At 45.0% G+C, this 248049-nt stretch overlaps 5 protein-coding genes, 1 long non-coding RNA gene and 1 pseudogene across 8 annotated transcripts; 5 read left to right on the top strand and 2 right to left on the bottom strand.

Annotated features, from left to right (window-relative positions):
• Positions 1 to 7716: 7716 nt before the first annotated feature.
• LOC142581937 (hydroxyacyl-coenzyme A dehydrogenase, mitochondrial-like) lies at positions 7717 to 45599 on the bottom strand. Its single transcript, XM_075691376.1, has 9 exons — positions 45489 to 45599; positions 36492 to 36748; positions 36238 to 36366; positions 31647 to 31804; positions 30970 to 31096; positions 28050 to 28139; positions 23991 to 24063; positions 17123 to 17239; positions 7717 to 8024 (listed from the first exon to the last, which is right to left on the bottom strand). The coding sequence occupies exons 2-9, from the start codon at positions 36603 to 36605 to the stop codon at positions 7900 to 7902; spliced, it is 933 nt and encodes a 310-aa protein (XP_075547491.1). The 5' UTR covers positions 36606 to 36748; positions 45489 to 45599; the 3' UTR covers positions 7717 to 7899.
• On the top strand, positions 36755 to 38970 carry LOC142581957 (transcription factor Adf-1-like). The gene is made up of 5 exons (XM_075691394.1): positions 36755 to 37108; positions 37820 to 37991; positions 38278 to 38313; positions 38415 to 38486; positions 38888 to 38970. The coding sequence occupies exons 1-4, from the start codon at positions 36964 to 36966 to the stop codon at positions 38431 to 38433; spliced, it is 372 nt and encodes a 123-aa protein (XP_075547509.1). The 5' UTR covers positions 36755 to 36963; the 3' UTR covers positions 38434 to 38486; positions 38888 to 38970.
• LOC142581948 (uncharacterized) lies at positions 38889 to 40398 on the top strand. Its single transcript, XM_075691384.1, has 4 exons — positions 38889 to 39043; positions 39099 to 39158; positions 39234 to 39281; positions 39342 to 40398. Exons 1-4 carry the CDS (start codon positions 38889 to 38891, stop codon positions 39583 to 39585), a joined length of 507 nt encoding a protein of 168 aa, XP_075547499.1. The 3' UTR covers positions 39586 to 40398.
• Positions 45600 to 66196: 20597 nt separating the features above from the next.
• Positions 66197 to 69561, bottom strand: LOC142581919 (uncharacterized). Its single transcript, XR_012828321.1, has 2 exons — positions 69414 to 69561; positions 66197 to 66366 (listed from the first exon to the last, which is right to left on the bottom strand). It is a non-coding gene; the product is annotated as an uncharacterized LOC142581919 (long non-coding RNA).
• A 7307-nt stretch (positions 69562 to 76868) lies between these two features.
• Positions 76869 to 136979, top strand: LOC142581896 (uncharacterized). Of its 3 annotated transcripts, none has more exons than XM_075691350.1 (9): positions 76869 to 77081; positions 77874 to 77943; positions 79187 to 79249; positions 97782 to 98039; positions 98545 to 98577; positions 98668 to 98779; positions 117834 to 118067; positions 118624 to 118724; positions 136633 to 136979. In XM_075691350.1, the coding sequence occupies exons 1-9, from the start codon at positions 77025 to 77027 to the stop codon at positions 136725 to 136727; spliced, it is 1023 nt and encodes a 340-aa protein (XP_075547465.1). In that variant the 5' UTR covers positions 76869 to 77024; the 3' UTR covers positions 136728 to 136979. The 3 variants fall into 3 exon arrangements, with proteins under 3 accessions (XP_075547465.1, XP_075547457.1, XP_075547472.1); XM_075691342.1 differs by having other exon boundaries at positions 76870 to 77081; positions 97779 to 98039; XM_075691357.1 differs by lacking the exon at positions 76869 to 77081 and adding an exon at positions 77552 to 77667 and having other exon boundaries at positions 97779 to 98039.
• Positions 136980 to 174375: 37396 nt separating this feature from the next.
• On the top strand, positions 174376 to 238456 carry LOC142581886 (uncharacterized). The gene is made up of 10 exons (XM_075691333.1): positions 174376 to 174540; positions 174888 to 174966; positions 183667 to 183846; positions 184620 to 184742; positions 190037 to 190189; positions 190870 to 190902; positions 191014 to 191137; positions 221645 to 221890; positions 223219 to 223328; positions 237656 to 238456. The coding sequence occupies exons 1-10, from the start codon at positions 174496 to 174498 to the stop codon at positions 237952 to 237954; spliced, it is 1392 nt and encodes a 463-aa protein (XP_075547448.1). The 5' UTR covers positions 174376 to 174495; the 3' UTR covers positions 237955 to 238456.
• On the top strand, positions 199705 to 204391 carry LOC142581879 (uncharacterized; annotated as a pseudogene).
• Positions 238457 to 248049: the final 9593 nt, after the last annotated feature.

Raw genomic sequence — 248049 nt, 5'->3', positions numbered from 1 at the left:
AGATGGAATGGCAGCGAAAGCTGACGATGGTCAAAGCTCTCAAACGAAAAGCAATTGTGTTTCACCTCCGCTGCGGATCGGCCCGAAGATGTTACCGGGCCCACCTGCGGCGGAGGTGCTCGCCATACGTGTATCCATCCCGAAGGTAGTGCAATGCCGGGCCGACTCGCGGTGGAGGTGAAGCAGGCGTTAAGCACTCCTCATACGTGGACCCATCCCGAAGATTCCAAAGGGCGTGTTATATAGGTTCCCGAGTCCACAGAGGTATGTGCCATTAATCTTGGACCCTTTTTGCACTATCACCAGGATCGGCCCACATGATTTTTTCTGTTAACGGACACCGAAAAAAAAAAAAACTGCGGAAATTAGTCATACACTGCTTTCGCTGCAAAAGGCAGCAAATGTATTAAAGCCTCTAACACTACAGCTAGAATAGAACTGGCAGAACTTTCCAAGTTAATCAACAAGCGCAAGTATATTTGTGGGCGCTTTAGGAATGTGTGTGAGGAGTGGCGGTATGGGTGGCGGAAAGGGGGGGGAGGGGTATGCCGTTTGATGACGGCGAGGGGGGGGCACACCCTCCCTCCCGGGTATGTGCCTGACCTTGAAAATAACATCACAAATGTTTCCGTGGGAGCAGTAGGGAGCGTAGTAGAGGCTGGGCCGGATATATTGAAAATCTTGAAGTCAGAGTGCCTTAGCAACCGCGGTTGAACGCAAATGGCTGAAAGGCTGCTGGTGACACTCGACGCCCCTGTGACCGCAATGAGAAGTTGCGCTACCCTAACGTCTCTTACGCTAACCTAACCTAACCAAACATGACCGGGACGAACAGACAATAATCCTTATGGCGTATACGCCCCGCCACCAATGCCTTTTACGCTAACAGAACCTAAGCTAAAATAACGTGGGCTAGACGCAAAGCCAATAATCATCATGGCATGGCGACATCAGGCAGTGGCGTTCAACCGCGGTTGCTAAGGCGCTGTGCGTTTATTTCACTCAAAAGGGACCACTCAAAAATGCTCCTGAAAAGTCGCGGACAACAGCATACGAAAAGCCTGCCAAGTGCTGTTTTGTTGAAGGTATACAGCGCCGTAAGGGGCAAGGTTTAATTCGGCATGACTGACTCAGCACCAGGGCCTCAGGCGCGAGAAAGTCTGTCCGGCCTACCTTCAGACACAGCGACCACCAAATGGGGTGTCCGTGCCCACTGCATAGAATAAAGAGCCAGCGTCGGAGCGTAAACACACTTGAGCCCACTCTGCAATGCCGGTTAGCCTAGGCACAAACACGTGCAAAAGGAGCAAAGAAAGTTCGCCGCTGTAGCATAGAATAAAGAACAAATTGGCCGTAGTACCTAGGCAGACAGAAATTAAAAGTGCAAAAGCCCCCAGATTTTGTCCCCCACACCCATAGAGTTAGTATACCAACTCTATGGTCGAGTTGGTAGAGCTAACTCTATGCTAGAGTTAGTAACTCTATGCCCACACCCGCTCGTACTCGCGCCTGCGCACATAAGTCGGGCGATCACTCAAATGACCGTCTCGTGGTGCTTGTATATATCATTCGTATGAGGCGATTGGAGGATTGGTGGAAGAAAAGTAGGGAAACGACAAAAAACGGTGACGTACGAAAGCATAGTTCGCAATAGGGGATCAGAAAATTTGGTTGTGGGAGTTCATAGCTTTGTTTTTTTTTCTTCTTGTTTAACCTAGTTAGGACAAGGCAGTATAATAACAAGATCTTGGTGGTGCAACCCTCTGGCCCCTACCAAAAGGGACGCTCATAACATATCCATCCATTCATCCATCCTGCAAGCATGATGAGACATGTATTTAAGGGATCGCCAGCCGTTTATGCGCAGGCACGAATAAGAGTGGTCGTGAGAGATGAAATATGCGGGCTTTTAATTGCTCCTTGAATATACGACTCTGCCTAGGCACTACGGAGGAGGTTTCTGCGCATGTTGTATGTGTTGTCCCCTAGACATGCCGGAATTTGCGGAATGCAGTCGAGTTTAACTCTCCGCCGCTGGTTACCCGCGTGGTGAGGCAGTGGGCACGGACGCCCCAATTGGTGATCACTGTGCCATAGGAGTCTAACAGTGCTATTGGAGGAATTAGCGGGCAGTAAAGGGGATATTATAGGGCTCAGTGAGGTAAGGAGGACAGAAGAAGCATATACAGTGCTAAAAAGCGGGCACGTCCTGTGCTACCGGAACTTAGCGGAGAGCCGAGAACTAGAAGTGGGTTTCCTGATTAATAAGGATATAGCTGGTAACATACAGGAATTCTATAGCATTAACGAGAGGGTGGCAGGTCTTGTTGTGAAACTTAATACGAGGTAAAAATTGAAGGTCGTACAGGTCTACGCCCCTACATCCAGTCATGATGACCAGGAAGTCGAAAGCTTCTATGAAGACATGGAATCGGCGATGGGTAAAGTCAAAACAAAATACACTATACTGATGGGAGACTTCAATGCCAGGGTAGACAAGAAGCAGGCTGGAGACAAGTCAGTGGGGAAATATAGCAGATGTTCTAGGAATAGCAGGGGAGAGTTATTAGTAGAGTTTGCAGAACGGAATAATATGCAGATAATGAATACCTTCTTCCGCAAGCGGGACAGCCGAAAGTGAACGTGGAGGAGCCCGAGTGGCGAGACTTGAAATGAAATACACTCCATACTCTGCGCTAACCCTGGCATCATACAAGATGTAGACGTGCTTGGCAAGGTGCGCTGCATGTAACCATGGGATGGTAAGAACTCGAATTAGCCTAGACTTGAAGGAACGGAAGAAACTGGTACATAAGAACCCGATCAATGAGTTAGCGGTAAGACGTAAAATAAAGGAATTCCGGATAAAGCTACAGAACAGGTATTCGGCTTTAACTCAGGAAGAGGACCTTAATTAGTGTTGAAGCAATGAACGACAATCTTATGGGCATCATTAAGGAGTGTGCAATAGAAGTCGGTGGCAACTTCGTTAGACAGGATACCAGTAAGCTATCGCAGGAGACGAAAGATCTGATTTAAGAAACTGCAATGCATGAAAGCCTCTAACCCTACAGCTAGAATAGAACTGGCAGAACTCTCCAAGTTAACAAGCGTAAGACAGCTGACATAAGGAAGTATAACATGGATAGAATTGAACATGCTTTCTGGAATGGAGGAAGTATAAAGCAGTGAAGAAGAAACTTGGAATAAGCAAGAATCATATATATGCATTAAGACCAAAGCCGGCAATATCATTACTAATATGGATAAGATAGTTCAAGTGGCTGAGGAGTTCTATACAGATTTATACAGTACCAGTGGCACCCATGACGATAATGGAAGAGGGAATAGTCTCGAGAAATTTGACATCCCACAAGTAACGCCAGAAGAAGTAAAGAAAGCCTAGGGAGCTATATGGGAAGGCAGCTGGGGAGGATCAGGTTACAGCAGATTTGTTGAAGGATGGTGGGCAGATTGTTCTAGAAAAACTGGCCACCCTGTATACGCAATGCTTCATGACCTCAAGCGTACTGGAATCTTGGAAGAACGCCAACATAATCTGAATCTATAAAGAAAGGTGGACGCCAAAGTCTTGAAAAATTAAAGGCCGATCAGCTTACTGTCCGTTGCCTACAAAGTATTTACTAAGGTAATCGCAAATAGAATCAGGAACACCTTAGACTTCTGTCAACCAAAGGGGCAGGCAGGATTTCGTAAAGGCTACTCAACAATAGACCATATTTACACTATCAATCAGGTGATATAGAAATGTGCAGAATATAACCAACCCTTACATACAGCTTTCATTGATTATGAGACAGCGTTTGATTCAGTCGAAACCTCTGCAGCCATTACGGAATCATGGTGTAAACGAGCCGTATTTAAAAATACTGAAAGATGTCTGCCGTAGCCCTCCATAAAGAAAGCAAAAAAATCCCAATAAAGAAGGGCGTCAGGCAGGGGGATACGATCTCTCCAATGCTATTCACAGCGTGTTTACAGGAGGTATTCAGAGACCTGGATTGGGAAGAATTGGGGATAAGAGTTAATGGAGAATACCTTAGTAACTTAGGATTCACTAACGATATTGCTTTGCTTAATAACTCAGGGGACCAATTGCAAAGCATGCTGACTGACCTGGACAGGCAAAGCAGAAGGGTGGGTCTGAAACTGCGGAAAACTAATGTTTAACAGTCTCTGAAGAGAACAACAGTTTACGACAGGTAACGAGGCACTGGAAGTGGTAAGGGAATACATCTACTTAGGGCAGGTAGGGACCACAGATCCGGATCATGAGACTGAAATAATCAGAAGAATAAGAATGGGCTGGGGTGCATTCTGTAGGCGTTCTCAGATCATGAACAGCAGGTTGCCATTATCCCTCAAAAGAAAAGTGTATAATAGCTGTGTCTTACCAGTACTCACCTACGGGGCAGAAACCTGGAGGCTTACGAAAAGGGTTCTACTTAAATTGAGGACGACGCAACGAGCTATGGAAAGAATGATGGGTGTAACGTTAAGGGATAAGAAAATAATAGACTGGGTGAGAGAATAAACGCGAGTTAATGACATCTTAGTTGAAATCAAGAAAAAGAAATGGGCATGGGCAGGACAAGTAATGAGGAAGGAAGATAACCGATGGTCATTAAGGGTTATGGACTGGACCCCAAGAGAAGGGAAGCCTAGCAGGGGTGGCAGAAAGTTATGTAGGCGGATGAGATTAAGAAGTTTGCAGGGATAACATGACCACAATTAGCACGACTGGAGAAGGAGATTTTAATGAAGGAGGAGAGGTCGGCCTGGAGAGCGTGTCTCTAGCCTGCTACTCCTCACTGGAGAAAGGGGAAGTAGGAAATACAGGGAAAGGTAGGTGGCGGGTGATTATGTTATGGTACAATGAAATACTATATACATGTTCAATATGCGGATGCACACTGTAGACGCAATACACGCAAGAGTAATCTGGTCACAAAAAGTTATTGCGCAAACACATTTAGCACTGGCTGCACGTCTAACAGGTTCAGCACATGACTGGAGTAGTTGGAGAAGTATGGGAGAGGCCTTTGCCCTGCAGTGGTCGTAGCAAAGCTGCTGCTGATGATGATGTGTCGGATGGGGCCAGGTTCTCGCTAGTGTTGTATAAGTCGTGGGTTGCTTTTGTCGTTGGAACGATAGATTGGATTTTTGCAAGCACTGCTCCAGGAAGGCATATGTAACTGGCAAACGGAGGCCTCGTTTATATGAGAGCACCTGAGGTTAAATAAGCAGGCGGCACACGATCTCCATGCTGCAGGGCACCCAAAGCACGAAAGGCATGTTTGACAACAGGGAAGCTTGGCTTCTCTGGCAGCACTGACACTGCAATATATGTCAACAAACACTTGACACCATCAAATAAGAAACTATTTGCTATGGCACTAGAGCAAAAAAAGCAGAAAGGATGGCTTTACCCGTGGACAGCAAACTGCGTCATTAAAGCTCGGAAAAATGCAGATGACAGGGTCTTTCGAATTGTTTGCGAGGGTGACTTGCACAACTTTCATGACAAGTGAACAATTGCATCATGGATTATTTTGCTCCACAAGACTTACCTCATCAAGTAGGTTCACGTGAACTCCCTTCTGTTATTCATGTTAATGTCCGAAGCTTAAGAAAGCATTTTGGTTATTTTAATCTATTACTATGCAGCACTGATCATCATCATAAACTCATTTGCGTAACCGAAACTTGGCTTTCGGTTGGGGACGAAACATTGTATTATTTTCCACAATACGTGCCAGAATACTGTAACTGCACTGCTAGCCTACATGGTGGTGTGGCTATGTTCATATCACTATCTTTATGTTACAAAAGACGGGCCGATCTAGGTATCAATGTTCCAAAATGTGAATCCATATGGCTCGAAACAGACAACTTCTTTCCTCACATTACTGGGAAAAAAACTATCATTGGTACGGTTTACCATGCTCACTCTTCATCAATTAAAGAATTTCGTGCAGGATTGTCAGCTATGTTAGAAAAAATTACACGAAAGAACAAGAATGCGCTCATTTTAGGTGATCTTAACATTAACTTATTAGACAATAATTATATTGGTTACGTTGACTTCACCAGCTGCTTTGTGCGTTTCGGCTTTGAAGCACTGATTAATGCCCCAACTCGATGTTCGACGCAAAGTTCTAAATCCTTAATAGACAACATACTTTCCAATCTTGATACATGCTCACATACAGGAATTCTACAAGTAGATGTTACTGATCATTACCCAATATTTCTTTATTTTGATTTACCTAACATTTTTTCCAAAAGAACATTACACAGGACGAAATTCAATCTGTCCGATTACGTTGAAAAAATAGAGCGCATTGACTTTTCTAACATTCTATATTTTTCTGATCCGGAACTAGCACTACGCAAATTTTCCTTTACAATTACAAATGCGGTTAAAGCTTGCATGAAAGATGAATTTTCTATCAAGAAATATGATGCACCACGTTGCATGTGGGTACCTACAAGTCTCTTAGATTCACTGCGCAAGAAAGATAATCTGTATCGAAAAACAAAAAGGCAACCGTTTAACATACGACTTAAAGCATGTTACGAGACCATTACTGTGCAGTTAGACAGTGCTCTTAAGCAAGCAAAAAAAAAGAGACTATTTTGAGCACAAAATTGATGAATGCACAAACGTTAACCAAAAATGGAATGTCATTAATAAGTTCCTAAATCGAGACAACAAGACATCTAATGTCAAGGCTATCACTATCAAGAACAGGGTCTTACAAAACCTTGAAGAAATGAGCAATGTGTTGTGCAAGTTTCTTTCCTCTTCAGAAATCAACTTGAGTCCTACTGTGCCACAGCTAGAAATGCAGCAACAATCTTGCTTCCTACGGCCTTGTACAGCTGAAGTGTTAACTATCATTAGCAATTTAAAAAATACAGGCACTGGCCTAGACAACATACACTCAACACATATTAAATCAAATATATCGTAGCTGAAGCTATCTGCCATATAGTCAACCTCATTTTTTACCACAGGAATATTTCCCAACCAATTGAAAATAGCTAAAGTAATTCCTATACTAAAGAAGAATCACTGTCTATTTGATGGACAGTGGTTGTCCTGTGCTTCCTTCTTTCCTTCATTCGTTTGGGTGCCGGTTCAATGACAGGACTGCAAACTGATAAGTGTCACGAGAGAATAGCCATACATTATGTTGCAAGCACTTAGCGCCCAACATGATGCGTAAACAATGCAATGTTTGGGGCCATACAGTACAGGTGGAGAAAGTGGCATCTGGCTCTGCAGTCCAGATTGACCATGTATTAGAGTAAATACAGCACAATTTTCAAGTAACTTTCACTGTTGCATGTAATTGTTGAATAATATTAATAATAATAATAATAATAATAATAATAATAATAATAATAATAATAATAATGTTGCATCTAATTCGTTCACATAGCAGAAGGTCGACTTCTGTTTGATGATTCTGCTGTGTCGGGACCAGGTAACCACACAAGCTGTAACCATCCTGTGGCACCTTCTATGGAACCAGCATCACACCCATCAGGCGCTTTCATATTAATTTAGGTCATGTAGTGCTTACACCATCATTGCTGGCCCCTTTGTACTGCATACTGCTTGTTTAACAGAGCTTAATACAATAAATAGGTGGTCCTGCTTATCAGCAAAGCATCTTAAACATGGGGTGTCAAGATGGAACAATTTTTATTTCATTTTAATTCTATGATCATGAGTGCACATATATAGTAAGTATGTAATGCAGTGGACACACTCGCAAACCTAAACACACAGAACTGGTTATATAAAAATATATATCCATCTCTTTTTATCCATTTTCCCTCGCAATAAAAATATGCTTTTCTTCCATTTTACTTCTTGCTGTGCTTGTAAAATCCCTCCCCACTTTTGACTCCAAGCTTTCCCTCCTGTACCAACTTGTCCAAGAGTGGTGATGGCTTGAAGAGAGGGTTGTCTGGAAATCGCTTGTGCCAGCCTGGAAAAAGATGTTTTAGAAACCACTCAAGACAAGTTAAAGAGCTCACATATAGACAAGCTGTAAAGCATGATGTCAAATAGATTCGGCAGCACGTTGCCATATTTCATACATATAAAGAGATAAAGAAATGACCATCTCTACTGGCAGAAATTTTCTTAAAAGATGAGATTAAAGGGGTCCTGAACTACCCCTTAGGCTTGGTGAAATAACATAGTCTGCAGGTAGCATATGCTGCTGTGAACATCTCAGCTAAGTTCTGCTGTTGTACGCGGTGCGTGGAGCTCACAAGCAGAGCGCGAAGTCACCTTTCTCTCAAACGCTCTCTTTCAATGGAAGCCTGCTCCTCATTCCCTTGTGGACGCTTTATTTCGTAATAAAGCAGATTCCCATACGCAGCTGCTATCGGTAGCTGTGGTCTGCTACATAGCATAGATACCGCGGGGGCCTCGAGGTGCCACCACAGTCCACTGGCTAAGCAAACTGCGGCTCACTGAGGACAACCACACTTGGCTTACGTTTAGCGCATCGTAGACACTAAAATCGGAAGTTGTGGCATCTGTGTTAACATCCAAAATGAAAGTTGAGCAGTGCGCCACGGTGACATTAAGAAGGCGCAGCATTGTGGGCATGCCCCAGTCCGCCGTAGCTTTCACAGTGTAAGGGACTGAAGAAGGAACGGGAGTACAGCGGAGGCCGTGTTTGATTGCCAGTAACTCCGCTTCTGCTGAACGGACCGAAGCACTTTTTGCAGCAAAGTATTTCTGAAATAGCCTACTTTCCCTTCAAATGCCTCTCTCCACTTTACTAAAAAGTGGTTCAGGGCCCGTTTAATAGACATGGCCATGTTTTCAAATCTAAATTTGCAGAAATTGCTGTTCTAAGCAGTGAACAGCACTTAAGTGTCAACCTACTTGTCTGCTCTTTTTGCCTTCACTAAGTGTCTTTCTTTACAAACTTAAGCATTGCAGAGGTACATTGAACTTTTGCTGGTCGACAGCTTCAATGAACACTATGGAAGGCGTCTTCACTATTATGCAACAATTTTTTTTCTTTTGTCGATTTTAAAATAATGACAATAAGTAATGGTGTATGCTATGATCATAAAATATTACTAAAAATTATCTGCTCAATGTGAGTAGTAGTAGCCCTCGTACCTCACCAGTAAGCCCTCGAATACAAGGGCTGGGAGGTATGTGCTTTAAAAGAATGTTATTGCAGCAGCATCCTGTAATGGGAGGATGTGCTATCTATACCTTGGGCTGTTAACACTCAATGTTCCGGCATCATGTAAAAACGCTAAAACTGACTTATTTTCAAATAGTGATTCAATGCCTAAAAACATTACCGGGTGGAGGGGAATATCTTTTCTCTATGCAGGGGCAAAGTACCTTTTTCTTTGAGTATCTACTTCCCGACACTCGAACAAACCATGAAGGACTGTTAGCATCTTGCCACATTTATCTCGGAGAGGAGCATCATCGCCGGTTAATAAGTACGAGTGAGGGCCACACATATGACCTATCCTACGATGGCAAATAATAAGCTCACTGTCATATTTTTGTTATTGGTAGCCAGTTTCCTACGTTTGGCTTAATATTGTGAAGTTTATTAAGTGTTTCAGTGTCCCATGTACGTTGCCAATGGCGCCTCTGTTTCTTGAGTAGGAAGGGCTTTAAATCTACAACAGGGACAACTATGGAAGAATTAGTTGGTTTTACGGTTACTGATGTGGCTATACGGTCGGCAAGCATATTACCCTCGATGCCTCTGTGGCCAGGTACCCAGCATAATAAGACATGTTGATGAGATGCATAAAAAGCACAGAGGATTTCATTAAGTTCAGTAAAGATGGAATTTTTGTTCTTTTTTAGAGAGATTAAGTCTTTGACGATGCTCAATGAATCTGTAAAGATTATTTCCTTTCCTAGTTTTGTTTACTTGATGCGCCATACAGTCGACAAGAGTGTGTAGGCCTCTGCTGTAAATATGCCCGTTTCCAGGTACGAACAGCAGGATTCTGAGAAGGATGGGCTGACTGCAGCATAAGTAACGCTGGCATGCAACTTTGAAGCACCAGTGCAAAACTCCGTGCGCAAGTACTTGGACTAGAGTTCTAGGAAATTCATTCCAATATGTGCCTCTGGTGCGTGTTTTGTAACGTCTATGAATGATGTGTCGCATTTTATAAGATGCCACTGCCATGACGGCAATGGCTTTGCTGGGACCATCAGGCTTTGCTCAAGAATCAGAACTCTCATTTCCTCAGAAAGTTCTCTTGCACGCAGAAAAAACGGTTCTCTAGCTGCAGGTCGATTATGAGAGACAGCATTGCAAATGTCAAGTCGTTTACGGTTGGATAAGAGGGATGTTCTGGGTTTGCATTGCAAGTATGAAGTTTGCAAGTATGAACATTGCAGATGGAGCGACCACTCGTTCGCCTCTACATAGAGACTTGCCACAAGACTTGTCCTATAGGCGCCTGTGGCCAGCCGGATGGCTAGGTGGTGAACAGGATCCAGCATTTATAGAGCGCTTGGAGTAGCAGACTGGTACACTATGGCGCCGTGACCCAATCATGTAAGTATGAGGTGCTTGTAGAGGTTTGTTAGACACTTCCGATCACTACCCCATGTTGTATCTGACAATATTACTGCGACAGAAATTATATGGACACTTCAAGTGCATTTTTGACGTTGCCGTGATGTCCCATACAAAGTTCAAGGGCGATAACATCATTGCCATGCATTGTATGCTGTACGTGTGAGAAGCCGACGATTGCGGCTCAATATGGTGTGCCATAGATGGAGGAAAGTGGAGAGTCAGCACGAGAGGGAGAGGGGAAGGGACGGCTTTGACTGCGCGACAAATGTGTACTTTGCACGTCTTCACACGGTAGCGCGGGGCGTATTTTGAAAGGGATCTGCAGACAGCTTATACCTTTGTGCACGCTTTGTTCTCACTGCTCTTACGTTGAAGCGATAGACCACACGAACCTCACTTCACTCGCACCTGCTGCTGCGCTTGCTCACGTCAGCATGCAGCATTTTGCAGCAAGTGTCCACGCTTACCGAGCGTGATGCATTTATGTTTGCTTGTACGCGCTGACGCCATGCTTGTTAATTCAGTTAGTAAGAGAACGTTTCCAAGATTAAACAGCCAATAATACTACTATCCTTACTTCGTATAGCTGTCTGCTAATTCGCTATCGCAATCGATGCTCTGCCTTTCGGGCAAGACTGCTATTATTTTTTTTTTAGAATGTTCATAGTTTTTCAGCATTTTCTCTTAATATGCTTTATGTGGATATGAATGTCAGTTCTGTGTTCAAAATTATGCCTAAAGATTTGTGTTCTGTGTTCACATTTATGTGGTGTCCATCTAGCACAATGTCGGGTTCTAGGTTCAAGCCTCTTTTTCTTGAGAAAAGGATGCACAAGCTTTTTAGCCAAAAGCCATTTTCATTGGCCCACTGACACCTTGTTCAGAATAAGCTCCACCCGTCTTTCACATATTGTGAGGTTACATGATCTAATCTCTAACTGTAAGACACCTATCTACATATACAAAGTAAAAGATACTTTATGGAATGACTGAACGTAAAGAGTTCATCTTCACAATAAAAAGGCCACGACTAAGTACTCCCCCCTCCAGTACCTCAGTTTCCCGGATAAATGGCCTGGACAAGGTATTGCCAACTCTAACCTGGAATGTACACTTTGATAACTCTATTACATAAAGCACATTGCCACATATACCCATTTCTGAGAGGTCTCTTAAAATTCCAAATCATCAAGTAGTGTCGTATGCCTTTTCCATATCAAGGAAGAGGGACAGGAAAAATTGTGAGTGAAGGCCTCATCAATGTATGCCTCAATCCTTAAGAGATGAGTGGTTGTGCATCGACCTAATCCGCGATTTATCATAACTTATAGAGGCAACTCATTAATGCAGTAGGACGGTAGCTTGTCACTAAGAATGGGTCTTTTCCCTGTTTAAAGACAGGGACTACAATAGCCTCTTTCCATGCCAACGGAAGGTATCCTGCTGTGCAGATGTTATTGTGAAGAGACAGCACTGCTAGTTGTGTGTCAGGGTGAAGGTGTTTTATCATTAGGTACATTATTCTGTCAGCTTTTGCAGCAGACTTCTCGCAACTGTTCAAAGAAGCTCTGAACTTGGCAACATTAAAAGGATACTTGTATGGTTCATTTTTACTGCATTTCCCGTCCAGTGCCTTGCTTGGATGCGGAACAGCTATCCGAACTGGACACATGCTCAAAATGTTTGCCAAGAGCATTGGTCTTCAAGGCTTTTGCCCGGGTAATCCACCAACAGCAAACAATAAGATGGCCGGCCTAGTAATTTTGTTACCCTGTTCCATATTTTTCTTTTTTAAATGTAGAAATTAATGTTCAGGATATATTTTTGCCAGTTCCATCTCTTAGCAGATCACACACACATCTTCCTTGCAACTTAACATGTTTGAAGTCGAAGTTTCCTGCTGTTGGGAAGCTACAAAGGAGACATGACGCCTTGTTTTATTTCTTACATGCTTCATTACATTCCTCAATCCACCAGGCAATGCATTCTTTAGAAGACAAGCCTTCCGTTCATGGGATGCATATTGATGCTGCATCAATAACAAACACTGTTAGGTATGCCACTGCATCATCAATACTGAGTGCACAGGCATCATCCTAAGTCAACTGCATAAGTTCTCGAAACCGTGTCGAGTCCCATGAATGAACTTTCCATCTGGGAACTTGTGGGCAGCATTCATCTGGTTTTGTTAGCATTATGTACACCCGGAAAGTGACCACTTCCGTAAGGGTTCTTTATGACGCTCCACTCGAGGTACAGCATCACTGTACCCGATGCTATGCTTATGTCTATCGATGAGAAAGTTTTATGTGTGATGCTAAAGAATGTTGGCTCTTCCTTTAATAAGAAAGAGCCAACATTCTTTCCATGCCAGCATCGGCATGGAAAGCGGCTATTGTAGTCCCTGTCTTGAGCCATGCACTTGTGGAAAAAAAGGAAATTTTCTATTAGGTGACCCGGCGGCTCCACCCTGGTCGGCGGGTTACCTAATGAAAAATTTCCTTTTTTCCACAAGTGCATGGCTCAAGACTGATTTAATTCTTTCTATTCAGGACCTAAATAAAGTTCGCACGCACTCACTCACTCACTCACTCACTCACTCTATTAGGCGACTCCTCGCATCACAACACGAGTCTCCCCACAGGGTGCTATGGGCATTTAGATCTCCTACTAGTATGTAAGGTTCAGGAAGTTCGTTGATAAGGTACTGAAATTCTGTTCTGTGAAGTTGATAGCTGGGAGGGATGTAAACAGAAGTAATAGTCACCAGCTTATTGAACAGCAGTGCTCGGACGGCAACTACTTCAAGGGACGTTCAGAGTTGTAACTGCTTGCAGGCAAGACTTTTATCTACTATTATAGCCACACTGCCAGATGAGGCGAGAGCATAATCGCGGTTGTTTCTAAAAATGGCATAGTGTCTAAAAAAGTTTGTCTGCGTGAATTTTAAGCATGTTTCCTGAACACACAGAACTTTTGGACTTCGTTTATGAAGAAGTTCTTTAAAGGGGCACTAAAGCAAAACAATAAATCAGTTTAGACTAATGAATAATTGTTTGAGAACCCTGCAGGCAGTCATTTCAATAAAATAGTTTGATTATTAGATGAGAAAATTTAGGTCCAAGTATTAGTATTTGAATTTCGCGCCGAAACCCCAGTGCCGGTACGTCGGCGTGACGTCAGGGATTCCAAAGTATGTTTTCGCATTTGGGCCGCGTCGGCTGATTCCCGAAACTTGCCATGTTTAATATTTTGTTCCTTTAGAACACAATGTAGTCAATCTGTACTGCTATATATAATTAGTAGACCCTAGAAGATGCCATCAAAATCCGAAACGTCACAGCCCCCAGGTGCGGGAACTTAAGTAGGCGTCGCCACCCGTATTTCGTTCTTGCGCTTTTTCTGGCTTACCAAACGTCTTATCGTTGTAAGAGTGGTGTTTTTGGTGTTGAAGAACGGTAATTTACTGATGCAGAAGAAATCATTTTTCACTTTAGTTTCCTTTTAACATCATTCAGATTGCACAGATGTCCCCTTACATTCCATTGCAATATTAGTGTTCATATTGTAAAAGAGACCTGTGCTGTGTGTCTAATGTGGGAAATACAACTTACAGAGCCCTTTTTGAACCCTGTGATGCAGAGTGATGGGCTGGACAGCTGCCGGAAGCCGTTGTGGCATTGCCCCCTGACGTGCCACTTTGGCAAAGCTGTTCTTTGGCAGGTACGATACCCGCCTTCGTGCCTCTTTGAACAATGCATTCTGCTTCACTTTGATTGTAACAATTTCTTTTAAGGTGAAAGCCTTAGGTGTCTATGTTGGCAGTACCCTTGACGGTGACCTTGGTGAAACTACACCGTGACAAAAATGGCCGACGCCGCAAAGAGTAAAAGACAGGTCAAAAAATGCTCAGATTGACATCACAGTTCTCAGGGAGCTTTCTCAGGGAGTAAATTCGTGGCTTTGAAAAGAAAATTTGGTACATTTTGGTTTGGGTGGGAATCAAACTCTGGTCTCTAGGGTACGAGACGAGCCCGCTTTCCTGAAGTCACAGCTGCTCCACGGTTCTGGTTTACTAAAGGTGTGCCTAGTGCATGCCCGATTGCACACGTCGTATTGCAGCCATCTCACTCACTAGTGCGTGCATCATTGGGCAGCGCACGTGACAGTGCATAGGAGGTGGCGCCATGTCATGAGTGTATAAAATAAGCACATTGATGACGTTTCGAGATCTACTTTCGCATTATACAGAAATGCGGGGACATGCACTCTGTGCATTGATGTCACAGTCAGAATGTTGTCGGTGGTTGTCGGCAGTGAGCAATGAAAGAGTGTGCACGCTCTTGTGGCTCGCAAAGACGGTCGCACAAGTATGCCACTGCGTAGTAAGCGTGTGCTGCTGCGTCTTCGTGAGGAGGTCACCTTAGTGCCACACGTGTACGTCCCATTGTGGCTTGTTATGCCTTGCAAGAAGTCTAGCCCTGATTCTATAACTTCATGTATTACCAAATGTGCAGCAGGGTTTCGCATTCTTGCGTTACAGTTAACATGCACTGAACTTTTTTTTTTCTTTTTCCAGGATGGGCCGGACCGCGAGTATGCGGCGTGCGCCCATCACAGTTTACACAATATGGTGCATTCTTGCACCATTCAGACGTGTGTTCAGAAGCACTCCATTTGGCGCAAGTCAGTCAACCTCGACAGCTCTGTGAGCTATGGACAAACCTCTGGGATTTGAAACATCGCAGGGGATTAGGGATATACGGCCCAACTATGATCTTTACATAGCCTGCCTTAATAGTCTCAGGCAGGAGACTTGAGCCGTGGTTTAGAAAGAGATGCTTGGTCAGAATTTCTTTTCCGTCATGCCTCATCTTAATTCTTTTTACATTGATGACATTTTGGTCAGTCCAGCCCTCTAGCAGTTCAGTCTCACTTAGCTCCAAATTATCATCCGAAATTACACCACGACTGGTGTTCATAGTGCAGTGCAGGGTCACAGTAATAGGAAAGTCTCCAATTGACACTAGGTTCTGCAGTTTCTCATGTTTCATATCTCAGAGTTCAAGAAGGAGGTTTTCTTAACTTTGTAGCCGGTTCCAATTGTCTCTGTTAGGCAGTTTGAAACGAGGAAGGGAGATACAGCTCTCACTGCCTTTTTAGCTTTACACTGTGTATGACGTGGTAGCGGGGAAAGTTCTTTCTGGTCACAAAACAACTGAAACACTTCTGTGTGCAGCTGGGTAACACAGGGAAAGAGCACGCCATGAAAACAATATCCTTTCAGCAGGAGCACCAGCCACCCACCATGGAGCCCAACAAAGGGACACTGTAGGACCTGCAAACACAGGTCCTGCAAATGCCAGCTGTACATTTCCACTATAACCAAATACGTATAACCAAGGGTGGTTCTGACACACAAGGTTAACCCTTGCTGCCAGGAACGCTGGAAGTAAATGGAAAAGACAAGAAAGATTAAAAGTGAAGGAGAAAGACGAAGATTGAAGAGGACAGGAAAAGGCGACTGCGGATTTCCTCCAGGGGGGTCAGTCTGGAGGCCTCGTCTATGTAAAGCAGAAGCCAAAGAGGTGTTGCCTCCAAGGGGGGGCCTTAATGGTCCAAACACCCGGCATCCACTCAACCCCCAGGATCCCCCTTTCCCCAGACATGGCTAAGCCACGCACAGCTACATGCAGGAGGGTGCAACCCTCACCTGCTCGGGTATGTGGTGTCGCAACACACCAAACGCCTGCTTATACAGATGCCCCTGCGGGGTCTATACACATCAGAACAGTGGTATATATGTCACATGCGAGCATTACAAGTGCACGTGTCTGATGCACATAATAGCAACAATCTGGGAGATCAATGGAATTGTATTAACACACAAAGCTCACATTCACTAATTAATGCCATTAGGAAACCCAGCAACTAATTACAAAGCAAGAAATAACCTACAGCATTGTATGATCTCAGTGGCATGTCCACGCTGACAATTGCTAAAGATGTGTGTACTGCGAGGTCAACTTTAGTAATCTCTACTTGATACACTGGTACCTTCACCACCTCGTCAAACATAAAATTAGCTTAACTGCAAATTCTCACATTTCACTTGCCTTTGCTGTTGCTCATGTCAACCAGCTAATGAGCTTGATGTTTGAATGAGCCCTCTAGTCTCTAACTTAAAATTAACTATTCACTCTGCAACCTTCTCTGCTGAGATAGCCCTAGAATGACACCTCAAAACTCACCAGTTTGCTTGGAAAGTTCCTTGATTTGCATATTTATTAGGGATTAACTGTTCTGGACAGGTTGCAGGTGACAGAGGTAGGCACTATCATAAAATGTGAAATACAAACTAAGGACTGAGGTCTTAAAAAGATCACTACTCTTTACTTCTTTTTTGAGAGGAAAGGTGATTTTTCTCTTATTTTTTTTTTCAGCGGGAACACAGCATGAACAAGCCGACAGTGGCTTCTGGTTTAGGTTCTTACCATCAATAATGAACTTGGTAACATCAAGACCAACGTAGTCAGTCAATTCGAAAGGACCCATTGGGTGCCCAGCACCCAGCTTCAAGGCAGTGTCTATATCCTGGGTACTGGCATCACCTACGAAATGGTGAAAAAAGATAGTGCAAATATGCAAACATGCAGGCATGAACACAGGCTACACTGGGAATCTGGTCACAGCATTAGCCAAGTTACACATGTGGAGCTTGTTAGGTTCAGCGTAACTAGTCCAAATATAATTACCAGTTAGCATTTTACCTAAACCTTCATAAAAAGTAATAAATGATAATTTTCTGTGTTCTCGCAATGCAGAAAAAAATTCTGTTTAACCTGTACTATAAAAGTGTTGGAGACAAAAATGACAAACATTGTGTGCACAAACGTTTCTTTGTAATGAATAAACTTGATTTGATTTGGAAAAAAAAAAAAAACATACTTGCTCTTAAAGGGTAGTTACTGAGCACTTTGGCAGGCAGTCATATCTTTAAATAGAGCACAGCAACACCTTTTAACAAAGCTCAAAAGGCTTTAAATGCCAAAGGGCACTTTGTCACATATCTCTTCCCAACAGGAACATTTTCCGAAGTAATTAGTGTAAGTAGTTTACAATCAAACATTTCTCTTAGCCACCTTTCAGGCCTGAGCTATCTTTTTACAATTCCTAGCTTGTTGAAGAAGCTATGGCTTTAGCTCGTGTGTGCTACTGCAACTAGTAACAAATCACTACAGAAACAATTTTACAGAAATTGATATGCTTTTCCTTGTATCTGTGCCATGCCTCTTTAACATACAAAAACAAATTAGGAGTTTCATTGTAAAGTAGTTCAGCATTGTTTCTAAAGGACTCTAAATATCGACTTCTGATTTCAGCATCAGAATATGCCTATTTATGACATTTTTGCCTAAATGTGTACTTTTATATTGAACAATTTTGTATACGGTGAAGCCTTGCTCAGTTTAAGCTGCAAATGAGAGCGCTCAGCACATTTTAAACTCTTCCTATACTAATACACACACATCTAACACACTTAACATATTCTGAGATTATATGCATGATGGAAAGATCAGGTCTCAAAATGATAGAAACATGCATAATTTTATCCCATGAAGAAATATTTTTAAATCTGTTCAGAAAATCATGCAAGCATTCCACAAGCTGACACACTGTGGTGAAATATTGTAATGGAAGAGAGTTACGTGCCCACCCATCACCTCAAAAATACATATGCCTCAGTTTGTGTCATGTAGTATATGATTTTAATCAAAATTGATTTCTTTGCAAGCATTTTGGCTTTTGCACATTTACTTTTGTGCGTGAATAATACACAGAGATTTCGTCTAAAGGCGGTGTTGCTTTTATGCCATGTAGTATCATATCACCCACTAATCACAGCACACACATTGTCCACGTGCACTTCAGCTCACAGGTCTCCGACACACTTTTTGTACTTTACTCCTCCCAGTTCCCTCAAATATTAACCACTCTCTCATCGGATTGGTTTTCTCCTAACACCTGTCACAGCAGTACTAGCAAAATATGCCAGCATCCAGCTGATGCCTTCGATACCCCCATGGCCTCTTCTATGGCCTCCTTGTGACGATGTGCATGAGGTTGCCAGTGGCACAACTACGGCTAAAGTTTTGAAGAAGCAAGTTGCGCATTCAAAAAGACAACCACAGGATAAGGTGATGGAGACGGAAAGAGTGCAAACTATCAACTGGTTTTATTTGTGTGAAGGTGCCTTATATACGCAGAATCGCAGCCAATGAAAGGATGAGTAGAATGGGAAAGGGAGAGTAGAAAAACCCAAGTCAACTCGTAATCAACAACAGCTGTGCAGAAAAATCTTTTCCTTTTGGTCGCCACTTTCCTTTATGTGGTAGGCCTCCAAAATATCATGCGCTGTTTTATTCTTACTTTTTCCTAGAATTTTTATGTTCTTAAGCAGAGGCACTGCATGCAAGGCAATGAGACAGTATGGGCGGGGCTTGACCTTTACGTACCAACTTCCTTCTAGTGGGTCTTTGCAGTTTTTAGATATTAATCCGAAGTTAGGCTTACACTATGTCTGCTGGCACTATGCTCCACGAGCAAAGAAAGAGCTACCGCTGTGTGATTCCGCACATTCGAAGATGGTCAAGAGAGCAATAGCAAGCTCGTGCCTGGAATCTGCACTTACCAAGTCATGCCCGCATACAATGCACATAAGCATCAATAATCAAATTGAAAGGCTGCTTTCAGCCGGCTTCCCCTGGGACGTCACATCAGCTGTGGCTGAAAATCTTAGGAAGATAAAAAGAGGAAATCGTGGTAGCATGAATGAGTCGCTGCCAAAAAAGAAGACTACGGTTGTGCCATATATGCACAATGTTGCGCACAAAGTGGCCAAGAGGCATGGTGTCCCTGTAGTTTTTTTTCTGCTCCACAGAAACTCTCAGGCTTGTGCCCGAGAATCGGTAGCCAAGGAGCTCGAGGCAGTGCATGCAGCATAAAACTTGCTGAAACGTATGTAAAATGCGCCACGGACGTGTTGCATGAAATCCCGCTGAAGTGTGGAGGCCGCTACGTGGGTCAAACAGGCCGTTGCGTGAATGAACGTGCAGAGGAACATGCCCATTCAATTCGGAATAAAGAAGGAGCGAACTTGCCCGCTCATTGCCTTGCATGCAGTGGAGGCGAGCTTCTGCTTAAGAACATCAAAATTCTAGGAAAAAGTCAGAATAAAACAGCGCGTGAGCTTTTGGAGGCCTACCACATAAAGGAAAATGGCGATAAATGTGCTAGCGACACTTCTGTCAAATTGTACCGAAAGGAAAAGATTTTTCTGCACAGCTGTTGTTGTTTAGGTGTTGACCTGGGTTTTTACTCTCCCCCTACCATTCGCCTCATCCTTTCATTGGCTGCATATTCTGCATATATAAGGCACCTTCACACAAATAAAACCAGTTTATATGTTTTTGCTCTTTCAGCCTTCATTGCCTTTTCCTGTGGTTGTCTTTTTGAATGTGCAACTTGGTTCTTCAAAGCAATGCGCCAACTAGCCCAGCAAGAAGTTCTTCTAAACTACGGTTAGAGTTGCATTAAGTTTTGTTACACAAGAAGCATGTGCAAATCAATACTGGCAACGAAGCTCTCAGGTTATCTACAGCCAATCTTCTGATCATGCAACTCAGCCTCATCACAGCAACATAACAATTGTTCCTAGGGCAAATGTGTCAGACGAAAGGATTGCCGTAGTTACGTACTGTGTTCTAAGACAAGAACCCCTTAATGAAATTACTATACATCTCTTAAATAATAATATTTGGGGTTTTACGTGCCAAAACCACTTTCTGATTAAGAGGCACGCCGTAGTGGAGGACTCCGGAAATTTTGACCACCTGGGGTTCTTTAACGTGCACCTAAATCTAAGCACACGGGTGTTTTAGCATTTCGCCCCCATCGAAATGCGGCCGCCGTGGCCGGGATTCGATCACGCGACCTCGTGCTCAGCAGCCCAACACCATAGCCACTGAGCAACCACGGCGGGTTACTATACATCTCTTCCACCCAAGGATGAAAAGATTGTATGGACTGCACATACCATTTGATAAATTGGCTAGGTCACTCTCATGGTCTCCAGGTACGGAAATTGGGTTTGTGGTGGAATATTTCATGTGTGTTTGTTTTACGATAAGTTTGGTCTAAGAGCATGCATTGCTGTATGAAGCTGTGTGCATTATCAATCCTGAGAAGACTCCAAGAACTGCTGCAAGCATAAAAGCTACACTGGCCACTTTATGTGATGGACTTGTACATTTACTTGTACTTGGACTTGTACATACAACCCCTTATACATTTCACGCGTACGTTTGCAGTGTTATTTCCATCAAAAATACTTTGAAAAGGCACGTGTTGGTCAATAAACCCACACATGCTACCTGAAAGCCTCATATACATGTATGTGCGTGTGTGTGTTATGTGGTGCGGTGCACAGGCGGTACAGAACAAACCGGCTGCGAAGGCGCTCAGAGAGGTGGATTGAGCTAAAAGGCTTATATATACAGGTCATATCATTAGAAGCTAACAAACACTGACACCAAGGACAACATAGGGGAAATTACTTGTGCTTAATAAATGAAATAAAGAAACAATAAATTAATGGAAATTAAAGTGGATGAAAAAACAATACAGGGTGTTTCAGCGAACACTTTTAAAAATCTTTAAAGGTTGCCTGTGGCAGATATCACAATTCTAGTTCATGAGCTGGTCTACTCGAAGCGGTGGACAATACTTGCAAAAAAAATTGAGATCCAAAATCGACTAATTAATAAAAAATCACTAATCAAGTTTAACTAATTACATTATGTCCCACATTGCAATTTACAAATTCTAGCCGTGGAGTTCACAAGGAATTGTGAACTCCACGTGGAACAAATTTTCAAGATGAACCAATTTCGAGATAAATTCCCGAACTTTGCGGAGAAATGCATTGGCGTTCCAGTTAATTTGTAAACAAAACGTAATTTCATGCACTGATGCAGACAAGTAACAGGAACGGCAATGCATTTCTCCGCAAAGGTCGGGAATTTATATCTCGAAACTGGTGTCGTGCTGGGAATTTGTTCCAAGTGGATCCGCCTTGCGAAGCCCACTGCTAGAATTTATGAATTGCAATATGGGGTCATAAGATAATTAGCTAAAAAGTTAGTTAATTCATGTTAATTAGTCAATTTTGCATTTCAATTTTTTGTGCAAGTAGTGTCCGTCGCTTTCAGTAAACTGGCTCATCAACTAGAATCGAGCTATCTGCCACAGGCAACCTTTAAGAAATTTGGAAGTGTTCGCTGAAACACCCTGTGTGTGTGTGCGTGCGTGTGGGCAAGAGGAGGAGGAGGAGGTCAAATGGTTTGCAGTTTGCCTCTCCACTTGAGAAATAGTTGGTAGGCCACTGAAGGGGGCTTGTTGTCATGATGTGCAACATCTGCGAGATCGGAGCGCCACACGATTTAGTGTGCCAAGAAGATGACGACATGCTGCATGGGTTTGCTGTGAGAGCATGTGCCGAGCATCACAATGAAAACAAAAATTTTCAAATCAAAGTCCACGGGTCAGTTTGAGAAGGGGAAGGCAGCTAAGAGTGCAGAGGTGGGAGCTGGTCAGGTGCTTGGACCCAAGCTCATGAGGCCTCTAGCAAGCGGGCTCTGCTCTAGCGGGCTCTGCTCTTCCCAATGGCCTGTCCTCTCCCGATGACGACATGGCAGGATCCGTGAGAGGAAGGTGGTTGGGGAGCGGAGGAACAGGCTTGACGGTCGCCTGGACCTGGGCTAGCAGAGGCCTCCACCCAGAATGTGGATCCTCATGACAATAACTTGTGGCATCTCTTCCACTGTGAGAAGTGGGCCGTGTTTCAACAAGCAGATAGCTGTAGGAGTCGACCATCCATGACCATCCACGACCATCCTTTGCTTGAATATTTTACACAAGAAACTTACACATGGTGAACTCTTTTCTTACAATGGTTCATTGAAAATGATGATTCTGACCTTGTAATTGGCACATTGAATTAATCATGATGGCATTGAGCCCAAATGATTTAAGCCCGTATAGATTGTTGCATGCTCTTTGTTTCTACTGTTCAAGCATCAGCACAGTTTGTTGCTTTTAATATAAAGTGTCTGGTTGTTTATTTCTGCCCCCAAGGCAACATCTCAGTTGTTAACATAATACACAAACCAATTCATTACACTCCCGAGTTCCTAGGTACTTTAATCAATACATTGCTCTTAACACTTTTTAATATTAACTCTGAAGCGGTTAAGTAACTTATTCATCCCGGATATAAAGGCAGATGCATATGACACTGCATTAAAGTAGTTTAAGCACATTATTGCCATCAGTTTTTGTGGAAATTCCCACCAATTTGGTTTTGATGTTTGTGTCAACACAGACAACGAAAAGCACCCGTTAAGTGCACTCTGAATACTGTGAGTCAACACGAGCATTCAGGATGCAGCATTAATATGCCAACCTACCACATGGCGCTCCATCTTCACCTTTGTGTGTAGGCCAATAAAGAAGGTTTTATCATAAGAAGATGGTTACTTTCTACACTTACATGGAGATACTGCCTTCAGCATTTAACTGGTTTTTCAACTGACTTGAAAAGCAATCATGTTCCTGAGTGGTCTACAAGTCTGAAGAGAATAAGAGTGCAGGGATGCAATAAAATGCAGAACAAAGAAGAAGAAAAAAATTGAACACTTAGATTACAAGCTTTTGCAGAAGAAGCCTGTCACATGTTTCAGACATTAAAAAAAAAAACATTTCTAAGAATATGTGCTTATGAATAGCAGTAAAGTATGCACAGAAAGAATCGCAAATAAAAATAGTTGGGGTAGTATATTACAATTAACAAAAATGGCCCATTCATAGGCTTTCTATAAAAATGCTAATTTCCCATTTTTTCCTTGTGTTGTCACTCTGTGCAATAAACAGAAATATTTATTAATGGTATAAAATGTACAAAGGCAGAAATAACCTTCCGTTCAAAAATTATTTCAAAGTTGGAATGCCATGCAATATCATAAGCTGGGCTTTCCCCCTTGTTTGCACGTCTTTCATATTGAAGCAAAGACCATATGCACTGGAATAACAAGCTTGGTTCCAGTGTATGGTGTGATCTTTTCTGTAATACAAAAATTTTGTTGAAAACAAGGAACTGTTGGGACACTCTGCGACTCCTTATCTGAACACAACCAGTACTCATGCTTGCTAGCAACACATATATGCAGTACTTATACATAAAGCATGGGGAATGGAAACAGTTGTCTTTCAGATGACATGAACTGCAAAATGCAGTTTGCATACCTCGCTCCAGCATCCGTACTGCCTCCATAAGACTTGGAACCAGTAGCCTATTAACAATAAATCCCGGAGTGTCCTGTAAAAGTGAATACAGTAAGACCTCGTTATATTCGGATTTCACAGGATGGAAAAAAAATGTCTGAATTAACCGAATGTAGAATTAGTGAGGGTATCAAGAAAACAATAAAACAAATGCTTACTACATAAACAAGCTTTCATTTGCTGAGTGAATGAGCAAATCCTCTTTCTATGTTGCACAAAAGCAGTATAGAAGCTGCAATTCTCGTCATCTGGTGACTGATTGGCTCTCTCAGCAGGAAAAGTCATGCGACTTCCTTCGCAGCATAGCTGCGGCGCGCGCCCTCATCAGAGACGCACTTTTCACTACGACACGCACATCCCGATTATTTTTTTTGCCAGTCAGCTGGTCGCCAACAGATTGTCCGTCCATCACGATGTAGCCGATGTTCTCCATTTTTGACAGCTTTGCACCAAGTCAAAACAAAACAACTGTTAGGTGCAACCGCTGCGGACGAAACCATGACCACTAGCGACAAGATCATGGATGGCCGGGTCTACGCAGTTTTAAAGACATGCGGTCAATGCGCGCACCGAGTAAAAAAAACTACTGCTTGCTGAAAAAAAAAAAAAATGCAGCCGCTATCGACGTGATCGTAGACGGCGGCCTTGCTGTTCTGAAGGCACACAGCCGGCACGCACACTGATTCAAAATGAAACTACTGTTTGCTGCAACCGCTGTGGATGAAACTGTGGCGGCTAACGACGCGATCATAGATAGCGACTACACAGTTATGAAGGCAAGCAGCTAATGCTGTGTTATGTGCAGCGGTAAACACAATAATAAAGGCTTTAAACACACACACAAGCACGAAGCATTCTGGCATTGCTCTCCTTCACGTGTGATTTCCGCTGATGACTATAGCGATGCAGACCCAGCCGCTTTGCTTCGGTTGGACGCTAAAGCCATTTTTGCTCTTTTGAGTTGCACCTTTGCGGCACTTGCCGAGCTATGAGAGTTGTTCGAATTAATGAGAGCTTGATTGCATTAAATAATACATATGCCTGGCGGGACCAGAGGACGAGTCCGAGTTATCCAATTTTAATAATTAACGGGGGCATAATTAAAGGGCTCCTGAAACGGTTCAGACAAATTTTGTAGATGCGTAGGGTACAGCTAAAGTTTATCATTGGCACCACGACTTGTGCGAAGCGTCGTATCTTAAGAGAGCTATGGACGATTACAAGTTACCTTCCTCCATATTCATGCATTTTCTCCTCAACTCGTTCGCCAAATGATCGGGGCTAAGCTCCGCCTTCACTGGCTCTGCATCATGATGGCACGTCATTGTTGTCTACTTCGGTTTCTCTAGGAGTGAGTGCGCGAAGCCTCTCCAACATCTTCGCCAGCTGCTTGGCAGTCGACCATAAGCAAGAGCTATCGAAGCAGCGTGCGTTGCGACCATTCTGTCGCAGCGCCGAACATGTCTGGTATTCTGGTAACCACAGGCGAGCTGGGCGTTTCGACGGATGGGTGGAGGCATAAACTCAAGCTGATGAAGGAACTTTAGCGTAGGCATACATGAGCAGCCTGATGAGTCTGCACGATCCAGCTACCTGTTGGTGCAGAGTTTAACCAGCCAAACAAAGAGCTAATATTGCTCTAACCAAGTGTAAAACATTTTAAGCATATACAAAAACAATGTGTTAACAATTACGCTCCTGCGAAAAATTTATACCAGCAGCAAAGAAGAATACACTTTGTTACTGCTACTGTGTTTGGATGAGCTCTGTATCACCAGGTGGCTGCACCGTGCAGACGTTTGCGCTTCTGCTCATCCTGTGAAATGGCACAGTCAGACGGCCAGGCCCTGTCCCCTTGCGCTTGCATTTACCCAAACACCAGACTTGCAAAACGCTATTGGGGTAGTAATCCTCCAGTGTAAAGTGACGGCCGCAAACACTCAAATCCTGGCGCCAATCGGATAGCGACAGTATGATGCGCTGCAGCCACTCCGCTTGTCTGCTGCCTTGCACAGGGACACGATGTCGCAGCTTGACATATTGCCAGTTGCTGCGTTTGCAGCCCAGAAAGCAACAAAGGCGAATCATGGTGCTCGCGAAAAGACTGAGACAGACACTGACTGCGGACCTGTCGTCAAAACGGTGCACCTTGTAACACAAGCAGACGACACTTGCTGCGTGCCGGAAGTGCTTAAGCGTAGCGAAAATTGTTCTTGTGCATTCTCTGTTACCTTTATTTTTATAGAAACAAATTAACTAACATTCCAACTATTACATCATTTGTTCACCATAAAGTTTCAAAAATTATTGATGACGTGCCCTGGGCAGCCAGTAGGATAACCCGCCCTACTAGCGTCACTAGGGTAATTTAAGCCGAATGGTTAGGGGTGGCTGAAAATGCAGCCGAGCGGTGTGCTGCGATCTGCAGCGATATAAGTTTTTAAAACCTTATAATAAATTACATGCTTTACAAGGTGCACTTAGATGCATCAATTAATGATCAGAAGGACCCACTCTAACGACTCGGTACTTTTGTACAAAATCGTCAAAATCGTTTCAGGGTCCCTTTAACGAGGTTTTACCGTATACAACAAAAGACAAAGTGACAGTGCATTTTTGATTTGCTAAGCCTCTCTCAAGCTTTTGTAAAGCACTCATGAGCCCTCCTGTAGAATTTTGCCATTCCTGCGTCGCATTGACACCACAAGTGTGAAGGGTGGGGAGATTGATCAATAAATTTTCTCATTAATGTATTAATGATTTAAGAGTGGTGCAAGTGGAATATGGCTTTTTGCAGTGGATTTTGTAGCAGGAAAAGCTGCTATTCGAAGCGGCAAATGGTGCTTTATCGGGGCTTATGTGGGCTTCACATAAACTTCACCACTTCACATAAAGGACTGATTGATTGATGAATATACAATTTAGTACAAATGCTCAAATTATCTCAAATTTTTCTGTGTATGCATAGTGCACATGGATGCACTGAAAAAGACCATATATTTATGTAATGCACCTTTGGAAAGGTGAAAGTGTTATTGCTGCTCTCCATCAGACTGTCCAACATAGAGAGATGTGACATTAACACATTCCTTGCTAAAACCTTTTTCAATCAGAGCATTCTAATAGGTAAGTGACAGGAGGGCTTAAAGGAACTTTTGCACTGAAGTCCATCTGAGCTCATTATTGTTCAAGATGATGCTCAAATACATTAAGAGACTCCCCATAGGCATTCATATTCACATTGATCACAGAAGAATTCAGTAGAAATGAGCATCTATACACACAAACTTATTTACACTCGGGTGTTAAGACAGTTAAATACTGACACTGCAATGACCAAATTCTTTAATGCTAAAAAGTAACCTTTTGCAGCTACCAATAAGGATGAACATGCTGTTTGCAACAGCTAAAAAACTCCTATTTAATAGAATTTAATAGAACGGTTGCTCAGAACTTGCATGTATATCCTACACATACTGAATTTCTCACTATCTGCATTACAAAGAAATTGCTTTGACCTGCATATGCAAGATAGAATAGTTATCTCACTCTGGAGGACACATACTGGGTAATTAGAGCTGCAACAGTGCTAGTTCCTGGATTATATAAAAAAGCCAGAACCAATTAAGTGTTTTCATTACTCAAAGGCTGGCACGATTAACCTGCTCAAATATTTTAGTTGATGGCACAAATAACCACAAAGCCGACACTCTTGGTGAGCTTCTCCAATTGATTAGAGGTTTCCCTTATTTGCTGCACGAATGACATAATACCAGAGAGTATGCCTTTCATCTGCTGACAGCCTACAACCCATTTTGGGATATCCAGGTAGAGTTCACAATCGGCCAAAGACAAGGGCTATAGGTAGCATATGCTGCTATAAGAAGCTTAAAAGGAGACCTGCTAAAGATTATTATTCCCCTGGATACTACACTGTCCGGAATTCTTTGTTTCCCTCGCATCTTTCACGTGTAGCGTAACAAAGCTAAGCCTTATCTGGCTACAGAAGCTTGTTTTCACCTTGCACACAACAGTTGTCTTGCCGAGAGCCTTGCCCCATGCTTGCATTTTCTGGAATGTGTCTTCACTTGTCTCAGAGATTCGCACAACCTGCATAGTTAAACCCATAGTCAAAGAAACAACTTTTACAAGCCCAGCACAGATGGATATAATCAGGCTTGTTCTGTAACCAGCTTCTTGCTATCCCGTCACGAAGACTACGATGCAGTAATACAAGCACTTTGTAATACTGTGCTCCTTAAAATAATGACCTGTGTTAACAGCAGGCAAACAAGCAGGCTATGTCAGAAGCCCTTTCATTTTAAATAAAGAACAAAAGAAAAAGGAAGATAATAAAATCAGTTACCATTAGCACAACCCCACAATGTAGCTGCAACAGCCTATTACTCCTAATGACTAAACAAATAAGGAAAAGGTTAACCGAAATAAATAAAACTATAAGAGAACAGATGAGTAGGAAATTTGGGAGCTTGCCTGCCACAAAAAATGTTCTAATCTTTGTTCTTGCTTTCAACTAGTATTCAACAAATTATTTAGGGTGCTCTGTCAATTGTCAGTATTTTTTCTAAGATTTAAAAGGTTTAGAGCTTCATTCATGAGGGGTGCTCATAAGTTCGTGTTATTCCCATAAAGAGACAGATTAACTCTTTCTTTACCAGGCCCAAAGAAGTTGATCAAGTTGATCCAGTTTCTCGACACATTGTTAAACATTTCTGTTGGAATTATTCTACTAGCAAAGCCATGCACCATATGAAATGATAGCTGAACTTTACCTATTGGTGAGATTTGAGAATTTTTGGCAGATTGGGCAGTCTGGAAAAATTAAACTTCAGCTTGGGGTATCATCGAAACTAGCCTCCAGTGCTCCCGACACTTCCTCAATCAAATGATTCAAAATACGTGCTTTGGTCGACTTGGCAACATCATTTTTAAATTACAGCAGCAGTGAAGACACAGAAGGTTCTGTCAGGTTGTCTAATTTTCTGATCCGATATCTAGGCTGTTTCAATGATGTCTCAAACAACGGTAGATGCTCATTAGTGCATGTTATTTTGATAATTGTGCCCGACTAATATCAAGTGCAACTTTGGGTTGCTTTTAGCCATAAATGTTTCGACAGTGTATGTACAAATTATTAAAAGCGATCCATCCCTGCGTATGGGGTTTTCACTCACACAAAAGCGCCAATTTCAGGCTGACCTTCGACTTAAAACTTGAATAGCAGTCTAATCTCTTACTTTTGGACATCACCTGTGCAAATGCCCTTACTCATTACTGTACAATATTGAGCAACACTGCAAATTACTGTACAGGTACTGTACAATGCACAACTAGACCAGCCTGCTTGCACAGAAAAGCTGTAGTAGGGAAACTTGTGCGAGTTGGTGGAGGTCATATTTGACAAGCAGCAGTGCCAACTAGACAAGGGAGAAGACAAGAGTATCACAACATGAGCACTTGTGTTGTGATCGTTATACTAAAAATAGCAAATTATTACTTTCATTCGTGTTTCTTGAGGTCCTTCTTTGTTGTTCCACATAACAATTCTCGAAAACTCTCTGAGCAATTATTCCTGCTTGACTTACATTCAAAGCACCAGTAATTAGGCTGCAATTTATGTATCACTGTATACACTGCGACTACTAAGTCTTGAAATAAAACATTCAAGCATAAAAGCATAGAAAATGAACAGATTTTTATGGGTAAGGAAAGAGTTAGGTGATGAGAATTGGGTGGAAGCTTAATCTGAGCCCTATCTGATGTAAGCCTGCAACACTATCTATTCAGCATTAACCTACCAATCAGAAAGCACTAAAGCCTTCACTTGCGCATCAATTTATGGTTCACTATCAAGTGATGGTAGGCCCCTCCGTTCATCTTTGTAGCTTGTTTGGCCACACTGTAATCACCCAAGCCATTTCACAATGGTGTCACAGGTTGGGGCATTGAAACCATACAGTGCCACAAACTTGGCATGATTCTCCTTGGCAATGGGTAACTTAAAATGCTGAAAGCGTTTCATTGCTCGTGCTTCAACCTACTTTAGCAATGGACACTGCCATTTTTGTTTTAATACGAGGGGTGTTCGTATCTCGTATCTAGGGGTGTTCTGTGGTACTATATAGAACAATATTTCTATCCTGCTAAAATTAGAGACATATGTGCTCATTTTGATGCCTGTCATGTATGTCTGCTCCAAATTCATGGTACCAATAAAAAGAATTTTATAAATGCTCCTCGTAATGCAAGAAAATGACAAGCTGAAGATGTCATGTCTGTGGTTCTTTAACTACCCATCCTACAGCTTAGAAGGATGAAAGCTGTGAGACTTTCCTATTTCCATTATATGAAATAGTAGTAGTCTGGGAGCTGGCATGTGCATCTTTTGAGGGTAATATGCAGAAAGTAGTGCCAAGATATGTAAAACGGCTCAATTGCTTGACCATTTATGTGTAAAAATAGCCAAGTGATGTACCTCAGCCTTCTACAGAATGATGTTTTTCCCTCTCTCTTGTGTTTTGAAAACATTTCATGGGAACACAGGAAAAAAGAAAAAGAAAAGAAAGCACTGCAATATGCAGCTTCTCCACCTGGATTTTTTTGTCATTTATCAAAGCAACATTTGGAATAAGCTACCATAGCTTATGTGCTTCTAACAAACTGCGATATGTTCCAATGCTCAGATCACTTGAGGTAGTATTGATTTTTTAACTTTTCAGAATAGCAAGTAAAATATTGGCAGAAAAATAAGTGCTGTACACTACAAACCTGCAACTGTGTGCTTGTTTAAGCAACATGGATAACACTACAACTACTACTACACCTAAATATTTTTTATGCTGCTGAGAAATGCTAAAACAGCTGCAAATAAGGAGTGAAAGCGTAACATCCACATGCTGAGCTGAAGCATACAACCAACCTCTAGAAGTTTCATCACTGGCACAGGATTGAAGAAATGAAGGCCACCAAAACGATCTTTTCGTGATGTGCCACTAGCAATCTCTGCTATGGGCAGTGATGAGGTGTTGCTCGTAAATATGGTAGACCTTAAGAGGGCGAGAGGAAACAAACACAAAAATGGTTTGCCACATTTTTAATCAGTATGCAATCTCTATTGCGAGATACCCCCCTCCCCCCCAACAGCATCAGTAACATTTCCAAATGTCTCGAGTGGATTAGAGTATCATAGTCATAATATTTACAAAAAAACTGACTACCAAATGGTGCTATAAATTATTTTTACACAATCTAAATGCTTTTCAATCTTGCTACGCAAATGCAGCTAGAAGACTGGCCCATAGTGTACAAATTGTCTATTATTATTAGGCAAGTGTTGATAAAGGTACCATGTGGGTTATTTCACAATGGAGACCTATGATCAAGCATGGTAAAGCTTCCCTAGTAATTATCTTCAATGGACCTTTTTAAAAACTCAGTTTTCACAAGTGACCGTTCATTCGAGTTAAACCTGAATGCATGGGCTTGCCAATAGGCACAAGAACTTTGTAGTTGCTCATTCAAGTGACAAGTTTGTTTAAGTGGTACTCAATTTAGTGGTACTTCACTATATATGTATTTTGTCGGAGTAGCACTTACGGGCCTGCTGTTTTGTCAAGTGCTGCAAAGAGCTTCTTTTTGACATCAATGTTTTCAATTATGGCCTCCACAACAAGGTCAGTGTTCTTGACAGCTTCTTCTGCAGAGGTGCTCAACACTATATTAGACAGTGTCATCTGCACAAACTCTTCCCTTGCCTGGAATTACAAAAAATAATGTAAAACAACATATTTTACACATTAATAATCTCTTCACAAGAAAGGTGCCATAAGTAACACACACAAATGAAGTAATTTATGCATGTCCATGTAATGTAACAATGACAACAGTTAAAAGCGGGCACCGACCACGAAAGCTTATAAAAGGAAAGATGTTTCGGTTCCCGCATGGGAGCCTTGTTCGTAATGAAGTTGAGGGCAGAAATGGTCCAGTTATGTAGGCTTTAAGATGTGATGTAGGCAAAGTGCGCACACGTGGGCAAAGTTGCCATCATTGCGATTAAGTGTTTGCTTCGTGGTCTGGGTTGTCAGGGATTCAAGGAAAAGCCCAAGAAACCCAGTTCGTTTCTTTTTCCATTATTTTTTCGTTGTCCCAGTGTATTTCATGGCGAATAGTTTCTGAGTGTTCGGCGAGACATTCAAAGATACATTTTTCTTTTTTATGTCGTACATGTGCTGCTTCAGTCTTTGCTGAAAATTACTTGTCTTGCTAAGGTAACTTTGATCACACTCTGCACATGGGATTCGGTAGAAAATGCCTGGGAATTGCTCTTTAGGTAGCTTGCCTTTAATGTTTATGAGGGAGTGTCTTAACATTTTTGTTCACACATGCGCTACTTGTACACTGTAGGGGCTTAGAACCCGTGCCAAGTGCTCGCTGATCCCAGGAACATATGGCACAGGAGCATGACTCTTGGGATGGGCGCTGCTGGTGCGTGCAGGAAGTGCTAGCTGATGTTCCACAGAACACACAAACGAGTCAGGGTAGCCGCTTTCAGAGAGATCCCGATCCACATGCTGTATGTGAGCAGCGATGTCTTCTGGTTTTTTGCAGATCCTGTTAGCGCAATTCACAAGCGAGGTGACTACAGACTTCCTATGGGAGACTGGGCTTGCAGAATTAAAAGCAAATATCGACCTGTGTGGGTACTCTTTTTTTACACGCTGAAGGACAAGCTATTTCCTTCGCGCTTGACGAGGATGTCGAAGAAAGGAAGGCTGGCCGTGCTGCTGCTCCTCTACAGTAAACTTGACTGCCTCATTCATGCCATTCAAGTGTCCTGTGAAAGCTGTCAATGCCTCCTTCTTGACTATGCTGAAGCAATCGTCTACATATCGTAGAAAGGTTTTGGACACAGGGCTGAATAAACTGAGTGCGCATTGTTCAAGCCATTCCATCATAAGGTTTGCTGGCATAATTGATACGGCAACACCCATTGCTGTCCCATGTACCTGCCTTTAAAAGGAGCCCTCGAATGTGAAATATGTGTTTTCGAGGCAAAACCTCAGCAGCTGCCTCAAATCCTGAACGTCAATAGGAGTACGCTCAGGCAAACTTACATCCGTTTCAAGGGCTGAGACACCTGCTTCGACTGCCAAGTCCGTAGGTATGCTGGTGTACAAAGACTTTATCTAGTTCAATTACTCACAGGGAACCCCGATCATGAGAAGGAAATATACAGAAGAATAAAAATCAGTTGGAGTCCATATGGCAGGCATTACCAAATCTTGGCTGGAAGCTTACCATTGTCACTGAAAAGTGTACAATCATTGCATTCTAGTGGTGCTAACATATGAGGCAGAAACTTGGAGGTTAACAAAGAAGCTCGAGAACAAGTTATAGACTGCGCAAAGAGCAATAGTACAAAAACTGTTAGGGGTAACGTTAAGAGAGAGGAAGAGAGCGGTGTGGATCAGAGAGCAAACGGGGATAGCCTATATTCTAGCTGACATTAAGAGGGAAAAGAGCTGGGCAGGCCATGTAATGCATAGGGTAGATAAGTGGTGGACCATTAGAGCTACAGAATGGGTGCCAAGTGAAGGGAAGCACAGTCGAGGACGGCAGAAAACTAGGTGGGGGTGATGAAATTAGGAAATTTTCAGGCGCAAGTTGGAATGACCTAGGGCAAGAAAGGGTAATTGTAAATCATAGGGGAAGGCCTTTCTCCTGCAGTGGACATAAAAATTGGCTGATGATGATTACAAATATTTGATAATGCAAACATACGAATATGTGTTAAATGTACATCAGGTTATCACCAAATCAAACGAGAACTTCCTTATGACATGTGAGGTTGCATATTTAGGATTATACCATTTGTTTTCGAGGTCTTTGATATTTTTTTTAAGGGCATGTAGTGTGCGGCTCTACATGCACTTTACACAAATGTATGTTTGTGTTAGTTAATGTTAACTTATGCAGTTAACTTCCGATTCAGACGCACTACAAAGAGCGACACGCACCTGAATCGGTTGTTGAAAACTGCCGATTCACAAGCAATACCTGGCAACGCACCAAAACAGTTGAGCAGCTTACACATGCACTCTGCCACTGCTGCACTGTACTCTGCCAACACCACCAGCTCATGCACTCTGGCGACCTGTTTTCTTTTCTGGGCATTGGTGCACGCAAGACACTGTGCCTTGCATAAAGTTTCCTACAAAAATTAGGAAACAATATGGTTTCTTGGTCGAAGGCACTTGTGGTACGAAGGTACATGCGGTACATGCTGTGCCGTCTGACTGCGTCCACAATAATTTGCGGCACATGTGCAGCCAAAGGACCACAATTTATAACAATCCATTCAATTTTTTTATTCCTTTCACCCTTCATCATTAGCTCTGACAAAGCTGTGCCACCGTTATCACTGTTATCACAAGTGTAAGTGGTCATCACACTGACAAACGCACAGCAGAAAACAATCTTTCACAGTCCATTAGACGTGCCGTTATATATCCTGTTATAAGCAGAACTACGTGCTCTGTGAAGCTCCTCTGCCAGGTGTGTATACAATAACAGTGATGTCACGCAACTTCTGATAGCAATGGACACCACTGCAACTTAAAGGCAACAAAGTTTCACTTTCACTAAATTGGTAATAAATGAACAGTATACACTATTAGCAGCCTTTTAACAGCATCTAATCAGATGACATGTGCACCTAGTGGTTAGCAGATATGAAGCAAGCCTCAACACAGTGCCTCTGAGATTCTTTATCATGCCGGGGGCAGCCGCAAACAGAGGCTAATCTTAGGAGGTCATGCCAAGCAGCTGCACATTCCGGGTCATGTTTCACTTCCAGTGAGCAGTAATGATTGTGTTCTTTTTTTTTTGTCAGTTTCTGTATCAAAAACAACAACTTTTGCGAGCCTTTCATCATGTGACTAATGAGTGAGTGAATGAAGAAACTTTATTGCAGGTCCGGCGAGGACGCGAACTCATCGCGCACCCGGCTAGTCCCACGTCTGGACCGGCAGGTCTAGCTCACTGGCCTGGTCGCGGGCATGCCGGACAGCCAGGATTTGCTTGTCTAGAGCAGGGCTATGCAGAAGCGAGTCCCACTCCTCCTTGATGAACTTGGGGTATGTCAACCCGCACTCCCAGAGCATGTGTGCCAGAGTGGAGGTATGCCCGCAGGACCAGTAGGCATCGTCGCGATTAACGTCGAGGTAAGCCTCGTGGAGAACGGACAAACAGGGATATGTGCTGGTCTGTAGAAGTCTAAGTGAAATGGCTTGTACCCTATTCAACTTAGGGTGAGGGGGTGGAAAGGCCCTTCTAGACATGTAGAAGAATTTAATAACTTCGTTCTGAGTAGCGGGAGCGTCCCTGTGGCCGTAGGGAGGAAAGGAAGTCGGCGCTCCTTTTAGAAGAAGCACAGTCGGTGAAGTGACGCGCAACCTCGTGAGCACTCATTGAGATTCGGGGGAGCACCCTTGACTGACCCTACGTGAGCGGGAACCTAGTGAATCGAATGATGCATGAGAGCATATGGACTCAAGCCGCTAAGACAAACAGCTTGCTTGGCGACTAATCATGGGACTAATTACATTTAAAATGGGAATATGCAAATATGTACATAGAAGTTTCTTAGAAGTGCAACGATATCCCCCTTGACCTAAATTATAGCTTCAATATTTGAGTCCGAGGGCTTAATGCACTTCCTTATTTAATTGTATTTCACAATACTCCTAAAGGACCTCGAAAGGGTATTACATAAGGGGGTTTGCTTTACATGTGCTTTAGGACATTGGCGCAAGCAGAAAGAAAGCTTCTGAGAGTTTTCTGCTGCGGCGTTTGTCTTTAGCTTTCGGAAAACGGCTGTCACAATTGTATCGTGATCATCATGTCTATTGTAAAAAGTGTAAAATTTTCGTTGTCTGAAAATTCATAACGGTGCTATGGTGCTAATCAACAGTACAGCCTATAAAAATATTAATTTTACCACCAAATTTGTTTTCTCGCATCAAAACAAATGCCTACTATTGTCTCAAAAATCAAGGCCAGAAGTCGCAGACATTTTTATCAAATAGCTCTTTAGAAAATGAAAACCTTCCGTAACTTGCACTGCCTAACTGTCGAGAACCACACCAAAACTTCAGTGCACACCTCTCTAAAAGAACACACACACCTTCTTGTCATCAGCGAACTTCTTCTTCGCAACCCGCTTCACACTTTCCTCGATGCGGACCTTGGACTTGTCGAGGACTTCGTTCGATACGTCGACAAGGACAACCTGGTGGCCCGTTTGGGAGGCGACCTAGGGCAATACAAGACACAAATCATTGCACACTATACTGTTCGCAAAGTGCGCACAAGGTGTAAATTGTGATTCGCGATGACCTTCGTTGGGTTAATGTAAGAACAAGCAGCTATTATACATGCCTGCGCGATCCCGGCTCCCATGGACCCGCCTCCGACGATGACAACATGCTTAATTGCTGTCCGGGCGATGGACGACGAAGAAAAGGCACGAGAAGAAAGGTAGGTCGCAAGCATGACCTATGGCAACTTTCCCAAACCCGTCACAACAGGCCGAACCAGCAAACAGCACTGATAAAAACGGGCGCACGCGCTCATCGACTGATTACTGCGCATAGAACAGGTGAGAACAGGTCAAACGGCTACACATAGAATAAAGACTAAGGCTGCGTTCACACTTGGTCTCAGAGCAGGCGGAAGCGGAAAAAACTTGACAAAATCCGCCCGCCTAGGCGGAGAAACGGGCGGAAAACCAGGCGGCGAAAAAATCGGTCTCGGACCGATTTTTTCGCCCAGGCGAAGCGGAAAGACGTTCCGCTTTACCGGAAGCTGCAATCGCGTGTAAACATCCGGTCGAGAACTTGCGGTCGTAAACATGGCACCGAAAGTGTCGGCTGCTATGCTCATCGACGCCGTCAAAAGCCACCCCGTGCTCTATGACAAGACCCACCATCTGTACAAAGACACGCACCACAAGAATGATATTTGGGCCAAGATAGCCGAAGAGCTGGGAGTAAGCAGTAAGTACTCGCACATTTTCTCTCGCTACGCTGGTGGTGCTTTGTGGGTATAGTTTCGGAAGTAACTTATGCCGAGAATGCTTGATCAGCGCCGCTGTTAGGAGCAAGTGCGCGCCGTGCTTTCGTCTCATTTCCTTTACTTGCCATTGTAATACTTACTGGTTTATTTTGCGCCAAAAGCTGAAGCAACGCATGCAGAAACCGTGTCTACAGCTCCTAGCACCGTGTGGACTGTAACACATAGGGTCGAATGGGTATATCGCTGTTTATGTCGCCGCACCGCAAGCCAAGAATCCTGGCAAGTAAATCCAAAACATCGAATGTAGGCATGCTGAACTTGGGCAGTTGCTATATGCAAAAATTTCGAATGAATAAATGAGGTGCATGTTGCACGCACGCTCAGCCTGTGTCGCGAGCGCAACCGAACAAAGGTGACACTATATGCCGTTTTCTTTTTTTTTTTTTTTTTTTGTTAAGCAAATGGCACTCCAGCCAAATTCAACTTTGTACATGCAAATTCAGCCATTGTGTTTTATAACAGCTGCTCAGGTGACAGCATGTGGTCCTAAAGAATACGGCTATGCATTCGCAAACAGTTCTCTCTTTTGCCACTACCCTTTGCACGGCAAAAAGTCTTGCCTTGATCACAGCATGTGTAGGTGGTTCACATTTGCTGGTGGCCCGTCATTTAAAATTGCAACTGTTGCGCAGGTGCATTATGCCAGAAGAAGTTTAAGAACCTCAAGGACACCTTCACAAAAACAAAAAATCAGATCAAGGATTCGATGAAAAGTGGCGCTGGTGCCCATGACGTGCCCCTCGTGAAGTGGAAGCACTTCGAAGCAATGACGGGCATAATGGAAGCTGTTTATCAGGAGCCAATGTAAGTCCTGTCTGTGTAGTCACAAACTTGCCTTGGAAGTTGTGTTTGCATGGTCAGCTGGGTTGTTGAGAGTAAGATAAGTTACCATGCAGCGTCATTTGATTTTATTTATTTGAAGGGCTGTTAGTGGCTTTATGTTACCTTTCTGGTATACTTGGCAAGCATGACGTTGTTCATAATATTCACCTCTGCTGCATTTTTTACTTGCTGCTTCTGCGAGCAGGAACTGCAAGGGTATCTGGTTTAACTGTTCTTCGGTGCCTTATTTCATATTTTACTTTTCTAGCTTGTGCAGCAACCTCGAATTTGGCTCCTTTGATGGGTAAGTGAATGACTTGACATGCATATTTGTAACATCTCTACAGTCTGTAGCGCATGCTAATTCACATATTCTTGAAACTGCATGACAACGCTCGCTGCTAGGCTGGCCCATAGTTGGTGACAACTTCAGCGTCAACCAGAAGGACACATCGTTAATGTGGCAGTATTTTGTAGGTATGACTTTTTTCTGATCATTAGTGGGCCTGATTGGAAGAAGGGCAATTGCACAGGCCAAATAGCTAGGATCCATATGTCTATCGCGAAGTACTACATTAAACTACCAATTTGAAACAGTGGGTAATCTAGGAATGCATAAGTTAAAGCTACATGTGTTGTGAACATTAAAATGTTTCAAATCCTCACGGTACTTTGCCTAAGCAAAAGATTCAGTGGCTTGTGCATAAATTGCCATCTCCGATTCTTAGAGTGTGCATAATAATTCAATGGTAGGGACGGTAATGAGCAAGTTCTGAGAATGTATTTTATTAGTCACTGTTTAAGCACCACACATTGTTAAATTGCACATTGATATCAGTAAGCACCAGCTGCAATTGGTTTAGTTGTTATTTATGCAGAATGATCGTAGCTGAAGGCCCAGCAGCAGCCAGTCACGATATTGAAGATGTACCAGCAACAGGAGATACAGACGACTTCGAAGAGATGGTGGTGCCAGAAAGTTTAGAAAGTGCACCGCATACAGACACACAACCTGCAAGCAAGACAACGGAATGGTAAATGTCATTATGGTATAAAGTTCCCTAAAAAACAGCAAGTTTTTTTTTTCAGGCAGCCTGACAATGCAGAAAGTGATATTGAGCCAGAAGTGGTGCTTGACACAACTGAAACGTATGTAGGACTAGGTGCCCCTACCCATTTATGTATACATTGCCAAAATTAGCTCACCAACTTCTTCCCTTACAGGGTACCAAGACCAAGAAAAGTGGCAAAGACATCCAAAAATCCCCAGCGGTAATGTAGGAATTGGTTTTGTGATAGTCAACAGTAGTGGAGACATCCTTTCCTTTGCAGCCCCGATGGCAGCGTTCCCTCCAATGCGGCAGTTGCTGCCGCATGCCTTGACCACCTGAAGGCAGTTGGAAAAGAGCGCCGACAAAAAGAGGAGACCCGGGACACTGTCTACCATTTCTGCATGGCAGCTGCTGGATTTTTACGGTCACTGCCACCTGATGACCAATTTGACTGTATGTGTTCCATCCAAGCCACCATTCAAGAAAAAGTAATGGAAGTGAGGGCTCGGAGGAGCGAAAAATAGTCCTGAAAACATAGCTGCGTGGTATAATGTACATACACTGTTTTTTTCTCTGATATTTATCTGTGATATTTAAGTGCCATTGCGTGTTTGTCATCCACTTCTTACACAGTTGACTCCCATGTCGCTACCTATGCCAGCGCTCCCATACTGCCCCTTCCTCTGCAAAGGCGCTGAGTGGTCTGTGACTGTACATACAAACATGGATCTCAAATTCTTTGCCTCAACATATTGTGAAATGAAAATACATATAGAGCTGTGCTCAAATTTTACATTACTGATTATCGTAATTTTCAGAATATTTCCAGCTATGTCAGGTATTTAAGTTCTGGGCATTGTCTTGTTTTGAGATTCCACACTCATACTCAACAATCATTACCTAGCAGCCCTGTGGCCAGTTTTAGTCGCATTCCTTTTTTTTTCTGATAACATGTCGTATCCCAGAGCCTATAGTGCCTCGAACAAGTCCTCTATGGCAGAAAGTTAGTATCCGTCTCTTTCCCCTACTACTATATGTGATACTTAAGCTCTTGTGCAAATAACGATAAGGGCATGGCGTGTTCAACTCATCCTGCACTGCACAGAACTATACAGTACAAAGTTTTTACCTGTGATACGTATTTATTGAAAATACTAGTGATATTTAAGGCCTTGTCCAGGACAGTAAAAATAAGGGTTTGTTGTTCTTTGATCTCGATGCGTGGTGTACAGAACTGCACAGTACAATCTGCCAATTTTAAGATTTGTGTACCAAGTCTGTAGATGTGATGGTTAAGCTCATCTAAAGTTGTGAAGTAAGTGTTTGAAAAGCTCAGAACTGCGCGGTACATTTAGTACCCATTTTTTATCCTTTTGATATAAATTGTACACTCACGATCGTGGAAAAAAGGGCTAGTCATGCTGTGCACAGAGCTGCACAGCCTAGTGTTTGTATCCAGCTTTTCCTTGAAAGCGCCTTTTCTAAGCTGCACTATGTTTTTAATCAGAGTACTGTTTGCAATACGGTCACATGTATACAAGAAAGATTTATTGCAAATAAAGACTTACTTTCTATCTGGTGGTATCGATGATGCTGTCTTGCCAGGGGACCCTGCCATCATCAGAAATGAAGTACAGGCAAAGCTTGTCCCTCACAGCATAGGCTTGCCTAAACAAAAGTAAATGGGCAAGTGGCACAGTTAGACAACAGAAGTGTGTGCAGAAAATGTACTACGCTATGTTTATAATACAGTACATCGTTTTCTGTCAAGCATTAAAATAAAAGGTGATATTTGGGCTTAATCTGCCATTTAAATACTCAGAGATAATCACAAGGTTTAGAATGCTGGGCCAGAACAAAGTAGCTAATATGGCTTGTATACTATATCAGCAATGTATATGTTTCCAGATTGCTTTGTGCAAGACGCTGTACTGCAAAGCCAGAATTTGTTTATAAATTGTTATTGCGAGTCCTTTATTTTAATGTGTCAGAATATGAATGTCTTGGAGAACGCAATACTTTTGGCTAAAAGATAGTCTTCCAGCAAAGTAGGTTCGAACTACAAGTAGATAACAGATAAAAACAGCTGTTGCTAGAAAATAATTGCACCTGCAGCCAGAAATGCTTTTTAAGCGAATGGGCTATTCAGCTCGCACATTATTTTTCAGTATGAGATATGCTTATGCACAAATCCATAAAAAAAGACAACGCTCTGCAACACAGATGCAAGAGATCGTTTGTCAAACTAGAAATACCTGGTTGAGTTAAAGCCTGTAGACTGCAATGCAGACAAAGCATCTCTGCTGCCTTCTTCAGCTCTCCAGCTGCCTTCAGTCACTTGCCCTTGCCAATCCTCGCAGTCAGCAGTTCCTGGTGGACAGTAAACAGCTCGAGACCCAGGCGATTCATAAAGTAAAAAATTGTGTAGCGCTACACAAGCACACACAATTCTGTTCACATTATCGTCCTTTGCTTTAAATGGCCGTCGAAGAATTCGCCATCTTTGTGCCATAATGCCAAAAGCATTCTCCACCACTCTTCGAGCTCGGCTAAGTCTGTAGTTGAAAATTCTTCTCTGATGTCTCACTTCAAATGTCTGACTTGCATCAGATGTGTCGGCAAACAGTGGTTGAAGGGCTGTAACAATGTACAAGATAAACTTGATGTAAAAAAATTACAGAAAAGCAATGTGCCACTACAAGAACACACAGCACAAACGGCATAAAAAGACTATTGTAGCTTACTTTTGCGAGAATAAGGTCTCATCATGAAGGTCTTCAGAGGGAAAGCCTCATCTCCAACAAAAAAATAGGGCATCTTGCCAATGCTGCCAATCTCTGAGTCCTCAGGAATTCCAATTTGATTTGCCAAAATCAACTCCTGGAACTTGCTGCGTGCAAACACGCCACCATCCGACTCACTGCCGAAGTGCCCAATTTCGACATACAGGAACCTAAGGAAGTACACAAAACATTTTATATTAGAAGAAAATGCATGTACAAGTGTTGTCATTCGGTATATTTCAATATGTTCAAATGAATATATGGGTCAAACCTCCCATCAGTTTTATCTTCTAACATTCATCTCTTTTCTTTCAAGGAATAGCTAATGACGACGAGATTAACGTAGCGTAATCTGACTTTTGTGTTGTTTCTAACCGATGCATGAAATGGTTAATGGATATAAACACTAAAGATTTAAGTCCGAAGTCGTGTAGATCAAGAACCACTAATAGCCCACTTCCTTATTATCTTACCATTCACTTGGAATCTGGTAATTCTTAGTACACTAGGAGTAACTTGGTAACTAGGAGTCCACATCATGGCTAACCTAACTTGGTTGCTATATACCAAATACAATATTACCAATGTTAACCACATGCTTGGCTATTTATGCTCTAACTTCCCTACTGCGCTTCCTTTCTTAAATTAATGGCTGAACAACGCAAATCATCCGTACCTGTAACTTGCATCACTTATCGCAAGCAATGACTTGCTGAAACTACTTTTGTAGTTCCTGTTTAAGGTTCCTGATTTGGCAGGGCACTCAATGACCACGTGTTTGCCATCAATGGCTCCAATACAATGAGGCAAGTGCCACTTCTCTTCAAACTCGTTTGCAACCTAATGAAAAAAGCAGAATGAAACACTACTGAGCGAAATCCACATTATAAAACAGTAAAATCTCAGCCATTTGTGCAAAGCCTCAAGCAACACAATCTGAGGTAAATGTCGCTCTATAGTTTTGCTTTTACCTATGCAACACTAACTGTGCAGAACACACAGCCCATACTAAGTGTTGCAATTCACAGTCTGTGATTGAACTTTTACATGTTCAAGAACCCCAGGTTGTCCAGGTTAACCTGGAGTTCATTACATGGTACCTCATAATGAGAACATGGTTTTGGCACATAAAACCCCAGCATACAACATATAGTGCTACACTTATTGTTTCTTACATTCCGACTGCATGTACAGAACCTAAAGTAGGTACTGAGTAACAGTATGTGAAGCTCTTCAAACTTACATTGCTGAGCACATGCAAATCTCCGGGTTGCAATGCGTTAATACTCAATATCTGTGTCTCTATAGGAAATTGTGTCTTCTAGTTTTGCTTACTGCAGAAACGGAGGCTTTCAGTGCTGTTCCTAATGACTTAGTTATACAACTGCAGTAGTCTAATCTGCTTTAATACAGTTTGAATTTGATTAAGTAAGAAGCAAAATTAGGAAAGTACATACCTGTGTGTTTAACAAGATGCAAAATTTCAATCTATGTGTACTTATTTCATTTGGAAAAATCGAACCTTCTGAGCTGATGTATGAAGTGTGAATTCAGCTTCGCGATTTCTCCAAAACAGTAGCGTCTTCTCTACTACACTCACGTTCCCGAGCGCAGGGTAGGAACCTTTGTTGGGAACAGGTGAAACATCTTCGCTGAAGAGGTGCACAATGTGACATATGTACACTGAGAAGGGCAGAAAAGATGAGCACCCGTGTTGTCTGCCAACTCGTTTTGTCTAACTCCTGGGTATGTGTGTTAATTTGCTCGACGCTTCTAGCAAATAAATTTATAACTTGTGCAAAAATTAACATGCATTTTCATTGCGATTTTGACTTCAACCTTCATTTTGTAAATAATCAAGTAGGAAGCACTAGCCATGGCCAGTGTATGGTGACAGATTTTGTCATTTTCATCAGTTTTTTGCAATACAAAAAATGCATGCTATCATTTGGCATTTGAAGCTGTTTGGGCATGCGTGAATACTGGATCTTCAGTTCAAAGTGAATAGTGATTTAGGAGGAATATTTTCGAATCTAACGTATGTTGTGCGAAGTCGCGGCAAACTCCAATGAATTAGTAAACTTTTTTTATTTACCAAGGATAATTTGGGAGTTACGAAGTGAAACTGCTGTTTACTACTTCTGTGGAAGAATGAGATCCACATTTGGGCCAGTAGAACTTGTTAAGGAAATGTCGAAGGTATAAAGAGGTTAATTATAGCAAGACATGATTCATCTGCGTCTATGCACGCAAGAAGCTAATAAAAGGAACGCGAGAGTAAAACAGTGCACAAATTAAAAATAGAGACTTGAAATGACTAGAGGAAGTGTAAACACGAGATAGTGCGGCACAGAGGTTTTATTTTGGTTAGACGTCTCGGCTACAATTATTAGACGTATCCGCCTTTGTGGTGCTACCGTTGACGGCGCACGCCTCGCACGTAAACAAACTCATGCCGATCCGTTACAATAATCCTGCCCATTCTTGATGTGCTTCACGGCACGGCATTATGCTTCGCTGCACGACAAAACTGTACTGCGACAAAGGTTAATGAAAGGCGCCGATCATGACACTTTGTAAAAATGAATACTAATGTTTCTTTAGAAGCGAATATCTATTAACACAATATTCGAATATTCGCAAAGCCCAATTGTTTGTATATTCTACTTACCTTCAGCCACTCAGCTGCCGATGACGGACATTTTACATAAATAGGGCCAACGACCTCCCAGATGGCTTGACAGACCTCGGCAATTATCTTGCAGGCGGTAGACCGTCCAGCCAAGAAATTAAATGACGAGGTCCTTATTGTTTCGCCAGCTGCCAAAAATCTAACGGAAGAAAAACAAACACACGTACGCCTAGCTTTTAGTGAACCCATAACTCTTACTTCATATGCACGAAGACACCGCACAGGTGCACAAATTCGAAACCATCGTGCAATCGAAACACGGACATGACAGTGTGCTTACCTCACAGCCAAAGCTAGGCGGTGGTCTGGCGGAATGGCCTTGCGGAACTTGGTATTCGCTTTTGTTATTCTAGGCCCCACCAGTTCCAAAAGTCGATCAAAACTTCGCGGCGGCATCCTTAAATAGCTAGCAAAAAAAGAAAGCACAGTGTGAGCTTTCAACAAGACGAAACAACGAACTGTCAACAGTACTTACTCGCGGTAGTACTCAACGTCGCGTGACCTGAGGTGCGGCAACAAAGCGTTGGCGTGGCCCAACATCTCTCGCTTCTGCAAAGCTGGACGAACCCACCATCGCCGCTTCCGAGGTGGCCGCTTTTTCCGTTCTTCATTGTCCATTGACAGAAAGCAACTGGCCAGAAGTATCATAGTTACTTCCTCTTCCTCGTCCATTGCGCTCACTAAACTAAAGCTGCAGACGACAGACGCAGTTGCGCGAAACTAGCTTTTAGTAACTGATGGGTGAATGAATGAACGTATGTCTTGAAATAGCGTGATGAACAGTGCCACCACGCGGACAAACGTACGCAAGCTAGATGGATGTGGGCGAAAGCGGAAGTGGTTTCCGCTGCAGTGGCGAAACAAATGTGAACGTTTTGTACATGCGCGGAAAAGATTTTCCGGCCGCTTTGGCTTTTCCGCCCGCTTGCCGTTTCCCAAGTGTGAACGTAGCCTAACTTTGGCTACATGTGGCTAAAGCCCCTCCATACATGTTTCCGCCGACCAGGTTAAGTACACATCACATACGGCCAACCTGCTGTCCTGCTCCACGCTCCTCTCCCACTCACCCCCTTAGCTTCCGGCGGCAAGCGGAACTTACGTTGCTGCAGCTTCCTGTTACGAGTGGAAGTGACGCTTTGTTTTTTTAGCGTTGTTTATTTTCGCATCGCTGGAAAGGCTTTAATGGCCGCCGTTCCTGCGACCCGGTCGCAGGAGTGGAAAGGGGGGGTAAGCGTTATCGTGCCCTGGTCGTTCGAACGCTTAGGGCCCGAAAGCGTTAGGTTCACCCAAATAGTCGCTAAATAATGGTTTGGCTTGGCTCCGTATATTATTTTTAAATAGGTGGCGCTAAAGCGATGAACGCGACGATCGAGCCATGATCGAGCCCTGAATCGGTGCTTCCGTTCTTCCCGTGCGGTCTTCGCCTGTGTCCGTGGCTGTGGAGGAGTGATTGTAGCTATTTGATGTCGTTAAATGTGAGAGCTTGTGGTGAAGTGATTGAGTATGGCCGTAGTAGTTCTGCCCATGTAGTGTTTTGCGGACTTCACCTGTGCCTGTGACTGATCGTGTTGCCCAATAGCTTTGTGGAAAGCGACGTGGTTTGTGTGGATGTCATCGCAGCGTTTGCCAGCTCCTCGGTGGCCCGTGTGCCAGTTATTGATGGCGTTGCCCAGTAGCTTTGTGGAAGTTGATGTACCTTGTGTGGATTTCGTTGCCGCTTATGACTGCCTTAATTATAGGTGGTCATGTGCACGCTGCCTTTTGAAGCGCGTCCGAGCGCGAGAAACTTCGCCGATTTTTTTGTAAACAACGTGGACGTCTCGAAATGTTAGCTAGAAATCAACCAGCAGCAAGCCAAGTCTTTATTTTGTGGTTTTTCGAGCTTATGCTCATGCGAACAGCAGAAGGACAAAAGGTCCGTTACATAATGTCAGTTCCATAAAATCAGCTTTGCCGCAATACAGTCATGTTATGCGGTGAAGCATACGTAATGTATTGCGGTAAAGTATATGAAAAAGTAGGCAGGGACCACTGCGTTACTGGGGCGATTTTCTTGTATTATGGTCATGGCCGTGCGCGAACAAGGAAAAATCACTGTCGAAGCGCATGGCACAAACCTTGCCAATGCTTCAATTGGAAAAAGAAAGAAAACGAATTGGAGTGGGTGATGCCAAAAACAAAGCCTTGACTTTTGTATTATCAAAGCAGTTCCGAGAATGGCCAATCATATTCCAAGCTCCTGCATTATTTATGATTGTTTAAAGTATATGCATATATTGTGCACCAGCCTTAGCACCAATTCTAATGTACTTTAATGATGTAAGTTTCATAACACGTGGCAAATATATAATTTGTGCTGTATGGTGTTGTGCTGTTTATAAGCGACTGCTTTCATCTGGTAATGTGTACATTGGCTGGAACAGTTGATGCATCCTCCTTATAGAACTCATTGAAATGTGAACCACCTGTCAAGCCATCATTGTTCTTGCAGTTGTACACCAGATTTCACAAACATGGGGATAGTTATGATATAGAAAGAGTAGCTGAGGCTTAACATGTCCACATGCATGCACAGGAGTGCGGGAGTCGACCATCTATCTCTCTAACTCAGGTTGAATGTGCATACTTGAGTAACATGAGTAACTTGAGAGTTGGGTGTCAGGTTTCTTTTATTGTTAGCCTAGTTTGTGTTTTTTCTCCCATTTGTAGGTTTTAGTGTGTGTTGCTGTGTATTTATATAATTGCTTCCAGAGTGGCTTTCTTGTTGCTAATAAATTTAGAGAAGGCAGCGTTCTTCATTTTGTGCATCAGACAGCAAGTGAGCATGTTTCAAAGGATGTTGGATTTTGTTGCCATAAGCAACAAAAAGGCATAAGCATATAGACTGCTTGCTGGAGGTACTATTTATAGCATTAAGGATATTATCATGCTGATTACTCTGTGCACAATAATTAGAAAGATCACATCAGGTCTGATATGTCTTCTTGCCACCATGAAATCTTGTCAGATGCATAACACGGGACAGATACCACAGATCTTGGCCAGCCATTCTCATTTGTGGTCTCGACCTCCTACCACTGAGCAGACTGGTCCAAGAGACAAAACATGCAACTTTTATCTGATTAAATGTAGTGCATGTTGCACAAAATTAGATGTCAGGTGTTATTGTTGACACAGATACATATCTGTGAGCCTCATAAACTAATGTCAAAAGAAAGAGAGTAATACCCATGAAATGCACTCTTGGTAGGATGGCAGGACCATTCTCTTGCAGAGTTAAATAACAACCATGCAGCAATATCATGATATCAAGCTGAACAATAATTCACTCCAAGAATAGGTTTCTTCATGCAACATTGCACTGATAGTCTTGAAATACAATACCCATTGCTAACAGAAGGCCTTCCAAATTATGCATGACAGGAGGGCATATTTTAGGAAGCAAGAATGAAAACGGAGCCGGCTAACTATGAAAGTTGTTAATGCAACACTGCAGAAGTTAGAAAAATGAACCAAACGGAATAGTTTAAAAGTAAGTGGTTTAGAGACAAAAGGCCGTTTTATTCCATGCCAGAAAAGCAAGCAGAGGTTGAAATGCTTTCCACATACATACCTTCAAGGTGCATGTACAGGGTCTGTCCTGAAAGTAATGTCAGTAAGGCGATTAAAAATCATTTATTGAATTTTTTGTTACAAAAAGTTTAAAAATCTTCAAAATACTCTCCTTTTGTGTCAATACATCGGCTCCAGCGAGACTTCCAGCTCTCGAATGCGTTGTCCTCCTCCGGAATGGCCTTTAATGCTGTGGTGCTAGCTGCTTTAATCACGTCCGCTGTCCCAAAATGATTGCCTTTCAGGGGTATTTTGAGGCATGGAAACAAAAAAAAGTTGGGCGGGAGCCAAGCCCGGGCTGTACGGGGGCTGGGGGATCGTTGGCCCCAATGCATTAACCAGGTAGTCGGTGACGATGAAGGCACTGTGGGCCAGCTCATTATCGTGGTGCAACTTCCAGTTGTCTGCAATGTCCGGCCGGATATGTTGAACCCTGCGTTTCAGTCTTTCAAGGACATCCACATAAAACTTGGAGTTCACAGTGGTTCTTTAAACTCATGATGAACCAGTCCGTGGATGTCAAAAAAAAACAATGAGCATGATCTTGATCTTTGATTTGCTCATCCTGGCTTTCTTCTGGGGAGGGCATGAGTGTGTGTGCCACTCAGATGATTGCCTTTTGGTGTCCAAGTCATATTCAAATACCCAAGTCTCGTCTTCTGTAATGATGTTGTCCAAAAATTTTCGCTCACGTTTGCACATGTTGAGATTTTCTTGGCATGTTTCAACGCGGCGTGACTTTTCATTGTCAGGGAGCACTTTTGGAACCATTTTTGTGCACGCCTTCCGCATGCCGATATCGTTTGTAACAATTTCATGAACTTGAGTTTTCGAAACGTTTAACGTGTCGGCCATTAAACGAACACTTAATCGTTGGTCTGAGTTCAACAGTTCTCTCGCTCGTGTCACATTGTCAGTCATAGTGGTCGTAGATGGCCATCCAGCGCAGTCCTTGTCGTCGCCCTCTTCCCGGCCTTCCAAAAGGCTTTGTGCCACTGAAACACTTGCCGATCTGACCAGGCATGTTCTTTATAAGCAGTCTTGAGCATAGTAACAGTTTCCGCAGCGGTATTGCCCAAGTTTCACACAAAACTTGATCGCAAATCTTTGTTCTAATGAGCGCTGCATTTTCACTTGCACAAGAATAAAAAACAGCTCTCACAAACGGGCCCGTCCGACACTCTCCGATGTTCGGAGCACACTGACTGACGGACCGCTGCTTAGCTGGATTCCGTCACTACTAGTTTCAACCAGTTAGACTGCTCTGACATACAGTCACATCACAATAAATTTACTGACATTACTTTCAGGACAGACCCTGTATGTGGTGATAGACAAGCTTTTTAGATATAAATGTTGGGAACCTGGATGGAGTTGAGGGACATGTACAGTAAAAACAAGATGTATAAGGTCAAAAATTAATTCTTTTAGTCAGAAATTGGTCAGTGGTGTCTGGCTTCTCTTGTTCCCTGGCCCTGGATGGTGAATACAAAGTCATATATATATATATATATATATATATATATATATATATATATATATATATATATATAGTTTTGTACAATCAAGCATAGAATCATTGCCTTCTACCTGAGCTAACGTATGGGGCAGAAACTTGGAGGTTTCTTGGAGACGAAAAAGGGCATTGTGTTGTCATGTTGGAAAGCACTTTTCCGGAGGAGGGTGTGTCAGCCACTGACATAAATTTTAATGAAATTTATACCAATATAGCTGACATAAAATGTTGAGCTGTCACGAAGTTGAATCAGTTTGGTTCGACAACAATCTCAAATGATGTTAAGGTGGAAAAGGTTTTCTTTTATGCGCCTTCTTCAGTGCAAAACACACAAGCTTAGGGAATCCATATCAGAACCATTGTGTCGGAATATAAATCATGGCTTCATGTTTCAGAATTTCTGCAGACACACCTTGACAGGCTGGGAATCAACGACCAATTCCTTGCTGCCAGCTCTCAGACTGTTGTACACTTCCTGCAGGAGCATAATCTGGGGAAAATGGGCAGGCTTTAGTATAGATGCAGAAGATTTATACAATTCTTTGCCGCAGGTGCATCTCTTGCAGTTTGTTAAGGACTGCATACACAAGCAAACAAGTTAGCTGGAATTTGCTGAAAGGTGTAAAATTCTTGTTGCAAACTTTCTGGAGCTTCTTGATTTCTATTTAAGGTCAATTTTGCTCTGGTGGGAAAGTAAAATATGTGTCCAGAATGCTGGAATCTGCATAGGTTCCGGTGTTGCACCAGTGCTCAGTAATATTTTAAGTTATGTTGACCAGAAAATAATCAAAACCTGAGTGGGCTTGCTCTTAAAATTTTCAGATACGTGGATGATTATTTGTTTTTCATGAGCAAATGATAACTTTCGCAGAGCTGTCATCGAAGTACTGAAGCTATTTAGAGAACAATAGCAAGGTTTCAACTTCACTTTAGAAGTTCCAGAAAAAAAAAAGTGCTGCAACTTCTTATGTCAGGCTTACTTTTATGTGGGATCACGTATGCTGGGGATGTCAGTCGAGAACTTCTAAGCTCCTTCTTGATTATAGGTCTAGCCATTCAAAACTTATTAAGTACAGTATTGCCACTCACGCAATTAGAGATGCCCCAACCAAGAGCTATCCTCACCTTATCCTTGAAAGTGTAAGGAATCTGGTGACAAGGCTTAATGAGGCAGGTTATTCAGTTTCAGTGGTTTTTTTATCTTGAAGCACGTTAATTAAGGAACTTAAGGTGCGGCCAGGGTGGAAGAAGCTTAAGGAGTAAGAGCGGAACAAAGTTGCCATTATCCCCTCTATTAATTGTCACACAGGCAGAAAAAGGTGGCTTCTAAGTTTCAGGAGAGGATTGGGTTTTCATTTAAAGATAAGCTGAAGGGAATATGTGAAGCAATAAACAAGCACATTCTTCACAACGGGTGTCTGAGCAGGGAGGACTGCAAAGTGAAATATAGCATACAGTTTGTCTCTTGCACACGAAATGTTGTTTATTCGATTCCTTTTTCTTGAAGCCTACAAAATATATATCAGTCAGACTGGAAGGTGCTTAAACATTCGACTAAGGAAGCACCATAGTTTTTTTAAGGGTTTTTGCGCATCCACACCTTTCTGTGCATTGTTGCAGCATTGGGCGTCATCCAGTTTTTGAAAGTACTATTCTGCTGTTCACACACTGTGAAAAGCTCTCAAATGAATTAATGGAGGCTTATCACATTAGAAAGAAAAGCACACTGTGTGTTAGCCAGCCATCCATCTCGCTGCAAGATAGCGAGGTTGCCGTGTTAGATCTTAAGTAAAACCACAGAGTTGCATTGTGCCTTAGGAATTGTTTTTTTACATTGATTAATCAGCCGTGACATGTGTGTTGCCGTCAAAACATGTGCATTCGGTGATGTGAAGGTTGTTTTGGTATGCATCTGCATATGCTAGGGGGCCGGGTGTTGGTCACGTGATGTGTGTTATATATTGGTTGTTTTCTTTCAATAAACTTCATTTGATAGTGCTGTATCCTGTCCCATTCTATTACTTTTGTCGGCATCTGTCATGCAGTAGCTGCCATGAAGCTTCAACAACTTGTCCAATTTTCTATCATATTTTCAATCGTATGGAGCATTAGAGTTACGAAATGGGTGCCATGGTATATATATATATATATATATATATAAATATATATATATATATATATGTGTGTGTGTGTGTGTGTGTGTGTGTGTGTGTGTGTGTGTGTGTGTGTGTGTGTGTGTGTGTGTGTGTGTGTGTGTGTGTGTGTAAAGGTAAAATGGTGGTAAGGTGGGGTGGTAAAAGTAAAATGAAGAGATTTTCACATCATGACTAGTCCTTCTAACACATTTACCTACAAAATTAAAGACTCTTCTTATTAAGCACCTTGTACATAGGTATTCATATTACTAATAATCTTTCAATGCAAATGCATATCAACTTTTTGAGTAATGCTAATAACTGAACACATGGCTTTTTGTGCTGCAAGTTTTCTTGGGACTCCTGCTTCCCTTAAACTTATGTTGTATAATATGCTTGCAAGATCAAGACTGGAGTATGCTTCATCAATCCGGGATACACCGACAAAAAAACACAACTCTCATATTTAGTTGAAGCCATACAAAACCAACCTGTACATTTTATTGTAGCTGCTTATTCCCATGCCGCAAGCATATCAACAATTAAAAGTTGCCTTGATTGGCTAGGCAACAAGAAAACTTTCCTGTTTATTTCACAAATTCTCAATTGAAACATGTTTTTATTACCTCCTTGTAGCTCATTGATATATATGTGTGTGCGTGTGTGTGCGCGTGTGTGCGTGTGTGCGTGTGTGTGTTCTGAGGCTGCCTTTTACAGGAATAGTAAAGATTGGTTTGGGAAGTTGGCACCTGTACCTCGAGGTTGTAGTTCATTCTCAATGAGATACAAGGAGGTAATAAAAACATATGTTTCAATTGAGAATTTGTGGAATAAATGGGCAAGTTTTTTTGTTGACAAGCCTGGCCAATTAAGGCAAGTTTTAATTGTTGATATGCTTGCGGTATGGGAATAAGCAGCTACAATAAAATGTACAGGTTGGTTTTGTATGGCTTCAACTAAATATCAAAGTTGTGTTTTTTGTCGGCGTATCCCAGATTAAGGAAGCATACTCCAGTTTTGATCTTGCAAGCATATTATACAACATAAGTTTAAGGGAAGCAGGAGTCCAAGAAAACTTGCAGCAAAAAAAGCCATGTGTTCAGCTATTAGCATTAGTCAAAAAGTTGATATGCATTTACACTGAAAGATCACTAGCAAAAAATCTGATAGGGCAACCTAATAAAAATTATATCAGTTTTTTTCTATTGCATTATGAAACGATGCAACTGATGCACTGATAAAATTACTTTTAGTTCTATTCTGGACGTATATGTGCTATTCTGCTTGTACAAGTCTACTAGTGTATTCTTTTTATTAGTGTAATAGTGTATTCATATTAGTTTGCCAGATCTATAGTCTATCAGTATCTATGTGTGTTGTATAGGTGTAATGTGCTTCAAGGAGAAGCAAGCTTCCTCTTTTGCCCAAAAAATGAGTCAGAAATTTTGCATTTATATTATGAGAAAAGACAATACATATAAATCAAATATGAAGCCCAGGATTCAGAAAGGAAAGATTGTTGGAACAAATATACACCATACAACAGCTTAAAAAGAATAAAAATGTGATCCCATTTAAAAGAGAAAAGATGTTTAGATTGGTTCACAACAAAGTTTAGCCTCTTTAAACAGGAGGTTATTGGCAATCAAGCCACCGAATTGGTTCACACTTACACCACAAAGATTATCAGACTTCACAATCTGGAAAGCTAGTGAATGGAAGTGGTGGGTTCTTCATTATTCATTACCATGCCTTCATGGCTTTTTGCTAGATAAGTATGTCAGACATTCCAGTTTGCTTACGGAGGGTGTCTATATACTTCTACTAGACACCATCACTTCAGATGACCATAATGAGATCATCTGATCTTCTCTCGGAGTTTGTTGTGAGAGCACAGTCTTTGTTTGGATTGGGTGCAATGACATACAATGTACACCAAATCCTGCATCTTCCTAAAAGTGCGGCTAAACTAGGACCTCATTGGTCGCATTCTTCATTTGTATTTGAAGGCGGAAATTAACTTCTTGTGAAATTGGTCAGCGGAGCTAATGATGTTCCTTTACAAATATTGGAATGTTATGTACTTGCTCGAAAGTTACAGGCAGCTATAGCTAGTTTAAATCTTTCACCAGAAGCGTCCGTTTTCCTGGTGTACAGGAGAGGAGAGCTGGTCAGCAGACAGTTTTGTTAGGCACTGCAAAGCTGTGCCTCAACTTGGATGAAAGTGAAAAACAGGCTGTAGTCCACAACCGTGGCTGTGACTCAACAAGTGTCACTGAATATTACCGAATGGTTATCAACCAACGAATATTCCCCTCTTTCCACTACACTTGAACTATAAAACTACAATCAGTGCATTTGCCAGCTTCTCAGCTGCGTTTTTTCTCATTTGTAGAATTCTTACTGGAGCGAATTCTTTTATACTTCTGCAATGCGAGAAACTCTTTCCTGTTGAAGTTCTCCATGCAAAGCACTTTTCAGTCTGCATCAGAAGAGAGGAGCCACTAGTTTATGTTAAACCCAGTGAAGTTGTGCATCTTTGTGTGTTTATGGAAATAGACCACAATATCTTTGTAGCGACGATACCATACCTTTATGACAGAGACTAATTCCCGTGCTCAAGGCATGGTAGCAATGAACAGTATGCCTTCAGCCATGGTACATGAATGTCTGGTAATAACAGGTTATAGCTTTAAAAAACAGCAGTTGGTAACAGTGCAGCTTGCTTTATGGCGTTCTGTAAGAATCAGCTTTTTGATGTTTGAATATATTAAACAAGCCAGAGCCATCAAAATTCTAGAGTGTTTAATTTTTCTTGCAATAGCTTCTTGTTTTCCTAATGAACCAGCTAGCCCAATTTTCTACTCTTCATTAGTGTACTCTTGTTGAGCAAGTACTTGGGGAATCGTATGGTCTGCATGTTGGCACTAGTGATGCAGCTGCTGATGAACAGTTGTAGTATCCAAAACATGACAATATTTTACAGGACTTATGCATGGTTTCGGGTCGGTGTCCTTACATGTAGTGAAAGGCCCTGCTTAACCAAGTGAAAGTCTTGAGTGGGTGATCACAGTGAACAAACAGTGCTTCACTAGCAGATGGTGACGAGGTAAAGCTTCTCACTCTGTATGCAGAGGCATGTAAAGCAGGTGAATGATGCCTGAGTTGAGCAGTTGTGCTACTTGATACAACAGCATCGCTTCCACACTATGCATCAATCTTCCTCACTTTATTTTCTCCTTTGACTCAATGCAGCTGGTGCCGGTTTATCCGTTAACTGTGGCGGCATGAGCAAGACACTCTTTTTTCTGAATTAAAGAAGGAAACTCTGAAATTTTATTTTAACAGTGTATTACGGTTTGAATCAAAGACTCCAAACACTATATATGAAGCCTGTTCTGATAGTCTTCTTTGCTTTCGCATGCTGAAGGCTACACAGGTTAAACTACTTTTACACATTTCGATGCGCGGTGGTTGAACTAGCACCCAGTGAAGAATTGTGTCTTCTGATTTTGCAATATGTGCACTGATGTTTAGCTGTTTTTGTTCATGATTATGTGGTTTTAAAAATGGTAAATCCATGTTCTTACTTGAATAAGCTCTCAGATCTGTACTCACTTTTGCTTAAATAATATTGCTGTATTGTCATGTTCTGATACATTGCTGTAGATCTTGTACCAATAGCGATGCTTGTCCTGTTTCCTTGCTTCCTGTCAGTGTGCCATGCCAGTTTGTTCTTTTTGCACAAGCTCACTTGTGTTCTGTCACATATCACAACACTTTTGGGGTGAATGCAAAAATGCATAGTCTAGAGAAAATAGCTTCATATGAAGTTGTAATATTATAAAAGCATATGCCAATTAGACCTGGTGTTCTATACAGCATCTGTGAGCACAAATGGGCATGGTGAAGTTGGTACTTCAGTCTGTGTTCTTCCTCTTATGTGTTTGTTTAAATGTGGCTAAAGTTGCTTGCTTATTCTTTAGATAGTGAAGTGTAAAATAAACCCTAGTCATGTTTGTAGTCATGTTGCTTGTGTCTTGTCCTTGTTCCTTTGTGGATGGATGCATTAGCGTTGTTATAATTTTCAAATCAAGTATGCACAAACTAGCCCAGAAAGTAGCTTTAATGAAATCACGTTGGTAGTGTCTAACTTATGGCATTCACAAACTCAGCCGGACATGTTAGAGCTACAGTTAGTATCCACAGTCTTGAAAGTGCTTTGTTTTGCTTTTGTAAATAAACTTTATTACAAGAGTAGGAAGATACCTATGAAGAAAGGAGTCAGACAAGTAGACACAATCTCTGCAGTGCTATTCACTGCATGCTTGGAAGAAGTATTCAAGCTATTAAACTGGGAAGGTTTAGGAGTAGGGATCGACGGCGAACACCTCAGCAACATTCGGTTTGCCGATGACATTGTTCTATTCAGGAACACTGCGGACGAGTTACAACAAATGATTGAGGACATTAACAGGGAGAGTGTAAGAGTGGGGCTGAAGATTAATATGCAGAAGACAAAGATAATGATAAATAACCGGGCAAAGGAACAAGCGTTCAAGATCGCTAGTCAGCCTCTAGAGTCTGTGAAGGTGTACGTCTACCCAGGTCAACTAATCACAGGAAAACCTGACCATGAGAAGGAAATTCACAGAAGAATAAAAATGGGCTGGATCGCATACGGCAGACATTGCGAGCTCCTGACTGGGAGCTTACCATTATCATTGAAAAGGAAAGTATACAATCAGTGCATGTTATGGGTGCTGACATATGGCGCTGAGACTTGGAGACTGACAAAGAAGCTTGAGAACAAGTTAAGGGCCGTGCAAAGAGGGATGGAACGAAGAATGCTAAGTATAACTTTAATAGACAGAAAGAGAGCAGTTTGGACAAGAGAGCAAATGGGTATAGATGATATTCTAATAAACATTAAGAGAAAAAAATGGCGCTGGGCAGGTCACGTAATGCGCAGATTAGATAACCGTTGGACCATTAGGGTGACAGAATGGGTACCAAGAGAAGGGAAGTGCAGTAGAGGATGGCAGAAGACTAGGTGGTGCGCCAAAATTAGGAAATCTGCGGGTGCTAGTTGGAATCGGTTGGCGCAGGACAGGGGTAATTAAAGATTGCAGGGAGAGGCTTTCGTCCTGCAGTGGACATAAATATGATGATGATGATGATGACAGTAATACTGTTTTGGATATGCATTAAATGTTGCACATCCGTCTTGCAAAATTTGTAAATGTAATTTTGTATTAAAAGAACTGGAGCACACCTGCTACAAAGATGGACTGATACTTTTCTCATGCAACTTCCCCAATGTAGTTTCACAGGCTAAGTAACGCTGCTGTGCTTTGAAAACGTGTGCTTTAATTTATGTTGAAACTTGTTTAGGATAATATATCTGCATACAAGCTGTAAAAAGTTTTGATAATTGCACAGTTTACACACTTCATTTTTATTTGATACTCCAATATCGCAACTGTGTTTGTTAATTTGTTCACGTGGCAGGCAATGCATTCAGGGTTGTATATTCAGTTCATTTTAAAAACGTCTCTTCAGGCGTGTGGGCACCGGCATGTGTGCTATTTCTAACATGCTTTATCAGTGCCTCAATCAGATTTCTGTATGTCGTATGATGATCTCTATCTGGGTTTAAAAGACTGATACGTACATCATGCTATTTGGTCTTGTAGGCAGCACAGTGAGATCTATCTGCTGCCTGCCAGTCTGGTAAGGAGTTCTATGGGTCAGGTGGGAATATATATCACTCTTAGAAGGACCCGTACAACCTATACATATTCCTAAGAGACTATAGAAATTTCTATCAGTTTTTTTTGCTAGGGTACTGATGTTAGGTTTTTAACTAGTGATGGCACTCCGGAGAGACATTAGTGGAGACATTGCCCCACTGGGCACGTGCAGCAGCTAAGCCCATTGGGGGGGGGGGGGGGGGAGGGGGGTTGATATGGACTGGGCGCCGGCTTGCGAGAGCAAGGATGACGTGGCATTGCGGCGGTGCCCTCTCCCCTCATGCAACACCTGGCGCGCTAGAGCGACGGCAGATGTACCCTTTCACCCGCTCTGCTCCGTAGAGGCATGCTTGCAATGTGGTCACAACCAATGGGATTTGAGGTTCCATTTCGCTGAGACGACAGGCGCTGCCTTTTTTACTCAGTGGGCCATTTGTTTAGTCTGTTTGAACAGAAACGGAGCTGCCAGAGTTTGGTTGTTTCACGACAAAGCACACAGTCATCAACAGAAAGTTTAGTTTTCTACGTTAAGTTCAGTGTGAGATCTAAAATGAGAAAAATCAAGGGCCTAAACACTCAGCATTGTGGCATGCCAGAAGTGACAAAAGACAGATTTGTGAATTGGAGTTGTTAACATACAAATTGTGTTTAGTCATGAAGAAAGCATTCAGTGAATTTTAGTAATTGCATGTGGATCAATATTAAGTTAGCTTATTCAGGAGAAGGAGGCAGTGGCACAAAGTAGCAGAATTTAAAACGCTAATTAAAAGCATCCATTCAATGCAAGAACTAAGTTCAATGGAGGAGATCAAGTTAGTGAACATGACAATATAGTTGTGTTTTTCATGAGAGACAAGGTCTTATGGAAACCATGTTGACATTTGTTGCAGAAGTTTTGTGACACAATTTAGGATTATTATGGAGATTGAAATAAATGATGTTACAGGGAGGCTTGGCAATTGAGGCCAGCAATTGTTCCGCCCAAGTGTCTCTCATGATATTACTGCGGTAGATCACCACGTATGTCGTCTATCGCTGTCCTTGTCCTTTGCGCTGTACATTATTTTTGATCACCACATGCATTCTGTTCTAGAAGCTGAAAAGGTAATGCTAATCTGTGTAATGCATCTGTCGAATGCCGACAACAGTATGACGCTGATGCGGTGACAACGATGGCATGATCGATGATGGGATGACAATTCTAGAGTCATCACGATTGAGGCATAACGACTTTGGGATGATGAGTGCATGCATGGCAATGACTGCGTATTTACTACACAGTGTGAAGGCGGCAGCATCTGACGGCGTGATATTACAACTAATTTGAAATGACAATGCAATGATGACTGTGAATGTGAATGACTGTGACTGTGAATGGTGAACAATGATGCGTCCACTTGGCAACTAAGGAAAACATATGAGGACAGCTAAGCATGTCTTATCTGAGTGATGATTGCGAAAGCATTAATGCCCCATTGAACGCCGCTGAGCAGTCCTTCGAGTTTTACGCTGCAAGTGTTGCACCCTACAGCTACATTGGGCCCGAGCTAGCAAGCAGCAGCAGCCTGCGGTGCCAACACCGCATGCCACCGACGTGCTGCATGACCAGAGACCAGGAAACAGCAGTGGCCATCAAGGCCGGCAGGCACACGCTGCAGTTAAGCCCAGTGGAGGGGGGAGATACGGACCGGGCGGCGGCTTGCGAGAGCAAGGATGACGTGGCGTCGCGGCGACGCCCTCTCCCCTCACGCAACACCTGGTGCACTATAGCGACAGCAGGTGTACCCTTTCACCCGCTCTGTTTCGTCGAGGTGCGCTCGTGACGTGGTCGCAGCCAATGGGATTTGAGGTGCTGTTTCGCTGAGACGACAGACGCCGGCTTTTTTGCTCAATGGGCCATTTGACGCTTTCGCATAAATAATCGCTACAGAATAATGACTATGTGGTTATGTTGAGCTCGCGTTCACGCTTCGTCTACACGGACCACCCTACCTGTGTACTTTTGGTACTGGGGCCAATTCTGTACCATGCAATACACTCAGCCATGGAGCACCCGCAACGATCACGCGATAGGCAAAAAACGCTGTGCTTTAAACATGCACCTATAGAGTGCCCCAATATTGCAACCAGCCGATCCGTGCATAGTGAAGCGTCCGCATGGCCGCGTTTGCCATGTGGCCGTGCTATGCGAGTGTGTGGCTGATATATCAATTGAGTAATCGAAAGACTGGTTCCGAATGCATTTACTAACCAATTTGAGTCCGCGGCACTTTTATGTGCTGCTTTGAATAACTGCGTGTGGTACTGCGGTTCCCGCCGTTGCCCAATGCATGTGGCACGTACTTTAGCAGCAACGCTCGGCGTGTTTCGACTAAAGCAATTTCATTTCAATTCTGCTCGGCTGTAGCTGCTTATAGTTATACAGTACTTTGGTTATAAAGTACAGTAAGTCTAGTTAATAAATTTTATTGGGATGTGAGGTTTTATTTTGTTAAATCGAGAACTTCATCAAATTGAAACCACTTGATTAGATCACGCAACATGCCATAAAATTGATGCAAGAACCAAAAATGTCGTTTTTGCCTACATTCACACTTATTGTAGCAGTTGAGCATGTAATCTGCCTTAACAGAAGAAACGATTAAACATTCTTAAAAGCTATATGTCAGTGATACTAAAATCACTAGAACTCAATTAGACCTACTATACCCACATTTCTTTTAATTATGGCAAATCAGGCAAGATATTAGTTGATTCTAGGTTTTCAGTGCTCATGAATGTGACAGTGAAAGTATTGAATGTCATGTAGTGTAATGCAACGAAAACAAGGACACAAGAAAAAGCAAAACACAGACATAATTAGGCGCTTGTGTCTGTGTTTCATTTCTTCTTGTGTTCTTGTTTTTTGCTGCGCTACACTACATGCTGTTCCATGATGATCAACGAACAAGCCCACATTGCCGCCCCCGTGTAGAGAACAGGAAATTTCGTTATACACTTAAACTTTGATATAACAAAGTAGGTAAAATCGGCAATTCGCTTCGTTATATAAAAATTTCCTTGTATTGAAATTCGATCTGTTATACAAATGAGTACAGTCGCCGATCGATTTTTGTTGCACGGAAAGGGGCCATGCAATTTTCCGAATTATTGGGCAATAAAAAAAAAAGCAAGTTTGAATGAGAAAACATTTTATTTTGACGAATATAGGAGTCAGCGATGAATGATACGGTTTCATGCCACGTTGATATCTTCACATCAGCGGTACGTACGAATTAAGTGACGCCATATGCTTTCGCGCGCACTCCGCCCCCAAAGCGTCGCCCGGTCGCACTGCGACGACGCTATCATGAAAAGCGCCAGCAGCTGGGAGCGAATGCTTCGTCTGCTTCTCGTTCCAACGGGTCATCAAAACTCGAAATTGCGCAACCTTCAATACTAAACGTGCTGGAAAACAGCTTACATGATGCCACGCCGTCTTGGCATGCCCGCTCTTTCCACATGCAGCAGATTACCTCTAGAGCAGGGTGCGCGGCTGCATATGCGCTCAGCCGCGCTTACAGCCACGCGCAGTCATGGCCGAGAGGCGCGCCAACTTACCCCCTTCCCCCACTCCGCCCCCGCGCGCGCGCTTGATCGCGTTACCACGAGCTCGTTTTCCTTCCCCACTTTGCCATTGCTCGCGTGGGAAGGCCGCACTTACGAAGCCATCATCTTTCTTGTCTCACCCTCGCACTCTTTCACTCGCACCTAAAACACAAGTGCGTGGGGCGCGATAGGATCTGATCGCACTTAGACTTAATTTATACGGAACATGATGCGGCTCCAAGCTGTTGTTCTTGTCGCGCTGCACGCAGCTTGAGAGGTGCGTTTGCAGGCAGCCGCTTGTAATTCAATCATTTGACTATCGGCGTCAGCAGAAGTTACCATTGATTGTCTTGGCACTCCTCTGCGGCAGAAGCGAAATTTCGTTATACTGAAATTGCACACAAACACACTTCTTTATATTGAGGCTCTAAATGCATGGTGTTCTATGGAGAAGAGGTTATGAAAAGTTAAATACTTCGTTATATCGAGAATTTCGTTATACTGAGGCTTAACTGTATAGAGATTTGAATTTATATACCTTGTTGTTCAGCTCCTTGGGTCATGGTTTCTATGACTATGACTCATATAACTCTGTATCTGTTGCGTAGAAAATCTCTCTCGCCCCGTTTCCCTACCGTTCTCCTTTTGGAGGAGGCCCCCTCTTGATGCTATCCTCTTTCCACTCTTGGCCCACATCATTTCATAATCGAGGCATGTAAGGCCACAGTTCCTTATGCGATGCAGCTCTGACATCATGTGTACCATACAGAATTGTACATGAGCCTGAGCCCATGCATAACTATTCTTCTGATCAAATGTTAATTTTTAGACTGACGTCCTTTCCTCTTGCATGACAGTTATCTCTGCTGTATTGTTGCTGCTCTCTCATGTATGTATACCAATCAATTATCTTAGTCAATTACTTCTTGAACAATGAGTCCAATCTTTGCCAACTTAAGTGTGTGTTGAATGTTAATTTTTTAAGACCTGTCTTCACAATCTGTCTCCACCTCATCCATTTTAGCATCCTCAATTCAGTCACTTCTCCATCCTGACTGCTAGGTGAATTTATTAAAATTGTTTAGGTTCCATACAGTATTGCTGGTCATGTATTGTCTTATAAGTTTATTAGACAGTGAAAATCTTCAACTTGACTGGAACTTGTGTAACATAAATATCATAATGCATCTTTTCAGTTTTTCCAAACTATGTCAATTCTGCTGATTCTGTGGGCTGTCCAAATTTTCCATGTTGGTGTTTTCAGTTATCATTGAACCAAGGTATCCGTCTTCTTTATGGTTTACCCTCAAGGCTTCCCTTTCATCTACTCTGAGAAATTGGCATGCGGCTACCAGATGTGGGGAGCTTGCCTCACAACACATGCACATGCTCAGCTACTTTTTCCAACCTTTGTGCTAGATGTCAATCAGCATGAGCGAAGCAGCGAGAATGGGGAATTATGAAATTAAGGCAGAGGCTCGAGCATTAAGGGAAGTCACACTTATGGGGTGAGTACATGTGAAGAAAAGTATTCAGAAATGTTGGGAATTTGCAGTTTCCTGTTTATTGGTCTATTAAACTCTCCCTAGCTATTTAAGTTATTTCATCATGTGTTGCAATTTTTAGTTGCAATATGTTCTTCTTAAGTGCTGCCACACTTACTACTAGAAGTTTGAGAACTTATATTTCTTATTCACTTGGTTCATTCATACCTACAAGCAGCAGTCTTTTCACTTTACATCAGCTATTGAATGTAATGCCCAAATATGTTCTCAGTCTACTTCAGTGGGAGTCACTAACACAGTGAATGATCATGAAGCATGTGTGTTCTTAGAAAGTGCCTTCATGTGATGCAGCTGTAAGTTAAGGTAGGGGATGCTTTGGAAAGCATGTTATGTGGCTTACATGAGAATTATTTTATGCCAGAAAGCACACAAATATTTGTGTTTAATTCTGGTGTTCTTCTTCCTTAATTACTTTCTTGATTCAGCGCATATATATGAAGCAAGAGATCTTGGCTTGTTCTTTCTTTACATTAGCAAATTACATTAATCATATAATAGCACACTTTACATAATTGAGCACATTAAAAGTCACTTGGCGAGCAAAGCATGTACTTGTCTTTTTGAATATCCCAGCTTAATGTTTTAGTGTGTGCAGTTTGGACGTGATTCTTGAGAAGCACTACATCTGCTTCAAGTATATGAGGTATAATTGCTTTTGCTTAAAAATAATCCTAATCTTCCTTGATAGCTGTCCTTTTTTTACTAGACAATATAAACATGGTGCTTAATTCCAAGATAAATATGCCTGCTGTAACTGTATGCATCAGTGTTTGACTATTCGTTACCTACTATTCCTATTAGAAAAATGTATTTGCTAACCTCCAATTATTTGCATTGAAGTAGTGAAGAGTTTGACGGCAGCCTGTCTGGTTTGGTCAAAAGAGGCACGGTAAGTAGTTTAAAATTAGATGCTAACCATAAAAATGAAAAATAAGAACTGGTTCAACTGGAGCTTTGTTCACAATCTTTGCGAACAAGGCTTTCAAGTGGGAGCCGAAGCATCTATCTTGTATGCCCGATCTTCATTTGCTTATTATTATTATTATTTGAATTCATCTAGCCCTAAAGGGGTGGCAATTTATTTCGAATACTACTCTTTGCATTTTGTTTCCATTGCTGAGTTTTTTTAAAAGTAACTTCATGCACCACAGAAGTACAACTCAAACATTTTCATTCTTTCAAGGACGTCACAACTAGTGGAAGGTATTCTGCACTAACATAATTATTTTGAGATTTCCAGTAAATACGTAGTCCTCATAAAAAGTATCTAAATAATTTTTGCCTAAGCGGTTATACATTAACCATGTAGGCTTCATCAACTTCTGACATCACTTGGTCTTGGCAAACTTGTGAGCTGACAAGTTTGAGCCTGCAGTCACTTCCCTCCATATTTGTTTCGATGAAGGCTTGCCCTTTGGTGCTACTCTGGATCCACCCCCGTTTCCTGTGATTACCACTAGGGGCTTCAAGGCCCACACCCTCAGGAAGACTTTTCATGCACAAACCTGGTTCTTTCACACTTTTACTAAGACAGACATTGAAAGCAAGGATGACATAGCAGGCATGTTGGTTACAGAAGTACTTTATTAAATAGCTTTGTAAGTATTCATCTTGTGGACATTTCCTTATCCTCTTCTTCTGAATTAGCTGGGGGAGCATGTCTCCTTCTCATGCATACCCCAGCCCAGCCAATCACAACTTCAGCAGCGGATGAAATGGATATTTCCACTAGGTGGACACAGAATACATCCCCTGTGCTCTGTCCTATCTTATCTGTCCTATCTCCATGTATCTTACTCAGTAAACTACTGGTTCAGCATGTTGGTCACCTTAATCAATCTTCCAATAGCTCAGCACTTAAAAGGTATACAATACAAATAAGGCACTGTAAACCCAAGCAGTTAGGCTGGCGATTGCTGCTGTTATGCACCATACAGGCTGAAGCAATGGCTTCACCGTAGCTTTTTAAGTTAACTTTACTGAACTTTGAATTTAGAGAAGGCAGAATATAAAAACAGACTAGCATCTTTCTTATGTGCTTCACGCCTCTGCTTTTTTGTGTTACTAAAATAAGTATGTTGAACCTAAATGAAATAAAAGGAAAAGAATATTGTCACACTAATTTCATTTCACTGTCTTTTGAAAGTTATAGCAAGATTTTTTAATTGCATTACGAGTTGTTACTTGTTTCAATCTTAATGTTCATTTCTCATACTCCAATTGGACTACAACTGTTCCCTCATCCACAGCTATCAAGGCCTTATGGCAACTTTGGAAGCTCTCTGAACTGAGTAAATGCTATGCATTGCATCATTTATTAATACATTTTCATGGCTGCCTTTAACCTCTATAGTTCCTTATTAAAGCCAGCCTCTCTCTTGTGACCACATTTAAAGAGCTTGTGGTAATGTATGCCTAACAAGAAAGATGGGCACTTTGTAATGCTAGTATGCTCTAAGTAAATTGTTTTATGCAAGAATTGCTGACATAATTGTCTGACAAATACTGCATCATGTTTGCTATTTTGCTTTCTGTTTCAATTTCACTGCATCTATACATTTTACCAGTGCATGAGTAGGGTTCAAGGCTGTTCTCTAAAATGCTCATGAGCACTTATCATGATCAGTTCCCCATATAAGTGGTTTTGCTGATGAGAATACAGGAATACAAGCAAAATTGACATTGAACCAACATATATATAACGTCTGCATGACTGCCTATCAAAAGTTATATTTTCTGAGAAAATAAACTGGAACATGCATCGCGTAATGTAAAACTTATTGCATGCACCGCCTTCATTAAGATGATACTAGAATATTCAGCCGTTGTTTGGAGTCCCCATCAAGTGATGCTCAAGAGGAAGTTAGAAAGGATACAGAGTCTGGCGGCACGTTTTATTTGTTCGAAATACCAAAGGAAGGAATCGGTCACGCTTATGTTACAGCGCTGCAACTTCTATCTTCTTGAGTTACGTAGGAAAAAATATAGGCTGAAGGTGCTTTATCAAATAATGCAGGATCAACTTTAGATTGATAAGCTCAAATATCTACATGCTCCAGGCAAAAGATACCCGCAAACTAACCACGACTACGTCATAAAGCTGGACTGTACCAACAGTGATACATATCGATACTCATTTTTCCTGGATGCGATAGAAATGTGGAACCAATTGCCAAACGCTATTGTTAGCCTAAAAGATGTCACCAACTTTGAAGATGCTGCTGAAGCATATTTATGGGAGTTTTCGAATTAGTTTTTAAGTGCCAAGTGATATGTGCAACTTGATATTCATTGTATGTATTTTGACAAATGTCAGAAGTGTGCTGAACAGCATTCAAGTGAACATCTTATTCAGTGTGAATTGATAAGTGTTAAGCAACTTTACGTACATTGACATTGTCCATATTTGATTTATGTAATTGTATTGTCCTCTCTGTTATTACCCTCTATGAGGGTTGACAGTATTAATAAATAAATAAATAGACAACGAGGAATGTGGGTAAGAACACTTTATTTTCAGCACACATGTTTTTTTAATGAACGGCTGTTATACTGCTAAAATATGCACATTTAATAAAAGTACACTGCTCTGCTTCATCACTCCATGCTAAGTGCAAGTATCCTGTACCAGGAAGTCAAACCAAGACGTGGGATGTTCAGTCTGTGAAAATAAAAACGAGTTTGAAACATTAACGTGCAAAAACTAAAGCACACTCAAGAAAATAAACACAGCACAGGAACATATCCAATGAATCAGAATTACCTTTGAGAGCAAACATATAGTTTCTATGCCACAGTGAAAAAACCTTATTCATCCGGCTTTTTTTGTGCGTGAGAAAATATGAAAGTGCATGCGTTCTCCCCATATTGTGTATCTGTCATCTTTTCACACACAACAAAGATGTTGTCTCAATGTGCCCAACTGTCTTTGCATATCCATTTCTCTGCTCTCATACCATGATACCTACAGTTAAAGGCTGTAGCAATGCTTAGCTTGAATGAACCAACACAAGCTACATGCACTGTGCTGTTGAACATGGCATTGTAAGTTAAGATTCATGCACAGCACATTCATGTGCTATAAACATTTGATTGTTATTGTAGGCGAGATAAATAAAAAGAAGGTATGTAAATAAGAATGTTCCCTAATAAGCTGTGCAGAAGTACTCTCCCGTTTGGACAGACGCCGAGCACAGCTGCAGTGAACAAGAAGCCAACTTATACAGCATTTAAAATCTAGGTTCTAAATGTGCTGCAGATTTTTCTGAATTCATGGTCGAAAATCTAGGTGTTAAAGGTGACAAACATTTAAACAGGTCTCTATTTGGACTGGTAATGCTATGTGTCACCTAGTTTGATAAAATATGCCATATCACTGGTCTCCCAAGCTAAGGCTGCTGTCCAGTTGAAAGTGCAAATTACTCAATTATGTCTAGGGCACGTTTGAGCAAAGGGCAGCCAAGATTACTGTGCCATTGAGGTCTATTTCCTGAAATCTGATTTCTTCTCAGAAAGCTACCTCTCTAAAAAAAAAAACCTTCCCAACAACATAAACCTTTCTTGAGAAAAGCCATCACACTGGTCCTTGAACAGTAATTACACAGTGGCTCCTTGTGATGTAATGTTATGTACGTCAGCACCTTACAAAGTACAGGAAAATTTAATAATGGCAGCGTGACAGGTATACAAAAAAGTAAAGGGATAAAACATAACACAGGCTGCCATCAGTGTTCATATCTCTACTTTAATGTGGATGTTTTTAGCAGTGAATACATGTTCTCATTAAACTGAGTCATAATATTACAAAAGCGAAGGGCAAGGGTCTTTACATTCTAAACTGACAAATGTGCTTTATTACGATCCACCGCAATACAGGAGGCGTTTTGCAGTGAACGGTCACGTAAGGTTTTGGCTAACTACGGCGGGCGTGTCCTGCAGCGAGGCCTCTTGTGTATTGCGGTAAAGCGTATTATTGTGACAAGAGCTAACCTGGCATGTATGGCTTTAGCCAACAAAAGTTCTCAAGACATCATGCATCCTGCTGCGAAAATCTGCTTTGTTGAGAGTAGAACATTAGGTTCGTCGCTGACAGAAACCATACATTCGAGATTCACGTAAATCTTTCCCAATATCGGCATGCTTCACCGCAACACACAAAGATGTTGCGGTGATAACGGTGGTCGAACAGGCTGGTGCAAATGTTTCGACAGGGGAGCGTGCCTTCATCAGGGCAACTGCTTTCCTTGGCAGTTTTCATATACGTGAGCCCCCCCCCCCCCCTCCACTTCCAACAGGGGAGATTTAGCTGGACCTTTGCCAAGAAACGTACCGGCAAGCGTTTGGTAGTGGCTGGTAGAGATGCAGGAGTCTAAAAAGCGTTGCGAAATTCGGTTCCGTAAGGTTAGCTTCACCGCAATACAAATATGTTAAGCAGTTAGACATACATGTTTTGCGGTGAATCATAGCAAGGGTACCTGGCCTTTGATGCAAAGCAGCTTCCCAAGAGGAACGCTAATCCAGTGGCTAGTTATGCAGTTCCCCGCATGCGAGTGAGTTCCCTGCGTTCGGCGGTTTCCCAGTGACATACAAAATGACATTGATTGACTGTGTTGTAAAAGGGCGACGGCACTATATGCTGATGCAAAAGCGTCGTTTCGCTTGCGAAAACTGCGCTCGGCTAAAGAGAACACCTTGACTCGCATATGACCAAAGCAGTTGAACAGGAAACTACGAAATTACGTAGCTATTATGGAAGAAATCAACAGTTAAGAAAAAAATGAGCGTGTAAACATTAACTGGCTTACGAGGTCGACAAACCAATGGTTCAAAGCATCACAGCCACGTCCGAAATAGCGCTGAAGGCCGGCCAGTACACTTAGGCGCCTCGGCGCGCGTAATGTAATAGGAGACGGCAGGTCCACAAGTACATTATTAAGGAACACATATGTCGGCAAAAGCGGTCACTCTTCAGTTCTGACATGCTACACCGCGTAACACTAGTATACTGCGGCGAAGCTGACTTCAGGACGCCGATTTCTTCAACTCATCTAGCGAGGCAGGTCCGTTTATCACGCTTGGCAACGTTTGACATTTTCTGCATTAATTTCGTTTGTTCTTTTTAATTTTATTATCACAGTGACCCTGTATCACGCAGTAGCAGAGCTAGTGCCGCGTCTTAGCTGCGTTAGGAAAGGTAAGCGTGTATGCAGCAGGCACGGCGGCATTGGCTCTTGTTTGGAAACTTCAAGAGACGCTCTTCCGCGGAGCGATGCCATTTGTATTATTAAAAGAATGCAGGTGATCATTAAATGAGCCGCAGCAAAGCTGTAAAAAAGCAGTAATAATAACGCTGTTCTAAGATCCTCTCGCTCGAGCGAGATGGTCTTAGAAAAAAAGCGCGATGTAACGCGATCTGACGGAACAGCTCGTCATGCCAGTGTTTTCTTACGTCCTCGTTCTTACGCGCACCCTCCCCTGAATCAGACTACTGAATGGTTCTGTGCACGCACTGACGATCCTGACGGAGGCAATACCACTCACATGAGCAGTTCCATATAACATGCCACGGCCCATTCCACATGCCGGCTGCAATTTGACGCGGCCATGAGGCAAAATATGCGCACAAGGTACCTAATGGTAACGCATCAAACAGCTCACAGCCCCAATCCTTTATTACACGCATATAGCGTGGAAAGATGAATTACTCACGCTCTAAGTGGGCACGGAATACGAACCGCTTCGCAGCGCAGCCGGCTCCGTAAGACAGACGCCATGGAAATGAGCGGATGTGACATCATGGGTTATAGCGGACGTGACGTCATGGGTGAACGTAAACATTTCGGGCACCTTTCGTCTGCTGTGCCCCGGGCACAGCAGACACGGCCGGCTTTAATTGCACGAGCTGCGGTTGAAACTGTGAATGCGATTCCATCCAAGAACCACCGCCTACTGTAACCAGCGATCTGCTCGTGTTCACTGCTTCGCGTCAACCTGCAACGGGTTGTGGCACGAGCGACAACGTACAGTGGAATGTAGTGCCTATTGGCCTCGAGCTCCACCACTGGAAAAGCTGGCGCCACCGTCGGCGTGACGTGCTAGGAGGGATCACGTGGACATTGCGGCCGCGTCGGCTGCTTCGGGCGCGCCGAAACGAGCTGAAAACAAGAGTTTATATTCCCTCGTACGCTGCGGTCCTCATTTAGTGACGAGATTTTCCCGCTTCGAGTGTCTCCTTTACAACGCTTGAAAGCTTTACAATAGGTAGTGGCTGCCTTTGAAGGCGCACAACATGGTGGGCTACTGCTCGGTGCCGCAATGCCGGACGCACGCAACGAAGCACGGTGTCAGCCTTATTCACACGTAGCCGCAGGACAAGAAGCTGTGTGAAGCTTGGCTCGCGAAACATAAAACCGGCAAACAGTCATCGGCTACAACTCGGGTATGCAGCAAGCACAGACGCGAGGAAGATTTCTGCTACGGCGCCCGGTCTGCGATGTTCTGAAAACGCGCACTGAGACGCTCGCCCGTGTCCGCTGCCCGACTAATGTCATGACGGTTTGGTCTATGAACTTGTCGATGCTATAGAAACTGGCAAGTTCAGTGGAGTGGAAAGGCAGCGGTAAGAAGCACATTTAAAAAAAGCATGGCATATGGTCATGTTTGTGTTATGAATTAATGCACTGGATTACAAAAAAGGAGCAGCGGGGAATTGCACGCTGAGAACACCGATAAACATACAGTGCGACGCAACTCGAGAAATAGTATTGAAAGGTCAAAGAATTTAGTAGAAAAAAAAGATTGAATCGTCGCGACGGCACATCACAGTCCCCGTAGGCGTCGAAGTCTCTACAATGAAATTATTTTTGAACAGCTCTGATAGCGCCCACGCAACAATGGTTGCTTGTATACTGTCAAATGCTCATATTCTGCGGCCTAAAGCTCATGGCACGGTGCGAAAACGCGCTCACAGCGAAAGCAAAACATTGTGCGCGGACATGCATGCAGACGCGCAGTCGGTCGCTGCGAACCCGTGCGATCGCTGCATTGAGGCTTCATTCTGCTATGCTCCATTTGGTTATAAGACGACCGCACGCCAAGTTTCATCCTAGACTCCAGCGCTCGTTTCTCCCCTGGTGGAACGATATCATCTCCAACGGGTGTAGCGGTCGCGCGCGCGTTCAGTTCGCGCTGCGCGCGAAACGTCTCGTGTTCGCGACGGCGCCTCTTCGGATGACCGGAAATTATTATTGTGTTGTTAACTGTCACGACAGCAATGTAAACACGAAAGGGTTCATTCCACCAGTGAAATTCTGCCGATTCACAAGAAAATGGTACGAAAAATGCAGACGACAGACATGGATTACTGCGGTGCGCCGAGCGAAGTAAACAACTGGCAAACGAAGCGAGCTCGTTCATTGATCACTCCTGAGTGTATGACGGCTTTTATATGTAACCCACATGAATTTAATAATTACTCGGTACATAATCCTTTTATTCATATAAAAACTAAGTTGTGTGACGAGCGCTTGTCCTGTCTTCTTTCTCGTGTTTCGTTTGTGTGTGCGCTGCCCAAGAATGGAAACCACTTCTGTTGTATGCGCTAGCAGTGGCCGAAGTTCACGCGTCCCGAGAAATTGAATATGTGCACGATGCATTGAACATGACCGGAGTTCGTTCCTGCTTCACCACTGCACCGATCGGTCGAGTTACTGGACGATACGCGGCCGCGTCTTGGTCGCGTCGGCATTGGTGAAACAGGAATGATTACTAATACTTTCAACTTCCGTCTCTTGAGCACTGTTAAAAAATGGCCAAGCTGTCTACATTGCTGCCTATATTCCATATTGTAGGGGACGTACTAGTTAAAGTTGTGTGCGCATGTCGTACTTGTGCTATATGCAGCGATATATTTTGTTTATTTCCGCACAGTGTCGATGGAAATCCGTTGTCGCCATCAGAGGCAACACAGATTTGTAGCAAACATATTGTGAGAAACTGCAAAAATGACTTTACCTCGTATGTGCCGCATCGTATGTGCTGACGATTTTTCCGGCGGCACATACGATGTCGTTTCCAATTACCTGCTCAGCGTCACTTACATGGTTAAGCAGACGCTGCCCTTTCGCTGCATTGCAGCCATAAAAATATACGTCAAGCGTACCGATCCTCTTAAAGGCAAATAGAAGCGTGTACAGTCTGTTTCACACTTAAGGGAAAACTCGGAACGTATTGCATCGCGATGCGGCAAGGAATTGAGTCGTGCGACGGCAGCAGCTCGAGCAGACGCAGACGCTCGAGGGGCGGAGTCGTGATCTGCGTCGTCTGCTACGGCGGCGCGCGCTGGCCGCATTGTCGGGAAGCGTGCTACTGCCAGGGGCAGTGCACCGATTTCATCGGTACTGCGGGAACTGAGCTGATATTCTTTACTAAACGTTGTGCCTCGCCAAACTCTGAGCCTTCATTGGCGATAAAGGAGTTCCACAAACTTCTTTTGACAGCATGCTTCGTTTGTTCTTTCGAAAGGCCGGGGTACTGAGCGCGTGCACGTATATTTCACTGTGTGTGCTACCGTAATAAGCAGCGACAAGACGCACTAAGATGTGCGCGCAACGTGCTCAGTCTTTGTTTGACTCGAAAGGAAAACAATTAAAGCACTCAACAATGATAACTGTGGGGGTCGAACACGATAAAACAAACGGATACGATTAAAGGAAAGGTTTAGGTTAAGACAATGAGCTGGAAGTGATTTTTCTCGACAATCATTCACTGCACCAGACAGACCCTGCTCGCCGGCGGGGAATTGGACACGTCACGCTCGGAACTTCAGTTAGTATATCGTCATGTCCCCAGCGGCAACGATGACAGCGCTCATCCTGGAAGGCAGTGAAGTGTAAAATGACTTGATCAGGGATGTGTTCATTCGCAGCACGTCTCAGTCGCTGACGATGGTGGATCGAACCCTATCCGCGGGCGACTGATAGAGGGGACGGTGCGGCAGCGATACTTTCAACGAGCCCCAGACATTTTAAATGATGTTGGCGCCCGGGGATTGAGGCAGCCACTCCAAGAGAGTGACTGCGCGCTGCTCTTCCAGCAGATCTTGCACAACACGAGCAGTGCGGATCGGCCACCTATCGCGTTAGAATATATAGTTGCCTTCCAGAAACGGGCCGTCAAAATGTATGGAATCAGTACGTCATCTATGACTGCCCTGCAGCGATGAACTTGCCTTCGAGGCGTATCAGTGGGCGTCGCACAACGCTTAGTAAAACATACCGGCTCATTTCACACAGTAACGATGAGATCGGCGCCCTGCAACTGACAGTAGAACGCTTCCCGACAAATGCGGCCAGCGCGCGTCGCCGTAGCAGACGACGCCGTTCAAGATCCCGCCCCGCGAGCACCTGCGCGAGCTGCTGCCGCCGCCTGACTCAAGCGCTCGCCGCATCACGATGCAATGCGCTCCGAGTTTCTCCCTAAATGTGAAACAGACTGTACATCGCCCTTTGAGTGATATGTCCACGCGCACACACGTAGGCACACACCGCGCGGGGCACGAAACGTGCCCAAACACGCGCAGTGTACGAGGCAATCAAGGCGGTGCGAATGAGAGGTGGGAGAGGGGTACCACCCGCTAATAGAATTTAGCTTCGCATGCGGCGCTCTCAACGCCGGCGCAGCAGCGCCGCCCTCGGTGCCGTTCTTGTCCTATGGACAAGAACGGCACGCGCCGAAGCTTTCCGGCGCGTGCCAGTGGTTGGGGCATAAAGCTCATGGCACGGTGCGAAAACGCACGCGCGGAGAAAGCGAAACAGTGCGCGGACAAGCATGCAGACGCGCAGTCGGTCGCTGCGAATCTGCGCGATCGCTGCATTGAGGCTTCATTCTATTACGGTCCATTTAGTTATACAAACATTATAATAACATATTTCAGATAGTTTGCTCTCAGCGTTTACCTACCTTTCACGCAAGAAGCCGGTTCGGGAGACTCCATCGCGGCGACCGCGCGCAGTGGCGTTCGGTAAAGAGATATTCGGTAAATTCGGTATTCGGTAAAGAGATAGCGTCTGTAAACGATTGTGTGCTTTCAGTTTGCCCAAGATTATTATTTAGACAGTAAGAAACTTCTCTCGTTTCGAAAGTACTTACAGAAATGTCCGGGAGAGCTCGCGCGTGGTGTTTTCAGTGAGCGCTGACAGCAAAACCTATGAGGAGCGCGCCACGTGATCCCTCATACTACGCCAGCGAGGCGCTTCCGATAGATGGCGACTCCGTAACTCCTCGCCGCCAATAGCGCTTGGAGACCACTGCCGTTTTTCGTGCATTTGCAAGGAAAACAGCGACCGCGAACTACTACTTCAGCGGAATACACAGCTTGTCCCCTTTGCATTCTTCTTATGGTGACTGCCACAGCTCTGCTAAGCACGCGCGGGCGTCTCTCCATCGTCCAACGGCAGTCAACGCGGATATTCCCGCAGCGCAACTCCAGGAAGCGGAAATGCCGGAAGCGAAAATTTTTACCTTGAAGACGCGCTTGGCAAGTACCGTTCCGTCTATCACAATGATTCATTTTCTACTAGAACAGCACGTGAAAAGCTGTTTTAGCTTTATTATTACGCGAAAACATGTTTTGTTTAACTATGAGAACTTGTTATTGTGTGTACGACTACATATGTTACGTAAAAAGTATCAGCGGGCCGCTAAAGTTGGAGGACAGACGACAAGGTTCGCGCTCGCCACGTGGCGCTCGCTTTGAAACAGTTGGTCGTCTGTTCTTGCTTTTCTTCGCTTGGTCATGCGTCGTGGGTGAGTAAAGATGTAATATGCGTGAATGGAAACATTTTATGAAGATTTTACTTTGAGAACGCGTTATTTGCGCGTTCTCTATGCTGTATACATAATATTGTTCTACTAACTCTATGCATAATATGCAAGTACACCATTCAAGGATACTCCGCGATTTCCGGTTTACGGCGGCGCCGTGTTGGGGAACATATAGGCCTATGCGCGCGCCCATGGAGGAAGGAAACTGAGGAGAGGCCCTACCCGCTCCGCGCGCTAGGAGAAAAGTGTGGAGGAAATGACGTAGTAGGTTCTCCTTTGTTTTGCTGTTTTTTTATTTCTTTGCTGTAGTGGCCCCGTCTTTCGGGCAACAATGGCGGCTTTCTTATTGCTCTGTGCGCTCACACGTGTTGCTCCGTAGGTTTCGTACCGTGGCAAAGGCGCCGTGCGGGCAGGTTTGCGTTGGTCTCTGTGATTTGTTGCGCTGTGTTATCTGGACCGTGCTCTACCGGATGTTGCTGTGGCCAGGTGGGACAGTAGGAACTAAAGTTCGTGAAATTAACGCTCATGCAACGCTGCACGCAATGTACCGCGCCACGGCAATGGCTACGGACGAAGGAACATCCGCGGGAAATGTTTCCCTCTTTCGCGGAATCATGCTAACGTGCTAACGATCGCTTAGTATTGCTGCGGAGCGCGCGGGTCCGGGCAGCACGGTTGCGCGCAGCGCGGCGTGGTTTCGCGAGAAATGTAAACAAGAGAGGAGAGCTGGCCCGATAGGCGGAGCAACGCCATGAGCAGCGCCAACTTCCGGTTTCACTTTAGCTTCACAAAGAGTGACGTCAGGGCCTCTCCTTCCTCCGTGCGCGCGCCTGTTGGTTCCCCAAGATGGCGGAAGGTAGCGTAAGCGGACAACAGCAGCGGGTGTGACGTCACGTGCATACTATGTATACACACACACTCTGTAGAATAAATCATCGAGCTCTTGTTCAAAATCTGTTCGCAGTTGTGCTCAGTTATTGTGAGTTTTTTTTCCTTTTTTTGTTTGTTCTAGCATGAGTGCTTTTGCTTACTTTTCATAAACTATATATTCTGTCCTCATTGGTCATTTGTCAAGTCTGTCAACGTTGTTTGCTCTATGTCATGGACAGTATTCATTTTGTAACTTTACACTATCACTATAGTTGTGTGTTTGCTTTGCTTTACTTTTCACTTGTACGCACTCCTGCCTTGGGTGCCTTGGCCGCTAATGGGCAGCCGGCAGTATTTCATAAATAAAATAAATAAATAAATGCACATGAAAGTCACGGTAAATTTTGAATCGCTACCTATGTTCAAAATTCTGTGACCTAGTGATGCCAAACACGTTCGCTGGTCATCCACCTTCACAGAGTGGAATGCATTGTTCATGGTTTTTATATATGGAAACACATATGCTGCGCCGAAAGAATACCTCACAGATAACGACGATCTATATTTTCATTCTTGAGGACAAATATATTGATTCCTCGCGAGAGATATATGGACGCTGGTTCACGGCGCGATTCAACCACTTGATTATTCCTTGTCTTCACGAACACATCTCAAAGCCAAAAAATGTGATGCAAAAGCGAAGTTCACCAAGACAAGCAGCTCGAGTGCCGGCAGGCACTTCGGCGGAAGCTTGCAGGGATGCACTTCATGCTAGTTTCAAACCAATTATGCTGGGAATATTGAGCTGCTTGCTTTCGAAATATGCGCTACTGACTGTGATCAACAAGCTCACGACCATTATTTTGCCTTCAGTATTCTGAAAGCTTGAATTCACTGGAAGACGACGCCACACAGCAGCGATATGTGCATATAGTTTTACATGTGGCAGCTCGTAGGTGGAATCTTTTGAGTTATGGAAACTGTTGTCCGTTAAGAGTATCGCACCTAACGCGGGCAGTTAAACGACATTCACTTACGAGCAAGCGGATCACGTTAGGTGTGGAAAACGACGCATCGCAGCAATAATAGTGGATGAAGTACCATACGTGGCGCGACTGCAAGACACACTGATATAGCATAAAGAACCAACTTTGCTGATACAGAGACACAGACGTAGTGACGTCCCTAGTACTAAAGTGCGGTAGGTTTGTCAAAAACTCAGAGTGTGTACTATGGTGTGTATCTGAACTACATTTACCAACGGACGAGCGGTACAAGCCAGTTGGTGAAAACGACGCATCGCAGCAAGTGCAGACGACATGCGGCGCGTGACAAAAGACTCGATTGCAGCGCCAGTAGTTTCAGTGACAGCCGCGGCGGCTACGCCGGCCAGTGGGCTCGTATAGGGAGCTGTGAAACTGAAGCACTAAAGTATGTCTAAGAACGTTGGCCCAAGGCAGCGCATTCGCAGTTCCCGTGATGCACTTCTGGTTCTGGCACTTCCATGTGCACTTCCCACACTCGGCGTAGGAATTCAACGAGCCGCATTTCGCTGCCCGCATTTTCGGAGGGAGGTTTGTAGCGTAGTAGACAAGAGCTTACTTGTTTCCATCTGACAGAGCGGATATGGGTCCCGAAAAGGACGTCGATCCGAAACAACCCGAGCCGGCGGCTGCGAGCGAGGTAAGGGCACGTAACGCAGCAAACGTGCTCAGACGCAAGTTTACTCCGCACTACCGTCGCCGTGGCGCATGGTCTCGACCGCGAGGGAAACGTGCTGGCGCCTAGGCGACATTGAACTCGCTGCACCACACCCGTGTCGTATTTTTGAAAGACGAGTGGGCTCGTGTGGCTTTCATGCATTCCCGTTATGTTTGTCTTGATACCTTGATTTTAAATACCAGAAAGCGTTGTAGAAACGTTGCCTTACAGCCGTTTTGCTGACGAGACACGAAAGGGCTTTGCTCTTATCGTCGTCGACAGACCTTGAAAGTTTGGTCCATTATCGCGTAGACGCGATGTGTTGCTTTCTGGACGAAAGGAGCGCGCAAGTTGTGCCACGCCGCCAGCTGAAAAGTGCTGGATGAGGGAAGTGACCAGAGCGCGAGACCCGCGCATCGATGCAATATGAAATTAAGCGGCGCGTTTCGGCGTTTGTCCGCATGCGCCTCGATGCGCAGGAGTGGGTGGGAGCTGAGCACGCGGGCTCGCGAGCATGTGTAGCTTCGCCTCGTGAAATTGGAGCGGCGTCTACGGAATGGGACAAAGCGTGGGGGCAAATAATTTTTTGCTTGGTTCATTTTTCTTTTTTTTTTTTCGTTCAGTTTGCGCTATAGAACTCAACATTAAACGAGACGTGCGAGCGAGTTGACGAAAATGCGCCTCTTGGCGGAATCGGGCTATGCTGAAGCGCTCGCATTGGCCTCGGCAGTGGGAGTGTGTTTCTTCCTCACGCTCGTTTTATTATTGTTTCAGAAATCAAGTCAGGCTGTTGAGGGCCAAGAAAAGAATACTGGCGGAGAGAATGCTGCTGTGTCAACCCCTGGTAATAAGTGCTTAGTTTTTCGAGAACGAATATGACATTACATGTGGAATATGAGATGGATATGTGTGCTGATGGCGAGTAAAGATGCTCGTCTCGGATAGTTTTGTACGTTGTCAGCAACTGCAGTTTTCTATGCTACCATCAGCGATGCTTCCGTAGTGCTCGTGCCATCATAGCCCGCGTGCCTCGGAACACCAAGCTTGAAACGCGCAACACTAAGGTTGCAGAAATGCTTGCTGTTATCTTAAACGCTTTCCACTGCAGGTATTGCTGCGCCTCACGTTTGCGCCTGCGAAAATCGCTCATGCCGAGTAGAAGTTCTTGATTACGGAAGAAAAGCACCAGCGCTTCCCTACTGCGGTATCCATCATAGCATGGGCACAGTACTACCACCTAGCTTGCATATCTGTAATGCAGCACAGTGAGCAAAAAATTGAGGCCATATTCCTGTTGCCATTTTGTTTGATTCATGTAACATTTTGTAAAATAAACTGAAACTGTCTGTGAGCATGCGGCAATCGCTTATTAAAATTTGGTACACATCTTTCTCATGAAGCATAGTCTTACTTGTAACCGAAATGCTGCCCACCAGACAACTGTAGTTAGTGTGTTCATTCAATTGAGAATATGGGGTATTTAGTGCAAGGGCCAAGCCGCACTCATTCCTAATTGGCTTTTAAATAAGTAGTCTCATCTTATTTCGAAATGGCATTGTGCTGACAAAGGAAAAAAGTTCACTAGTGCAGGTTTTTAGATGTAATTGTTTGTAATAATTTACATGCTTTGAGCAGTTTAATTACATGTAAGTTTAGAAGCTTTTACTTTCTTATTCACAGAATTAGACCTGTCACTAAAGAACCAGTATGCAGCCTGCAGTCCCCAATTGTCACTGCTGTTATGGAGGGAGCTCAACACTTGTAATGCTTATGAAACATAGTTGGTCAACTTATTTGCAGTGGTTTAAATTCTTGGAATGAGCAGACAAATTTTATTAAGACACCAAATGTTATTGTTTTCCAAAATAAAACATTTCACTTGGAAAAATCTTGTAAAAGCAAAAAAAGTGCATCACTTGTGAATTTGTTTTATTTTGTCACAGCGAAAGGATAAACAAATCCAACTTTTTTTTTCTTGAGAAAAAGCAAGCTTGTCACAAATTATGGCTTGTAGCATCCCTGACAGTGTTGGTATTCCACTGTGTGAGAGGGCATTTCTTGTGATGCTGGGCCACTACTCATTGCAGCACCTGTGTCGACTGAGGCAACCAAGCAGGAGACGGAACAGTCTACTGAAGCAAAGGATGAAGGTATGCTTGTGTGACAGCTCGGTATACCATTGGCATACCTGCCAACTTTTACAATTTTATCAAAGTGCCAGATTCTTAGGGCTTGCTATGGTTCTCGTGTCGACAGCAAGAATCTTATTGTTGATTTGTGTTTATTTTAGGACAAAGCTGATTTAAAATAAGGCAGAGCTAATCAAAAGAATATGAATACAGTTGCAGACTGATTTTACATAGCCAAATTTTTTTGGACCGCCCTGCCCGGTCATTCCGACCTACTCACAGCACATACACCCACACCATAGAATGACGTGTGTGATGGTAACAAAATTTTGGCTGTCATTGTGAATGATTAATAAATTTCATGAACATTGCTGTTGTCAGGCGCAGGTAACTTTTGTTGTGACTGTACATCAATGTGCCTGTTGAAGGTGTATGTGGAGATCAGTTTGCAAATTCAAATATTCAACATCTGAAGTAATGAAACAATGTTTTTCACCAAATTTGAGCATATTTCGGGGGGTCTTCAGCTGTAGTTAATGATCAACATTTATGGTTTGCAAGCCTGGATTGGTTGCCTTGTCTTGGCTACTAGAAACATTTTTGTGTATTTGTTACCCATATCACATGCAGAACTCCCTTTTTTTTCTCTGCCTAGGTTATAGATTGCCATTTTGGTTGCATCCTATATGTATAGGGTCCTTTGTTTTCCGCTAAAACCCAATAATTCCATCCTTTTGCACCCTGAACAAAATTAATGAAAATTGTGTTAAGCCAGATTTCTCCCCAAATCGTACTCTTTGAAAGGATAATTATAAATGGGGGTGTTACAAATTCAGGGTTCATGCGGGTCCTTGAAACCCTTGAAAACCCTTGAATTTGAAAAGATTGTTTTCAAGGCCTTGAAAAGTCCTGGAATTTTCGCAGATCTTTGAACATCCTTGAATTTCCCAAATTTTTTAAAAATAAACTTCCAGGGATTGTATTTGAGAAAATTTCAACCCTCCTGAATTGCCACTGTGATTTTGTTAAAAATATGGTGCAAGTTTCATACAGTCAAGTAAGTACGTGCCTAGCGGATGCTTGTGAACGTCTGGCCACAATGACACCGGCTTGCCCACCGTTTCCTCTCGCCCATTTCCTGTGCTACTTTCCAGTTGAGTAGTGCAATGGCGGCCACTGTGTGTGCGGTTTGCACGGTCAGTGCCTCCTCTGGTGCAATTGAATCGGGACATTTTGTGTGTGTTTAGCGCTTGCATGTGTGGTTGTATCGTCATGTTTTGTGCGCGTGTAACACTTATACATGCGTGTGCAGTTCCATTGTGCCATTTTGTGTGTGTGTAGCGCTCATCTGTGTATGTGCGGTTGTATCGCGAGATTTAGTGCACATGTAGCGCTTGGGTGTGCGTGTACAGCGGTATCATGACATTTTGTGCATCTGCAGCATAGTGTGCGCAAGTAAATGTGCGTGCCAACAATGCCCGGAAAATGCAAATTTCGGCGGTCGTGGCTGAACGACAACTACCAAGAGGGGCTTGCACCATACATGTCAAATCCGCACAAGGTAAAATGCAAAGTTTGCTGTGTGTTGACATCACTGCCATGGGCGGGAGTCGGCACTAAAAAGCCACCTAAGAAGTGCAAAGCATAGAGAGCACATGCAAGCCACCGGGAGTAGCTGCATGATAAGGGGCTTCTCGACGATCTCTCAATGTCAAGCGAATGAACCACAGCCAGGGCCATCGCAGTTGTCAAACTTGATGGATGCATGCAAGAAGGATGAACTTGTGATTGACGCAGAAATTTTTGTGGACATTGAAGGTTATAACATCGCACTATTCATATCATTCGTCATCACAGGTGAATGAATTGTTTCAGAGGGCGTTTCCAGACACTGAGGTGGCACAATCTTTCACATGCAGAGAGCAGAAGTGCTTGTATATCGTGTGCCATGATTTGAGGCCATTCTTTCTTTCCTCTCTGTGGCGGGAGATACAGAAAAGAGACTACTATGTTGTCTTGTTCGACGAATCTCTGAATGAGAATTGCCAGCAAAAGCAAATGGATGTTCATCTAACGTACTGGGATGCATCAGTCCGTCACCGTACGCTACTTCACATCTGTGTTTATGGGCCATGCCAGGGCTGAAGATCGGCAAGAAAAACTACTTGGTGCCTTAGAACCACTTCCGTTACATTAAATAGTGCAAGTGTTAATGGACTGACCTAGTGTGAATCCCAAGGCATTCAAAGGCCTGCAGGAGCACCTACAGAAGAACAATCGGCTGAGGTGCTTAGACTTGGGCAGCTGTAGCTTGCACACTGTGCATAATGCCTACAAGGCAGGTCTTGCAGCAAGCAAATGGAGTTTGGACATTTTGCTCTCAAGTATGAGCATGCTGTTTCTTGATGCACCTGCCCAGAAAGAAGACTTTGTAGCTGTCACCGGCAAAATCTGTTTCTTCTCAAGTTCTGTGCACATCGGTGGATTGAGAACGTCTCGGTGATAGAGCGGGTTCTGCTTCTCTGGCCTGATGTCAAAGAGTATGTGGAAGTGGCAAGAAGCAAGGAAGTGAACCTTCCCAAGTTTTCTTCTTTTCAGAATTGACGCACTCTGAACTCTGAACTCTGACCCACTAGTGGTAGCAAACCTCAAGTTTGCACTTCCTATTGCGATGACCTTCCAGCCATTTTTGACACACTTTCAGACAGATAAGCCAGTTATGTTCTTTTTGGCAAATGACCTTGAGAATATTGTCAGAAAACTGCTAACAAAGTTTCTCAAGTCTTCTGTTCTCTGTTCATCACTGGAAATCACTGGCCTCCTGAAGATTGACTTTGAAGATTTAAACAACCATGTGCCACTCGAGAAGATAGATGTTGGTCACACACCCAAGCGGCTTCTTAAAAGCCACACAGTAAGTGTGAAAGCAGCATTTGCATTTCACATGCAGTGCAATGAGTTTCTTCTAAGTGTCACAATAAAGATCCTGGAGGAGATACCCCTGCGATATCCCATTGTGAGAGGCCTCTCTTCACTAGACCCCAGGCAGATGTCATCAAAGCTGCATGAGTGTCTGGAAGGCTTAAAGAAAGTTCTGGATGCACTCATTTCAGCAGAGAATCCATGAGCATTACACTTGACGTTACACTTGACATGCATACACTTAACAAATTTTTCTATGAATTTTTAAAGGTTGGCTCAGCATATGCCAAGCTTTGGAGGGTTGGAAAACTGCTGCTTACACTTAGTCATGGCCAAGCAAGTGTAGAGATACGTTTCAGTGTGAATCGCCAGGTTTCAGTAGCGAACATGAAAGAAGTGTCTCACATTTCACAGCACATTATCTGTGATGCTGTACGCGTAGCAGGTGGCATTTTCAGTGTACCCATCACCAAGGAATTTAGAGCATCTGTGGCTTCTGCGAGGAACCAATACTGTGCCTTTTTAGAAACACAGAACAAGCAGGAGTGTGAAGGTGCAAAACAGAGGAAGAAGCACTGCATTTATGAAGAGATTGAAACTCTCAGAAGGAAGAAAAAGAAACTAGAAGCCGCTGTTGCAGAATTGATTGCTTCAGCAGACTCGTATGCAGAAAAAGTGGAGGCAACCAGACTTGCATCATGAAGTCAAACAGCCTAAGGAAGACTGCCAAGAGCAAGCAGCAGGAGATCTTGGACATTGACGTAAAAATTGAGGAGAGGCAAATTGAGGCCACCTAAGGGCTGAGGGAGTGTTAGTTGCTTGATCTGCTTTAGCAAATAAATGTTTTCATCTTCTAACACACTGAAAGTGGTCATGTGGGTAACTCTGACAAGCAGTGATGAATAATGGTAAAAAAAAATGAAAGAATCGCTGGAGCCATAGTTTTGTCTGAAGACAAGTTTCTTTGTTAAAACGTTGGCTGCAGCGACAATCCCCTTTTTTCAGCGAATGCTCATAATTTCAAGCCTCTGTCTACCCCTGAACATCTGTCTATTTAGATTTCTGACAGAGAATGTGCTCCTTGAAAATCCACATACAGGGCCTTGAAAGTCCTTGAAAACCCTTGAATTTTTGTCATATACACCAGCATGAACCCTGTACAAATGAATGCTACCCACCTTTTGTGAGCAGGTGGACAAGGTATGTTGTATAATTCATATTCAATATATGGATATGGTATATGCCACGTTCCTCGTTTGCCACTAAAGCGCAAAGTGTCATATAAGAACACATATATTCAGCGCATGCCAGCCTTCAGTGAACGAAAGCTTGTTGCTTTTTTAATAGCCGCATTTAAACAAATATGACAGTGGCGCATCGCATCTTGTTTCCCACACATAACGTAATGGAAACAGTGCTAATGTGCTAGAAAAGAAATACACAACACTGCCATTGCTGTGCATTGCGAATGGTAGCTGTGACATTGTTTACCTATTTTACTTCAAAGAAGTGTGACCGATTTGTTTAGTTGGTATTCCCTTTTGTTGCAAGAAAGTGTTTTGGGATCAGGATGAAAAGCCTGACTTGTCTAGAATGGAAACAGAAATGCTCCCAATGCATATATCTACATCAAGTGCTGGTAATACAACGAAAAGCATCGTGCCTCCTGCAAAGTGTGCCCTTGTGCACTACTTTTTGTACCTTTTTTCCTGTATTATATGTGCAGAGAACCATTTAAAGAACACATCGCCAAACCTGGATCTATTTGGTTTTTGTTAAGGTGATTTCCTTAACATGTTTTAATGCTTGAGAACGATTTGTAGAGTTCGTCACATAATTTGTGAGCAGCTCTCTTTGCAGTTGCATGTTAATGTGAGCAATTTCACTTGTTTAAGTAGAATGTTTGTGTTTAAAAGAAAACCGTTGTTTGTGTTAATTGTTTATGGAACTTAACTAGAAAAATCGTCACCTTTGGACTGCCAAAAAGAAAATTTCTCAATCATTTCCCTTTCTATACATACCCCCTGAAATTAAAAAAAAATATATATATATATATATATATATATATATATATATATATATATATTATATAAAGACCTGAAAACGAAGGACCCTATGTACATACCTTTCCAATAACAGCTCTTATGTGTCTCTGGAGTGTAATGAACCTGCGTGAGCCCCCTTTCAAGAGCACTGCAGAAGTGACAGCACATGCACTTTGTACTCCTGTGAAATAGTCCAGAGAGGAGTTGCTCTCTTCCATGGCGGAAATGTGTAGTTTTTGAGTAGCTCCATTTCTTTACTTTTCATGGTCATGGTGTGGTTATTGCAGAGAAAAAAATGCATTGACTTTTTTTTTTTAAAAGCTAGAGATGTCTTCTAGTAAGTTACCCCTTTTGTCTTCATAAGTGCATTAATCATGTAGCTAGTTTGGCTTTCTCATACAAAGCAAAATACTGTACTCTTGCATAATATGCTTGCACCCCCCGCATTGGCATCAAAAAAAATTTTTTTCCTTTCGCAAATCATCCCCACTTGAAAATTGCTACAGCAGCTGTCTGCTTGCTCCGGCGAGTGATCACTGTGCATGGCAGCTGAGTCTAGGTTTCCACCGTTTCTTTTTCCAAAGCTTTTCTGCAATGGCAGTACACGCCACACATGCACTCAAGACTTGCTGAATCTGGCAACAAGAAATGCACACAACAAAGCAACAATTTTGCTATGTAATCTGATAATGTAGCCTGATGACTTTTAGAAATATGTTAGTGCTAACAATTAGTATAGCAAATGAAGTGCCTTTGCAGTTCCTGCGAAGAACGTGTGCCCTTGCTGCAAATATGAGTGCTGTTTGGAAGTAATTTTCTTGTTTTGGCTTATAATGCCTGGTGCGAGAACACCGATTTAAATATACTTTTCTATTTAGTACTTCAAGCGTTCTCTCAGAAAATGCCCCTTGTATGTTGCATGATCCAACTCTCATAAAAATCCTGCGAAACTCGCCATGGTTGCTCAGTGGCTATGGTGTTGGGCTGCTGAGCACGAGGTTGCGGGATCGAATCCCGGCCACGGCGGCTGCATTCCAATGGGGGCGAAATGCGAAAACACCCGTGTACTTAGATTTAGGTGCACGTTAAAGAACCCCAGGTGGTCAAAAATTTTGGAGTCCTCCACTACTCATAATTACAAAGTGCAACTACTCATAATCAGAAAGCCTCGAAATCAGAAAGTGGTTTTGGCATTTAAAACCCCATAATTTAAGAATCCTGCGAAAAAACATGAGTATTATGTGAGCAAATACAGTATATGCTGGTTTTATTTTTGGTAACATGCCTTTAATTGAGCAAGTTAGGTATTTCAGGGCAATTGGAATAAGAAAGTGCAATCGTGACAGATGTTTGGAATTGTTTGCAAACTTCCATTTTCTTTCTTGGCTACTACTGTCACCCCCTACCAGCCATTGGTCATCGGTCAAAATATATTGTTTGTATTTTTTCTCTGCTCGAAGCAAATAAAAAAATGTTTGAATGAATCTTGCTGTTAAAGTACAGTCAGTATGGTAGTTCAAATGCGTAAGCATTTATGTACATACCCAGTGGGGAAACTTGTCCGTCTGTCATGTAAGACCAATCACTATAAAGAAAATGTATGAGAAAAAAATAATTCGAGAAAGGATTTATTATGTTTATTCTGAAAGAAAGACAGTGGTGTTGAGTTTCGAACCTACGACCTCACGCTCGGAAGCAGTGTCTTACCCATTGGGCTTAACACCCGCTCTTTCCGAAGGTGAATATATCTGAACCATATGAATGTGTTGTGCCATCAGTGCAAAACAAATGTTAAGTTTTTATGAAGGCTTTGTTGAAAGATTTGGTGATGGTGGAATAAAAGCCATCTCTAGGACCACATGTAGAGCTGACTTTGAGTATTGTAGACATTTTGAAAATTCCGATTTTGCGAAAACATAGTGCCAAACACGCTACGCAACATGTTTCGGTGGTCATGTCATACGCCTTCAGTCTAGGGCCTTCCTTCACAGACTGAAATGGCACCGCTCTCCGAGGGCTCATGCGCTTGTGTTATGCAACAGATGGATGAGCAGTCATTGAGTTCATAAGGAGTGATGAGGGGTTATATGGGTGGAGTCATAGTTGATTATTGGTTTGACGGGGCTGGATGCCAGTGGCGTAGCCAGAAATTTTGTACGGGGGGGGGGGGGGGGGGGGGGGGGGGTCTCGCATTGCAGCTCGGCCTCCTCCTTACAGAATTTGTCGATGGATCAAATACATTAATAATAACTGCATTGCCATTGCCAAAGATGCTGCAAATAAATTCTTGAATGCTACGCACTGCCAAGGCAAGTAAAATATATTTTTTCATAAAAGAATATACTCGTATGTCCCAAGAATTGTGCCCGAAATAACTGATATCAATGCTTCTACGTGTTCTGTTCATTTAATAAGTAAAGAAAATATCAAGGAACATTAGAACTACATCAGTTCGAAACCAGCAAAGCAGTGCAAGCCACTGATACGAAAAATGCAAAGGCCATGAAATGAACAAGTTGAGGACAACTCTGTTAATGAAACTTTGTCAGTCAAGAGCCTTGTTTACATTTTTGTACATATGCAACGACCAGGTGAAGATCTGAATGACGCTGTCCTTTGTTACAATGTATTGCGCAGGAGCACCGGTCGTGTATTGTATTGTATTGTACACCGGTCGTGTATTGAGAGTAATTGCAGTGAAATCATAGTCGCAACAGGTAGCCCATATAAAAGGCAGGAGTAATGCAAAATATACGAGGGCGAGTCAAATGAAAGTCCAATGTGAATATATGACAAACTGGGAGTCTCCATGAGCATTTAGACATTTGTCTTGCTGACTAATAAGTCGCGTGACTCTCATCTCATAAAACTACTTGGGTTGCTGCTTCAAAAAGACTGACTGTTTCACGTTGTCATCCGACATGAATCTGGTTGCCTTGAGCTGTTTTTTCAGATGCTCCAAAATGTTGAAGTCGCAAGGCGACAGGTCTGGGCTGTATGGCGGATGTTGCAGCTTTTCCCACTTGAACTTTGTCAGTTTTATATTAGCCACATCAGTGACCAGGGGACGGGCATTGTCGTGGAGCAAGACGACCCCACTCCTCAATTTTCCAGGTCATTTGTTCATGATTGCGCAGCTGATCCGGCGTTTCGCAGTATTGGAAACGATTGATAGTCTCTCCAGGTTCAGCAAATTTGATCAGTAATGGCTCCTCACGATCGAAAAAGGCAAGTAAACAACTTTCCGGCAGAAATGGTGGCCTTTGCTTTCTTTGGGGGGGGGGTGAATTCGAATGCTTCCACTTAAAGCTTTGCCATCGTGTTTCAGGCTTGTAGTAGTGACACCATGATTCGTCCCCGGTCACAATTGCAAACCAAGTCGTCACCCTCATTGTGATACCGGATCAGATGAGTCAAGGGAGCGCCGAACCTCTCCACCTTCTGGTGGTGGTTCGAAATCTTGGGTATCCATTGCGCACACAAGAGGCGATAACCAAGATGTTCATGAATTATGGTGTCACCCTAACCGCGACTGATGCTCACACGTGCTGCCAATTCATCGATGATTATCCTCCGTTCTTGTCTAATAAGCTCATCAGCCATTGCAATTGTGTTGAGGGTGATTGCACGGTGACTTTGGCCCGGTCTTGGATCGTCTTTGCAACTTTCATGTCCTTCTTTGAAGCGTTTGCTCGAACACTTCACAGTGGCCAATGAAATGCAATGTTCAATGTACACGGCAGCTATACGCCAAACACCTTTGGGAAACGCCTTTGGGAAACTCCTTTTGGGAAACACCTTCAGCTATCAGAAACCTCACGACACCACGCTGTTCAACTTTGGGAGTGTCCATTATTATGTCACGTAAACATGTTCAACCCAGTGTATGAGTGCATCAAATAGCCTTTATCATCACACTTGCGTGTCCAGTTTGTAAATGAGAGATGCCTGTGTGCTGCGTGCATGCCTCGCGGGTAATTAACCGAACCATTATGGCGTGGGGTGGGTAGGCTCGCATTCATTTTACTCGCCCTCGTATATCAGAAATGCCAAGATGCAGCTTAATAAAGGGCAAAAAAGTGTCACTGGAAAGAAAGTTCACTGCACATATACACAAAACCTTGCAACAAGATTTTTAAATATACGTATAAGTCTCCAATAAATCTACGTATATATGAAAAAGTCACTGTATATAATGTATAAAACTAGGTAAATAAACATGTTGTGCAACCACAGATTCACGGATCACAGCCTCCAATCGATCTACTCCCCCTGATGTATCGCACGCGATGGCATGCGGCGCGCTTCCTCCCCGCTTTTCTCTCTTGCACACACAAGACTGAGCCACCATCACCGGCTCACCCATGCCACCCCCACCCCTTTTACGCTTTCACTAGCAAATGCAGCATGCGGTGCACGGTCGCCCTTCGACTTTATACGGAACATGAGGGCGACTGCAGGAATGCACCTGGAGTGTCCACATAATTGCTATCGCAATAATATAATAAGAATATCCCGCAACTGAAGCATCCCGTGGCCCATTACTTTCCGCAAACGAAGTAACAAAATTGAACTTTCACTATGCGGCAATTTGCTGCGGCGCAAAAATGTCTTTCTTTTTTTTTTCTTTTGAGGGGCGGGGGCACGGAAATGAAAAAACGCAAAGGAAAGCATGTTGACCACAATCGAATGCCTGCTTTGGGCACCTAATGTGGCTACTGAAGGAATATCTAAGAAAACGTGGGACGCTTAATCCACAGAGAACCATGTGCATACTGCTCGGTATCCTACACCGGTGAGACAGAATTTTCCAGAGAGGCTGCGCTGACGCGAACACATCGCAATCCTTCGTGTCCCCGCAGGGATGGCGGCGAGCGAGCATGCTTTGTTTTTTTCTCGTCTCCTAGCGAGAAAGCGTCCAAAACTATGCCAGACAAAAATCCACTCAGCCAGAGAAAAACAAATACACAATGAAGTGCGCATGTGGGGTGGTCGGGGCAACATGAGAAAAACGCATGCGCTCTGGCAGGCTCCGGCAGCCCGTGGGCAGCGAGAAAAAAAAAAATTTGAAGAGGCTCAATGTGTCCCCGCGAAAAGTAGAAAAATAGAGGACGTAGTTGCCTTTGCTGGCTTTAGTGTCTTGACATGGATGCTTTGGCGAAGGTGAAAAAAAATGCTGATATTATTTACTGTGACGTGGCGGCAAAAATGAACCACCACAACACTTTGTCTCACCGGACCTCGCTGCGTGCTTTGTCAACTTGTCTGGTAGTGTGTTGATTTGGCTTGTCTCGTTGTATGGTCCGATATGACTTTAGAAAAGTCAATGCACCTTTGGCGTCAAATGTTTGTAACATTAAACCCACAAGGTTCAGGAATTGAAGATCTAAAGCACGACTTTGGAAATGTCAATGCACCTTTCACATCAAAAGTTTGAGAACTTCATACCCACAAAGTTTCAGAATTGAAATCCATGCGCTTCGTAAATTCCGCGGCCTCTGCAAGATGCCACGACGAGCCCGCTCGCCATCGAAATGCCCTTGAAACTTTGTGCTTGGATGAGGATCCTTGCGTTATGTGACTGGGCATTGCCACAAAATCCAGCCCGATTTTGCTATATTGACGCTGAAATGTCTTTTCGAACATGAAAAGGACAGTCTAGACAAAATACAGAATGATTTTCGGTGCTGAGAGTTGTTTTGGTCGGCAGCGCATGACAGCACGAAAAAATTTCAGGGGTGGCTGAAGCCTCATAAGCCCCCTCCCTCCTCTACACCCCTGCTGTATGCCCACCCCTCATGTAAGGTCCTGTTGGTGACCCTTGAGCTGTATCAATAAGGTGTGAAAGAGTGATAAGGGTTTATAATGGTTGGATCAATTCTGATAAGATCTGACAAGTTTGTAAAGATCACATGTCCAATAAGGGTTGATAGTGGTTTGATAGTGCTAGGATAGTTCATCCTACATGATTTATGGATGTGAAATTTGATTTTCATGTAGTCCGACAAGGTTGACGACCAATAAGGGTTAAGGGTTTATACTGGTCGGATCAAGTTTAATAAGATTGATAATGACACTGGGCTGCATGGAGATGAGCAAGTGGCACAATGCTTATGAATAGTTCGATCACTCCAGTGGAGTTTCTGCTGTAAATTTTTTCGTTTAGCATACACTTACCAGTGCCAGCTGGTGCACTGGCATTGTTGTACTTGGGTTTTCAAGGACGGTTAAAACGTGCAACACCCTTGGACCATTAATTTGTACCAAAGATGCCGTGACAAGCACATAGAAGAACATTTACAGGTTATTTTGTGAACTTGGCATAAATCTAGGTGCAAATTTTGTATTTTTATCTGGGAGACCTTTTTGTCTGGGCATAAATTTTAACTTACTTAGTTCTCAAAACTTTCATGCATTGGAATGCCAACAGCTTTAATGCTGAGGAACTCTTCCATCTGTTTCATCCCTTCTCAAGCATACTTGTGCACAGCCTCTCAGGGCATGTCATAATGAACCACTCAGACGGCTGCACATTGTATATGCTATGGAAAGAACAAAATCACTTATTACTGCATCAAACAGATGCCTTTCAGTGAACCTGGGTTCACTAATGTCATGCTTGCAGCAGAAAGCTCAATGGAATAAAAATTTTGTTAACACAATATTCCATGTTTTAGCAGTGAAAATAGTTCTAAATGCTGCCATGAATGTTCGATTCACTTTGATTTGGTTAGTCCTAAAATATTCTACTTGTTGCGGTAGCTTAGTGTCTATAGTGTTGCGCTGCTGAGGTCGAGCAGTTTTGATTTCGGCCACTGAAGTTGCGTTTAGATGTGGGCAAAATGCTTCTATGCTTAGATATATGTTCAAGTTAAAGAACCAAGAACTTCATGTTGTCAAAATTAAACTGTAGCCCCCCACTACAGCCTGCGTCAATATTGGTCAGCGCAAAGTAATGTTAGTCTTTAGGATGAGTGTTTCATCCAAGTCTTACTGATCGACAGTTTAGCTGTGGCAGGTAATTGGTTTTTTAGCACCGAGCGACGCAGAATAACTCTTTATGTTTTTTTTTTGCATTTAATATGGCAAATATCAAAACAGAAATGTTGCAAAACTGAGTAATCATGTTTTTGCATTATGCCATAAAAAGGCATAACTTTTTGCCATGTCATCGTAAGCATTCTTTGTTTGGTTTGCATTAACCTCCTAAGACCCTTTGTACACATTATATTTCACATTGACTTCAATCTTTATAAAAATTAACTCTTAAGCGATTACTCAAAATATTCATCCTGGAATTGAACTACAGTGCATGTCGGAACTGTATGGAAGTGGCTTACTAATATTCTTGTCATACACTTTCGAGAAAGTTTACACTGTATCAATCTAGACCCGTGTGTTGTCACAGGCAGAGGAAAGCAACCTTGAAGTGTTTCTAATTCTTTTTTAGATTGGGTGAAGATCGTGGATCCAGCAACATGGCAATGTACTACACCTAGTTCTATCATCTCCGCAGTTTAGGCAATGAAATGCAGTTTTTACTATAGCAAGTGTGAGGAGATGGTTACTTCCATGTACATGGAGGCGCAGCTTTTGACATCTAACCGTGGTATATGAATAAAAAAATTGAGAAGCCATTCCACTCTGAAGGTGGATTACCAGCGAAGCTGTAGCACATCACACATGTTTAGACAAATGTACATGTATTTATTTTCATCATTTGGTAATAGTGACAATAGCTTTGTGATTACTGTAATATATACCGATTGGTTCGGTTACAACCTTAGGCAGATTCTTCGCCAAAATAAATTTATATAAAATTGTTGAGTAGTTGAGTGACTTACATTCGTGTGGCACTTCAAACCGAACTTTTCTTGGACAAACTGAGTTAACAATTTCTTGTCTGGTTTTGAAATGTCCACGTTGAAGTTTTCAACGATGATCACAGGGGTAGTGTCATCACGACTAACCTATGCGAAGTGCCTGGTCATGAACTTCTCAATGTCACACTTGGGTGTACCTTGGGATATATACACAGTGGTTATCAAAATTGAGTCATTTGTACGGCTTAGACATCACCACAGTCGGTGGCATTGTCCTCTTGCCATTGAAGGGTGTATGTTTGTACATTTTTGTCCTTTGCGTATATGGCAACGCCTCCTGCTCGTGGGTTCATGTGCAGTTCAGAAACGATTCCAGTACACCCATTGACTTGAAACAATGCATTTTGATTTATTTACTTCAGTGAAACTGTATAGCTTTATCCCCCCCCACCCCCCCAGTGCATTTGTCGTGTCTGTGGGCAAAAACTCAACTAATCACAGTGGGAGGCACACACCCTGCTGGGTTCCTTGCAGCACTACCAGATAGCGCTCGCCATCACAGATCTGTGACAGCGGTGGTGCCAGCCGTGTAGGGGAAAGACAAAAATGTCACGCAAAAACTCCTCTTGGAGTTGTCTAAGTATGTGTAACCATTGTGCCACTTGCTCATCTCAACGCAGCCTGGTGTCATTACGTTATGAAACTTGATCCGACCAGTATAAATAACATAGCTGTGTCGATACGAACAGCTGTGGACGGCGGTGCAAGGTGAACCGATGATGCAAGCGAACTACTGTAGGTGACGGCGCCAGGTGCACTGATAATGTCCCGATCATTATAAGCCGTTGTCGCTCTTTAGCGCCTTATCCATCTGCATCAAACCATTATTACCTTTGATCAACCGTACTCCGGCAGCAGCTGCTGTGTATGGCGCTGCCGCATGGGCCCTATTTTGAAAGCGATGTGCAATGGAGAGAGTCATGTTGAAGTGAGACACGGGCCCCTATTTTGAAAGTGATCTGTGATGGGGGCAGAGAGTGCGGCGAGTACTGCAGACATTGAGATCTATATAGCCCGTGCATCACAATCAGATTTTTCACAAAAGGAGTGCATGACGCTGCAATTGGCAGATCTATAATGTAACATGTTCTGGGGGGCTAGTAAAAATTTCGGCCAGTTATTAGTGTGGCACAGTTCCTTTTTGCTACAAAAATACACCATTGCCTACTGCAAAACAAGCATACGTACTGAGATCGACTGCATACTCAAGGAGCTCCAAAGTGCAAGCTCCTTGGTATTAAAGTGGAGGGTCCAAGGGTTCGAAAGCAACTGTTTCAGTGAATTTGATAGTCGGCTATTAAATTGAAAGCATTAAGGGGTCCGTGTCGCAGAAAATCTAGCGTTCTGCATAAGGCATCGCATAGGCAAAGATTTTCGAACCACACATACACAGGCCATTCATGTGACGCAAGGAATTCACTGAAATAATTGAATTTCTCAAGCTAAAGTACGTGGAAAAAGCGTAAACTGCAACTTACACAACCTACAGACATGATAGCTCTCCGATTGTAGCTTGAATATACAAGAAAACATAATTTTGTTATGCAAAAACTCAAACCCCTTTTCCAGCGTTTCTACAATGGGCAGACCGGAAACGGTGTCTGCCATTTGCGCGCACCAGCGCGTAATTATGCGAGTCGCACGTAGCAGCGCACCCGCTTCATTGAAAGACTTCCAGATGGCGCTCTCCTCCGCTGCATCGTGGGCCCTGTAAGAGGCCACATTTCGACCAGAAAGCCTGCCTTCGTGCATAGCGTTCGCCATGCGCGTTTCCTGGTAGACAATACGGTTACATACGCGCAGTTGCCGGGAAGCATGAGAAGCAGTCGGGCATCTTTGAATGCTATCGCGTTCCACTGTTAAAGGAGAAGCTTAAGCGTCCTCCAAGTTTTTGACAAAAGACTGTGTACCCTGAGGAAAAATACTAAAACATGCCTCCTAAACTGCTCAATAAGATTGCTTGCTTCAAGCTGTATGAGTGCTACTAGGGTGAAGTGGTGTCACATGATTAACCTTGATGCAAAAACGACAGCAGTTCCAGTGGTGACACTTGTACTCGGTAAAATCAATAAACCTTGAATGCTTTTACATGGGGTTGGATTTCTAGACTTATGCAAAATTACGTTTTTTTTTTTACATACTCTTGCAAAACTTGTTGCACATACTTTATCTTTATATTATGGCACTATGGTATCGGCAAAATTTGTGCTAGAGACAGCGTATAACACTCGGGGGCTAAAAATTGGTAACAAAATATGAATTGTGTATCTACGGACCTATTTGCTGCTTTGTAAGGTGTGGGAGTAGCCCGTTTTGGTGCTTGGTGGCACCTTCTGAGTTTGAGATAGTGGACATAGGTTTAAGCACATCCACACAGATGGAACACCGCTTTTTGCTGGTGGTGTCACTTGGTCAATGCCTCCATTTTGGTTAGTCTGCTGTTAGCGGCAGGACACAACGTCTTGCTGTTAGCTGCCGCATCAAGCGCAGAAGCTCATAATGGGGGGGGGGGGGGGGTGCTGAATATGACTGGGTGCTCTAAATTTGAGATCTGGTTGCCTGAAAATTGATTAACACATAAAGCCTGTGCAAATATTTTTGAAAGTTCTGTATACTGTATCTACACTAGGCACTTGTTCTTGGGCCTCCTCTTGCTAACAAAAGCACCAGTGGGTTCATTCAGCATGCACCACATGTACCTGGTGTTTCTAAAAAGACTAAGTAATATTTAAAAACAGCCATTGTGAAATAAGACACTGCCTCCGGAGCAGGCAGCCAGCGTGCTGCAGCTCCGTCACAGTGGGCTGGCTGCCTGCTCATGGGTGACGTAAGCAGAACTCGCTTTGAGGAGTGCGCCTTTGCACTCGCTACAGCATGTTTTGGTTTTGCGCACTCGGATAGTGAAAATTCTTCGTGTCAAAGCTCTGTGGGTAATCACATTTTTCCAGATCCAAAAGTTGATATGGCTTGTGCGCAGAGATCACCTCAATTTCCCAATTACAATGAGCCTGTTAGAATAGCAGCTTGAGCTTGTTGGTTTTCTATCCTGCTATTAACAGCGCAAAATGTAGACAAGAGACGAGACAAGAAGACACCACAAGCGCTGACTTTCAACAACATTTATTTTGAAAGAAACACGGCTTCTTATAACCATTGCCCACACGTGTCGAAAGTCACATGATCGCACATCATGTGAAACATGCACTTTTTCTTTTTTGCACTCAAGATAGTGGTTGCACATGCAAAAGCTCAAGTTCTTTTTTTGTCAGTAACAAGGACGGCATGCTAACGCATTGGTCACGAAGTCTGGTGATCTCGGCTGCCTCAATTATCTCCCGGACCAGCTGGTCATTGTGTTTCTTCAGCACTTCCCAGAGTGAATTCTGCGGCGCAACCTTTTGAGGGGCAATCCCTGACATGGATGCCTAGATACCTGTTAGCCTGCTCGACGCTAAGTTTGTGTTCCTTTAGTCTTTCATGGTGGCCCCTGCGGGTTATAGTATCTGAGAAGGGCACTTGGCAGAAAACGATTGCCCTGTTATTGCAGGAAAAACTAAAACTACTAACTGTTGACGATCCTTTCCAGGTGAAATCCTCAGACGATGTAATAAGGTTTTTAAAAGACAATTCTAGCACTGACTTTGCAGCATGCTCTGTAGACGTTAAAGATTTATATTATTCGATCCCCCAAGATGAAATTTGAGTGCGTGGAAGAATTTATAGATGCACATGGTGCTGTCGCTTTTCAGAATGCCTCCGGGGTTTCAACTGGTAAGTTCCTGGAACTCCTTTCTGTATATTTGAAGTCCACTTATGTGACGTGGGAAGGGAATGTGTACCTCCAGAAACGCGCCGTCTGTGTAGGGTCATGTATTGCGCCAGCACTTAGCGATTTGTATCTTGCCCAGAAAGATAGATTACTTCAGAACGCCCTAACCAGAACAAGCGTCCGGGGAGTCTTTCGATATGTTGACAATTACTTAGTTCTATGTGATGGCTCTGACACGAATTCAGATGACGCAGTTTCGGAGGCAGTAACATGCTTTAGTCATGCGCTTCAGCCGCTTGCTGTTACCAACGAGGTCCCCACGCAAGGGTCTTTGAGATTCCTTGATCTAAGACTCGAGCTTTCCAAGGGGAAGGTCTGCTGGGCCTATGAACCCAGAGGCGACAAGGCGCCACGGCCATTTGAATCAGCGCATTCAAAACTGGTGAAGAGAGCAATTGCAAACCTTTGTCTAACAAATACGCTCAAAAAATCGTGCATCCACGCAATGGAACAAAGTTTTCGTTGGCAGGTTGACCGGCTTACTAGGGCTGGTTACCCGTCGCACCTTCTTGTGTCCGTTACAGAAAAAATGAGCAAGAACCTAAAACACGAGTGTGTCCATGGCGAGCCAGGTGGCGAAAAGCCAAAAATGAACGAAAAGCGAAGGACCGTGGCCCTGCCATACGTGCACAACTTATCTCACTGCTTGAAAAAGATTGGGCGCAAAGCTGGAGTTAATGTAGTGCTTACTGCCCCGAAAAAAACTAAAGCCTCTGCCGACGCGTCAATGCTGAAGAGCCGATAAACCAGCAAGGGTGCACGATAAATCACCAGAATCGTTTTGTGGAGTGCACAGAAGCCGTGGTGTATTCAATACCTTTGAAATGTGGAAAAAGGTATATAGGGCAAACTTCGAGATGCACAAATGAAAGACTAAAGGAACACAAACTTAGCGTCGAGCAGGCTAACAGGAATCTAGGCATCCATGTCAAGGATTGCCCCTCAAAAGGTTGCGCCGCAGAATTCACTCTGTGAAGTGCTGAAGAAACGCAATGACCAGCTGGTCCGGGAGATAATTGAGGCAGCCGAGATTACCAACTTCGTGACCAATGCGTTAGCATGCCGTCCTTGTTACTGACAAAAAAAGAACTTGAGCTTTTGAATGTGCAACCACTATCTTGAGTGCAAAAAAGAAAAGGTGCATGTTTCACATGATTTGCGATCACGTGACTTTTGACACGTGTGGGCAATGGTTGTAAGAAGCCGTGTTTCTTTCAAAATAAATGTTGTTGAAAGTCAGCGCTTGTGGTGTCTTCTTGTCTCGTCTCTTGTCTACATTTTGCGCTGTTAATAGCAGAATGAGCCTGTTGAAATAAAGATTTAAAAGGTAATGGATTTTTGTTAATTTGCATATAATTACCCTGCATCACCTGCCACTCTGCAGTCGCCACCATTGACATGTCTCCGAAGGAACTGTCCTTTTATTTCAGAACAGCTATTTTTAACTATTACTTAGTCTTCGTAGAAACACCCGGTATAGTGAATTTCACTGTTCAAACATGCGAGTTTTATTGCTTAGAACAATTTTTGGCACTTAATTTTTAATTTTTGCATTTATTCACTGAGATGACATTGTTGACTGAAAGGTTGGACTGTTCTCATCTAAGACCGCATTCAAAATACATCAGTTCGGTGCAGCAATAGGAATTCGTATTCTCATCATATCTGAAGCAATACAGTGCAGATCACTTCGCAAAGGTAGCCATAGTAGCTGTTGTGCAAATAAATTACTACAAATAACATACCTGAAACACTATGCCTGGTACCAGTTCTTGAGCATGATGCCAGTTGACTGGCGTTTGTTAGATGTCAAGTGATGTCCTGTGAGAATGCTTTAAAGTGCCACAGTGCAGTGTATATACCTTGCTTAGCAGGTGCTGCTGAAAGAGCTGGAGAAGGCCAGGAGGGCAGGAGACGAGCGTCAAACCGGGCCAATGGGCGTGTGAGTGAAGGCAGTCTCAGTGGCCGTCCCAAGCGGCGCAAGCCCAGAAAGGAGGGGGAGAGCCACAGCCAAAGTGAGCCCGAGGGCATTGACCGGGAAGGAGGAACTCCATCTCGGGGTGGGCCCCGTCCTTACCAGCGACGTGTCCCTCGGGACCGTTCAGACACAAGGCCACGTGTTGATGTTGATGGTGCGTATGGCCTGCCCTGATACTCGTAAGAATTTTGCAGTCCAGCATGTTGGTATTAGCCATTCTGTGTATATTTGTGGAATTCACTGAATGCTGCTGACCTAAGCACTCTTAAGCCAGTTCTATTTGGATAAAAAGCAGGTGGAGAGGGCCAACATTAGTAGACTCGTGCTAGAAATTTGTGCCAGTGCAGAAGCCTACGAGCTGATAGCACTATGCTGTCTGTTGATCCTTTTGATGTAGCAAAGCATGGTGCATGTTCACCTGGCATGGCAAGCATGGAAATGTTGTCATAAGTTGAGTATACATTGGATAGTAGTTATTTTTACTTTTTAAGCACACACCGCTTACGTAAGTGCTGAAGAGAACCTTCGGTGCTGGGAATTGGGCTCGAGTCCTGTGAGATCTTTGTGCTATTTGGTTGCAAGCATTTGGTAAGCCATGTAATTGCCCTTGTCTCCGTATTAATTTTTGGCTGATTTATTATTCACCTTTTTTTTTCCAGAAAGCATCCCCGAGTCACATCGTTACGTCTGGGGTGAGAGCATAGATATTGTCGCTTTTCAAGACTTTGTGTACATACACACAGTGGATTGCAGAGTCTAATCAGCTTCTCCCTCAACTGCAGCTGATGACATGTGCAAGCGTTCATTGTACATTGGGAACATGTCAAGCCAGGTGACCAAGGATGAAGTTCGTGCCCTGTCAGATGCCATCCGCAGTGTCCGCTTTGTAAACAGGCATGTTTCTCTTCAGCATACTTCTTCTTGCTTCTTCAAGCGCTTGCCAAAATAGGGCTTCTGTCGTACAGTATGGGAGCTTGGCTTGTTGCCTGAAACAAGGATTATTATTGTGGGCAGTATGCCTGTATGCCTAAATTCTGTTACAAAACAATTTGTCATGAACATGAAATATTTTTTTTGTAGGAACTAGGCTTGGGCACGTTTTCTTTATTGTTCAAATTCAATACAGTCGCACCTCAATAGAACGAAGTTGTACGTGCAGTGAAAAACTTTTGTTAGATTGCGAATTTTGTTAATTGAAGGCTTTAAAATTCCAGCCTTAAAAACAACTTCCCAGAGCATTTCGGGTGGATAATGTCTTGTTACTAAGCGCTTAAAACAAATTTCAAGTAGGTCGGGCCATAATAGCTTGGTTATGAGTGCCAGCACGTGCGGTGCAGGTCGCACCAAGAGCAATGCAATGATTTTGTTCATGGCATCAGATTTGAGTGTGTTGTGTTGTGCAGCACTGTATATCTTGGAGGCCATAGCTGACCGCACTTAGTACCCGCAGCCGGCACCCACAAATTAAAAACAAGTGTAAAAAGATATTGGTCCTGTGAAAAAGATGATGCTTCTCGCTGTACAGCCGCATCGCCAATGCATGGCTCGGCTCTGCTCGCGCTGCTGGTTGCTGGTGTCTTTTTGGACGGTGGTTCGGGCTGCCTCGCCATTCCCGGTCGCTGTGCCCTTTGCATAAGGAGTCGCTAATAAACCTCCTATAAATTGGTGGAGGTGCTAGGCTTCAAACCCAGTCGCTTGAAACCCTGAAGCTGCAATCTCGAACGCTACCACCCGCGATGACCGACAGCTCATAAAAATGGCGCCGACGCCACAGTCCATCACCTGCACCGGCGTTCCCAGACAACGGGACCCCAAGATCTTCAGCAGTGCAGACGATGAAGACGTGGAAGACTGGTTAATGTCATACAGTAAAAGCTCGTTAATTCGAACCGCAAGGGGAAGCCACTTCAGTTCGAATTAACGAAAGTTCGAACTAACGAAAGTGAAGGAAAACAACAGTACACGGCGATTTGGAAGTAGTAGGGCATGCCAGAAATTTAATGCTTTAAAATGTCCGTGATCGTAGCCTGCCTTTTTTCCTTGAAGGCGACAGCTAGCACTTTTTGCTCTAACGGGCGAATGTGGCGGAAGGCCTCCTCTTCGCCTTCTTTAAAACTGAAGAAGAGACGGGCAGCATTCAATCCAGGCATGACCTCCGCAGCGGAGGGCCTCACTGGCGCGTCGTCTTTCTCCTCTTCCTCGTCACTGCAGCGACAGGTTCAGCGCCTCTGACCTGAGAAATTATGTCCTTACCTGTCAGCGCACCACACACCACTGCACTCTCGTCCACGTCGACATAGTCAGCAAAGGAGATGTCGTCCAAAACTTCTGCCATGGGAGCGGTGACGCCGTCTTCGAGCGCAGGTGGCTGGTTTCCTCTTTGTAAAGTTAGTGCGCCGAAGCCACAGTGGCGATAGCAATTTGCTGTCGTAACTGCAGTTACTTGCTCCCAAGCACGCACACGCATGTGTAGCGCACTTAGGAGCGTCACCTGATAATTATTGCACAAAATTTACTCTAACAGATGGCGCCGGTAAAATGATCTAAAATTTTAATGATACCTTGGTCCATGAGCTGCAGCGCCACAATAGTGTTAGGTGGAAAGAAGGCTAGCTCAATGGCCTTCATCTCAATGTCGACCTTATGAGCCCAACAGTTGTCAACGAGCAGGAGGACTTTCCGTCCACAACGCTCAAACTTTTTGTCCATCTTCGCTAGCCACTGTCCGAACAGTTCCCCCGTCATCTATGCCTTTCTGTTGGCTGCGTAGTCCACCGGGAGGGACCGGATCTGGGCGGTCAACGTAGAATGGAGAGAAGGCAGCCGCTGCTGCCTTCTGGCCGACCCCGCGCCGGTTATAATTTTTTCCGGTTTTGCTTTCTCTCGCCGTTCTCTTCGTTCCGGAGGCGACGCAGCCTTGTGTGTATGCAGTAGGTGCGCTTCTCTGACCGTGTGCCAGGCGCCACGTCGCCGGCACGGTGGCGCGTAGTTCGAATTAACCGTGGCGGAACCTTCTTGCGTTTGAATTAACGGGCTTTTTTATACACAGACTTCTGTGGAGCTTGGCCGGACCAAATCATACAGTTCGAATTATCCATAAATTCGAATTGTTGAAGTTCGAATTAACGAGCTTTCACTGTATGAATGGGTGAGTGCACACAAGTGGGATGACCTAGCCAAGTAAACCCATGTCATAATAAGATGCTTCTTCTTCCTCACAGTCCTGAGCCCCTCAAAAAAGTCGGTTTTACCAGAAAGGGGGAGCATTGATAGTGATAGCAAAAAGACTACATGAAGTGAGGTTCGTAGTTTTATCGGTGTCATGCACACTCGGGCAAATATTAACAGATTTCACTCAATGACCATGAACTCAGTCATAACGCGAACGAGCGCTTCGTACCATGCCTTGGAAACGTGAGATTATGCCACCACCAACACTAGACTCGCAGGAACAACAAAATGTGCATGAAGGCACTATACATTTTGGCTTGCTACCGAAAGATTACCTCCAAGATCAATACGGTGCCATGTGGCCCGTATATGGACGTGCATGAGGAAGCAGATAGGCGCGCGTTACTGCCCGTTATAGGGCCCATGGTCACGCAAAAGTACTATAGCCTCACATTTTCGGGATGTGATGTTCCCCGATACAGGAGCACTATAAAGTGCAAACTAAGAATGCAGCGGGCAAATGCACGCCTCAAAGGAAAATACTACTACATTTGTGCTAGCCGCTTGCTGGTAATTTTACCTGTTCTTGCATATGCGTACATGTCCACTCATTGCTATGCTGACTTGCCTCTTCTTTTCTGTCTGTGATGGCTACTGCTGAATGCATGCATGATAGCGCGCACCATGCTGGATAATAAACACCTATTCCGTCCTGCTGTCACTACGTCTTACTTTCTGCATGTCTGTCAGCTCCACTCGGCATTCAAAAAGCTTTCCATGATTCTTTGGCGCATTTGTGCAGTGAACTATCTGCTTTGTGTCTGCACTGCCTTTCACATACGGCCCCGTCTATCTGCGTTGTAGCCATGCCATGTTTTGCTGTTTACTAGGCTCACTTGCAAGATTTTTGTATTGGTGAGAAAATTGATCCAAGCGATCTTTAGGCTGTTCCAGCCAGCTACCCGCTGTGCCAGCCGGCTTTAGTGAGTTGCCACTGCCGACTACACAAGTGTTGGTTCAATTTATTTTTAGTGCAAAGTAAGGGTTGATAAAAAAACTTAATTTTGCTTCGTGATATGCGACGACCACTGTCAAACCTCTAGCATGAATGGGAGCTGCGATTTGTGGCTAGTCCACCTTGATGCTATTGCCCACGGCCCCTATTGCCCAGTTGGGAGACGGCTCTTTTGCATCTCTCACTTTGCATTCTAGGCGCCACGACTAGCAGCCTATCTGCTCTTTTGTACAAATTGGTGCAGTGGCAAGGTAGTGTTCTCAGAAAAATGCATTTCGCACTAGTGAACAGTTGCTTTTGAACTGCAGTTTGCTACGAATTCAAAGTGAAGCAGGCTGGGTCACACTAGGCCTGGGGGCAGTGAGCCGCTTGTGTGGTAGTTCCGAAAAGCCATTGTTAGCTATTGGTGTGTTGCATGGCGCACTGTTGCGCAAAACTTCCCACTAATGTGTTCATATGATCCTTTGGAGAAAACGTACGTCCACATTTTTCACAAGCAGTCGGGAAAAATATGTTGTAAGTACTTCATCTGAGCAAAATTTGCCCAAGATTGTCCGTTATAGTGAGGTCTAATAAAAGGAGACTTTGTTGCAGGAATAATTAGGCAGACCAAATTATGTTATAAGTATGCTCTGTTATTGCTCAATGTACTGTATGTTGTATGCAGATTCATTGTAATGGGCATGGATGTGGACAAATACTGCTGAATTAGCCATAGCACAATGCACTCATGATCAGATAGGACGGCTAGTCAGAACCGTAAAATATTTGTCTAAAAGGGTCAGATTAACAAGCTTTCACTGTAATTCAAAATTGTATTTTCAAAAATTCAAGGGCTATCTGCCCCAGATGTGGCAGCCAGCGAGCTAGGCCTATACAGTCTCCCAGCGATCGCAGGCTCACCTGGCTTGCTCATTCACTTCCGTCGGCGTCAATAAAATAAAAGGCATTGGAATTTAACCGCTACATAATTGTGTACACGCTGTGATCAACAAAAGCACTTTATTACGAGCTGTATGTGGTGGCGTCACCAGCCCCACCGGTTCTCGATTCGACGGCCCAGCAAGCTAGGCCTGCCGGCTCCTAGCCATCGGCGGCTGTCCACAGAGTTGACACTGCGGACGTAGCCTTGTGGAAATACATCTATGCTGCTCGTGTAGTCGTGCTTGTATTGACATCTTCTGTTTAAAATGAGAGAGCTCTACGAACACGTTTGTCCTCGCTTTATTTGCGAAGTCATTCCGGGTGTCCATGCAGGGGTGCTGGTTCGCCGCTTGCTCATTCGTACCATGTGTTCCGAATCATCGTATGCGGCGAATCGGACTCCGACGCATCGTACGACGGATTGCATGCAAGATCGCACCATTAATTCACATGTGACACTTGGCACCATTGTCAAATGGCGACTGACGAAGGCTATGCAGATACCTGGCTATGGTGAACTATTGGGCCTCGGCAGAAGTTTGGCCAAACAATGTTTGTTTCTGACTAAATTGCTACATTTTATGTTATTTAATACGCAATTTCGTAAAAAGTTGACAAAAAAGAAAATAGTCAAGCGGTCTGGTGAAAATTCGTGAAGTGGCGAATAGGGTGAAGAAAGGGGGGGGGGGGGACCAGTTGCACGGGTAGGGGCGCTTGCTCAGATTTTTACGGTAATGTAGATCAGAAATGACAAAGGAGCCAGGACGCTGCCTTGAGGAACACTAAAAGTAACGTCAGATAACGGAGATGGGGTGTTAATAGCCCAAGTAAACTACTTGTTTTAGGATAAAAGGTTCTGGAGGCAAGATATAATTGAAGAATCAAGGTTAAAGGACGGCAGTTTATTAAGTAAATGGCAGTGTGCTACACAATCGAAATTTGCAATTGTCTATTACTCAATTGCGCTCCCCGCATTGTTCCCGTGCTATATTCACATATAATACAGGAACAAAGCTTTGCATCAGAACTTCAATAGTATCATATGATGCAGTTGCACTCACTTTCAGTGACCTGTGGCCCAACTTGTTTGAAAAAGATGGTTGAAGGGATCTTGCGATCATGGTATTGTGGTCGTCATCATGCGATGGTTATCGTTGTTTGATCTCGCTTTGGAATTGATCAGGCAGGCAGTCTGAAACAGGGTTTCTTTCTGTGTTATGGCATTGGTAGTTCACAGTAAAATAAGGGCTAGCAGTTCTGAGAGATTTCAAACTGTTTTGTCTTTTCTAACCTGTCTTTTCTAAAAACCTGTCTTTTCTAACGACTTCAGAGGTGTTTTGTTAGGATAGGCTCTTAGCAGCATGTGTCACAAAGGGGTAGGTGTACCATAGCTTGGCGACTGGCCACGGCTGTAAAGGATCGAGCAGTTGTGAGATGCTCTTCCAATGTCCCCAATTTTTTCGTCACCTTCGTTCTTGGTGCCATTTATGTGCGTCTTTGCCCCCATCCTTCTCTCTACTCCTATCCTTCACCCCACTCCTGTCAACTCTTTTTTGTCAGTCACTGTTGCACTCTTTAGCATTCCCCTGCTGTTACAATTATGAATGGCTTAAAAGTAAACATCTTCGACAGAGATCTGTCTGGCTGGGTAAGAGATATGGAAGCGTAAACAGGTCCAGCTAAAGCTAATTACTTGGCTCGCAAAATTTTTTTGGTCTTCTGGCAAAATTTCTGGGGATTTTTGACCCCCCATACTCCACCTCTGGCTATGCCAGTGCCATGTTCTAATGAAGTAAATGGAACGGTAAAAAAATTCAAGTGGTAATTTGAGCTCCCTGTTGGCGGAGCGGAGTCACGTGGTTGCGCGTATTCAGTTGCCACAGGAACAAGCATGTAAGTGTTCACGTGCTGCTTGCCGCACCTTTACTTTTTTGGTATTTGCTAGCACCAAGGCAGTTGCTCTTGATCGCGGGTGCAGTCCACAATCACAGTGATCATGAATCCGGCAAATGCCATGATAAAAAAAAGGGCAAGCGGCGAGATCGAGACACCATGAGGCCACCGTGAGTGTGCAGCATGGAGGAAAAGGGTGGCAGGCGGTGCAATGGCCTAGCTGGCAACGGAGAGGGTCACTCGCTCTACCGGCGAAGAATGCTTCGCCCGGCACCAAAGGTGCAGAGCACCGCCGTAGGCACTGGGCACGGGATGAGTTTGGACCAGTTCATGCAGCAGCACTATGAATGTAATGGCGTGTGATGACCGGGCTGGGCGCAGCAGTGTTGCCGCCAGCTACGTTGGTTGAATATGTTCCATCCTTTCTTCTGTTTTGCGCTGTCGAAACGACACGTGTAGCCAAATCCCAAGAAACGTGCTGCCTTATTGAGTGCATGAACAGCTACTGAAACATGACTGAAATTTTCAAGGTCATTCCGTTCAATCGGTTCTCATCGCAGCCTCACCATATGGAATGGCGGAAAGCCTGGATATGCACTGTTTGTAAAGAACGGTATGTACAGTGCTCAGCAATTGAAATGTTATACTCTGATTGCATGGCTGCATTGCTTTTTGCACCAACTGTGAGCGCTGGGGGACACCAAGCTGATGCATCGTGGTATGTGATGAAAGCTAGACTGTGACTCATTGCAGTTGTTTGGTCCCACGGCAATCACCCAGCGCTCACTGGCGGCGCAAAAATCGGTGGCAGCTCCGGGCTCTAAGTATTGTTTCTATCACTGAGCACGTACATTTCCAACGCTGCTTTTCTTTTGTCTAGTTGTTCTAACATTAATAAAGGAGCCATTCATATGCAAGAGCTTTCTGTTACATGGGAGTTGCGGGTCTTTGCTACCGTGGGTCTAACAGCTCCAGAGGTTGGGCACTGAAGGCACTGACTATTGTAGTTGTCATTTTGTCATCCTCTCAGTGGCTTAGTCTTCTTTTGGGGTATATTTTCTTTCCTCACGCTTCCCAACTCTGGGCGCATCTGGTATGTGACTGTTCTGTATCACCAGTGAACGCAAACGCAGCGTCGTGTTCACACTTGCTGTCAACGACGGTCTTACATGTGCACCAGGACATTAGGATAGGCAAAGCATCACGAAGAAGAAAAAAATTACAGCTGATGGAGAACAAGAACTTACGACATGTGAGCAATCGATGAAGCAGCAGAAGAAACAAAAAAGGAAGACGTGCGTCTTCCTTTTTGTCTGTAATTCTTGTGCTGCTTTACCAATCTACATGATTAAATACGCGACAATATCTAAGTCCACAGCAATATTATTACAAAGAGTTGCAAAGAAATGGTTTTGTTTACAGGAGATGGACAATGGAATCGTAGCGTGATCGCAGTGCAGCCCGGCCTCTCAAACTCCTCGTTCTCTTCGTCTTCTCCTTCTTTTCTTCTTGTCCGTGCCTTTCGTATCTGTTACATTTCCCCGCAAGCAGACGAAGCCCGTGGGGGGAGTCAGGATGGACAAGCAGGGTAGAAAGGCTTCAGGCGAGCAATATGAGTCAGCAGAGTTCTGCTTGATCGCCGACCATTGCACAGTAGGCGAGCTATGACGTGAGTTCGCTCAGGCGGGCCACAACTACAAATGGGCCTGGATATTGTGACAAGAATTTTTGGCACAATCCACGCTTGCGTTGCGGTGCCCAAAGGACTAAGTCACCTTTTTCCAGCGATACTTGTACGTGACTGTCATCGCATCGCTCTTTGGAACGACTTTGCGAGGCCAGAGCACGAAGACGAGCTATTCGACGCGCTTCTTCGGCGAGACACAAAGTATTCGATACACAATCATCACTGTGCAGAACGAAGGGTAAGAAAGTGTCCAGAGGGCTTCGCGGTAACCTTGCATACAGGAGATAAAATGGGCTATAGTTCATGGTTTTGTGCTTCGCCGTGTTGTATGTGTAAGTAATGAAGGGCAACACGTCGTGCCAGTTCTTATGATTGGAGGAGACGTACATGGCAAGCATATTGGTCAGCGTTCTGTTTGTCCTTTCAACGAGGCCATTGGTCTGTGGATGATACGGCGTGGAATGACGAAACTGTGAAGTGCACAAACGAAGTAACTCTTCAATGGCATCAGCCGTGAACTGGCAACCACGGTTGCTGATGATGACACGTGGTGGGCCATGACGAAGGACCACGGAACGCAGCAGGAAGACCGCCACGCAAGCAGTGGTTGAAGACTGTATGGCTGCAGTTTCTGCATACCGTGTAAGATGGTCTACGCAGACAATTATCCAACGGTTCTTGTTGTTAGATAACAGGAATGGACCCAAAAGGTCAATGCCTACTTGCCCGAACGGCGTACTGGGCGGTGTCAATGGCCGAAGGGGACCCAGGGCTGCAGTGGTCGGTTGCTTGTGACGTTGGCACATTTCACAACTAGCAACATAGCGCTTTGTTGTTTCGTACATTTTGGGTCAGTAAAAGCGCTCCTGCGTGCGGTGCAGCGTTCGTACGAAGCCGAAATGGCCGGATGTCACATCGTCATGCATGGCGCGTAGAACGTCGGAGCGGAGACTTTCGGGGAGAACAAGCAGAAAATGCGCTCCATGCCCGGAGTAATTAGTTTTCGTAGAGCAATTTATCACGGACAGTAATGCAACCGCTGCCTTGAGAAGTACGGGCGGCGACAAAAAGCGGATCGAGGGTAACATCATCCCGTTGTTCTCGCTGAAAGTCTGCCACGTCAGGGACCGTAGAAGTAACAGCAGCGACACAGTCATCAAAATTCTCAGCATCGCAGTCTGTAGTCGCAACAGGAATCAGAAAGAGGCAGTCTGCGTCAGCGTGATGATGGCCGCTTTTGTACGATGCCACAGTCGTATTCCTGGAGGCGCAGCGCCCAACATGCGAGGCGATCAGAGGGATCACGCAAACCGACCAGCCAGCATAAAGAATGATGGTCGGTAATAATCTTGAATGGTCTACCATAAAGATAACATTAAAGCTTTTGTATGGCGAAAATGGCTGCCAGGCATTCCTGTTCCGTAACCGTATAATTGCGTTCAGATTTGCTCAGGCAACGGCTGGCATATGCGGCATGTTCTGCGCCACTGTGATGTTGTACAAGCACCACTCCTATCCCGATTCCACTAGCATCAGTGTGAACTTCAGTCGGGCAAGATGGATCGAAGTGACGGAAGAGGGGTGCTGACGTTAGTATAAACTTCAGTTGAGAGAATGAAGCGTCACACTCTGGTGTCCATTTGAAGGATGCATTTTGTCGCAAAATACTTGTCAACGGGTAAACGATGTCGGCAAACCGGGGAACAAAACGACGAAAATGCGAACATAGGCCAATGAATGAGCGGAGTTCTTGTGCTGACTGCGGTGGCTGGAAGGAGCTCACCGCTTCAATCTTAGGAGGCTCGGGTCTGATGCCATCCTTGTCGACTAAGTGTCCCAGGACCAGTGTTTGACGTTCGCCGAACCGACACTTTTTTGAGTTTAGGACCAGTCCAGCTTTCTCAATGCATTCGAGAACGAGGCTGAGGCGTTCGTTATGTTCTTCAAACGTGCGGCCAAAGATTACAACATCGTCGAGGTAACACATGCATATCTCCCATTTTAGACCACGTAGTGCTGTGTCCATGAATCTTTCAAAGGTGGCAGGAGCGTTGCAAAGGCCAAAAGGCATAACATTAAATTCGAATAGGCCATCTGGAGTCACGAAAGCAGTATTTTCCTTGTCGGCAGGGTCCATAGGTATTTGCCAATACCCCGATCGCAAATCAAGTGTTGAGAAGTAAGAAGCAGCGCGTAAGCAATCAATGACGTCATCGATTCGCGGTAGTGGATAGACATCCTTCTTCCTCACTGCGTTTAGATGTCTGTAATCCACGCGGAATCTCCAGGAGCCATCTTTTTTTCGGACCAGGATTACTGGGGCTGCCCATGGACTAGATGTCTCTTGAACGACACCTTTGTTCATCATCTCCTTGACTTGCTCTGCAATAACTTTGCGCTCGGACGATGACACTCTGTAGGGCTTCTGGCGGATGGGGCCGGTATCTATTCTGTGACGAGTGCGGGACGACTGTAAATGAAGGGGTGCATCTCCATGCGTGAAGTCGAATGCAGCCTCATGTCTGGCAAGGACTTGTACGAGTGCTTGCTGTTCCGATGTACCGAGAGCCTTGCTGAGAATGGCGATTATCGCAAGGAGAGCAAGCTGTAGAGATGTCCGTAGTTAGTGCTGCTATTGAGCTACATGCGGCTTCATCGAAGAGAGCGATTTTCACACCGCAAGGAAGGACAACCGGCGTGGCGGAACAGTTCAGCGCCCACAATGTGGCGACTCCTTTCGTCATGCACACGACAGAGCAGGGCACAAGTAATTTTTTAGCACAGTTTATACGGAGAGGCCCAACTACAAGGTCGACACAGTCAGCATCAACAGTAGTTGCAGAAACACGAACGGGCATCAGGCACCACGATGGTGCAATCACTTCGTCAAGAACACTGAGTGTGTCTGTGTCCCTGTCTTCACCACTCGAGCTTTGTTCGGAATGTGCTGATATAAATAACTTGTTCAATGATATTTTGCCAAAAGCATAGTTCACGGAAGCGCCGCACTGTTCAAGAAAATCGATACCGAGAATAACGTCGTGCGAACGAGAAATAACAAGTAATTCCGACACGAACACTTTCCCAGCCAACAAACCACTCGCAGCACAAACACCAAGGGGATGAAGCCACTTGCCGCCTACTCCTCGAAAGGTAATACCGTCGTTCCAAGAAAACATAACTTTGTGGCCTAGCTGGTTTTTGAAAGCGAGGCTCATCACAGACACAGTTGCCCTAGTATCAACTAACGCCATGGTCGGTATTCCGTCAATCGAGACATTCACTTTGTTTTGGTTTTTCTTGGAAAGACCGTCCGGCGACCACACCTCCATTGGCTGCGGATGCTAGTTTCCCAGCGGCGGTGAGGAAGAACGGCGGCGAGGGGATGGAGAGCGACGGGGACGGTTATTTGGTGGCGTCAAACTCCGCTCAGATGCTGGCGAATCGCTGCGTCTGGTCTCGTGTGAGAAGTGGTCCATTGGGAGCAAATCGGTCGTCCGCAAGTCATATGAAGTACGGGTTCTGGGTGGCGAGAACATCGGTGGTGTCCTACGTGATTGACGGCCTTGGCGACCATACCGAGCTATATGGCCTGTGGAACCGCAGTTGTAGCACACAGGAGGGTCGCGGTTCACAGCGTCTTCCTCGAAACAAATGATAGGCGGCTGCAGTCGGCGAGAAAGTTCGTTGTCATGTGGATAACGTGTCTCTGCTGCTTGCTGAAATCCGTTATATTGTTCATAATGCGTCGTGGTAGTAGGGTCGGTGGTGTTGTTGTCGCGGCCTGACAGAAGTCACAGGGCCTTGGGGGTGAAAACGCGGCTGCTCTCGTTGTGGCCGAGTGTCATAAGTAGGGCCTCTGTCGTAGAGACGTGGCTGCTGTCGGGGCGCGAGTTCATAATCCTCAGTGCCTCTCGCCGCAGGATACGGGGAGAAGGATGCCATGTTTGCCTCAAAATCTGGTGATAGGCAGAAGCTATGAGTGCCTGGATGTGTCACTTGCGCGTGCAGGCTGAGCTCTTCCCGAACTATTTGTCGGATCGTTGATGCCAGATCGAGGGGCTGGTTGCTGTCCACGCTTGCAACTGTCGTCACATTGGCTAGCCTGCCAAACTTCGGCGTGATGCACCTTGTCTTCAGTTGCTCAAAAGTACGACAGTGCCGAATGATGTCAGCGACGGAAGCCAGGTTGTCTTTTGCGATGAGGAAATTATAAACATCCTAGGCAATTCCTTTTAGGATGTGCCCCACTTTTTCTCCCTCGGACATTCCAGAGTCCACCATCCTGCACAGTTTTATTACTGCCTCAATGTAGGTCGTGCAGGTTTCGCCTGGCACTTGCGCACGTTGCAGTAGCATCTGTTCTGCCCTTTTCTTTTTCGTCGCGGAGTGGCCGAATCACTCTTTGATTTCCGAAACGAATCTTCCCCATGTTGTGAACGTTTCCTCGTGATTGTTGAACCACAACAACGCAGTATCCGTTAGAAAGAACACGACGTTCGAAAGCTGAGAAGCGCTGTTCCACTTGTTGGCGGCACTCATCCGGTCATAATGGATGAGCCATTCCTCGACGTCTTCGTCAGATCTTTCGGCGAAGGGATGCGCATCTCTCAGTTGTAGAACGGAACTGGTCGGCGCAGCAGTTGGAATGGGCCGTTGTTCGTCTGCGTCGTGGGACATATTCAACTCCGGTGGATTCGGTGGGAGTCCAGCAAGTCGATGGCTCCATTGAAGAACTTGTGGTTCAGCCTCCGTGTTTGGGTGTCGATTGTTAGGTTAGGTTAGGTTACGAAGAGTTGCGAAGAAATGGTTTTATTTACAGGAGATGGATGATGGATCGTAGCGTGATGGCAGCGCAGCCCGGCCTCTCAAACTCCTCGTTCTCTTCGTCTTCTCCTTCTTTTCTTCTTGTCCGTGCCTTTCGTATCTGTTACAATATAAAATCTGGAAATTAACTGTTGAGTCGCATGTCTTAGCTTGCGCGGGAGCTCTGTTTGCGGTGTGCATTTGCCTCGCAGTTAGCACTTATTTTCTACTTCATATACTACCTGATGTCATGAATGTCACCAGCCTTGTACTAGCCTTGGCCTTTCTCAAGAGCAGACGCAAGAAAATGTGTTCATTGGTATGTTAGACTTTGTAAACAGTAATGCGAAACCACTGGAAGCATGCGTGTGCCTTCACCTCGTCGTCTGCTTCATATGCCAGTGCCAGTGCTTAATGCTAGTGCTTAATGCTGCTTTTCACAGCACTGTTAACCAGCATGCTGCTGGCGCCTTACAATGGCCGCCCGGTGCCCATAAATGCACACACGCCCCTTGACAGTTCACTCTAAGTGAAGCAACTTATTGGTATGCTTTGAGTAATGTGTTTTGGTCGGAACTTCGAGAAATTTTGAATGCAATAATTCGAGTAATGCAGCTTTGTTACAACGAGCGTTTACTGTAATCCGCACCCTGACTTTGCAGTCAAATTTCTTTAAATATTGCTGTGGGTTAGAAGTGCAAAGATGTGGTACACAATCAAATGTTTGGAAATTTTGCTTAATTGCCCAAGCCTAGTAAAAGCTTTGAAAGTAAACTAAAACCAGAGTTGTTTGATAGAGAAGTAAAACCTTGTCCCGCTGCAGTGACTAGTTTATACTGTGTACAGGATGCATGAAGAATTGCAGTTATGTTTCAGCCACTGAAGGCAGCACTCATTTGACTTTTTCTTTTTTTGCACTGTTTACAAGTTACAAATGGATAGCAATGCAATCTGTCCCTCTGGCCATTTCAGTGCACCTAGCTGTCCTGGCTGGTATTACTGTCAGCATTTCCTAACCACACTCACCAAGTTAACTTTGCACTGACGGTATCCTGCCATTATGAAATCGCCAGTGCAATTTTTGGATAAAGCACTGGCACCTTGATTTGAGCAAAATGCAACAGTGGCAATTTATGGAGTTTTAATGCAGGTTAGAGCCCCAACTGATCAATGTTGCTTTCACATATTGGCTATTTGTGATGTCATATTTTTTTTAGACAAGTGAGTTGCATTTTCACCTGCTGCAAGTGCTCTTCCACTGTATTCTTTAATTTTCACTGTTAGTAAGACTGATTCTTTGCATGTGAGAAAACTTATCAAATATTATAAATTGCTACATGGCTTTAACCAGGCAGAGAGTTTGCAAAAAGTGTTTAGAAAAGTGCTTCAATTTTCATATGAAACATTAGCCGTTAGATGATCTGCATTGAGACATGCAAAATTTGAATATGTTGTGATAACCTTCATTATAAGTTGTCAGTATGGCACTGAAACCTCAAAACATCTGTGGTAATGTCAGGGAGGCCCTCCAGCATGGTGTAAGCATTAATAATGCACTGAAGTGAATGGATGCTTCGGACTGGCAAGGCAAGTGTTTTTATGTAGGTGCAAAAGACTTGCAAAAACCCACAGGTGAGCATTTGCATTGGTCACTAGTAGTGCCTCGTCTGCTGTCTTTGTGTACCTCATAACAATCGAAGCCACCCCTATGCTCAACTGGCAATAGGTTAAAACCTGGTTTGTCTCGAATTATTGGCAGTTTTTTTTTTTTTTTAACCCTTCAACGTATGAATGTAATATACCTGTAAACAAGGAACCCTGTGTGTGCTTCAGTGGGCTCCACTACTGTCATACTTATTACTGGCAGCTGTTACTGCATATTTATATCAGTGAAATGGGACAACAGTAAAAAGAAAAATTATAACATTGAAATGTAAGATGTTTAAGAATCAATGTTACCAGTGACTACCGTAATTTGAAAACTGTTCTTTCACAAGTGCATGGTAAGTAAAGTGCAATAATAATAATGTGCTTTTCTCTTATCAGTTGTGCATGGTCATCGGTGAGTTCTTGGGAAATGCTTTTCTTACCAATCTTCAGATAATTTTTTTTGCATGTCTTTTGCCACATTGGCACTATCTAATATCTTTATGCACTTAGCATGTCTTTATCGTTTGTGCATGTTCGCTGTCTTGCGGCTGCTTTTGCAGAATTTTTCAACGTACACTTGCAGGGCTAAAAAGAATTTTACATGGTCTAGTGCCCAAATTTGTACAATTTGCGTATTTCAATCCCGTTGACCTTATGTTTATTACTTTAGTGTCCAGATTGGTCACCTGTATTAAGGAGCAATTTGTACAGCTATTTTATCAGTTTAACAAACTTTTATTCTGATAGCAATTATATGGACCTTCCAAGCGCTCTCGCCGTGATGTTCCGTATAAAGTCCAAGGGCGATAACACTGTCACCACGCGTCGTATGCTGTATGTGCGAGTGAAAGCACGCGAAGGGAGAAAGCTGAGAGCAAACGCGCAGTCTTCGGTCGCCCAAAAGGCTGTGGGGTGATGGGACGGAGGGCGGCGTTGTGCTCCGGCAGCAACTGCTCATTTCGCGACCGGGCGCATGGGGAACTGAGGATCGTGGCTCACCCTTGGGTTTTGTATATGGAGGAAAGCGGGGAGGCAATGCTGGAGGGAGGGGGGCGGCTTTGACTCTGCCAACAAGGGCATACTTGGCGAGGTACTTTGTGCATGCTGCGTTCTTGCCGCTCTTGTGTTGAAGCGATAGACCACGCAGTCACTTCGCTCACTGCCACATTTGCTCACACCAGCATTTTGGCAGCGAATGTCTGCACTCATCGAGTGTGATGTGTTCATGTTTGCTTGTGCATGCTGACACCATGCTTGTTAGCTAATTTTGTAAGCGAATGTTTCCAAGTTTATACTGCCAATAAAACTACTATCCTTACTTTATATAGCTGCCTACTAATTTGCTGTCAAAATTGATGCTTCACCTTTTGGTCAAAACTGCGACTTCATTGACCTTGGAGAGCTGGTGCATTTCAGCAGTTATGTGTGTCCTCAATGTTATTTAGCTGGATCATTAAATTCTTAAAAGGTACTGTAGGAGCTGCACAATTTGTTGTAATACTTTAGTTGTCGTAGTCGATGGTTATACAAGTCAGCACTTCTGTTAACATGTTAAGATCGAACATGTTAACATTGAGATAGCAGATCGCTTTTACCAGTCGGTTTCAATTTCTTCTGCAAATGAAATAATTGTTTGCACAGCTCCTACAAAAACTTCATTAATGTATCAATTGCCTGGCTAAATAATGTGAACAATGAGTTTATGGACTTTCAACTGCTTGAATGCATTAAACCACTAATTGATCATTAAAAAGGCAAGTGAACTCCTTTACACAACAGAAAAAATTACTCCATTGCAAGATCTGGACATTTAAAAAGTACTTTTAAAAAGCAATTTTTCTTCTAACCCTTTAAAGACTTGCCTTAAAAAAATGGCCGTAATGTTTTCTTTCTTAAGTTCGATATGCCTTAAAAGCCTGGTTAGAACAAACAATAAATGAAGTAGGCAATCTAATACAATAATGGCAATGATAGCATGTCTACCTCCATCTATGTTGTGAAGAGGGCTTGTCCTAAGCCAAAATGCGGGTGAATCTTGACGAGCTGAGATTGTCGAAATCCCTGAAAGGTGCTACCACAAATGCGTGATTCTCGAGCGACAAGCAATAGGTCTTGCTGCTGCTTGTCACATCTCTGGTTTTTGGCCAGACTTAAAATTTTGCATGTCCATAAGTCTGTGCGCATGCTTCCACTAGTTACCATGATAGCGTGGCAACCTGGCAGCAGCAAGGTCGCTCACATCAATCTGAATTCACTCGTGCTACTTGAGGACAAGGTAATGGTTGTTTTGTCATTATTAAGATCAGCTGTTTGTTTTGATGCTGTTATGCCTGAGACGCTACCGAGAGCCACAAGTCTTGTGATTTCTACCCACCAGATGGTGCCACAACATTTAACGGTGGTGACGTGGAACGTCTTTTTACTGAGGATGACACCTTATTAAAACTAGATCTAGCACACTTTGGCTAAAACAATGACCTTGTGGCGTGTTTGCACTTTTTTTAACAGGTGTACAATTGTATTTATTCACCCGATGAAAACTTGTTGCAGCTACTTTTTACAATGTTGTGTCCATGTCGTTGTACGCACAACAGGGTCCATCTGTCGCGTTGCCTGGATATGCCTTATAAGAGTCAAAAAGAAAATACCCTGTATATTTGTTGAGTTGCTCTTGGAATACATGTGCAAATTATGTGAACTATATTTTAAGGTTTTTGCTATATGTAATGAAACATGTTATAGCGTCATATAGTGTTCACTGAATTTTTGCCTATAATAGGTAAATGAACTGAAGCAAGCTTGATAACATTTTCAGATTATGTAGTAATGTCCTGTCACTCTTTACTATTGCTGTTGCAGAACAGCTTTAATGAGCTACACATGCATGGCAGTTCCAGCTGTACCCACCGTGGTTGCTCAGTGGCTGTGGTGTTGGGCTGCTGAGCACGAGGTCGTGGGATCGCATCCCGGCCACGGTGGCTGCATTTCGATGGGGGCGAAATGCAAGAACACCCATGTACTTAGATTTAGGTGCACATTAAAGAACCCCAGTTGGTCCAAATTTCCGGAGTCCCCCACTATGGCGTGCCTCATAATCAGAAAGTGGTTTTGGCACATAAAACCCCATAATTTAATTTTAATTTTAGTTCCAGCTGCTGCGATGACAACCCGTTTACATAAGGCTATAGAAGAGTTGTAAGATGTTTCTAACAAATGCATCAGTCAAGATGTTTTTCTAAGACTACAGTCACAATGTGACAAATGTTTACGAGTTTTAGAATTATCATGCCCAAAACCCTAAGCTACACTTGCCTTCTTTAGTACACTTGGCTGATAGCATCTATAAATTGTGGTGCCCCTATTTCTAGTTGGGGCTATCTTTTATTAGTGGCAATTTCGGTCTTTCTGTTATTCCTGTGGGGGATGCAAAGTTAGGCAAATACCGTAGTTACTCATGCAAGGCCCACACCTCCATATTGAAGCGTGAAAGCTTTGTGGGAAAATATGTTCAGCGTCATGCGCATGCTTGCGTGCTGGTTAATTTCCACAAGTAGCTACTAAGTTGCACTAGTTGCTGCACTGCCGATGATACATCATTGAATCCCGCAGCATTGCAAAGTGTGTCCGACTGTATTGTGGTTTATAGGTCCGGCAGAGCAATTGCTGGCTTTTGCAAGGTTAGGCCATGCCTGCCTGCAGTAAGCAACACCTGTCCTCCTGCGCAGCATAGATCCAGCACACTTTAATGATATTGGCTGTTTTGCATCATGCTTCTGGCCAAATTCCATCAGCTGATTACAAGTTCCCCCACCACCCTTGTGTGCATGAAGAGGGCAGTGCATGGATTTTGAATGAGTGGTGTGTGAAGCTCTTGAGGACCTCGACTGAAACCAAAGTGACTGGAATCTGAGTGAATGGCGCAGAAGACAACCAGCTTTGGGAGGGCATCGATGAGCCAAACTTGAACGGCGAGGGCAGTGAAAGCTGCAAGGACTGAATACAAGGGGTCTTAGTCGCGCACCAGTGGTTATTTTGCATAGCAGTCTGAGGCCTCAGTATGTATCTGTAAGCCTGCCTCGTTCACGGCCTGCACCCTGTGAAAAATGAAGTGCAATCCTTACATGAATAAATTTGGTATGTGGGAGCAGTAAGAGCTGATCTGGATGGCGCTATAAGCAGTTCTATCTCCAGCCAAAGACTCTGGATTTCTTTTGTCCCCATGGGAGCACTACTGAAGTTGTGTAGTAGTTGGTTCTCAGCTGGTGATGATCACATATGCGTTGAGTTGCGATTGACAGAGTTATAACTTGAGGCTTTAGCTAGCCAATACCAGGAACGTTGGCCGTAACCCCGTAACACATGTGACAATTACAAATAAAATTTGTAAGAAGGTCAACAGTGTATTCTTTAGGCGAAAGCACCTACAAGTTTCGATAAAAATTATTGTAATATTGTGCACACTATTTGCCATTCCACCTTTTGTTATTCCCAGTCTTCTATAGCTGCACTGACCAGTGTTCACACTTGTAAACCATGTCTCTGCCCCCCCACCCCTCTTTTTTTCTGCTGGTGACATTTATGTCTGCACTTGTTATGAGACAAGGAGTAGCGTGAGCATGGACTGTCCACTATTCATTGAAATTTTTGAATTGCTGGTTTGACACTCTGGACCTTTACTCGTTGCTCGCGTTCTTCGTGTGGGCTCCCTTCTCAGTGTAGGTCCAACACAAAGTGCACCTGCATGTTGTATTAAGTGGTCTCGTCCTTGCTACTTTGGATTTTTTCTTACATTTGGCATACAGGCGCAGTGCATTCCTGGACTTTGAGAGCCCAGAGGTGGCTACTGCACAGCTGGAGCTCCTGCGCAGCATGCAGCTCAAGGGGCAGCCAGTGCAGGTGGAGCCTAGCAGACCCCGGAGCAGTTCCACATACAAGTCAGACCGCCTGCTGTATGTGCGAGGGTTTCCTGATGACAAAGGCATGGATGCCCTTGGGCCGCTGTTTCCTGATGCCTTGCTCATTGACCGCCGTGAAGGGTATGTCACGTTAATGTTGCGCTGCCGCAATAGGATTATTCTGTACAGCTGCATTTTGGCACTTCTCACAGCCCAGGTGTAACTCATGGCGGGATGTTTCGCATCTGCCGTCAAGGCCGTGAGATGTGGCGCTGGCTAACTCTCAGGTTTCGTTCTAGTAAATAAAACATAAATACCCCAGGAAGTGGATGGGAAAACGGCACCGCGGTAGCTCAATGGGTAAGAGCATCGCACTCATAATGTGAAGACGTGGGTTTGTGCCCCACCTGCATCCAATTGCTTTTTCATCCACTCTCATTTCCATTAATTTATAATTTCTTTGATTCAGTTAACAAGTACATATAATTTCCCCTATGCTTTCCTTCGCGTCTTTGTTGGCTTCATATATCATGCGTGCTAACTTATTCAACTTTCTTGAGGCTGTTGTCTGTGTGTGCTAATGTGCACGTGGGATGTGTTCATTGTTGCTTCTATGCTGCTGCATGCTAAAAAATTGGTAATGGTACATCTCAGTATTGTATAGTAGTAGTATACACTCTTCCTTTTTCTCCCTTAGCAAAGTGCTGCTGAGATTCAAGGACCATGAAAGTGCCATAAGTGCCATCAAAGAAGTTATTGCTCTTGATGGGACAGACTACAAGTTCAGCTTTGCTGCTGGTAAGTACCGCACTGCATTTAGCGATAACTGCATTGTTCTCCATATGACAGATCCTGAAATGGAAAAACTTGTGCAGTTGAATCCTGTTACAGTGAAAGAAGTATTTCTAGGTATAATTGAATATATTTTTTTATTTCTGCTGCACTTAAAACGTTACATCATTGAGATTTAGCGACACAGGTGGAAATGCCCCCATCCCTGCCACAGACCTAAAGTCTTTTCTACGCCTTTTTCTAAGAATTTTTCTAATCGGCAAGGAGAGTGGGATACGCAATCATTGCATAAGCTACACATGGTAAAAACAAAACTAGGGAACTGGATAAGTGGGAAAACAGCACGGTACAAGGATGTACTTGTGTGCCGATTAAAAATAGGACGCACTTAGGGTATTCACTCTTACCTCTTGACTGGGGGGATCCTCCTACTTGTAGTACGTGTGGCAATAATCTCGCAGTCCTCCATGTTCTTATTCAATGCCTTGCAATAGAAGCAGAGAGGAAAAAGTATTTCTCTTCTGTGTATCGTGAATATATACCTCTTTACCCGGCATTTTTTCTTGGCAGTGAACCGCTTTTTAACCTGAAATTAGTCTGTTTTTAGCTGAAACACATTCTGAAAATCATTTAGGCAAATAACTTTTAGCACGCGATTAACAGCCCTTGTATTCAAGGGCCCTCTTGAAGCTCCAGTGTCACTGTTATGGTTTGTTGCATCATGTCTTTAATGAAACTTAATTACTATAGCCCACATCACTAACTAGTCAGTGTCATTATTTTAGTACCTATATATTTTACGCCATTTACAGCGACAGGTATTAGGCCCTTTTACCACCATTTCACATCTACCATAAGGAATTCATTGTCCACGCCTTCTGCAATTCATCGATAATATTACCATTTGTCATGGCACTCTTTGGCCATACCTGGCCCTTGCGCCAAAAAGACACCACACTTAATCATCAATGTCTGCTGCACTTCCAAACCATTGACTGGCAATTTCGTCGGGAATGCTTTTTATGGCATTATATTGTCATCTGTTGTCTTAGCTCAGCAGCTGCGCTGCTTAGCACCAAGTTGTGGGTTCGATGCCAGCTATAGCAGCTACATTCTAATGGGGGCGTAATACACAACTTCTGTATTGTGCATTTGGTGCACATTAAAGAACCCCACGTGGTAAGTACTAACCTGGGAGCCCCTCACAACGACCTGCCTCATAATCAGATTGTGGTTTTGCCATGTAATATCCCAGTATTCAATCTTGTTAATGACGTTCATTTTGTAACTTACCACAGCCAGCTGCAAGTTTTCCATGAAAGCAGAAATCTGCAACCAGTCGTTAGGCGCATCAGTTTCACTTGTAAGCTAGCACTATGACAAATTTGCTTTGCAATGCGCACAGGTGGGGTCATTTGAGGGAGTTTGCTAGAGATGGCAGCAAACATTGAGCACAAGTGTTGCAGTCGGTATATGAGAAGGGACTTGTGTGCATGCTGATCTCTGCAGCTGCATAGCACAGTCAATATATTTCGGTCCAAAAGTGCATCAAAATGCTTGTTGCTTTTTTTTTTTTTTATTAATAATGCAAAAACAGACTGAGTGCGGCAGCAAACCAGCCTCTATCGAACCTGCACCCTGCTGACGCGGTGTACCATAAATCACGTGCGTGAATGTGCCCTACGTGTACATTACAAAATATATATTCATCCTTTGGCAACAAGAGTCGAAAGTTGACCTGGCATACATTGGATAAGTGACCCTCAGCTTGCAAAACAAATTGACCCGCTCAAGAGTCGCAAACCGCCCTTACAAGGGTGGTTTGCATAACACTCTTAGTGCCGAAAATCGCATAGGGAGGAGTCTCGTGTGCCTCGGCTGCATGGGTCTCTTGCAGACTGCCAATGTGCAGGTGTAATGTGCAGTAGCTTTGTTAAATCCAAAATGCAATGCAAAGCTTTTTCTTTAAATAAAAAAATTGTAAAAAAGAATGAAAAATGGGTTTCCATTTTTCCCTCTTCTGCATTTGTGGTTCTGCTCGTGGAACTCTGGAATGCGGTTTACCCGCCATGGTTGCTTAGTGGCTTTGGCATTGTGCTGCTAAGCATGAGGTCGCAGGATCGAATCCAGGCCGCGGCAGCCGCATTTCAGTGGGGGCGAAACGCAGAAATGCCCATGTACCGTGCATTGGGTGCTTCTGAAGGGGCCCCTGACCGGGCCACATAGGAAATTTCGGTTATACGCTGGAAGGTTTTTGGGAAGGGAGCGTTCTACCTCAATGGGAGCCTTCTAGCGCAATAATTTCTTTAATTGGTTCATTAATAGCTGAGATATATTTCAGGAGGCAAGCTTCACCGCCAACATACCCTCTAGCCTCTGCAAGCAAAATTCCTTCCCCATGTTCTCCCATACCAGACCTCAAGGATCGCATGATGTGTGTGTCATGGGCCCCACCTGCTTATTTTTTTCCCTTGCTTTTTTTGCTGCGTGGCGCACTTCCACTGACGGTGTCGGGTGCGAGCTGTTGTGTTTGTCTCATTTCGTGCAGTGCACGATTTTGTGCACTGTGCATGAGAGCACCCGACTAGTGGTATAAGTTAGTGCTACACAAACACTGAGGCAGACGCAAGGGAAACACACAGCATGATTGCACGTGGGATTTTGTGCACTGTGCATGAGAACTGACTAGCGGTGTAAGTGCTACAGAAACACTGAGGCAGACACACGAGGAACACAGAGCATGATCGCGCGTGGAACATGGTTGAAAATGAGTTTCGGTGTCTGTGTGTGCGACTAGTCGCACGACATGGGAACAAGCAGACGAAATGGAAGTACAGTAAAACCTCGATAATTCGAAGGCTGCGAGACCACGAAAATTCTTTGAATTAAGCGCACTTTCGAGTGAACCGAAATGAAGGGGGCAAAAAAACAGAAAAGCAAGAACTTTTTGCAAAAGGAAATCATCTTTATTTTTCATGTCCGAGAATGATTACTTGAAGTAATTACTGATGCATGATTGCCCTGGCGTGGTAGTTTTCCCAAGTGCATTGTTCTCCAGCTGGATTGCAACACTTCGCGTATAAAAAATCACCACCGCTCAACAAAGCTGCGGACGATGTTCACGAAATCGATAACTGCTGCTAAAGTGGGCGATTGACTCCAAAAATTCGTACTTGATGGATATTCTGGACTTCATAAATGCATTGTCATGGTTCCCATTGAGCTACCGTATTTACACGATTGTAAGTCTACCTATTTTTTAAGATTTGAAGATCTGAAGTTTCAACTTAAAATTGAAACCAAAACATGGCACCGCAAAGAAAAAGCAAAACCGAGATATCAGGGGAGCTACAACGTAGTTACAATTTTATGTTGGCTGTATGGCCCTTCCTGTAGCTTTCTGCTATCCCGCGCGTTTGTCCGCTTTTTGGAAGGTTTTTCAACATTTTTGAGAGTTTTACAACACACACAGCACTCATGAGGGTGCAGGGGGGTCGATAGTTCATGGATAGTTCATAGTGCTGCTGTTCCATTTGCGGTGGCACCCTCAGAACAGCAGCGCTTGCGGGGAGTATCGATAGTTAATCAAAGAGCAGACACTGCTCGTGTTTCTCTTTCCCTGTAGCTCTTCAGTCTCATGCGTTAGATTTTATTTGCCGGCCACGTGCTACTTCCATGTTTCTTGTCATCGAGTGCTCAGAGTCCAGTAAACATTCGGCGCTTGTTCATAGCAGCGTTCAAGAGGTCTGCCATTCAAGAGGTCTGCCATCCTTTACGCTGAAGAAACAAATAACTGCACAGCGGGCCTCAAGTTTGATGTTTCTTAATGGGTGGTGCAAGAGTGGCGACTGCAGTGAAGCAAAATTTTCACCTGTGACTGCAAGCGAAGAGGTTTCCGCGGGCCGAAGTCTGGACGCTTTCCTGAACTGGAGGCCAAGCTTGCGGCATACATTGCTGAAATGCGTGATTGGTCCCTGCCAGTGACGTACAAGATGTTCATGAGACAAGCCTGGATCTTTGCATTTTAAGGACCTGCTCCACTGTGAGTACGAGTGGCTGGTGGCAGAAGACCGTGAACTTACACCAACCGGACATGGCAAAAGAGCCTCCCTGACGGCTGTGTGTGGTTGGGTGCTTTCGGCGTGGACTTATCTACGTATGCAAATACACTTGTGTATGCAAATGCAGAATTTCACTGGAAAACTACTTGCTGTGGCACCGTAGCAGCAATGACGATAGCACCACTAGTGAGGACGATGGCACAAGTGAAGACGAGTAGTCCAGTGACCATGCCAGCTACTAATAAATATTGGTTATGGAATGTGCCCGCGGGTATGCCTTTTTTTTTTTCTTTTCCTGTCATGCGATATGGTGTGGGGGGGGAGGGGGTCACCTTACATTCGAGTCTACGTACAATCGTATAAATACGGTAATGCATTTTTTCGGCCGATTTTTCGAACGAATTGAGGCCCCAAAGTTTAATTTGCCGGACTAAATCGCACGTTCCGAGCCATGCTACTAGAGTCGAACCCGGCTATATCGAACTCGCAAGAAAACGCCTATCAGTTCGATATAGAGCATAATTCGATATAAGCCTGCTAAATAATTGGATGTTTTAAAAGCGCATACCATTTATAAAATCACTTTATTGATGAAACTAGCTTAGTTTCGCATGAAGTAGTCGTGTATTTTGTTCTGCTTGGGCAATTTCACTGCCTGCGATGAATGCACTTCACATTGTCTAAGGAAACGGAGCAACTGAGGCTGCAACCTTCCGCATTCGCTCTGAAGCACCGGACTAGTGCGAGTGCACCAATCACTTCGCAGGATGTGGGCAAAGGACCGTCGTTGCTTTCCTCATTGTGCTCACTTTCACTTGTGCTCGGTATGATGTCGGCAATGTAGTCTTCGTTTTCGGGATCTCCCGTGGTCACGACACCATCATCTGCATTCACAAACTCGTCCACCGTTGATTCCTCAACAGCTTCCGGAAATTCTGACAGCTCGCTCCAAACTTGGGCAACACCAGCAAAGGCATCGTCGCATTCATCAGAATTTACAGTCATTGCCGAGCGCACGGAAGCTGGCACGTCTGAAGCAATTTTGGATGAACCACTTGTACATGGCCATGTGTACGCGTCGGGTGCCATGGGCACCGGGTTGCGAATTTGGCCGCTTTAGCCCCAATCTCCCCCTTATTCAAGATCGTGCTGAGAGTGCTCCTCGGAATTTTGCACGCTGCGGGGACATCCGACTTCTCATGGCGTTCAACCCGATTTATGATTTCGAGCTTCACGACGAAAGGCGAATTCTGCCGTTTCATCACAGCAATACTGTTGGAGAAGGCCCACAAGGTGCAAACACAATGAATCAGAAAAGCAGCGAGACAACTCGCACTTTCGCCATCTTGCACGACGAGGGCACAAGAGCCTCTGATTGGCTGTCTGAGCAAGCGCTGCAGGTGGGCCAGGATTATTTTTTGCAGGAGGGTGTCGACGACTCGCCCGAGGCAGTGCGGTCACGGTAGGGAGGGCGGTTGGATGGAGCCGCACCACCAGGTTTCAATGCCACCACGAGGGAAAGCCAACTTCTGGGGGCACTTTTCCACTGCTTGACGTTCGATTTATCGGGAGTCGCTGCTATTTTTGTTCGATGTAAGCGTAATTTTTGCTATATAGACTCATTGTAACTATACCATGACCAGAAATTGTTCAATATATAGAATAATTCTATGTAAACGGGTTCGATATAGTCGGGTTCGACTGTACAGTGTACTAAAAGGGGCAGTGCAGTGGGCGGCACTCGCTGCGCAGCTCCAGCGGTGTTGTCAGTAGCGGTGGCACTGCGAAGAAGCAGCAGACGAAACACCCGTATACACTGCGACGTACCTATATGCTTGACGAGCACAGGATGTTTTTGTTCAGATTTTTGCCCGAAGCACTTCGTTTATTTGGTCTGTATTCTCTGCTTACAATCAGACAATGAAATGCATATTGTTTTTTGCCACAGATGAAGCATTTTCTGAAATTACTATAGCACATCTGTCTTCGCCGCTGGAACCTAGCCACGCTGTCGAGAACATGTATGGGCGCTTTCGATTGCAATTGAGTCCCGTCCGGATGCACTTTTTCAACACAATAGAAAATTATCACTGCTGTACGTTCAGCAATCAAGACCGAGTTTGTATAGCTTACAGCTTGAGGGTGCAGACGACAGTATATACCAGCTTGAGTGAACAGATTCAGATCGTACATAATCGCAATCGAGTGACCGCGTGATAGGGTAATTAGAATAGCCGACTGATTTTCCGGACCTGACGGGGACCAAAAAATAGTCCGAAAAATGAAATTTTTAAGGCTTAGAGCGGCTTAAGAAAATCCCTAATAATGCCCTGCCTTCCAGGGGAGGGCATTGCGTGGAGGCGATCAGATTTGCTTAAATTTGCGCAAGTGATATCTCCGTATACAGTCGACAAGAGCGTCACCGCATTGGGTATCTCCGTTGGCGGAGATCGCCAAGGAGATTGAAGAAACAAGCCATGTTTCTTCGCACCACTTGGCTCTCCTGAAGGCACAGGAGGGGGCGCCAGTCACACAAATGCAAAGCCACACAAACACGCCCAAAGATGCGACAACGTCTCCGAAACACAAAGAAATGAACCAAGTTTCTTCGCACCACTTGTTCTGGCAAAGGCATAGGAGGTGGTGCCAATCGCACAAATGCGGAGCCGCACAATCGCGCATGCCAATCACATAGGCGCGAAGCCGCACAAACACTCACGTCGCGACGGCTCTCTGTACACCACGTGCAAAATAGCAACCGAAACTTAAAGAAGATAAAAAAAACCTGATCCCGCATTAAGTAATAATGACAGTCCTGAAAAAAAAATAAAAATTGCCGTCCCCTGGGGCATTTTGTCGGCCAAGGAAGAGCGAGCATGACTTCCGAGATGTGGGGATTGCTGCGTGTCCCAATCTTGAAAACTATAGAGTGGGCCACTCGAAGCCAAGCCAGTGTGAAATCCAACATGGCGGTCACCAAGATCAGGGGCGGAATCTTAAAACAGTTCGGAAAACAAACTGTTCACTTCGCTGCTTACATCATTAAATGTGCCACTCCCAACCGGAGGTGGAAGAAGGGGAAGACACGACCAGTGGACGAGAGGGTGCTACCTCTGAAGTGTACATCATCATATGACCAGCAAATCGAGGAACTGCAGAATGTTTCTGCTTGCTAATGAAGTATAAAATATAAATTAAATATTATACAGCAAGTTCTAAAGTATAAACTTGTGGTACCAAGCATTTGCGCAATGCAGAAGTAAATTACTGTCATTCTTTTTCATTCTCAGCCGGCAGGTGGTATCGCAAGCATAAATGAGTTGGCAGAGCGCAGCGGTATGTCGTCTGCTACCAGGAGCTTGCACTATGCACGCAACAGGAGTGCACTGCCAGCACTTCCTAAGTAGCGAGCGCGACAAAACTGTGAACGTTTTCTTAGGGCCACCTTTACTAGCCGACTATATCAGTTTTCTTTCTTTTTTCGCCCTTCGTCATCGGCTCGCACATGCCTCGCTCATCACTGTGCTGCTGCTATCCCTGCAACCTGCCCCACGGTGCGTCACGTAATAGAAGCAATGGAACTTGAACTCGAACATTACGATATATGGGCCCTGCATTGCCTGCGTGAAGTAAAATCGAAGAGAGTGGTGCTGACTGTGCAAGGTGTGCCCTGAAATTGAGGAAGTGCAGCATTCCCGAACTCGAGAAAAAAGGGCAGCCAAGTAAGAGATGTCCACAATATCTTCCCGTCCTGACTGTTTAGTTTTATCAGCCAAACGAAGGAAGCACTGGACCAGCCTAAGTTGAACCCTTCTGATTGCTGAATGGCGATCTGTGAGCTACTCACGCTGGCGATAGCACTGGGAATTTGATCACACCATGCAAATATCTCCTTGGCATTGGCTTTGAAGCGGAGGTCACGGGAAAGCTGACCCAGCCTTTCTACCAGCCAACAAAGTAATTGTGAGAGCAACGTCGTGGATAGTGTCGGCAGCAGAGGTCTAGGCCATTCCGATAAATGCTTCGCTTCTGGCCAAGCTCTGGGAGCTGCAGGCCGGTGGCGATGAACCGCAACGCACAATTCCTTCCTCTGCATAGGATGACCACTGGTACACTTGCACCCGAGTCTCCTCAAGTTGGTAGCGTAGCCTGCACAAGGTCTGCTTAGAAAGCCGGCAGGAGCGGTGCAAATCATTATCCGTCATTTCTTCGAACGTGTATCTCACTTCCAGCCGTAGTCGACACCGAAAGAGCAACGCCAAGCAGGCAAGTAATAGCCTCGAAGCAACCAACACCGGCACGCGGCCAGGGTCACAAGCCAGCAGCCAAGCCACAGCAACGGATGCGTGACGTGATCATAATTTGAGGTGCTGCCGCGCTGTCTCTGGCCAAAATTTTGCTTGTGTCAGAGGCAGTCAATCAGATGAGGCCGAGTGAACCAATCCCCTTCCGAACCATTATAAGATTGGGCCCCAGGTAGCATGGCTCGGAACGAGCAATTTAGTACGGAAAATCGAACTTAGGCACCCAAATTTGTCTGAAAATTCAGTCGCAAAAATGCATTAGCTCTATGGGAACCCTGAAGGTGCATTTATGTAGTCCGTAGTGTCCAACAAGTCTGAACTTTTGGAGTCCGAAAAATACGTCAGCTACTGTATACATAACTAGTCCATGCAACATCGAAAGTAAGTGCAAATTAAGCTGTTATGTTGCACGTTCATTCTCTCATTGGCACGCTTTTCAACAGCCAGTTATAGTTGCCGACCAGTAAATCTGACGCCGATGATGCGGACTTGCTCGGTAATTCAGACAGCTTCGTGGCACCACCAATGGCCCCATAGGCTTAATGTATAAAGACGACCAATATTTCGGACAGCTGCCAACTCCACATTCGACTATCCGGACTCAGTCCATGGCTATGGCGTATCCCAACTCTGCCACCATTATCTCCTTTCGCAACCTCGACGAGACAATCTCAGACGCAGGGCATCAAGTACAGCCTCGGAGATTACACGCTATATGGTAATCTCCAAGGCCTTGAGTTGGTTGCAACACTGCACCTCAGATTTAACTGCAAATGCGAATCTTGTAGGTTTTGCCTGAATTGTGAGGTTACATCAACATCGGAATCATCACATCCATTCCGGCACTACCGCGCACGGCCTGCTCTTGTTTGTTGAATTTGCCTTCCTGATGGCGTTCTGCCATCCTGTGCTTGTTTGTTTGTTTTGTATGCGTTATGGACAGCGCTCTGTTGGCTCCAAGAAGTCTTTCTCGTCGAGTTATCAACAGCACACGTTTAATGGCACCAATGTTGCCCTCGCAATTCGACTCCGCAACTGAAGAGCCTGAACTGCCGCCTGCCACAATGAGCTCAAATGTGGACATCATTGATGACCTGCTAGGGTACGGTGTGCAGATTCCTGCTTCCGTTACATTTGAAGACTTTGTAGACGTTGACAGCGCGGTGTCGTCGTGTGCCTAACTGAACAATTGAGCAAGTTCTCCCACCATCAAATGGGGACTTTAACTCGGATGATGATGATGATGATCATGTGCCATGTGTCCAACAAGTCTGAACTTTCGGAGTCCGAAAAATACGTCAGCTACTGTATACATAACTAGTCCATGCAACATCGAAAGTAAGTGCAAATTAAGCTGTTATGTTGCACGTTGGAGCCTTCACATGCGGATCTAACTCGAGCCTTTGCAGTTCTTGCATCGGCGTACAGAGACAACACAAAACTGGCAGAATTACAGATTGACTTGGTTGCACTTTAGCGGAAGTGCGTGCAGCAATGAATCGATCGCATCTTCCTTGCACAGGGGCCTTAAAACGTAAATAAGTCTTTTTTTTTTGTACATACATTTCAGACATTCAATAGTTCTAACTTATTTACGTTCCCCGTGGAGTCCGCATTATTAGTCATCAACTGTATAGGCAATGCCTTAGATGAAAACAAACTGCGCTAATGAATAACATCAAACAGCCGGACTTGCTGCTACTGACGCGAACAGAAATGCTCATGAATTGAAAAGCAACAGAGAAAACTTAAATGCAGATTGAAGTCACATATGCCCACAGAAGCGACCTGTTCTTAAAAAGTCACTGAAATTCATCTGTAGAAATCGTGTCGCGCTCGCACAGTAAACACAAATGAGCAGAAGAAGACTAGCGCAGCAAAGATGCCGGAAGCCAAGCAGTAGCTACCCTGAAATGGAAAAGCAGCTAATTGTTGTATTTATGGAGACCTGCTTTGGCAAGCGGTTTAATGACCCAGTGAAAATACTTCTATAAGACAATTGAATCATGACCCAATGTCCATTCACCATTTCGGATACAAATAGGGCATCTTCTGGACATCAGTCTTGGATATATTGTTACGAATGTACCAAGGTTATTCCACATGGACCTTTTTTTGACATGCACGTGAACATTTGTCCTCCAATTGAAGCTGTCTCGTGAGTTTCCTCATAACAGAATTGTTTTCTCGCATGTTCAAATTATAATTCAAAGCTATCATGTCTGCAGCTCGTGTTTGCGTCGTACTACAAATTTTCTGACACAATTTATTTTGGAAACTTCAATTACGGTCGAATCCCAGCACAACGAAGTCCACTTCCATGAAATTTTCGCCACAACGATTTTTTCATTCCCCGTCAATGTCCCATAGAACATAATGCATCGAAATTCCCTTCAAAACGAACTACTTCGTGGACACATTTTGACTTCAACAAACTTTGTATGGAGAAGACGCAAGCAAAATTATTTCAACTGTAGCTCATTGAAACCCCTAAAATTTTTTTTTTTTTTGTGCCTTGACAAACCATCAACCTTGATAGCATAAAAATAAAAACACAAGCTGAAGCTGCTCAGGCCATGATGCAACGTAAACAAGACAAAAAGCCGCCATGCCGCGTTGATGGGGATGCACGCGCTCTTATGGAGGAGCATCCGAGCTCCGAGGAAATGTTTTTGATCATATTGATTAGGAAAATGGGGCGCGTACAAGCACCATTTTATAATATATAATTTTATTTTTATAGTATTTCTAATTATTAATTTTCTACAAAGTTTCATGAAAATGGCTCCGATGTACAACACCAATTACAGTTAAACCTCGATATAATGAAGCAGGAAAAATTGGCAATCTGTTTTGTTATATCGAAATTTCGCTGTATTAAAACTTGACCTTTTATGCAAATAAAGGCAGTCGCCAATCAACTTTTCCTACATGGAAAGGGGCCACACAATTTTCCAAATTACCTGGCAATCAAGAAAAGCAAATTAGAATGAGAAAACAATACATTTTGATGAATTTGGGAGTCGGCGACGAATGATATGGTTTCATACCACGTCAACAATATCTTCACATAGGTGGTACGAATTAAGCGAAGCCAGTCACGCTTTCACGTGCACTCCGCCCACACGGCTGATAGCGTTTCGCGCACTGTGATGCTATCATGAAAAGCGCTGGAAGTAGTGAGTGAATGCTTCGGCTGCCTCTCACTCCAATGGGTCACCAAAACTCGAGAATACGCAACGTCCAATAGTGAACGTGCGGGAAGATAGCTTACATGATGCCGTGCCGTCTCCGCGCGCCCACTCTTTGCACACGTGGCAGATTATCTCTAAAGCAAGGTGCGCAGCTGCACATGCGCTCAGCCGTGCTTAGTCATGCGCAGCCATGGCCAAGATGCACACCAAGTTACTCCCTCCCTCCCAACCCGCCCCGCCGCCCTTCGCGCCTGCTTGATCGCGTTCCCGCGAGCTCTCTCCCTCATCTCTTTCCCTCCCCCTCTTCCCTTTGCTTGTGTGGGAAAGCGGCACCACTCGTGAAGCCACCATCGTTCTTGCCTCACCCTCGCACACTTTGACTCGAACTAAAGCGCAAAGTGCGCAGGGTGCAGTAGGATCTTATCACATTTAGACTTTATACGAAACATGATGCAGTTGGGCTCCACTTGTCAGGCCACCAGCAATTAAAGTGCGTTTGCAAGCAGCCACCTGTAATTGATTCATTGGATTATCTGCATCTGCGGAAGTTTTCGTTTATTGTCTCGGCATTCCTTTGTGGCGGAAGCGGAATTTAGTTATATTGAAATCGCATACACACTTGGTTAAATTGAGGTTCTAAATACATGGTGTTCTATGAACAAGAGGTTATGAAAAGTTAAATACTTTGTTATATCGGGAATTTAGTTATATTGAAGTTCATTATATCGAGGTTTAACTGTACCGTACGAAGTAGCGGTTGCGATATCAAATCCTGGTAGGGTGCGACGAGGCGTTTGGGCGATGCACGCTTGACAACGAACGATTGCTCGCCATTTGGTCATTGTCTCTCAAAGCTGTTAGATCGTCATCTTGTTGCAGCTGACAAAGAAACGGAAGTTTTTGTCGCTAGAAGAGAAGGCTTGAGTTATTGCCCAGGCTGAAGCTGGAAAAAATTGGTCATCTCTGAAGAATTTGGCTTTCCGGCAAGCTCTCTTTCGACAATATCGAAGAGCAAGGATGCTATAGCCAAAGTGTTCGCTCCGGGGACATCAGCGAAGCACAAGGAATTGGCTCGGCCGATGCATGAGGCCTTGGGCAAGTCAGTTTATACACCTGGTTCGTAGAAACGCGTGCCAAGAAAACTGCCCTTAGTGGTGATATTGTGCGTCAAAAAGTGCTGGTTTATGCCTGCATGCTAGGAATAGATCACATTAAGGCCAGCGTAGGTTGGCTGAACAGATTCAAGTCACGCCACAGGATCATCGGCAAAGTTTTGTGCGGTGAAGCCGCTTCAGCGGATAGTCACAGTGCCACTGCATGGATGTCAGCCAGCGTGGCAGGCATCCTGAAAGACTACGCGCCATTGGATATTTAGTGCCGATGAGACCAGGCTCTTCTACGAGATGTTGCCCACCAGGACCCTGGATTTTAAGGGGCTGCGCTGCCGTGGAGGCAAGCACAGTAAGAGAATAACCGTGCTCCTGTGTTCTAATATGGACGGTTCATACAAGCAGCCACTTTTTGTCATCTGAAAAAGTGCCAAATCATGCTGCTTCAAAGGAAATCGGAGCCTTCTCGTGAACTACGTGGCTAACACTCGGGCATGGATGACCCGGGCTATTTGCGGAGAGTGGGTAGAAGCCTTCAGCTAGGACATGGGCAGGCAAGGCAGAAAGGTTTGTCTACTTTGGACAATTGTTCCGCCCACATCATAGAGGACGCCGAGCTGGAAAATGTGCAGTTAGTTTTTCCCACCCAACTGCACCTCTATCATTCAACTCCTCGACCAAGGGGTCATCCAGAGCGTCAAGCGGGCCTTCCGTGAGCGCCTTATTCAAAGGCTGCTTCTGAAGACTCGGTTGGGCCGTGAAACAAAAGTGGACTTCTTTATGGTGCTCCAAATGATTGCCGCTTCGTGGTGTGCAACGAGAAGTGCCATAATCTGCAACTGCTTCCACCATGCTGGCTTCACTGGGCAGGCTGCCAAAACTTCAGACTCTGAGAACGAAAGTAGCGATGGAGGCAAGTCGCCATCTGATGAAGTCACAGCTGCGTGGGCAGCCTTGCAAGAAAGTGGAGATGTGCCCGCCAATGTACATCCCAATGAGTACATCCAAGCCGACTCCTGCGTTGTGGTGCTCGAAGAATAGACAGACCAAGAAATCCTGAAGAGCGTCTGGGAATACTGTGTTCCGTCGAAGATCGCAGCCACGCAACGTGAGCCTGGACCACAGACTACATTGCAGGCCTTGGACACATGCAATACATTTGGGCGTTACATCGAGTCCCAGGATGACGATGAGACAATAGCTCTGCTGGTGGCATGCGAGAGTCGCATTATACCATCACTTGGCGAGAAGTGCAAACAAGCTAAGCTGACTGATTTTTGGAATTAAGGCTTGCTTTTTGCATCAGCGAGTCACGTGTCACCTATGTATTTGATATCGCAACAAAATTTTTCGTGTGCCCCGTCAATTTCATTGTAGTGGGATTCAACTGTACAATAAGGCAATTGCTTTTGGCACAAGGCCTAGAAGAATGAGGAGTATGCTGCACTTCAGCATATGTGCGTGCATGTATCGTGTGTATACAATGTTTATGCGTGGGCGCTCTGCCCAGGCATCTATCACTGTGTGCTGTGACCATATTTTGCATTACGGCAAACAATATGCAAAAGGCCGTGGCATATCTGTAAAATGTATGTAGCAATGTGCCTCATCACAACGGATGTCCGCATGGCATGGAAAGTGCAACCAAATGGTTATGTGAGCGACGTTCTCAGGACATAGTATTTGACACATGTCTAGGATATCGGCCTTAGCAGTGGATGCCTATAGGATATCCATAGGACACAATTCTTGTCACTGGAGGTATGGGTACAGCATTTCACAAATGCGGCACAATTCCATGGTCTGTGTAATCTGTAACTAAATGCTTGCTATACAGGCATCAGAGTATGGGGAAACACGCAACAGTCGGTAGGGCACTGAAGAATATCTGGAATAGTTTTCCACACTAGTGCAATGACAGCATTAATTGGTATGGTAATGGGCACCCCCCAAGAACAAATAACCTGCATTACAAAAGTCCCGCTGCTTACTTCAGCAAATCCTAGACCCCATAACAACGAAAGTAAGTTTAAATTAAGTAGTTAAATTGTACGATTGCTCTCCTTGGTGCGCATTTCAACAGCGCGTTAAGGGGGGACAAATTGTTTCGAGATGGAATAAATCGGGAAAGAAATCAGTATGTTGAAAACAGTATTTTTGGAATTTCCAACTATTATTCTACCACTTCGACAAATTTTGTGCATTCTAAATCAATATTTTAGCCGTAATATGAATGTTGTCTTGCATATAAAAAAAATTTTGTTTTTGCTTGTGCAAATTTCATTTGCAAACAGAAAAACGGCTTCAAAAATAGAGAATGCTGCCATTTCAGTCTTAATGCATGTATGGCCACTAGAATTTGCCTGGAGACTATGTGGCACCTTTAGTTATGCTTTGTTCAGTAGGATCAGCTTCGAGCTGCCTTTTTTCCTCTTGCTACATTGAGTTCGAGTACTCTGGCCCTTACCATTGGCGTTCACTGCTTGGTATGCTTCTCTTGTGTTCCCTTAGAGTAGCCGCTTTCACAAAAAGGTAGTCATTCAGCATCTGTGTGTCGGCGAGCAGCAACGCTCAGACTTGGGCACGCATCACCATGCTGCTGTAGTAACGCAGTCTTTTGGCACAAATGCACTCAAATTTGCCTCACCGTGGTCTATGGAACTTCAGTATTAGTAAGCTCTGCAACTTTCAGGCTGGAGGGAGATCATATTGCATCATTTGCTGGCAGTGAGCTTGAAACTGTCACATTATAGTTACCAGCTCCTTGTTAGCTCTGCTCCTTGCTTTTGTGAAGTGGCCCTGGTTTTCTAAGTGGCTTCATGGCATGAACTTTATAGGTATTTTTCTAAGAAAATAAAAAGCTTTAAAGAAATTGTGGAGAGATCGCAATGTGCAACCATGTTGACATTGATTGGAGAAAGCCCATAGATGTGCAGCCAAGTCTGTGCCATTTATGGCTAGAGCTTTGTTAGTTTCATTATTGCTTTGGCAAAGAGCTGGAAAAAGGCTTTAGAACCTTAAGTCATACAGCCATACCATGCTAGGCCTGTTCTAGCGCTGCAAATGCATCGTGAGAATTGCAGTCACAGGAGGTTTTTGTCATTTTCAAGGCATCACATATGCATGAATAAACATGAATTTCAGCTTTCGTGCAACACTGATGTAGGTAGATTTTTGGTCATTTTCTCAAATCAGGGAACTTGAAAATGATTCTTTCAGCCGAAAATTGCACCCTTGCACAGTGCCCTTCCTCAACTCACCGAGAGAAATGAGTTTGTTAGCCCTGGATGTGGTGCATATAGAGGCACTGGTGGACTGATCCCACAAACACTGGGATATAGGACTTCAATCCATGATGTTGCTCCATGTGTACTTGGTCTGGCTGGCCATAACCAATACAACTGACTGCAGTAGCAGATGCTTAGTTCCAACCTGAATAACTGAATGGAAATGGAATGCAAGTACATTGTGCTCCACACCTTTTGATAATGCAACAATGAATGCTAGCGAATGTAGAAGACTACTATCGTGGTGCCCAGCCACTAGATCATACTGATCAAGTGGCATCTCTTGCAAAAAGACTGAACAAGCAACTTTTCTGCTGGTGTTAGCCTTAGTGATCTGAAGGCAGTGCTGCTGTTAACTACTGGCTGGCCAGCCTTCAGTATTCTTGGCCAGTTTTTTGCACCAGTGAACTTAATATTGTGGAGATGGGCCTCTGCGAGGCATACCAGCAAACTATAGTATAGAAAGGGCATGATCCTCTTCCACTCTGCTGCACACAAAGGTTGCAGAGTTGCATTGCAATCAGAAGCAGGTTTCATAACCGAATCTACATCTCAGCACAATTGTGAGCAAAGGCTCTTTCTTGCAAGACTGGTCGAGCATGCATGGCAGTAGGCTCACCAGGTTCACTGAACTTGAGAACTCACAGGTGAAAAGGGTCAACATCTAACTTGCAGGCCTGTGGAGCCTCTGTCTCAGCAAGAAAGTGCTCAGTGGTTCAGAGCTCAGGTGTGGGAGGGTGCCCAAAAGGTGCTCATAGTGTGGCCATTCAGTGTGTGTTCCATTGTCATGTGCTTGCATATGTGAATTGACTAGAATGGAAAAGCATTGTTTGCATGGGGAATGAGAGCTTTTCAAGCTTATTCAAACCCTTTGCCTCTCTCCTTACAAGGTTGCGAACATAACTTCTTAAAAAACAGTAACATGGGGTAGGTGCACTAGCTGTGGTAGGCAGGAACCTGCTTCAACGGCGGTTTCTGGCGATTGAGCTTAGGAAAGGCTGTCGACACATGCCGGCACAAGATGGCATGCAGCTTTGCACCTTAATTCCCACATATGGACCAACTAAGAATATAGCCAGGTGCTTTATTAAATAAAACTGCTAAACAAGACCTATAAGCAAGATTTTGACATGCTAATGCTGAACATGTTAATATTTGTGTACGTGATGCAGTAATAGGTAGATACATGAGTGGACTTTGAGTTATAGAAATCAGTCATTGAAAACATACTGGCAGCCACTACGAAAGGCTTTAGAAAACAAACTACTTATGCAAATACATTATAAATAGGTGCTCGAAGTTTGTGTTTTTTTTTTTTCCAGCAGTCACTTTTGTTTATTTCTTGGCTTTGTGTTGCGAAACCTATTGAAATCTGGTTCTTGCTAACTTCTTATCTAGCTGCAGCCTACTGTAACATCATCTTCATTGCCCATCCAGCAGACATAATTCTTGTGTGGTGTCTCATGTGCAAGCAGAAAAGGTAGTGAAGTAAACCTGAGGCCTGAGTGACAAATCACGGATATTCCCCACAAACATTTGTGAGCGGTGAAGCATGTCACTAGCAGACGTGCAGTTTTGTGAACCATAGAAAACAATTATGTATCCTCTATGGCTACTGCAGGCTGCCCCCTAACTGGCACTGTTGTCTGTGCGACTTTTGCAGGGTTGAGCAGTCTCTTCGTGCATTTAGTAAAATTCATATTTAGTCAGAAAAAGGGAGTGCAAGATGTCTGAGGTTGGCAGTCACCCTGGGTGTCATGCTAGTGCACTTGGAATACCACTTTGTGGGTGTAGCATGATGCCTAGGGTTGGCTTTTGCATCATGTAGATGCTTGCGGTCAAGCAGTATGTTCGTGGAAGTAGTCGTTAGTAGCATAGTAATGAATGTAGTGTGGTGGCTGATAGTATGCTGCATTGTAATGTGCACTTGATTCAGTTATATTGCTCTTCTCGTTGCAGCTCGTCCTAGATGGAACCGCCGGGGTCCGCCCCGAGCCGTGTGGCGTAGGCACCCCCAAGGCAAGTTCATCAAGCATGAGACAAGGCAGGACTGAATTCTGCTCACCCAACTGCCAGCCATTCTCCTTGTTCTAGCAAGTGGTGGAAAGGGAAGGAAGCACCAAGAAGAAAAGGAAGCCATGTGCAATAATGATGATGCCAGGGTGATGTTAATGGATTGTCAGAGTCTAGCTTGTTGAGAAACATTAAATTTTTTGTTTTTCTTAAGTTATTTTATATTTTTTATTTTGTTTTTATAAGGACAACAAATAAAGAGTGCCTTAGCAGTACAAGGCTGTGTGACGGGCTATCTGGTCTGGGGCGCAAGTTATTGTGCCGGACATAATTCACCGTGTTCTTGTTCTTCAGAATTTGTGGTGCTGTTGCCCTGCATGGAGAAGAGCAGCTGTGCTGGGATTAACTGGCTTAAGACAGCTGGTTGTGCTTGGTTCAATTATAGGTGTAATTTCAGAGAGGTCATTTGACTGGATATGCTACCCATTTTTCAAGCCAATCATTTGCAGAAGCATGCTCACTACGGGACGTTTCCTACCATAGGCGCCGACTGCGGGGGGGGCTCCGGGGCCCGAACCCCCTCCGGACTTTTCCGAAAGGGCTGAGCCCCCCCCCCCCTCCCGGCGATGTCGAAGCCTACCCTCCCCCCTCCCCCACCCAACATGTCATTGCCAGAGTTTTACCAACCACATCATTTGAGGTTTCGTTCGACTTGCCTCGACCTCACTTAAAATTTTATTTTCGCTAATAGCTTACTGCATCACTGTTGGCGCAGACGTGCATGGATTTCAATTCATGATTTGCTTTATTTCTGCAAATCCAGACAATTGGAGAACAAGCACATTAGAACTACCAGCGGTGGCTGCCTCATCCGTATTTTCTCACTTCAACATTGTTTTAAATTTCCACTGGAAACACCCCGCACATATACAGTATATTTAAATTAATACACAGGACAAAATTGTTTTAAAAGAGAATGAGGTAGTCAATTAACAATTATTTCTAAAGCTATGGATATCTTATGTCTAGAGAATGAATATGTTGCTGTATGTTCACTTCAAGATTCTTTGCATGCTTTTTTGACTCTGAAAAAAACCTGTAGACTTTAGTGACCCCTTCAGTAGAGCCTTTTATCAATGGCGTGTGAAATGCATGCGATTGATATGTAAGTGTCTATCTCATTTATATTTCCAGTAAGCAAAGCTAACGACGCATTAAAAAGCACTTCTAATAATTTATAACATTTATTAGGGATGGAAACATTGTCACTTGCATGCAGAAGTCATATATACAGGGTGTTCCAATTAACTATTGTGCACCAAGATTTAAAAAACGCAATGAGTTACTCGAAGAAAACCTACTGCATATTTTTTCCAGTACAGTGGAGCAGCTGCCAGTAATTTTTTGTTGCTGAGATTTATTTGGTAATTGCATTTATCTAACTCGAGACGTACCATCATAATGGTGAAAATGTCAATGAGACATTTGTAGGCACAGCCAAGGGAGGTCTAACTGCAGTATTTTCCGCAACGTACTGATTACGCGCTTTTTCCCCCGACTGATAAACCCTGCGAAATATGGCGAGTACCATGTGATTGCGCTCCTACCCGCATCATAATGTAGCGCCCTCGAACAGGCTCAGTTAGGCAGAAGGAAATAAAGAAAATCACTGCCCGAGCACACCGTACAGATCGTTCACCAGCGAATCTGAAACGTGCGGCCCCGGTGTTAATCAATTAATCCCGACGGTTCATTAAACCATTAAACGACGGCTTGGTAGGCGGCCGGATCCTCGGTACGTAGTTGCTGATTGCGCTCGCCTGCATGAGCCTGTTATGGTGGTGGTGGTGATAACTTTATTCTCGTGCCCGAGCTGCAGCATTGGGACGGCGTAGACGAGCTCGTTCTCGGTTCTGCTCGCGACGTTGCTGATCGAAAGCTGCATGCATCTCAGGAGTACGTATGACGCGTGGCCTACCCATATATGTAGCCGGAGAGAACTACTGCGAGCCCGCTCGGCTGCGACGGAGAGCAACGACGTCACTACTAGTGCAGCCAATTGCGTGCCTCTTTTTCGTTTTTTTTTTTTCGTGCATTTTACGCCGGAGTTTTCGGCGTACGAGCGACAGCCGGACGAATCTGCTAGCCATATACAGCTTCGCTGTAACACATCGTGATCGAGCTAGTGCTTATCTGCCGCGCCTCCGCCGAAGTAACGCGACGCGTTTGGTGTTAAACAAGCTGCGATCGCTGTTTACCTTGCCGGTTACGTTAGCTGCGCCGGTCGTTTTCGCCGACCTGACGTAGCGTGCGTGCGCACGGGTGTTACGTCGGCCTATAAACGGCCCTTTAAGGTATATGCACGGTGTTTGTACGATGTCTAGTACAGTTAAACCTCGATATAAGTCGATAAAATAGGCGATTTAGTTCGTTCTATTGAAATTGGACCTTTATGCAAATACGTACAGTCGCCGATCGATTTTCCTTGCACAGAAGGGGGCCGCAGAATTTTCCGAATTATCAGGAAATCGAGAAAAGCAAATTTGAAAGAAATAAAATGCATTGATAAATTCAGGAGTCAGCGTCGAATGGTACGGTTTCATGCCACGTGCGTCAACGATATCTTCTGGGCGGTACGAACTAAGCTACCTTTCGCGTGCACTTCGTCCCCACGACGCCGCTATCGGGAAGTCCGCCGGCAGCGGGGAGCGAATGCGTCGTCTGCAGGCCTCTCGCTCCAACGGGTCACCGAAACTCGAGATTACGCAAACTTCAATACCAAACGCGCGGTAAGACAGCCTACACGGTGCCAGGCCGTCTCTGCACGCCCACTGTTGGCACACGCGGCAGATTACCCCTGGTGCGCGCGGCTGCGTATGCGCTCAGCCGCCCTTGCAGCCACGGCGGGGACGCGCGCTTGATCGCGTTCGCTCCCCTCCATCTCGTTCCCATTGCTCGCGCGGGAAGGCGGCATTCGTGAAGCCACCATTTTACTTGTCCCACCCTCGCACACTATATCCCTCGCACCTATAAAGCACACTGCGCAGGGTGCGATAGGATCCTATCGCACTCGAACCATAGTTGAAATTTATTTCTCTATATAATGCTTGAACTTCATACGAAGCATGATGCCGGCTCCGCCGGCTCCACTTCGGCGATCGCTCTTGTCGCGCGGCGCGCGATTTGAGGTGCGTTTGCAAACAGCCGCTTGCGATTCAATCATTTGACCATCTGCGTCCGCGGAAGTTTGCATTTGTCGTCTCGGCACAACAGTAATCGTCACTCTTTAAAAATTTACAGCCTTTGGGGCTTATTTTGTCCCACAATGGCAACTGTTATGTCTTGCCCGCGTTTCCTTCCTTTAACGCTGCGAGCCCGGTACTTCCAAGTCACGAACGGCTTTCGCGTTATCAGCGTGACGTAGCATTCTCGTCAGGAAAGTAGCGAGCACAGCGTTTTCAAGAAAGTAAACGCAAGCAAGGCAGATAACGATTATTCTTGTGGGACAAATATACACTTGCAGCTGTTTTAAGAGGGGATGTATCTTGCGTCTTTAACAATGCGTACCCGTTACTTCCAGGTCATGAACGGAATGGACACTATCAGCGTGACATAGAATATTATTGACGGGAAAGTAGCGAGCACAGAGTTTTCAAGAAAGGAAACGCAATTTTCTTGCATGTGGGAAAATGATGCTCTAAAAAAAAAAAAATACCGATTGGGGCGTATGAGTTCATAGCTTATGGGAAATTGTGTTTACGAAGGTTTTGCAAAAGTGCTACTCATAAATTTGGCGCACTTTAGAATGGTGTGTAATAATTTTCGTCCACTTTATATGAATTATTAGGTGCAGTTTACAGAATTATGATTTTTTTATTGAGTTGAGTTTTAGTTTGTGATACATTCGACTGGTTTCTACCGCCCTCTGTACCTCACTTTGCAGCAATGCGGAATCCTCTCGAGAGAGAAGAAGTTGGTTGTTTATTCTATGATAGAAGCCAGAGAAAGCCCGGCCCACTCGAATGGGCTGGCTGTCATCAGAGCAACCGCAATAGCCACATGGTCGAATTTGTCGCGTCTCGATCGGGCTCCGAGTGCTCAGAGCTGGAGCGCGGAGCTCTGAATGAACCAAGCGAAGGTGTTCCAAGCGCTCGATATCAAACATTCGAATGTAAACCGCATCGCGAGAGTGGTCTGGAGAAATTGAACGCGACCATGTTGTCGAACGTTCCATTAGAGTTTGCAATATTTAAATCTTTCTTTCATACCCCGACGCAGCCTAAATAAAATATATGCTTCCGACAGTCATTATACGCCGTTTCATACATAGCAGGCAATGCTCTATATACGAAGGCTAGAGAGACTTCACTAACTGTTTGTATTCGCGGCTAAAAAATAGTGCGTCACATATGAAAGAAAAATATTAGGTGTGCGGCCACGTAATTCGAAGTAAAATTAGGTTTCTTCTACAGCGCAAGACATGGCATATTTATTACCTGAGCGGCGTTGGGGCGATATAAATCTGTTTAACACGATGCGAGCGAAGTAACATGTTTCTGCATGCGACCAGCTGCCCACAGTGCATCTTGGCCGCGACCAAAACATACTACGTCGCCTACTAGAAGCACATAGTATGCATAACTAATGTCTGATTTGACTTAAACTTGCATTCACAAGTAGCAGTTGTAGGTAGTTATTTCATAAAAAAAAAAAACATCCCTATTGCAAAAACTAGCGTCTTCCAGTGTGAAACCAGCGCGTTTTTTGGCGCTGGGTCGCGCTGGGTACGCTGGAACTCGCTGGGACTCGCTGGGACACCAGTGAGAACGCTGGATAAGAGCTGGGTCACACTGCAAGAGACGCTGGTTCGACTGACATGACGCTGGGGCGCACTGGTTGGTGCTGTACAGGCGCTGGTTCTCGCTGCAGTTTGCTGGTTCGCACTGGAAACTGCGCTGGTTGTGTTTGTACCGCGCTGGTTCCAGTACACAAGGACGAGCGCTGCTGAATATTAAATGCTTTATACAATTTCATCGCTCTTGTCCTAAATAACGATATACCTTGGGGTCATAAAACACTATATCGTGTCGCAGCTTGGAATAAAGGAGCGTGAGCTGCCCTGTTTATTCATGGACATTTGAAACTGAAGATCACTTTAGTTTTCTTCATTTTCCCTTTTGGCTGCGCGGATAGCTAAATTCTTGAACTAAACCACGTGAACGCAGAGGATGCCGCGTTTTTTAGTAGTTCGCACGTAACATATGACTTCGATGTGTTGGCGGGCTAGTTGGTGCGGATCCATAAATACTTCGTTTAGCGCAAAACAACGGACACAAGAAAAGGCGCCTTGTCCTGTCGCCTTTTCTTGTGTCCGTTGTTTTGCGCTAAACGAAGTATATATGACTTCGAGTTGTCGCCGTTGTGGAGTGGACATGAAATGCAGAAGTCGTTTAGACGCGCGCGAACGGAAACCCGAGTTCGAAGCCTATCGCTGACTGACATTATCGCACTGATAACAAAGCTGAGGTGATTCGTGCGCTTCCACTTTCCCTATTGTACTAAAAAAAGTTCTGAGGCTCAAATACGCACATTTTAGCTTTCGCCAGCTACCCGCGCCGAGATCGGTCCCCACCGAAGCTTAGGCCTATAGCGTATCCGCCGAGTCCGTCTTCGCGCTATCGGCGCGTCTAGGCTCGGGAATCAAGAAGTCTAACAAGGGTAAATCCCTCTATATTTCAGCTTTCGCATCGGTGTTCTTAAATAAACATTTTTTTCATGTCTACAGTGCCAGCACAAGAAGCGATGACCGCCGATGTGACGCGTCATAAACACAGGTATACGTGCTATCGCCGAAGGCTCCCAGCACTAGCCTGCGCTTCTCTGTCAAAGATATATGACTGGACAGGCGTGTTCACTGAAAGGCATCACTAAACTAAGGAAACGTTGCATTTCCTTTGCGTGAAGAACAAAAAACGGCTATCGAAATCGGCAGTAACAGCCCATACACCGTCCCGGGTCGGCGGTTCATTTAGGACTTTGTTTTCAAAGTTAAAATAGCAATCGAAAGTGAACATCGATGTTGTGGCACTTCCAAGCATACTGCTGAATACGCACAGCAACTTTTTTTCTTTCTGGTACAGGCGTGAGTTTTAGTTGCTTGGCGATAGCGCATCAACCATATCTGTACGAGACGTAACTCTGCGAAACTAAAACTGCTTCTCGGTTTTGACATGGTAAATTATCCGCTTACTTCCGTCTGCTGGCGTGGCGTAGCGGTAAAGTGCGGGGCTTATTATCTGTAGGTCGGTCGGACGATCGAATCCTGGTCGGAGCAGTTTTTATTTTACGTTCTTTTTTTATTCGCTCTTTGTTACTTTCTGTATTCAAAAAGATATATGCGGTGTCCAGGCACCGCATATTTAACGCGCTAGAGCTGTTTTTCGCACGAGTACCCAGTGCCTCCCAGTACGCCGCGCGTTCCCAGCGCCCCAGCATCCAGCGCGCGGCACTGGGTTTTGCAATAGGGATTGCAGATATAAAAGAGGTCAGCGGTGATTTAGCGGCATATGTGAGAGAAATGCGTTATGGCTTTACGTCGCACCCCTTTGAGGTTCAGGATCCGCGATTTAAACAGTGTTCAACCACGACCTACTGTATTTATACAGTAGGTCGTGTGTTCAACACATGGCAAAGTGCTGTTCAGTAGCTCAGCCTGCACACGTCCCGCCCCTTAGCGAAATGCAAGTGACGGTGGTTCGGAGCAGACGTCAGTTGCACTATATATATATATATATATATATATATATATATATATATATATATATATATATATATATATATATATATATATATATATATATATATATTGCTAAGAGATTTATTAGTAACGGGCGCAGGCGAATGGGTATAGCATATATCCCGAGATTTATCCGAATTATTCTTGCGTGGCCTGTGGTGAGGTAGCTACGTTGCCTTATATGTTCTGGGAGTGCGGGTCGCTGGGCCCGAAGTTCACCAAGGAAGAGTGGGACGCGCTCCTGCGAAGTCCCGTCTTTGAGGACCAAATCCTGGCCGTCCAGCGCGCCCGAGATCGGGCCGGCATACTAGATCTGTCAGTCCCGTCGTGGGATTAGCCGGGTGCGCGTTTTATCGCGCTTTGCTGGACCAAATAAAAGTTTATTCACTCACTCACTCACTCACCAGCGTTCGGCCAAGGACAGCAACCACGAGCTCATACCGGTAGCGATGGTGCTGTGGCGCAGGCAGGCTACTCTTCGTTACAATCGCCCTCCGCAGAAAAAGGCGCCATCCTGGCGGCTTAAAGAGACTACTATTGGGTCGTAGTGGGCTTAATGCGAGAGACGTGGACAAGTTCGCGGCCGCGATGGCGTAGGTCTCTCGATGGCGTGAGGGGCTCTACGATGTAATTGATGGAGGACGTTTGCTCCAGGACGCGGTGGGGTCCTATATAGGTATTTTGTGACAAGTTTTCCGAGAGGCCGGGTGTAGTAGCGGGTAGCCGAAGCCATACGAGAGAGCCAGGAGAAAAAGTTACTGCAGAACGGTCGGCAGGTTGACGGGATTGCTGCTGCCACTGGTCCTCGGTGGAAAAAGAGCGTTCAAGCTGGCGGCATTCCTCGGCATGACGAGCAGCTTCAGATAGCGGAGTACTTTCGGACGCGTCAAGTGAATGCTATCGAGCGTAGTAGAAGGTTCTCGTCCGTATAGAAGAAAGTAAGGGGAAAATCCAGTAGTTGCTTGGGCCGCAGTATTGTACGTAAACGTCACGAAAGGGAGAACTTGGTCACAGTTTGAATTATCAGAGGCGACGTACATCGAGAGCATATCGCCAAGAGTATACGGCTGAAGCGCTTGGTGTTGTAATCGCACCGCTGGCACGAGTTGTTGTAATCGCACCGCTGGCACGAGTTGTTGGGAACTCGGCGCTGACGCCCGTTGTTGCACCTGGGTCGCAAGCCCCAAGGGTAGCGTTGGCCTGGCGGCCTGGGGCACAACTGGAAGCATCCGAAGGTCCCGGCAAAGCATGAGTCGACTGGTAACAACAAAACAACTTGTTTATTCTAACATCGCAAAGAGTTGGCGGTCAGGTTGACCGAAGTAGAGAGACGGGAGTGCACGTTACTCAACAGAAGAAATCGGAGCCTCTCTTGGCGTCCGGGGGCAGCTGCTTTTATACTCTCGCAGTTGAGGGCAAGAAGGAACCCCTCTATAGACGAGCACGTGACTGTGCCGCTCGGGCACAATGGGATGAGAAGGTGGAGCAGCCGTCGTGCCGGCGCCGTTCGGGCACAATGGGAAGAGAAGGTGGACGCATCCGTCGTGTCGGCGCCGGTCAGACCCCCTCGCTTCACAGTTGGGGGAGCTCCTCTCCCCGGCTGCCGCGCTTCGACAAGCGTGGGCACCAACATGCACATACACACACACACGCACATGAAGACACGTGGCATTGGAACATGCCTGGACGCGCTTGGCGGGGAGGCGTAGCGGCGGCGCCGAACGGGCCAAAATGTCTGCCGCTTTGAACGAAGCCCCAGCGTCCGTTGCATCCGCGCCGGCTATACCGCGCGTCGTAGGCGAAACGTAACAGACCGCCCCGCCGGGGGAAGGAGATCCCGATGGTCAGGGGACTGCATCCGCTGTCCGGAGGGATGTCGCTCGATGATGCTCATAACCGAAGTCGGGCGTCCCTCGACGTTTCTTGAGCGAAGCGCACAGAGAAGGCCTCGTTTTCTCGTTCAGGTTCGCACAGGACACTGCAAAGTGACTTCGGGAGAGTTCACATTTTTGTTCTCGTTCCCGGCAAGCGTTAGAACTACGCTGAAACTCAACCGCTCAGTCAGCAAGCACGGCACAACCCTCACTAAGCCCTGCCAGGCTCTTTCCCCTTTTATACCACTGCCTAGTTCCTTACAGTAGTCTAGCAGCACTCAGAACGCGTCCACAAATTGGAAAATTGCACTAGAAAGCACATCATCACTTTGAAACACTACACAAAAGCAATATGTTAAAAATCCTGCCTCAGGAAGAAAAACATCAGTAACAAACAATTTTGAGGCTGTTTCCTACGTTAGGGGCTTCGACTTAAGCCATCGGCGTTACCGTTGAGACTCCCCTTTTTGTAACGCACCTCAAAGGAATATTGTTGCAAAGCGAGGCTCCAGCGCAGGAGGCGGCCATTTTTGGGAGAGATGGTCTGCAGCCATTGGAGAGGGCAGTGATCCGTCTCAATGATAAACCTCGAGCCGGCTAGATAGCATGACAATTTCTGAACGGTCCACACGAGACACGCACACTCTTTCTCGGTGGCGCTGTACGCCTGCTCACGACTGGTCAGCTTACGACTAGCATACAGGACGGGGTGTTCTACCTCTCCATTTTCCCGTTGGCACAGTACAACGCCCATGCCTCGCTCACTAGCATCGCACTGAACAACGAACCCTTTTGTATAGTCTGGCGATCGTAGCACAGGCTGGCTTGTTAGGGCACTCTTTAGGGCGCTAAAAGCTCTTTCCTTTGTCTCGTCCCAGACGACTGTTTGGGGCTCTGTTTTTCTTAGAGCATCCGTCAGGGGAGCCGCGATATCAGAGTACCTGGGGATGTACCTCTGATAGTAGCCGGCGACACCTAAGAACGACCGAATATCGGTCTTCGTGCGCGGTTGCGGGAAGTCTCGCACAGCGGCCACCTTTATTTCAGAGGGGCGGCGACGACCCTGACCAATCACGTGACCGAGGTAGACAACCTCGGCCTGCGCTAACTGGCACTTGGGAGCCTTGATTGTCAAGCCCGCTTCGCGCAGGCGGGTTAATACTGCCCGCAAGTGTGCCATATGCTCAGACCAGGATGCGGAGAATATCGCTACGTCGTCTAAATACGGTAAAGCGAATTCTTGCTGTCCCCGCAACACTTTATCCATGAGGCTTGAAAAACAGTATGGCGCGTTCTTCAAACCAAAACTCAACACTTTAGGACGGAATGTTCCCATTGGTGAAATGAACGCCGCATACCTACTAGCCTCTTCTGTAAGTGGAACCTGCCAATAACCCCTGACAAGATCTAGGGCGGAAATAAACTGAGCGCTACTAACTTTCTCAAGGCGCTCCTCGATGTTAGGGATCGGATAAATTTGATCCTTAGTGATGGAATTAAGCCTGCGGTAGTCGACGCAAGGACGAGGTTCCTTGCCCGGTACCTCAACTAAAATCAAAGGGGAGGTATAATCACTCTCACCTGCCTCAATAACACCGAGCTGTAGCATTTTCTTTACCTCAGCCTCCATAATATCGCTCTGGCGGGGTGACACCCGATACGCCTTGGATCGTACTGGCTCTGGGGAGGTAAGTTCTATATCATGAGTAAGTACAGAAGTCCTACCAGGCCTCTCAGAGAACAGACCTTGAAACTCTTGTAAGAGCTGGTGTAGTTCGGTTTTCTGCTCAGGCGACAGCGGTGCTTTACTGATAAGGTCACTAATGACTTGACCGGTGTCTTCCCTGTTCGTCACTGAGCCTAGTCCCGGAAGCTCTTCAGGAACGTTTACCATCATGCACACCACTGCTTCCCTTTGTCTATAAGGTTTGAGCAGATTACAGTGGTAAACTTGCTGTGCTTTCCGCTTTCCTGGCAGACTCACCACGTAGTTAACGTCCGACAGTTTCTGAACAATTCGTGCTGGGCCCTCCCACTGCACGTCTAGTTTGTTGTTTAGCGATGTGCGCAATATCATGACCTCATCGCCCACCTCAAAACGACGGGCCCTGGCGGTCCGATCATAATAAACCTTGGCCCTCTGCTGGGCCTTTGCCATTGCTTCACCTGACAACTCCTGTGCCCTTCTTAAGCGTTCGAGGAGCTTAAGCACGTACTCCACCACGACTGGGTCGTCGCCCCTGCCTTCCCACGATTCTCGAAGCATGCGAAGCGGAGATCGCAGCGAGCGACCGTACACCAGCTCAGCTGGCGAAAACCCCGTAGCCGCATGCGGCGCGGTCCGTAATGCAAACATCACCCCAGGCAGACACAGCTCCCAGTCAGTTTGATGTTCAAAACACAATGCTCTCAACACGCGCTTCATGACGGAGTGGAGCTCCTCAACGGAATTCGACTGTGGGTGGTACACTGAGCTGTGTAACAGCTTTACCCCACACCTTTCGAGAAAAGTTGTCGTCAAAGCGCTAGTAAACACTGTGCCCTGATCCGATTGGATTTCCGCAGGAAAACCAACTCGCGCAAATATGGACAGTAGTGCATTGACTATCTCAACTGAGCTGAGTTCTTTAAGCGGCACTGCTTCAGGGAACTTTGTCGCTGGGCAGATCACAGTCAAAATGTGTCTGTACCCCGTGGCTGTTACCGGCAGAGGTCCCACTGTATCAATAACGAGCCGTCTAAAAGGCTCTGTAATGATAGGTACCAATCTCAACGGCGCCCTCGATTTGTCCCCTGGTTTGCCCACCCGCTGACAGGTGTCACATGTCCTCACGAAATGGTCTGCGTCCCGAAAACACCCTGGCCAATAGTACTCTTGCAAGAGACGGTCCTTAGTTTTCTTAACTCCTAGGTGTCCGGACCACGAACCCCCATGCGACAAGCGCAACAGATCCTGACGATAGCATTGAGGAACGATCAGCTGATCGAACTCCACTCCTCTGCGGTCTAGATACTTCCGGTACAGGACTCCATCTCTTTCCACAAAACGAGCATTTTTCTTGGCGATATCTTCCTTGACGATGCAGCGTATGTTTTCTAGGCTGCCATCCTTTTTTTGCTCGGCTATCAAAGCCGACCGGCTGACTTTTAGCAACCTATTAAGTCCGTCTGACGTAGGCGCGATGAGCAAATCTGTAGATAGCTCTTCTAACTTTCCCGCATCGGGAATTTCCTCTCCAGTATCTGGTGCCTTTAACGTTACAGACTCAATTTTATTCAGTTCAGGCGTGCTCTGAATATCAGCTTGCTGCGCCTCTGACCCTTTCTCATTGTTCGATAACGTCGGCCCCGCAACTACCGCCTTTGCAGCGAGCTCCCGAACCTTCGATCTGGTTAAGGCCTGAACGCTAGCCTCACCAAACAAAAGCCCCTTCTCGCGCAGGAGGTGATCGGACCTGTTCGAAAATAGGTACGGGTACTGGGGGGGCAGCATAGATGACACTGCCGCCTCCGTCTCAAGCGCTCCGAAAGGTCCTTCAATAAGCACTTTTGCTACCGGCAGACACACGCTATGAGCTTCCACGGCTTGCTTGATCCATGCGCACTCGCCCGTGAACATATGGGGTTCTACGTAAGAGGGGTGAACTACATCCATTGTAGCTGCGGAATCGCGAAGCACTCGGCACTCTTTCCCGTTCACGAGGAGGTCTCGCATGTAAGGCTCGAGAAGCTTCATGTTCTCGTCAGTGCTGCATAATGACAAAAACACAACTTTTGGTGTTGTTTCCGGACACTGCGCCGAAAAGTGACCCGGCTTCTGGCACGTATAACAAACGCGCGCTTGCCTCGTCTCGAACCGCTTTCTGCGTTCGGCTTCGGCTGCCGCCGTCTCCTTAGGTTCGGTCGCACTGCTTTCACTCGCATCCGCACTACGTGTGTTCCCCTTTGCTCTCATGGGTGTGAACTTCGGCCTCTCAAACTTCGAGCCAAATTCACCCTTTTGACCGTCCTTAGCTCCGCGAGCCCGACGCGTCACAAACTCCTCGGCTAGCTCGGCGGCTTTAGCCACTGTACTAACGTCTGGCCTATCCAAGACCCAGTACCGCACGTTCTCAGGTAACCGACTATAAAACTGTTCCAGCCCGAAGCACTGCAGAACTTTATCGTGGTCACCAAATGCTTTCTCTTCTTTGAGCCACTCCTGCATGTTTGACATAAGCCTGTACGCAAACTCCGTATGTGACTCACTTCTGCCTTTCTCATTTTCTCGAAACTTCCGACGGAACGCCTCCGCTGACAGCCTGTACTTCTTTAGCAGACTCGATTTCACTTTGTCGAAATCCTCTGCCTCCTCTCTATTCAAGCGAGCGACTACGTCGGCCGCCTCGCCGGGTAACAAAGTGAGCAAGCGCTGTGGCCACGTTTCCCGAGAGAACCCCTGCTTCTCGCACGTTCGCTCAAAGTTAACCAGGAACAAACCAATGTCCTCTCCAAGCTTAAACGGCCGCATCAGGTCAGTCATTTTGAACAATACGCGTTCTCCTGCACCGTGTGCCTGACTTCCATTACGAGCGCGTTCCATCTCTATCTCGAGACGTTTCATTTCCAAAGCGTGTTGACGCTCTTCTTTTTCTTTCTCTTTTTGTTCTTTAAGTTCGCGCTCCTGTCTTTTTGCAGTCTCCCTCTCCTCAATGGTCTCAAGGCATTCCGACAGCTCGTCATCCTCAGCTTCTAACTCAAGAATAGCCCTCAGCAGTTCTGGTTTTCTGAGTTTGTCCGAGACATCCAGACCCAACTCTCTTGCAAGCTCCAGCAATTTCGGTTTGCGCAACGACTTCAAATCCATGGCTGTTCTGAATGCTGCTTTCTCTACTGCCTCCTATTGTCTTGCCGCAAACTAACCCGGCAGCAACGACAACCACAATTACCAGCTCTGTTTCTGACACTAACAAAAGCCTGGCAAAACTCAGAAGAAGAAAGTCCCGCACTCACCTAACCTCGCAGCCAAGAATTCAGCGCAGTCGTTCCGCTGCAGGCAACCAGTCATCACACAGGGCTCGTTGCACTGCTCCCGGATGGTCGTTGAGCTGCTCAGCATACAGTCAACTGCATATCTTCGCTGCTGGCCTCCGTTGTCGCGATCTCACCGCTGGCAGACAGTTGTTGTAATCGCACCGCTGGCACGAGTTGTTGTAATCGCACCGCTGGCACGAGTTGTTGGGAACTCGGCGCTGACGCCCGTTGTTGCACCTGGGTCGCAAGCCCCAAGGGTAGCGTTGGCCTGGCGGCCTGGGGCACAACTGGAAGCATCCGAAGGTCCCGGCAAAGCATGAGTCGACTGGTAACAACAAAACAACTTGTTTATTCTAACATCGCAAAGAGTTGGCGGTCAGGTTGACCGAAGTAGAGAGACGGGAGTGCACGTTACTCAACAGAAGAAATCGGAGCCTCTCTTGGCGTCCGGGGGCAGCTGCTTTTATACTCTCGCAGTTGAGGGCAAGAAGGAACCCCTCTATAGACGAGCACGTGACTGTGCCGCTCGGGCACAATGGGATGAGAAGGTGGAGCAGCCGTCGTGCCGGCGCCGTTCGGGCACAATGGGAAGAGAAGGTGGACGCATCCGTCGTGTCGGCGCCGGTCAGACCCCCTCGCTTCACAGTTGGGGGAGCTCCTCTCCCCGGCTGCCGCGCTTCGACAAGCGTGGGCACCAACATGCACATACACACACACACGCACATTAAGACACGTGGCATTGGAACATGCCTGGACGCGCTTGGCGGGGAGGCGTAGCGGCGGCGCCGAACGGGCCAAAATGTCTGCCGCTTTGAACGAAGCCCCAGCGTCCGTTGCATCCGCGCCGGCTATACCGCGCGTCGTAGGCGAAACGTAACATTGGTCATGCCGTTAGTCTGCGGATGGTACGCTGTACTGGTGCGGTGGACGATTCGGCATTCGTCGAGTAGCGCCTTCAAAGCATCGGAAGGCGCGGCCTTTATCGCTCAGAAGTTCGCGAGGGGCACCGTGGTGAAGAACAAAATGTCGTAACAGAAACGATGCAACGCCGCGGGCGGTGGCAGTCGGCAGTGCGGCTGTTTCAGCATAGCGGGTCAAGTGATCCACTGCAACAATAATCCAGCGGTTGCCTGCTGGAGTGGAGGGTAGCGGTCCGTATGTGTCTATTGGGGGCGAGGAGTTACGGAGTCGCCATCTGTCGGAAGCGCGCCTCCCTTGCGTAGTATACGAGCACTGCCGGTCTCGAGGGGTGCGCGCGGTCCCCTAGAGACCGGCCGTACCGTGCCGTGGTATGAGGGATCACGCGGCACGCTCCTCATAGATTTCGCTTACGGCGCTCAATGATGATGATGATGACAAAATGTATTTATTAAGGGATGGCGCGAAGGCCTATACTGGGGAATAGGAAGTGGAGGGGGGAGGCATATTCAGAGCCGTCCTATAGAAGCTGCGCGTCCTTGGCGAAAGCCAAGAGCGAGTCCAGAATGACCCTGTCGGAATCCATCGAGCCAGTTGCCGGTCTAATCCACTCCTCGTAGGACGACACTCGCACCGCCCTCAGGTGGTGGTCCCGCTGCTGAGCGTGTCGCTGGCACTCCCAAAACAGATGGGCTGCGGATGGCCGCGTGGCCATGTCGCAGTCAGGGCACCTGTGTGGCGTCTGGAGCGCTTCTTGGTCCGCGGAGGCTGTGGGATGGCCGGGTTCCTGCGATGGAAGGGAGTTGGGAGATGGAGATGGAGGGCGTCTTTCCCGGCGTGGCCGGTACTGCCGCCACCGCTCCAACACATCCGGTGTGAGGACGAAGCCGGAACGGAGCCTATGCAGCAGCACCTGCCCCGACCTGGGGAAGACCCGCTGGAAGTGGGTCTGGGTCTGAGGGCACACTCGCACGGAGTTCCCTCTTGCGTCGGTTGGCTGCTGCTCTCAGAGCTCTGTCTGGGTCATACGGGGCTCCATTTGCCGTGTTGCTTGTGCTGGTTGTGAGGGTTTCTGACGGATCCCGGGAGACGACGCGGTTGGAAAGAAGGGCGCGCGCCGCCTCATGGGCTCTCTCATTTCCCTCGATGCCCTGGTGGCCAGGGATCCACTGAAGTGTTGCAGTGACCCCGTGGGCCTCCGCACGCCTGAAGGCCTGCTTGACGAGGAGTACTTCCGATGATGCTGTGGGGCGCGACTTGCAGGCATGCAGCGCATACTAAGAGTCGGTGTATATATCGATGTGTTTTGCTTGCGTGGTGCTTGAAACTCTATCTAATTCCCAGACCATTGCGCGGAGTTCAAGTTCCGTTGGGTCGTCAGCATCAGCAGTTGTAAAGGTAGAATGTGTCTCACAAGAACCCACTACGTGGTAGGCGATTGCTCCCTCGCTGGTGCGTGGGTCGAAAGCTGCGTCAGTGTACACTTGTTCATGGCTTGGCGGTGCGTCTGCCAATGTCTGCACATGACGCGCAGCGAATGCTGCCCGGCGGTGCGCATGTTGGGCGCCCATGTTTCGGGGCGTTGGTGTAGTGTCGACGACAGCAATGTCATCCCACGGTGAGATGTCGGATGGCAGTTGTGGCAAAGTTGATGTATCCTTTCCCATGTAGGCCAGTAGAATCCTGCCTTGTCTGGTGTGCTTCTGGCGTTCCTCGTGTCCTGCCTTCGATGCTTCGATGGTTGCTCGGAGGGTAGGCAACTTCGCATAGCGATGTAGCCCCTTGACACGTGTGTGTTTCGGGAGCCCTGTGATAACACGGAGAGCTGATCTGTGGAGTACCGCTATAGCTGTGTCCAGTGCCGAGCAAGCAGGTCATAACAGCGCGCTCCGTATATCGCTCGAGATGTCAGCAAAGCACTAACAAGCTTTCGGCACACGTCGGTACCAGCACCGCCCATGCGGAAACAGATTCGTTTTATGAGGTGGAGAGTGTTGTGCCATGTCCGACGAAGGTCTGCGAGCCACGCATCCGCTGTGCCTGTGCGGTCAATAGGTATCCCGAGAACGCGCACAGATTTTTCCGCTCGCTGCAGCGTTTTGCCTGCGAGAGTGAGCGTGAGGGCTGCTTCGTCCTGCGTTGAACCTCGGATCACCACATAGGTTGTCTTCTCTGGAGATGGCCGCATGCCAGTTTGTGGCAGGTAGTGGTCAATAACGTCAAGTGCCGCCTGCAGGGTCTCCCGCTGCTCATCAATTGGTCGTGATGCAGTCCATAACGTGATGTCATCTGCGTAAATTGTGAAGCCCAGTTCGGAAATAGCCTCCAGTCGCTCAGCCAGGCCTATCATAGTCAAATTAAAGAGGAGGGGTGATAGTATGGAGCCTTGTGGGACTCCCACTATGTTTGGGTAAACATTCCCAACGTCTCCGTCTACCCGTATGGAAAAAGTGCGATCTTGAAGGAAGGAACGCACAAAGTTGAGGGGGCGGCCCGTGATTCCGTGCCTCCCAGCTGCCTCGATGATTGCCTCATGCGTCACAGTGTCAAAAGCTTTACGGAGGTCCACCGCCACCAGGACGCTCGGGTGTCGCTTTGCGCGACCGACTGTCTTTCGACGCAGTACACCCTCCCTCACAAGTAGGAGGCTGTCATGAGTGGCAAGGTTTGGTCTAAACCCTGTCTGTGCTGGATGAAAGCGACCCTCTGTTTCTAGAAAGTGAGATATACGTGTCAAGGCCATTCGCTCCGCTAGCTTACACGTAGTAAGTGTGAGAGATACAGGGCGCATGTTCGACAGTACATCTGGCTGTTGGTTTGGTTTCGGGATGGGTGTGACTATCGAATGCTTCCATCCTGCCGGGATTTCACCGTTGATCCACACTTCGTTAATCTCCTCGAGAAGTTGGTTTTTTGCGTATTCTTCCAGATTCCTCAGAGCCGCCCACGTCACGTCGTCATAGCCTGGCGCGCTGCGCGCGTTGATGGAAGAAAGTGCCTGTTCGAGCTCGAAGAGTGAGAATGGGGTCTGGATGCCCTCATCGGTCACTGGCGGCGTTTTCCGCTAAATGTCGACGTTCGGGGGCGTCGACGGTTGGGGAAAAAACGTGTTCGCGGCATCATCTTGGAGTTGGCTGACTGACTGGCTAGTTTTGAGCAAGACGTTTGAAATAGCGCTGCGTGTTTTACGCTGACCTGTCATAGCCTTGAACGTGTGCCACACCTTGTGGAGGCCAGTTCTTTCGTTGAATGATGAGCAGTGCTGGCTCCAACGTTCCCGATACAGGCGCTTGGCGTATCTTCTAGCGATGGCAGTGCGATGTCGAAGTCGCACACGGTCGCGATGTCGTCGGCCATTGGCTTCATACGTCAACTGTGCTCGCTTGCGCGCATCCCAAAGGTTTAGCATATGTATGGCCGGCGCCGGAGCATCAGCTCTCACCTCAGTCTCAGTAGTGGCCTTGCGCAGGGCGCGTGACGCCCGCTCCCGTACGGATGAAGTCTTGGGTTGCTCCGCAAATGCTCTTCTGTAGGCATCCCACCTGATTGTGCGCACAGTGCGCCCGGCCGCACGCTTTCGTCCCACGTTCAAACTAATCCACAGTGGATAGTGGTCGCTGCCCCAGGCGTCCGGATCGCATCGCCAGTCTTTCACATAGGCTGGTGTGGATAACGTCAGGTCTGGGGTCGTGTTACGTTGTCCACTATGCAGGGCGGCGCGGGTGGGGTAGTCGGTGTCATTTGCGAGCACTAAGTCAGCTGACTCCGTGGCATCTGCGAGTGCCGTTCCACGGGGCGTGTGATAGTCATAGCCCCACTGCGGATGCTTGGCGTTGAAATCGCCACCCATCAGGAAGTCGTCGTTTGGGTAACGTCTCCGCAAAGCGCGAATCCACGTGAATGAACCGCGTGTACGGGAGCTAACTTCAGGGCGCATGTATACCGATACCAGCACTGCATTTCGCTTTGCAATCGTGCAACGGACAGCCACCACCTCCTGCACGGCAGTCGAGTACTGAGAAGTGTCAATCTGCGCTTGAGGAATGTCTGTGCGGACAAAGACAGCCGCATGTCCCCGTATTACAAATTCTTCGGCTGCACTTGCGATACCATTGTGCTGCGGGTTTCGGTGTCGTTTCCTGTTTCTATATATATATATGCTCTATTGACGGTTGGTAATAACCATTGAACTGTCGTAGTGTCCGATCTGTGCCATTAGTTTCTTGAAGTAAAAGCGCAAGGGGGCGTCCGACACAGTCAAACAAGAGGTTCAGTTCTGTCGCACAAGTCCCGAGCCCTCTTCAGTTCCACTGTAAAACGTGTGGAGTGGGACTGTCGAGGGCTGTACGCGAAGCCGGGTGGCTATTGACGCGAGGCGAAGCGCTGTTGAAGCAAGCCATATTGTCGTTGGAAGTGCTTCTCCTGCGCTTGGAGGAGAGGGTGCGAAAGTTGTACCAGCAGAGCCAGGTCTGTCTGCTGTGTGGTAGTAGAGGTTGTTTCTTGCATTTTAGTGAGCTCCTGCGGATTGCATGGCTGCTGCTGTCGCTTGGCACGAACACGTTCGAGCAGTGCTGCATGCCTTTTTTTCGTTCTCTTCTAGTTTCCGCCGCAGTTCGACGTTCTGTCGTGCGAGTTCTGCAATCTCAGCTTCTACGCTGTCTTTCGATGTATCAACCAGCTGCGATGGTGAAGGTAGCATAGGTGTAGTATAAGGTGAAGAGCTCGCCGGTTTGTCTCCACTTGGTTGAGTTCGCTTGAGCGCTGCTGCGTAGTTGAGGTTGCAGCCGTTTCCTCGATCCCGTTGTTGGTTGTGCGCAGTTCTTTGAAACAATCTCGTTCACTGCTTCCTTTATGGTACGTGGCTGCGTTGAGATGTTTTCGCGTTCAAGTAGCTGCTGCGTCGATTTGACGTCATAGCACTGGACAGTTCTAGTGCGGCTTCTCGATCGGTGTGCGCCGTGCCTTCTACGACGAGAGCGGGGCCTTGAGCGGATTTTCTTAGCAATTTTTGCGTCGGACTTCAGTTTAGCTGGACACTTCGGGTCAGTCGCCGTGTGACCTTCTTCTTCACAGTTGCGGCATCTGGGCGTCGTCTGTTTGCATTCATTGCCAGTAGTGCTACCTTCGTGTGTCTTGCCGCTTGTAGGACATACCGCTTCGCGCGGGCAGACATCCTTTTTGTGACCAAAGCGATGACAACGATTACACACGATGCTTTTAGGTTCGTAAATTGAAACTCGGGTGATGCGGCCGTAATACACGACTCTGTTAGGGGGGTGGCGTCCTTCAAAAGTCACTAGACATGCCCCACGCTTTCCCATTGGGCGCGCGTCAAGGATACGCCGGTGCTCACAGGTCAAGGCTGCCCGGAGTTCAGCCTTTGTTTCATTGCAGTCAACGTTGTATATAACACCTCGGCACATGTCTTGTCCGGGTGCCTGATACAAGCTTGTACTGGTATCCGTCCGTGGTTCACGTCTAGGTGTGAAAGCTTGAGAAGCCCGTCTGCTTGCCTCTTGTCATGAATGAGCAATCTTATGGTGTTAGATGCTGGTTGCAACGTGTACGTCAAAGGCTTGGTGTTGACGGCAGCGGGTGTGGCCATCACGAAGTTGCGGTGGAGGTCCTTGCCTGGTACAGTCGTGAGCGCCACGTTTACCCGTGGTTTCACGACTAGCACAAAAGTTTCTGGCGGTGTTTCCTTCTCGGGCGGCGTTTGGTTGTGCTTACGGCGTTGCACTTTCCACGCTCCTTCGTCACCGCAATCTTCAAATGCGTCCTGGGAGAGGGCTGTGGCGTCTCGAATTGTCTCTAGCTTCTCAGTTGAGTTTGCGTAAGAAAACAGTTCTTGAGACGCGTGCAATGCAGTCTCTGCTTGACGTGGCGTTGTCACATCAGACTGTAGGCTTGAGGATGTCGGTGGTGCGTGTGTTTGCATGTCGTCTTCGTCACTGGAAGGGGCGGACGTGTCTTCGTAGGTCGATGACGTGAAAGAGTCGTGCCGCGTTCGTTTCGATACCGCACTGGCCGTCGTTGACAGACTTGCAGAGCGGTCTCTATCACGACGGTGGCGGCTGCGGCTGCGTTCGTTCGGTTCCCTATTGTTCTTTCGTCTTTGGCGTTCGCGTCTATGTTGTTGGTCAGCGGTAGCATGCCCACAGCGTTCTTTATGCATCCCAGCAGAGCGTTCTGTGGTAGACGCTTCCGGAACGCCTTCGGGACGCGGCGTAGCCGCTTCCTGGCCTCAGTCTTGGGTAGGCGTTATCAAAGCTGATTGTCCCTGGCGTTGTTCATGGTCGTCAGATGGAGGTAGCTTCGATCACCCGGGCTCGGTTATCAACGCAGTCATGGTCATGCATTAGGCTCAGCAAGGCCGCCCGCTGGCGCGTAGAAGTGGCCGTAAAACGGCCAGAAAGCAACGCACCTTTCCGAGGCTTGTCGACGTGTGGCCGAAGCGACACCGATGAAGAGGATATGCGACAGAAGATGGTGAGACGCGAACAGCGCGCGTAACTGTCGAAAAGAAACGGAGCGCCAGGAAAAGACGTGCGCTCGCATCCGAAGCGGAAGTTGATCTCACGGCGCTCAATAAAAACACCATGCTGCAGCTCTCCTGGACATTTATGTAGGTACTCTCAAAACGAGGGAAGTTTTTGACTGTCCATATAATAATCTTCGGCAAATTTAAAGCACAGAATCGTTTACAGACGCTATTTCTTTACCGAATACGTACAGCGAACGCCACTACGCGCGGTCGCCGCGATGGAGTCTAGCTCCCGAACCGGCTTGCGTGAAAGGTAGGCAAACGCTGAAAGCAAACTATGTGAAATATGTTCTTATAGTGGGCTGTCTGTATAACCAACTGGGGCATAACAGAATGAAGCCTCAATGCAGCAATCGCACGGGTTCGCAGCGACCGACTGCGCGTCTAAATGCATGTCCGCGCACAATGTTTTGCTTTCGCTGTGAGCGCCTTTTCGCACCGTGCCGTAAGCTTTAGGCCGCAGCATATGAGCATTTGACAGTACGCTAGCAACCATTGTTGCGTAGACAATATCAGAACTGTTCAAAAATAATTTCGTTATAGAGATTTCGACGCCTACGGCGACTGTGATGTGCCGTCGCGAAGATTCAATCTTTTTTTTTTGTCTTCTAAATTATTGGACATTTCAATATTATTTCTCAAGTTGCGTCGCACTGTATGTTTATCGGTCTTCTCAGCGTGCGATTTCTCTCTGCTTCTTTTTTGTAATCCAGTGCATTAATTCTTAACACAAACATGACCATATGCCATGCCTTTCTTTAATGCGCGTCTTACCGCTCCCTTTTCGTTCCAGTGAACTTGCCAGTATCTAGCACCAACAAGTTCATAGACCAAACCGTCCTAACATTAGCCGGGCAGCGGGCGCGATTGGAATATGAACCTGGCAACGTTTAACGCTAGAACGTTATCTAGTGAGGCGAGTCTAGCAGTGCTATTGGAGGAATTAGAGGGCAGTAAATGGGATATAATAGGGCTCAGTGAAGTTAGGAGGACAGAGGAAGCATATACAGTGCTAAAAAGTGGGCAAGTCCTGTGCTACCGGGGCTTAGCGGAGAGACGAGAACTAGGAGTCGGATTCCTGATTAATAAGAATATAGCTGGTAACATACAGGAATTCTATAGCATTAACGAGAGGGTGGCTCGTCTTGTTGTGAAACTTAATAAGAGGTACAAATTGAAGGTGGTACAAGTCTATGCCCCTACATCCAGTAATGATGACCAGGAAGTCGAATGCTTCTATGAAGACGTGGAATCGGCGATGGGTAGAGTGAAAAGAAAATACATTATACTGATGGGCGACTTCAATGCCAAAGTAGGCAAGAAGCAGCCTGGAGACAAGGCAGTGGGGAATATGGCATAGGCACTAGGAATAGCAGGGGAGAGTTATTAGAGTTTGCGGAACAGAATAATATGCGGATAATGAATACCTTCTTCCGCAAGCGGGATAGCCGAAAGTGGACGTGGAGGAGCCCGAACGGCGAGACTAGAAATGAAATAGACCTCATACTCTGCGCTAGCCCTGGCATCGTACAAGATGTGGACGTGCTCAGCAAGGTGCGCTGCAGTGATCATAGGATGGTAAGAACTCGAATTAGTCTAGAGCTGAGGAGGGAACGGAAGAAACTGGTACATAAAAAGCCGATCAATGAGTTAGTGGTAAGAGGGAAAATAGAGGGATTCCAGATCAAGCTACAGAACTGCTATTCGGCTTTAACTCAGGAAGAGGACCTTAGTGTTGAAGCAATGAACGACAATCTTGTGGGCATCATTAAGGAGTGTGCAATAGAAGTCGGTGGTAACTCCGTAAGACAGGATACCAGTAAGCTATCGCAGGAGACGAAATATCTGATCAAGAAACGCCAATGTATGAACGCCTCTAACCCTACAGCTAGGATAGAACTGGCAGAACTTTCGAAGTTCATCAACAAGCGGAAGAAAGCTGACATAAGGAAGTATAATATGGATAGAATTGAGCATGCTCTCAGGAACGGAGGAAGCCTAAAAGTAGTGAAGAAAAACTAGGAATTGGCAAGAATCAGATGTATGCGTTAAGAGACAAAGCCGGCAATATGATTACTAATATGGATGAGATAGTTCAAGTGGCTGAAGAGTTCTATAGACATTTATACAGTACCAGTAGATACCACGACGATAATGGAAGAGAGAATAGTCTAGAAGAATTCGAAATCCCACAGGTAACGCCGGGAGAAGTAAAGAAAGCCTTGGGAGCTATGCAAAGGGGGAAGGCAGCTGCAGGGGAGGATCAGGTAACAGCATATTTGTTGAAGGATGGTAGGCAGATTGTTCTAGAGAAACTGGCCACCCTGTATACGCAATGCCTCACGACCTCGAGCGTACCAGAATCTTGGAAGAACGCTAACATAATCCTAATCCATAAGAAAGGGGACGCCAAAGACTTGAAAATTGTAGACCGATCAGCTTACTGTCAGTTGCCTACAAGCTATTTACTAAGGTAATCGCAAATAGAATCAGGAACACCTTAGACTTCTGTCAACCAAAGGACCAGGCAGGATTCCGTAAAGGCTACTCAACAATAGACCATATTCACACTATCAATCAGGTGATCGAGAAATGCGCGGAATATAACCAACCCTTATATATAGCTTTCATTGATTACGAGAAAGCGTTTGATTCTGTCGAAACCTCAGCAGTCATGGAGGCATTACGGAATCAGGGTGTAGACGAGCCGTATGTAAAAATACTGAAAGATATCTGTAGCGGCTCCACAGCCACCGTAGTCCTCCATAAAGAAAGCAACAAAATCCCAATAAAGAAAGGCGTCAGGCAGGGAGATACGATCTCTCCAATGCTATTCACAGCGTGTTTACAGGAGGTATTCAGAGACCTGGATTGGGAAGAATTGGGGATAAAAGTTAATGGAGAATACCTTAGTAACTTGCGATTCGCTGATAATATTGCCTTGCTTAGTAACTCAGGGGGCCAATTGCAATGCATGCTCACTGACCTGGAGAGGCAAAGCAGAAGAATGGGTCTAAGAATTAATCTGCAGAAAACTAAAGTAATGTTTAACAGTCTCGGAAGAGAACAGCAATTTACAATAGCTAGCGAGGCACTGGAAGTGGTAAGGGAATACATCTACTTAGGGCAGGTAGTGACGGCGGATCCGGATCATGAGACGCAAATAATCAGAAGAATAAGAATGAGCTGGGGTGCGTTTGGCAGGCATTCTCAGATCATGAACAGCAGGTTGCCATCATCCCTCAAGAGAAAAGTATATAACAGCTGTGTCTTACCAGTACTCACCTACGGGGCAGAAACCTGGAGGCTTACGAAAAGGGTTCTACTCAAATTGAGGACGACGCAACGAGCTATGGAAAGAAGAATGATAGGTGTAACGTTAAGGGATAAGAAAAGAGCTGATTGGGTGAGGGAACAAACGCGAGTTAATGACATCTTAGTTGAAATCAAGAAAAAGAAATGGGGGGGGGGGTGGCATGGGCAGGACATGTAATGAGGAGGGAAGATAACCGATGGTAATTAAGGGTTATGGACTGGACCCCAAGAGAAGGGAAGCCTAGCAGGGGCGGCAGAAAGTTATGTAGGCGGATGAGATTAAGAAGTTTGCAGGGATAACATGACCACAATTAGCACGACTGGAGAAGGAGATTTTAATGAAGGAGGAGAGGTCGGCCTGGAGAGCGTGTCTCTAGCCTGCTACTCCTCACTGGAGTAGCAGGCTGGAGACAGCGGTCGCGGTTCGATGGGAGAAGTCGGAGAGAGGCGTCAAAACCTTTCGTAGTGTGCGGCAGAGTTCGGCGGAAATTACGGATACGGCGGCTTCTGTATCTACAAGTGCCAGGACGGCGATTCCTTCGACAGACACTATAATTACGTTGGCTGGAGAGGGACGAGGACTTGGGCATTGCGACGTGGACGCAGTTCGTGCCTCGGGAACTGCGGCCATCAGTTTTCCTGCTTGGTGGACACGGGACGGCGCCGCATCGGAGAAAGCGAGCGACGACGGGGAGGTGGTGAGCGGCGGGTAGACGCGGTTGGGCGGTCAGGGGAAAAGGAAGAGGTAGGAAGGCTGGAAGGCGAAGAGGAAAGCGGAGCGGGGAAAGGTGGCGCTCACCGGATGTTCCGAAGAGGAAGCATGCAACGACGACAATGGCGCGCCGCGTGACCAGCATCACCACAAGCAAAACATATTGGGCGGTCATCGAAGGTGCGCCACTGGTGGGGGTAAGGTCTGAGTCCTGGTTGAGGAGTCGGAAAATGCTGTCGGTCGCGTAGCGGCATAGGAGGAAAATGCCGTTGGTCGTGTAAGCGGCATAGATGGCGGCAAAAATGTCGGCGGTCGATGCATATATATAGAGGGCGGCAAGAGCGTTCGTGGACAAGATCGGGAAACTGCTTCAGCGTAAGTGAGAGGTACAGTGACTGGCGTCTGCTCAGCGGCCGGAGGAACGGCTTGAGATACTTGCTCTTGAATGAAGCCGCGAATCGTATAGGAGGCAAAGCGGGTGGTGGTTCCGGGACAGAAGATATCAAAGATAGCTGGCGGGCGACCTCTGCGCGAACGAATTCCTGAATTTTTATGAACAGAGCAGCATGGTTGTCGTCGACTCCGAGGCTTGACAGAGAGTCGGCGGGCGCAGTGGGCCGTCGGGTGTGAAGCCGTTGCCTGCGCAACTCGTCGTAAATCTGACACAATTCTATCGCTTCAGCGACAGTGCGATGACTCTTTGATAATAACATTTGAGACGCGTCGTCCCCAATACCATTCATTATATGTTTGATCTTCCCCTCCTCTGACATCGACGCGTTCACCCGTTTGCAAAGGTCGACAATGTCCTCAATGTAGCTCGTGAAGTTCTCTTCGGCCTCTTGGGATCGTGTGCGCAAATGTTGTTCTGCACGAAGCTTTTGTACTGCTGGCCGACCGAAAACTTGGGTAAAGCTGGTATTGAAGACCAACCACGAAGTGAGGTCGGCTTCATGGTTTAGAAACCATAGTTTCGCAACGTCCGTAAGATAGAATGCGAGGTTTCTCAACTTGGTAACATCGTCCCACTGATTATGGGCACTCACTCGCTCATAAGAGGAGATCCAATCTTCAGTCTTTGTCATCTGTGCCGGAGAAGATAGGGGGATCTCGCTGACGCAAGGCACCGGCACAGACCAAGGTGGCCGGCGCCGTTGGAGGAGTGCATGCGTCGTCGGGCATGATGGGGGTAGAGTGCGACTCCGAAGTTCCAGGGCGGTCGAAACCCAGCACGTCCACCACTTCCTCCTAAGAGATTTATTAGCAACGGGCGCAGACGACTGGGTAGCAGTCACAAGCGTTCGGCCAAGGCTGCAACCACGAGCTCATACCGGTACGACGGTGCTGTGGCGCAGGTAGGCTACTCTTCTGGAATATATATATATATATTGCAGCCGCTAGCTGGAATCGTTTGGCGCAGGACAGGGGTAATTGGAGATCGCAGGGAGAGGCCTTCGTCCTGCAGTGGACATAAAATAAGCATATATATATATATATATATATATTGTCACAGTCGGTAATGTGGGAAAAGGAGGACGATGATGGTGGCCTTGGAGACGACGAAGAAGAGTGTAGCTTTATCGCTGCTCTACGCTTGCTGGCTCAGCCATTAAAAGCCATCTGTAAATAGACGCACGCTTCTTCCTTCCCGTAACATCTTTAGTGGAGGTGCGGGGTGATCACTTGCGCGAGACGGAGCTCCGCAGCGGTCGTAACCTGGCCGCCATGTCATCCGAAGGAGAGAGTTCAACCACGGCCCTGTCGTCGCCACCGACGGTCATCCTGGCCCAGCCTCGCGACCCTGGCATGTTTTCCGGGATCGACAACGTTGACGTCGATGACTGGTTGCAGAACTACGAACGGGTCAGCGCACACAACAGGTGGGATAACACGCTTATGCTGGCCAATATAATATTCTACCTCAAGAAAACGGCACGGGTCTGGTTCGAAACACACGAAGAAGAGATTACGAGTTGGGACCAGTGCAAGCAGAAGCTTAGAGATTTGTTCGGCAAGCCCGTCGGCCGCCAACGTGCTGCGAAGGAGGACCTTGGGACCCGTGTATAGACGTCCACTAAATTTTACGTGGCGTATATCCAGGACGTCCTCGCCCTTTGCCGCAAAGTGGATAACAATATGGCAGCTAGAGGCAGACAAGGTCAGCCACGTTTTAAAAGGCATCGCGGACGACGCGTTTAACCTGATTGTTTACAAGAACGTAGCAACGGTCAATGACATCATTAACGAATGTCGCTGCTTTGAAGACGCGAAGAGTCGCCGCATAGTTCAACAGTTTACGCGTCTACCTAATAGCGCAGCTTCATCGACGTGCGAAGTTGTCCACCGCTTGAGCCAACCTCCTGCGAGAACGTCGTACGTATCGTTCGGCGAGAAATCGAAGCAGCGTCTCCTGCCACGCCAGTGACGCGGTGCTTTGACGATTCCCGGCCGCTTGTGTCTCTAATTCAGTCGGTAATTCGCCAAGAACTTGCCAATGTGGGCCTTCCGTCCATCTGCTCTGCCAGCCGTCCTGACTTTGCTTCGTCTGCTGCCTCTGCCCCTGTTCACCGGAGCCAATATGGTCCATATCCGAGCTATTGCAACTCGGCCGAATGGCGCACACATGACGATAGACCCATCTGCTTTTACTTTGGACGTGTGGGCCACATCTCGCGATCGCCACTGTCGAAGTTCCTGGCCGTCCCACTCTCAACCAAGCTTTCCCGCCTACCGCCGCTCCCCACTGAATCCTCGCCCGCCATCACTCTCCACCGATGTTGGAGACGCTCCTGACAACGCTCGAGCCACCGCGACCAGCCGCTCGCCATCACCACATAGCCGCCGCTCCCGTTCGCCCCAGCTGCGTCGCTCTCAATCCCCAGCTTACCGTCACCGCTCTCCGACAGGAAACTAACTGGGGCAGCTCCTGGAGGTGACGCTGCTCTAGAACCCCGGCCTGAAATTCCTCTGCTGACCCTGCCTACTAATCGGAACCTTCTGGACGTGGACGTGGATGGTTTGCCCGTTACAGCACTCATCGACACTGGAGCCAGAATTTCCATCATGAGTGCGGAGCTTTGAATGCGCTTGAAGAAAGTACTGACTCCTGCTCCGACTCGTCTGCTCCAGGTCGCCGACGGTGGAACTCCGGCTGTACTTGGAATGCGTACTGCTCGTGTCAGTGTCGCCGGTCGCCACACGTCCGTTTTGTTTAGTGTGCTCGAACGTTGCCCTCACAATATTATCCTCGGACTCGACTTTTCGGCCGCCCATTCTGCTCTGATTGACTGTTCCGCCGGCGTTGTACAACTTGATCTAACACTACCTGTCTCCGTTGACCTTCCTGCTCAAGCTCAAACTCAGCTTTGTTCCGCGGATTTTATACGCGTGCCATCTCTTGCCGCAACCTGCATCCCTGTCTTAGCCTGCCCACCTGTACCTGACGGAGACTATGTCCTTACTCCCGCGACTTCAGTCCTGCTTTCTCACAATGTCTCCTTCCCGCACACTATCGTTTCTGTTGCGGACAATCAGACATGTCTTCCCATCCTAAATTTTGGACAGTGCCCACAAGTACTTCCTCGAGGCATGTCTCTAGCCACGTTGTCACCGACGCACGAGTGCCACATTTGCTCATTCTGCGCCTTCTGCATCAGCCCCGACCGAGGACTTTACAAAGATGATTGCACCAGGCCTCTCAACCCCACAAGCCGCAGAGCTCCGTGGCCTCCTCGAGTCCTACTCCGACATTTTCGACCTGAACGATCGCCCTTTGTGTCAAACTACGGTCGTGAAGCATCGTATAAATACCGGCGATGCAGCACCTGGTCGCCGACGCCCATACCGGGTGTCGCCTTCTGAGCGACACGTTATCCAGAGCGAGGTTGACAAGATGCTTGCCAAAGGGATTATTGAACACTCTTCCAGCCCGTGGGCGTCCCCTGTTCTCGTCAAAAAGAAGGATAACAGCTGGCGATTCTGCGTTTACTATCGTCATCTAAACACGATCACCAAGAAAGATGTATATCCACTTCCCCGCATTGACGATGCTCTGGATTGTCTCCACAGTGCCACTTATTTTTCATCTATATATATAGACCTTCGCTCTGGATATTGGCAAATTGCCGTGGATGAAATGGACCGTGAAAAGACCGCATTCGTCACACCAGACGGCCTATATCGGTTCCGGGTAATGACTTTTGGCTTGTGCAATACTCCGGCGACCTTTGAACGGATGATGGACATGCTCTTACGTGGTTTGAAATGGCCCATCTGTTTGTGCTACTTAGATGACGTCATCGTATTCTCTTCAACTTTTACGACGCATCTTGAAAGACTTTCATCTGTTCTTTCTGTTTTTCGCACCGCTGGCTTACAGCTCAACTCATCCAAATGCCACTTCGGTCACCGCCAAATAACCATGCTCGGACACCTCGTCGATTCGTCAGGCATTCGTCCCGACCCCGCTAAAGTTCATGCTGTGCAGAATTTCCCCGTACCAACTTGTGCCAAAGATGTTCGCAGCTTCATTGGCCTTTGCTCGTACTTCCGCAGGTTTGTGGAAAATTTCGCCCATGTTACCCGTCCCCTGACTGACCTCCTGAAGAAAGACGTTCCTTTCTGTTGGGGTTCTGAACAGGCGTCTGCTTTCTCGCAGCTCATCACGCTGCTCACCACACCTCCTGTTCTTGCCCATTTTGACGCCTCCGCTCCGACAGAAATCCGCACTGACGCCAGTGGCTACGGCATCGGCGCAGTTTTAGCTCAACGCCAATGTGGGCACGACCGCGTCATCGCCTACGCCAGCCGCCTCCTCTCTCCCGCAAAGCGCAATTACTCGATTACTGAGCGCGAGTGTCTCGCCCTCATTTGGGCGGTGGGCAAGTTCCGACCCTACATATATGGTCGACCATTTACAGTTACAACCGACCACCACGCCCTTTGTTGGCTTTCCTCCCTCAAGGATCCCACCGGACGCCTCGGTCGCTGGGCCCTACGGCTACAGGAATACACATACACTGTGGTCTACAAGTCGGGTCGTCTACATCAGGACGCCGACTGCCTGTCTCGTCATCCCGTCGATGTACCGGACAGTTTAGTGGATGTCGCACCGATCTGCGTTCTTTCGCTCTCTGCCTTGCGAGACATTGGCGCTGAACAACGACGCGATGAGTCGTTACGCCCCATTATCGAACGCCTGCTCTCTGATCCGTCTGACCAATCCTTTCACATGTTCGTACTACAAGATGGCATCCTGTATCGCCGCAACATGCACCCCGACGGGCCCGAGCTCCTAACCGTCATTCCGTCTCATCTGCGACAGATTGTACTGCAGCAACTGCAAGACGTTCCCATCGCTGGACACCTTGGCGTCACGCGGACCTATGACCGAATTCGGCGACGGTTTTTCTGGCCCCGTCTCAACCGCTCCGTCCGGCGCTATGTTGCCGCGTGTGAGTCGTGTCAACGCCGGAAAAGACCAGCTGTGCCTCCCGCCGGACTGCTGCAGCCTTTGGATATACCGGCCGACCCCTTTTTTCGCGTTGGCGTTGATCTTCTCGGACCATTCCCTATATCAAATGACGGAAATAGGTGGATTGCCGTCGCTACGGACTATACAACTCGCTATGCCATTACTAGAGCCCTACCGACCAGCTGTGCCACAGACGTCGCTGATTCCTTGCTTCACGACGTTATCTTGCACCACGGTGCACCTCGTCAACTTCTCACCGATCGTGGCAGATACTTTCTTGCCAAAGTCATAGACGACCTACTTCGATCATGTGCTACTAAACACAAACTTACTACCGCTTACCATCCTCAAACTAACGGTCTTACCGAACGCCTGAACCGCACATTAACTGACATGTTAGCAATGTATGTTTCCTCCGATCATCGCGACTTCGTTCGCCTACAATTCCTCGCTGGATATTCACCCTTCTATCTCCTCTTCGGCCGTGAGCCGACTTTGCCTTTCGAGACTCTCCTTTCGACCACACTCGACTCGCCGACAGAGTACACTCGGTATGTCATAGCCACAGCGACCCAAGCACGCCAGATTGCCCGCATTCGTCTTTCTGCTTCACAGACACGCCAGAAGTGCCGTTACGACCAGCGCCATCACGACGTGCACTACGAACCAGGTGCTCTTGTGCTAGTTTGGTATCCAACTCGGCGTGTTGGTCTTTCGGAGAAATTCCTCTCGCGGTACTACGGCCCTTACCGCATCCTTCGCCAGGTGACCCTGTCACATATGAAGTGTCTCCGCTGGATGCCACGGTGCCTTCACCTCTCTCTGACATCATCCACGTCAGGTGCCTCAAATCCTACCTTTCTCAGACCGATGAGCCGCACCAATAAGGTGCTTTTTCCGACGGGGGTGATGTCACAGTCGGTAATGTGGGAAAAGGAGGACGATGATGGTGGCCTTGGAGATGACGAAGAAGAGTGTAGCTTTATCGCTGCTCTACGCTTGCTGGCTCAGCCATTAAAAGCCATCTGTAGATAGACGCACGCTTCTTCCTTCCCGTAACAATATATACCAAGCGCTGCCAGAGACGAAGCTGAGGACAGTACAGGAGACGACACTCGCTGATGTCGCGCAGACTGGCTTCCATCTTGTATGCCTTGCATGCCAGTGGATGCCTTGTAAATACCCTAGTCTTTTTTTTAATTATGGGGTTTAACGTGCCAAAACCACTTTCTGATTCTGAGGCACGCCGTAGTGGAGAACTCCGGAAATTTCGACCACCTGGGGTTCTTTAAGGTGTAAATATATTTTAAACCTCACTCCTCGCCGTAAAATATATACACGTTTTTCTAAGCACTCCAATCCCCGCTCTACCTCTACCACGTCCGGCTTCCTACACTTCACACATACATATGTTACTGCGATAGCAATTATATGGACATTCCAGGCAAATGACCGTCAAAGGTGTCGCCGTGATAAAGTCCAAGTGCGATAACTTTGCGGCCGCACGCCGTATGCTGTAGGTATAGGGGCTAGAAAGGTTCTCCTCTATACTGTAGGCGTGAGGGAAACCTTGCAAGGGTAAGCCTAGAAGGATGGTAGCTTGAGGTGGCGGTGTCTTCTCGCGCTCGCAAGGGGGGTGGCGAAGGGGGTGCGCGCAAAGTGGGGTAGGGGCAGGCTGGTGCACATCTACTCCTACAGCGGCGGTCGCGCGCGTCCTATCTGGGGGGGGGGGGGCAATCTGCGTTGGGTTCGAAGGCTAACCGACTGGCGATAGCTGATGGCTTCCTGTGCGCTGTGCTCTCGCGCGCCTAGTCCGCGTTGAAGCGAGAGGCAGCACAAAGAGCGATTCGCTCGCCGCTGCCGCCGCTCTGGATCATGCCAGCGTTCCGACAGCGAGTGTCAGCGGTCATCCAGTGAGATGTGTTCGGGTTTGCCTTTGCGGTAGACAAAGTGCTTATTAATTTAGTTAGTGAGTAAGCGAATGTTTACAGCAGTATATAGTTGCCGAGAAAAATAGTTTGCCTGTTACTGTGCATATATACGTGACGCTGTATTTCAGAAGTCCAGTTTGTTAAACATCTGTAGTCATTCTGAGACGGCCATACGTGACTTACCCCGGTATATACCCCCATGTAACTATTTATGAAAGCTCCCAAGCTTCCACCTATATTAATGTTGCGTATTGGGCTAACCGTCGAGTGGGTGAAAAGGAGTAAGTGGTGCCGCCTGCTGGGCGTTGTTAGGGTTGGCGTCTGGCACCACGTGCACAAAGGGATTTCACCTGACCTTCTCTCACCATGCCTCGTCGAAATAAGGCGTGACTGCTCCTGCTACGGTTGGCGTCCCGCACCACGTGCAAAAAGAAATTTCTCTCACCCGACACCTTGCCTCGTCGAAATGAAGCGTGACTTCCTAATTCGCCATGACCATTTCGAGTGTCTGCCGGTCTGGCGGAAGCCCCGCAGTGTTTACAGGCCTCTTTTGTGTGTGTGTGTGTGTGTGTGTGTGCGCGAATTTAGAGGTCTACAGGAGAACTTCCGCGAACCAGCAACGCGCAAAAGAGACGGACAAGCGTCTACAATTCCAGGAGGTGGGACGGCCTCCTCCTTGCAGCAGACTTTCTGTGCCGGTCACGTGACGTCGACGGAAGCAAGATCCCTCCCACGATTGTAGAGAACCTATTTAAGGGGCTCCGAAATGTATTTTGATCACTTCATGCTCTTCTCATTTTCTTTCACCAACTTTTGAATAAACCGTGCAAGTTTCGCACTAGAAATCGTCAAGCCCTTGCTTGGTCGCCATGGTCTACCAGATGCCTGCAGCCCGCCGACAACGCCACGCTACCCAATGAGTAACGTCGGTAGAGCTTCAATAGGCAGGCGTCGCTACAACTCGGGAGCAGTACGATACGCTACCCTGGAGTACGCAACAGCGTCAAGCGTAGTTCAGCGCTTCTCCACTTCAGGAACCCTCATTCCCTTCCCCCTTCCCCTTCCCCCGTTTCCCACGGAACAAAGTTTCAGGATGTGGGCTCCGAAAGAGCGACATGGATGAAAGCAAGGCGAGGGCTAGTGGCGGCCCGAGGGGGGGGGGGGTAGAGGTGTCATGGGGGCCATATCCCCTCTCCCATGCACAGAACATTAATTGCAGCCCCACCCATGGCGCGCCTGTACCTCACTCCGGATCCTGTTTACCATAACTGCTGAGGGGGAATCAGCGCTAAAAATTCCATACGCATATAAAGATTGGACGAGCGCGTGCATAAAACTTGGGGGCCTTGTTGCTCCCAACCAGGCCTTCGTGTCGTCGAAGAGCTTCTCATTTCTGGCACTTGGCCGAACGTCGACCACGCTGCGCGGAAGAAAAGCATTCCGAAAATAATGCGACTTGCTTGTCCAGGATACGCATAATAAGCCCCCCCCCCCATTTTTTCTTTTTCTTTCCATTGTCTCTTGACTTTCATAACGTCAGTAAACTGAAGAGCTTGCTGTTAGGCTAGTTTGTACACGCTGTTAAGAATGAAAACAGGACAATATAGAAAGACCTACAGAACGCTTATTTGCGTATACGGCAAAATATATTAAGGACGGGAGTGCTGGGCCAGGGAAGCTAAGAAACCGCCACAACAAACGTGGCAAGGGGGTAGGCAAATGGTCTCGAAGTCCGCACAGAAACAGAAACATAGGAATGTCAGTGGCCACCGAGCCGTTCAACAACTCGGGGAATGTTGAACAATGTGACAGTGACTAACGGAAAGAATTTTAAGGGGAGTGAAGTAATGAACAGGAGGGGAGGAAGGGGGAGAGACGCGCATAAAAGGCGTCAAGAACGAAGTTGGCGGATAATTATTGACATGTATTGAGAGCGTCTCGTCACTGCCCGAACGCTCAACGCCAGAAGGCTGCGACCCGTCACCTATAGCTGAGGCTCGCCTACCCCATCGTAAGACGAGCTGCTTGCTGCGGAGAGTCCATCCTAACTAAACGCCTCGGCAATTTTTAGAATAAACAGGTGTCAGAATTACACGACGCTTTCAAATCTCTCGGATTTCCCTTATTTTACTGCGAACTACGGATGCCGTCATATTCACAAAGGCTTCTAAACATGAAGCATACCTGCTTCGGACTGTCTGCCTCATAAGTTCTCGAGTGTGATCAAAAAACAATATGCGTCGCGTGCACGATGAGTACAATACCATGAGCGCGCAAGTTACTTCCAAATATCTCTTCAAACAAGTCGGACAGTAGCTATAGGTCACCAAAAGTGAGTGAAAGTTGCATCATATGATACTAACGAAGTTCTAGCGCAAAGCTTCGCTCCTTTATTTTTAAATCTAGAATAATATAGCATGCCCACAACGCCGAAAGCGCAATGGGTAGGAAACTTGCAAAATAGTGTCCGCCCTCTCCTGCGCATAGCCGTGGCCGTACCATATACTAGAAGGTCTGGCTGGCAAGCAACGGTTATCTCCACTTTACCTTAACTGCAACAAGCCTGGCCTGCAAACAAGAAGACACACAACGCTGTCTTGATTTTGTATGGCCATGTTTTTCGTGCTGTTAGTTTTTCCAAGTCATCTACCAGCTAGTTCATCCACACACATTACATAAATGCATCAATTCGTAAACGAAATTTTAGTTTTTAGAGAGAGAGAGGTGAAGGAGGAGGAGTGGTAGTTTCGGCGGAGAGCCCATCGAAATAAATTTCTGGCTACGCCACTGGGTTACTCCATGTGTTACCCCATGTTTTGACCAACGCTGTTGACCAGGTATGGTCACGGTTTAACCAAACACTGTTCTTGATAGAAATCCGCAGAAAGGTCTCATTTCTGAGTCTACGTCGTTCATTGTAATACGCGTGTCACACGGCGCACTTTTGATCGCGATCAAGCCCGATCCGGATCGAATTTCTCGGTTGTGATTGGTTCATTAAATTTGCGCAAACTGCGTGAGGGAGCCAATCGCGGTCTAGAACTTCGATCCGGATCGGGCATGATCGCGATCGAGAGTGGTCATGTGACACCGGTATAAGACATTGCACGGTTCTCTTTTTAAAAAAAGCACAAATTTGTCTTCGTTTACGGGGTTTCAAGCTGCTGCCGCGACAGCGCAAACATAAACTTGTATCGTCGCCTGCCGGCAGATACAGAAAATAACCGGTCAGGGACGGTTGCATGCGTTTCCATTGAGCGGCCGTGACGGTTGCCGCGTGCTGCCCGCTCCTCTGGAACACGCGGCAGCCATACGCTGCTTTCCGCAGCTGCCGCAGGCGGTGACAGAAGTTTATGCCTGCGTTGTAGCGGAATCAGGTCTCATCCTCATAAACGAAGGCAAATTTGCAACTTTTCTTAATAACTAGGCAATTAACTGTGCCAAGTGTTACACTGAACGACATAGACTCCAAAAATGCGATCCTTCTGCAAAATTTGAGGAAGAACAGAGCAAAAACAGTGTTTTCTGTGCCCGTACGTATGAAGCGCTTTTTTTTTTTTTCGAACACGTTAAGCGAAACGAGCATGCCCCTTAATATGGTCGCGGGTGCGACGTGAGATCAGTTCAGTAACAGATCTTCCGCGATTGTGCGCAACGATACTCGCTCTCAAAATTGTGATTCATGTCGTTTGTTTGAGGTATGAAAGAGCGGCCACCGCCTTCGCGACTTTCGTCGAGTTGTCTGCCCATGGAGGAAGAGGAGTTTATTTCCTTTCTCCGTGGTCTAACCAGGACCTGGGTTTAACCTATGCCTGAGGTGTCTGGTGGTGTCTGCCTAATACAGACGCCACCAGCTAGACGCCCTCAGTACGTTGATGCTAGCGCCAATGCGCGCCTTCTGTTACCACCGTAGCCATTGGCCGGTCGCCTTGGCTATCCGCTATCACTGGCTGGAATGTGCTTTTACGAACAATTCTAGCGTAAGTAATTTTGAGAATAGGTGCATTAATGCCACAATATATCCCTTAGTTTCACAAGGGCCCGTATTCACAAAACAATCATGTAAGTGCCGTCCCGAGTGGCCATCGTCGGGGCGGTCATCAGTCCCGTCGTGGGATTAGCCGGGTGCGCATATTCACTCACTCACTCATAACTACCGTGGTCATACCTTTTGACAGACAGCATAGACTATGACTCTCTCAGTAGCAGAAAGTTTCCTTCTAACCACTGGTTCACTCGGCCGGATGTATACACTTTCTGTGATTTGCATGTGGCATCTGCTATACGTACACCTGTGGTCATTTGATCGGGAACTAGATATCCTGAAATGTGAGACTTTTTCAGTTTCGCAGCTAATTTCTTTTGTTAGTTTATATATATATATATATATATATATATATATATATATATATATATATATATATATATATATATATATATATAACTACCGGCCGGTAGCTGTGGAACCGGGTTCTCCACAAGAAAAGTAGAAAGTTACCTATCAAGAAAGGAGTCAGGCAAAGAGACACAATCTTTCCACTGCATGCTTAGAAGTATTCAAGCTATTAGGCTTTTTAATTAGACTGGGAATTAAGGCTGAGGAGTAAGGATCAACGGCGAATATCACGGCAACCATTGTTCAATAGCCTGTCGAGTGAACTAGAATTGAGGCTCGCCAGTCAGCCTCTAGAGTCTGTCCAGGAGCACGCTTGCCTATTATCGTTTGTCCATCTATATCTATATCATTATAGGGAACATAGAGTTTCTCAGCAACTCTATGATAGGGAACCCTGATCATGAGAAGGAAGTATAAAGAAGAATAAAAATTGGTTGGAGTCCATACGGCAGGCATTACCAAATCCTGACTGGAAGCTTACCATTGTCATTGAAAAGTGTACAATCATTGCATTCTCGCAGTGCTAACATATGAGGCAGAAACTTAGAGGTTAATATATATATATATATATATATATATATATATATATATATATATATATATATATATATAAGCACACACACACACGCACGCATAGACAACGCCCGAAAAGCGTTGGCTTGATTGGAGGCTCCGGCTCGGAAAGCTGAGACAGGCTGAGAGGTTCGTCAAGCCACATTGAGCCTCCTCGCGAGACCCGGCAACCCGGCGAGACGCCGACTTGACAAAAAGTTTTTGAACCGCGTGGTTGCAAGTCAGTCTTGTGTAAATTGTTGACTAGGCGGGAAGATTCTCATCATGAAGCTCAAGAAGACTCAAGGTGCACCTGCAAAGCCATCTAAGGTATTCTGTTTGCCGCTATAATCGATGCGCATCCAAAAGAAAAAAAAATATTAGTTTGCCGGTTTGAGGTCTTCGTACCCCCCCCCCCCCTCTTTTTTTTTATTTGGCTTGCGTTACGACATCGTGTGCATAAATTCTTGCGTAGAAACCAGGTTATATAAACAGCAAGCCATTGGCAGAAGCACAACTTACTAAATATGACCCAAGCGAGCACGAAGCGGGCTTGGAATTGCGCTTTTCCAAGCCCGCCGTGCCCGAGGGGCAAAAACTAGGCTTATAAAAAAGGCAGTGTCGAAGTAGGCTTCCATGCCGTCCATATTGAACCAAATTTGTGTGCTACATTTTAGGTCGGCAAGGAAAAGAAGCTGCAGAAGGCGAATGACAATGACGGAGATGTGGAGTCGGACACAGAAGACTACGTTAAAGGTGCGTTTCAAAACAGCGGTGCGGCCGAAATTTGAAGTGGCGTCGCAAGTCGCAGAAGCCATTGTTCGTTTCACTTAACGTAATGTTAGTAATTCTGCTTAGACCTTTATGATATTGTCATGATCTCTTCCAAACAATCGACGGCGTTGTTGTGAGGGGCACCTTTGCGAGAAAGTTGCACACTTGTATGCAGAACGCGCCCTCTTAGCTTAGCCTAATTCCATATCGCGTTGCTTGCGTGTCCTTGGTGCTTTTTGGCTAATTTACTGCTCCATGAAGTTGATTTTATTTCATAATCGCTTTTTTTGCGCATAGCACATGCGCGATTCGCTGTGCGGTGAAGGAAACGGTCGGTGCGTCATATTTGTAGGCGCGCGCTTTCAGTCGCCATTTTTGGCGCGTCATTTGTAAGTACTAATGCGATGCGGACATAATGAGCGTCCATCTACTGCTACAAGCTTGGCTTTGAGCAAGTTCATGGTTACATATGCTGCTCTAGGCATATAGTGCCTGGCTGAATCCTTCGGAAGCGTACATTTTATTAATTCCACTCAGCAATGTACAATAACAATGTGCGGTCAAGTAGGCGCAGCAGGAGGTTACAGAACAGTTGCAATCAATGGGGGGGGTACGCCATAATTTTGTATTGTTCTTTGTTTCCTCAAATATAGAGCAGTTAGGCGTAGAGGCAGACTGTTCAAACATAATTTTTCTTATATGAAGACATGAAGTAGCTGATCAGGTGGAGCACTCACAAGCACATATTCCAATGATGTGTTACATTAATTCAAGTGAAATATCGATTTTGCAGTCAAGGCAGCTATATTGAGCATTCTTGGCTGTTAATTCTGTTACCATTAGTGAGACACAAATCAGAAGGCAATGCAGTGTGGCAACTCAGCAGTGTTGTGACTAGGCAATCCTAGTAATGAACTTGGGCCTATAAAAAGATCAATATGGCCATGTAGGTAATTTCATTGTGCCTCCTCATTCTTGACTTGCTTTGAATTTTGCGATGCTTTTGCATTTCACTCACCCAATGAGGACTTATGCTGCTTCCAAACAAAACTCTTTTGTTCAGCAGTAGCGAAAGCTGTCTTTGGATTCTGGCCTTCCCACAAACCGTAGCCATGTTTTGACAGATGTTGTTAGGTGGTGGAGCGCTGGTAGTGCGCTGCTCATGAAAAAAGAAACAAAAAATAGTACACGCTAATGATTGTGGTTGCCGATGCCTTTGCACTAACAGAAAGTTTAAACTTATCTGCTGCAGTATTATTTCTATGTGGTGTAGTTGATGGCAATGACAAGTGATAGCTTCCCCAGTTTTGTGCACGCTCATCTCCTGTGTACCGATAAACAGCTGTAATACGTTTTGCACAAGTTAAAATTCTCTCAAATATTTTCTCTCATATGACGGAATTGAAATGCAATATCCTGCAAATAGGTAAGGCGCTATTGCCTGTCCAGTACGAAGGAACATCTTTAACCTCTGTTATGCGTTGGACCTACTGTGTTTGGCCACGCATTGCTGGTAAAAACGATCAAGGGCGAGCCCGGCTCATCAATGGTACTTGCCAGCAATGCCATGGACTAAAGCCCTTCCATACACGTTTCCGCCGACCAGGTTAAGTACTGCCAACCTGACTTCCTCCTCCATGCTCCTCCCCACTCACCCCCTTCTTGGCTTCCGGCGGCAAGCGGAACTTGCGTAGCTGCAGCTTCCTCCATGGACGAGCCTAGTTTCGTCTCGGCGCTTAGTCATGCATTTGGTAGATGGCTGCACACAAACCATGTAACAGTGCAAGCAGAAGCGAATTTATTCTTTCTGAGGAAGTAAACTGGGTTTTAGCTAGAGCCCTCAAAAATAATTTGGCCATTTTAGGTAAGAACTAGGGATAATAGCATGCACGGAGAGGTTAAAGAACCTGAATCTCAACAGGGCCCAAGGCGATATGACGGTGAAAATTGTGGTATTAAGTTTTTTACATTTCACACAGCTGAGACCTCAGTGTTTAAAACTTGTTTTTTTTTTTAAAGTACTGGTTACATGTAAGACATGAAAACATACAGTGTGATCTCCAAGCCCAAACAATCAAAATGAATAGCATAAACCTATGCGTCAAGTGCCTTTCGCCTTGCATCCTCTGGCAAAAATCGTTGGCATGAGACACTGTGGTCAGTGCAGAAACAAATTTCTTGAGCAAATTGAAATACTAAGAGGGCCCTGAACAACTTTTATCGAAGTCAAGAAATGCATTTGAATTTAAAATAGACTATGTCAGAGATACTTTGCCACAAAAAGTACTTCGATGCGTTCAGTAGAAGCAGAGCTATTGGCAAACGCCCCCTATGCAGTGCACCTACTCCTTTTTCAATGACTTGCAATGCAAAGGCTATGGCAGAGCGGGCCATGCCCACAACGCTTCGCCTACTGAATGTGACCGTGGTGCGCAGTTCAAATTTGATTTTGGATGTTCACGTAGGTGCCACTACTTCTAATTTTGGCACCTATGACGCACCAAATGTGGTGGCCCTCAACGAGCCTGTATCGTGCATTTGATTTTTTATTTACAGAATAAAGGGGGTACATTAAAAAAAGATACATAATACAGGCAACATAGGATAAAACACCACATGTTCATGTCTATACTACTATTACGTCATGAAGCGGCTGTACTAACATATCATTTTAAGTTACTTTCACAATATCACTTGATAGCTGATTACAGTCTTGACTTGTATTGGGGAAAAAGGACTTACTAGGCACTTTAGTTCTACATAAAGTTTCTTTCACTTTGAGTTCGTGATCAACTCTTATAGACGCGTAGTCGGGCATATGTAAATAGTTCATGTTATCGATACTTGTTCTTGAATTAAAAATATCATAGAACAGTTTTTATGTATGTATTAACCCTTTCAGAGTCTATTTTTTTCGCCATATGCAACCGCCCAGAGTCAATCTTTTGCAGATTCCAATTCTGAATGACCTATTTCGAAAAAAATTTACCGTAATTTTTCTAGGGAGACTGTAAAGTGAGAAAAAATATTTTGCATTGCTATGTATGTACTGTTTACTCATGAGTAACAACAGTTAAAAAGCAAATAAACTTATAAGAATTAAAAATTTGATGCATTGTTTACACATAAGGCTTAGAAAATGCGCGCACGAAAATATTTTGCAAGTCTCAAATGTTCCTGCTCTTATACTAATATCATAGCGTAATTGAACTGCGCAGGTGAGCGCACTCAAGAAAACTGGTTGTGTGCCCGTCAAAAAAGCAAAACGTGTGACAAACTTCTGCTAATCTTCATCTTATCGCCAACCAGAGGCAATTATTTTTCGCGAGTATCCAAAAAGAGAAAAAGAAACGCATGCACGGCGGCAATCTTCCTTTGTGCTCCTCTGTGAGCACTAAACAGGCGGTCGCCCTTTGAGCGATTAGTAAAGAGATAGCCATTAGTTTTGCGAGTGCAAGAAGCCGAAACCACCCGCAGAACAATACCCAAACAGGTGCCTGGCCATGTGTGCATGCCAATGCTCGAGTGGCAGTATGTAGACGTGCTGGAGCAAACTAGCTCTAAAACAAACCATGCAATGAAAACCGAGAGAGGGAGGTGCGAGAAAAAAATTCCCTGTATTCTCACATAGTGGCAGCACATGCCAGAAAAGAAAAAGTTATGAAATTGGCGCGCATTTTAAATCTGCAGACGGCGCCGTAAATATACGGCATCGACCATTTTGGACTTGTTCACGGCGCCGTTTATTTACGTCATTGACCCTGAAAGGGTTCAACATAGTTTTTGCAGCATGTCCCATCCAGTTTTCTTTTTGGCTTCGGTTACACTAGAATTTCTTGTGTAATTTTTAAATACAAAGCACACAGGCTTCCCAAGCAACCACGTACATCCGTCGAATGTCTTATGGATATCGGTTTCCGATCTAACGGACATCCAGTGGATGGCCACAAATCTCCAAGAGATCTCCATCGGAGTTCCCGTGCATATATAAAAAAGCTAATTTGTACATCCCTTGGACATCCAGAATGGGATCCTGTGGCGGATGTATTTTGGACGGTATGTGTAGTGTGTGTATATGTGGGCATGCACATGTGTTTACGTGCATGCACGCACATTGAGGCAGAGATAGTAGAATGCATTCAAGCACTTAACCAAGGTGCTTCAGTGCATTTCAATGCTGCAGCTCTGCTTCAAAAAAAAAAAAAAGGCCCGCATCAGCTTCAAGAAACAATATTTTACTGCCATCCTATGTTATAAAGCCAACAAACCACACATGAATACTGCCTATAACAACAAGTATACATGCTGATAAAAAAAAATCTGCCGATCTAGATATCGTGACTGAAGTTAGAATAGTGCAGAGACCTAAAAAACAAAATAGAAACTCCTTTCAGCATGTTAAACGGTCTAACAAATGTGGAAAAGACAATGCAACTAAATGAGGTCTCATGTGATTATCTATTTTACTTTTCCGTACTGTCAAACCTTGTAAGGATTCATTATAGGTACATGCTTTAGAATAAAGAAGAAACTGCTGGAAACCACAAAACAACAGCACAATGCTTAGTGGAAGTGTAAGCATCAAGGCTTATCTAATACACTAAGGTATGAGAACGGGCTAGACAAAGGACGACAAAAAAAAATGGGACGAAGACAGTCTTCGTCCCACCTTCTTTGCTGTCCTTTGTCTCGTTTTGCTCTGATCAAACAAGATTATTTAATACAGACACACACTACACAATATAATGCAAGATATCAAATACAGTTATGTACAAAATATCAGAAATAGAATGCATTTTCAAAGATATGAAAAACATAAAATGTGACGCACCTGCGAACTCATTGGTATGGAAAGATTTAATGCAAAAAACGCTACCATTTCTGCTAGTTCGAGGAATTTATGTATTGTTAAATAATAGTTAAAATTTATTATGCATACAAGGAGCATATTTTTCACTCTGGAGCTTAGTAATAAAAAGAATTAAGTGCATGACACTTAAAGGTGCGAACTTTTAGTGCTTTGGCTACAAGAATGATCTATCAAGACAGCCTTTACACATATCCATGGTTAGGTGCAGCAATTTCCACCACAAATGAATTTTTATAATAGTATAGCCGGTACTTGCACTTAGCGACCGCAGAATAGTGAATGATGTTTACCCCTTTAAACATAAATACATTCAGTTTAATACTATAAGGATCTTTAATACCCTCTTTGCTAGTGAGTAGTAGTAGTAGTAGTAGTAGTAGTAGTAGTAGTAGTAGTAGTAAAATTTTAGACACAGAGTGGGCGGAAAGGAGTCGAAGAGTGATGGGTGGCCCCCTTAGTCCAGGGCTCCACTGGCCTTGGCTGCCCGCTGGACTTGCTGGAGGAGTGTCCTCTGTGCCCCAAGGTTTGAACTGGCGAGCTGTAGCTGTACCTTCCGCTGCTCCGCTAATCGTTAGTTTTTGTTAGGCTGAATAGCTAACTCTGGTGGCATTCTTTCACACATCCGTGAAATGTGGGTAAGGGTTGGTCTACCGCCACACCACAGCTATCTAGCTTGATATTGTGTAGGGTAGAGTGCATAAAGCTTTAGGAGGTGCGGATAAACGTCGGTCTGGATTTTTGTGAGGCTTGTGGCCTCTTCCCCGTTTAAGGATTTGTATGGGGAGGTGTATTTTTGGCATGTCAAACGCTGGTGTTCCAACATTTTGTGTGGGTGTTTCGGCATGGGCAAGTCAACGAGCTAGAGCATCAGCCCGTTCGTTGCCGACGAGGCCTGAATGTCCTGGGCACCATATTATATTGTGGTAATGTTGCAAGTTACGACCTAGCAACCTAAAGTTAGTAGAAGGTAAACGGCCTGTCATAAATAAGCAACGTGCTTCTTCAGTCAGTCACTATGGTTGAGGAGCGGCTTTTCTTCTCCTGATGTTGGTTAGCTAGGGCTATCGCTGTAATATCTGCAAAAGTTATGCAAGATGTGGTTAAGGATGCAGTGACGGGGGTTTGGCTTTTTTTGTCTACAGCTACTGCTGTATAACGTGATTTTGCTTGTGTAGCGGCATCTAGATATATTACATGTTTGAGTGCCACTTTGGGGCGTAGCCGTTAGACCCGGGCCAAACGAAGACCTTGGTTGGTATTGTGATGCACTTACTTGGGAAGCGGTCTGGCGCATATGTGCTTGTGATACTCTTTAGTCTTGCCCTCCATAGCATCTCCTGTGTGTAGGGGGGGTGGGACTGTTATGCGGGCCAAGATAGTTCTGCCTGCAGCAGTAGGGCTGAGGCAGTCTCTCCGAGACCAGTACCGCAGTTTGGAGCTCTGCAAAAGTGTTATGTAGGCCCAAGGGCAAAAGCTGCTCAGTCGGAATGTGTATAGGCAGCCCTAAGGCAGCTTTATACATGCCGTGAATGACGGTGTCTTCTTCGTATTCTTCAGACTTGCTGAGGCCGTGGTAGGGAAGTCCGTGGGATATTCAACTAAGGACGAAAGCTTGAACTAGCCATAGGGTGTCTCTGTGTTTCATTCCTTTATGGTGATATATTATGCGTTGTATCATCCTAAAGATTTGTTTAGTTGTGGTTTGTAAAGTTTTGATGGATTGTGTGTGTGTAGCCTTGCCATTGCTTTGTACCCAAAAATCCAGAATGCTGGCTTGGGTGACTTCAGCGATGGGGTGGCCGTCCACGTTGAGACTTATTTGTCCATTCGTTTTATAGCAAGGGCTGTGAACTCTGATAATGTTTGATTTTTCCGGGGCTCAGCTCTAAGTCCGCTGTTCCTAGCGAAACTAGAGGCAATGTCGGCCGCCTGCTGAAGTGTTTGCTCTTTCTACGCTAGAGAGCTGTATGTAGCCCAACGGGTTGTATCGTCCACATATAAGGTGTAGCCTAATTGCGGGATTTCCTCTAGGGCATGAGCAAGTCTCTGCATAGCTATGTTATGGCATTTTTCACTGGTCGATTCGGAGCAGGATGTCTTGCTTCGCGGCAACGAATCCGAATTTCACTGGTCGATCTGGAGCGGGTCTGCGCGTTCCACTGGTCGTTTCGGATCAACTCGCTCTGCGCTGGATCGCTCTCACTTGCTTCGCCGCCGAGGCGCAGATTCGGGCAGAAATAGCTTGCGTCACTTCCGTTTTCAAGCGAAATCTGTACCCGGTTGGTACGCACAACATTGTGTTGCTTCGCAAAATGGCTGCGTTCGGTACTGCTGCAAAGCTCGCGTTTAGCGATGAGAGCTCAGACGACAGCGATTACGAGGTGATGCAGGTGCTGTATGAAGCCTTCTATGCAGGTTGTCCATGCACAATCCTTGCGGGCGCGACATAGAAATGACGGACTCTGCGACTACCGCGGTCAAATTACGCACGGTGGACGGCGAGTTTGCTTGCCGTGGAAATGTACAGAGCGGAATTCGGGCATGGTTTCCGGAACCGGTTTGCGCGACGTGTACGCAGACTTCCTGTGTGATACCCCGCGGAGCATTTTTGCGCTCCGCTGGCTGATTCAAATTTGTGAAACCCGAGCGCTCGCTCGAGGATTTCGGCAGCTGCTCCAGATCAACCAGTGAAAAACGCCATTAAATAGGAGTGGTGTTATTGCTTCTTGAGGGGTTCCTTTGTCAGATATGTCTATAGGATCTGACCAGGTCTGTCCAATGCCTATTGTGGCTGTTTGGTTAGTGAGGAAGGACTTGACATAAGCAAATATTTGCTCACCGCACCCTATGACATTGAGTTTGTCGAGTATAGCCTCATGTAAGATGTTATTGAAAGCCCTTGTGAGGTCCAGGGCAAGAATGAGGTGTTTGCTACCCTTAAGGCTCATTCACACCGGCTACTGACAGCGGTCTCGCTACCAAGTTGTCACAAAGCAGCCAGTCGCAAATGGTCGCTTTTCTCAAAAAGTGACTATTCTGGACCAGTCCCTTGCTGCTCGATTTTTCAGTCGCGTAACCGTGGTAGCAAAACTGCTAAACCAATCAGTGTTGTGCAGAAAGTTTGTTAGCATGTATTTTCATCCAGCGTTCAGCATCCGAATTTCAGACATTCGTATGCTGTTGAATGTTGTTATAATAGAAGTAGTGTTTAGTGCAGCAGGCAAGACACTTATGCAGTGAATGCTTAGGAGTATCGCAAACAGGAAAGTGCTGTCAGAAACAGCAAGAAATCGTTCTGAGTTTAAGAAATTTGGAGAGGCAAACTCCATAAAATGCAGAATAATTATTTTTGTGAGGGTGCGTGACATGCTTCTTGGCTGAGACAAAGAGCTTTTGTCAAACAGCCAAAGAAAAGGAGGTGTAAGTAGTGTCTGTGGAAGAAGAAACTGTGGCTAAAATGGAGATGTGAATATTTGAAGGTTTATGTAGGGAAGTAAAAATTTTTCACCTTTCTTGTATTAGATTTTGGTATTCTTAAATTTTGAAAATGTTCTGTACGAACCCTTGCTTTATAGACCTCAGTGTAGTGAAAAAACCAGCATGAGGCTACATGGGATTTGACCATTTGCACTAATTCAACGATGGAATGTTGTTGAATGCATAGATGTTGTAAAACATAAACGGCTCTCAAGGTTTGAGTGTCAAATATGTATTGTCACAAGTACATTTCAGTAGAAACGGTAATGCATTTTTTGGCTACAAGTATATCTGGTAACTGGTACTCCTGGCTTATTGTGCTTTTTATTCTGCAGTTTCCACAATGCCAAACAAGAAGCCGAAGATCCCAGCACCTGAGGCAGACTCTGAAGAGGATGACCTTGAGGTAGATGATGAAGATGTTGACGATGAGGATGATGAACTGGATGAAGACAGCCTTGATGATGATGAGCTAGATGACAGTGAGGGCCTAAGTGGTGAAGATGACGATGAAGGTAAGGCTCCAAAGCTTTGGGACTCTTATTAGGAAATTTTGAAATTTGCACAGTAAGTTTTTAAACAACACGTGTGGGGCATGAAGCCATAACTGAATATCATGGCCATGCACAAAGGTGCAAAATTCAAGATGTTTGGCTTCTTAGGCTGAAAACAAGGCATCTTGGTCAGCTTGACAGCAGTTCGTAATTTTTTGTAGTTGACTCGCTTCCTAATATAGTAAAGCTCTCCTCTCATGGGTCAGATGACAGTCATAAAAAAACATTGAAACTTGCGTACCCTGCCACTAAGGTATGCAAGTGGTCATTGTGAGAGTCAGCTTTCTCAAGCAAGCACACTAGTGTGACCAGCTGGCAACCACTGCCAGTTTGTTGAAAGTGCGCATGTAGGCCGAAAGCTCCAGACTAAGACTGTGGGGAAAAGTGTATTCATAAGCTTTTTGTGGTGTTGACATTGTAAAAAAAAGTGATCACTTGAAATTCTCTTCTTCAGGCTGGTTGGTTGGCTACTGTAAATATACATGGTAGCTCTTGCAGTGAATCTACTCTTTGCCTGCAGCAAGACCTGTAATGAAAGTTCATATAGCTGTTTCACTATCCTTTCTTTTTTACTGCTCTCTTCTACTGTTTCCTTCAATGAGCCCACTATGTATACTAGTCCAATCAGATACCTTACTCTTGTTTGTAAAGATGAAACAATGCTCTGCAGCTTACTTTTGTGTGCATACATACTCTGTTGGGTGAATTCTGACTAGTGATATTTTGCCCTGCAGTGCCTCAGTTGGTGGCAGCTGGAAAGGCCAAAGCCAAGCAAAAGAATGCAGCAAAACAAGTTTCTTTAGAAGAAGGGAGCGAGGATGATGATGATGAAGACGATGAGAGTGACCTGGAAGATGGTGAGAGCTACTGATTTTGTTTTGTATTCTCTGGTTATTGTATATGCAGAATTGAGGCTCTGCAGGATGGGAAAAGTAATGTACAGGTGCAGCCACTCCTAGCGGGAACACGGGAGCCTGTAGCATTGCTCTGTGGAGCGTTGCCATCGGCATCTCGTGAAGTCTTGGCAGACGGCTCGCCGGGCTTTTCGCCAATCACTTTGACTGTGAAAAAAGCTGCTGTCTGTGTGGTGACAACTTGACATACCGTAGACTGTGTGTTTAAAATGAAGATATATTCTCGTAACATGCAAAAATGAATGACCTGTCCATCAGTATAGCATGTGCTGACAGTGTATTCTGTGCTTAGTGGTGTGGTTGCTGCTCGAATTGTGGCAACAGGTGGAACATGCTACATCTTGCTACATTTGTGTAAAAGGCCTGTTCCAAGGTCTTGTTTCTTTTTTTTTGGTCTTTTGGAGAAAGAGAAGATGGCAAGGGGTGCCCAAAATTGATCAGTCTCCACATTTGTTGCCACTTCACGTATGCAGCCTACCATAGTCAAAATTGCAATTACCATTTGCACCTCAGTTCAGAAAGATATTGTTGCCCATTGTGACCGTCTAAATCGCACTACTAATAGCTCGGCTATGAAGACGTGTACCCCAACACCACATCTCGGAAGTGGCGATGCCAGCATCGAAATGCATGCCTTGCAGCGAACATCGTTGCCTTAGCTCGCGGAGTGAGAGCATGCGCAGAACATGTGCTCATGTTAAACCAGGCAAGCTTGCAAAAAAATTTGCATACTGACACTGATGCATGCAAATCATTAGTCAAACCTCGATATAAAGAACCTCGATTTAATGAAATTCTCAATGTAACGAACTATTTTCATTTCCCGATCGTAGTTGCAAAAACTGTTTATTTCTTTTCGCGATTTAACAAAGTAGTTTTGTGACACGCTTTCAATTTAACGAAATTTTTGGCCATTTCAATCATGTACCTGAAAGCCGGTACGGCTAGTAAATCTACCAAAACACTATAAAAATGTTGGCCGAGCCAAAAGTTATTTCAAGTGTCCTTCCGCATGAAACGTTGGAGCGGCAAAAAACGCTGTCAAAGCGTGTGCTCTGGGGTGCGGTAGGTAGGAAACACCGCTGCGCCATTTGTAGCCTTTGTAAACAATTCGTGGAAGCCACGGAGCACTCGGAGAAACATGGGTGTTGACGATTACATCTGCGCAAGGGGGGTGGGAAGGGAGTGAATGCGCAGTAATGTGATCAAGCACGTGCTTAGGGGAAAGGGAGGAGGGGGGCAAGAACACGGCGTCATCTGCCTTTTCTTAGTGCGCGCATCTTCTTACGCGCATCCATGCGCGGGCAGCATGCCTTAACTTGGACGTAATCTCTATGCGGCAAGTGCAAAGGTTGAGCCAAAACGTTTGGTGCCTTGATGCACCTTGAGTTCCCGCACATCTAGATGTTGGCACCCGCCGTGGTTGCTCGGTGGCTATGGTGTTGGGCTGCTGAGCACGAGGTTGCAGGATCGAATCCCGGCCACATCAGCCGCATTTCGGTGGAGGCGAAATGCGAAAACACCTGTGTACTTAGATTTAAGTGCACGTTAAAGAACCCCAGGTGATAGAAATTTCCCGAGTCTTCCACTACGGCGTGCCTCATAATCAGAAAGTGGTTTTGGCACGTGAAACCCCATAATTAAATTTAAAAAAAAAATCTAGTTTTGGCAATTGCGTAATCTCAAGTTTGCGAGACATGGTGCGAAGCGTTCGCTTGTGTTGTGTCAGTGGCTTGAGGGTCATCGAGTGAGATCTTGTTGTTTGTCTGAGCTCACGGCACCAATAAAACTACGAACCTTACTTCGTGTAGTTGTCTCTTCGCTCTTGTCATCAGTGCTCCGCCTTTCTAGCGAAACTAATTTTCTTTTTTTTTTTGCTTGAGGCTAACATTCATATCTTCTTAGCCTTTTGTTCTTGATTTCTGGATGCTGGCTGCGGGCACTAAGCATGGTCAGCCATGGTGTCCAGGATGTACGGTGCTGCGTGACGCAACACTCAAATCTCGGACGCCGTGAGCCATGTCGATGCACCAATCTCTGCGTGATCTGCACCACACACGCTAGCTCTCATAACTACATTGTTATGACCAGACCTTCATGCAATTTGTTTATAAGTGCTTACTAACAAGATACTATCCTCCAGGAATGCCCGTGAATTTGAAGTTTTTGGTGTTGAAACTGTAAATCTCGAATGAATGAAATTCTTGATTTAATGAAGTTTTTCGCTGCAAGTACAGCTTTGTTATATCAAGGTTTAACTGTATTCCACAAATTTGAATTGCCGTATTTACTCGAATCTAATGCGAACCTTTTTTCCGATAAAACAGGCCCAAAAATTGCGTGCGCATGAAATCGAGTTTAATTAACCCTAAATTTGTGTTACCATATCGCCATCGGCATATCAAAATGGCTGCCTCATATGTTCTTCGAGCCTAGCTGCCCTAGCTTCCTCCATGTGCTGCAGTACGTGTGCTTAGGCAATGCTTCCTCTGGGTTAGGTTAGTGCACCGTCCGTCTGCCCGTTTTGTGTTGCTTCTATCAGCATGGAAGTGCTGACTGCAAAGACACGCAGAGTTCATCACGATGCCGCAATGAAAAGGAAAGCGATCCTGTGTGTGGGGACGGACGGAAATCGGGCCACCATCACGGGCATTCGGAGTTCCCGAAACTTGCGTGCGGGACTGACGCAAACAGGAGAGGCGTTTTACACCGGTGGCTGCTACGTATGGTGCGGCTGCGCGGCTCTTATCTTGAAAGCGATCTGTGACGGAGACAAGAGTCTACGCCTCTAGGCGCACCGCGCTGTGTTCTCCTCGCTTCGTTCGCGTTGAAGTGAGAAGCCGCACAAAGGTCAATTCCCCCACTCCTGCTTCTGCACTTCCTCGTTCCAGTGTTTTGATAAAGAGTTACCGCGGTCATTGAGTGAGACATGTTCATATTTGCTTGTGCGTGCGGGACACCGTGGTTATTAATTCAGCTAGTAAGCGAATGTTTAAAAGACAAGGCTGATAAAACTACTATCCTTGCTTTTCGTATAGCGGTCTACTAATGTGCTATCGTAATCGATGCTTCGCCTTTCGAGTGAAACTGCGACTTTTTTTATTTATCGCAACTTTAGTGCATTGGGAGTGAATTTGTTTTTTGCCAAATGAAAGATAATTGTACAGTCGCCGACTGATTTTCCGGACTCCAAAAATTCGGACATGCTCGATTATTCGGTCTGCTTCGTGGCACCGCTGTTCTCCCCATAGACCATAATGTATAACAACTGCCGAAAGTTCGGACACCTTGCAACCTCTCGTCTGATTTTTCGGACACTCCTTGAGCCAACTCGATTGAGAGCACTATGCACCGACTCTGACCGGTGCATTGTTCGACTTGCTGAACGCCATTTTTGTTTTGAACGGAGCCTCCTTGCTGCCCCACGAAGTGGCGCTACTGCAAATCCCCGCTCATCATCGTTTCTGCCTGGTTCGATAGAGTGGCTCTACAGCAGTTCCGGTTTCAGTTTCAGCAGGGGATGACCTGCTATATTGTTCCAATCCTTCTCTACATTTTTTTTCCGGCTATGAAATCTGAAATAAGGTTTTCAACTATTCCGATTAATTTTCAACTGGCATATAGTGTCCAGAAAGGCATAATCTGTTGTGGCTATTTCATAGTATCTCTTGGATTGTCAGATAAAGGAAGTTTCATCATTGGAGAGTTGAAGTAAAGATGCTAATTATCCTGCCCACTTTGTTTTTTCTTTGTTTTTTTGGTAGCTGAGCTTATTAGCCTAGTTTTAGCGAACCTTGCAAAATGTGATGGGCTTTGTATCTATCCATTTGCAAGAATTAAGCTGGGCGTGCTAGATGAGAATAACATGAATATTTTTTGGAAGTTTCAAATATTTAAAATTGTCAACTGTGTGCATTCAAGGAAAAGTGTGAGGAATTTAATTCTGGCACTCATATAGTAGATGTACTAAACCACTAAACGATATATAGTGAACCATGCCTCATCACTAGAGAGCCAGACTTTTCTGACTTAACTGGGGATCATTTGCACTTGCCAATGAGTGCCGAGTATTGTGAAAAAACTGATTATTTGCTTCGAGGGCTCCATTTGTGCAGTGAATACACTAGGCTATGAAGATTGTTTTATACTAATGGTAAAAACAACAGTGCGCTTTTTGAAAGGTATTCAATGTTTGATTCAATTCGCTTCTGACACTATTCGATTCAGTCTAACATACAGCCAGCAACTTTTTTTATGCCTTAGGGGCACCACCACATAGCCCATGGAGCCAGTGTATAAGGGCATTTGAAATTTCGAGTGCTGAAACCCTTTGCAGTTCAGTTTTCCAAACTTTCTGTAATGACTGCAGGTCCGAAACAGCATTAATTGAAGTGACCGCCACCACCATTTCGATTATTTGTAGCCTCGAAGCAGCACTCGTATGCTGATATGCTGGCAGCCATGTCCACTGTGGCAATGCTACGCCTAGCTGCTCAGATGTTTGCTACCAAGCTTCCTGCTGTTCGATGCCATGTTTTTTATTGAAAGGATTTGCCACTGTCAACAATGGCAGCAACTCTGCCTTTGTCATCCTTGCCGATGGCACTTAAGCATGGAAAGCACAGCAAGTCTAGAGTTATATAATGCATGTTCCCAAAAGTCAGTGCCTCAGTACAGCGAGGTTACGTGGTCAAGCATATGCAATGTATTGCGGTGATACATACAGTAGAAAGGGGCCACTATCACTGGACACAGTATGCATTCCTTAATTATACACTCATGCACCCGCCGTCTCTTGTTACAGTAGGAGCACCGATAAGCCTTATTAATGACTGGCAGGCCTTCAGCGCTATTTCGGACATGCCTGTTGTGATTTGAGCCTTCGGGAGCTGTAAAAGGCATGCATTTTTCGAATGTTTTTGTGGTCCTTAGGAAGTCCAAGAAATAGAATGTTAACTGTATTTGCACACTCATTATTTGCTCCATTGTATTCATGGGTTTTCTCCATGAAAATATTAAGGAGTGGAATAATTTTAAATACAAATGGAAGACAGACTGATGACTGGCATTGGCAGCTGCAACAATGGGCCATTCAAATGCGAGACTTTAACAAATGCATCGGTGAGCTATTTCACCTAAGTTATTGTATTGAGAAGTCTCACTATTATACTGCAGTATGCGTGTGGACGTCCTAGTTCCTGCCAAAATAATGAAATTCCTGTGGCATTGCCTTACAGAGGAGGATGATGACGACGACGACGACGAAGAAGATGAGGAGGAAGAGGAGGAAGTAACCATCAAGGTCAAGAAGCTATCCAAAGCACCGCAGGCCAAACGTAAAGCAGATGAGGGGCCCACAGAGCAGACAAGCAAGAAAGCCAAGCAAGGAGGTGCACGGTCCAGTCGGCCATAATATTGATCAGTAACATGGGTCATGGGGGCCACACGGGTGACACGCTTGTGGCAGTCATGCAACACACATACACACCAATGTCGCACCCACATTTTTTAACCATTGTGATTGTAGAGATTGATGTATTACCGATTCCCTCCTCATTGATTTTGTTCTCTTTTATTCATTGCAGTCCCACTTTTTTTAATAAAAATAACTCTGTTATGTGATTCACTATGTGTCGTTCCCCACAAACTTGCATGAATGGCTGAAGGCAAGGAGCCTGTAAATTCAGCTATGTTACTGTGCTTGTAGCAGAGTGTTGTTCTCTGCATTGGGATACTGGAAGCTTGACCTTGTTGCGATAGTCTGAGTTCTGCCAAGCTGGTGTGATTGGGATGGGAAGCATTCAGAATGCTGGCAACATGCTGCCATGCCGTGGATGCAGTATATATGTTTGGTAGCGTATTAAAGCATAGAGTCTTAATGTTAAGTAAGTGGAATGTTTTCATTTTGAAGTGGTGGAGCAAGGCAGGCAATATGGGGATGCATAATCTTGAAGCAATGTGCATTGTCAATTAAAATAAAAAGTTTGGGTGTGCGCTACACCCATTCAATGTAGTTCAGTGCAAAATTTCGGTAGTAGCTGATGTAAACCTCCTCTTCTGCTTTATCTAGATGGCATTCCAAGGTCACTCCTCATGGACGTAGGTAAGGACATTGTTGGTTTGCACATCGCTTCTCCAAAAGAAACCGAGCAGCAGCCGCGTTTCCTTGTAGCAGTGAGTCTGTACAGGTGGCCACTTTCCATCTTGTTTGCAGATGAATACGACAAGTTGTTCCTGTATGTGGGCAATCTCCCAAAAGGCTGCGCTGTTGAGGAAGTGAAGGACCTGTCCCCCGACATTGTCAGTGTGCGAACGAATGTCAAATTGGGCGAGAAATTGTAAGCTCCTTGGACAATTTTTTAAAGATTTTGTACTTGTAACCAGGCTTAACATTTTATTTTATTTGTGTGAACAAGGTGGAAAGTGCAAGTTAGCGTGCGCAGACATGTTGCTACTAATTTTAAGGAAAGATGGACCTCAAAAATTGCAGTTTTGAGAGATTTCTCAGTTTTGAGTTACTTGTGAAATTATTCAGAGTCATTTAACTTCTATGTCCTCAAAAAATCAAGGCTTAATTCATACAAGAAATTAGTGAAAAATCAATGTGAATCTGTTGCGGTGGCTCTTGAAAATGCAAATTTAGTCTTGTCTGCTATCTCTGAATGCCTGCCTCTGTGCTCTTCGGTGTTGTACGCCATTGCAGTATGTGCGGAGAGGTAGAGCAAGCCTCAATCTCGTAGACGAGACACCTTCAAGCTTTGTATTTTCATTGGGAAATACAGAAAAATTGTTCTTTTGGTAGTATGTTATCAGCTTCTCTCCTGGCCATTTAAGTCACTTTCAAATTCTTTTTCTCAATTTTCATTTTCATGCAGTTTTCACATGTGTACAAACTTTTGTGCTCTTATAAGGGACTGACAACCAATTTTCATGGTACCCATTTTTTTAGTGCAATGGAAAAGTTGCTGGCCAGTGTCTAATCATAAAGTGATAACGTGGAAAACACCGTAGAACATTGTTAATCAGAATTTGATCTTCAGTGAGGTTGTAGTCATTCACTGGAAACTTGACTGTAAACAGTGATAGGTGAGGGAGATAGCGATTGTGCACTGACATTGGTGGGAGGCAGACAAGTGCAGCTGTAGCTGTGAAAAAGTACTATTTTGTTTATCAAGTCTATGTTCCTGCGATTCATGTTTTCCAAAGGGTTGTTATTTCTACAATAATAGCTACATGTTTTCGTGGTTTCCTGCCAAACTGCTTTGATCATTAACTAGTTAATTTTTTCTGGCCAAGCCAAGTTCTCAAAAGTGAAACTAAGCTTTTACCTGTGATATCCAGTTCAGCGTGCTGCCATAGCCGCGCGTGGGCTAATGTCATGCTGGCACCCGTTTGCGACACTAGTCGTTGGCATTTTGTATCGCGCACGTAGACAGACCACACAACTCTGGGTACTTGCAAACTCTCACTGTTAAAACAGCATGTGCATCGTCGTGCATTGTGAGACGTGTGCTGCTCGTTAGCGTGGACTTGCTTCACGTCGTAATACGCATACAATAAAGGGCAAGTGTCTAATAATATACGAACTGCAATTTTAAGCAATACGTACACTGTATTTAATAGCAGCCAACTTAGGTGAAGTAATCTTATACACTGCATCCGGAGTACTAAGATGTCACTGCCAGATTATGCAACTTACTGGTTTTTGAGACTTTCTTGGCCAATTTAAGATTAGAATTCCTACTTAAATCGCAAACAGTGTGCTGTATTATATCAGTATAAATCACGGTAGTTTCATTTCCATCAATGTCTCCCAACACGTTCTGGCCAGTTTTCAGTCCCTATAAGAAAATTTCGCACAGAGCCTTTTCAGACAACGTAGAGTACTGATATATATATCTATAACATACTGATACCACTTGCAATATTTTTCAGCAAAATATTTGAAATGCTGATACAGAGAATGTAAAATATAATGTGATTCTGGGGATCTTTTGTTGGAAATGTGTGTTATGCACATATTTGAGTTCTCAGTATTCTAGCGTTTATGTGGTGCAAAATAAGTTAAGGCACAATGCTCCGTTAAAAATTCTAAGCTAAAATGTGTCCACACACACACAAAAAAAAAAAACTATTTGAACTATGTGATGTTTGAACTCTGAGCTACTACAGCTGTAATAAAACTGATTGCAATTTTAAAATTACCATCTAGAACTCTGCTAACAACCAAAATTTCAAAGTCCTAGGTGAAAAAAAAATTTTTTTTTATGGAGCATCTTGTAAGTTTGGCAAGCGAACTTGTTGCAAGTCGGTGTGTCTGCATGTGTACATTAGATATTCAATTTTGATATACCTTATAAGTAGAGCTTTACATTTAGTAAAGCATGTGCAAGAGTGAATAGTCCCTGAAAGTGAATATTTTTAAAGCATTTCATTTTCTGAAGTGCGAAACTGCACTTGGATAAGGTAGTGCCTCGTAGTGTAACTCGGTAATAGTGCTTCTTAAACTTTATTGTGCAGACTTTTAAGAGTTTAAGGAAGTCCATGCAGACTGCCCAAGGGACTTTCCATTTATAATCGACACCTATCAGAATAGCCATTCAACCCAAACGTGCATACCCATCAGTGAATCCATGTTTTCCACTTTGCATTGATCGTACCGTTTACGACTGGCCAAATTACACCTAAACATTGGGTTGGTAGATTTAAATGTAGCATATTAGCTATAGGTCAAGGATAAGATTTGGTTTTCTGCAAGTGCTTTTGTTAAATGTTCATGCTCCAGAGAGTTCCAAATAGCCGGTAAGTGGGTTAAAGGAATGGTGGCTGAAAGTTTGATGACTGCTAGGGTAATTTAAGTCTGTAGATGTCTTTTGGCATGTTCCATAGGTACTGCAGGCCAAGCAAAGATCTGTGTGTGCTGTAGTTGGCCTACAGTGTTGGCCCACAATGTTGCATATCATGCAAGACACCCGAGAAAAAATGCAGCAGGATAAATCGTGTTGCCTAGTCACTGCAGTGAGGCTGCATACCTTTTAATTTTTCATTTCGCTCCAGCATTGCATTGATTCTCAATCTGCATTGTTATATTTCCTGTACACTAGCATTCTATTTGAATAGGACGACATCTCGTCTGGTTGGGAAGCAGATTCATAATAAGGAAAGAAAGATAGACTGAGGCCTATGCAAGATGCTTGAAGAGATTACTGAAGTGAACCTAAGCTTGATGTATCAAACTTAGAACTCTGTAAACAAGGCTTCTGTGTGGAAGCCGAAATGTCTTCTAACCCATTTGACCACTCCATTTTGGTCAGCGTTCTGTCTTTTCTTAAAGGGCCCCTGAAACGGTTAGGACAAGTTTTGCAGACCCGTAGGGTACAGCTCACGTTAATCATTTGCAACACAACATGTGTGAAGCGTCTCATATTAAGAGAGCTACGGACGACTACAAGTTACCCTCTTCCATAGCCATGCATTTTCTCCTCAACTCGTTCGCCGAGTGATCGAGGCTAAGCTCCGCCTTCACTGGCTCTGCGTCATGATAGCACGTCGTGTGATCTACTTCCGGTTACTGCTACTGTGTTTGGTTGAGCTCTGTGCCACCAGATGGCTGCACCATTCACGTTCGCGCTTCTGCTCATCCCGTGAAACTGCAAGGTCAAGCGGCCAGGCCCTGTCCCCTCGCTTGTGTTTACCCAAATACAGTCGCCGACCGTTTATTCAGACCTCACGGGGACTGTGGAAATTTCCAAATAAACAGGTGTCCGAAAAAGCAGATTAAGGAAAAAAAAAATCCTTTATTTCCATGCACTTATTCGGGCTCGGCAGTAGGCTTGAAGAAATCGTGAATGCGCTGTTGCACGCTGTTCCATTTACGCGCACTCAGATAAGCCTGAACCTCGAAGAGGGTTGTACGGTCACTATAGGCGGCTGAAAGCACAGTCACTGCTTGTACACACTACGCATGCAACGGTGCCTCTTGCGCAGGCTCCGTCGGCGCGTTAGACACTTGACGCGATGTTTCCGTATGCCGCATTGGATCACCACAACCTCGACACAGCACACAAAGCAAACGCCGTCACGCCAACACCAGTCGCACAAACGAAAAACGTGGCCTACCTCCAGCGTTGTGCATGAAGAAACAAATCAGCTGCTGGATTGTATTGACATGGCTTACTAAGCTGAGACTGGAACTGCTGTAGCCACTCGAACCAGGCAGAAACGATGATGAGCGGGGATTTGCAGTAGCGCCACTTCGTGGTGCAGCAAGGAGGCTCCGTTCAAAACATCTGAACTCCTGTATACACCTCGTGCACTGCCTATAGAGGCGCCACTGATAGCCACCTAGCGGCCGCTTCCAACAGTATGCGTGGGAGCAGTAACAGATGACAACCCTTCGCAGCAAGGATGGCTGCAGTTCAGGGCCTGTGATTTCTCCTTTGTTTGGGTGCCAGGCTGCTGCTTCTGCAGTGACAGCTGTAGGGAAGACGCTGACCTCTGTGGGAGCGGGTATGAACACGATGTTACCGGTGTTTGGGACAACATGGTACACATACGTGCAAGGTGTGTCCCGCAGACAAACGCCATGAACACAATTTACATGACGTGGAGCTCATGTTAACTAGCTGGTAAATTTTGTTTGGTAATGTGATGTCTCAGTTTTTTTTTTAGAATTCTACAGGGTGGGGTCTACCAACCGGGAAAACCGGGAATTTTCAGGGATTTTGAGTAGTCTGGAAAAACTCGGGGAATTAGTGCCTCTATCAGGGAAAATTAGCTGCAATGTTATTGAAAGGGTCGAAAGTCGTGGTAATGCTGGCTCGAATAACAGACAGGAATCGTAATGAATCGTCTTTGACGCCCTGTCGTCGGCTGGAGGAGTTGCCAGTGTACAGTCAATCACAGACTTTCCAGATTCCCATTAATTTGGACGGCTTCGCGGCACCACCACGTACCCCATAGAGTCAATGTATCAGAACGCCTGAAATTTCGGACGCAAGAACTCTTTGCCGTCCAATTATTCGGACGTTTTGCCGTGACCGCAGGTCCAAAACGGCATTAATCAAAGCCACCACCGCTGCCAATTTGATTACCTCGCCGTCTCGAACTGGCGCTCTCGCACGCAGATCCGCTGGCAGCCGTAGCCACCACTGTGGCAAGGCTAGGCCTAGCTGCTTCGACGTTCGCTATTAAGGCTCTTGCTGTTAAGTGCCGCGTTTTTTATTGAAAGAATTCGCTGCTGTCAGCAATGGCATGGACTCCGCCTTTGTGGTCCTCGCGATTGGCTGAGTAGCTTGGAAAGCATGGTGCGTTGCACAATTCCCATTTCTGAAAGTCAGCTTTGCCTCTGTACCGAAATGTTAATTGGTGAAGCATGCGCAAAATTATTGCAGTGAAGCATAAGAAGCGTGGGAAGGGGCTGTTGTTCCGAGACACAGTATGTATTCTTCAATTATATCTGCGTGCACCCGGTATTTCCTGTCGCAGTACGAGCACCAATATGCCTAATACGTGTACCAAGAGGCCTGCAGAGCGTTTTCGAATGTGCTTTTGGCGGATTGAGCCCTTAAGGGCAGTAAATGCCATGCATTTATTTTTTCCAACCGGCAATTTTTTCGGACGTATTCGCGGCCCCTAGGGAGTTCGAAAAATCGGACGTGGACTGCAGCTGACCAACAAGATGCTTCAAATGGTCCGTGGGGCGAACGAGTGGCGGAAGGCGGACAAGAACAGAAAGGACCTACGCATTGGGGAATGAATGGGAAAGGAAGTATGCTGCCACCGTTTTGAGCTGAAAAAACATAGTGTTGGCTGATGCTGAGATGCAAATGTCCCTCATCCAAACCAAAATAAACTCTTTAAAGCAGTGAAACATAACACTGAGGCGTCGTTACGGGCTGAGAGTATGTCGGGACAGTTGAGGTCGACTTACGAGCTGTTGAGAGAGAATCTCAATTGTGACAAAGTTCGGGCATCATACCACTGAGCTTGCTATCAGTTGATAGAAATAGCTCATATTCGAAGATATTTGCTTCTGTATGCATCTCTTTTTATTTGTATTTGAGAATGTCAGACTCGATTTGCAATTATTTTCAAAGACATCTTATTTGCTGTGCATTTTACTAACCCCTCCCTCCCTTCTCTTCTTTTTTTTCAATAGCATAAACACTACTCCTTGGTATTCAAATTGCATTGTCGTTTTTTTTTTTAGCTTTTTTTTATATGCTTTCTAGAGAGTGACAGCATCGGGCGATATGGTTTCAGCCCGTCTTGACATAAAACATAGTTCTGCATCACTCAGGGAATTTGCAAAGGCACTCGGGGAAAACCTGGAAAACTCGGGGAATTTGGAAATGCCAACTTGGTAGACACCCGATTCTACCCTTGCCGTAATGCTGCTTCTGTACCTCAATAATGAGCACCCGTCGTTAGTGTAGACTTATATCAAACAAATCCGCATGGTGCTATGTCTGCACATGCCGTTGTGATTTTTCTACCGATAAATACATGTTACCTCGCCGAATAAGTGTGGTCGAAGTTGCCTCAATAAGAGTAATCGCAAATTTATTGATGGAAACGCGTACACTAGTCAACGAAGTCGCCAAACGCACGGGTTAATAAAAGCGTGTGTTAGGGCTGTACCGCCAATGCAATTCTGCTGCATATGCCGATGAACTGCCGTTCCCACTGCAGTTTTTGCAATTTTAAATTCCCCAAGGGAGCTGCTTGGAAACGTACAAAGCTAAAGTCTAACTTTTCAGTACTTTTTTTATGTTACTAAAGGGAGGTGCCACATGATATATTTAAAGGCAGAGCAGCGCTAGTCAATGTAGATGAGCGCAGGCGGCATGGCCGGGTTTAGTCCTTGCAGCGTAAACATAATAAGAAAGACTTCAGTTGAGTACAAAATTCACATGCAAAAAGGGACTACATTGTGAAACAGCGAAAAATGGAACAAAATTACCATGTGCAGCAACTATTAGCATTTCTCGCCATGAACTACCTATTTTCTAAACACATTTCCCAAGAAAACACAATGTCTCAGATGCCCTCGAGCGAAAAGGATAAAGCTGCTAAAGAAGCACTTCCGTGTGGTACCATTCCGATAAGACGCAGCGTGATTTATACCCTTTACAAACGAAACGAGGCAGGGTGAAAACCTTGCAGCTCAAAAGAATCGATTAACAAGAGTTATGCATGGGAGCAACTAGCAACAGTTAAACATGTGTGAAGTCACGCATAAAATAGATGTAAAAACATGGAAGTGCGCAACACCTGGTGTGAGGATTTACCGGGCCACGTAAAACCAACAATTTCAGTTCTTGCAACCTTCAGTAGCTTTAACATACAACACAATGCACTCGTGCAGTAGTGCTGCCTAGCTAGCGCAGCATGGTAAAGAAGCAGAAAACAATATAAGCGGCAAACGGCATTCTGAACTTTAGCGAAATGCCTTTAAACCGCATGCTGCACTGCAGATGAACTTCGTCACTCGTGCGTCTGTGATGGAGTGGAAAAAAACACAGAGACAAAGGAAAGGATGAGAACAAGAAATTTCCCACCGAAGCGGCGATCCATTTTTGCTACCGTTGCTCCCGCTGATGAGGCTTTGCGGGGAATGATTAGAACCGTATTGCCGGCATGTTTTCGCCGGTATTTGAGCCTCCTCCCCCCCCCCCCCTGCAACAATTCTTCGGTTTTCCTTGAAGCTTTGGCCACCCCACACATGTGTAGGGTGTTGGCTATTTTGCTCTGAAAACGTGAATAAGACAGAGAAGCACTACCAACGACGCAACAAACTACGGCGCGTGCCTGGTTCCTCTCCCGTGTGTTCTGCACAAGGCCCCCACCAGTGGCGCGTCCATCGGTGTGCACTATGCGTATAGGAGAAGGCAGGGAAAGGACGCCACTTGGGAAGGCTCCTAAAGGCAGAGGGGAAGTGTCTCCCAGGGTGTCCACCAACTGGGAATTCTCAGGAATTTTTTAAGTCCGGAAATTCTCAGGCAAAACTTGGGGGAACTTTTGCTTCTATCAGGGAAAATTACTTGTAATTTTATTGAAAGGGAACAAAAGTCGCGCTAATGCTAGTTCGAGCTACAGAGAGGAATCATAACGAACCGTCATAGTGCAAGCACCGATATGCGTAGTAAGTGTTCTGGCAGGCCTTCGGAGCTTTTTCGTACGTGCCTGTGGCTGTTTGAGCCCTTAAAGACAGTAAAAGACATGCATTCATTTTTTCGGACATTTTTGCGGCCCCTAGGGAGTCCGAAAAATTGGGACGTTGACTGTATAACCATGGAGAAAGGGAGAAAAAAAAATATAGGAGGGAGAGTTACGCGATTCTGCTAGCCTCGGCAAGCCAACCTCCTCTGAAGCCGCCCCTCCCGCTCGCCGGGGTCTTGTGCGCGGTGCCTCTTGGAACGAGACGGTCATTTGAGGGATCGCCCAACGTTTGTGCGCAGGCGTGAGTAATGCGGGCGCGAGAGAGAAAATCTGGGGGCTTTTATGCGAAGCATATTACTAGAGCTCAACCCAACTCCTCAGGCGCGGCAGTGTCGCCTTCAAGGCTGACCACGTGACACCGTGACGTCACGACAGAGGAGAAACGGGGCTCCAACTCGCGGCGTCGCGGCGGTATATAAGCAGCTGCGCTTGTTTCTAAGGTGGCTTTGGCTCAACTCTTGCAAGATGGGCTGGGTGGGAATCGAACCAGGGTCTCCGGAGTGTGAGACGGAGACGCTACCACTAAGCCACGAGTACGATGCTTCAAAGCGGTACAAAAGCGCCTCTAGTGAATGCGGTGTTGCCTTAGAAACGAGCTGTTTCTAAGGCTCAGGCGTGCGTCGCTTGCTCAGGCGCACATTTCGTTGCCGCGCCGAACGCTGCGTTGCTCGACCCTCACCGCGTCCAATGCGGGGCGCATAGTCGCTGCGCCGTAGCCCATTGTCTTACACCCCTTGGCGGGTCGACGGGAACGCTGTCGCGTTCCACTCTTGAAGGCGAAGCAGAGTAACGCATGAGTTGTTTCTTCGTCTAGCCGAACCAAATATAGCCAAGCAACAGCAGTTCACCAGGCTAAACAGTGGTTCAACAACTAAAATAAAGGCTAGTATGCTTCGCATCCTGGGCTTAACCTTAGCTAAGCCACAGCCATTTTTTTCTCCCAGGTTTCTTAACGCGTGCTGTATGCGTTTGTCCCCTAGGCATGCCGGCATTGCAGAGTGGGTCGAGTTTGTTTACACTACGACGCCGGCTGCCCGTGCAGTAAGGCAGTGGGCACGGACGCCCCATTTGGTGATCGCTGTGTCTGAGGGAATGTCGGACAGACTTTCTTGCGCCTACGTCCCTGGTGCCGAGTCGGTCATGCTGGATTAACCTTCCTTGCCCCTTATGGCACTCTACCTTCAACAAAACATCACTTGGCAGGCTTTTCATATGCTGCTGCCCGCAACTTTTCAGGAGCATTTTTGAGTAGTCCGCTTTGAGTGAAATAAACGCACAGCGCCTTAGCAATCGCGGTTGAACTCCGCTGCCTGATATCTTGCCGCGAGGATTATTGGCTTTGCGTTTCGCCCAAGTTATGTTAATTTAGCCTAGGTTTAGGTTAGGTTAGGTTAGCGTGGAAGGCGTTAGGGTGGCATGGCGTATTCTCAGTGGTTACGCCGTGAGCATTATTGTCATTTTGTTTTGGCCACATTTGCTTAGATTAACTTTATGTTAGGTTAACTTTACATTAGGTAAACATAAGAGGCGTTAGGGTAGCGCGACATATTCTCATAGCGGTTGCAGGGGCGTTGAGAGTCACCGGTAGCCTTTCAGTAACTTGCGTTTAACCACGGTTGCTAAGGCGCTCAGACTTCTAGATTTTCAATATGTGCAGCCCGGCCTCTACTACGGTCCCTACTGCTCCCACGGAAACATCTGTGATCAGGGTTCGCACGGGTCCTTGAAAACCTTGAAAACCCTTGAATTTGAAAATGTGATTTTCAAGGCCTTGAAAACCTTGAAATATTTAGTGGTGCCTGAAAAACCCTTGAATTCCGTGATGATAGTCATTGACGCCGTTCAGCGATTGCCCGTTGATCAAGTGGCCACATTGAAAGCGAGGGTTGCCTCCCGATCCAAGCCAAGAAAATCCAGTCCGGTTCGGGCGTTCGTCCTCCATGTTGTTGTGTTTTTTGTTTTTTTTTTTTTGTTCGCTGTGGTCGCGCACTTTTTATAGTTGCCGTCTTCATACCGCTTGTTAATCGCCTCCCGTTGGCTTATTCAGAGCACGTGTATTGCGGCATGCGCTGGACGTGGACGTAATTGTGCGTGTGCGCAATGCCCGGGAAGTGCAATTTCCAGCGATCGTGGCTTAGCCATGATGAGTAGAAAGACTGGATTGCGCCGGACACCACAAGTTTGCATCATGCTAGATGCAGACCGTGTGGAAAAGTGTTTGACATCTCGTCGATGGGAGAGTCTGCGCTGAAGAGCCACTAGAGGAGTTCGAAACACAGCGCGAGCGTGAAGAATGCAGCAGGTAGCTCCATGTTGAACTACGTGACATCGCGCGAGTGTGGCGAATCCGTTTGTGTAGTCGAAACGCAGTCCTCGAATTTGAATGCCGCAAGCAAGGCTCACAATTTAGTGACAAGCGGAAATATTGTGGGCTTTGTAAGTTGTCACGTGTCATTACTCGTACAGCTCATCCGCCCACACAAGCGATCTGTTCAAGAGAATGTTTCCCGATAGCGAAGTGACGAAGCTCTTCACATGTGGAGAGAAAAAGTGCGCGTACCTGGCGTGTCATGGTCTTGGACCACTCTTTCTATCATCCATTCATAGGGCGATAGATAAGTGCGACTATTACATCCTTCTGTTTGATTAATCCGCAAATGATTACCTCCACCAGAAGCAGATGGATATACACGTCAGGTACTGGGATGCATCACAAAAAATAACAAGGTACACATTCGTTTTTATGGGCCACACGACGGCAGATGACATCGAGGATAAATTGTTGAAGGCACTGGAGCCATTACCACTTATTAAGATCCTACAAGTGTCCATGGACGGACCGAATGTCAACTTGAAATTTTTCAGAAGCTTTCAGGAGCACCTTCAAAAAAACTTATCAAGTACAATGGCTAGCTTTAGGCACTTGCGGTCTGCACGTTGTGCACAACGTCTACAGGGCGGGTGTAACTGCCAGCAAGTGGGGAGTGGACATTCTGTTGTCTAGTCTAAGTGTATTGTTTGAAGATTCCCCGGCGAGGCAAGAGAACTTCGTAGTGGTGACTGGTCAGGCTACATTTCCCCTTAAGTACGTCGCCCATCGCTGGGTTGAAAATGTTCCGGTAATTGAACAAGCCCTTTCACTGTGGCCTGGTGTGAGAATTTACATTGAGTCTGCAAGAAAGAAAGAAAGAAGTGAACCAACCGAAATGTGCCTCCTTTCAAAACTTGCTCAGTTTCTCCAGTAACCCACTAGTCCCAGCAAAACTTAACTTTGCCCTTGGGATTGCACTAATTCTGAAATCTTTCCTGACGGACTATCAGGCAGACCAACCACTTGTGTTTTTTCTGGCAAGGGACCTCGAAACAATTGTCAGGAAGCTTCTCACAAAGTTTGTGAAGTGTTCAGTTCTCTCTGCGTCAGTTGGGACTACAGGCCTGTTGAAAATCAACATTGAAGACGTGAACACGCTGCACTTGAGAAAGTGGACATTGGTTATGCAGCTGAACAAATTTTGAAGAATTCCAAGCTCAGTGCAAAAGATGCGTTTGCATTTAAAATAGAATGCAAGCAGTGCCTTGTTAGTGTGTGTAAAAAGGTTCTTGAGAAGAGTCCTTTAAGATTCCCTTTGATTAGAGGCCTTTCCTCACTGGATCCCCATCAAATGTCCACCAAGCCAGACCAGCGCCTAGCAGGACTTGAGAATGGTTTGAATGCCCTTATCGCTGCAAAAATGTTGAGCAATCACCAACAGTACGCCGCAATGCTGCAGATGGAGAAGCACAAGCTGCGATTGTTTGAAAAGAGCTCTGACAGGCTAGACATTTTTTTCTTAGAACTCCTAAAGTTCAATTCATCCTACGCTGAGCTCTGGACAATAGTCCAACTTTTACTTGTGCTCAGCCACTGCCAGGCAACTGTCGAAAGAGGATTTAGTGTCAACCGGCAGGTCTGTGTGGAAAACCTGAAAAGTCTGTCATATGTCTCACAACGCGTTATATGTGACGCCGTTGATAAGGCAGGTGGCATCCTTGACATTCCTATAATAAAGGAGTTGAGGACCTTCGTTTCAGCTTCAAGGCATCGTTATCATGCATATCTGGAGGCGCAGAAGAAGGAGCAACTTGAATAAGCAACGGAGTCAAAGAGGTGCCTTGTTGAGGAAGAAATTGATACCTTAAAGCGAAAGAAAGCAAGACTTGAAGCAACCATTGCTGATCTGACAGCTTCACCTGACAAATTGGCTGAGAAAGCAGAAGAGACAGGCGACGTCGTGCACATTGTGAAGTCAAATTGCCTTAGGAAAACGGCAAAAAGCAAGACGGAAGAACTTCGAAACATCAAGCAAGAAATAATCTCAAAGCTTCAGGAGCTTTCATGAACGCTTGTTACGACCTGTCTTAGTTTAGTATTAAACTAGTCTGTAAGTGCGTCTTTTTCTTAGTGTTCAATAAATTTGTTGCAGCATGTTTTAAAAAAGTTGTTTTACTATAAAGGGTACTAAATTGAGTATTGAAATTAGTCCTTGAAAAAAACTTTTGGGGGCCTTGAAAGTCCTTAAAAACCCTTGAATTTGTGCCTTCAATGCCTATGCGAACCCTGTATGATGTTATTTTCAAATTGCATCACTGTGAGGCGCGAGAAAGTTATGATTCGGCACATTGTTGCCAGACCATTCGTGTTTGTTTGGTACGTGGTGGTAATTAGTGGCTTGGTGGTGCCTCTTGTTAAAGGCACTGAGGCACGTAGGAAGTATAATGCGTGGGTTTCTCCTACCGCGGGCGTCGTTCTTCGCTTCAAGTACGTTACCTTGAATTGAGGAGAAAGACTGGGTTACTGAACCCATGGCGACATAATTTTCAAAGCATCACTTGCGCTTACCACCGCATTTAATCGGTGCTCTCACCTCGAAACCTGTCCAAAGTGTGCTGGCCCAAGTGTGGTCTATTGTTTTGTCAAATCAGCTGTTGTGTACCTGAAAATCCGGTGCATATTTTCTTGCTAAATTTTGTTCCGCTGTCTGGCACCTATATAGGATGAGACGAGATCTTTCTTGGGATGTTTATTTGTCGCGTGTTTGCTTAGTAAAAGTTTCTGCTGTGCGTCTTTTGTTGTAAAGAAATAAATAGCATTACCCTGTTCTCTAAACGCCGAAGTTGTCACCTTTCCTTGAGATTTACATGCACTATTTTGTGAGATTGTGTGGTGCGACGTCCTTACGCTGTTGAAACGTGCCTATTGAATTCTCGCCGGTCTTTTGACCATAACAATAGGCCGGCATGGCCTCAAATATGGTCGGGATCCCTGGCTTGCCAGTCCATCGCTGGGCACAAGATGGGACGAATTTTTTTCACACGAAAAAGCAGTCGCTGCAGACCCTAGACGCTCGCTTGAGCGCTTGCACATGTTTGCAGGGGTGAAAGGCATCGTATTGTTTCCCAGAAGATGCCCCCAGACACGACGAATCGCAGTCAGAAGGACGGCTTGGTTGCCTTCATGCATTTGCAGGGCGAAAGGTTTCCTCGTGTCTCTGAAACTGACCTGAGACGCGACCAGTCGTCCCTGAGGTCGCAGGTTGTTGGACACAATGCCGGCTAATGACTCGACGCCTTTGTTCGCTGCGGTATTGGCGCCTTTCTGCTGCTTGCTTAAGCGGTGAGCCGCATGGTGGTTTGGTGCGTTAACCTGACTGACATAACACAGACTTGACTCTTTCACACACTTGAATTCCTTCACTCAACCTCGGCATGTGTTTGCCATGCCGACTGTGTGCGCATATTCCAAAACCCGCGCAGCAGGTGCAACTAAAGTGAGCCAATTAAAGCCACCGCTTGCCTATCACATGAGGGCCTATTTCCCATCATCCCATTCCTTTAATTTTTTTTTACTAGGCTTCGAAATTGTCATGCGACACTCCCTCCTAGTATTTGACTTCCTTTATGTGTACAGCTGACCAACAGGATGCTTTAAATGGTCCGTGGGGCGAACGAGCGGTGGAAGGAGGATGAGAACAGAGAGGACCCATGCATTGAGGAACGAACGGGAAAGGAAGTATGCCACCGCTTCTTTGAAGGAGCTTGAGTTCAAAAAAACAAAGTGTTGGCTGACGCTGAGATGCAGGTGTGCCTCATACAAACCAAAATAAACTATTTAAAGCAGTGAAACGCAACACTGAGGCATTGTGTGCGGGTTGAGAGTATGTCAAGACAGTTGAGATTGATTCACTAGCTGTTGGGAGAGAATCTCACTTGTGACAAAGTTTGGGCGTCATACCAATGAGTTGGTAGAAATAGCTCATATTCGAAAATATTTGCTTCTGTATGCATCTCTTTTTATTTGTATTTGAATATGTCCGACTCGATCTGCAATGGGCTTTTCGACTATTCTTTCGAAGATATTTTCTTTGCTTTGAATTTTACTAACCCGTCCCTTCTGTTTTATTTTTTTTAGTAAAATAAATGCTACTCCTTGCTATTCAAACTGGATTAAGTCCTTTTTTAATTTTTAACATGCTTACTAGAGAGTGACAGCATTAGGTGACGTGGTGTCAGCCTGTATTGACATAAAACAAAGTTCTGTGTCACTTGGATATTTGCAAAGGCCTTCGGGGAAAACATGGAAAACTCTGAGAATTTGGAAATGTCAACTTTGTAGACGTCCCGGTCTCCATTGGCAGTGATGCTCTTCTCCTGGTGGTATAATAAAAGGACGGTTAATTTCTTCTATATCCTCCTATGTTGAACCAATTTGAGAAAATCTTTTGGTAAAATGCTTGAATCTAGTGTACAGCCAAAATTTGCAATGGGGGCTGGTGAAGTCACGCTAACGAGAATAATGTATTGGCATGTCACCATCTTGCGACTGGAAACAATTCCTTGTACATAAGTTATAAAGCAGGGTGAGCACTTGCACAGTTGCAACCATTCAGGTGCAAAAATTGCAGCCATAACTGCAATACTTGCTGTTTTACAGGCTACCATAAGATGCGAGACTTAAGATTTAGAGTTGGTAGCGTGAAATTGTGGGGGAAAAAAGCACTCTTTGGTGCTAGATACCCATTTCAGTTTTCTGTAATGAGCTCACAAATTTCACCCAGAGGTAGCAAATGGAAGTGAAACTAATTTTGCACGCTCTAACCTCATAAAAGTATTTCCAAGTGCATTTCAAATGTTTTTCTTGAGCCAAAAAATTCATGCATAAGAGGTTCAATCAATCAATCAATCAATTTTTATTATTACATTAAAGTAATATACAGATAGAGGTATACAGAAGGAGGTCCCATAGTTAAAACTGAATTGGGACCTCCTGTTCATGGTTAACATAAAAGTTCATTTGGCAAGCAACAACAGCTCAATTGGTACAATTCCATTAATAATAAATAATGAGATACAAATCTAAGTAGATGAAGTAATTAATAGACAATATAACGGCAGTAAGCAATATTTCGAAACTAGATAAAATTTAAGTAAAAGAGGAAGAAAGAGAAAAATTAAAGAAAAAGAATGAATTACATGTTGGAGTACATAACAATGGCAGATCTAAAACCAAAAGAAGAGCCGGGCCGAAATCGGATTATACGGTGCATAGTGTCACTTACATATCACATAACAGAAAATTTTTCAGTTCATCACAAAATCGATGGGGTTTTAGGTGTTTTATGATAAATGGTAATGTATTCTATGATGATATGGCTGCAAAGTGAACGGTCAGTTTCCCTTAATTAGTGCGCACTTTGGGCAGAATGAAGTTATTATGCAGTGTAAAACGAGTTGGGTTAGTGTTTGTTAGAGATGATATAGAGGAGTTAGCGATAATGGTATTTTGTCATTTATTAGTTTCAAAAGAAAAGTGGCAAGGTTGTACTTGACAAAGGCTGCAACATCTAGAATGTTATTTGCTTGTAGTAACTGTTTAACATTGGCGGTGTGTGGATTCGACGTGATTATTCTAATTGCCTGGATGGTTTGTATCGGCTTTAGGTGAATAGTGTACGTGTTACCCCAGGAGGTTATGCAGTAGTTAATGTGAGAGTGTACAAATGCGAAATAGAGTGAAAGCAACACAGGTCAGGAAAAAAATGGACGCGCCCTGATGAGAACGCGTATTCCATGTGATAACTTCTTTTTAATATACATTACATGGCGATGAAATTTTAGGTTACAGTCAATAATAACACTTAAGTACGTGCATTCTTCACTTGCTGGTAATAAATGGTCACCAATGGAAATGGGCGGAATGCATAGTGATGATTTATTTTGGGATGAGAATAAAATAAATTTAGTTTTAGTAGGATTAATGGTAAGTCTATTCATTTTGCACCATTCTAACAAGTTATAAAGATCACTATTAAGCTTGGTTATTACCGTTGACAGACATTCGCCAGAATTAGTAATTGTTGTATCATCGGCATATAGCATACATTTAGAAGATGTGAGGCAGTTAGGTAGATCATTAATATAAAGTAAAAAGAGTAACGGGTCCAATATGGATCCTTGTGGTACACCTAAGTTAATCATTTAGGTTTAGAATGAGCATCGGAAACGCTAACAACCTGGTATCTGTCTCGTAAGTAGCTGCGTAATAGTAGTAAAGGAGGACCTGTGATACCAATTGAACCTAGTTTAAGTTAATCTCGTGGTCAATGCTGTCAAATGCCTTTGAAAAGTCTGCAAGTAAGGATGCTGCGAATTTACCGTTATCAATGGCTTTCTTTAATTGATCAGTAAGAGATGCAAGTGCTAGGTCAGTAGCGTAACCGGATCTGAATCCAAATTGGTCAGGTGAAAGAATATTAAATTTGGTTATGTATTTGATCAATCATTTTTTTATTATTTTCTCGATGACCTTGCTAAAAAAGGGTAAAACACAGATTGGCCTGTAGTTAGATAGTAATGAGCGATCGCCTTCCTTAAAAACTGGAATAACCCTACCATGTTTAAGCTCGCGAGGAAATGTGCCTGTTTTAAACATGAGGTTAATAATTTCAGGCAGTACAAATGATGTTGGTTTAGAAATTATTTTAACATGACCACGATGAATGTTGTCCAGTCCAGCACTAGTTATTTTTAAATTGTTGATTACTAAAACCACCTCATCAGGAGTGGTTGGAAACATAAAATGAATGTGGAAGGCGCTTTGATGCGTATAAGTTGTGTTGAGTTTGAGTGGAGTTATTAGCAAAAAAGAAATTACTGAAAGCATCCGCAGTCTTAAGAGGTTCGAAATAAGTATTACCATCGTGGGATATTTTAGTTATGCTATCCGCTCCTTGTTTCCTATTCAAAAAGGAGTTCACTATTTGCCATTTTTTCTTTACATCAAAACCACATCTAAGTATTTTTTCTTCGTAATATTTGGTTTTAGCTTTTTTAAGCCGTGAAGAAAGTGTGTTGCAAAATTTTTTGTACCGTGCATGTAGGTTTATGTTGAATGGTTGTCTTTTAGTTTTTATACAGGTTTTTTCGTGTGCGCATGGCCTTTAGCAAACAATTGGTGACCCAGGGATTTTTAGGTGAAGCCACTTTCCCTCTGCATTTACTTGTCTGAGAGTAGGTATGATAGTATGATGTCAACTTTGTTATAAATCGCGAGAGGCTACCTGCGGATCATTTGTGTCAAGAGCGGAAGACCAGTCATTGTGAGATACAGCTGCTGAAAACAATTTTTTATCAAAAACAATTTTGGTGTAAGAATTGGAATAGGAACAATGTGCAGACGTAGTGTGCAGAAAAAGAGGAAAATGGCCAGTAATGTCACTTTCAAGTACTCCTGCATCAGGTGGATTCAAAAGGTTAGACAATATTTGATCGATTACAGTGTTAGAACCCCCAAGAACTGAACGAGTAGGGATATTAATAAGACATTTGTAACCAAAACTCTGGAAACAAGACGAATAATTGACAGAGCTTGGGGATGACTCCATTAAATTTATGTTCATATCATCCATAATTATGACATTTTTTGTCTTAGTGGATAACTTTGCCATTATTTTTTCGAGAGAAATACAAAAGTCTGGAATTGAAGAGGAAGGTGAACGGTAAACGCAACCAAAGATGAAGTTTCTATCATCGGTGTTAAGGAAGTTAGGATCGAATTCCAACCATACTGATTCACAGTTTTGAATATTTAACGTGAGGTCGAGTCTTCTTTTGTACGGGATTCAGGACGAGATATAAACAGCTGCAGCGCCGTAGTTGCTGGACTGTCTGTGCGTATACTCTGATTTATAAGACGGGAAACGGTAGAAGTTTTTATCATCTTCGCTAAGCCAGGTCTCTGAGACTGCAACGATTTAAAACGTGAAAGAAAGTGTTGGAAGCAGATTCTGGAAGTCATCGAGATGTTTACGGAGACTGCGCGCATTGAAACGAATAAGAGAGCGATTACTATTCTGAAGGAAGTAATTTAACTCGCTCGTTGTGTAATATGACGCCATGATGGAAGAAAGGGGTTAAGGGAGGCACAAACTTAATGCCTATTAGTTAATGACCACTAGGTCTAAATCATCAGCAATGCGGTACACTCTGGGTTTCTCGGCTTTTCTAGCCTTGGGTTAATATGAAAGGGAAAATTTTCATCCACCTGAATTCAGCACAAAGCTTCAACAAGAACAGAAACCCATGTGGGTTTCTTTTGTAGCTTTGTGCTTCAATCAAGTGGATGAAAGTGTTCCCTTTTATGACACTTCCTCCGCCTTGCGGAATTCCGCAGAACTGATTTGCCATATTCATTGGCCCTGTGCTTCGACACCTTTGTCCATTTTTCTTGCTAAAAAATCAGGTGCTCGTTAGATTTATACTTTGTTTTAATGTCATTTCTATGCTAGTTTTCTACTTTGTTCACATAGAAAGTGGGTAGTGTGTGTTTGATTCGGGGTCGTGTTAGAAAATTGGCGAAATACTGCTCAATAAATCAGGTAATATGTTTTGACATTTTGTTTCTGCACCTTGTTTAATTTGACTTGCTGGCTAATTCAGTCAATATCATCGGTCCCGTTAGGGTCAGATGAATGGAAGTTGGCTAATTTTTATTCAAATAAAAGGGAACGCTTGTGTTATGCATTGGAGATGGCTCCAGCTCTGTGGTTATGTACTAGTGACAGCGAATTTACACTAAAATAAAAGGTTCCTAAAGTCGTTGCCGATGGTGGCGAGCACTTTTATAAAGCATGAAAGGGAAAATCGTCATCCACCCAAATGCACCAAGAAGCTACAAAGGAAAACCACAATGGGTTTCTTGGAAAGCTGTGCAGTTGAGGAAAAATTCGTCCTATCCAGAATTTGAACCCAGGACCAGCACCTTTCCTTGGCAGTCACTCTACCATCTGAGCTAGCCAGGAGGCTGGCAGATGGCAGCGCGAGGGCAAATTCATCGACAACTCAAAGCACAGGGACACTGAAAGAATATTCTTTTATATAAAACATATACACATTTATTTTTGCTAGTGTATGAGTTGCACCTAAGAATTTTGGGCCCATTAAGAGAGAAAGGGAGGCCTCTGCACAAGAATATGGTATAGTATCACTGAGAGTAGCCATACAAAGTTTTCCTGTGAAGTAGTTTCATGGCTGTAGGCCCATTTCTTCTGTCAGTTTCTTCATAGCTAATTTTAGATGGTAAAGACCATCTTGCATTTTCTGTGCTCTAAAATTAAGGGTTGTAAAAGTCTGTGTGTCCCGAATATGAACTGGTGTAGAGATCAGAATTTGCAGCCATCTTTTACCAGAGATTACAGGAACTGGTAAAAGGGAACAAAGAATGGTGATGACACTGTTCTTATTGCATGTTTGCTGCCAGTGTTCGCATGCCATGGCTTTGTTGTCAGCTGCCCTATTATCAAATTGGCAGCCCAGCACAAGCTGCACCAATAGCTGGCAGCTGGAATCGAGATTAAGTGAGCTTACTGTTAACATATGTGTGAGAGTAACAGATTCTGGTCTATAGAGCAGGGGCTATATTCTTACTTCAGTGTGCGCAGTGCCTTACCGGAGTGATTGGTATTCTTAGCACTGGCTTAAAGGGACTGTAAAGGGAGGAATAAGTTGAACTGTAGCTAATTGCCGTTCTGCAATACCAGAAAAACACTTACCATGAAAGGAGGCTTGATAATGGAGAAAGTTGCAAAAAATAAAAGATGGGTTGCAACACTGCTCACCATGATGTCATGGATCATGTCATGGATGTCATGGAAGTACCTTGAAATCCATGACAACGATGCTGGGGTTTGGGTGCAAAATTAGACAAATGGAAGTTTGGCCTTCGTTTTCTATTCTAGCAATCAACCCCTTAACAGTGAAATTAAGGAAAATAGTTTTGGAAGAACATTTTATCAGTCTAAACTGATATATTGCAGTGTTTCTCTTTAGTGTCCCTGCTGACTGAAAGCGACATCCCAGAAAGTGGTTGATTTAGATTACGACTTCACTAGGGAAGGTAAAGTCTAGTGGCTGCTTCAAAGGAGCAGAGCATCTAGGTGGGCTACTTTGTGTTAACTTATATGCAAGGTAAGTGTCGCCAAGTAGATGATAACAAGGACGATAGACAGGTGCTGACCAGTGTTAATTTTTCGCAACACAGAATGGAGTAGAATGTGATCGAGGTCTTTTTATTGCCGAGTTTTTCCCCGCTGCCGTCATCATGCTGTCCTGCTATTGAGGGCGCACGCACAGCTTGTGTACAGTTCTTATTGTGATAGGAGGCTTGGTATGTGGCTTGGCATAAAAGGCCTAAAAACAAAAGATGGATGGCACTGTTGCCGTGAAGTTTCCACACTATCGCGCTGCGACATCATGGGAGTTTAACGCCAGCTGCTTGCACATAGTTAATTGCTTAGTAGTAAGAATGGAATAAATTGTATGGTACAGGAGCCAAGCTTGGCAAGAAACTTGGCAAGTTTCAAGAATTATTGCACCAAAATGATTCAAATAATTATATAAAAAAAAGCTACTTGGAAATCCATGACATCACACTGGTGTACTGGCACTGGGACTTCGGTACGAAATTTAAAGATGGTTGTTTGGTCTTCATTTTTACTTCCGATAGTTTTTGATGAGTACTGTACGTGTCTAAACAGATTTAATATTTCTCTTTAGTGGTCCTTTAAAGGGACACTAAAGGCACTGATTTAAAAGGACACCCTGACGAGGCCACATAGCAAATTTTGGGTTATATGCTGGAAGTTGTGCACTCTAGGGAGTGTTCTACCACAATAATTTTTCAAATAGTTTCTTTACTAGCAGAGATGATGGCATCGCTATAACTAGTGATGAAGTTAAAAGGGCCATGCAAGACGTCCCAGTGAAAAGTGGCATGAGAAGATGGAATAAAAGTCGATTCAGTGAAAGATGCAGCCGATATGCTTGGGAAGCTTGTGGCCCTTTATACGCAATGCCTCATGACTTCACCAGATAACTGCAAGGATGCCAACATTATAATAATCCAGAAGAAAGGAGACGTTTAGGAATTGAGCTATAGGCTTGTTAGCTTGCTTTCAATGTTCTAGAAAATATTTACCAAGATAACTTCTTCACTTGGCTTTAAAATATTTCGCGATTGTGCGCCACAATGCCCGCTGTTAAAATTGTGATTCATGTTATTTGTTTGAGGCATGAGAGAGTGACCACTGCCTTCGCAACTTTCGTTGAGTTGCCTGTCCATGGAGGAAGAGGAGTTTATTTCCTTTCTCCGTGGTCTAACCACGACCTGGGTCTAACCTGGGCCAGTACCTGGGCTGTCTTTGCCTTGGGGGACGGGTGCCTAATACAGATGCCCTCAGTATGTTGATACTAGTGCCATTGCGCGCCTTCAGTACCGTACGTTCAGTTACTACCTTAGCCATTGGCCAGTCGCCTTGGCTGTCTGCTATCACTGGAATGTGCTTTTACGAACAATTCTAACATAAGAAATTTTTTAGAATAGGTGTATTAATGCCATAATATGTCATTTAGTTTTAGAAGGGCCCGTATTCACAAAACAGTCATGTAAGTGCCGTCCCCGAGGGGCCGTCGTTGGGGTGGTCATAACCACTGTGGTCATACCTTTTGACAGACGGCATAGACCATATGACTCTCTCAGTCGCAGCTCTTTCCTTCTAACCACTGGTGCACTTGGATGTATATACTTTACTGCGATTTAGCCTTTTTCTTCAATTGCTTTAAGTATGCGGTTACCTTAGTGTTATGCATGTGGCATCTGCTACACCTGTGGTCATTCGATGGTGAAGCAAGGTATCCTGAAATGGAGACTTTTATAGTTTTGCTGCTAAAAATTTGTGTGTGTGTGTGAATTGAAGAATTATAGGCCCAGTAACCTGCTTTCAGTATTGTATAACATATTAACGAAGATCACTTCCTATAGAATCGTGGCAACATTTCAATCAACGAAGAGAACAAGCTGGCTTCAGGAAGGTATATTTTACAATGGATCACAACCATGTCATCACTCAGGTGATTTAGAAAGCATAGTGCAATCAACCTCTCTGTATGGCTTTCATAGGTTATTTAAAGGCATCTGATTCAGTAGGGATAGCAGCAGTCATAGAGGCTTTGCATAATCAAGGAGTACATGAGGCATGCATGAATATCTTAAAAAATATTTACTGAGATTCCATAGCTACCTTGGTTCTGGTAAAAAAAAAATTGCCTATCAAGAAAGGGGTAAGGCAAGGAAGCATATGTCCACTGCATGCTTAGTAGTGTTTGAGCTATTAGACTGGGAAGGCTTCGGAGTAAGGATCAATGGTGAATATCTCAACAACCTTTGGTTTCCAGATGGCATTGTTCAGCAACACTGGGGATGAATTGCAACAATCGATTGAGGACCTTAACTGAGAAAGTGTAAGAATAGCATTGCAGATTAATATGCTGAAGACAAACGTAATGTTCAATAGCCTGTTCATAAGAGTGGCTTATTGGGATAGTTGGTACATTGTTATACTAGGAGATGGGAAGGTGGCCGGCCACCTTCCTCGCGCTTTGTCTCTGTCTGCCTCTTGATTTTTTCCTTTTTCAAGTTTGCTGGCATTCTCCTAGTATAATCAGTAGCCTAGCAAGGGAACAATAATACAGGATTGCCAGTCAGCCGCTAGAGTCTGTGCAGGAGGCCGTTTATCTAGGTCAATTACTCGCAGGGGACCATGATCAACGAAGAAAATAAGCAGAAGAATAAAAATCGGTTGGAGTCCATACAGCAGGCATGACCAAATCCTGACTGGAAGCTTACCATTGTTGTTGAAGAGAAAAGTGTACAATCATTGGATTCTGCAGGTGCTAACATAGGGGGCAGAACGTGGAGGTTAACAAAGAAGCTTGAGAACACGTGAAGGACCGTGGAAAGAGCGATGGAATGAAAATTGTTAGGTGTAGCATTAAAGGGACCCTCAAACACTTTTCAAAACACTGTTCTTCTGTTACATGTTGCATAGACTGAAGGTTGGAGATGCTTATAGCCTAGGTAAAAACTGCAATATTAAAATATTTAATATTTTAATGATGTGAACGAATCACTACTTTGCTGCCGATGATGGAACTCACTGCTCTGTGATTGGTTAAAAACTAAGTTGTGGACAACTACTGCATTGCAGCAAAAATATAACGAAATAAGAATTAATTTTTGTCTGCTGTGATCTTTATGTTGATGCAAACAGATAGAGCCATAATAGAAATCGCTGCAACCACAAAGCTGGTAGGGGCACTGGCTGTTATTCGGCCTCTGGTATGGTGGCATACGTCTGGTCTCTGAGCACAAAACTTCTCTTGGTTTTGTACGCCCGTGAGCAGCCTTGTCGCTTCGCTGCATTGTTTTGCATGTTCTCATGGTGCAGGTTTCTCATCTCAGGGCATTGTTGTCACACTCTTTTTGTTGTTTGCAATGCTATGCTGAACTAAAGCTGAACTGAAGAGACGTTGCGCAGGCCCAGGTTGCTTGACCAGTGTCATCAGCACACCAGAGTAACTGGAATCCGTGAAAGAACATGTAGGCAACCAGGGAGTGCGAACTTCCACTACGTAGACGCTTTGGCCTTATACCATTGACATCGAGGGGTTATGTCAGTGGGTCAAAGAAATGGGGACAGAAGACCGTGCAAAATTTGAGTGGAGAGCATGCAGATTTTTGTTCTTGTATTTTGAAATTTCTTGGCTGAATAACTTCGGACTGCATACTCCTATTGCTGCCGTTCTTGTTACATTTATCTCTCCAACCGTCAATCTACGTAACCTGCGACTGAAAAATGGTGGCTTGAAAAGTGTTTCGTAGGTGAATTTTTGTTTGTGTAAATAGTTCATCGCTTATAAAGCTACCAGTCTTCTACATCGGCACTACTATAACGAAGAAATGTCTTCGCAAATTACACATCTTTGTGCATATACAAGGCATACACTTTTAGCTTGACTTTTCGCATGACAGAGCTGGGGTCAAAGAATGCTTACGCATTAAAAAGGAATGCGTATCATACACACACTGCAATCAAAAACTGTTTCACCCGCGTGCTTGTATTGTCATTCGAACATTAGCCATGATATCGGAGTTCCGGGCATCTCCTACGTGCCTCTACACGCACAGAGTGCCCCTTTAAGAGACGGGAAGAAAGTGATGTGGATCAGAGAGAACGGGAATAGCCAATATTCTAGCTCACATTGAAGAGGCAACTACTGCATCAAGTTTGATGCGTTTTGTTGTACTGTATTTAACCCTTTCAGGGTCTATTTTTTTTATTGCAGATTCCAATTCTTCTGAGGGACCTATTTCGAAAAAAATTTACTGCAATTTTTTAGAGTGACCATAAAGTGAGAAAATATTTTGCATTGGTATATATGTACTCTTTATTCATGAATAACAACAATAAAAAAAAGGAAATAAACTTATAAGAATGAAAAATTTGATGCGTTGTTATAGTTCAAGGCTTAGAATATGCGCACATGAGAATATTTTGCAAATTTCAAATGTTCCTGCTCTTACACTAATATTTACGTTCATAGCCTAATTGAACTGCATAGGTAAGCGCACCCAAGAAGACTTTGTGGTTGTGTGCCTGTCAGAAAAGCAATACGTGTGACAAACTTCATCTTATTGCCAACCAGAGGCAATTAGATATCACGAGTCTCCCAAAAAAAAGAAAAGGAAATGCATGTACGGCGGCATCCTTCCTATGCTCACCCCTGTGAGCGCTAAACGAGCGAGAAACAGGCGGCCGTCCTTTGAGTGATTAGTAATGAGATAGCCATCAGTTTTGCGAGTGCAATAAGCCAAGACCGCCCGCGGAACAAATCCCAAACCGCCGCTTGCATGCGCGCCAATGCGCGAGCGGTAGTATATAGTAGACACGCTGGAGCAAACTAGCTTTAAAACAAACCATGCAACAAAAACCGAGAGAGGGAGGCTCAAGAAAAAAATTCCCTCTATTCCCACATAGTGGCAGCACACGCCAGGAAAGAAAAAATTAGGAAATTAGCACGCTTTTTAAAAGTACAGACGGCGCCATAAATATATAGCATCGACCATTTTGGACTTGTTCGCCGCGCCATATATTTACGTCATTGACCCTGAAAGAGTTAAAAGGAAAAGTTAAAATATAGTGACTGTTGTTTGCACATTTTCAATTTAGGTCACCAATTTTTTAATAAAAATTGGTAAAGATTGCAAATTTTCAGGAAACTATCAAGTTCTCAACTCTGACTCGGTAATGAAAAATGATATCACAATTCTGTCAATTGCACCTAATGGAACGTCTAAACCGGACAAGATTGATGTATTATACAGAGTTCTCAAATAAACCACTATTATGCGAGTTGAACTGTTGCAATACCCTTGTAAAGCTAAAGCTTTACAAGCTAAAGAGAAAAAATGGGGCTGGGCAGGCCATGTAATGCATAGGGCAAGAGTACATAATGGGTGCCAAAGGAAGGGAAGCGCAGTCGAGGAAAGCAGAAAAATTAGGTTGGGTGATGAAATTATCAAATTTGCAGGCACAAGTTGGAATCGGCTAGTGCAAGACGGGGGTAATTGGAAATCGCTGGGGAAAGCCTTCGTCCTGCACTGGACGTAACTAGACTGATGATGATTACTAGCAGAGATGGAAATATTTGAAGTGTCGCGACACCCATGATTTGAAGAGGTGAGCGTCACTGCCAACATAGAGACTCTCTCCACTTGACCCGTCTAGCCTTTACAAGTAAAATTCGTTTCCTGCATTCTCTCATACCGGAGCCAGAGGATAGCATCACGTATGCATCACAGGCCTCACCTTGTTTTTTCCTTCGTTTTTGCTGCTCTGTGCACTTCCGGTCACATGCAAACTGTGCATGAGAACACCTGCGTTGTTGTCTGGCTGCTTTTACACCACATTGAAATGGATCCATCAGTGTGCGCATGTTTCAAGATAGTTTCGTTTTCTGTGTGCACGACTGCACGGTGTGGGAAGCAGATGAAACAGAAATGTGTCCCTTTGACTGCAGCACAGATTAAAACAGATTTGCACATTTGGTTTGTAGGTTTTATTATTTCTTGTAAACTTGGTATCGTCTAGTAGAGTGACAGATCAAACAAATAACTGCTGTAGCACTGAATAATCCTGGAAGTCATGTGTCACGGTGAGTGAAGTTTCAGCAATGCGAATTACATAGGCAAACTTGTGCGTTTGACCCCGACTATCTGGCTGGGAGCGGGGCTCCCGCAAGAAGAAGGGCATGTAACATTTTGTTTGCAATTTCAGCTGTTTTTGTGGTGGGCAGTGGCATAATACATTACAGATACAATCATTGGCGCACATTGTATACACTGCGCTTGTCTGTTTAAAATTGCCAAAGCTGGTGAAGGGTCGTTTAAGGCAACAAAAGTAAAGAGCTGACATAGTCAAATTCTTATCGGTAAGTAAACCGCAAGAGTTCCAGAAGTGCTAACGAGTATAGTCACCATGAGCAAAAATACCTTGCAGCGTGAATGTTGCGTTTATTCAATTCTGTGTGTTGTCTCTATATTTTTTGCTACTTGAGTGTTTGGTACTGGAAACATGGCTTCACTGCACGCCACATTTCTGGAAAAGTTGGTACAATTTTTGTCATTTCCTGCGGTATGGAAAGAGTTCAAAACTTAGTGCAGCATTGTAGTCATAATTTTACATAGGTCGGATGTCTGAACTTCATATTACTTCTGTACTGGAAAGCTTTTCTACTGCTGTAGAAAACCCTGTAGTCTCCAGCACCAATTTCTTCTGCTGGTAATGTATTATTGTCTCATGTTTGGCAAAAGAGCCTGACATGGGAGTGTTGCACATTATGACTCAGCCAAGTAGTGGGTACATTATTTTGCCGGTGGTTGGAACCTGCTCCATTGATCATTAATGCAGAAATATGGGCTAGTTGGTCATAAGGCCTTCCATACATTTTGGCAGCGCAATAGACTGGACAAGGAACACACACAAGCAGAACACGTGCCAAGCCTCAGTTAAGATAATCAAATTCATAGACAGTGCCACTGAGGGTGCGCTCATACATTTCTTTCAGCATTCGTTGCGAAGGTCTCTGTAGATTTCCCCTTTTGTCTTGGTCAGCAAAAGTGTGCAAAAGACGCATCTCGCTGAATGCTGTAGAGCATAGGCCTCAGTGACCATGATCATTGAAATGTCCCCCTGCATTCTTCGCTTCAAATGCTGTGTGGAGATCTTGCAATCTTTCATTAATGCACCTTCCTATCTGCCCAATGTAGTATCTCTCACAGGACAGCGGTATCCTTTACATAACACCTGTCCTGCATGCTACAAAGTGTGTTTTGTGATTCTTGTAGCCGGCAAGGCTTCTCTTGTTCCTGCTTACGACGAGGCAAATCCTTTCTAACTTGTGAGGGGTGGAGAATACTACAGAGTCTCCACATTTGGCTGCTGTCATTTTGAGGCAGTTGGAGAACCTATATATATGGGATGGGTATGGGTAGTCCGGTGCACTTTATGCAAACCCACCATTCTTGACATCCCGCAGAAGACCCTCTGCCACACAATCTAAAAGTTCTTTATGATAGCCCACACTTTTAAGATGGTCCACCTGATGTTGCAAACTCCGTTCGATTAGGTGCTTGCAAGACTTTGCAAGAGCAGCTCTCATGCAGTTGAGAGCAATTCTCTTTTAATCAATTTAGAATGAGCCAAATCAAATTTCAAAAATTTTTTTAGACCGATGGCATGTAGCTCCTGCATGCATGGGTGTCATGAAGTGGTAAGACACATCAAGAAACAGCAGGGTGTCATCTTCCGGCAATTCATGGGTGAAATTAAGGCCCTTCGAAAAAGCATGAAAGACGTCTAGCACAACATTAACCACATTATCCCTTGGCTGATGATCTACTGGCTTTGCTACAACAAGATAATCAACATATCCAACAACCTTGTAAACTTTCATTCCTTGAAGGCACATGTCGGCTTGTCACATTGGGCTAAAAATGTTTTGCTCAAAACTGGTGCAATACACGATCCTCCAATACACACCCCTTCCTCTTGGATAAAGTACAGACCAATAAAACCAATAAAAGAGCTTGATAAATAAATGACAACCCTAAAAATCTTTCTGTAGATTGTGATGAGCTGTGAAAATCAAACAGATTCAAATCTGTTCGATTTGAATTCGAACACAGATTCGAATCTGCTCAAAGCCTGGCAGCATTGAGCAGTTCCAGCTGAGGAATAGAAAAGATTTTTGTCATTGATTGAAAACACAAACAGAGGCTCTGTAGCCCTTTATTCATTACGAAAAGAAGTTAACTTGTTGGGCTGCTAAGCATGAGGTCGCGGGATCGAATCCCAGCCACGGCAGCCGCATTTCGATGGGGGCGAAATGTGAAAACGCCCATGTACTTAGATTTAGGTGCACGTTAAAGAACTCCAGGTGGTCCAAATTTTCAGAGTCTTTCAATATGGCAGTCCTCATAATCAGATAGTGGTTTTGGCACGTAAAACCCCATAATTTAATTTTTTAGGAAGTTAACTTCATCAGAATTTTGAGCCATACATGGGTCGTCAATTTGCAATTTGGAGAAATGCAAAGGAGCAGCCAGCTTTATGAATTTAATGCCTTGACCCTCGGACCATGTGCAAGCTTATTTTCTAATTCTTTGTTTTTATTTGTTTAGCTCTAATAAACACATTTATTTACTCACTTATTTAGAGGCACATGCATTCCCAAGATTGTAATAGGCTCATACCAACTGAGGTCTCTAGCATAAAGCCACATTTTTGTGACATGAAGGATAGGATGCCAATGTACCATATTTGTGTAACTTGTGCGATTGACAAAAAAGGGACTCCATATTTCAGTATGAAAATATGAAGCTGCTCAAATCAGAGACTCTTTCTGAAGTATGCTTTTATAGTTACTTTTAGTTGCAATTAGTATTTCATACTGAACTACTTGGGATGCAAAATTATTGTAAATTTTTAATAATGAATCAAATAATGACTTTTTAATTTGGTGTTCAAAACAGTCTGTATTCACAAGTATGAATACTTTTTAAATAATTTTCTAATAGTTGAACTCTGCTAGTGTGCCTAATCAAACGTAAAACAGGAGCAAAATTGTGCTAACTTTAATCCAAGCGGCTATAGTAGCAGACACAAAATGTGAGAAGTTGCGCATTAGAGCATGCTAAACATCACTCAGGGAGCCAGACTTTTTATTCTGGGTATGTCTATTTCTGCTCATTTTATGGTAGTAGGTTGGTTATTAGATGAGGAAATGAAGTTGCAGGTTTCATTATTTCAATTTTGCCCCAAGACCCCACAGCCGTTACCTCATTGTGACATCACCGATTTTAATTATTTTTATGAACTCGAGTCGTTTTCCTTTGGAACCACACGAAGTGACAATGCTCATAACTTCGTCCAGAAAGCCGAGGAAGCTTGAGAGCTTGCATGAAACCACTTTCGCAGCCATCAGAGCTCCAATGCCCGCCGGTGCAACAGTGGCCAAAGGTACATACACTATGAACCCGGTGACTATGTGTGGGTGTGGCTACCTGTCCGCCACCGTGGACTCTCAGAAAAACTATTACGACAGTATTTTGGCCCATACAAGGTTCTTCGCCGCCTCACTGACGTGAACTACAAGGTCATGCCTCAAAGTGTAGATCCTAGATCGAAGCAACGGCAATAGCGAGCCGAAATTGTCCACATTGTATGGATGAAGCTATAGTGCACTTGTGAGTGAAGTGTTACTTTTGAATTTATTTTTCCTCATTTCCCTGTGCTGCAGCTATTTTTCTATTCTTTCCCCTCGGTAGAATGCTAGGTATGCAAACAAACTGCCTATTTGTTCCGAATCCTTCATTTGAACCCTTGATAAACAACTCTTTATAAATGTGCAATGTTATCACACAAGCTTGCTAACATTATGAATCCTAGGATATGAGCATAGTTTTATTTTAATGGAGAATATTACCAATGTTTATTCAAAAGGTATTTAATATTCTATTTGCATCTGGCGTTATTCGTATTTGATTTAGTCTTAAAAATTACTGTTCGCATGCCCCTAAGAACTAGTATAGAAGAACAAAACATTGATCTGCCATCTTGCTACTCCTCTTGGAGCTCCTACTGACCCAGTCATGCTTCGGAGCCTGACATATGTGCTCTTTTGTCACACAGGTCATTTGCTTTTGTGGAGTTCAAAAATGAAGCGGATGCTGATCGCAACTTCAAGCGCCTCCAAAAGGCCAGCCTGCGAGGCCATCCTCTGAGAGTGGGCTACCGTGGTGCCAAACGTGCTGACCTGCCTTCTAACTGGCGAGAGGTTCAGAACGAGCTTTGTGTGTATGGCTTGCCCCAAGGATTATCACAGCATCGGGTGGCCAGGCTCTTTCCCACTGCCACCAATGTTTCCACCATGGCTTTGTAAGTGAAAACAGTGTTGCTATCATCTAAACTTGTTGAAGTGGTGGATGAGGTTGACTGAGTGCAGCCTGGCGTCACAGGATGGGCAATGGTTTTTTGAATATTTTCAACACTTGTATAATTTGTGTTACTCTGCTGTTGTTGGTGTGGGTATTGTACACATCAGGCTTTTGACAAGTGAAGTTGGACTCTAATAAATTACTTCCCTAAACCATGAGTGTCTAAAGAGACAGAATCTTAGAGCCACATGGGAAAAAAAAAAAAAAAAAAAACGTTTTGTCAGTCGTTACACCAACCATGGGCATCACTGATACGCATATTAGCAGGGTTCATTTTAAAGAATTGCAGATGTCCAAGTTTGTGAAAAGTCCCTACTTTAGCAAAACTAGTGCAGTATTGATGTACTATAACTACTGCCTGGCCAGTTGTATATGGAAAATATAAACCCCCAAATTAGCCACTCATAACCTCATCTGAAGCAGTGTAGTTGTGGTAAGACAGTATATTCGGCAAATCTTGTAGCAAGCAGTGTTGTATCTTTTTAAACATGCACATTCTTAGGCCCTGATTAGAGATGAGTTCCTTTTGGCTACGAGAAATGAGTGAATACAGAATGCAGGAGATCTTTTGATTTGTCTGAAGAGACGGATGTTAGTTTGCCTTATTCCTTGCTCTTGTTTTATCTCAAGATGAAATACTGATGCAATAATGCACAGGCTGCATAGAGCTCTACATGGAATGGTTAAGACTACAGCAGTTTTACTAACTTGAGGCAAAGTGCAAAATAGCATGTAGGACAACAGAAGCGAATGAAGACAGAGCTTTCTGTTAACCTACATGCTGTTTTGCGCTTTGCCTCAAGTTATGCAGTACCAACTAGCCCACCAGTCTGTTCAGTTTTACTAACCATAGTTAGTGACGTCCTACTAGTGCAGTGGCAAGTACGCCTCTGTGCAACTTGGCGAATTTGTGTAGGTGCACCAGACGATTACAGTTCTTCATTTTTGCAACATCACAGCATAGGCAATCTTCTTTCAATATCAGGGAGCCTCTGAAACTATGCTTTGAAGCCAGAGGGCAAGCACACTGTAGTTTTGTGGACGGAGCTTTTACTGAATTTTGAGGTTGTTACTGAGTATGGTCCGATTATGCCAACTAGCTACACATGTTTACAATGTCTGTGTTTTGTTTTAGCACATAACATAAGCACCTCTCACTGCTGGAGTGTGCTGGTTGGAATTTGGCTAAACTGCTTTCTCCAATAAAATGCCTAGCTTCTTCGTGACAATTTTTTGCCGACATCTAAAATACAACCCTTTCTAACACAGCTACACCTTGGTGACCTTTGAGAGCAAGGATGCATTGCTGGCTGCCCTCAAGAACAACGCATGCCATTACATGGATGGGCATCCACTCAAGTTCTCCTACCGCTTAAAGCGTGAGCATTTCTTTGGGTGCCTGAACATAGTCTGACAGAAATCTGAATGCAGTTGTTCAATACTTTCAGCCTGTAGTTAAGACTCTCTGTTCGTGATTACATCACTGTTGGCATCAATGTAGGAAAAAGTGTTGCTGTTACAGATATAGAGTAGGTTCTGACTAATGAGCAGTCCTTGCAAGATGGCAGCGAAATCCAAAAATGCTCATGTACTTTAAATATAGTTTGTTGCTTGTCAGTATTTGCTGTTCAAAGTTTGCTGCTGCTTGGTGTGCAAAGTCTAAAGTTAAACCCTTGTTACTTAAGTGCGTATGTATCGCTGAGAGGGTATATGCTTAGAGCAAGTTTAAACAAAATGCGTGCCATTCCCTCCTTCCTCTCTCTTCCTTTTTGGAAAGGGAAAAAAGTGGTTTTGCTTGCACTTTCCAATTAACACAGATGTGCCACAGGTTGAATGCCAGGCTAGTTTTCTGCAAGCCAACAATTTGAATCTACTGTATTTACTCGCATAATGATCGCACTTAAAAAAAAAAATTGACGCAAATTCAGGGCTGTGATCATTACGTGGGTTAAATTTCCCACGAAAAGAAACATTTTCTTTTTTCATCCCGCATTTGCTGCGGGATAACAAGCAGGCGGCTGCCGCTGTCAGTGCGGGACACCAAAACAAACATGGCTGCCGGCAGAGCACGCCGAACACGATTATTTTTCTTCTTGTGAGTACATCACGCGCATTGAAACAGTTTCTTCCATATCAGTAATGAATAAGATCATTAATATCGGCAAGTTTGCGACAATAATGTAGTTATGTCCACTTTGAGGGGCAGAAAGAGAGACGGGCACGCTTAGCTGCCAGTGACATAGAAACACATGGTGGGCATGCTGCGGAAACTGCGGCATTTGTCTTCACTGCTGTCCTAATACGGCACGTTTCCGCTAAGGGTGGGCCAATATCTTACTGCGTTACAAGCGCTGCCATATGAATAGGGTACACTTCTAACGTATCAGTGTAAACTATTGTTGCCGCTCGCGATTTGTTGCGTGCCCACGAGTGCAGACGAGAAGAATCAAAAGGCGCCCTTTATGTTGTTGTTGTTGACCAAAACCATTATGAACGCTACAAATAACAAAGCCAAGGCCAGTTTGGTTCTAGCTTTCTTTTTTTTGATGGAAGTGCTGAAAGTGATGAAAGGAATGAAATGGGACATCTGCTTAAAGGGCCCCTGAAACTGTTCGGACAAATTTTGTAGACGCGTAGGGTACAGCTTAAGTAGAACATTCGCACCACTATTTAAGTGAAGCGTTACGTATTAATGGAGCTACAAGCGATTAGAAGCTACCCTCCTCCCTAGCCATGCTTTTCCTCCTCAACTCGTTCGCCGAGCGAGTGGGGCTAAGCTCCGCCTTCACTGGTTCAGCGTCACGATGCGACGTCACATCGTCCACTTCCGGTTGTTTTGGAGCCCGCCCCCGCCCGCGCGAGACCGCTCCGCTAGCTGCTTGGCCGTCGACCCCAAGTGAGAGCTATCGAAGCGGCGTGCGTTGCGAGCATTCTGTCATAGCGCCGAACGTGTCTTGTATTCCGGTAACCACAGGCAAGCTGGTCATTTCGGCAAATGACTGGAGGCATAAACTCAAGCTGATGAAGGAACATTAGCGTAGACATACGTGAGTGGCCTGATTGGTCTGCACGGTCCATACACTTGTTGGTGCAGCGCTTAACCAGCCAAACAAAGCGCTAATATTGCTCTAACCAAGTGTAAAACATTTTAAACATTTATAAAAACAACGTGTTCATGATTACACTCCTGCGAAAAATACACACCAGCAGCAAAGAAGAATACACTTCGTTGCTGCTACTGTGTATGGTTGAGCTCTGTGCCACCAGGTGGCTGCACCGTGCAGACCATTCGCATTTGCCCTTCTGCTCATCTCATGGCTCATCCCGTTACGGCAAAGTCAAGCGGCCAGACTCTGTCCCCTTGCGCTTGCGTTTTCCCTAATACCGGACGCGGGAAACGCTATTGCGTTAGTAATCTTCCGGTGTGAAGTGACGGCCACAAACGCGCAAATCCTGGCGCCGATCGGATAGCGGCAGTCCGATGCGCAGCAGCCAGTTCGCTCGTACGCTGCCTTGCAGAGGGACACGATGTCACAGCTTGACATATTGCCAGTCGCTACGTTTGCAGTCCACAAGGCAACAAAGTCGAATTATAGTGCTCGCGAAATGACTGAGGCCGACTCTGACTGCGGAGCTCTCTTCAAAATGGAGTACGTTGTAACACAAGCAGACGACACATGCTGTGTGCCGGAAGTGCTTAAGTGTACTGAAAAATTATTCTTGTGCATTCTCTTTATGTTACTTTCTTTTCATAAAAACAAATTAACTAACATTCCAACTATTACGAAGATCATTTGTTTACCGTAAAGTTGGAAAAATTATCGATCACGCGCCCTTGTCAGCCAATCGGATAGCTCGCCCCACTGACGTCGTATGGGTGATTTCGGTCATATGGGTAGGGGCGGCTTAAAATTCCGCCGAGCAGTGCGCTGCGATCGGCAGCGATGTGCATATTTAAAACCTTATAATAAATTACACGCTTTACGCGGAGCACTTAGATGTGTCAATTAATGATCAGAAGGACCTACTCTAACGACTCAATACGTTTGTAGAAAATCGTCAAAAGCGTTTCAGGGTCCCTTTAAGAATGTTGCGAAGACGGCTTGGTATGTCTTCAAGAGTCGTTCGTGTAGCATCTGACAGATGGTAAGCGCGATCATCATTAGCTAGACTTGGCATATGACATATCACTGCGACACGGTCAGGGTGCGATCATTACACGTGAAAGAAAAAAAATCGAATTTTGACGACAAAATTCAGGGGTGCGGTCGATAAATCGGACACCGATAATCCGGACATGCTCGGTAATTTGGACAGCTTCGCGGCACCGCCAATGGCCCCATAGACTTAATGTGTAAAGACGACCAATATTTAGGTACATTCGATTATCCGGATTCCGTCCGCGGCTGTAGCCTACCCAAACTCTGCCGCCATTATCTCCTCTGGCAACCTCGACCTCAAGTATGGCCTCAGAGATTGCACGCTATACGGAAATCTCTGAGGCCTTGTCTTGATCGCCGCTCTACGCCTCTGATATTTAACTGCAACTGCCGATCTTGGAGGCTTTGCCTGAATTGTGAGGTCGCACCAACTTCGCGATCATCACATCCTTTTCCAGCACACCCGCCAGAGTGTGCTAGACAATAGTTCAGTGGGACGAACGGCGCTGTCCCACTGAGCTGCCGCATGTGAAAAAATTTTGCGAGGGCGCTGCGAGTGAATTGGATTGGGGTGGGAGACGCGCTTCACGGCATATTCAACAAAAATTCGTTTCGGGCGCTGAGACCGATTGCACGCGTACAATCTTATAATGGTGCTTTATTTCAACTGCAAATTTATATTGACACCTTTTTGCTATGCATACTTATTTGACGCATGGTTATACAACATGACGTCTTCAATTTTGCTGTCGTTTTAAGTGCGTCGTCTGCCAGTGGGCGCGATACCCAGTTTTTCTCTTAGAAAGTCTGTGTACTAAAATTTTTTATGGTTTTACTTGCTTTGGTGCGCCTGTGATTCTTGTCAGCCTTTACCATTTGTAGTTTTAACCAGGTGAACTGCTATTTTTAGCACTGTTTTCTAAAGGTAATGCATAATTTTTCCCACAGAAGCCGCCTATCTGCAATATGATGTTACAAAAGAAAATTTGATATTGTGTCATTTTACGCTCTCTTCTTGTTGGTGGAATATCGATCAGGGACAATGATCAAAGAAAAACAAAACTATGCCGAAATAAACCAGGTTTATTGACTGCGTGGCACAAAGCGATGCAGATGACCAATGCACTTCTAGGTAAATCTAAGGTTACATAGACATATATATTGAAGACATACATGTCGGAGAAAAAATGGTCAAATATTCTAAATGCACTGATTGAAAAAAAAAATGAAAACTCCCGACCGGAATAAGTGTGTTTCTTTGAAAAAGCTGTACCAGCCCCAGGTGAACCAACAGACTTTCCGAGAAAAGGAATCAAGGCAATTACTGAACGTTAATACGAACAGTGTTAGCGAAAATGCATTGCCTATGTACTCAGGCTGGATCAAGGAGACTGGGAAGTCTTTACCAATGTACAGTCGAACCCACTTATAACAATATTTAAGTGCCACGAAAATTCCATTGTTATAACCGGGTTGCATGAAAAAAATCAATATACGGGGATGACAGAGCTGATGTGAGAAAACTATAATTGTGGGGAGGCCAGTGCCCCTTCCCACCACCTTCCTTCATCCGGCTGCTGATTGTGTTCACTCGTTTAGCTGCTTCCTGCAAAGAGAGGTCACGGGTGCCAGGTGATATGCGAGCACCACCGAGGCATCGCTTTGGTGGCCCCAAAAGGGGCCTTGTCTAAATTGTGAGAAGGCTGCCACGGCAGCCTGTCAGTTTGAGAAATCCAAAAGAAACGCTCAGGTGAGATCGCCACAAGCGTCTCGCCACAAGCATCTCGCCACATACTTCTCACTGGTTTACATGAGAAAACCCTGTGTCCGTGAGCCTTGCATGCTTTATGCGAAGCTTGCCAACATCCTTCTCCAAGGCATCCAAGTGCTCCACGTAGTGCAGCAGAAGGTTCCTCGCGAAAACAAAGCCCCGGAGGGGACTGAATCATCTGCCGGGCCTCCTGTGAGGACAACGTTGAGGCAGTCTACCCTACCGTGTCATCGCTGCCGTCGTCGCCGTTGCAATCTGATGCAAGCACCTTCGCGACAATCGCTTCATTGGTTAGAAGCGCTTAGTTTCCAAATCTATAGCTGTGCGCTTTCTTTTCACCAGCAACGTCGTTCATTGCTGATGATCAGCGGGCGCATCAGCCATCTCCCATTTCACCGGCAAGTCAAACCAACTGTTCGTCAAACGAGGCTGAGAAACTGCTTGGCCAGGAATGATTTTGACGCAACCAACAAAGACGAACGCGAGCGAATAAGCTGTTAGCAGAACTGCGCTGAATGAAAAGCGAGTCAGCAACATGCAAGCAATCTGTGGGCGCCACAGTTGGCACAGTCCATTTGTGTTCGAAGGGGTGGAAAGGTGACGGGAGAGAGGCGCTCGGAGATGGCTGGAAAATGAACGCGCTGCGGCTGTTGAAGGAGTGGCCCAATGTGCAGCAGCTCGAATTTCTCATTTTCTTTTTTTGCTTTTCAAGGATTTTGCATTTCACTACCTTTCGGCTTGGACACCCAGCAGCCAGACTTCATCGTTATAAACGATAATGCGGCATTGGGACATTGTAGTAAGCAGGTTATTTCACCATGGAAAACGTACAAAAAGTTGACGCTGCAGCAGCTTCTCATGGTTATAACTGATATATTGTTAAAATTGTTATTGTTATATGTGGGTTCGACTGTAATCTCCGTGGCTTGACTGGCGATGTCCTTCAACGAGCCAGCAGGCAAAATGAAGCAGAAACATATAATCTAATCGAATGGTATTTGTTATTCAGATCATATTTGACTTCATAATTCACTATTAAAAATTTTCGGATAGCCGTTTTCGTTCAAATGTAACGCATAACGGCACTTTTGAAGTCTCGAAGGTGAGGGGCCAATGCAAGTGATGACTCTTACTCCGAATGATTGTGTTGCTGGAGAGTTGCGGCTGTTGCGCAGAGGCAGACCAGTTCCTGAGAGAATCAATGCACGGGTGCTAATGGGTTCTGCTGAACAAGTTCCTAGCTGTCATGCAATATGAATGCCCCGTGCAATACTTCTCTGCGAAAACGCTCATGCGCCATAGATGGAGAACCAATTACAACGTGGATCGTAAACGCGTCGCTGCAGCCATCCTACTTAATTTTTCTTTAAGTAACAAAAGCAGTTTCTAAGTCGCGTTACTTTGTTCTTACCGAAGCAAACTGACGCCAAGAATAATTCAGTCCTCCACTAGGTGCTCGAAAATGCCAAAAATTGCAGCTGCCGCGCTGGGTGAATGCGAAACGGCAATGCGAAGTTCACAGTTGTGGAAATATTAGCTGCAAAAAGCGCAGTGTAAAATTGCAACATGTGGACCGGGCTTAAATCTGCTAACTTGATTCAGGCAAGGAAAACATTTTTTTGGTAGTCTCGCAATGTCTGCAACCCACTAAAGCTGGGTGCCCAATGTGGCGCCACACTTAAGTTCTTCAACGAATGCAGCATTTCTACAAATATCTCTACATGTCTGCGAGGCTTGCTGTTCCTTTAATTAATTGCTTCAGTATTGTCCTTATGATAGTGCACCGCATAACTGGATGCAACCGTTTACAATACTGAAGCTGCTTAGTTGAGCGGACGTACATTTAGGAACAACAATACATTTAGATAATTTCATACCTAAATGTATTGTTGTAAGATACAGAATATAAGATAAGCGTAGCATGTTTTTCTCAGGAATCGCACTTGAAAATAATTTTTTTCGTTTACACACCAGAAGAAAGCCTAGGACGCAATTACCTTTTTTTTTTATTGAACAAATTCTGCCGTTTTGCGTCTGCCGATATGATTTTGAGACAATGCTCACCACCTGGGTTTCCTTAAGGTGCATCTAAACAGTACACGAGTGCTTTTTTTCATTTCATTCCCATCGAATTCCGCGACATGGTTTGAACCCGTGAGCTCGAGTTTAGCAGCGAAACGCCGTATCTACTATGTAGCGACTACTTAGGCTACCACACTGCATTTTTTTTTCGTTGTTAAACGTGGACTGGACAAAAATTTCGTTGTGCACTCATCAGGGACAAAAAAGTTGTGTACTCATCAGGAACGGTTCTATGAAATGATCTGTGTCGTCTTCAGATTGGACACACACCCATCTAACATGCAATTTTCTCCTCCGAAAAGAAATCCGCCAACTTGCAAAAAATGCAATGAACTGCTTACAATAATACATGTCCTTATGACATGTCCACACTTTGAAACACAGAGACGGAAGCTTTTACACAACCTATGTATTTACCTATGTACCTATGTAACATACCTTTACACCCTGCCCTATTACTGGCAGATGACCCGCTAGTGCCATATACTAGCTTGTCTGACTTTTTGGAGACTACTGGTTATTTACATCAACTATAATGGAAGGAAGGTTTACCTGCTTTAACGTTGTGTTGCGTTACGGACTTCTGACTGACGCAGCATGGCCTGAGTAGCCTTTGCGCCATTAAACCCCAACTGACTAACTGATAACTGACATGGATGTGATCCATTGTATAGTATCCCTTCGTAAAACCAGCCTGTTCCCTTGGTTAACTGAAGTCAAGTGTTGCCCTTATTCTATTGGAAATTATCTTCCTGAGTATTTTATACAATACTGGAAGTAAACTAATGGGCCTATAATTTTTCATTTCTTTAACATCTCCCTTTTTGTAGATTAGTATAATGTTGGCATTCCTTCAGCTCTCTAGGGCCCTTGAAGTCGTGAGACATTTCGTATAAAGGGCCGCAAGCTTTTCAAGCGTGATGTATCTTCCATCTTTGATTGAATCGACTGTTATTCCATCACCTGCTGCTTTTCCCCGTTTCATGTTTCAAGGCCCTTCTAACTTCATGGCTAGTTACAGAAGGAGCCTCTTTAAGCTATTCATTAGTACTCTGAATGGAAGTACTGTACAGATCAGTATAGAATTATTCCGCTGCTTTTACTATATCTTCGATATTTCTGATGATACTACCCTGCTTATCTTTCAATGCGTACATATTGGTTTGTCCTATGCCAAGTTTTCTTTTCACTGATTTCATGCTGCGTCCATTTTTTACTGCTTCCTCAGTCTGTCTCACGTTATAATTTCGAATATCCCTTATTTTCATCTTGTTGATTAGTTTTGACAGTTCTGCGAATTCTATCTGATTTCTTGAGTTGGTCACTTTCATTCTTTGTTGTTTCTTTATTAGGTCCTTTGTTGCTTGGGAAAGCTTACCTACTGGTTGCCTTGGTGCATTGCCTTCCACTTCATGTGCTGCTGAATCGGTCCGCTTTTATCCTTACTGTGTCTAGGTTGGCCTGTTTCTTCTTGACCAATTTTACGCTTTCTCTCTTCAAATTCAGGTAAATCCTAGACCTCGCTAACCTATGATCACTGCACTTCACCCTAACACTTGTAGATCCTGCACTATGCGGTGATCTGCAGAAAGTATGAAATTGATTTCATTCCTTGTTTGACCATTAGGGCTTTTCCAGGTCCACTTTTTGTTGCTGCGCTTTCTGAAGAAGGTGTTCATTATTAGCAGCTTATTCCATTCTGTGAATTCTGCTAGCGTCTCTCCTCTAGTGTTTCTAGAGCCGACGCCGTAAGTGCCATTTGGTTGTTCACCAGCCTGCTTATTTCCCACTTTTGAAATTGAAGTCGCCCATTACTACAGTATGCCGAGTTGCACTTTTCTCATGGCTAATTTCCACGTATTCATTAACAGCATTAATTCACCACAGCATTAAGTATTCACCACAGCATTAATGTGAGGGTAGCAGTAGTCGTAATAAAGCTGAATAGGAGGTATAGAACAAAGGTAGCACAAGCCTACACTCCAACCTCCAGCCATGATGATGATGATGAAGTTCATCATCATCATCATGGCTGGAGGTAGGAGTGTAGGCTTGTGCTACCTTTGTTCTATACCTCCTATTCAGCTTTATTACGACTACTGCTACCCTCTCATTAATGCTGTAGAATTTGTCAATGTTGCCAACTATGTCCTTATGAATTATGAATCCTACTCCAAACTGATTCTAATTGGTAGACCTCTATAGCAGAGGATGTGGCCAATAATCAGCACTGTGTAAGCCTCACCAGTTCTAACCCCACTAAGGCCAATGATATCACAAAAAATGCCTGATAGTTCCTTAAAAAATCCTGCTAAGTTAGCCTCACTCGAAAGAGTACGGGCGTTAAAGGTTGCAAGGGTCAGTTTCCATTGGCGGCCTGTCCGGGTCCAGAGATTATCCAATTCGTATTCATTTATAAATACCGTTGGAGCAGCCTGAATGCATATAACAGTGTGCAGAGTAGTACGAATGACCCTTTCGAGAAGTTTCGCCAGCAGTTTCCAGCGGCACGACCTTGATGTAGCCCAATCTACTTCGATCGCAGTGCTGCCACAGTATTTTTCGTCGTTGCACGCCTCACTGCTAAGCATGTGCCGCCCCAGCCGCTCGTCCCAGTCAACCGTATTCTAGTACACTCTACACCCGCGCATGGCCTGCCATCTCCACTCTGTTGGTTGAGTTTGCCTTGCGCACAGCATTCTGCCATGTTGTGCTTGTTTGTTTAGTTTGTGTTCGAGACAGCACTCTGTTTGCTCCAACAAGTCTTTCTCGTGAAGTTATAGATAGGCAGCGTCAAATGGCACTTTGCAGTCCGACTCCAAAAGAGTTTCGAGTCGCAGTCCGAATAAGCCCGACTCTGCAACTGAAGAGGCTGAATTGCCGCCTACCACAACGAGCTCAGATGCGGACAGTATTGATGACCTGCTGGGCTGCGGTGTGTGTGCCAGTTCCTGCCGCCATTAGATTTGAAGACTTTGCAGACGTCGATAGCGCGGTTTCGTCGTGTGCCGAACTGAATGATGATGGAGTAATTGAGCAAGTTCCCCCACTGTCAAACAGTGACTCTGACTCGGATGATGATGTGCCGTGTGCTCTGGAGTCTTCCACATGCGAATTTGACTCAAGTCTTTCCAGTCCTTGCATCGGTGTACAGCGAAACTCAAAACTGGCAGATATACAGCCGTACTTGGTTGCACGTAAGCGGAAGTGCGTGCAGCAACGCATCGACCACCTATTCCATGCACAGGGGCCTTAAAATGTAAAAACAGTTCTCTTTTTCTGGACACATTCTTTTTTTTGGACATTCGATAGTTCAGACTTATTTACGTTTCTCGTAGAGTCCAAATCGTTGGTTGTCGACTGTAGTGGCACTCGAGACTGCCCTGCCCCTCTCGAGCCCTCCGCACTCGTAGATGGTTGGAGTTCATGCACTTGCCTCAACCACCTGTGCTTGCGCTCCTTATGGAGACTTACAGGTTCTGTCATGGTCAGATTGGTTCGGTATCCCTTTGACTTGCTGCCCGAGTCTCTTCACGCCATTTCTCTACCATACGTGCCGAACGCAAAGGGCCCATAGCCGAGCAAACATGAAATTTCTGTAACACTTTGCACGCTTGTGGGCCTTATCAATCCTGATTAGCACTTGTATGAGTGATAAATTATGCTTACTGTGGCAAAGTGAGCTTTCTCGAGCGCAGCTGTTGATGTTCGGATGGACAAACATAGGGCCGTGCTACTCCTGTTTGAATGCCATGTGCAAGGCTAAATTTACCTCCGATTGTGTCATGCATGGTGAGACAGCGGCGCCATCTGCACACTCGGCATGTGCTCAATCGAATAATGGCTTTTTTCTTCTACACAGCGATTTTAAAGTGCATGACATCTATTCATGCATTAGAGAGCTTAGGTGCTTAACCAAGGTGTCTACCAACCGGGAAAACCGTGAATTCTTGGGATTCGAGTAGTCTGGAAATATTCGGGGAAAACTCAGGGAATTAGTGCTTCTATCAAGGAAAATTAGCTGTAATTTTATCAAAAGGGAACTAGTGTTGCAGTAATGCTGGCTCGAGTAACAGAGAGGAATCTCAACACATTGTCAGTGACGCCGTCTCGTCGGCTGGAGGAGTTGCCAATGTACAGTCAACGATTGACTTTCAGGACGCTTGTCGGGTGTCCAGACCACGTACCCCATAGAGCTAATGTATAAGAACGTATGAAATTTTGAACGCAAGAACCCTTCGCTGTCCGATTTTCCAGACTTTTTGCTGTGACCGCAGGTCTGAAACGGCATTCATCAAAGTCACCACTGCCGTCATTTTTATTACCAGGCCACCTCGAACCGGTACTTTTGCATGCTGATCCACTGGCAGCCCTAGCTAACGTTGGCCGTAGCCACTATCAACGTTACTCGTAACGTTGGCCACTACCGCAGCAATGCTAGGCCTAGCTGCTTCGACGTTCGCTATTAAAGGGACACTAAAGGCAAATATTAAGTCATGCTAAAGTGATTAGTGCTCACTAAGGTGTCAATATTATAGCGAACAGAGCTTTAATAATCGAGAAATTGAGGTAAATGCAGGACGTGATTAAAAACTCCCGCGGGACATTCAAGTACTTGCTCGATGACGAAAGCACTCCTCAGTTTATTTTAAAATGTTGTCGCTATACTCAACCACTCGTTGCAAGGAACATCCTTGTATTGTACTATAAAACAAAATGCTATTTGTCCAGTTCTATTTCATTTTTAGAAAAAAAGAACTCATTGAAATTAATCGTGACAGTGACGCGGTTGGTCAAAAGGTTTTGTTTTCGCTTGACTTCACGTCGCCCGCGCTTTCAAGTTTCAGTAGTTTCGTTATCGCGTAGTGCTGCGCTGGTTTTGCTGGCTCGTGAAACTCGCACAAACTAAGTAGCAGAGAATTCCATGTGATGTCGTGGGATGCCCGAACGGTCTATGCCACTTGACCAAAAAGCAGCTGCAGCGGTAAATCCACCGCCCTTTCTTGGCTCGGTACGGCCGTCTGTCGCTTGCTGTTTTACACACCGACAGCAGCAAAGGGTGGTGATGGCCTATGCAACGTCACCACTCCCCTGGTTGGGTGTCGGGAGATTTGAACTACGAAAAATGTATTCAGACCCTTCAGATGCAATTTTCTCGTAAGCCAAGTCTTTTCTTGACACGAAACAAGCAGTGCGAGGTTTCTGGAACGGTAGTTAAACAGTCCACGTCGGCTTCGAATTTGCCTTTAGTGTCCCTTTAAGCTTCTTGCTGTTCGGTGCAATGTTTTTCATTGAAAGAATTCGCCGCTGTCAGCTGCGACTCTGCTTTTGTGGTCCTCGCAATTGGCTTCGAAGCTTGGAATGCACGGTGTGTTGCATAATGCTGGTTCCCGAAAGTCAGCTTCGCCTCGTTATAGCAATGTTACATTGTGAAGCATACGCCAAAGTATTGCGGTGAAGCATAAGCATTGGAAGGGGTAATTGTCACGTGACACAGTAGGTATCCCTTAATTTACACGCGTGCACTCACCATCTCCTGTCACAATACGCACACAGATATGCCTAATAAGTGTACTGGCAGGCCTTCAAAGCTTTTTCAGAAGTGCCTGTAGCGATTTGAGCCCTTAAGGACACTAAAAGACATGCATTCATTTTTTTAAACTGTCCAATTTTTTCGGACGCTTTTGCGGCCCCTAGGGAGTCAGATTACTTGGATGTTAACAGTACAACTGACCAAGAGGATGCTTCAAATGGTCCGTGAAGTAAAGGCAAGGCGGAAGGAGGATGAGAACGCTAAGGGCCTACACATTGAGGAATGAACAAGAAAGGAAGTGTGTCGCTGCTTCTTTGAAGGAGCTTGAGTTAAAAAAAGAACAAAATGTTGGCTGATGCCAAGATGCAGGTGTGCCTCATACAAACCAAAATAAACTCTTTAAAGCAGTGAAACGCAACACTGAGGCATTGTGTGCGGGTTGAGAGTATGTCAGGATAGTTGAGATTGATTTATTAGCTGTTTGGGAGAGAATCCCACTTGTGACAAAGTTTGGGCCTCATACCGATGAGCTTGCTATCAGTTGATAGAAATGGCACATATTCGAAAATATTTGCCTCTGTATGCATCTCCTTTTTATTCATACTTGAGAATGAGCTTTATTATTTTTTCGAAGATGTTTTCTTCGCTGGGCATTTTACTAACCCTTCCTTTTTGTTTTCTTTTGAATAAAATAAACACTACTCCTTACTATTCAAACTGAATTAAGTCGTTTTTAATTGTTAACATGCTTACTAGAGAGTGACAGCATCGGGCGACATAGTGTCAGCCCGTCTTGTCACTCAGGGAATTTTGCAAAGGCATTCAGGGAAAACCTGGAAAACGCGGGGAATTTGGAAATGTCAACTTGGTAGACAACCTGTTAACTTATAATACAGCTAGTGGGGGTCCCATGGTGTAAGATTGCAATCATTCTTGCTCCCTGTTTGTAGTAAGCCCACTGTGGTCAAGGGTGTTGGGTGCGAATTAGTGTCCCCCTGTATTGGTGCCAGTCTCTCTTTGTGCCATTTCTGGACTATGGATGTCGAACACGGGGGTGCCTAACCGAGCAAGTGTGAAATTTCTGCAGAAATTTGCGCACTTGTAGGTCTTATATAACTCCCGATGAGCACTGGCTTGAGTTTGATGGATTGCCATATAATCTCAAGCATATGGGCCGCATCCCCAACTTGGGAGCCCAAAATTTCTAGGAAAAGAAATTTCGAGCCAAAGAACGATCATGTTCTATTGTTATGCTCAAGGTCGTTCCATACGCTGAGGAGCATGGCAGGTTACTTCTGCATCGACGACAAGAGCGTATGTCGGTGGCTGAAGTAGAAAGAGAAGCTCGCCACGACGAACAAATCAAGGAAGGCGTTCTGTGGGAAAGCGTACAAGTTCCTAGAACTTGTTGGAAAAATTTGACCAAATGGCCTCATCCCGTGGGCTGCTCCTTGTCAAAATCGTGAAAAAAAGTGCGGCCCTTACACAAGTCTATATGGTATACCTACCTACTGTGGCTGAGTGAGCTCTCTTAAACGTGACCACTTCCACTCGGATCGAAAAACGTATTGCCTAGCTGTGCCTCTCTAAACGCCGAGTGAGAGGCTAGATTTAGCTCTAATTGCATCATGTGTGGCATGCTGCCGCCACCATGCTTGATGCATGCGACACATGCTTGATGAGTAATGACTTTTTTCTTCTATAGACCGACTCAAAAGTAAGGCACATGCGTAGTATGGTTGCAAGGATATAACCAATAACATTATAAACATGTTTTCATTACATATGGTTTTAGTAAGCGGCTAAACGGTTGGCGCCGCCAGATGCTCTATAAAAATTTTTAGTGCGGCTTGCAGAAGAAGCCGTTCTGATGATGCAGTTGCATTTCTTGTGCGGGCATTTTGTTTCTGACATTATATGTTAAAGAGGCCAAATAGCTGACGTAACGACGGTCTAAAGTCTTCAAATTCTGAGTGTTGCTTTGCATTTCAGTTGTATGTGCTGACTGTGCAAGGTTGGAAAAACAGTGATGAGCATCGTGCCTTTGTGTCGTTTGCATCTTCTCAGTGCTGGTCACAGCGTGGTTAACAAATATATATATTTGTTGTGCAAGTCACTTTGTGCATTAATTTTGTGTTTTGTGCTGTTGTTTCTTGGCAGCTGCTGGTGAAGGTAAGAAGAAGAAGATCAAAAGGAAGAAGAGGAAAGACAGGCAGCAGCAAGTGAAGCGTGGCAATTTGTCCGATTCCAAGCCTGGCAAAAGCACTCTGGAAATGTCTGAAGGAAAACAAATCTCAAAAATGTCTGAAAGAAAACAAAACACAGTGTCTGGAAAAAAGCCATTTGAGAAGCAAGGAGGCAAACCTGGGCATGCAAAGACATCCAAGGCCAAGTTTGATGCTAAGCGCAAAGAGGTGAAAAACACTGCTGGATCTGCAAAGCAGAGAAAAGTTCAATAGCAGTGAAGTGCTAAATCATTTGTGGCACAAAATAGAAAAGTGCTCCATAGCATCGTCATTTCTGCAGTTCAGTAAAATGAAGTTGCAGTACACATTGAGTTCATTATGAGAACAAAGAAAAACTGCGCAAAAAAGAACAAGACAGAGAAAGAACCACACGACACAGGCGCAGACTAACAACTGGTTTAATGCTCCAACGCCACTTTCCTACCAACAACAGAACGCATGCGCATGGTGGGAAAGTGGCGTTGGAGCATTAAACCAGTTGTTAGTCTGCGCCTGTGTCGTGTGGTTCTTTCTCTGTCTTGTTCTTTTTTGCGCAGTTTTTCTTTGTTCTCATAATGTCATACCAACTAGCCCCTCACCGTACGCTTCTAGACATTGAGTTCAGTCTGAAAATGAAAAAGGTGGGACCTATGCTGCATCTTAAGGGGAGACACATACTGCTATTAAAATAATGTTCATTTTTTTCATCAATATTAATAAAGCTTTCCAGTCTTAAGGTTTTTGTGTTGATTTCAAATATGTACTTAGTTGTGCTGTAGGTTAATCAGCTTCTACGATAATTAACATTTAACTTCCATTATTTGAGGCCACAATGGAAAATAAATGGCACAATAAAAGTTATTTGTAAGCCATGGTTAGATAGCATAAAGAGTAAGGAATGAAGGATAGCAAGCACTTTTTTGATCTGGCCATTGATATTTTACAGCCCTTTGAATACAGGTCTGCAAAATGTGGCAACCGTGTGGGAGTAGATGTAGCAAAATAATTTCCAAAGTGAAGACAAAAAAAATTTGTTTGCTATACTTCATAAAGTATACATTATGCTCCGTTCTGAAAAAAGAAAAGAGGAAAGTCATATCTGTTAATGTTGTGATATCGAGGCCTGTATATTGCATGGAGCCCAAAATTTGCTTTGGGAAAAGTACACACACAAAAAAAGAAAAAAAAAACAGCATTAAGCATGAGGGGCCATGGCATCCAGAACAACTATTTTTGATATTCGCTCTATACGCATTAAACTTTCAGGACACGTCCAATCTTGTGTGCTGCTTACAAATATGGAATTAAATGTTTTCCAAAGTCAATAAAAAATCTACAATTCTTGTGTTAGAAATTTGGGATCTGATTTGCAAAAAAATTTACTGCGATAAGATAGCTAGATTAATAAAGGGAAAATCAGACATCCACCAGTTCGTAGCAATTGCTACAAAGGAAAGAAAAGCCTCATAGTTGAAGAAAAATTCGTCCTGGTCCGGGACTCGAACCCGGGACCACCGCCTGTCCGGGGCAGCCGCTGTACCATCTGAGCTAACCGAAGGCGAGCAGATGGCAGCGAGAAGTCGCATTTGTCGACAACATACGAAGCAAAGGCAAGTGTTTGACGTAGTAGTTCTGCGGAAACCCGCAAGGTGGAGTTCCTGGATGTTCAAAGACTGCAAGTTAGCATTAGGATGTTTGTGTCTGCACGTTGCCTAAGTTATGAAATTCTAATGTTGCAGCTTTACAAATGTGAATTCTTGTTGGTGATTTCTACAGGATTTCAAGATGTTTCAGTGTCCTAAGACACTATGTCATAGTTTTTGTGCACTCTCTGACTCGCCAGCATTCAGGGGGAACAAATGACGAGAATTGAATGTGTAGAAGGGACGCAATGCTGATCTCGAAATGTGATACCTTAAAAAAGGTACACTTGAAAAAAAAAAAGGAAATTATCAATTTCAAGCTTCGAAACCAGGAAATAATTACTATATAATTAAAGACAAAATTCTTTCGCCGATATTGGCATTAGGCTCACGTATAGGCTCGTAACAGGATTTTGAATGCACCAACACGAACCTGCACGCAAGAACCAAGGGCAATGGTTAGCTTCGCTGCTGCGTTATTGCCGATGCAGTATGAGATTGGACAACGCAGTGACGTATCTCCGGCGCGATTTTATCGGCTCAGCTGAACTTTGGGACAACCACCTCCTCTTGCCGAAGGAAGCAGAGACGGTTTGCGCTTCGCTTTTCGTGGACGCGCGCCCAGTGTCAGACTTTTTTTATTGCGATAGCAATTATATGGACACTCTAAGCGCATTTCTGCCATTGCTGTCGCCGTGAGGTTCCGCACAAAGTCCAAGAGTGATAACCGTCGCCGCGCGCCCTACGCTGTACGTGCGAGTGAACGCGTGCGAGAGGAGTCGACGATCGCTGCTCAATCTCGCCTGCACGAAAGACTTAAGCGGGGGAGCAAGCGCACAGATTTCCGTCGCGCGCGAGGCACTCGACGTTGCGAGGCAACGGGGGGCGGTGTTCTACTTCGGCTGCAACTGCGCATGTGGCGCCTGCGCGGGGTCTCGCGGCCGTGTCTAGTGAGCAAACTGGAGTTCGGTGCAGAGTCTAGTTGCGTCGGTGGCTCGTAGATTTGTTTGTGCTGTGTTCTCGGCGCTCCCTTTACGTTGAAGCTAGACAACACGAATGTCACTTCGCTCGCATCTGCTGCCGCGTTTCCTCACGCCAGCGTCTTGACAGCCAGTTTCCGCGGTGATTGAGTGAGATGTTTGTGCAGGCCACACCATGCTTGTTCATTTAGTTAGTGTGCCTATGTTTACAGTTTATGTGGCCGATAAAACTACTATCCTTACTTCGTGTAGCTGTCCACTAATTTGATGTCGCAATCGATGCTTCGCCTTTCGGGCGAAACTGACTGTTTTTCGATTTGCCGCTTGGCGTTCGCAATACGATCAACAACGAAACGGCGTATCAACAGTTATAGAAGCAAACCCACTGACCGGCCTAGCAGACGAGCGCTGCGCTGGCAGCGTCAGGGCACTAGTTGCCATAGCGACAGCCAATCTGAAGACGTGTCTCAGCGTGCTGGCGCACTGAGCCAATAGGAGCGCCGCGTGCATCTCGAGCTTCGTCAGACCGGCCCCTGATTGTTTTACGTTTGCGCTTTTTCTTTGCGGCCATCGTCCACTAGGATGCGAGGAACTGAAAGGCGGAACTTTGAGTATTAAGAACGATACCAAGATGGCGGCGCGCAGCGGCAGTTAAGACCAGAAATAGCACCGTGAACTCCGGCGTTTCTGTGCGACATTGGGCTGCTTTCACGTCCGCGCTGCCAAAAATTTTTTTCGGACACTTGAGGTGAGTTTTTGATCTAATCGTTTCGATACGGTGTAGAATGGGTCTTTTAATGCTGAAACAAGTAGTTCTCATAAATCGACTTTTTTCTCTCGCGATTTTCGGTTTTTAAAACCCGTGTCCCCCCTTAAGTGACCGTGAGGGCTAATTCAATATTGACCGTTTCAAGATATCTACGAAGCATTTTCACATGGACTCCAGTTACTGACGCTGCAGATGATTGTCATCTGTTCTATGTAGACGGATTGTTTACGCAACATTTAGAGATTAAATTGGAGTCTCAATTTTTTTTTCTGGTAAGTTTTACAAGCTCTCAAGAGGAAATGTTTTGCTGGATGGATACATATACTTATGTGCTTTTGATTACGCGATTTATTTGCAGTGTCTCTTTCTGGAATCTGCATTCAAATAAAAGTTCCATAAAACTGATTTTTTGTTGCTCTTGCGGTGTGGAAAATAAACTGACACACCCGCCTAACCACTTGCCTATGTCCCTTAAGAGGACTTCATAGCATTTTGTGTACTTGCTGTGACAGTCGAAATATAACACGGATATAACAAAATACCTAGACAACTTATAACTTTCCTCTTATAGTGCCGAACCGGCTGTAATGCGGCATTATCTGGCTTCTGTATACCCACCCATAGAACTCCATGTATACGCATACTGCATAAGTGCTGCTGCGCGATACGAAATATCGGTTATAAGGCGACTTCCGATGGAAAATCGCAGAAAAACGTAGTAGCGAGCGCACTTCTCCACAAGGCACACCGGCGAGGGGAGGACAGAGCGACGAGGGCGATGCAGAGGAGCAGGAGGAAACGCGGCGCAAGCGGACACGAAACGTAAAAAAAAAAAAGAAAATGACGCAGAAGCTCCTGTGGGAGTTGACTAAGTATGCGTAAGCATTGTGCCACTTTCTCATCTCTACGCAGCCCGGTGTTATTATCAATGTTACGGAACTTGATCCGACTAGTATAAACGACAGCTATGCGGCGACATGAACTGCTGCGGACGGCGGCGCAAGGTGAATCGACGCAAGCAAACTACGGCAGGTGGTGGCGCCAGCTGCGCTGACGTTTCCATTATTATGAGCCGTTATCGCGCTTTAGCGCTTCATCCATCCGCGTCGAACCATTATCAACCTTGGTCAACCGTACTCCGACGGCGACTGCGTATGGCGCGACCGTGCGGCCCCTACCTTGAAAGCGACGGGGACATAGTGCGCCGAGCGCTGATAGCTTCGCGTGCGCTGTGTTCCCGCAGCTTAGTTCGCGTTGAAGCGTGACGCGCGGCCCCTACCTCGAAGGCGATGTGCAATGGGGAGAGAGTGTCGAATGCCGATAGCTTCGTGTGCGCTGTGTTTTCGCTCGTAGTTTGCGTTGAAGCGAGAGGCAGCACGAAGGCCAATTCGCTCGCTGCTGCGGACCCTATTTTGAAAGCAGTAGTCTAAGTACCGGTAAGGACGAACGGACGGGTTTCTTCGTTGGGTAGCCATAGAAATGCTAACGCATTAAAAAAATAGATTGACAGTCACACGCTTAAACAAAATTACACCCTTTGGGTCCTATCTTGCTACACAACAATAATCGTCATCTGTCTTACACGCATTTCCTTTCTTTAATGCTGCGAGCCCGGTACTGCGAAGTCACGAACGGCATGCGCGTTTTTATCATGACAGAGCATTCTCGACAGCAAAGTAGTGAGCGCAGCGTTTTCAAGAAGGGAAACGCAAGCGAGGCAGATAACAATTAGGCCTAACCGCCGGTTAGGCCTTACCAGTGAGCTTCGTCGAGAGTCTGACCAAAGCAGTGGTTTGGTGCCGAGTCAACGAAACGTCAGTCTCTGTACGCCACTTGGAAAGCGGAGAAACCACCTCGACAACGAAAGTGAGGGCACGGACAACGCTCGAATGGTGGCAACTTCGTTCGCGGTCACCATGTTTTCGACATTGCGCGCACGCGTATCAATCTGAGAAATCGAATGAGACACTGTATGGTGTCCGAAATTTCAGTCGCTGTTCTACGTTATAGTTCTGTTAAGTTGGTGGCGGTGCCGCAGGGCATTTCGAGTAATCGGGTAGGTCTGAAGATTTTGTCGGCGGCTTACTTTCCTCTGTCGTTTTTTTTTCTGTTATTTGTTTGCTTCATGCGAACACCGCGGTACTCGTCACATTTCAGCGTTCGTAAATTTAAACGGATGCAAACATCCTGGTCGGATGCTTCGATTCTCAGATATACGCCGCTGCTTGGTATAATGTTCTACGTGTACAGCCTTTGAAAAGCGTTTTCTTTTTTTTTTCTGCTATAGCAGGATACCGCCCGTAATGCTGATATTCATGTCTCCGGCGACTGTGCTATAATCGTTCTATGCTTATATGAGGTTAGACATGCTTTATTTCTATGGTGCATTGTCCTGTTATAATGAAACCGAAAAGGCAGAACCTGACACAGCGGCTACAGTGCAGCAAACTAGTTTGCACATGACAACTAATTGGTCGCTGGCCAATTTTTCAGATGCCTGATTTTTCTGACCTGCGGGTTTAATCGGAATCCCCTGCTGCAACGTCACCTATCGCTAGAGTCAATGTACCATGGCGACCTAAATTTCAGATGCTGCACGGTGTTCTGCTCGATTTTTTTAGGCATGTACCGCACGCGTCATGCTGCAAGCATGGTGGCTCTGAACAAAAGTTGCTCCCGCTGACTCGGCACCAAACCGCACCTTTGACGACTGAATGTTGCACAAACGGCACAAGTTTGTTATAGGAGTCACTGGTAGCACTGGTTACGCCTAGTTGCCTATAGGCAGTACAGCTGTGAAGAAAATTTGCTGAGTGCTGCTGGAGCACCTGGCTACAAGCCGTCGCGGGAAGCTCTCCGTCAATAAATTTTACCAGTTGACCTCATTGGCGATCGAGCGTGAGAAAACGCACGGACTATAGATTGACTGCCGTTCTAGCAGAGTTGGGCGCATCTGTGGCCCCCTCCACGCCCGAACAATTGGTCGCCGACTGGATAATCTTACCAAACACAACTTGAAATGTATGGAGGAAAGAACATGCTGTGGAAAAAAATATGCATGTCCCACGTAGTGTGGGAATCGGTGAAAGCGAAGCGTGCTTGAGCCAGCAAGACAAAATGGCACATTACAACGAGAGACGTGCTCCAGGTTTCAGTAACAAATGTCTCTCTGCAGCCAACATGGTGTACTTTGCAAAGCAAATGGAAGTTGTTTTATTCAGCATTGAAACGCGTTGCATCATAAGTCACGACATGCTCGACATTGTAGAAACATGCCACAGCGCCACAGTACAGTGAGAGATGCGCAGACAGTTTCAGCGGCGAACGCGTCCCGTGACTTGCATCCTTCATCGTCAGCGATAGAAGACGCGCGCGCTCACTCTGCAAGTAAAATTGTGTCTATGCGACGCGGCTGGCGCACCAATCGTGTCAAAGTGCTGGCTTGCACGAGGGAAAGGCTTGAGGGGGAGTGTTCCATCCTTGGAGGCGTGCATCTGTGACCTACATATAATGTAAAGGCACGGTGGTCCATAGCCCAAACCAAAAAAAAAAAAAAAAACTGAACTTTTTTTGAAGTTGACGCTAACACAAGAAACTGCAAAAAATTATTCTGTAGATGCAAACCCAGTCTTTACACTCTTTTTATCAGTACAGTACAACGTTTAACGCCCGAACTCTCGAGTGAAGCTACCTTAGCAGGACTCTTTGAGGAACTATCAGGCATTGTTTGGGATGTCATTGGCCTTAGTGAGGTTAGAAAAACTGGTGAGGCTTATACAGCGCTGACAAACGGTCACGTCCGCTGCTATAGAGGAAGACTGAGAAAGACTGAGGAAGCAGTAAAATATGGACGCAGCATGAAATCGGTGAGAAGGAAACATGGCATAGGACAAACCAAGATGTATGCTGTGAAAGATAAGCAGGGTAATATCATCAGCAATCTCGAAGATATAGTAAAAGCAGCGGACTAATACTATACTGACTTGTGCAGTACCCAGAGCAGCCACGATACCTCCATTCCTAGTAGTAATGAACAGTTTACATAAGCTCCTTCTGTAATTAGCGATGAGGTCAGAAGGGCCTTGCAAGATATGAAACGGGAAAAAGCGGCAGGGGAAGATGGAATAACAGTATATTTAATCAAAGATGGAGGAGACATAATGCTTGAAAAACTGGCGGCTCTTTATACGAACTGTCTATCGACTTGAAGGGTCCCAGAGAACTGGAAGAATGCCAAAATTATACTAATCCACAAAAAGGGAGACATTAAAGAATTGAAAAATTACAAGCCCATTAGCTTACTTCCAGTATTATATAAAATATGCACCAAAATAATTTCCAATAGAATAATGGCAACACTGGACTTTAGTGAACCAAGGGAACAGGCTGGCTTCAGAAAGGTATAGTCTACAATGGATTACATTCATGTCATTAATCAGGTAATCGAAAAATCCGCAGAGTACAATCAGCGTCTTATATGGCGTTCATAGATTACGAAAAGGCATTTGATTCAGTAGAGATACCAGCAGTCATAGAGGTATTACGTAATCAAGGAGTACATGATGCTTATGTAAATATCTTGGAAAATATCTACAGAGATTCCACAGCTACCTTAATTCTTCACAAGAAAAGTAGGATACCTATAAAGAAAGGAGTCAGACAAGGAGACACAATCTCTCCAATACTATTCACTGCGTGTTTGGAAGTATTTAAGCTATTAAACCGGGAATGCTTCCGTAAGGGTCAACGGCGAATATCTCAGCAACCTTCTGTTTGCAGATGACACTGTCCTGTTCAGCATCACTGGGGATGATTACAACAAAAGATTGATGACCTTAACCGAGAGAGTGTAAGAGTGGGTTTGAAGATTAATATGCAGAAGTCAAAGATAATGATCAGTTGGCGCGGGCAAGGGGACAAGAATTCAGGATCACCAGTTAGCCTCTAGAGTCTGTACAAGAGCACGCTTACCTTGGTCAATTACTCACAGGGGACCCTGATCATGAGAAGGAAATTTACATAAGAATAAAAATATGTTGGATCGCATTCGGCAGACATTGTCAGCTCCTGACTGGAAGCTTACCATTATCATTGAAAAGAAAGGTGTACAATCAGTGCATTTTGCCGGGGCTACCATATCGGGCAGGAACTTGTAGACTGACAAAGAAAAAATATGGGGTTTTACGTGCCAAAACCACTTTCTGATTATGAGGCACGCCGTAGTGGAGGACTCCGAAAATTTCGACCACCTGGAGTTCTTTCACGTGCACCTAAATCTAAGTACACGGGCAGTGGCATAGCCAGAAATTCCGTTAGGGGGGGGGGGGGGGGGGCTCACGTTGGAGCTCGGCCTCTTCACAGAATTTGCCTAGAAATAAAATACATGAATAATAACTACATTGCCATTGCCAAAGATGCTGCAAACGAATTCTTGGTTGCTACGTACTGTCACGACAAGTAAAATATGTATTTTTTCATAAAAGAATATATTCTTATGTCCCAAAAATTATGCCAGAAATAGCGGATATCAATGCTTCCACGTTTTTTGTCTGTTTAATAAGAAAGAAAATAGCACACGAACTTTAGCACTATGTCAGTGCGAAATCAGCAAAGCAGTGCATACCGCGGATAAGATAAATGTAAAGGCCGTGAAATAAACAAGTTGAGGACAAATATCTTAATGAAACTGTCATTCAAGAACATTGTTTACATTTTTGTACATATACAACGGCCAGGGAAATATCTCAGTGACGCTGTCCTTCGTTCCAATGTACTGCGCAAGAGCAGCTGTCACCGGTCGTGTATTGTAATTGCACCGAAATTGTAGTCGCAACAGAGATCACATATAAAAAGCAGCAGTTATGCAAAATATACATTAGAAATGCGAAGTACAATGGTATGCACAAATGCGAAGATAAAGCTTCATAAAAAGCAAAAAAGTGTCTCTACAAACAAGGTTCACTGCATGTATCCACAAAACCTCGCAACAAGATATTTAAATATACGTATAAGTATCCAATAAATCTACGTATCTAAGCAAAAGTCATTGTATATACAGGCCGTTTCAGCTAACTTTAGCCAGAGGTAAAAAATATGCCGATGCACTCTAAGACGACGCTACCAAGTGCATATTGCTCACTTTTGTATGCAGTGTGTCACTCTATTTTTGTATTTTGCTTAATTAGATTTTTAGTCAAGATTAATAAACCAACTTCTCAAGTGACGAAGCTAGGAAAAAAATCTAATTATAAAATTGCAGAGCGGTTTGCAAAACGTCCGAATAAACAGTTTCTGTCTTTCTATATATCTCTTAAGTATTAGTGTATTTCAGCTTACTGATGATGCCCGCTGTGAAGATTGGTCGGTCAATCCCACCGCTCGTAACCCGTTGTCAAGATTGCAGTCGGGCATGAATTAGAAGGTAGCTGGCCCATGCCGTCGTCCCACTTATCCACGCTGGGGACGTTGTTGAAGGGAAGGGCTGCTTCTCATCGAGAACGAGGAATATGGGTTTACTTACAGTATCTACGTAAGGACGTTGCAGTTCATCAGTCTAGCATGACTGCGAGAGTGCACTGAGCAGCCGCACAACAGCGGTTTATAAACACTCGGTCCTCCCTCGAACCCAAGGTGAGGGAAACGTTCGACCAGTCTTCGTAAACGAGTCGCCTCCCTGCGCGAGGGATTACACACACACACTTCCGCACAGGTTCACGGTCCTCAACCGAGGTCAGGCGGTCTTCGCCGAACTCGGGGCTTATGCCAGGAAAGGTGCCTTTTATTCCCCGAGCTGACCCCCGCAGCGCGGCCGCCGGTTGTCCATTGTCTTGCGTCTTGAACGGCGCGTGGGAAGGGGCCTCCAACTACGTTCCCTCGGGCACTCCCTTGTTCACAGCAGACCGGGTCGGCGGTGGCGGGTTCCGTCACAAAGCCTGGT

Source organism: Dermacentor variabilis, chromosome 1 (genome assembly GCF_050947875.1).
Source record: "Dermacentor variabilis isolate Ectoservices chromosome 1, ASM5094787v1, whole genome shotgun sequence".
In the NCBI taxonomy this organism is placed as follows: Eukaryota; Metazoa; Arthropoda; class Arachnida; order Ixodida; family Ixodidae; genus Dermacentor; species Dermacentor variabilis.
The sequence above is the reverse complement of the archived record's forward strand: the minus strand, read 5'-3'. Positions and strand labels throughout refer to the sequence as shown.

Bases quoted from the DNA above. Each gene is read 5' to 3' on its own strand.
- LOC142581937 (XM_075691376.1), bottom strand. From the start codon at position 36,605: ATGCTTGCGACCTACCTTTCTTCTCGTGCCTTTTCTTCGTCGTCCATC. The intron at 36,367-36,491 runs GCATGTATAATA...GTATTGCCCTAG, and splicing joins TGGGAGCCGGGATCGCGCAG to GTCGCCTCCCAAACGGGCCA. The intron at 8,025-17,122 runs GTAAGAACCTAA...ATCTTTTTCCAG, and splicing joins TACCAAGTTCATTATTGATG to GCTGGCACAAGCGATTTCCA.
- LOC142581957 (XM_075691394.1), top strand. From the start codon at position 36,964: ATGGCACCGAAAGTGTCGGCTGCTATGCTCATCGACGCCGTCAAAAGC. The intron at 37,109-37,819 runs GTAAGTACTCGC...ACTGTTGCGCAG, and splicing joins CGAAGAGCTGGGAGTAAGCA to GTGCATTATGCCAGAAGAAG. The intron at 37,992-38,277 runs GTAAGTCCTGTC...TTACTTTTCTAG, and splicing joins GCTGTTTATCAGGAGCCAAT to CTTGTGCAGCAACCTCGAAT.
- LOC142581948 (XM_075691384.1), top strand. From the start codon at position 38,889: ATGATCGTAGCTGAAGGCCCAGCAGCAGCCAGTCACGATATTGAAGAT. The intron at 39,044-39,098 runs GTAAATGTCATT...TTTTTTTTTCAG, and splicing joins GCAAGCAAGACAACGGAATG to GCAGCCTGACAATGCAGAAA. The intron at 39,282-39,341 runs GTAATGTAGGAA...TTTCCTTTGCAG, and splicing joins ACATCCAAAAATCCCCAGCG to CCCCGATGGCAGCGTTCCCT.
- LOC142581896 (XM_075691342.1), top strand. From the start codon at position 77,025: ATGGGTCCCGAAAAGGACGTCGATCCGAAACAACCCGAGCCGGCGGCT. The intron at 98,780-117,833 runs GCATGTTTCTCT...TTTGGCATACAG, and splicing joins AGTGTCCGCTTTGTAAACAG to GCGCAGTGCATTCCTGGACT. The intron at 118,725-136,632 runs GTAAGTACCGCA...TTCTCGTTGCAG, and splicing joins CAAGTTCAGCTTTGCTGCTG to CTCGTCCTAGATGGAACCGC.
- LOC142581886 (XM_075691333.1), top strand. From the start codon at position 174,496: ATGAAGCTCAAGAAGACTCAAGGTGCACCTGCAAAGCCATCTAAG. The intron at 174,541-174,887 runs GTATTCTGTTTG...GCTACATTTTAG, and splicing joins CACCTGCAAAGCCATCTAAG to GTCGGCAAGGAAAAGAAGCT. The intron at 221,891-223,218 runs GTAAGTGAAAAC...TTTCTAACACAG, and splicing joins AATGTTTCCACCATGGCTTT to CTACACCTTGGTGACCTTTG.